The sequence below is a fragment of the Tubulanus polymorphus genome, chromosome 2 (genome assembly GCF_964204645.1).
Source record: "Tubulanus polymorphus chromosome 2, tnTubPoly1.2, whole genome shotgun sequence".
Classification (NCBI taxonomy): Eukaryota; Metazoa; Nemertea; class Palaeonemertea; order Tubulaniformes; family Tubulanidae; genus Tubulanus; species Tubulanus polymorphus.
The window spans coordinates 1,693,765-1,911,130 of record NC_134026.1 but is presented as its reverse complement, the minus strand read 5'-3'; the positions used below and the strand labels follow the sequence as shown (position 1 = coordinate 1,911,130).

The following is a 217,366-nucleotide window of genomic DNA, read 5'->3' as shown; positions in this document are numbered from 1 at the left end:
GAATCCAGTTCAAGCTGTCATATTCGTAGCATATTGTGTGTTGTATTTTCAAATACCTGTATTTAACGTAGTTATATTTTTAACTTTAGTTCTTTATTAACCAACTACTACATTTATTCTAACATTCCTTTTTCGTCAGTCACCGACAAGCCTTGCCTTTTTCTGAAAATCCAGTCTTATTTTACAACATACAAATTGTTTCTAAAATAAATGAACAATAAATAATTTGTTTTAAATTGTTTTGACTATGGGCTAAGCCTGTCCTGGACGGCAGCCACCTCTTATACCTTCCAAGGACCGGCGCGACTCAGTGAAACGAGCCGGCGATGCGAGACTCAAGTTCGTCCCGAGTCCAATGTCCATGATTTATTCATTGTAATTCCATTTTGTGTGATTTAGTGTTACGGGATTCCCGAAGAATGTAAACAAGCAACAATTTTGGTTGATGTTGGCCGGGATTCAAGAAGAAGTACTACGTCATAGTATACGCCAGATCGGGATTGCCGGCCGAGCCGCCGCTAGACTGGTTGCCTGTCCATTCGTGGTGACCGGCAACCAACTCTATTGCATATCGGCAGCGGCTCAGGGCATCAGAACTCTATGGCTAGAGCGGCCACCGGCTTCTCTGTTCTGTATACTTTTCGATTAGATTGGGTTTTTATATTCTACACATTATTCAACGAATTTATTCTTATGAAAACCAAGCTCTTTACCAATCTAATTAGGTCTATTCGTTTTGCGGTTCAAGTTTCTTGAACTTTCAAGAAGACCTGTTTAATGTACGAAAGTCTAAAATCATGACGCTTCCAAATAATTTCGAAGTTTTTTTGGACCAAGGAAATGTATTAGTAACTCGTATAAAAGTCGTATGACGTTGACCTAAAATGCGCTATGGCGCTGGTGAGATCCGCTAAGGCGCTATGCTTGGAAAGGGCTTGCGTCGTCGATCGTGGGAAGCGCGGTAGTGACGTCACCATTCATTCATACTCAGCGCTGCTTCTTTACACTAGTAATTTCAAGGTCGCGGAGCGAAGATTTTTTTAGATACGATTACTATCAATTTTGTTCATACAATGTGTGGTATTTTCTCATTGTTAATTCCTGAAAATGACAATACGCATTCAGTGAGTTCAGATTCATTATTAGATATTGATTCATGTTTTGTAGATCGAGAACAGTTCACCAAATTTCATGAGTTTTTAATTTTCTTACATTTACAAAAGGAGTTGAAAATGAAGTTACATTTCACCACGACACAACCAAACAAGACCTCTCATCTGACGGAAACAAGTTTTTGATCCCAGTAGTCTGGCCCCTGTGAATTCACGTACACTTACCTAAAAACAATATTGTTGCCTGTTAGTAGCAGAAGGCTTATGATTATTCTTTCTTTTAGACTGATGAAATTTTACAAGTTATAAGAAATTCACGACTGCCGCACAGGGGACCAGATCGACAAGACAGTTGCAATAATATTGATGCGAGTGGTCAAGATGGTTTAAAACTGTTTATGTACGGCTGTGTGTTACATTTCCGCGGCCCTCTGACTTCACAACCAATATCTGATGGAAAAGGCAACACGCTTCTATGGAATGGAGAAATATTTGGTGGAATTCAGGTACGACTATTGCAGTGCAATTAACATTCAATCCTAGAACACTGGATCTCTGACTCATAAATACAGTACACATTTGATTTTGTAGATTCCCGCAGAACAAAATGATACCAAAGTTTTGTTTGAAATGTTGTCTCATTGTAAATCAGACGGTGAAATACTGGAGATATTCGGTTTAATAAAAGGCCCCTGGTCGTTCATTTATTACCAGGTAAAATTGAGACTTGATCCCGGTAACTTAAACTTTAACTTATATTAAGATATATATTTGTTCCCGACAGCAAGTGTCTTTAAATGATATGATAAGGTATTTTCTCTTGTTTTTAAGGCAGAATTAAAAAGAATTTGGTTTGGAAGAGATTATTTTGGCCGGAGATGTCTATTGTGGCACCGTCCGGTAGACAATCATGATTGCTTCATTCTTAGTTCTATTAAAGTTGGTTCTTGGGTTTGTATAAGAGACCTTTTCACTTCGATTACACTTTTTACTTGGAATTCATTAACTTAGAATTAACGCTTTGTCAATTTCAGGATTGGGAAGAAATTCCTGTTGATGGGATTTATTATTTGGACAGCGATATGAAAGTTCATTTGTTTCCGTGGAGGAAATGTGAATCTACTCGGGTAGAACCTGTGCATGGGTCTACTGTATCTCCAAGTGAATTAATATACGAAAAACTGACAGTTCCACTGCATATTCATCCATTCAATAGATTGAATCCCACAATGAATGATCTGACCGGTATTTTAGAATGCAGCGATTCTGAAAATCTCTTCAAATCTGCATCCGATGAAATGATAAAACTTGCTGATGATTTAGTAAACATTTTGAGTCGAGCGATTGAGATACGAGTGTCTGAACAGCCATTACTGTGTAGTAACTGTTTAAAGGAAATTCTATCAGAATCAAATCATTGCGATTCTCTCAATTTCACCGACTCAAAACGATGTGATCATGCGAGATTAGCTGTCTTATTTTCTGGTGGTATTGATTCAATGATGATCGCTGCTTTAGCTGATCGGTAATTACATCTTGTGAGAGTATGCCTAATTCTTGCATCACAATATAAGTTAACAGCTAAAGGGGGAATTTGTTTTACCTTACAGACATGTGCCACCCGATCAACCAATAGATCTGCTCAACGTAGCGTTTCAACTACAAGCTAAAACCAATTCTTTTAATAAATGCACACGCAGTAAGCAGAAGAATGAAGACATGTAAGTATTTTACTCTTCTGAAGAATTATTCGATGATTCATTTTCGAAATCGAGGATTAATTTTGTCCATGATTTGCAGACCATGCGATCCATACGCTGTACCAGACAGACTGACTGGTTTATCAGGCTTAGAGGAACTGAAGAAATTAAATCCTGCAAGAAAATGGAATTTCATCGAGGTAATCTGTATTAGCAAGTATACATTAATATAGCTTACACGTGCAGCCTAGTCTCTTCGATATTGCATTTCTTACTTCTTCAGATAAATGTTACTGTTGAGGAACTTCAAAAACGAAGGTTTGTCAAAATTTTTATGTGTGTAAATTGTACTTTGATAAAGCGCGAGGTTTGAATTATGAAGTCATATCTTTCAGAGTGAATTGTATAAGTGATCTAGTCTATCCACTGAAGACTGTTTTAGATGATAGTATTGGTTGTGCTATATGGTTTGCTGCTAGAGGATACGGCCTGCTTAATCAAGAGGAATATACTAGTCCAGCTAGGGTAGTACTCGTTGGTATGGGTGCTGATGAACAACTAGGAGGGTACTCAAGACATAGAGGAATTTATCAGTAAGTTCGTCATTTTGACTGATTCTTTACTAGTTGTTCATAGGTTATCGATGTACATTTCGACTGATGTTTCAGAAAGGATAATTGGAAAGGTTTAATCGATGAAATAGAAATGGAAATTGATCGCATTTCATCTCGAAACCTGGGACGTGATGATAGAATCATCACTGATCACGCACGGGAATCAAGATTTCCATTCTTAGATGAAGACGTTGTCTCATTTCTAAATAGTCTTGCAGTTTGGAAAAAGGTGATTTGAACACATGTACCATGGTTTATTAAGCGTTTAAATCAATGGCAAATATGAATGCATATGAAATCCTTTCATTTCTAGATGAATCTCAATCTTCCAAGAGGTTTTGGAGAAAAATATCTTCTGCGTTTAGCTGCATTACGATTAGGTCTACAACAGACGTCTATTTTACCTAAACGAGCTATACAGTTTGGGTCAAGAATAGCTAAAATTGAAAATAGTAAAGAGAAAGCGTCCGATGTATGTGACAGACTTAATAAAATTGCATGTACGTAGATGAAATATTTGTCCAAGTTCATATTTACTGGATGCGATAGTCTCTTTTCTGTCTAGTCTGTTCGTGATTTTATCCAAGAAGAAGCTTTACCAATGTCTCCTACATTTCAGTTCATTCTGTAACATTGTCATCATCCTCAACTAGAATGTTGATAAAAGACTTGAACTCTGATGGATTATGATATATAATATTTTAAAAATTTATTTCTTAAAAAAATCATAATTTGACCATAAAATCTACATAAATCATTGAGCAATTAAAGCATCCATGAATGCATACTGAATATTACAATAAACATTTAACGTTTGAGCATGAGTAAAATGATTATGGTTAAACTGGATACAATTATTTTTACATTGGATATGTAAGTTTTAAAGGCCTATACTGTAGATTAAAAAGGAACGTCTTTTAATTTATGTAATTTCTCCTGGAGTCTGGTAAAAGTGGATCAGTTTCTGCCCCTTGTTCCTCATCTGAGTAGTATTCATCGGACTGTCGTCTCATAAACTCTTCTCGTTCACGTAACAACTTAAGTCGTCTACTTTGATTCAGGATGCCTCCCTAAAATATGAGAATTTAAACTGTGTCATTGTCATCAAAATGAATACCTTTTATAGCGGTAGCATTTACGAATATTTTACTACCTTTCGTTTGTCATTGACATTCAAGAATGTCGTAACTGCAACACAAGCCAGGACATTTCCTAATAGGTAGATCATCACGTACTTCCATTTCAGAAGTTTTTCTTCTGGCAAAATTCTGAAATGAAACATCGAATCAAATACACATCAGTTTGTAATGAGATATTCCTGAAACTGCCGAGGTACTGTAAATACTTACTTGTCCTCCTGGTCATTGCCAAGAATTTGACCAACAATGACGTTGGATATTCCAATACCGATCATTTGAATGGATGTGGTTATACCCATAGCTGTGCCAATAGTTGCTTGACTGACTACCAGGGGTATTGATGGCCACATACTTGCCTGAAATCATTGTTAACCTATTACTTGCATTTCTATTTCTTTGATTTAGAAATTGGATTTTGTCAAATTTCATAAATGTCAATCTTACCGCTGCAAATGAATAAGTAATGCCCAACCACAACGTAGCTACTAATGGATAGACATAAGTGAAGGCCAAAATTCCAAAGACTGGTATGGTCAGAACGGCGCATAATAGGGATAGAACACCACGCTTTCCAATCACATCCTAAATACGGTAGACAGAAAGAGAATTGTTTACTTATTCGTTTAATCAATTCCCATCGAATGTGTCTTAGGCCATGCTTACAATCATTCCACCGAGGAAGGGAGAAAGTATCATTGACACATCATAGACTGCTCCAGCCAAATAACTGGATGGTTTAGGGTCTAATCCGTACTTATCAGAGATGAATTTGCTACAATTAGAAAAATATACAACATTTTATTGTATACATATTGTACATGTATCATAAATGTTATAGTCAGTTTATGTACCTTGCATCAGCTACAAATGGGAAAACTCCATTGTAGAAAAACATGATTGACAAAGCGACCAACCAGAATGATAGTGAAAAACGCTTTATATCTGTCACTTTCTAAAATGAAGAATGAAGTTAGTCACCAAAAAGCAGTCACCAAAACTGAGAACAATTTTCAACTAGATGAATATAATGTGGATTTTTTCTATCTTACCAACTTTTTAGACTCGACACTTTGTTGTCGGTCCTCTCCGAGCTGATGCATTCCCCATTTGTCTAATGAACTAACAGCAATGGCGGACAAAAATCCAAGACCACACAACATAGCACCTGTAAACAAACAGTCAGTCTAATCTTTCAGTGTTGACTGATTTGCACAAATGTGGATACAAAGTATATGTTATTCTCACCAAACCATAAAGTCCATTTCAGTCCAAATGTTTGTTCAAAGGTTTCAGTAAGGAAAAAGTTGAGGACACTTCCAAGTCGAGAGAATGCTAATGTTATACCAAATGCCATCGCGAGTTCTTTGTCTCGGAACCAAAATGCTGTAATTCGATTCTGTACAACTGAAAGGATGAGAAAAAATAGTTTATAAACTGAACAATACCAGTTATGAATAAATGATTTTGGGGATTGTAAAATGTTTGAAATACTGACTAGTCAATGCTCCATTTCCTGATCCAAATAGAAGCCGCCCAATCAGCATCACTGGTAGAATATAATTTGTGCCTCGAAGAAATGGACCTGCGGCAAAAGTGGACGATCCAACAACACAGAGGAAGGAAAATAGGAAGACACCAACTGTAATAAGAGCAGAGAATAGTAAAGTTCAATGTGTGATTTAATTTATGAGATACAAACGTAACCGGGATGATATAACTTACCCCTGTTACCTAGTTTATCAATGAGGAAACCAGCACCAATAACAACCAAAGCATTACTGAAGCAAAAACAGCATGTTGCGTAGCCTCACCACTAAAAGATTGTGACCACTTGAAAGTGAAAGTGCTAAGAACAAATGGTACCATAACTGCCAGTAACCAGACTGTGTTTCTTAAGATGCAAGCTCCTTTCCACAAATTTTCTGTTGTCATTATCTTATATACATGAAGGAGTCTGGTTCAAAGTTATGAGTTAAGATTTGACCCTCAAGCTTATAAATGAATTTTTAATTAACCAATTCTCGATCAAGCCTTCATCTTCAAATGAACCAAGCAATGAATTTTTGTCCAGTGTGTACACATTCACCAGTACGATCAAGCTTATTCAATATTTCTAACTTACGTCCATGCATAAATGGCATACAGTAAATTGTAGTCACTGGGGCTCAAAGCTAAACAATCAGTACAGCAAGTAGCATTAGTTTCGTTTTGAGGACAGTTATCGGTATAATTCTGGAAATAAAGGTAGAATATTTCCATCAGGAAATGTATGTAGATACTAAGCACAGAGATAATGAGCATTGAAGAGGTAACTGCAGTATCAGAAGAGGAACTACAAAACAATATCAATATTCGAATACTTACTCCTTGAAATACTGATTGTAAAACACTTGGCATATCAAAACAAAAATAAGATCCAAATGTCAACATGCAGTTGAAAAATAGGACCAAGAAACGATATCCACCTGTGAAAATAAGATTTAAAAATAGTTAGCAATTACCATCAATAATGCTTCTAAAAAATCAAGAAATTATTAACCAGGAGAATGTTATTGCCAATGCCAGTGATGCATCTAGTGTTTCATTAGTCTAGTACCTAGCCGTTGTTCCTGAAACAAGAAACGGAACCGTAACAACGACTGGTATTCAGACTAGTGTTTTATTATCTAAAAGATTGTAATTAGTACACTTTGACAATATACCGTAAATAAACACAATTATTTGAATAGCTTACAGGCAGTAGGGTCAAGAGCCATCGTTCAGCTTGTTGGAGTCCACTGTAGATCCCCGTAGTGCAAGTACTGTGCAGCACAGACTTTTTGTTTATCTCCACCTCAATTCCTAGAACTGTCATAATCAGCTGATAAGCGCCAGTGCATGTGGGTTCGAATCCCACATTTCGCACACCAAAAAAAAAATAAAATAAATGTTTCATTTTTAAAAGCAGAATAAATTTATTGACTCACAATTACATTTGCATACATATACGCATTCTACCCACATTAAGCCCCATGTGCATTAAACAGTACAAGGCCCCTACTATAGCACCAATCGACAAATATTTGCACAAATAATTGATATCAGCTGCAACAAATACTTCTATAACATTATGGAATGATGTAATTATTTTGTTCCTATATATTTCTATACTATATCACGAGATTAAAGAGAACTGGGTATCATGACCAGAGACTAGAGAGACATAAAGTTTATGATTTGATGATTTTGGCTTCAAGTTTTCTATATCTTTCTGCAAGGTCTGAATATATTTGTGTGACAGATGTATCTGGTTCTGCAGCACAAGAGTAATCAGTGTCGAACTTGAAAATATCCTCAAACTTCTCAATTCCAAGAACACCTGCACGGATAAAACAAAATCAATATATTCAGATCCATTCATCAACAGGAACTCTTTTAGAAAGTTGTTCGCATGTACCATGTTTAGCTCTGAACGCACATCCCAGAGCTGCAGAATTTCTTACATTCTGAACAAACACAGGCATGTTAAAGACATCAGCCAGCACCTGAAAATCATTGGAAAAATAATATCTCTTTTCAAACTTTGAAAATCTCTTATGAAAACCAATAGTTAAGTCTCTAGATTTTTACCTGTAAAACAGCTGTATTTGATGATGCACCACCAGTAGCAATAATTCTGTTCCTAGGATCTATGAAGAAAATAGCGGCATCTTTGTAAAAATCTGTGCGCCTATTGAATATCAAAAAGATTAATTTTTCACACTTACCGATATCAAAACCCTTATTTTCTGCATGAATTCTCTTGGCTAAAAACTGGCCTTCAATAACAGCGCGTACTTCAACATCTTTTGGGAAACTAGAAACCTGTGTTGATATAGATACAGTAGACCTAATTACTCTCATCATGACTCGTGCTCATGGCTTTAGGATTATTTTTACCTCTTTATCATTTGAATTGTATCTGTACACACCGACAGAGTTTGGGGTAATCTCTTGAACGATATGATATATACCTGAAAAATATTAAGCCAAATCTAGATCAAAGTCTGATGCTGCTAGTATGTACATTTTACAATCATTCAATGCTCTCACCTAAATTACTGTTATTTCCTTTAGGCGTAGAGGATAGAATTCTTTCAAATTCAGCCCAAGAACTATCAGTACATTCATTACGAATATACTCTCTCGTTAACGATCCATTCTTATAACTGAAAATAACAAAGTAATGTTTTTACCTTAATTCAGAATTTCAATTATTTTCCTTATTTCACTTTTTTTCTTAAAGGAAAAGATTTATGTGCGCCTACCAAAACAGAACAGTGTATGTGCCGGGTTCCATCGCACTGACAAAAATATTACTGTCTATCGAGGGTATAGGATTATTCATAACAAGAAATACGACATCACTAGTTCCTAATGAGTACTAGAAATAAGATTTTAAACATTACTGTTTTAGTTTATTTCTTGTTATAAACTGCATTCATTTATTCAAATTTAGTCAAACTGAACTCATACTTACAGCTATTTCACCTGGTTTCAATCGAAGACCTGCTGCTGTAGCAATGTTGTCACCAGTTCCTGCAACTACCTTACAATTTGATGAAAATCCATACCTTTCCACGAAATAATTGTCAATATCTCCCTGAAAAAATCCAGTACATGAATAGGCATGTAGTAGCGAAATATACAGTGAATCACTGCATTTGATTAACTTACAACCACTGAATTAGAAGGTACTGGACTTCCAAGTTTTTCTCTCAAGCTTGGTGCACAAGCCTGAAATTACAGAAAGACTTTCCTTTTATCAATATGTGTTAATGAGTGATATAGTTATACACTGGACAGTTTAAATCATACATCTAAACATTGTTGATTCCATTCTTTGGTCCTGAAATTCATCAAATTCATCCCTGATCCATCTCCGTGATCTATAGGCGAGTAATCTCCAATGAACAAACTGATTCCCAAACTACTTACAAGTCCTATTCTCTACAAAAAATATACAAAATATACAAATAACACTTTGTGCAACATCACTAATTATCATGGACTATAGTTGTCAGGTTGTATCACCTCAGTGTTAAGATATGCTTCTCTATTTGTCTGATAGATTTTAGCGATTTGATTTCCAGTTAAGCGACACTGTGCAGGAGATCCAGTTATATTTGCAAGCTCCTGCAATTAAACATTCTAAAGCATAAGTATCGGCCATCATAGGCGTTTTATTCAATTACTGTTAACTGTGGTTGTATTTTTCTAGTTACCTGAGCACCACCCACTGCCTCTTCTAATTGCTGACACTGTTTTTCAGTGCTTGAATCCATCCATATTGGAGAATTTGAAACAGAAAACACATCCTAGATGAAGAGAAATACACATTCTACACAGACCTACTCAGATTTCATCTCTCATAAAGAATACAAAATCACTTACTTTCAACTGCTCATTAAGTGTTTTGTTAGGATCCAGATTATTCAACAGGTTTTTCGATCCATTCTTCCAGTAGACACTTCCATGTTGCTATGAGATAAAAAAAATAACAAGTATTCAAGTATATATTCATGATTATGGTCACATAAGTCAAACTATTAGTTTACCTGTCCAGTTCCAGATATTGCTTGAATCTTTGAGACATCCAATTTGGCTTCTTTAATTTGAGTGAGAGCGAGGTCAAATGCCTATATGAATGAACCAGAAATTTGACATAATAAATTCATTGTTCAGTCATCTGAATGATCGATTCTCAGATGCTTTGAATTCATGCACCTTAACCCACATAACAGTTGGGGCAGTAACGGTTAGTTGATCTTCGTGGATATATACTCCACCATCAGTCCTGAAATGAAATAGCTTGAATAACCTTTGTATCCCCCACTTGAATTGGAAACATGACACTGCATTATCACAGTTAGCACTATCACAGTTAGCACATACTTGAAATCAGGCAAATCATCATCAAACTTAACTACTGTTTCAAAAACCAAATTCTGGAGTCCTTCATCCGTGATGATGACTTTCAACTGAAAAAGATTGAGGATCTAATAACAATGCTGGTTAATAAATGGGAAATATCACAGGGATCTTCACATAATAGCTTCCTTGTGATGCTTTGAAAGTGGAGTGTAAATTCAAGACCTACCGGTATCTATAAATCATAATGTCAAACCCCTGTTAAACCGGTAAATTTCAAAACTTTCAGTTTGACAGCTCCGAACACGTGCGTTTGTTTACAAATATGTAGTCACGTGACCGGTTATAGTCGGGGCGTCGGTAATTTCAGTAAATAACCCTTCATAGATTTATAAAAGGAGATCCTAGCATGACTAGTATTGTAGAAATAGTGGTTACTGGGGTTAATTGACACTGAAAGGTCTTGCACAGTACCTGTTGTGTGCTTAAATCAAAGCCCAGATACATTGCTGGTGTTTCGTCGCTTCGCCGCCGATCTTTGCGATGACGTCATTCAAAGGCTCTTTAATGACGTCATTCGAGGAAACCCGGAAATCATCAACCAGGAAGTTTAAGATTGTTATTTATATTTTGTTGATTTCATTTCTAACACAACAACTCAAGTGAAAAAGAGAAACTGGTGGCAACAAGAAAAAGTGAAATATATCGCTGTGATGAGATGTAACTATTATCGTTGAACGCCATAATCAATAATATAAAAATGGGTGGGATTGCTGTTGCTGGAATTCGAAAATTGGGTAGAAAATGGTCGGTGACTAATTAATTGTCACGAAAATATTTCTCGGTTTGAGTGACTAAAGGTATTCATATTCATAATGGAAGTCAATATTGTCACAGAATTTACGAAAGCTTGGAAGAATGATTTTCCGGATGCCGATTTACCGAAGGAAGCGATTGACATCATCCGACATTGTCAAACGCATTTACAAAACGTTATCAGTGACCACGATCTTCGCTCCGGTCCGGCTATGATTTCAAAAACCACGAAACTTGAACAGAAATTACAGAAGTCACTTATGAAGCATCGGACAGAACAACGGAAAGAGCAATTCATAATCCGGCAATTGGAGTCAATGAATAATATGCTGCAATTAGCAAAAACCAAGTCAAAAAGTGCTTCTACAGATCTGAATGAAACAGGACAAAATGAAGAAGACAGACGCTTGCGGAGTACATCCGACGGAATTACAAAATACGCAAACCACCAAAACCTGTCCTCGAGCATAAACCATGATCGACTAGATATGAACAATAGTGCTCCGAGATTACCGAGACCAAGATCCACGATGGAAAATTCGCTTACGGGACATCTGTCTCTGTCGCTTGAATCAAAGTCTGATAATCAAGAAAGCAGAATTCCCGTTGAAAATGGTGATTACGCTGTTATGAAAAGAAGTGCTAGCGCTAAACCTCCAGCTGTGAAACCAAAACCAAAGCTATTGAGTAATAAAGGAATGAAACAAATGTTTTCGAAATTGAAATCCGAGAAGCATAATTCAGAGGAGGCAATAGACATCACTACGGAACAACAATGCGCTGAAAAAACTTCTGAAAAAACGAAAAAGAGCATGATTCAAAGAAATAGCGCTGATGACGAACTTTTGTATGATTTGAAACGTTCGATCAAACACAGAAGTGTCCTGTCGTCTGAAGCATCTGAATCATGCGAAGATTCGGGCTCTGATGCAGCGGCGGCGAATCGGTCGAGTAGGTTGTCTGATCAATCCGGATTAATCCAGTCGCGTCACATTTACGAAGATTTACCCGACGTCGATCCGCAGCCGGATCCGAATGACATCGATCTTTACGAAGATATCGAAGCTATCTGCAACAGCGAGGTCGCGCAGAAACCCGATGACGACAAAGAAGAAGAGGAGGACGAGGAGGATATCTATAGCTGCGTCAACCCGGTATTTGCTGAACGCGATTCTTGTATTTCGACGGAAACTGACGTCTCCGAGACGCCCGACCCCAATGACCAATCTCCGATGTTAGCAGCGTCAAACGCATTTACTGTTTACAACGCTAAAATAGTAGAGAACGATCTCTACGATAATGTATCAGATATGGAAATTGCTGCAGCCGTTAATGCGGAATGTTTATCTACTGATGATGATGACGATGACGATGAAATCTATTCTATGTACGCTAGTCTCCATTTGTTGTCGAAGAAAACAAAAGAAGAGATCGATCCATCGATGCTGTACGTCGACCGTAGTCAAATACGAAATCGCAAACGAGAAAAGTTGAAATGCGGAAAAGTTCCCCAGACGCTTCATCAAAGATTGAGCGTCGATTGTACAAATTTAGCAGAATCGGACGCAGGTAACTCTTCATTAAAACAAACCATAATCCACCTGATGATGGTCTCTAAAAGCGACTTCAAAATGTCGTGTTTTTTATTTTCATTCTTTTTATTGTGTTTATCGTGGGTTTAAATTTCATTATCTATTCTCCACATCTGAATGTGGTTATTCGGCTATTCTTCAGTGTTTGAATATACAACTAGGTAACAGTCTCCAGTTTAATTAATCAAATATCAATGGACACTGCTGAGCTTAGTTTAAGTGTGTTCCTACTTGAATTATTTAAATCAACTGCTGTATCTATATGATATGTTAATATCAATATATCATTTCAGAAAGATGTGATAGTACAGAATCGATAGATGTTTTACAATCGATGATGAATACTATGAAACCAACTGATGAGGAGAGTTTTTATCAAGATCCCGATGAATTGGATGCGCCAACAGAACGAGTTGTTAGTACCAATCAAAAATTGTTTATTCATTATCGAATAGATTTAACAATACGAAATATATTCCTGTTCTATTAATATCTACATTTGAAATAACTCGAATTATGAATGGTCTAGTAGAAATTATATGTATTTCATACTGGTACGTTGAATCATTTACTTCCTGAAAACTGTTTACATGTACTTGCTGTTAACATAAACTTCCTCAATAGAATTGACTGCATAAAATCATTCCACCATTTACACGAATTCTCTGTATGCATTTGAGATCAATTTGGAATATACATGTAAAATTATTCTAAGATTTACTGATAGAATATAGCAGGGTACCCTCGTTATTTTGTTTGAGATAACATGAATTCAAATGAACAAATGCCCTGAACATGTATTTGCCTTTAATCTATTTCCTAGTTGGTGGAGCAAGAAACGCCAGAAACACAAGTTGAAAGTGTTGATATAAGAAAGATTATTGTGACTCAGCTATTAGACAGTGAGTCTCAGTATCTAGATTGCCTGAGGACACTTTTACAGGTACTTGCTTAACTGCTTGTCTCCTGATACAGCTCACTTGCTCAACATTCAGTATTTCAGTTGATCATGAAATGTTTTACTTTCTAGTATCAAAATTCTCTGGCCACTACAACTAATCCCGTGATTACGCAAGAACAGATTAAGATTATATTCTATGGCATTCCTACACTTTACGAACTTCATCGCAAGTTTGCTGAAAATCTAGAAAATCAGTTGAAGGATTGGACACTGCAACAAGTTGTTGCTGCCCCGATTAAAGAATTGGTAATTTCACATTCAAACATCTGATATCAAAGATGCATAAACAACTGAATTAAGCTTTTGTTCTCTTTCTTTCCATGTTAGGTTTTGTTTGAATTAGAAATTGTAAAATCATATGTCAAAAATTATCATACAGCTGTGAGTGAAGTCGATAGACTTGTTATTGAAAATGAAATATTCCGAAGTATTGCTGAGGTAATTACGGTTTTAGAATCATATCAACAACAGGTTTTCAATGGTTAGCTTTTCTGTTGTGTTCAACATTTATATAATCATGATTTTATGATATTTAGGAAGTAACAGTTAAAGGTGATCGTGAGGAAAAGGAAACATTAAGAGGTTTGTAAAAAGCCAGCAGCAAATGTGACTAAAAATGCTCTGTTTCATTAGATACGTTCAAAAAAAGACACTACATAAGTCACATTTCTAGTTCAACAAAACTGAAGTTAAAAAGTACCCTGGTAATCATTTATTTTTAGATTTACTTTTCAAACCTGTTGTGCGACTTCAAAGGAATTCACTGACACTCAAGGTATATTGAATTAGCCCACCCATTTGCTGGCGTTTATAATTAGTAAAGTATAAAAGCGCAAATAATTTGTCTTTGTTTTTAGGATTTACTGAAACAGACACCTGTCAATCATCCAGATCGTAAAGAACTTGAAAGCTCGATGAAATTAATTGGAAATTTCCTCGAAGAAGTTGATGTGTTTTTACCCGAAAGTCAGAGCCCTGAAAGGGTATGTTAATCTTGTCAAAAATAGTTATATAAATCCCTTTTTATTGCTCGCTACTTAAACTCTGATATATTTGTTGTTGCAGCCAATTGGTAATGAGAGAATTCTTGTCAGAAACAGTTTGATGGTTGAACAAGTGCACGGTTCTCGTAAATTGCGACATCTCTTCTTATTCAGTGATGTTCTTGTATGCGCGAAGCCCAAACAAGGGAAACAGTACGTAGTAGCCCTACTTATCTCAACCACATCTTTTGAAATGCTGAAAATCTAAAATCTAAACTTGTATCTATTCAAAATCTAGGAATAAATGTACGTTTGAGGTTAAATGGTTCATTCCTTTGGCAGAAACAGCTGATATGGGTGAAACATTGAAATCTATAGGTAAATGTGTAACGTAATGTAAAAACACAATCTTCTATCTTTCACGAACTGATAATCTTACTAACATTCTCAACGAATAATTTCACATTTTAGCCGGTGATCCTGATGCCGTGCATAATTCTCGGCAAAATGTTCTGAGACCAAAATCTCGTCGTCCTAGTGATAGGACATTAGGTATTCCGAGCACAAAATCAATTTATTTCTAACACATTTTAGAGGCATGAACAGAAGTCTTATATCATTGTCATGAGTCAGTTTGTTCTGCATGTTCAACATGTCATTTACTATTACATGTATTAAATATCTATTCTATAAGTAGAAATTTCTATAGCATTATTTAAAGTTTATAAGAAAACGTTTTTTTTTTCAATGACAATGATATCAGAAAAATTTATTTCAGAAATTTATCTGATTTTTCAATGACCATGCGTACATTGAACAAATTCATATGCATTATTATTGGTGTTAGTTGTATATCGTTGTTGTAAAGATCATTTTCAAATCGTGAACTTTGTATGAGATATTATTGCTTTGAATTCCGTATGTTTGTTTATCTGCTGATCAAAGCAACTGTGAAATTTTACGAGTCATAAGATTATTACTCCGAAAAAATCTATTGAAGGAATTTTCTTGTAGCATGATTTGCATATATGGTACAGCAGAATTGCTTTATTGGATCAATTGATTATTTTTTCAAATCATAAATTTCTTAACAATTTCAATGGTCTGGTGTTGGTGCAGTGTCAATATTACAGTATATGCCAGTAATCCATAATTGTCGATGTAGCTTTCTCTTGAAATTGAGTTTTTGTCATCTGTTAATTTGTGACAGCATTCAAAGAAACAACTTGAACACAATCCTGAATAATGCAGTTTTACACACATGTTATTGACTTATTTTGTGCAGTTGATGAAGATCTGGAGACAAAAAACAAACAAGACGTAGAAAGTCTTCGAAAGAAAGTGAAACAGTATAAACATGAATTAAAATATGAAATAGATAAAGAAGATCAAGCTGGTAGAGGAGACAAGGTCTGGTCAATGGTGAGCAGTAAGGTTGATCGACTGCGCAAGAAACTGATTGAAGCTGTAAGTACGGGTTTGTGAACAGAGGTGTTCAAAGTAGATGTATGTAGATACATATTTCATGTGTACAAGCACTCTCTGATTTATGCAGTTGTTTGATTATTTCTACTCTTTAGAAATGTAACCTTGTCCTCGCTTCACCAACTCTGGCATTTAAAGTAACTAATAAACATGGAAAAGCCTACACATTGCTGATGACTTCTGACTATGAACGAGATGAGTGGAGAGAAGCCATAGCTGTCACTCAGAAAAAAGGTAATTCCTATTTATCAATCTAGTCATACTTCTACATACGTGACGTATTCATCTTATCATTTGAATACACTAGCCGCAGTGTATTTTCACTGAAATCTACGCATATCTGTTTTCAGTATTCAATGAATCGTCGAAATCATTTTCAGTTGCCAGACCTCGGCAAAATTACTTCAGTGTTTTTGAGGTTCAGTCACTGATCAATTCTTGTCGACAGGTAAACTTCTTTTACTATTCTGAAATAAACTGAACCTACCTGTATCCTTATTTTTCATGTTTATTAAAATTGAAAATATTTTCAAAAATCTTCAAATATAGATTAAAGTGAATAATCTTGGAACTATCCTAATACAGGAAGGTAAGATAGAAATATTTACATATACCCCGGTAGTTTACTGATTGAGAATATAAATTAGCAAGCTTATTTCACATGTATTTTTCGTAGGCAAAGATGAGGAGGTCATTAATGGTATGTTGAATGTCACCATTCATCATATCGAAAACATGAAGGAACCTGCAGCTACTTACTGTACACTGGAAGTCGATTCATTCGGACAGTTTTCAGTTCTTGCTCGAACGAATACAATAGTTGGAAATCCTTACTGGAATCAGGTACCATACATAGATAAGTCTTGTTTGTATTCTCTGTTATGTACATGTACGCTAATGCGAAATTCCTTTAATCCATGCTTAATTTACGTAGGATTTTGAATTGCCTCTGGACTCTTCACAAACATTACGCGTTTTGTGCTATCATCAAACGTCTGCTGATCAGGATAATCTCATCGGTAGAGGCGCATTAGAACTCAGTAAATCTTGGCTGTCGAGAAACTATGTGAAATACACGATCAATCTGCAACAAGCAGTGAGTAAAAAAAGACACAAGATCTTATTTCTATTGTAATGTTGCCTTTGTATAGATATATCATTGTTGATTCTATTTTAGGTGAATGTGGTTGTCTCTGTCAAATACACAAGCAGTTCAAATACTATCAAACGAAATGTCTCAAAAATCAAAAGTGCTCTTTTTGGAACTCCTTTGGGTCGCATCACTGCGTAAGTTACTATTCTTGTCTTTGGTTGTATCTTTTCAAATTTTCATTTTATAACCGCAAAAACTGGAAAGTCTAAAAAACACCGACAAATTGACATCGATTTACATGATATCTGATAAAGCAGAATATTTTAAATGTATGTTTTGTATTATAGCCGTGAGCGCAATGATGTCCCATCTGTTGTCAAAGCTTGCGTTCGTGAAATAGAGACTAGAGGTAAGTAGATATGTACAGTCAACCCCCGATATACCGGCCACATCGGTGCAGCTCGATTTTGGTGGTATAGAGAGTATGGCGGTGTATCGGGGGTGTTTTACTATGCATTTGTATTAAGATGTACATTGGGGGTGGCGATAAATGGGAGGGCGGTATATCGGGGGTTCACTGTGCTTCGATTGTAGATGTACATGCAAACATACCATCAGATATTCATTTGTTAAATGGTCGCCATATTGTTTGTTATGAATAGGAATGGATGAGGTCGGCATATACCGAGTGTCTGGTGTTACTTCAGATATTCAGAACCTCAAAAAACAGCTTGATAAAAGTAAATAGTTCATTCAGTTGAAATTGAAAATTGTATTATTCAAATCTTTCTGACTGTACCTTGCTCTTATTTTATAATCCAGATGTCAGTATTGGTCTGAAGCAATTAACACTGGCAGACATTAATGCAGTTACCGGTCTCATAAAACTGTATTTCCGCGAACTCCCAGAATCATTGTTTACCGATAATCTATACATCAATTTCGTTCAGGGTCAAGGTAATACAAACGTATTCAATGTTTGAATTGAATTCAGTACGAATTTCGATATTCACTGAAATTATGTCGTAATTTTAGGTCTGGTCGATCCTGCTGCGAAAGAAAGATGCATGTTAGCATTATTTAAACAACTTCCAGAACCGAACTATCACACCGCGTTATTCATTCTGAGACATCTGGTCAACGTCAGTGATAAAGATGACATCAACAAGATGACAACTCAAAACCTGGCTACTGTATTTGGGCCGACTCTTTTACGGCCGGCTGTACCTGAAACGGAAGACACTTCTCCGCTTGCTATGTTGTCTGCTACTAAGTCGATGATGAGTCAATCGAGTATTCTGTTAACATTTCTTGAAATGATTAAAGCTGGAAAGGATTTCAGTTGTGAAGACTCACTGTCCAGACCCACCAGAGAAAATCTGATCTAGTTATAGATAAACAGATACGGTATATCATAATGATAACAGATATATTATTATATATGAAGTATTTGTTAAACCATTGCCTTATTCGAAAAAATTGGTTATTCAGACCTGTGTTTAAGATGAACTAAGATTTTTAAACATTCCCTATACTGTGTATATACAAACATGTATAGCTAAACTATGTCATACTTTGAACTATTCAGTTCTTGGTTTAGTTTTTTAGGATTACTTTTTATTGCTGCTGCGGCTGCTGCCGCTGCTGCTTCCGCCGCCGCTGCTGCTAATACAGGGAATTACTAACCTAAATTCCATGAATATTCAGTTACCATTATGAAGTACATGTGGTATTTCACCATTTTATGGTATTTTGCTTCATTTTATGCATGACCACATGTTATTTACCTTATATGGAGAATGATATGCAAATATATTTCGAACGTATCTATATGAGTCTTTGCTATCTATGCTGCTGTTGTATATCAAATTATATCTTTAATATCTATATTATTAACGTTTTTTATACATTAGACTTGAACAAGCAAGACAATTTTCAGCGTGTCACATTCCCTGAGCATTTCAATCAGTATCTGACTGACATGTTCTAAAGTAGAGAATTTAAGCATTTATAACGTTATGTTTTGGTGATGAATCAAATGTCAAAATGACTTAGGTCTGTTGATTCACTGGTCAACTGTTGCTCAGATTTGTTCCTGTTTGTAAACGTTTTGGTTGTCCTGCAAAATCATTCCATATCTCATCATCAGATATTTGAATAATACCACACTGTAGTAAGTCCCGTACAATCATTTGCAAAATTTATAAAAATGTGCCGAAAAACATACATTTTTTTTACTGACTGCATGTGCATACATATATACATATTTACATTTTCGAAAATCTATACAATTGTATATCATTTGCCATTACCTTGTGTAATGAATGCTGACCTGCAGGTTGTGATAATCCATAAGCTCTGGTGTTTGTATATTAGTGCTTAAACTATTTTAAAGCATTATTTTATCATGATATGTGTATATGCATTTTAAATTTCTTATTTCTATGAAAAGTGAATAACGGTAATATGGATTCCATTGAACTGTCGACTATTAAAAGAGCTTATATATTCTGTGCTTAAAGTGATATTTTCCGGTAGATATATTTCATTTCAATGTTTTAGAAACATCTAATGATGATTATATGATCATTTCTGTTGTCAAATATATATAGATTTATATATATATAGATTTATAATACCGGATGGTAATTATATTTGTTCATATGGTGCTTACACATATATACATTATTATTTGTTCTTTTGCGATTGTGTATGAACTGAAATAAAGATAATATTATATGTAAGTATCCTATTTCTACTTATTTCTCCAGTTAAGATAAATACGCCAAGATACCATTAGGTTCGAATCCCTGCTAAGGATATGATAGTCATATTGCGAAAAAGGATGGACGGCATACACAAAAACGAAAGAAAACTTTTGAGTATGAATTTTATTCATGTACAATTACTAAACATAAATGCAATTATCATCATGGATGCTTGAAGTGTCCTCGGGGTTTTCACATCACTTTCAATACATGTCCTCTAACGTATCTGGATCTGTATCGTTCCCATCGTCATCTGGAAGCCGATGTTTGACTCGTCTCTCTTTGTCTTCTTGTTCAGCCCTGTCGAAAGTAGATTGATCATTCAAATATGATAAATTGTCGAGAATGATCAAACGAAGCTGTTGCATTACCAACACAATCGCCATAAAAAGATCAGCTATTACTAACATTTCTAAATACTTAACGCAATCATCAAAACCATATATTTCAGCGATTCGTTTTGGTGTGTCTCCATATTTGCTCGTTTTATTCATAGGAACATGTGCCGTATGTAGGGCCCTTAACGAAGTGAGTTTTCCGGCTTCTGCAGCACAATGAGCAGGTGTCCAACCATCTACCATTCTGGATGTTCCTTTTGCTCCGTATTCTAATAACAAACGAATGCATTCTACGTAACCTGTAATGATAAAAAGATAAGCTGTAGGCTAACCCTAGACGATTTGAAAAAGGAACAACTGCAGCGAAGATACAATAAAACATATGAATACATTTTTTTCTTCGTTTTCATTCATTTCTTGCACATGTTAAAAGTCACATTCTACATACCCTTCGTACATGCCCAATGTAACGGGGTTCTGAAACCCCATTCTGCGTCTTTCAAATTCACGTCATATTTCCCACTGGATAGATACTCTTCCAATGAATCATAATCACCCAAAGTTGCAGCTTCGTGTAACACCAGTCCTGCAAGGTTGTCTGTCATTTCTTTCAGACTTTTAGATGATATACCAATTAGTTGAGTCTGTGTTGCTATGGATTTCTAAAGCTGATTAAATTGACAGGTACTGTCCACATGGCTTTGTTATGGTTGACAGTTGTCATAACAAAACACTCTGCCACCTATAGGATTTTCATGAAACAGCAACGCATGCAACGAAATAGATCTAAGAGTAGGCCTATATTTACATTATCATTTAAAGCAAGATTTTGAAAAATGGGTTATTCATTATTGTGTAAGATATGGACACGAATAAAAAATGTGGCAATTTGAACAGGATTCGAACCTATTCGTTTCAGAGATTGATTGGCGTAACTTTCTTCATTTCACAGTTTACTTCCGGGTTTCGTTTTTTTAATGTTAGAAAATTGACATTTGTTAAAAGCACTTCTTACGAAGCCTACTGACTGTATGGTATATAGCAGTTGCAGAATATCCATATTCAGTACGTAAATATATCAATTTTAGAATATCCAAAGTGCCATGTCGTTATTGAAATTTTGAAAAATATATGATTTTCCTTAAATCTCTGGCTCTTCATACTCTTGTTCATCAAATAGATTCTTCAATTACCTCAATTTCATATTTTCATTTAGATTTAGTGTAATTTACGCTTCTTTGCCGAAAAAGAAGATATGTTTGCTGGAATAACCACTTCAGGCCCTAATGCTGGTAAGTCTGACTGTCGTGGTGGTGGTTTAGTTTCATGCTAGGATATGATCACTAACCACCACCACCAGTTGGTATAAGCTCATCCGATTTTAAAAGCTTTCCACCGATAATTTGGTCACAAACAAAACCTCTTTAATGCCAACCGCCCGAGTCAGCCACAGCTAATTATTGGTCTGTATCTTCTATTTTGTAGCTCAAAATAGACCCGAATTATATGAGGTAAGTAATTAGGCCTATACAAGAATTTTGGACCAGTCAAAAAGCCTGCTAACGATTTCTTAAAAAGTTCTTCAATTCATTTACTCATTTGACAGGAGGTGAAACTGTACAAAACAGGCAAAGAACGAGAAAAGTAGGTACCCTTATGAATCGATTTGCCAAATCATTAATTGTGGAAATTGGGATAAAAGTTATTCAGTAACTTTTCTGGATACATATATCAATTCACAGGTATGACAACATGGCTGATTTATTTGCTGTTATTAATACTCTACAATGTCTAGAGAAAGCCTATATAAAAGACGCAGTAACCCCAAAAGAGTAAGTACGAGATTGTACCAATTTTCAGTGAGCCTTACGATCATGTATTCTGATTATTGTTACTCTATGTTACAGATATACTGCTGCGTGTTCAAAACTATTAGTGCAATATAAAGCTGCATTTCGTCAAGTCCAAAACGATGAATTTCCGACAGTTGAGGCATTCACAAAGAAAATGAAGGTACAGTTTGCATTTTATTTTGTGAAAGAGACAAAGGCTTAATTACACTTTTTATTACCTTTGAAGAATGCGTGAAAGAACTTTTATTGAAAGTTGAACTCGATTAATGGTTTTATGACATTAAAATCAAAGTAAAAAAAATGATTGTAGTTTGTAATGTTCTTGTTATTTTAGCTTGATTGTCCTGCAGCTTTAGAAAGGATAAAAGAAGATCGCCCAATTACGATTAAAGATGACAAAGGCAATACAAGCATCAAATGTATTGCCGATATTGTATCTGTAAGTGTTTTGAATATGTTTTCTTGGAATCTGTGGTGAATATAGAGAATTTTACGTTGCTTTAAATGTGTGTAATTTTTCCAGCTCTTTATAACTGTGATGGATAAACTTCGTCTCGAGATTAAAGCAATGGATCAGGTAAACCTATTAAACCTACTGTTCTCGGTTGAAATCGATGATTTCACATCTCTCAGATGACATTATTTTCCACGACTGTTTCAGATCTATCCCGATGTTAAAGAGCTGATGGAAAGTATGAGTGCATTAAGTATATTACCAAATGACTTCGAAGGCAAAGACAAAGTAGAACAATGGTAAGGTTTTGTCATTCTTCCACTTCATACAAGCCGTAGAACAGCCCTGCCTTATTTGGTAAGGCATTGGTCAAATCGTAGGAGCCAAATTATCAGCCAAATTGTCAGAGATTTTGAAATAATTGACTGTAATCAGGAGTAAGAAAGAGTCCACTGTATATTATGCGTATAAAAGAGTAGAAATTAGTTGTTGTTGGAATGATTTCTGATTGGATGTGTTTATCGATTTCAGGTTGTCAACTCTCAGTCAGATGCAGGTTAGCGATGAATTAGATGATAACCAAGTGCGACAGATGTTATTCGATCTAGAATCGGCGTATAATGACTTTAACCGTGTGTTACATACAGCCTCGTGATTCGCATAAAACAATCTCAATAGATTCATTTAATTCGTGATGAATACAAGAAAAAATCATGCTGTAAGGTGCTGAATTTCACGAAAAATAGACCGAACTTTGTCGCTTCAAAAATCTTGTCTCATCAGATTTTTTTTTTGCAGCTTTTCGAAAATATATGTTAAATGGTATATATGAGAGTTCTGGTGTAACATGTTTGATATAATTCTAATGTAAATATGTGGCAATCAAAATTATATTTATTTCCTTGTTGATACACGATTTACCATACGTGTAAGTACATCAATACAAGCACTATTTCTATAATTATTCTGAGCAAGTTTCTTTATTAGCTCCTTATTTGGTGCGAGCTTGAATTCGTAAAATAGATGTCAATAGGAAAGAGATATTCATGTCAGGTTTCTTTACAGACTGACTTATTGCATTAAACCAGTTTTCAAAAGCTCTTGGAAACGCCTGTTGATCTACATACATACATACATATATACAGTGAATAACGAAAATTATTTATTTATTTGGTTTTAAATCATTATTATCGAAATAGATAATTATTTATGAAAGATTTCTGGTCCGTGCATATGTATAAACAATGTTTACATCTGGTGTAATTATTATTAATGTTTTGCGAATTATTTTTGCGTCATGTCATCAAAATTTAGAATATTTTCCTGTATTAGAACTGACCTAGATTTGTATAATAGTCACAGCAAAGAACTTTATTAATAAAATTGTACATATCCTATATTAGTTTTCATTATTGTCTTTTGAATTTCGGGATCTCTCGCAAGCTGAGTCATTGATAGGATTGTAATACAACTGTGTAGGAGTCGTTACAGAGGAAATAATTCACTCAGTGGGTGAATTCTAAAAGACTTTCAATCAGCTCATAGAGTCCAGTCATATCCCAACCATCTATTTATTAATTATTCACTCGAATATCAACATGAATATCACAAAGGCGAAGGTATTACGTGTGATTAGAATGGTTCAATAGGCGTTGGTTGGAGCAGGGAGGTAGGAGTGAACCCTCCCTGGTTAGAGAAATCCGACCAAGAGTCAGTCGTACAGTTATGACTTAAAAACCCAAAGACGACTTTAACCAAACTTAAGCCAGTCTCAGATCTAATTTAAAACTACTGGTCCAAGTATCACCTTGGGTTAAGTTCATTCCCCAACTGGCATAAAGAACCGTTCGTTTTGTAAGTTGCCGAACTTTTCGTAATCGATTTCCTTTCTTATTGAAACAATGAAACTTATTTTCTCAAGTGAATATAAATACAACTAGTTCATTGTTGTATTTCCATAATAAAACAACATAAAATGGTTTAGTTAATTCTTTAAACACATAAAGGTGTAGTTTCTACAATAAATCCTTACATACATAGATACATAAATGAATAGTGCTGCAATAGCCGGTGCAGTAAAGCCACACATAGCTGGCGAGGACCGATCATTTCATCAGATATTTGAGAAAGTTATGTTAAAACCGTAAAATCAAATTGATTTGAATTCTATAGTTTCAGATTATGATCTTTTCAGTTATTTTTACGATATGTATATTTCCATTCTATGAAACTGGTGCCATATTAAAATAGAAAGCCTTCAAGCCACCATTCTATTGCAAATGTTCGCATGAAGAATGGTGTCTTTATACTGTATTTTTGATGATCTGTAATTTCCTGTAAACCAGGAACCTGTTTGCGTCACGACGTGTATAGATGAAATATATGAAGCAACCTATTTGCGTATGTTTTCACGACGAATATCATCGAAAATGAAAAATAATGAAGAAATCCGAAATGATCCTATAAGTACATATTCACTCTACTGTTTCTGCGGACCTTTTGAACCTTCTCATCGCTGTCTCCTGAACCACCCGGACTCTGAGGGCTACTACTGCCGTCACTGCTATCATGCGAGGACGCTTTTATAGTTTTCAATTTCGTTTTCTTTTTCGCTCCGAATATACGGAAGATGGCAGGGTTGGATTTGCGCCTAGAAACATCCGCGTTTGGCTTTTGTTTACGGTCGAGTGGTGAAGGTTCGACGATATCTCCGACACTGTGCGATCGTTCGTATTTTCGAGCCGGTAATGGTGGTGGTTGTTGAGGTATCATTAATGGTATATCACCTAATGAATCAACCTGATCGAATTTCTCTTCTTTACTCATGTGTATTACTGTACAGACAGGTTCTGCAGTATCCTGTTTCGGTCGATGAAAACGAAAGACCTTGTTATGTCCTCCAGATTCCATAGATTTTTGTAGTTTTTGCGGTTGGTCTTTGTCTTTGTTTTTTGGTTTTTTATGAAGCGTTTGATAAATAGGCTCTTCCCAATTGTCATGTTCAGACCAGTTATGTCTCTTAACGAGGCCTTCGGGTGGTTTGATACCGTAACGCACTACGTACAGATAGATATCTTCAACCTCGTCGAAAAGTTGGTCTTCTTCGTCTTTAGGCAGTTGAGTAACTTTATCCGGGATTTCTGGTTCGGGAGGCTGTGGACTCTGTGGTTGTCGGATTGCGGGATGATTCTGTTTTGGGGCCTCTTCGGGCAAATCAACAGCTACGTCGTACAAAACATGAATGCTGTTCAAGTAACTTTGGGCCATTTTACCGCATCTCGTATTCACCTGTCTCATTTCGGGCGAATTCTTGATCTCTTCGAAATTTGCAGACGGCAAAATCTTCAAGGGTACGTGAGTCGGAATCGGCAGCATTCTTTCATTGCCCGTTAATGAACACGTGAACGCAATTTCTTCATCATAAACATACAATAAACGCACAATACCGCTGAATTTGATTTTATCACCAGTTCGGGGACGAGGCCCGTACGCCAAATGCACAGTCACGGGCAAACGAAAGTTCGATATGATACTCTTGATATTATGTACACCGCTTATATTACGAGCGGCCACTGGACTAAACGTACCCTTTTGTTCGGCACTGAACTGAACAGTTTGTCCATTTTCGTCCAAGCAGCGCAAAAAACGAATTTGTGTCGTTTGCTTTTGTTTATTTGCTGTCGCGTTTATCACTCCGAACAGAGTCAGAGTTTCACCTGCTTTCACGATGCGATAATGATCCAACGATATTTCACCGTTATCCTTACAAGTATAACCGCGGATATCTTCGCGGACGAGACATGTATGAGGCGAGACTCGAATTAGTTCAGTAATTGATCTGATAGGTCGAATTTGTCGTCCTTCTTCGGAAAGAGCTTCGAACCAACCTCGATAAGATACCGGTATCGCTAATTTCTGGTTAGTTTGCACTATCTTCATCGCGTCGTGACTATGTTTCATATTAACCGCCAACACTTTCGATATTCTCTGCACCTTGTGAAGATAAGCTTCATCTTGTCTGTTCGGGTTCGACGAATTGGCTTCATCCTTTGTTCCCAAATGAAGATATTCGCCTTTCGTAACTTTAACGATATTCGGAGTGTTGTAATTAGCTCTATAATCCTTCAAATAAACCGAAGATCCAAGCCACAGCAGCGTCGGCGAATTTTCTGATTTCTGCGCCATATTCCAAATTTATAATGGCACATATATACTGATACCGTATTTCATATTCACTTCTCTATTTATACATTTAACACTTATAACCACCCAACCTGTTTTGGGTAGAATAAATATGTTGTCCCACTTGGCCTTTATTAATCACAATTGGTGTGCGTACTGGTTTTTGTTGATTTAAGGTTCGCTCATGTTCAGAAATCGTGCATGCACAAGACGCCACCTCGCTTATTATAAATGCATTAATGATCACAAGGCCCGATTCGCTTATACGAATTTAAGAAAAACGCATTTAACTCACTTTCTTCATAAGGCTGATATTCCCCAAGAAGCAGCCACAGTGGCCTTTATGGAATTTGCAAAATTTCATCTGAACGGATTCTAACAAGGTTTTATTTAGATTAGAATAATTTGTTTTGTTTTATTTTTCAATAATGACGCTGTTTTCGCAGGACAAAAGCGCGCCAAGTGGGGATGGAAGACTTGCAGGTGATTTCGATTATCACCAAGCAGCCGCTGTAAAATGAAAAACAAAAGCGCCTTTGGTTGTGTTGTGATGATCATTGGCTGTAGTCGGGGGTGATTGATTCGTTCGATTCGATTATTGGATTCGCGGAGGCGACGGTTGAATAGAAAGTCGCGGGAAACCGGTCAGCGAATCAACGCTAACATAAACACTCTGACGCCACAGAGTTGCCATGTGCCTGTACTGTCATATATGAATTCGGTTCGGTTGTTGGCGCGTTACTGGTTTTACAACGACAGGTAAGAGAATTTACTGAATATGTGTCATTATATGATATACTATATTGCATTGCGTTAATGTTCGTTTCGAATAGAACCCGAATAGAAAGCTTTTGGCGTTAGAGCTCCTTTCGCCTTATCGGTTAATCACGCTGAGTAGCCGATGACGTGTTTGCGACGAAAGCAAATGATAGAGTTGCCGTGTTTCTCAAAATAGAAATATCCCCGTGTCGTTGTGAGTTCTGTGACGCAAATACGTTAATATACAGAAACTTAAAGTTCCTTGATTACGCGTAAGCACCCGTGTAAAATCCACTTACAGACAGGGGATATAAGACTTTAATTTACTTGCAAAGATTTTGTACAAAACAATGTGCATAATGGTTCTTAGAATACACCAAGCACACGTAACAAACTTACTTAAAAAATAAGTTCCGTAGAAACGCTCGCTTTTAGCCAACCTTTAAAATCTTTTCAGATGGTTGCAATGGAAATATCAAAACCACCCAGGAAAGGATTAAATAATCATCTCAAATTGTTGTTATATACAATTCTCATACTTGAGACCGAAAAATTGTAAATCTAAGAAAAAACAATACGATATGTCTAGCCCTGCTCGGCAAATAAATTCTAGACGACTACCTCCGCTGCCGGGGGTAACTGGTAAGCTGCTTAGCCCTGTGCCGTCGCGGAACGTATTAAAAACGGGTAGTCCATCATACATGAGAAGCACGTACAGCTCACGATCTGGTGGATCCGGTAAAGGTGTAAGCCGATCTGGGATTGATTCTACTGGAATGGTCATAAAAGGAAAAGGTAAATCGAACTAATGCCATCATCGCAAATCTAAACGATGTAAACATTTGATATCGATAGATGGCTGACTGAACGTTGAAATTATATATTATTCATTTCTAAATGTACCTTTTAAACAGACAAGTGAAATTTACAACTGATTGAAGCATTATTGCGGGAATTTTATTGGAGTTCGATGCGCTCTGGTACTGCTACCTTTGTATTGTGCATGTTTCTATAGTAACCGGGGAGCATGCCCCGAAATGATTTCTTCGCAGATTTTCTTGTTATTTACCCGTGTACGAATGTCTATTATATAGACACCTATATCAACGGCTTTATATCGCAACCTTATTGATTCATTTGACATTTCCAACTACGTAAAAGCATCTAAAATGAAATTCGTTCGTACGTCATGGCAATTCTGCAATTCTGCAATTCTGCCTATATACGTATATATTACATCAGAATGAACATAGAATTGCCAAGTGAATTCACTAGCGAAGTGAAGAAGGTATATTTATACTACATATATACGGCCAAGATTTAGTCGAGTTTAACAAATATAGACTGGTTTTCATATTTACATTTGGCTCGGTTTGTACTCTAGTCATTATGGTCGTTTACGCGGCATGTTTACGTTTTCATTATAATTTCCTCCTTTTACACGTGAAATAAATATCTTCCAAACCCTCAGCCGACGATTCGCTATATCCATTTTCGCTTCAGATATACCGTTAATGAATACTCATATTCAATATGAATTATCTTCGTTATAATGAATACGATATTACGAATAATATCTTGAAAGTAATCTTTATTGTATAGTTAGTATTCACAAATCAATTATCTTGAAAAAAAACAGTAAAAAAAATTTTTGGTTTACAAAAGGATTAGAGAAAGTCATCCCCTCGTCCAAATACTCATTCACATAAATTACGGAAGCCAATTGGTTGACAAAAAACTATTTGAAGTGGCAACGAAATGGCACAGGTAAAATGCGCAAATGGGAAGTAGCATATCTGGCGCCAAACACATTTTCAACTGAGCGTAGTTTTAAATTTCTCCGATAATACAATTCTGAGAATGTAACCCTCGAAACTTTCGAATTTGCTCGAACGTAGATTGAAACATCTTTCTCCGTCGCACGGTGTCAATGTTTATGAGCAAAATATAAATATATATACAAATATATATATTGCAAATACCAGTAATCGATAGTATAGTTGTACTATATTTTTCCATCAGCTCCATAAATAAACTGCGTCTGAAAATACACGTATATAGACGTATTTGTTCGAACGATCTTGTCTATATACGACGCTTGCAGAGATTAACAGACGCAATAAGGTAGGATTACTATATCTATATATCAGATAATCGCGCGATATTTATCATCATAATTATGCTAATTAGGCTATTTCACGTTATTCCCTGAAATTCATAAAAATTTGAAATGTTTCGTCGGATATCATTTTGTCGTTGATATTTTCGATATTTCATATGTTTTACATTCGGTGGTTGTTTTCACTCATTTTTGGTGTATGTAGATGTTACGTATATCTGAATCGCATCTTCCTTCTGTAACGATATGTCCCTTTAGGAAAACACATAACTACGGTATACCCCAGGGGAGAGTTGATATATCTCTCTCTGTAATGGTTTGATCAAGTATAGACAGTAACCATTCGCCGGTAATGTTTATTGACGGTTGGCATTGATCAGGAAAAACATCAATTTTATCACAATGGATATAAACCCGCAACGCGCTTGCGATGTGGTCACTGATATTGACATGTTCGCTGCTAACTCAAAATTAATTTCAACGGCAAACTCGGCCAAAACGACATCAATACTCGCTGTTAATGGCGTTTACCTATTGATGTTTTGAAATGATCGTCCCGAAAGCATTACAAAAAAAAAAATCAAACAAAGAATCAACCCATTCGTGGCTATGAGCAAAATATATCTATAGATGACAATCGTTTCCACGGTTTCTTAATGAAAGCGATCTGAGTTTGATGTTTGAATGAGGGTTATTTTTTAGGTCATCGTTTCTTTTCTGAATTTCTACTTTCTCGCCCGATGTATAGCGTTATTAGACACTTGTTCATTCACCTGATCAAAACTACACGTAAAGCCTATATCTCTCAGGCCATTTATAAATACAATACTGTTATGAGTCTATTTTGGTACCTGTGTGTATGTCATATTTTAAGGCTTTGAATATTTATGATTATGCATATGACTATAGGCGCGTGTAAAATAGTTCAAAATGAGATCCGCCGTGCGAGAGGCAAAGATAATCGAGATCCAATTCAGATTTATTCCGATGGCTATTGGCGACGTGTCACTTTTCATCTGACGTGTATAATTATCCAGGTACTGGTCTCATTGTATGAGAGAATCACGCTAGGGAAATTACTACACAGCTTTAAATGTGAATAGCTGCCAGGTTTCCAGTAAACGGATCTCGTCTGTTAAAGGTTCTCATCTTTCATATCGACGTAAATGGAATTCGCGACGTTGATTAGCATTCATCATTGAACTCTCAAGAAGTATCCATTCAGATTCTTAATGTATATATTAGTACATTTATACAACATACATCACGCGCACAGGTTTTCGATATATAAAATGGAAATCGAATATTCCATCCAATTCCCACGACGACGCTGATGGGCGATGTAATCCACGTAGTCGAGACCGGGACTTAGCCGGTCGTCTTAATGTATAGTGATCATCTTGACCGGGACATGGAAAGAATCCGAGAGTCGAGTGGTTTAAACGTCAGACGAGTGTCGTTATATTATCTTCCAAACTGACGAATAAGTTTCAGTTTAATTTTCGCCGCTTAAACGACAACCGTTTACGTTATATTTCAGTCCATCGAAGTATCCACGTATACAACTCAAAAGGGCGCAAACGGAAACTCTCAGTAAAACGCGTTCATTTTCTTACGAGCAAAAATATTGCCGAACTAAGTAGAGAGTCTGCTACCGGTGGGTGGTTCTGATGTGCGTAATAACACGTACTCATCGGGTGTAATTAATTCTACTAAAACACATCAAATACCCAATTTGATTAATTGATAACAAGACATATACACACAACCTCACGGTGCTGTTTTTCATCTCGTTTGACATGGGTTTCTTTAATGCGACCTGTATTTAATATTCATTTTGTGAAATGAGTGCAATAACGATTCATGAATCCCAGGTTTTTGATTTTACTAACGATGATAACAACGAGTTTATTTTTCATGATAATATTGCGAGAAATACATATGTTTTTTTCTATCGTTCGGTAATAAATCTGTTTAATGATTTTGCAGGATGGGATAATGGCGGTAACACTTATTGATTATTGCTTTATTGAATAGAGCGCTCACTTTCCAGACGGTGATATTGACTGCTTATTGATGTGTCTCTTTCAGGCCAGCCATACGCTCATTTGAACGGAAGTCACCAAAACCGTCCAATGACTTCAAATGGTAAGATTTTCACTATTTCCCATAAATCATTCGAACGGAAGTATTTCAAACGGGTTTGGGGAAAGATTCGTGATTTTCTCCACCAAAACCGATACGGTTCACGTGTCCCTATTTGATAGCTGCAATTGTCGGAACGCTGAATCTCCAAGGCGATCATTCATCATCAAAATTTTATTCCTAGCAACGGAATCGTGGCTTTTGAGTAATTAATGTCCATTGAAGCGCGAAGGGATGTCTTATTAATCATTATATTTACGGTCAATGAGTAAGAACGCGATAAATCATTATATTTTGTGGAACGACGCATCCTCTCTCTCAAACCTTTGATTTTACATCATTGACCTTGGAAACGTCCTTCAGCACACTAGAATGTACCGTCACCCGAGCTACAAAATTGCAAATGTATGGTATCCAGATCCTGCTCCACCGTTGTAGTTAAAACTTGATTTGAATAATCGAAAATTAACAAATTTGATAGGTAGCCTATCTATTACCGTACAAGATGTTACAAACAATACACGATTATATATTATGATTGTACAGTTTTATGTGGCCGGATCTGTGAAGAAAAGCCAAATGTAGATGTATACCTCAATGGGCTTCGCGAACCCGGACTAAATACGTAGTAAAAAAATAGGAAAATAGTGATATTCGAGATGAAATGGATGTGTTGGTTGCTGCAAAACAAGGAAACAGTAGATTTTAGGCATCAATCCGTGGAAATCAACTCGGGTTAAAGAAGGCATGTATAGAGAGAATGGTTGTTCTGAGGAAACGAGGGCGTTATAAGCGGGAATGAGTTGATGACGTAGGTGGTAATTGAAGATAACACCAGACAGTAGTGTTTTCTTTGTACAGGTATCGTCGCCTCATTAGGAGTCCATTTAGCCGGATATATCAGATCGATCAAAGCCGACATCATATCGGTTGATCGGAAATGACGCATAACTAGAAAACTAATTTGAAAGTTTATTGATGCTTTGAAAAATAACGTACATATATGTCGCTTGATAATGTCGACAATGAATAAGATGATTTGGATAAAATATTTTGAATTTAGATGGTAACCAGTCTAGCCCCTATATTGATGACGTAGTACACAAAAATATCAACTCAATATAACTCGACGTAGTAATCACACTTAATCAGTTTCATTTCCAGCTGAAAAACGAGCGTATATTGTTTCCTATTATTTGAGAACTATTGAAACCGTGGGAAATTAGTCATATCGCAAACAAATTAGAAAAAAAACCTGTTCATCTGTCTGTCTGTGGAAAATGTCTGTCTCAGTCTGGTTCTTATTGAATTGTATTCAGGGTTTACTGAAATATGATTTCATTCCGATAATTACACAAGGAAAGCGGAATCTACACACGCACACACAACACTGGCACTCTCAGTTTACTCAAAGACCGATAACTCAATTTTTCTATTTTGGCGCGTATTTGCAGTTTACCGCGCCATATCAATTTTCTAGGTTTTTTCATCGTTGATTAAAATATTCATCATAAATTGGAAGCGCTTCAGGAAATTGTCTATTTACATATTTATAGTGTCATTGATTCGCTTCCAAAGTGAATCACCGCACCCTCCATTGTATTCCTGATGGATATGTGCTAATTTTACGGCTTATTGGGGGAGGGGGGGGGGTATGTGCTTTTGTTTTGAATTTTCCGTCAAGGGAATATCTGATAATTTGTTATATCATTTGAGATCGATTGTTATGGCAACGTTTATAATCGAAGATTTCGGACAATTCCACATCTGGTGCTGTAATTCTCGGGATCCGCTGCACTCGAGTCCGGATAGGTCATTTAATAGATAGGGCATGAACGTCAGAACGTGTAAATGTGCCATGTGATCAGTAACCCGATATCTCCGCTGGCATAAATCCATTTAATCAACCAGAAAGTTGTCATTCAATTTCATTTTTTATCATATACAAACGATTGATACGATTTCTTTATTTTTTTTAACGCTCATTTCGAAGGTGCGCGTAATTCAGGTCAGGGCTCTTGCAAAACGAATCATTTATATTCTAGATATTGTGTTTGACTGGCATTTTTAAACACTAACATTTAATTCACTGTGACTGAATGGTCGCGAATATCAGATAATAACGATTCTCTTTTTTTATGGTCTTTATAGTTCGAAAACTTTTTCACATTCAAAAATAAATACCCAAAAATAAACTGCCTTCTCTGACGTATTTCAAAGGGTGAAATGCTTTGCGACGTTTACAGGAATTGTTATGATAATGAAGGAGATCATTTGCGGATAGCCTATGCGTTGATTTAATCACAAATAGTTGTTTATGGAATAAGCCGGTTATGGTACACTGATTCGCTGCAAGTTTTGCGTCACTGTGGCAGGTCACGCTACACGATCTTTATAACCTGAGCAGTAACGATTTCTATATAGAAATTACAACGCTATAGAAAACTAAAGCACTGAAATACACACCTGTGTATACCAAAAACCGTCTGGATACGACTATTTCTAATCCTGCATTCGACTACTTTTTTTTCGGTCAAATTTGTTTGTTGTTTCATAATGGATTAAATCGAATAAAACTGAAGTTTTTGCGCAGCGAGATTTGGAATTTATCACCCGCATGTTTTAAATACTTCAAACATACTTTGGATAGTTAAAATAACAGATGCAGAATGCTTTAGCGTTAGTTCTGTCTGCCATGAACTGTCGACGAGGTAGACACGATATAGACCATGATAATAACAATAGTAAGTATTCGAATTACTTATCATAAACGATACCATACATTATTCAAATGATAAAACGTATAACAGGAAAATAAATATTTAGAAAAATTTAAGAATGGCCACAAAACAGTTTCGTCCATGGCTACCTACTGGGTAATTCAAACCTAACATTTCTAAAATCTTAAACTCACATTTCTTCAATAAATCTCTACACGTTTTGGGTATGTGTATGTTCGACTTTGAAGCGTAGGATTTATTCAGTAGCTCGAAATTGATGGGCATTATTCACCATAATTGCAATGAACACGTGTTGTAATCTAAAAGGTTACTATTACATTAGATTTTTTTTTACGCCGAGTTCTTGTTAACGCAATAGCCGATCTCTATGATTACTGGGCGAATTTTTATTACGTTCCATCTACATTACGTCTATCGCCTCTCTTTTCTCTCATCTCTCAGTAGGTTTGTTATTGCCATCTGTTGTTGCATTTAGTTCTTAAATTGATACAATCGCGAAACGCGTGAAGCGTTAAATAACGAGTATTAGTCGAAATCTAATAAAATATAAAACATGCACGAATGTGTTTATGATGTGAGGGGATTACCATGGTGAGTGATGCCATGCGGATTATAGAACCCCAGAGTTAAATCGATACTTTAAATCCAACTTTCTGCGCAATTTAATAGATGTGGGATTAATAGCACAGCAACGATGGCATTTTACGGGTAACATTTTTACCAAATCTTTCTGTTGACGAAGTAAGGAACTGATTATTCACCGAGGGACGCTGCTGGATATAGCTTAAGTTGAGCGTGAGGAATGAGATTCAATTTGATGTATTATACATAATCATGTGAGTGATCTGTAAATCTCGTTTGGAGACTTGGTGATTAGTTGATACGTCCGGAATGTCAATAGCTGGACACTATTATCAAAGCGCGTTATCAGCTAGATTCACTGCGCTGGTCACAATATTGTTATCTTTCACACTACGTTTATATTAGACATATATCAATATTAATAATGACAATATTACGGACTGGCACAAGTAATTTACTGGACACAGTTTACGTTGGTAAGGATAAGTCAGTTAATGAAGCGCCGTTGTGTTGGTTCGACTGACGCGAGTGCCTCTTGCAGAGCAGGCGTGACCACACATCTATATTCTATATGCGTGTAACGGTATATATTCTTATTAATATAATCATGACAGACAAACATTTCTAATGATCATCATTCTACCGATGAGAAGGAAGTAAATGATAAACATCATAAATCAGCTACAACGAAGGAATTATACGTGACTATTCGCATCGGGATATATTATAGAATTTCGGTTATTGGCATCGGATTAGGAGGGAGGGCTCCGGTGTCTGACGGATATATAATGGGACAGTGTATGAGTTCTGGAAGCGCCATCCAAATGACGGAAATTAAGGAACAAGTTGCCGCGGTAAATTCTAACAATTGTAAACTTGATTCGGGTATTAAAAGGAAACTCAGTTTGAATGGTAAGTAAAAGCAAATTAACGACAACAGTCACAGTTCGTTAAGAAATTATTCTCTAAAACGACCATCTTTTAATTAAACGATCAAGTAAAATAAAAAACTACCGGGTAGTTATTTTTCTTTCGCAGATTTATGATCAGTTATTTGCTATTAGTCGGCATTTATTTAAAGCTGGTATTTGAACTCTCTAGCCTCTTGGTGGACTGATAAGATACCTGAAATTACTGAATATATTTAGAGCCCGTTGTATGTGTATATATCTAGTATGTATAAACTTGCGTATGTCGGTGTGTGTATGTACATTCGAATTCTTGTTTAGCTGGAAGCTGCGTCTATTACTTCGTCAATTATCAGACCTTTGAAACTAGCAGCAGCAGCCGAGATGGTATTAGAATGTCATATATACGTGAAATTATTCAGAATTGTGTCCGGATGGATCTAGTGTGGTTGCAAATACGTGCACTGTAAATGAACTATATATAGTACGAACGTAGTTGGCGTCTCACGGATATCAATTAATTATCATTAATAAGAATGAGAAGCGGCGAGTTCTGGTTCAGATAATACGATATGGCTGGTTACGATTGTGATGGTCTTTTAAAAGCTTGTTTTTGCTTGGGGCGATTTTCTACTCGCAGGAATTCTAAAGTTCACGTTCAAGGTTAGTTTTGTTCTGCAGTTTGGGCACAAACTTATTCAAGATTCGAATTGTTCACAGAATTCGCCAAAGCTAAAACTGATGTATTCCACAAGCGTAGTGAATTTAACCTTTTAAGAAGGTGAAATCGTGATTGATCACAAGAGTTGTTATATTCTACTAGAATCGATACGTAACTGCTGCTAATATGACAATCTGTCAACAGACGAATTTCTTCACACGCAGACTAAAATTCTAGAGGTCCCTTAATCCTTCATTAGCGATCTTCATGAAAAATTCCAAAAGATCGTTTGTGGCCATTAAGATTGAAAAATTGATAATAGGTATTTCAGATATCATATTCCTGCCGTAGTAAACTGGTTTCGAGAAGTGAATTTAAGATATATTTCTGGGTCCAGTTCCTCAGTTCCGAGTTAAGATTTGACTCTGAGTAAACCCATTGAAAATGAACTAACTTTTACTCAGAGTTAACTCTAACTCACAACTGTGGAACTGGGTCTTGTTGTTTTTTATCGAGATGAAATTGAAATATTTCACCTCAAACATAGACGATTTACGCAACAAGAGTAGTTAATTGCGAAATGTAAAGGCAATGCGTGTATATGAGTTTTGAATTACCGACGAAACTCATGACATCATAAGGTATATGTGCTAATTATACGTTAAATCGAAATCTGAAATCTCATGGGTGATGCTGCATTATGAGAATTGAAATGAAACCTGACACATGGGATGTGGGATGTAATTTCATCTGTAGATATTGCTTCCAAATGTGTATTCACTCAAATCAATGTTTCGTATCGAAAATGAAAATCGGAATAAAGAGCTTTCAGACTGAAACGTGATATAATCGCTATGTTTTATGAAGTTTAAAGTTTAAAATGATTTAGCACCTTAAAGATACTCAACAACACGATTTGTTTTTACAGACCTGAGTCCTGAACTGGTGACAGCGTATCTCAATGAAAATCCGGACTTCTTAGAAAAATATCTCATATCAAATGTAGCTATAGAACAATTAGAACGTTGGCTAATACGACGGACTCACAATCAAAAACACGCTAAACAGAAAAATGGCCTAGAAAACACATTATCTCGTAAGTATTCAGTTCGAATGCCGTTTATGTATCTCTATTGTAAAACCACATCGGGATATCGTGCATTTTCATGAAGAAATAAGTAAACATTACGACCTTAGTTGAAAATAAATTCCATATTTCAGAAATCGATTCGCAAGAAGAAAGGAGGGTTAGCTTATCAAAATGGAAGGTAAGATGATCATAGTCAAAGTCAATGTGGATCTGTTTTTACACAGATAATTGGTTATTTTTGTATAATATTCTCACTAGTTCTGCGTACACGCCGACAAACGAAAAATGCTTCAAGAATTGACGAGGGATATTCATCAACATCAAAATAAAGCTCAAGTCCTCAATGAACTGGTTAGCTGTGTCGCGGCTGGTAAATAATAACGTTGCAAGCCATTATCATTTTCACCCTTAAAAGTAGTACAAACATTTCACAGATAATATCATTTTTGTTTTGCAGCTATTAATGCTGATGGATACAATTTATATCTTGTTGATGACTGTGGCCAGGTAGGCATGCATCATCTCGGATGTTTTCGGTTTATTCCGGTCATATTTTTCGAGTCGGAAATTAAGTTCTTTTCTCAATTCTTTTTCAGACGATATCACATTTTAATCCGAATTCGAAAGAGTAAGTTTACACCGAGAGGATAGCATAATGTTAAAACGAATTGCCTATTTGATTTGATCATTTAGATGCAAATATGACAACCACTCATTAATGAGTTCGCGGAATCATCATTTATATTCACTACATCATTAATACCTCAAGTATTAGTTAGTTACTGCGTATCCTATATCTAATCAGAAGAACCAACCTAATTTCAGTGGTGCCGTTTCTTCGAGAAAACTAGGAAAAGGAACGACTCTGTCGGCTTACGTAGCTACGACTAAAGAGACTATACGCACCAGTGAAATACTAGGAGTGAGTGACTGACTTATCATTAGTGAAATATGAGCACAGACCATTTATCATTTATTTTAAATATAGTATCATCCGTGGTATTTATAGTTATTTGACTGCATGAGTTCGTGTGATATTTCAGGATGAAAGATTTCCAGAAGGGATTGGTATCGGGGGTGACCATGCACAAACAGTATTAGCGCAACCAATTACTCAGTCTAATGGACAAGTCGTTGGTGAGCTTTTAAAAACATGAAATTCACATCGATAAATATTGAAAAATTTAAAAACTTTTCTATATCTTTTCTTGTATGCAGCAATATATGTCAAACCCCGAAATTGAATTGTATTTGTTCTATATTGAATTATATTCGTTATAAATCAGGTGTGGTAGAACTGTACAGAAACGTCGGAACCGCTGCATTTGCCGAAGAAGATGAAGAGGTAGGAAATTCAGATTTAGCTCGAACAAAAAAAATTCGAATTTACGAATTTACCAACGCTTCGTCGCTGTGGACCGTTTTATGAGATTTATCCGAATGATTGTTATTTGCAGGGAGGTCGGTCCTCACGTCCTTGATATTTGATATCAAATATAATATTTTCTTCAGCCATTTCCTACAAACAGGCAATTTCAGTGTAGTCGGGCTACAGCCGTATTATATGAATGCAATGGATACCGCAATCTAAAATGCCTGTTGTCTTTAATAGCCATATTTATTTTCGTGTATTGCCGGGTCTACAAACAATGAATGTTTACATTATAACTATTAATCATTACGTGAACTTGAGCATTTTCATCGCCGTTTTGGTCGGCACGATGCACATCTTATACACAGACGAGTTGGTTTCGTTTTTTCAAAAATAAACCTGATGGCTTGGAATTCGCGTAGAATTAAATTCAGTAAATTGCAGTAATTGGTTGATCGTTTGCCTAATGGCAATCACGTCCGGCGCGCGCCACTCATCATTCGAGACAAATAACCAATGATATAAAACGTCACGTACAAAAGGTCGCATTCATTTTACCCCGGGTATAAATACCATGATGAAAACAAACATTCCACCGATTCGCATAATTGTTTGAAACATCTTCTCGAGCGATTCACATTTATTTAGCATCTTTCACACTGACCCTATAATTTTTCGACATGTATATATATTTATAGATATTTGTTCTGAATCATTCCACCTCCGATAAAACTGATCCTATGGTTAAAATTTCGTGATGTTTTCTTTATTCACACGAAAAATTAATAAACCGATGACGTTAAAGAGTGCATTTATTTGCAACCGTAAATTTTTCTGGGAGAAAATTTCTTTTAGAAATTGATGAATTTATCTGTAGGTGGCAGCCAGTCATTTATTATGGAGTCATTTAGCTTTAAAATGTGAAGAGGTAAAAATTGCAATGCTGCAACGTTCAATCACCCCACACATCACACTCTCAGCCGGTGTCCGGGATCCCTTTATATCCTATATTACAAAATAGGTCTGATTGGCTTGCGGTGAAAATGATTGATAACTTCGGATAAAATAAACTCGCGGTCTCTAATGGTATCATTTTAATGGTTTCGTGGATGAATTTCCTTCGATCAAGTAAAAAATGGCTGTCTCTCATTTTTGCCAGGCTATCAGCCTATCACAAACTATTACAACTTTGGGCTTGCAATGAAATATAATGCTGTTTGTAATATGTCTATTTTTTATCAAATTTATTATTTTTACCATTAACAACGAATTAATTCTACATTTTACCCTGCATTCGTTCACCTGTCATTCTCGAGTTCATAGTTAATGCCACGGATGGAAAAATAAAACTGTTGGTTAGTTCATAGTTATTCAACAGGAATATATTCCAATAAACACTTTTTTTTAAAGCGAATGCAGTGTGAAAGGTAATAATATCATTACAGATTAATTGAGCGAGGTTGAACAATATTGTCCGTGGTTTTGACTGTCAGTAATATACATTAGATAGCATTGATAAAACTTATTTGTTTCTAGATTACCAGCAGTTATCTTGTTTGGGGAAATGTAGCAGTGTCGTGTGCCGAGGTAAAAAAATCTATGGTCAGTCAGGGATTGGTGGAGACCGGTGCTTAATCCCTAGTCAACCAGGCGTGGATTCCCTCTTACTCTGAATACATTAATTCAGTGCACAATTTCGATCCTCACTAGAATGCAAAAATGAAGCTGTCTCCTGGATGATCTGGATATAAACAATCAATTTCAATTCAACAATTGAATTTCTGGTGGAATAAGTTTCAAAAAATTCAACGGTATTTTGTATGCAGAACTCAATTCAACCCGTATAATTCAACATGTCGTTGTGAGGAGAAATCTAGAAACCTGTCTCTAAGCAAACCTGCTCGCATTGAACGCGTCGAAATTGTGCTGAACCGCAATTCAATGTTGACATTATGCGCTTTTTTCTGCTGGGAGTAATATCCTTTTTATGTTCTATGTTGACGTGGCATTTTGGAATCAGATTTTTGTGTGTTGGGGCAATTTTGAATTCGCTCGGTTTTATGGTCTCTCAATTTATTATTTCCTGCATACCAAATTTTCCCAAAATGGATGATTTTTTTTTAAATCTAAGTGATTGAAATCGGTTGACATGGTCCCGAGACAGCTTCTTTTTTTTCTGCATCATACATCATACTCTCAAGTGTTTGGACACTAATTGCTTGCTTGTATATTTATGTTTCTTACTGACCAGATATGCAGCAGCCTTCTGATATGGGGGAGTATAACGGTTCATTTAGCGGAGGTATACTATTGCATGCTTCTTTCGTATCTTGTGTTAGCAATGTGTACAACTTCTTCTTCTATTGCCACCTTAGAATTCCGAATCGGGCAATCTATTTCTGTGTACGATATTGTGACTTCTTATTTTTCTCCGATGGAAATCAACGGAGAACATATCTTAGTAATGATTACTACACTGCACATTGTTACAGTAGTTATAGTTTAGTACGAGGGGTTTATTATAGAGTAAAAGATCTTGTCATCTCGGGATAAGAGCCACATAAACCAACTCTCATTGACTATCAATTTTTCATAATGGGTTATCGAAGTTGATTTCTACATTTTTGCTCATTTTACTTGGGATATAAGTTGGGATTTTTAATAAGTTCCCTGTTATTTTGCCTTTCCTGCTGCTGGCACTTTCAGAATTATATGGACAATGAGGTTCGTCCTTAGTGATATAATGCTTAGATATATGATTTTCACACAGTCCATGAAGTGCACATAACCTCCCATCGCTTACATTCATATTTCACCCAATTAACGATGAAAACTTTGGAACTAAGTAAACGCTGATGTCTAACTATTATAGTAAACTCTAACAAAAAAAAGAAAACATCTAATCTTTTCAATCAATGACTTTTCTCGGTGCACTATTGTTTTATTAACAACTCTTTCTTGTAACGTTGAATTTAGTAGCCTAGATAAATTATCGCATGTCTGCTACATTCATTGTATGTAATGCCGTTGGTAATGCTTTGGTAAAGTCAGAGAAATTTCCGTCATAATTTCTTTTCAGGAATTCTAATTCAAATTTTTATGAATTATATATAAATTCGTGTAATAAAGATAATCTTTTACTGGTATCTGGCCCTCGATTGTAGCTTCCTTATTGATTGATGCTATATTTCTCAAATCAAAAAATACTGTTGAAATCATGACATATTGTCTAATTTGTCAATTTGTAAAATTCAGTGCCTTTTCAGTATTCATTTTTTTACGCGTCTTGAAAGAAATTGATATCAAAATGAAAATCGTTAATAAAGTAGTTCTATCACCGATGCAACTATGATATTTCTGTCAATGCGTTATTGCGATGAACATTACGAATGTAATGTACGTTTGTCAATGTTTATTTTTTGTAGATGTATCACAGCATGACGAAACAACGGAAACTCAATGATTTCCTATTAGCGGTGACAAAGTAAGAAATAACGCTTCGGTCTTATCGATATATTTCTAAGCAAAAATAAGTTCTATGTGCATGCAGCTTGTCTTTGTAACGACATTCGTGACTAATAACATCATGTCATTATTCCTTGCTTTACGAAGAGTAATTACTGTTATCATTATGCGCGATAGGTTTTGCCGCGTCTTTCTAATTTTTCATTTAATTCTAGGTCGATCTTTCAAGATATTGTCAGCATGGACACGGTGATCATGAAGATTATGGTAAGTCGCATATATTTCGTCAGAAGAAAATTGAATTGAAAATTCGGAAAAGATGTAATTGAAAAATACGATAATAAGTTTGACTTCAAAATAGTACGAAGCCAATTCAGATCATATATTATATATTATATATATTATGTTTTCAAAAATTTATAAGGGTTGCCATTAAATATCATTGTAAATTTATGATTGATTTCTGCCCAATGCTACAGAACTATGCTCAAAAGTTGGTGAACGCAGATAGAGCATCTTTATTCCTACTAGACAACGTATCTAGGGAGTTATATGCGAGAATATTTGATGTTGGTAACGGGTTGGGTGCTCAGCCTGCTGATAGCCAACACAAAGAGATAAGGTAGAAATTCTCGTTCAATGTTACCTTAGCGTAGAGACTTTTCTGTTGAAATCACACACTACAAGAGAATTACCGCTAGGAAGTAGAAAAGTAGAAGTGATCACGCCTCTGCTGTTCTTTTGAGGGTTAGAATCTAAAATTTCGATTCATTTTTCGTCTCGCTAATATCGAGGAATTCTAACGATGATCCGTTCAGTGTTTCAACCCAACTGTCTCTACGTGTGAATTCCAGGTTTTCACTGCGTTTAAGGCGGCATTGTGTGACGGAGCAAGCTGCATGCACCCTTGCTTGCTGTTTACAAAATGCTTTTTTGGTGAATTGTTTTGCACGAAGAAACAAATTAGTTGCGTCTACTTGATTACAATCTACTTATTACGTTCGTTGGGGGTGTCAAGGTCATTGTCGTCGCGGGGCTGGGGTATCGGCAGTAGAATCATATATATATTTAATGAGTGTCTCATCAGACAGGTTGAATTGAGATTTATGGAAAGCCTAATGGAGATATTGCTCAGGTCTCAATATGACCGCGGCATATTAATCACTGAATTGAGAAAAGAACTCGTTTATTGACTGCTGCGTTGACCAATATTGATGATGATGCCCAACGTGAACCATGTTGCCTTGGCGACTGATTAGGGCCTCGATGGATTTGTTTTCAAAATCCTATCGATTATTGCCCATGTCTTATGCATAAGATGTCGATTTGCTGAGTCGCTAATTAAAAAGCGTTCGTCAAAAGAGTCATCGAAACGCCGAGAAATTCAGCATGCTTTTTCTTCATTTCCAACTTTGGGCCAATAATTCATTTTTCAATGAAACTTGGTTTTGTCCATCAGCAAAAAATCACGAAACCTTTTCCAATACGTATTTGAAATTTGTGGGGATGAAAATCCCAGAAATTGATCGGCAAAACGGCCGATCATCACAACGGTTTTGCGGTGTACGTTGCATGTTGCATGACATTTTAAATGTGGATTGTGGTGTGTTCTCTTTTTCACAGAATTACGCTAAAACATTAGTACATGCTGACCGGGCATCCTTGTTTCTGGTTGACATAAATACCATGGAATTATACGCCAGGATCTTTGATACTGGTAGTATAGATGATACTGATTTCATACCAGACTGTGGCAAAGAAATCAGGTTTGAAAGTTTGCACGTAATCAATTTGGCTTGTATTCAATAGAACAGCTTCAATCACACGTGAATTGCTGATGTATTTAATTGACTGCTGAAAATTTAACTCATGGTTTATGGTGACTTGCACGTATTATAGCACGCTAAATCGCATTGCTTGCACTAAGCTTTTTAGGGGCTGTTTCACGATCGCTTTTCTAATCTGTTTTGGCCTCATGCCCAAAACCAAGCCACTTGCCACTGTATTCATGGTCCGTTAGAAGTTTATATTGTGCTGGTGTACTCAGTTATAACGGTATCAAAATCACAATGACTGCTCGTGTTAAGCACTGTTGTGTTCGTATATTTGGCTTTCATGAATATTATACGTTCATTAATATTTGATTACTTAAAATTCTTTCGCAGACTCCTTCCCACGTTTTGACAGGTTGCAGACTATACTGAACACTTGTTCTGTTTGCATTATCTCTCATTAGCGTCAATGTGAAAGCTCTATCCCTCTTTATCTATCTAGTCAAAAATACATGTATTTTTGATCAAGTGTACAGTTATTGCTGGATTTAATTTTGTAATCTATTTTGATTCTCTTTACGTGTGTTTGTGTTCGCTAATTCTTTCGATATATAATGAATAATCTATCCCTGTCAAATCAACCTCGCAAATCCGTAGAATGAAACTAATAACTAAATTCGATAGAAATTTCATTCTCGGATCCTGAAACCAATTCGAAACCATATATTATTCAACTCCATTTACTCTGGAACGGTGGATCCCTTTACCTAAAGCTATCTCTCTTCGTACTCTGTATGCACTGGTTTATGTTACTTTCGTAATTTCGCTGTCATTTCTATAACTATGTTTGTACAGAAATCATCGTCATCCATGCCTCCTGGAAAACTCTCCGATTCGCATTCAGTGCGCGTTAATTGCACCGATTGCACACTACAGTCGATTCACGGAAATTATTACCGCCGCATCAATATTTGATAAGAGATATCAAACAAATTTCATAGATCGCCCATGTATAATGAAGAGTTGCCTGAAGTCTGCTTAGCGGCGACGAGTGACAATTATTACCGAAGCTCATTACGACAAAGATCATCTTCAACTCCAATATCCTCGATAGCAATAATGCATTATATTTCATCAATTTCTCTTTAAGAGGAAATTCATTGGTGTTTGCATTTGAAATGATTAAATCAAAAATTCCTTTAAAGATAATATACAGTTATCAATTCTAATAAAGGATGATGATATAGTTTAACTAATTGATTGCCAATATCTAATTCAGATTTCCGATTGATAAAGGTATCGCCGGTCACGTAGCTTCGACTGGACAAACGTTGAATATTCCCGATGCTTATCAAGACGAAAGATTTAACCGGTAAGACGAGGGGACTAATGGAAGATTTAACCGGTAATCGGGGTTTAATTGAAGATTATCTACCGTATGTGAGCGTGTATCTTTGCTTGTCCCTGGAATATGGTGACAATGATATCTGGTCATTTCAGAGATGTCGATCTTCAGACTGGTTACACAACAAATACGATACTTTGTATGCCTATATACATACGTGGAAGGTAAAAATATTTCTAATTCTTCTGATTGAAAATTGAAAATCGACTTCAGGGGCCGGTTGCGCAGTCATGGCTTAGACTTAAGACCAGTCTAAGACCAAATTAGTTCTATAGCCAATCTAACAACTTAAGACCAGTCTAAAGATTTGTGACCACTTTTGGACTTAAGTCACGACTATGCAACTGGCCCCTGTTACTCACGATTAAACTGCTACTGTATGGATGTTGATCTATCGTTACAGTATAATTGGCGTCGTTCAAATGGTGAATAAACTAAACGGTAAATTTACGATCGCTGATGAAGATTCGTTCGAAACGTTTGCCATTTATTGTGGACTAGCGCTGCATCATGCCAAGGTAACCGAATAAATCTGATAAAAACCCTCGTATAGCGAGTTGGGCGTTCGGTACGACGAGTGTTCGATTTTGTATTTCATAGCTGTACGAAAAGATTCGGCGATCGGAACAGAAATATAAAGTAGCGTTGGAGGTTCTGTCGTATCACAGCCAGTGTTCGGAGGACGAGTTGGAAAAATTAAAAACAAGAGATTTGCCGTCATCGATAGTACATCTACAAGAGTAAGATATTCAAAATACACTAATGTCTTAATATAATGAATATTGCGTATTCAACTTCAACTGTACTCGTATTTCATGTTTGCAGATATGAATTTTCGCCGTGGTCCATAGACGGTGACGATAAGCCGCTTGTCGTTATTCATATGTTTGAAGATTTGTTCAAGTTACAAAGGTAAAAATAAATTTGTCATTAGTTAATTCCCGTTACGACAACAAAGCCTATCGTATTACTAGTGATTTACGATAGTAACCCGAGTAAAAAGCTGCTCCATTGAAATAAATAATTTCCTGAAATAACCTACGTAAGCAACTGTAGAAGATGATATAGCTAATAATTACTGTCACGATCATGTTTCCGATGGATTTCAGTGGAATAACACAGAAAACCAATTAACACGATTGGACATTTTCTCTCTTTTAGCATTAGTTTAAAAGATACAGATACAAGGTATATAGCCTTATATACACCGGACTTTCTATATCATCTTAACCTTTTTATAATGATTATCCGAAATTTATTTCTAGAAAGCCAGAGGTGTGGACTGCTTCTTTCTCATTTCATTGTAGGATATCATATCATATCTAAAAAAGATACACATTTTATGAACGTTCTCTTCTGCCTAATGTTTTGTTGAATATTTTTCTATGTGATTTATTTCGGGCTCTCGAGCATTTCTTTATTCGGGATTTACATCGATTCTCATGACCGTTTTTATTTCATTCTAAGTGCTTCAAAACGAAGAGCGGAGCAATTTGAATCGCTCCCTATTGACAAGAGGTGAGGTTACTTTAGTTCTGTGTCGACTGCTAACAGTATTTCTCATAACACGGTGGCTGAGGTTTTTTTCTTTCAAATATTTTCCCGGCGTTTTTTTTATCTGTTGCTTGTAGATATAGATTTTAGTGATTTGGAGAAACCTGAATCGAATTATTCTATTTGATAAAATAGGAAGAGCGATGCGTGTAGTTCGTACAAATCTAGGGGATTGTATGTATATACATCTCAGTATGTCATCCAATTGTTCAGAAATTTTACCAATCGTCTAACATTTATTTCACAATTAATTTCGGTGGAGGTATTTCTAATTCTGATTTTCTTTCTATCATTCTATGACGAAGATGAAGATTTTCAATTCGTCCTTCGAGAAATCCAGAGCATAATCCTATATCTCAATGGTTTGATGAGATAAATGCAGTCCACACCTAACATTTATAGTAGATTTCAACTTTATCGACTCGTTGAATTTCAACCTAACCTCGATCCTTCCGTAGAGTTCATGATATATTCTTTGACACATTTATATATACGTATATCATCATATGGTATCGGTTTTGATTTCTTGTTTTTTTGCTGTGATTTTTTTCAAACTGAAATACAACAAAAAATTATATACATATGCGCATTTTCAGACACATTCTTGTAGTGAACGATTGTTTATTCGAAATAGTTCGATGTTAAATATTAGTCTCAGATCGTGTCGAGTTTTCCTGTGTTTTCACTGAGTCTTAATACGTTTTACGCACCATTAATCTGTTCGTATAAAAAGCATGAAAGATAAATTAAGGGTTATGATTTTCAGTGCTATCGATATTTCGATAAGAAATATTCCCATCTTAAGTCAACTGAATTCGTTCGGAAAGAAAATATAATCTTGTTTTACTTGATGATATTATTTTGCAGTTACGTGGAATTTTGCATGGAATAAGAAATTTTCACGTTGGAACTAAAACTGACGTTTTCACGGATACCAGTTTCATTGATTACTCTAAATCTTTCTCGTAGATTCGACAAGGAATGTTTGATGAAGTTCACACTTACAGTACGGAAGAACTATCGGAATGTACCCTATCATAATTGGGCGCATGCTTTCTCGGTGGCGCATGCCATGTATACCGTTATCAAAACAACGACAAATTTATTTACTCCATTAGAGGTACGTGCGCGTTACTTCGTTCATTTTTAACGTAAATATCCGAAGGTTCTCGGAATTGTCACGAATTAACGGTCAAACACTGCGTTCGTATCGTATTCGCTATCGAAAACCGATATGGAAAACACGAGAACCACGAACTATCGAGTATTTCATACGAACGACTTCATTTCATAGAAATTCATTCTTAGTTCTACATTATACACGAGTCCACTGAATGGGTAGCTGCTCCGTGACGTCATTAAGGGTAAACATGTCAGTGAAAAGAAGTCTGTACGTACAGGAAATTTCCATCGTGAAAATGATCGCGTTTTTATCGGTCGCAAAGGTCAAAAGGAAATTGATTCTTTTTCGATGATGTTTTTTTTCAGATAGGTTTCTCGATGATCGAGAGCATTGCGTAAAGAAATAGTTCTTTTATTCAAAGTTGGTGGACGTTAACGTTGTTTGATGGTTAATCTAATTATCTTGCAGTGCCTAGCATTATTTGTTGCATGTCTTTGCCATGACCTTGACCATAGAGGAAAGACAAATGCGTTCATGGTGAAAAGTGCCTCTCCTCTCGCCGCAATTTATTCTACTTCGACCATGGAACATCATCATTTCAACCAAACTGTCACTATTCTACAGGTAGTCAGTCAACAACCCACGAATAACTAGCTGGTATACGGATATCAAAATATCTATTTTTGATGTCTTTTTGCTGGGAATATGTCTGGCGGCGCACCATCACCCCTGAGATCCACCGATACAGACCACCACGCCCTTCTACCCCCCTACTCCACTAACAACAATATAGTATGTAATATCACTCTTGTACCACTTTGTCATTCTAACTTATTTCAGCAAATAGCGTTCTTTATTGCATGCCTATGTCATGATGTCGACCATCGTGGGAGAAGTAATGCATTTATAGTGAAAAGTGCGTCTCCCCTAGCCGCTATATATTCCTCCTCTCCCATGGAGAATCACCATTTTAACTATACTGTTAACATATTACAAGTAAGATAGATTTTTGTAATGTTACGATCACTTCCCAGTTTATTATTATGTGGGAAATATATTCAGTTTCATTTACGACACCGCACGTTTATTTTATGATTTTTTTTTCATTTTCAAACACCTCCATCTTCTCTCTGAAATACGTTAGAATTTCGAATGAAATCCCACAATAATTCAACCAAAAGTGTATAAAGTTCTTAAGTAAATGTGTATTTGAGCCCTCATCGGGCGTACTGAATTTCGACACCTGCCTCTCGATAACCATATAGGTTGAGATCACGCAAATCACGTCTGCGTGGGTGGATAAAATAAATCCTGATTCCGATGACGGAATCGTTGACAAGAATTGCTTTGACACTAAAATGAAGATGAAGTCTTGTCGTTATGGGATTATTACCAATTGCTTTTCATTTCCAGTTGTATATTCTAATTCTGTTTATGAAAATTGCGATGTTAATTTCAAAGATTTGATTTTTCCCACAAACAAATTTCATCGCCATTTTCCATTTTTTTTTAAGTGCGCCGCCTGACGCTGTAATAGTCAAATACTTTTATGAATATCATTTCGTTTTTACGCAAAGCACATTAATCTTTATTTCTCGAAATTTTTAAGTTAGTATCGCTTTTCTTATTACCAATCAAATTCAGCCGATTTTTGAACGTTCGACATTAAGTTACTTTTCAAATTTATGAATATAGTTTTGTTTTCTCATTGATGTAAGTTTTCTTTCACGTTTTCAGCACGACGGACACAACATATTCAAACATCTCACATCAGACGAATATAAACAGGTAAAATAATTCATTGATTCCTCTGACTGATGAACAGACAGAAAAGAATTGATAATTCTATAATATTGTTCTGATTGTCTGTTCAGGTGCTGTCCGATATCAAGCACTGCATTCTGGCTACGGATTTGGCACTGTTTTTCAGCAACCGCGCTAAATTACGAGAAATGATTGATAAAACTGATTTCTCATGGGAAGAGGTAGAGCACAGGTAAACTTAAGAAAAAAAATCCCTGATTGTCTGTGAATTTATTGAATTATATAAAATACGATAAGAATACATGTATTACAAGGAAGTTAAATCATTTTGAAAAATAAAATTCTAAATGATTGTCTAGTATATGTTAAAAAGATAATTTCTTATAAAATGCATGTGATATCCTCTTAGACACAGTCGGTGCCCTTCAATAGAAAATTACCTTTTGCTAATTAGATGAAATAACACAACTGAAGAATGCATGGGTCTTTTCTTAAAAGTGAAGTTGTCATTCCTATATTTAACCGTCAAATAACTGCCTTTCGTTTCTAATAGTGAAATACCGATACGTAAATTATTAAGATAACCAGTTTGATAATTTAACATCTAAATAATTGCATCATTAATTTGTTAACATAACTACTGTACAAAAATGTTCAAATTTTCAGGACAGATTTTCTAATCGTTCGCATTATACTATACTTATTCTGTTTTTGGCAACATACCACAAAGTCTTTAGCTATATTTCTGTGTTCATAATCGATTATCGAGGATTATTTGACCCCCTGAAAACCTTTCCTCCCTATATACATGACCCTGCGATGCTTTATGCTCAGAAAACTACTGGAAGCCATTGCGATGACCGCGTGTGATCTATGCGCCAGCGTGAAACCCTGGGATGTTCAGGTTGAGACAGTTAAAGTAATCTTTGAGGAGTTCTATGCACAGGTATAACTCATCTCGTCGAAGGTGTTGCCGCTTTTTATGCATAGTTTGCTTATTACGATTAATCCCTTCTGCTATACCACCGCATGCATCGCTAACTGGAAACCTTTCTGTACCTCTCTCCTGACCACTATGTCTTGTATATATCATTGTAAATCATTTAACCGTGAAATAAGAGAAAGTCTGAAAAAGTACATTTCAATTCGTCGAATTCTCGGTAGATAGAATTTACAGATATATACGTTGTACGATATTACTAATCAAAAAGGTGTTTTGTGTCTATGTTGCTTTGATAAATTAATCGTCTCAATGATGTCGTTCGAGGAAGCTTTTTACATCGGTTACAGAAAATTCGATCCTACGTCATCATCTAAATCTAAATCTATGTAAAATGTCTATCTTGAATTGTGTCGTTGTCTCCTAATTCCGTTTGTCTACAGCTTCAGTAACAATCAAAAACTCTAAACTCCCTCTCTATCACCGGTGGGTTGTATAGGATGGCGTAATGTCGCATGCATCTCTGGACTATCATTGTTGTTTTCTAGACATCTACTCATGGAACTATGCATGACCGCTGCCGATCTTTGTTCTATGTATAAACCCTGGAAAATGCAGAAAGATGTTGTACACATAATTATGGAAGAATTTTGGCAACAGGTAAACCGTATTGCCATAGCAAAATAACATGTGGACTATTTGCTGACCTACTGACAGACATGTTTGCAGATTTTTAATACTTATCAATTACAACTTTTTTATTATTTCATTAGTTTTCTATTCGTTTGTAGAGGACACTCCAATTTTCTCTGATTTAGGTGAAATTAGTTAGTGTTCCTTCAATTTTAGTATCATTGCCAAAACTTTCTTTCATGTTGTTGTATTCACCCACTGTTGTTTAAAGCCTATTTGATTGCCCTCCATTCCATTATATTCTGGTGTTTTACACAACTATTCTTTCCAAAAAGTATCCGTCATCTATTAATTTATTTGCACTATGCACATTTTTGTTTTTCTGTAAATATATTCACCCTTTGCATGGTTTTTCGATCTGTTTTTTTAAGTTAAGTTGTATCTATTTAGTAACCGCGATTCAACATCGTGGGTGTGATTTTAAATTGGAACACTGTTTTCGTCACGTGAGCGATTAGTATTAACATATAAGAAGTTTAACGATAGTCACTCGTCTGATTGTGATTCATGATTACAGTCTTCGCTTCTGATCGTACCGACGAAATGATAATGATATACGAGTCGTTAACGATAATTGTACATTTGAACTGATTCGATTACAGGGTGACGAGGAAAAGAAGGCAGGACAACAGCCAATACGTATGATGGATCGTACTTACGCACACGAATTACCCGAATCACAGGTACTTTTAACAAGTTCTCATAAAAGGAGCATATCATTATACTCATACTGGTCCAATGTATTTCATTGTAATGAAGTTCTATTGCATAATTCAATAACGGTGTATTCCATGTGTTATCATGTATTTTGTATCATGTATTACTTTGTTCCAGGTCGGATTCATAGTGGGGATATGTTTGCCATGTTATGAGCTTCTGGCGGCAGTTTTACCCGGTACACAACCAATGGTTGATGGCGCTACGTAAGTAATACGGATCAGCATCGAGAAAAGAGCTAATTCTGAGTTCGTACCTCATGTGTATCATTCCCGTTTGGTTTTATAGGGCCAATCTGAAGAAATGGAAGGAACTTGCGGAGAAAAATAAAAAGGATAAAGCTGAAGAAGACAATGAATAACTAATCAGATAGAAAAAAAGCCTATTCTATTCAGAGCTGCTGTACTTTTCCAATGTAGCATTTTAGAATTATGATCAATTCAAGCTTCATTTGAGGGCGTATTTATATATGATTAACTCTTAGCATTAACCATGGACACGTGGACGACATAGGTCAATGTTTTAATGGACGCGCGGGGAGAGATAGGTTTCAAGCATGTGAAATAAGGATCCGATGTATATGGTCTTTTTTATAAACGTGCGTAACGAATTGATATGGATAACGGATTATATATAGTTGTATATTATCTTGCCTCTATAGTTGTATATATAAGGGAAATATATTATTTTCTGAAAACATAATTTTATGTTGTATGTAAATTTAACTTACTTGTCAATATTCAATTTTAAATCATGAACTTTGTCTTATTTCAATTGTGTTATTTATTAGGGCGAAAATGCTTCCAGCCTGTAAGTCGGTCTGAGAGAAGCGTTGGCCAAAATTTCAGTCGGTATGGTTAAAGATCTGCTCGATCTTACCACAGAAGTTTGTCCTATTACGGAGAAATTTTGATACGAGAAAGCAAAAAATGATTTGTCTTACTTGTTCTTGTCTACCTAATCATATTATGTATTACAGTTATTCGTTATCATAAATTTGATCAAGCAGCAATGAGAGATTTATTTCTCTGTAAGGACATTGGACATAGTCATCTTGTATAATTTTCATCAATCGCTATATTATAGTACGATTCAGATTTCATACATGTATAATGATATATATATATAATGCTATCCTGGGTCCAGTTCCACAGTTCTGAGTTAAGATTTGACCCTGGGTTAAAACATTGAAAATGAACTAACTTTAACTCAGAGTTAACTCTAACTCACAACTGTGGAACTGGGTCCTGGTTATTTTCACAGAACAGTTTTACTCGGATATAAGATGAACAACTTTCAATCAAAACCATCATTGTATCAACAGTTGATTTAAATTTCATCATCCTGACGTCAGTGAAATGACTTCATCGCGGAGAAATCTCTTTGAAACCTCTTCTAATATTTTACTGTACATTATCTTCGTGGTTTTAACTGACGCGTATTTCAGTCATCAATTCTCAGGTAATAAATGTATCACTAACCATTTAAACTATCGATGATGACAAGAACTATTTTTAAAATGCGAAAAGAATATTTTTCTAAATAAAAGAAGTGTCAATGACTTCATTGGTGTATAGTTTTGGAAACTACTACATATAGTTATTGGCAAATTCATCCTTCGAATCAATGGGTTTCATTAAAAGCATAGATCTTGCTTGTAGAATTATTAAAGCCGTTTTTCTTAGAGAAAGAAAGAGTTGTATTTTAATCGATTAGGCGTTATCGACTCCTATACTTCAATTATCAACATGTAAACTTGTTAGTTTGGACATAGTTATAATAAATGTTCAAATAATAATAAATATTTAGAAAAACTATTTGTTCAGTTTTTATTTCGATGCTGCGAGTAAGTGGATCTCTACGAATTAAAAGTCCTACTCAGGCCTGAGGTCGAACCCGGATCGCCCATCCAGTTCGTGAGAAGTTGAACCCGTCTGTCGGTGAGCTCTTCGTGCAACCATTCTCAAGATCCCATATCATAATAGCGTATCGTCAATTAATCAAATGGGGAGGAAATCGACAATGAATAACATTATCTCATGCATTTTGTTCAACGGACAAATGTATCATCGGTTTCACGACTATTGAGGAAGGTAGTGCCCATAGCATATAACCAGATCTAATATAAATGATTGTTTTAATTGTTAAGATTAAAAACCATCTTTTGGACATAAGTCGTGACTACGGAAGCCCCTAGGTGACATATGAGATAACTTTTTTCATAATTTCGACTTATTAAGTCGAATTTCGACATAATAAGTCGAATTTCGTGTTAATTAAGTCGAATATCGAGTTTTATTTTCATGTCGAATTTCGACTTATTAAGTCGAAATTCGACTTAATTAACACGAAATTCGACTTATTATCTCGAAATTCGACTTATTAAGTCGAAATTCGACTTATTATGTCGAAATTCGACTTAATAAGTCGAAATTATGAAAAAAAATTATCTCTTATGTCACCTAGGGGCTTCCGTACCTATCCCTTTACTTAAACTTTATGTAATGATAAATGTCTGTTTAATTCAGGAATCGAACCTCGAGCCAATAAATGACGTCATACGGTAAAACGTATGGGGATACCTGTCAGATGTTGAAAATTGAATCCAAGAACCAATAATGACGTCATATGGTGCAATCCGATGGGATACCGCGGTGTGAGATCGTGGAGTTTTCGAACAACGATAGTTTATATTTACGAATAAAAAGCGATGAAATACTTAATAATTGAATAACCAACGCATCACAGATGAATTAAAGGTAAGTTTTATATTCTGTAATAATTTTGAACGCACTGAAAACGTTTTGAAATATTCCTAGTTGGCAGTTTTTTGTGTTCAGTCAAAGTTTGAAAGTAGGAAACGTCAACCAGAGACAAGAGGGGAAACAACTTTGACGATCAATCAAATTTACTTTATTCATTGTTCTCTCTTGTCTAGTCAGTATTATATCTGTGGTAGAGCTTCGGTAATGTCAGCAACCGCATTGATTAAAATCGTCTTTATTTTAAGCCGTGTCGCCTAAAAAGAGTTGAAGTGATGATGAGAGGAGGTTATAGCCTATGACAAAAAACATGTAGGCCTAAATCTATGTCTTCTTACCATTAACTAATAAATAATTAGGCTAGAATTCCAGGAAATCATGCACCCACAATCTATGAAATTATGAGCGATGTTTCAAAGGCTCATCATTTTCAGATCCCCAACACATTTTCTCATATGTTTCAGCGGACCTGTTTTATACTCTAAATTCATAATCTACTGATCGGAATGAATTAGGCCTAATACCGAATTTGGCTTTTGTGAAAATGGGCCCTGGGTATTTGAGGGATTATCCAAGCTCATATCTTTACCTTGTTCCACTGGGCAGCAACGTATGGAAAAAACCCCTACTAGAGAATGTTATTATGTGAACTGAGATAAAACTATTTGAATGACACAGATAAGATTGAGTAACACTAACACTGAGTTATTTCTATCGAGTATGCATTTTAAAAATTGCTCCAGGATGTTTTTTAATGGTGCCTATCATAAAGCATTCCATTATCGTAACTATCGTAAGAGGGCGAGGTTTTTAAAATACCCCGATTTAACCACACACAGTATTAGAAGTGTAGGCTTGGTCTCGCTATGAGACTAGGTCAACTGTTACGGAATTAGGCAACTGTTACATATCCTGCAGTATTTTCGCAGATCGTAGTACCGCGTATTTGTAAAGCGTTGTTGGTTTAGTTCGGTACATTTTGGATCATTTGTTTGGATTCTTTATCATCAGGCATAAGTTTAGGTAAATAGGCCTTACTACTAAAACGAGTCTAGTCTACACGCAGCAACAATCGTGAACACATACACACTCTAGACGCAGGTGTTCAGTTCACCTCTCACAGTGTTCTGTAAGCCCTATGTATACTGCTCGCTCTGTTTCTGGAGTATCAGGAATCGGCAGGAATCGTATACTACACCAGTATGTAAATCTAGAGGTATGTTCGATGTTTTTATCCCGATTCCAGTAAAATTGAATTATCAATAAATGACTTACACCAGCTCGTCCCATATAGGCGGCGGCATATGTTGTCTTCAATTTCAGTCAAGTGCTGGTTAATCTATATTTTTCGTTGAAAATCAGAATGTGGGAAATGATTTGAAATACGCTTAGTGATATTCGCTCAGTAGGGAAAGTGAAAAACGGATCAGTTATAATACAAACCGATATCATAATGATTCCATATTGGGCGTTCGCGTGGAAATAAGTATTTCAACTACAGTTTTGTGACTTAATCTATATAAATCAGGTGTGTCGAGTGTATTTTTATAAATAAAGAAGTTTAAATGTAGGCTTTATATTTTCTAAGACGCGGGGGTCAATAGAGGACGAAAATTACTCTACGAGAATAAAACTGAAGTATGTTTTTGTTGGAGAAAATCTTGTTAAGTCAACAGGACAAATTTGTAGACAATCGAACCATTCATCAATTGACAAGTAGCTGTTAGAATATGTAACATGCTGTGAGAAATTGTTCGCCTAGCCTGTGATATATTTCAAACATTCAGCTGTGATAATTCAAGTGACAAGTGACAGAATGTGATACTGTATTAGAAGGGTGCGCGATTGATTAATTGTTTGGGACAGAGTATATATTCCAGATGGTGAGTGCGCTGAACCTGCGCGTAAATGATTTTCAGTCAAAATTGTCTATGTTGTGAAGCCTCTTGCCTAGAGAATCATGTTAATAAAATCATGACCAAGGTTTGTAGGAAGTTACAAAGTTACAAAAAATCTACCTGAAAAAGGTTTTGATTTGTGCTTATTTTCTGCAATTAAGTAAAAAAGTGCTGCAAATTTCTGCTAACAATCTCAAAAAGTATTTTTATCGTTCAAATATCAGTCTTTTTCTATTCAAAGACCTTTCATCGAGTCAATGTCCGATGCTTCAAAGTCTTTATTTCATTATTCCAAAGTTTATGACATCGTGTATGGAATCAATTTCATGTAAAGTGAGTTAGTCGATTTTGAAACCCTGATCATGCTCGGGAAAAAGGCTTCACCCAATTATTTCTCGGGGAGAGAATGCTTTCATGTTTTTTTATTGGCTTTGATTTAGCAGTAGATTGTCGTGGAATCAGTGTCATGTTCCACTTTGTGATCGGTTTAATTTCCCCTCCATTGATTGTGTGTTTAAGCCACGCAATTTAAATGCATTGGAATTTTTTCTCTGATTATATTGAGTAAGCGGAGATCGGAGGGCTGAATATGCAGCACGCGTGATTTGAAGACCTAACTTTGATGGAACGTAATTAATTGCGACATTTAGGTTACATCCTAATTACGCCAAACCGCTGTGATTTTCAGTGTTTTTCAAGTATAGTGAGTGAAGCCAGTAGTGGTAGCCTAGTTGTTATAAGGTAAAATTGTTCGTCTACCGAAATCTTTGTGTTTAAATGTTTATATGGTAAATGATCTTAATATTATTTATCTAATATCTAATGATTGAATATACAATAAAGGTGATCTGGTTTATGAGTATATTCTATGTAAATTCAACCAAGCATCTCATTCTGTAAAGTTTACGTTAATCTAATATATTATTATTGTTTTCATGATTCATGGATATGAGCCAAATGTCCTACTGTGACGTAGTAGGCCTAATTGGGCTCTATAAGGTCACGAAGTATCATCAAATTTGGAATAGACTTTAGAGCAGTTGTGTAGCTATTTCCTTTCTATTCATGTGTGGTTGTGACTAAATTCTGATGCTATGTGTATTTCTAGCAATCATTCGGTACTTTTGAATTCAGGTATGTAAGTCAAGTTTCAAATCGGGACACACATGTAGCAAGGTTACCTATACGTATCGCGCTCTGTAGGTTGATAATAAAAAAATTTAGTCGATGAAATATAGATTTTACTATTTACTAATTGTGATAACCGCGTGCTCTTCAATTAGGTCTATATAAATAACCTGGTCCTATCTTTAGGTTATTATATGACTAAGTGTTATTTGTCTAAATGTGTTGCACATTATATCAGGTGTTGTTTCAGTCTCTTACGTTTTGTGGGAAAATACAGTTTTTCTCGGGTCTGAGTGATATAGCAAAAATCAGGTATAGATGAAGTGCTGTTTTGAACTAGAGAACTGAGTGAGGAAGGTGAGTGGCTGTTCGTAGGAATTAGTGTACACTTCAAAGTTCAAGTTCAATAACGGTTTAGGCTACGATATTATTGTATTCTACTATATTTGTTGGAACTATAATTCAATCTTTGTGGCATTCTGAGTCGACTGAAATGGCGCTAGGCCGACAGTTAAGATGCTGATTTTCCCATGGTTTCCATGTTGATGATAGCGAATTATAAACTCATCATTTAGTTAGGTACATGGAGTATGTACATATATATGTTCTGTATTTATACTTGATAGTTCGGTACTCAGTGTTGATTCAATGCTTATATTACCTTCATAAGAAGAATAAACAGTTGATAGACGTGGAAGTAATTAACTTCATTACACCTAGGTAATTGGCTATGCTCAGTTTTGATAGAGTCCCTGTGCGATTGAAGTTAATACTCGCCCCTCGAAGATTGACTGTCTTCAATTGTTATTTTAGAAGTTTTATCTTGCGCAAGATGGTGAAAGTATTAGAACTTAGATCTTGATTTTAATTTCTACTGGTTTATATTCAGAAAAGTTTCTGCTGGTTTATATTCAGAAAAGTTTCTGCTGGTTTATATTCAGAAAAGTTAACACTATACAATGTATGTACGATAATATTACCATGTGTGTGAATATCTATATAATTTATTCACTTAGCTACTATATGTTTACAACAAGGTGATATTGGTTATCGATATTAGATTATTGTTAGCTTCGCGCCGAACGAATGAATATTTAATTTTTACTCGCTTAAAGCATCATTAACAGTACGTTTAATTGCATCAACCACTATCATCGATGGCAGTTATTTACAACGTCGGAAAGATTTTCAAGCTGGGGTTGATTTCGAAATATAAAAACGGTTAAACATTGATGAAAAACTCGTCGGCCATGTTGTAACGATGATACAAAAATTCTGCAAAAAGAAAACGCATGCTTAGTGTGGGATTTTTACTCGTGATTCTGCAGCCATTTCATTTCCTGTAAGAACTAATATATCTACTCAACTTTCAACCTATAGTTATAGCTGTTGTTCAGACTACTTTTAACCTGATTTTGTTCATATGTATATTGTGTGTATATTTTTAGATTGAATGATCGACATCTTTTGATCGGATGCTGAGATTATCAGTAACCCAGGATGGCGTTTCAACAAAGAGGCCAAAATATCTATCAGCACCAAAGATCAATCATCCACAAGCAAGAAATAATTCATAAAACAACTGAACTGAATCAGCAAAATTATCAGCGTAGCATTCAACATCAACAGCAACAAGGCATGGATCATCCTCAGGTAGAATTTGAACCTATTCAGCAAGTTACAATTGAACAACCCGGTTTAGCCCCTGATCTGAATCAGCAAAATTATCAGCGTAGTATTCAACATCAACAAGGCATGGATCATCCTCAGGTAGAATTTGAACCTATTCAGCAAGTTAAAATTGAACAACCCGGTTTAGCCCCTGATCTGAATCAGCAAAATTATCAGCGTAGTATTCAACATCAACACGGCGTGGATCAGCCTCAGGTGGAATTTGAATCTATTCAGCAAGTAATGGTTGAACAACCCGGTTTAGCGAAGCAGCCCGATGAACGTTTGCAACATCAACAATCTCGACCGATGAATCAGTTCGGCCAGAAATCGACGTTTCACTACGAGAATATGGGATTGCAGGAAGGTATGAAGAGTCCTCCGGTAGTTCCACCAAAACCTCAAGTCAGACGAACTCAGACTCATCACTACCAGACGATAACGCAAACACCGCAGGAATTACTGAGGAGACAACAATCACCGCAGCCATCTGAGAGGGTTAATACCTGGCATTCAAACAGAACTCAACAGCAGCCGATGCCTCCACATTCTCTACAAGATTCGACTTCGTGGCAACAGCAACACGGAATGACAGGATCTCCTAGCTTCAAACAGGGAAATCAATCACCATTTCAACCAGCGAATCAACAACCCTCGGCACGCTATATTCAATCACCTCCTCCGGCTAACCTACATCATCCTCAATCTCCAGCCAGTCACCTTCATTCTCCCGCTGGCCCCCGTGGTCATTACCCTCAGTCTCCGGCAAACCAGCCACTATCCCCGGGTCAATTCTCTCCCGCGGGCCAGCCGACCCCGGGTTACCGCACTCAGTCACCGGGAACCCAACCATCCCAACGCCAGTTCCCTCAGTCCCCCGCAAACCAACCACCTCCTGGCCACCATCCCCAGTCTCCTGCCAACCAACCCCCGGTGTACCAACCTCAACCTAGAGTGCCGTCTGGTGATCAGAAGACTAACCAGCCAGGACAGGCGTACGTGAAACTCAGGCGAGCAGAAGGTGAGCATCTTCAACATACAATCATTATAGATTTTGAGTGGGTAAAAAATGCACCACACGTAAAACAAACATTTCCAAGTATTAGTGAGCGAGCAATATATCAGGATTGGTTGATCCCTAAACATGTCATTATAGCTGTTTTAGCATTGTGTAGCAAGGAGCTCAATTACTCTTCAACTTGTCTTCTATTTCTTATATCAACTTGATTTATAGACGTCCTAGGTCAACAATTATACACCAAACCTCTATCGTAAAGGTTATAATAGTTCTACACGAGGTTTATTGTATGATTTAACTATAGATTCGTGCTTTAATTCAAGATTCTAGTCCCGGTAATTAAAATCGCATCTATTGATGTTAGGTCTACCCAGTATAGCATTTTCAACTTCCAAACGTTCAATTCGCCTCAAGGAGTCAGGATGACTTTGTGGTTCAATTAACTTTGACTGGGCGGTTATAAGAAAATGTAACTAATCTTTTTCATCGCTGAGTCTATGTATAATGGCGTATGTAGATATTATATGCAGTAGTAATTATGGGAATATGAACCAATTGTTTATAATTACAAGTACCGAAAACGGGTTTTACAGATAATTGCTGTATTTATCCGCTATTATTTTCTCATTAAAACATTTCTCCGATGTTGCGTGATGTCCTCATCATTACATAATATCACCCGATCACATACAGTTATACTCGTACATTCTCGAAAACAGGTTAATCTAGTAATAATGTTGACCGAGCAATTAAAATACTAATTGCAGAAATTGATTAATTATGAATTAGCTGATTTCTTAAATATGTAATAGGTAGCTTAATTTGTTGATTATTTATAATGGGAGTATATGTGACTGATTAATAAGGCTGATTGTATTATGGTATATGGCAATATATTACATTCTGTGTCAGGTGAATTGTACTTGAATTATCGAGATGATTTCAGTGGACCATAAATATCTTAATTTATGGTGAAATCTGAATTGTTAGCCTGCGTAGAAAATCTCGATTTTCCAGATTTTCCAAGAAAACCCTTTTGGTGTCTTTGTTTATGCGCTACGCTATTATACAAATAAATCCGAAGCAGGGAAGATTTGAATTCTTTTGAGTCATTATTATATGATAGTAGATTAGGCTTTGTTGTGAAACTTCAAAGAACTTCAAAGCATATTCAACTAGGCAAATATTGTACGGAAATTTAGCGAAGCCTTGAAATGAATATGAACTCTAAATGTGGTTTATATATAGCTATAATTAATGATCATTTTAGGTCTCTATACGGATAGTAATAACGGGTATAAAACCCCGAGTAATACTTTGTTTCTGTTTGTTGTCCGTGTTATTCTGTTATCAGCTTCCGAATATGAAAACATTTCCTGTTGTTATGATGATGTATAAGTTTGTGGTCTACAGCATTTCCTATTTATTAAGACTTACGCAAGCTATCTGCTTTACAGCACGATATGACATATTTTCGAATCTTCTCACACGCATATTATTGTAAACATTTTTGAAGCCCTGCAGGAAGAGTTGTATGTCCTGCCCTGCGAATACTCAGTTGGTGATTTTCATTGTCACGTCATGAAGCAATCTAATAGTAATCTGAATTATAGACTGCACATTACATCGAGCCAGGGAGTGCGACTCCCCGTACGAGCTATCTAATGAAAAATTTTTCATCAAGAATTGATTGATTGAAATATGAAGAGTGAAAGCTTGTTGAACTGAATCTTTATTATTACGCTCAATACATTGCCTGTATTTGATGTATATTTCACGCATAGTCTTACACATATCTGAGGTCAAATCCGTTCATTTATTGTATATAGAGGAGATATATTGTGTATATAGGAAAATAGGCTGTGCAATCGCATTTTTTAGAACCATTCTTTTTAATGACTCGCTTTATGAATTGATTTCGTTTCGGGGGATTATCAGGAAATGATGGTCTGCGTTAAGAATAGATTCTCGAACGAACATCCGCTCCGATTAGAAATCATCGGTTCTATTTCTGTGTAGAAATATCCTTCATCGTCACATTCTTTTTCTGTTTTTAGTGGAAGATACAATGAAACCCGATCAGATGGAGAACGGTAAAGACCCCGTCACGTATGTCGACGGTAAATGTACTTGCTGTCCCTATGGTTACCATATTGACCTCGACTTTATTAATTTCTGCGACAGTATGGCTAACGGTAATTTGCTACTTAAGCTAAAAAAGATCAAACGTCACAAAAGACAGCTACGAAAATCGATGGAAATTTATCTTCAAAACCAGGATTCGAATGAAACGGCGACGTACACGCCGCAAGAGTCGTTATTCTCAATGGCTGAACAGGATGAAAGCGCTACGAAAGAAATTCTTGCTGAAATCGATTCCTCCGTTGATGCTGCCCTGTCGTCTATAGATACGATGTTCGCGCCCGGTCCTAAAAAGTCGAAACCGGTTTCGGATGCAGATTTCTCGCAACCGCGACAGTCTCATTCCCGCAGTGAATCGATAAGCTCGTTGTCGTCGGTAGAATACGATCGATCGCCGGTGTTTCCTTCGCAAACTTTCGGCCATTTTAGCTCGACGCACGAAACGCAAAATGATTCCACTCATCACATTACTTCGCAGCAGATCGCGGCTAATATGGCGTCGTGTTTTCGATCCGATAGTCCGACGAACAGCGACGCGTCGACCCAGTCGCAAGTTACGCCCCAACAATTACAAAATATCCGCGAACAAATGGCTGTTAGTTTAAAGCGATTACGTGAACTCGAGGATCAGGTGAAAGCGATTCCGTTATTGCAAGTTCGTATTTCCGTGCTGAAAGAAGAAAAGCGAATTATGATGTTACAACTGGAAGCGAAGAATAAACGACCTCCGACGAGGACTCTCGGAGTCGGTGACGGTTCGGTCGATGATTACGAGAGACCGAGAGGTCGCTCTCGAAGTCAATCTCCGACCGGGCGAGCGTTCGAAATGTCCGAGTTTCAGTCGTATCGACGAACGAATCGTACGAACATGAGTCGTTATTTGTTACAGAGCGACAGCGAAAGCAGTCGGTCGTCGCCGACGTTAAAACCGGATACAAAATCAACCGGTGTCGGCGATTCCGACGTGCGACAGCCGTACTTTTTACAGCCTCGGCTCGTCGAGAAAGCCGAATTAACGAGCGCTCTGAGAAACATCGTTAGTCACACAGCGGTTCATTCTGAACATCACACGCGAATTCACGAGAAGGAGATTCACACAGTGATCGTAAATCAAGCCTTAAAGCAACAAGAACAACAACAACAACAACAGCAGCAGACGTCCGTTCAATTTACCCAGCAGACGCCTTTAACCGAGCATAAAAAACCAACTCGTACAATCGGCGTCGGTGAAGGCAATGTTTTTGACGATGGTACATCTTCGTCGAGTCGCATGCATCTACACGAGAAAGAGCTTCGTACGGTCATTCTAGCCGATACGAAGAAAGCCGTCGTTACTCGTAACGTCGGTGTCTCCGTACGTGTTCCAACTCGAGACGTCGGCGTTACTTTCGTCCACGAAGTCGAGAAACCTCGAACGCGTGACGTCGGGATAAACGTCGAAGAGGTAACGTATAGACGAGGCTTGCGCGGTGAAAGCGGTGAGTTCGCTCAGTACGCCGCTATGGCTCGAGGAGGAGCTGCTGCTGGTGGAGAGTATGGTTATCAACAAGATGATTCTCATAGCTCCTCGTCATCCGCGTCGTCGAAATTCGTCACGACGAGATTCACGGAAAAACGCTCGACGAATATCGCGATTCACGAACAGAAAGTAAAGATGGCTTTGCGCGATGCTTTGAAATTCAACGTTAAAAGCGTCGGTTGTATGGTGAGAATGTCGAACGTCGATAAAGAAACGATGTGCGATTCTATAAAACACGTCAGCGTCGGTTGCAGCGAGGATAGTATAGACGTCGAAGTAAAACCGAGGGTGATGACGAGATCGGTCGGAGTCGAAGTCAAACCGTCGACGTGTAACGGTATCACGTGGACCGAGCGTTTATACGCGTTCGACGCCGCTACCAATACGACCGTGCCGCAATTAATACAACGAGCTACCAACACGTCGAAAACGGTCGCGTATCCGGCGGCGACGAATACCGAAGCGATACCTCTATACAGCGTCGGCTCGAATACGGATGTTAACGTTTTCCTCAGCACGAAACAGTTACGTCACGAAGGCGTCAACGCCGTTACGAGTACGAGCGAAAAGTCGAATAACACCGAACGAAAACCGCTGGTAACGCAGAATTACGATTGTCAGATTTATTTCCGCGAGGAAGGAAGCGACACGGGTAGAGATTTAGTCGTTACCGATGGTTCGACGAATACTGAATGCGAGAAATGCATCGCTCGACAGCTGCAGGATGAAGCAGAAGAACGATGGAATAGTGAAAACATGGAAACATCATCGTCGTCGTATGGTGGAGTTGTTGGAGGCGGTGTTGGAGTCGGAGGTGGTTCTAGACAAATGACGCATCATTCATCACGTACGATAATAAAAGGTGGCGCTGGTGGTGCCGGATTCGACAGGTCTGGTGCGTCCGGACAGTCTATTTCTAAAGGTGAATTAATTCGGAATACTCGAGGATTCATCAGCTCACAGCCCGGTTACGGTGGATCGAGTCAGTATAGTAGTTCAGTATCGGGATCAGGTGGTAATGGGATGCGAACCGGATACGTAGAACGAGGTTACGTCACGTCTACTGGAGTAATGGATGGAATGAATACGAACGGACTAGTCGATACGGCGAGGAACGGTGACGCTACGAGAAGAGTGATCACATCCGTTCGTACGCTAGGTAGCGCTATCGATCCGAATAATCCCAGTCCGCTGGGTGCGGTCGGTACCGGTATCTGCACCGTCGAAACTAAGATTACGACGCAAACATTCGAAGATCGTTCGAGTTTGAGCGGATTGTATGATTACAGCGACGGTAGCGAACAAGGCTCCAGTGAAACGTTGAGTCTTGTCGAATCCGGTCAGACTTCAGATGGCGCCGGTGGTGAAGTAAGTGCGGGAGTTAGCGGTGATGTGGAAGTGGTCGAGCAAGGAGAAAGTCTGAAAACAGGACAACGAACGTTAATTACTGATAAAATCTGTAGCAAAGAAACGGTCGTACGTAAGATCGGTCGAAGCGGTATCGATGGATTGACGATGCAAGATATGTTGGGTCAGTCATCGTCGACACAGTCGCGTAAAGATAGTAAACGGAAGGAATACTTTATATCCGGACACGTTACATCACCGAAATTAACCGCTGAGAAAGTAGTCATAGCCGATAAATCCGATACGGACGGCAGCGATTCCGAAATGAGTGGGTCTGAATATTTCTCTCAGGAAAATAACGGGACAATCATTCGTAAGCAACACGCGACAGTCAGTAGTTCGGACGAGAAATCTTCGTCAAATCAGGATTCAAGTAATGGTAATAACGTAGTTACAGGTAGTGAACAAAGCAGTGCAATACAAGAGAAGAGTAGCAGTCATCAGGGTAGTATGTCGATGTCTATGTCATCGAGTAGTAGCGCCGATAGCGGTATCTCTAGTTTAACATCAGCTGAAACCCACGACACGAACCTATCCGATTCTCCGCCTTTATCGGCGAAAATAGCTGCCGAAATAGAAGCAGAACTGAGAAGTTCACATTCGGAATCGGGAAAAACGTCGGAAACGTCTTCGTCGAGAATTGTTGGCAGGCGAATAACCGGTGCACCATCGAGGGTACATTCACACAGTGCCAGTGTCGTATACGACCCAGTTCCAGTCAGTAATATACCCGTTCCACTATCGCGTCGTATTAATGATATTCCTAATACTAAACATACTATAAATACTGGTGGATCTACTACAACTTATAGAACAGTAACAGAACATTCAGGTGTAAAGGAAGAAAGTGTGCCAGTTTCTATGATTTCATCATCGCAGTCAGGAGCGATTAGTTCCTCTTTTGGAACTGTTACTTCCCCGTCATCTATTGAAATCATAAAATCTGTTGATAATGGTGACAGTTCGAGTTCGGCGTCATCGGGATCTGGAATGAACAGAACAAAAACAGTCACGACAACAACGACTGAAAAATCATTTTCAGGCGGTTCCGGGGGTAATACGGATATTTTCGGTTTGCCGTCGGGTCTCAAATCAAAAACTGAATCATTCGGCTCAGAATCTCACACAGTTATAACTAAAACCGATATTAAAGATGATGCAGTGGGAGCCATGATCGATAACTTACACGAAAAATGTGAAGCAGGAACGACATCGCATCGAGAAAGTTCCGATGACGTTTTAACAGACGTAATCAAACTGCCGACGAGTCCAACGAGATTCACGAGCTCGAAACATATAACAATACATCGTCAGGTCGTTTCCGATAGCGACGCGATTAAAGAAAGTTCGATGGAGGAATTTCATAAAACGGTCGACGGCCAAACAGTCGAACATTGCGTAAAACGATCGGGATCATTCAGCGCCGATACCGAAATTAAAGGACTTTCGAATGCTGGCGAAAATGTTTCTTCTGTAAGCGACGAAAATACGGATAACACGGAATTACAGCGATCCGATTCTTATCAACTGAAGTCAATCATGAAGAAGGGCGGGGATCAGTCGGCATCGAGAATGAAGAAAGAAATTAAATTCGCTATCGGAACTGTCGGTGGGTGAGTATCTTCAAATACATTCAATTATTACCGTAGTTCAAGTGTTATGACTGTGTTCAAGTAAATATAGATAGATCTGATTGATCAATTTAGTCGATGATTAGTTTAAATATGTAAACTCTTCAAGGGATTCAAAGGTAAACAAACATAAGCAGACTTTTGTTTCGATTACAAATAAAATCATATTCCAGGAATATACAAATGAGATCTGGGCAACGCTCCCAAATCAGGGGTGAAAGGTATGAAATGAAGATATATACATTTATACTGTAAAAACTGCTTCATTCATCTCTTTAAAGTCATCGGTGACTGATGATGAAATGCTTCGATAATCTTATGACACACGCAGCATGATTGAATGTTTAATCACGCTTTTACTATCGGTAAAATAAGTTATTAAAAAGCTTTCAGATCTTCAGTAAGATTCAGCGATTGATGGCAGATATTCAGACTCGGATCGAGGACTTTTAAACTATCTTATATTCTGTACTCGCTTGCCATAATCTTTGCGGTATAAACTGGCTCAGAACTATTCTTTATCATCTGTTTTATATGCTGAGTGTTTTGTATCTATTCGTTCCCCTCGTCGTTGGTCGTCACACGCGGTACTACTTAATAGTGTCCGATGATAGAGTTGATGTATTATCTGTTGTAGTTATGTGTCGACTAGTTCCGACGAGAGCGTATCTACGGACGAAGATGAAGATGATGATGATGATGATGATGAAGGAAATGATAGCGAGTCGTCGACTGGAAGTTTCGACGAAGGGTCATACGACGGTCAGAAAGGATGTATCGTATACACTTGTAAGGACGATGAGAAAATAGCTCAAGGTACCCAAGGTGCCCATATGTTCGATCAGAATATTCGTGAAACGTGAGTGTACCGGTAGTTGTTGTTTGTAACTAGTAGGTCGATTGTAGTTTAAATGTCGAGCTAGTTTCCTGTTTTCTGAATCGTCAGTTATTGTATCATCACGGACGTCTTAAATGAGCGCAGCATGGTTTTTCAAACTCTGCTTTGCTTTTCGATTATTGCTTTCCTCGCAAAGCTGCGCATTTAAATTTATTCATTTTCAGCACGGATCAATTCCAAATTTTGCACCTATTTCCAATAGAATTTACGATTCGATTTGTTTGCTTTGTGTTTTGTAGTTTTGACATGAACAGTGATGTGAGAGCAGCTTGTGAAGCTGTTTCGAAACATCTGTTAGATGGTGAAGAATTGGTTGATGAAACATTGGTTTGTATCGTCTCTTATCAATGAACCCCCATTTCTACATGTACAATGTACAGTACAAAGATTCACTTCTTCTTGCTTTTTTATAGAAATCAGAAATGGAAATTATACGTCAGGAATGGTTTAAGATTTCTAGTCAGCGAATGTCAAATCAATATCAAGTAGAGGATTTTCTGTCAGCGGTCAATGAGATTTCTGATGATCTTTTGAGTCTTGTCATCAATCTTTCTGATACAAATGTAAGTCCATCGATGGTGTGGTTATTTATTGAATTATACGTGCATTCAGAGCTGAAACGTAATTCCATCTTGTATTGCAGGGAAACAGTGCAGTCCATTATGCTGTGTCTCATTGTAATTTCGAAATAGTTAGTTTGCTCATAGATACTGAAGTTTGTGACATCAATAAACCAAACAAGGCTGGGTATACACCGATCATGTTGGCTTCACTCGCTCAGGTACACTCAGAATCACAACGTGAGGTTATACGTCATTTATTTAGAGAAGGAGATGTGAATAAGAAAGCCAGTCAGGTATTTCAATGAGAATATTTTGTCAACTTTGGGAATATTAGGAACATTCAAGTTTTTTTATCATTTTCTTTGTAATAATGTCTCTGTTTAGGCTGGCCAGACTGCTCTTATGCTTGCTGTCAGTCACGGTAAAAGAGAGATGGTTAAACTATTGTTAGACTGTGGAGCCGATATAAATGCGCAAGATGAAGACGGCTCATCTGCTCTAATGTGCGCCAGTGAACACGGACATGCTGACATTGTCAAAGTTCTCCTTGCGCAGCCAGAAATTGATCCATTGATGCATGACAATGTAAGTGGTTTTTTATAATCCGAAATATTAAGACTGTAATTCATTGAAACACCAAATAAACCTCAGTAGGCACCATTTCATCTACACTTTCACTATTTTTGTTTGAGAGTTTATGTTATTTTAAGTTTTATTTCACTGCACTCGTGTTTTAGGATGGAAGCACTGCCCTGTCTATTGCAATGGACAACGGTCATCGGGATATCGCTGTTTTATTATACGCCAAGCGCAGTCCTCGTAGACAAGGCTCACCGGTAAGTTACTTGACGCACCTACAGCACGTGATAAAATAAGATTATTCCGTAATTAAAAATCTTTCAATTTTACGCCATATAAGGAATCAGATGATGATAAGGAAACTAAGGTATAGTTATGTGGGTAATATTCACTGTAATTCACTCAGCGGTGATTGTCTCTAACTGGAAAAAAAGAACAATAGTTTAGCATCACTATCCAAACAATATCACTATATTATAAGAACTATGAACTAGAATGAGCTACGTACAATCTTCAACTGTTTTTTGGAATTGCAGGTGGAACTGTCCTCAACGTGTAGGTTTTAGGTTATATTTACGTTTGCATTTAACTCTTTACACGCGTCAAAGGCAGCTACGCTTGGATCATTTCATCACGGGAACAGTTTTAACACAAAAACAAATACTGTCAAATAGTAGTTAACAATGGATAAGACTCAGTTTGAATTTCAGTTCATCTTTGATAGCACAATTAGAAGTCAGTTGCACCATATAACTACAATATAGAACACTTTTAGATTGGCACTGATAATAATGATTACAAACATGCTGCTTAAAACGACAATGAGTTAGATTATTATTATTCAGTTTAGTTGATTATTTTTTTACCAATCCCTGAGTTATTTGCATTGATATCGTAGAATTATATTCCTACCATTTTTACAGGGCCTTCTTGAAGAATGGCCTGTGCACTTGTGTTTCTTGTTCGGTTTTCTGCGTGTGATTATGTATTTTTGTACCTCAAATAATAGAAATTTACTTCATTTATTCCGTATCAAAAGTGTGTTTAAATGCATGACATTTTTGTGAAAGCATGATCTCTTCTTCCAACATAGTTTTATTCTTATTTCATTCAAGTGAAGTCGTTTTGTGTTTTACATCTGTAAAATGTTACATATCTATTGAAGCTTTCTGCTCTTGCTTGCTGTCCGTAATCTATCTGCATGCTAATGTATTAATTTTAGGGGAATTATGCAAAATGGAAGCAAATACAACAGAAATGGGGTTTGGCTCATTTGAGGTAAAATCCCTTAGTGAATAATGATCCTTCTGTTTTTTTTTTTTATTGGATTCAGTTCTATCTTTCACGTGGATTCATGGATTTATTTATGCTAACCACGCAATGCTGAAATGCAGCAATTTGAAACATTTGTTACACCACTTTATTTCTTACACATGCAACTCTCACCATTTGACTAATGCTTGCTTAGTGATTAAATGGTATGAGCATTTTTATCAGGATAAATTTCTAAGTAGTTAAAACATGTTTTGTTTTTTTCGTTTCAGCTCTCTAATAAAATGAAGAAAATCGGTGAATTGAAGAAGTAAACGATGATGTGTCTACTGACATGTACGGTACTTTACTCAGCTGGACTGAAGACCTTTTAGAAACGTACATGAACAGTTTAAAACGTTCTCAATTAATCAAAACTATTTTTATTGATATTTGTGATGATTATTTCATATAGATTATCTTAACAAGTGTGTGATATTCTGAAATTAACTTTTGGTCACTTTTCGTTTGGTTATTATCTATATTTGAATGAATGAATTATATTGTGTTAACAAATAATTGCCACCTCAGTCACTAAAATAAATCACTGAACATTGGATTCAAGGTGTCGGTACTTGTACTTTACTGTATGATGTATACAGTTTGTATTTTACTAGGGAATCTGTAATGGAGCCACGCACAGGGCTTTTACATTAACTTAGGTATTCATTATAAGTAAACTTATAACAGTGGATTTTTAGAATATATCTTATATCGAATAAAGCTATCGGCAAGAGAGAACGTCTTTTATGATGTAACCATTTCTATGCATTTGCTGTGCAGTTATCCTTCACACAAAATTACTCTGAACTCTTGCTTCGATTTATCAGAGATATAATATATGTATATTTCATATTAACGCATTGCTGTACATTTATTGATTAAGTAACATCCATCATTATACTTGTAAAAAATCATTAATTATACGGGCCATAAAGTCATAGGTAAATACGACTCTGGTCACAAATACAGTTATTATAAAGGTGCTACATTAATCTCAAATGTATATTATTATGTACTGGGTTAAGTGATTGAGATTGTACTTATAATTTTCAAGGCTAGGAAAATAGTTTTTCTAGATACATTTATCGGTTTTCGGAAGTACGTGAAATGTTGATTATCTTTGTAGAATAATCGTTTTACGCATTTGAATCAAAATGAACTCTTTGTTTTAATAGGATTATTTTGTAATCTTACAATTCAATCTTTGAAAAATTTCTCTTAAGCTTTATAATCAAAATGTGATCTACTATGCATTATATTTACAGGTATATTTTGTGCACGCGTCGATTTTACAACCATCATCGGTTTTTATCAATGATTAATAAGCAAAGTCTTTTTTTACCTGAAATACGTTGTATGCACAAATTATTTCATGTGGAAATAAAATTCTAGTTTCTCTCTGAACTTAGTATTATGGCTGTGTTTTAATTTTCTAAATGGACTATTCTCCCTTCTTGGTCCGCATTATTGGTCGAACGAGCGCCGAAGTGTATTTACTGCGTAAAAGCGAACTCTATGGATATTTGGGTCTCGAACCGCTGTTCGCTTGCATTTGGTATTGCGCAATCATACTGCGAACGAAGATCCCTGACGTCATTGTGCTAATTTGCATTTTGACGTTAGGGAACCCCTATGTATGTCGCAATAAAGCGTAACGGCAAACACTATATTATAGTGTTGTAGCACTGTTCAACGGTCCTCCTGCTGCATTATTTCCCCCAAAACATGGCTTGTGGTGGTGAAACTCTCACAGCAGAAGCGTTTTCATTTGTAAATGAACAACAACGCGATGAGGTACATGCATTTTTCTTAACATTTATCAGATGGTGGATGTATTTATGTAAGTCATAATCCATACGTGAATGGATCAGTGTGAATTAATTACGGGCTCGCTCCTGTAACTAAGATAAACTCGGCGCTGTGTTGACAATATGTATACCGCTATCGTAATGCTCACAATAATTTCCTGTGCCCATATTTTTAGGTAGAATTACTTCAATCTATATTCCCGGAAGAGGGTAGAGTGGTTGTTGAACACGAAGAAGGAGAAACTGCATTCTCTTTATTGGTACTTATTTGAATAAATATTTTCATTATTGGAACTAAAAGATCATTGCCCATTTTGAGAATTGAATGTTTCTTTCAGTTGACAGTTCCAGTAAGAGTTGATAAACCACCCATTACTATAGATACATGGGTGCCGTATAACAACGATATAGATCTTGAACTTCACGGCGTCCCTGAATGTTCAAAACCATCATTTCAAAGGAGTGATTCGGGTAAATGAAATCAACACGGTATTCACTAAAATTCAGGCTTCATCTATATTTTCACCATTAATGTTTTATCATTGCTCCCAGGTTCAAGATGGCATTCTTCATTCGATGTTAATCATTTGACTCCATTTACCCTTCATGTTACTCTACCCGAAAACTATCCAGATGAGGTACCTCCCATATTTACATTATCCTGTCTTTGGTTGGACAGCTACCATTTGAAACAGCTATGTGAACATTTGGATCAATTATGGAATGAAAATATTGGGATCCCGATATTGTATTTATGGATTGATTGGTTGGAAGATAATGCATTAAGGTATATATCCTAAACAAACTCGCTTATGTTTATGTTGAAATATTTTTAAGAGAACATATGTACATGTATTTCTTAATGGTTTGGTAAAATTCCAGATGTTTAGAAATTAAGGATAAAATTCAAATAATGCCAGTTGACATAACAGAAGAACGCCCTGATCCACGGGTCATTCCAGAATTTACTGACCTTCAAATTGATCTAGCGACCATGCTCAGGTAAAAACAGATAGAGAGGTTATTCTGAACTACATGAAAATATATCAGTAACTTAACCAAAACTTAGTGTTGATGCTCGTTCCATTTAGATATCATCTGCAGCGTGAGTTGGAAGATTTCTATCAAAGTAAACAAACCTGCGGAATATGCTTCGACGAATTCGATGGCACTGAGTTTTTCTATATCAATGAATGTATGCATCATTTCTGCAAGGCGTGTTTAACCGATTACTGCCACATGCACGTCAAAGATGGAACTGTTTTACAGCTGAAGTATGATTTGTTTGTTTTCTATAAGAATCGACAGTTGAAGTGAAGCTTGCTTTAACTCAATCCTCGATTCCAATTTCAGCTGCCCAGATATTGACTGCAAGATAGCTTTACCACCTTATATCATGAACGCCGTCCTTGGACCGAAAGCTTTTGAAAGATGGGAAAAACTACTGCTTGAGGTAACACTTGTGAACATCTCATTTTAGTAATCCTCTTCAATTGATTGAACATTTTTGAACGGATTATTTTCTATAACAGAGAACCTTGGAAAGGATGGAGGATATTGACTGGTGTCCAAGATGTAATCATGTTGTGATATGTGAAGAAGGTTTGGCTAGGTGTGCAAACTGTTTTCTTACATTTTGTGTTCAGTGCAAGGAGACCTATCATCAGGTGAAATATAACTTCAGAACGCGTGTAATGTCACTATTCAAGCGTGTTTGTTTCTAACATTTCAACGATCTTATCAAACTGAACAGGGCACACCGTGCAAATCAGCGGCAGATAAACTCTCAGAATTGGAAAAAGAGAGCAAAAAGAAAACAAACAAGGCAAAGAAAGATGAAATAAGACAGCTCATAGAGAGATACACAAATGAACTGCTGATTAAACGAACTGCAAAAAAATGCCCAAAGTGCGGTATTCCCATTGAAAAGATAAGCGGGTAAGTCATATTTACTTCTTGATAATATGAAGAATAATTTCAAGACATCTATATTTGGGCTATAATTCAATCATAATACATTTCTATTCGTAGATGTAACAAAGTAACATGCGCCATGTGTGGCAGCTTTATGTGTTGGGTTTGTGGTCGTCAAATAAAAGGATACGATCATTTCTCGAGCTCTGGTTGTGCCACCTTTGTTCAAGAAGGTCCACAGGCTCCGCGAAGAATTGTGGTGGCGCCCGTAAGAATATAATATACATTACCGGTATTTAAAACAAAATTTCTGGAAATTAGTTTTTTCATTACATTCAGTTTCTAATATTTACAGGAATTCTACAGAGCTCAAGCTGAATTGGAACGAAATGGACGCAAAAATGTTATCGCTTGCGTTCGATGCCGACAATACAACGTTAAACAAGGCTCTAACAACCACATACGCTGCTGGGCCTGCAGTTGTCATCTGTGTTTTAGTTGCAAGAATAAAATTGATGGCAAAGTGACCGATCATTTCGTAAATGTCAGTGGATGCAAGCAGCATTCAACGTGACGACTAAACTACTCATTCTATCCATTACTTGTTGAATCATCATCTGTTCAGTTTTATATATTGTTGAAAGCTAAACATCTTTACTGTTTATCGAAAATAAAGTTCATATCTAGTAAAACAATGACATGTTTTGTGTTCTGAATTCTTTTGGAATGCAACTTAGCACTGACGGAATCAATATAGGGTTCACAGCCAACTAGATTTAGACTTTTCCCAATTTCAGGCTTTGACTAAACTTCGCTTACCTCAGGCCAATTGCACCAGTCCCAGTTTGGCCTAGTCTATACCAGATAAAGTACAGGTTGGGAACAACCACTAGGTACTAGACTCGACTAAGTTTGGCAAGTCAGGTTAAGTTTAGTACTGTATACGCGCTTCCACACTTGCAGATCACCGAAACATTAAAATCTCAAATATCCTTATGGTAATGTCATTTTCATTAGCGAAATTTTGACGACCCATCTCATTCACCGAGCTGGAATCACTGAGCGTGGAATGAAGATGAAGACTTTCAGCAAGAAATTAAAAACTTAAAGCACTCTTTGTATGACACCTGCAACTTTTACTAATTTTCAAAACAAACGAACAATGTCAAGCATACAAAAATCTAATTTACATTTTCATGCGTAATATACTAATATTAATTTAATTTCGACCGATGGTACATTGTAATTGATACGATTCTAAATCATCGTCATATTTTCATTTATCGATATTACGATTTGGTTCTTTTCTAAATGGATCAAACGACCGATCCCAATTCCATAATCCCGGACCAGCAATCAATCCATCTTCATAGCCTTTCGGTATGAATTGTAAATTTCCCTCCATCTCGAGCCCGCGCGTAACAAACGCTACTGCTCCTAAACCTAAACACATTCCGGTTCCCATTTTGACGCTTTTCACTGAAATACAAAAAGGATATCTATACTTTCCAGGTAATAGAGCAGAATCAAACCTGATGACATAAACAAACTCTGCCACTGCACAAAACCCTGCCTGATTAGCCCGAGTGCTGCACCTGTCATCATTTAACAGGGTGGCGCCAATTTTATTTGACATGCATTTTCCCCGACTATTCCCTGACATGATCTGCTAAGAATCCGAGGTGATACATAATTTTCTGAGAGACACAATTTTCAGAATTTGAGGGGCCAAGAGCTAAAATTCAGAATTTTAGGGGCCAAGAGCTAAAATTCAGAATTTGAGGGATTTTGTACCCTCAAAAATGGATTTTGGAATTTGAGGGGTTTTTGAGGGGCTTTAGTCAATTAATGGATAAAATTCAATGGTGCAAAAGAACCAAATTCAGCTCAAACAGTTGATACTTACTTCTTGCTCCGAGAACTGCTCCAGCAGCGCACCCTCCGAGCATATGATTGTATGGATCACTTTTTCCTCTAACGCTTGCAGCCACCAAAGTGGTCGTCCCAAAAGCAGCACCCATCAAGGCTAAAAAGAGCAATTTACAGAACTTTAAAATTGATTCAAACAAGACCTCACTCAACCACAAACTGTAAAAATTTCACTGAGATTAGATAAACTGAATACTGATTTGAGAAATACAGGGAAAAATGTAATGCGAAAAAATCTAGCTCTAGAACGGAATCTTCAGTCGACATTTATCATTTTTTGCGAAATAAAGGTAAATGCATGGTTCATTGTGCCACAACCACACCTGAGAAGATATGTGAATAACAGAATTTACCTGCTGGGACAGCTATACTGGCAATTCTAGCAGCAGATCCTGTATATGTAGCTGGTTGTGTGCGACATAATACATCACTTAGACCAACGAATGAACCTACATGAAAATACATATATACATATCTAAAATTTATAATACACAATTTATTTATACAATTATTTGTAATGCCAGAGCCCTCAATTCAATAAAATGATTGACTTTAATTTTTTTCATTTACCAGTGTACAATCCGAGCCCTGTCCATGTTGCCAGCTTTCTGATGCCTTGCTCGTCATCTTTACCCTTATACGGATTGACAAAAAAGCCAAGACTAGGGAAAGTTGGTTCGATTGCTGTTTTTCGATCTAAATCGGGTGCAAATTTCATTTTGAAGCCTAAAAAGACCCGACAGTCATTTAGTTGGCCTTCAAATATTATAGGCCAAGGTCATCGATCTATCAAAATTGTCACATTGAAAATATCTATTCTTAAAATTCTTCTCGAAATCTTGAGTTATGAAAACAAAAAGAAACAATTATTTGGTGTTTTATGTAAAAACTATGTATTTCTGTTTCAATAAAGTTGGAATTTGGTTGAATTTATCCCATAATGCACCGTAAAGCTGACGAGGCATCAAATATTCTAAATTCATCCGCGATTAGCCCCGCAATTATTTACTCATTATAAACATGTCAACTAATATTCGATCAAGATGTTTATTCTAAATTGTTATTAATTTAGTTAGATGGGAGAAAAGGTAATTATAGACGCTTAAATAACACAAAATATAAGGGCTTCCCCAAAACTATTTCCAGGCAGATAGCGCGTAACATTGCGGAAATCATTTGTTGTTCGGCGAAAAAATGATAAGTCGATTCAGTGTTTAATATTCTTGAAATTTCCACGCAAAAACAGCAAATAGATTTCATCATTCGACACAGACAGACATCTCGAAAGGCTAGAAATCGTCATCAAGTAGGTTTCATATTTTGTATGCTTTAGCCGGGGTTATTCTAAGATTCTATTCCATAATAAGAATCATTGTGGATGAATTAAAAGGCCGGTTAAAGGCCTTGAATTAAACTTGTTTTTACACCACTCACCGCTGATTGTCACATTTTCTTTCATTTCCAGCTGTGAATGTGTACGTAAGCAATATGATCTCCAAAAGTAAATTAGCATTAAAAATCATGGATTATTTACCATTAGTTCTCCTTACCATCGCTGCGGAGATGAATATACTTGTATCTGGTAAGTAATTTCGATTGACTGCTGATTGTGGATGTAGAAACTGTTTAACAAACTTTGTTTGATAAATAATATTCTTCTCAATTTTTAGCTGATAGAAAAATGCGACTGTCGGATATTCAAGTACTAACATTATACAATGGAAAGATGACCAATGCGCGAAGAAGTAGCCCTATACCTCAGGTACGTACTCCTCTATTGACATTCTTAATTTCAACGACTAGTTGCGCAGTCGTGACTTGATTTTAAAAATGGTCTTATCTTTAAGACTGGTCTTAATTTGCTTTATTTTTAAGCTATGACTGCGCAGCTGGCCCCTAGGAAATTCAATAGCAGCTGATTTTCATATTTCATTTTTATTTGCAGGTTAAATGTATTGGTGGTACTGCTGGTTGTAATAGTTTTACTCCTAATGTCGTTCAGTGTTACAATCGCGGTTCAGATGGCTATGATGTTCAGGTAAGTGAAATATTGAATCGTTGAAAATGGTCTATTTTTATCCTTTTTATCCAAATACATGAAATGAAAGGATAGAAATCTAGGCCCCTATTTGGTGATGAGTTGGCAAGTGTAACTAGGAAGTCGAATACTAATCTGATAATAGACATGTGAAAAAAATCACACATACATTTTACCCTTTCACTGCTGATGTTTGACAGATGCTGTCATCTTTCAATAGAACAATTTTAACGAATCAACAATTATATGAATACATGGCACAGTGGGGTTGATGCAGCTGGGTCACCAGTATAGCACAGTAAATAGCACAGTAAATAAAGGCTTAATGATTAACAGTGGATATGATAATAATTGTTGTTTGTGAATTATTTGATATGAGTAAAACTGATGTATTTGATTTATTTTCTGATGTATTGTATTTTATACCTAATCTAGTGGGAATGTAAGACGGATATGGATAATTCATATCGTTTTGGTCGAGTTGAAGTATCATGTGAAGGCTATGAATACAGAGATGATCCGTATATTCTGAGAGGATCATGCGGGGTCGGTATTTAATCGTTAATCGACTCGTACTTCTTAAATCGCGATGATTATATTGATGATTATTTTATTCGTTATACAGTTGGAATACACCATCGATCTCACTGAAGCTGGATATAAGAAGAGGGCTCACGGAGGCAGTAGCTATTATGGAAATAAAGAATATGGATCTTCGTATGGAGGGTGAGTTCTCTATGATAATAATAATCTATAATTCTCTGTTCCTATGTAATTCTACAGGTCTCTAATAGTTCTCTAATAATAATCTATAAATGTGCTGCTCATATATAATTCTGCAGGTCTGTAATTATATTGATTTTTTTGTGATGTTTGAACTTTTAATATTACAGATATTACAAACAACTCACTAAGGGAACATCAGTCATCGGAGATTTGATCATGCTCGTTATTGTCGGTTTGATTATTTACGCAATTTACAAAACTTGCATCGGAAACCAGCACGATTATAGATACGACGGAAGTTCAATGGATTCCGATGATACTTATTCCTCTTACGATAGTGGATTCGGTCCATCAGCTCCACCTCCACCACCGGGATTCCGTCCTGAATATATGCCAAGGGGAAGTTCATATCCAGGTATGTCACATTCATGTGTAATGAAAAGTTTTCATTTTTGTGAATTTGAACAAACTTTAGTCAAACTCGCTTTAAGTCATCACATTACTTAAATCAAGACATATCTATATTTTTATATGATATTTTGATATGTGTCAAATAGTATTTCTTATTGCTATTTACGTGTCATTTTGATGGTGTTGTTGATGTAAACAGTGATTGTTTGATATTTCCAGGCGGATGTCGTACAAACTATGGCACAACAACGCGCAACGATAATGATACAGGGTTTGGAGGTTTTTGGACCGGTGCAGCGTTGGGAGGATTAGCCGGTTATTTCTTCGGAAACAGCGGAACAACGACCACTCACGGAACAACGCGTCGGCGAGGTTGGACTAGCGGTAGTAGTTGGTCATCAGATTCATTCTCTGATTCTGCATTTGGCGGCAATAGTTCAGAGTCATCTCGTACTGCTTCTGGTTCGTAATCATCGATCGAGTCTGATCTTACATTTTATAAGATATTTTTTTTTTACAGTAATAAAGTCTAAGCAATACGATGATCTTATTGTATTCTGTTGTTTCAGGTTTTGGCGGCACACAACGAAGATAAGCTTAACACAATTCATAGACAGATATTATTCGTCCTCAGACTGTGATCTTACATAGAAATAATAAATGAATGAATACGGTGTCGGTGCAAATGGCAGCAGGCTTAATTCAATATTATGCAATATTCATTATTTAACTTAGAGACGTTCATTAATGGGGAAAATATGAGAAGCATTTGTGCAGATTAAGATGCTGAACATTTTATGTATAGCGCTACTACGTGTAGGTACATTGTATATGTATATAAAGAGATTAGTCTTGGACACTTTCTACATGTTTTCTTTCAAATTGTGTACATATATAGTAAGCTGTTGTCTAAATGTGAAATTTGATTTACTGAATTCAACAACTGCAGCTTTGCCGGACCATAAGCATTGTTGGCTTGTAAAAAGTTTTACAGAAGTAATTGCAACAGTGTCTACTTAAAATGATAGCTATTTCAACATTAAATTCATCAACCCGAGCTGTACCTAGAAAGACTAAACTACAGGGCCCAGTTTCACAAAAAAACTTTGACCCGATTAAATCGATTAAATTTCATCATTAATTCAGTTTGTCTAAAATCGATTTAGGCGTTAACCGTTTTTGTGAAACGGCTCGGAACAGTCATAGTTCATTCTAAAATTATAAACTAATGTAAATAATATTTTTATACTCATTTAACAATACAGTAATCAAAACATGGTTGAATTTTGAATTGATGCAAGTCTTATGACACATGGACTGAATAGTTTTAGGATTTAATGCATATTCATCGTATGTATATGAAAAAGTAACAATAATACCGAAATGGGAAGTATGTGTGAATATATGTTATGCTTTGTATGATATAGTCCTGTATGTAGTGGTATGGATCTCATATTGCGATACATTAAAGCAGTACAGAATATAGAATATACTAAGTTTTCTCACCGAGGGAAATTTACCTTTTGAATTTTATGTGTTGAATTCCTTGTTGCGTATGCATTCTCTTAAATGTTTTGTTTCTTTTGTTTATTTTATTGTGTATAATTCGTTGTGTATTTTTTTCAAAGGAATTTCTCCAATGGTGCTATGCAGAATACTACTAGTGTATCTCAGATGTCTATTTGTAAAATATATAGGGACTTCACTCTCTGTGATGCAATACCGAAATTGAATAAATTGATTAATTCACTCTAAATTATTGTAGTTTGTTTATTTTTTGTTTTTTTTTGTTCTGGAAATATGGGATCAAAACAACTGAGCCTCCTGGTAAATGACTAGGAGACTAACATAAACGAGTGGATAGATTATTTTTACTTCATATAAGGAGCAAAGGGAAGAATTACAAAACCATGCACTTTTTGGTTGCTTTATAAGAATTGTCGTATCTAATATATATACTTCAAGCTAACAAAAACGAATTATTTTATTTTCTCAAGAACGCGAGACGGCAGAGAGTTTAGACGGTGCTGCCATCTAGATGATGGGGAATCCCAATACGAGAAAGAGGCTGACAGTAAAGAACAGTACACAGTTAATGTTCATGGTGGGTAATTTGTATCGTGAATTTGTGGCGTCATCCGTGTCGTATTTATCTCAACCGATTATAATTAGAAATCGTGAAAGTTACATCTAATTAAATGGCCCGGTAGTTCCACGTTTGTTCGTGTCGTTTGTCTGTTATTTGCCGTCAAAGCGGCGCTTGTCACTCGTCCTAAAGCACATCATTGTTTATATGTAGAGTTGCGCTCTCTCCCGGGGTGATTCCCCGGCGACGTAGCGCGTCATTACTGGGTTGATCCTCATTGGGGCGTCCAATTGTTCACGCCCACTAATGCATATTGATTATACCAGCCAACTAGGGGTACCCCACCTTCATGCCTGCTATTTGTCGGTTGGAGTTGAAATAATCATTGCAACTGGCGAAAATGGGAGCTGTGAATAGATCTTGTTGTAGAATGCCTGAGTAGTCGGTACTTCACACATGTACATTACTGCCTACTGTTGTCAACTCAGTGTCGTCTCGCGTCGCGCTGTTATTTTGGCTACTGATTTATTCTAGCAGACACTTTTCGCACTATTGCGTATATTTAGTATGGCTGGTGATTATACACATATCACAAACATGTTTCGTTTTAATTTTTGGGGACGTCCATTTTTTCATCCACAGTCTCTGGGAGCGGCTGGCACTGATGGAGATATGGAGAATTCGACGTTTCTTCCGAACCCGCTGACGTCCCCGGCGCTGATGGTCCTAGCGTCGACTGCCGCATCTGATGCGACGAATCGAGACGACCAGCAGCGTTTACCGGCGCACAATTTCTCCGGGGCCCCGGACAAGGACGTTCCGTTTACATCGGCCGCGTACCCGATGTTCCGTCAGGAAGGTTTCCCTCCTCTCTACGCTCCGATGCACATGCCGTTCGTTCAGCATCCGGTGGCGCACCTGAACCCGTCTGCGACTGGTGCGTTCCGGCCGCTGCAGTCGTCCGCAGGTACCGACGATCGCGAACCGTACCATTCGGCGTTTCTACCGGCGAAACGCTCGAAACTTCGCGAATCTGATTTAAATCGACTTTATAACGACAGCAGCTGCAGTGATAAAGACACTCCGGAAAATCTCGTCATTCATTCATTAAATAAAGAGGATAGAAATAACACGACTCCGAATTCACTGAGTTACGACATCAGTTCTGAAGGTTTATCTGAAAGTGGCGACTCACAGGGTCGACATACGCCTAGCGATGAGGGACGTCATCTCAGAAGTAAGTAAATATTTCAATTATTAGGCAGGAGCAAGATTTGAGGGTCTTGCCATAGGGCAAATGGATAAAAAGGCCATTCGGCACGTATTTGGAAGTTTTTCCAGGATTTTCAACTGGTTGCGCAAAAATTGCCCTTTTGAGCTTTTTTCTGCCCAATTTTATCCTGATTGAAGTAAGTGCAGGATCCTCCCTCCCTGTTAGTGGCTAGCTATCCCTAAAATGTATGCTTTTTGTGGGTAAGGTTGGTCGCTTCTTACTATAGTATGACGTTTAATTTTGCAAAAATTGCATTAGCAATATTTTGCATACTAAATTTATAAACGACCCTGATATTAAACTCTTGGAATAAACTTCCTTAAAAAGTTTCACTAAAAATGATGAGGTATACGAAATTCAACTTGTTTCTGAAAATTGAAACTAAAATTGTCAACTTGAATAATTGCTACTGATCTTATTGTATTGTGTCGGTACAATGTACTACTTAACGAAAGGCGATTTTGTTTCTACTTATCGGACAGTTTCCCGTCTATTCTTTTGGTGCGTCTTTCAGTTTGAGAATGTTGAGTTAAGAAACCTTTTAAGAAGAATATGAAACCATGTTCAATATTCATGAATCATCCGATTTTCATGTACCTCACTAATGAGCAATCACTACTGCTGAACATCAACCCATTACACTAAATTACATGTACTCTTGTCTGTTAGTCGACGTCTTGTACATTTACTGACAACTCTCTCGTACGATTTATATGCTGGTCATTTCATCTAGTAGTGTCCATTTCACTCGCCCAACATCGGCAAAATAGACCTTTCCCGAACAACCAATAAGCTTAAGCACCTCATCTGTAGGCAACGCCGTAACTTGATTATGTCATTGAGAAAAAAGTGCTTTTATTCTTGGTCGGACTTGGTAATCTCCATCTGACTTTTGAAGCTTTTTCCCGAGCATAGAAAACTATTGTTAGCTACGGTTTTTAACAACAGGTGATTTCTGAATACGGAATTTGTGTTAACTATTGGTTTGAACGACGTGTCTAGAAACCAGTACAAGGTGAATCGAGTCAAACCGGGTCCAGTATGATCAGTCAAGCCCCGATGTCATTGGTGATTTTGAATTTTGGCGCTATAGAGATTAAAGCAGTAACTCGGGGTTTAATTTTGACTAGTTCCAAGATGAAATACTGGTCAATTCTCAGAAATAGATGCTCTTTATCAGGGGTTGATCTAAATCAGTGGTTGACTCTACATGGAAAAACCATTTCATGATAATTTCAAAGCTGGGTGGGGCAAACTGTATTTGCTGGCAGGAGGTCGATATAAGTTAAAAATCTCTCATAGTTTTGTGATCTTCAGAAAATGTTAGGGGATTTGTAGCCTGCGTGTAAATTACCAGCTTTAATCCGTACAGGGTTTAAATGCAATAAAATGATAGACGAGTCTCGTAACCAACCAACTGAAACTCAAACTTAGCGCTCAAATCACGTAGATTCCGATTCACTGACAAAAACGTGCCATTTCTCCTATAGAAATAATGAACACCTGGGTTTGAGTGGTCAGTCAAATCCGATAGAATTTATGGCAGTTCGAGTCAATAAAACGTCTCGGGTTATGTAAATAGATAAGGCGCTAATTCATTTTAAATGATGTTTCTTCTAAAACTCTAAAAGACCCTCGTCAGATCTTTAACGCTGACTTCGTGCTCTCAGTGAGTTCGATGATTTAAGACGGTTTTTGAATGATATTCGGTATTCGGTCGTAAACCGAACCGAAGTGTATACTTTAATCCACGCGGACATCAGAGAGAATGAAGTTATTGACAGCGAGAGGTCCCCCGAGTGAAACCAGGCTGAAACATCAAAGCCTGAAATATCGCCGTAAGATCGTCTGTAAATTAACGTAAGATTCAGTGGAATTTTACAAAGTTGATGACAGTTTAGATCTGGCTAGTGTAAATAGTTTATTGGTTAATACGCGGTGACTGACAATCTCGATGTATATTGCTCTCATTAATCACGCGTTGCGGAGACAATTTCGCCGAGGTTTTCATTTCGCAAATTAATCCCACTGTTTCTCGTCAGTAGATTGCCTAATCACTGTTCATTTATTGTAATCGTCGTCGGTGATTGGTCGAGTTGTTTTGCGTCGTGTTTTTGATTAATGTTGATCGTCTACTCTATTTCTTAAGTTCGAATCGTTTCGCCGCGAAACTGACGCCACTAAATAGTCATCATTTCGCGTAACGATTCGGGATTATGTCGCGAGAATGAGGCTATTTTCTAGGTATCTTCGATGTTTCGACGGTCGATTTACATTCAGGTCGGCGTCTTACCTGGAAATCAAAGAAAAGTCAGGGAAATTTCTTTTCTTTCAGACAAGTCGCGGAATTGTCGGGGAATTTTGTTAAAAAGCTGAAAAGTCAGGGAAAAATCTTGGAAATTTTTCGAGATTGTTAGATCACACGTAAAATCAAACAGTTTCTGTCTATGTCTTACGTATTTGACTGTGTTAATTTATTGGATTCTTAGTCGATAAAATCAAGAGAAAACAACTTGGATGTCAGAGAATAGTCGGGGAAATAAAGTCAAATAAAAGTTGCAGTCGTGACATTATTTTCTTCGTCAGTTCTTCGTTCGGGAGTGAATAACATGGGAAACTTTCTCTCTAGCGCACGGTCGCAACTGCTGAAGATAGATTTATTAAAATCCGTCAGTCAGAACGGGCGATATTTTTGACAGAGACGCCCCGACGAAAGACGTTCCAATAACCGACACTCGATTAGATCAAAGATCGGAAAATAGCTGCGATCAAATTCATCGATAGGATATACGACGCATCATCGCACCTTCTCCACCCAACAACAATACAACCAAACAAATTAACTAGAGTTTTATAACTGCGTTGCCAAGGTGCGTTTCACGTGATGAGTTTTTGATGATTAAGTCTGCGATGATCTTGGCATCCGCTGTCACGACTTAATCGCGACCGATCCGACAGTCTTTGACACCGAGCTATGTCAACGATCGTCGTTGCTGTTTAATAATGTTTTGCACCGAGTGGTAACTCGGGTAACTCGAGTTTCAGGGTCTAACGACGATGATGATACGATAATAAATAGCGCGGTCATAAAATACTGGCTGACAACAAATAAACTACGTTCGTCGGCGATATTGAAAAATTCCAGCAAACCTTCCCCGACAAACTCGTCTTACTTTACCGTTCTTTTCAGATTAAATTCTTCAAAGCCATTTTCGTCAGTTAATGGCATATTTTTGCGCGGAGAGGCTGTTAATTGTGAAATACGCGCCGGGTCCCGCGTCGAGCGGTTTTCACTCGCAACAATAGAAGTGAATAGATATCGAGAGTCTCGATGAAAATTTCTTTAATGAAGCAAATATGACAAATGACCGATGAAATTCGGCTGATTAAAAGCGAAGTGTTTCGTTGAACAGATTGAAACTAATCGAAAGTGGATCGGCGATGATTACTTTCACCTCACTGACGACTACTTAGTTATAGCCCGTTCTCTCCAGATATGTAGCGACTCAATTACTGTTTTAGACGTTTCTAATTCAATTTTCGCAGTTTGTTTTGTGTTGTGTATTTTGTAGAAACCGCCGCATACAATAGATATTGTTATACGTAGTGTAGTTTATCTCAGACGTGCGTGCGTGGGCTGCGTGGCTTCAGTAGACTCATCCAATGATCGAATATCACTCCCGACCGGCTGACATTAACTGTATATGGTCAAACATGCTTAAGTCGTCGCATAACTAAAATGATTGTCCATTTTTGAATCCCAATTTGTATAAGTACTAAGTGTGATTTATGTGCTATTCATAGCACTGGTGACTGTTAGTGACGCGGGTGTGTAGGTCGACGAGTCGTTAGGGGTAGTCGCAAAGAATTGCGTCAATAGAAGTCGCTGGTGCCGACCGACACCTGGCTTAAGTCATCATTTGGATTTAAGCCATTCACATTATGATCGTCCCTGTTGTGAATATTACAAAAAATTCCGACAAATTTTCACGGGCCAAGAAAGATCTTAAGTTTGATGTTTCTGGAGGTTTCACTCGACGCACTAAAGTGCACGTATTAGCTTCATACATCTTCTTACGATGCCAAAAAATAGCCAGAGGCGCTGAACGTGTTGAATAAAGCGATGTTTTAGATGCGGTTAGTGAGGTGTATAATCTGAATTAACCATCATACGATTATATTTGGCTAATTTCAAACTTTGGGTCACGTTTAACACTTTGATGCGTTTTATTGGGAAAATGTATCCCAGGTGACGATGAAGTCTATTAACCGGCCTGACTTTAGGTCTTTGATGTCATCGATGTCGATGTGTTTAAGTTGATAGTCGCGGACGGAGGGCGGTTCCGCTCGGATATAGTCGCGTATGATGAATGACTTTGTTTTGTTGTCGGTGTCGACTGTCAACGTTGAATACGCGCCGGACATTTCGCCGTAAAAACGAGTTTTTATTTTTCTCAACTTGCGTCTGTTTCCTGCCGTATCCGACGCTAAATTAGTTATTAAACGGAACTCAACGTTTTGGAATGAACGTCGATTCACCGATTGTCGTCCGCCCGATTCACCGATTGTCCTCCGCCCGATTCACCGATTGTCCTCAGTCCGTTCGCTTCGATGACCTGAAAATGTCTTTTTCCACTGATTTTGCAAAGTTTATAAAAAGCTTTTCTCGTGCGGCGTGAAAAACATTTTCCTAGTTCATAAATAATCGTGTTGAATTGTTCGCTTGATAAATGTTGTTACACCACCTGGATAGACATTCTTCTATTGACGAGTTATATCATTCAAAATCCTTCACTAACAAATCTCTGACCTCAAACAATTTGGATGTTTGAAAACGTTTCGCTGTGTTTTAATATCACATTTTTTGATTAAGTAAAATTACAATTTTTTTGATAAAGTAAAATTATGGTTTCTCATGTTTTGATATTTCGTTTCAAATTCTAGACCGGTAGAAAGAAATTAGATGATATAAATGTATATGTATTATTGCGGGTAGTTGTAAAGGGCACAATAATTTAGCAGTTATTCTTTACTGATTCGAGGATTATGTGTTTTAATACTCTTTGCTCTCGGACTTATCGACGTACTAATCGACGTACTAAATGCGTATTGTACGTATTGGATTTTAATGATGATTGAAGAATCGATGTATTTAAACTAGAAATAAAGTCGTCCCTTTTTGTCTGATGGGACGGATTATCGAGAACCAGCAGCATGCGTAGATCTGATTGCGAGGAGTTATTGCATTCACGTTTAACAAGTGTCGCCATTTGTATTGAATAGATATGTTTTAAATAAAATGCTTCTTAGTGTCTCGAGTAAAGCAGGTGTTTCTTCATCAAAATTAATGATAGGTTTTTTTTCTGTAGTCTCCTCTGATGACTATAAAATACCGTCATCTATACTCGCAAATATATGCGTTTTGAATATACTTGAATTGATGAATGCCAGAAATTTAAGAAGATTAGATGGTCGCAGATGTATATACGGGTAACATCCACCCTTCATTTCATCAGAAAATGTTTTTCCTTTGACATGTATATATACAACGTTGACAAAGGTTTTCATTTAAACTGAAATAAAGCAAGCTGTCACATTGACAGGGCCTCAGATAAATATGTCCAATATTCCAAATCTCAATAGTTCTCATAATGATAGTTTTATTGAAGAGTGGGTTGAATTTTGTTCCAGTTTAAATTTTCCAACGAGTATAAACAGTTTAACACGAGAAACTTTTTGAGGATGATCGATCACTTTGTTTGGTGAAATACGTATAAAACTACAGAAACGTTCTGAATTTCAGACGAATTGATTACAAGTTACGAGCAAATTATTTGAATTCATTTTGGAGTAAAAGTGAAGATTGCAGCCATTTTGAAACGATTTTTTAATAAACTTTACGACGTTTGAATCGGTTTTGTGATGAAAATGTTTGAACGTTGCCCATGTTCGCGATATATTCAATATGAAATAGTAAATTATGCAAAACTTATGACCTTTTACCATATTTGTAGGTGATAATTATTCCATGCGGAGATAACCTGCTTCGGTTGTTATCTCTTAATGAATTTCTGGCTTGAAATCGACTCTTGAAAAGTTTAGGTGACAGTCTCAATGATAAATGGAAATAGAATATTGGTTGCAGGATGTGTTACTGATTATATTTTGCGGTGAAGATGTTCTTCCCTGCGGCGCACTGAATGTTTCTAATAGCTGATATTCATCTAATTGATGAGTTTTCTGTTGGGACTATTCACAAAGATCAGCGTTCAAATTTTTCTTTATTAAACGAAATCGTCGAAAAATTGGGCGGTTGCGTTCGTAGCTTACGTACGAGTCGGTAATCGCGCCCGTAATCGTGTCGTTTGGGTATCTCTATTATGAGGACCGGACTGGAAACGCGGTCGTCGAACAATAGTCCGATGTTACAGATACGAAGCCCCGAAGCGTTTAAACCGATATCTACAATGATGGATCATGAGGAAACAAAGTATAAAACACGCGTTTCACGATAACAAAAACAACTACAAACGAACGTATAATTTATTCAGTGTGAACTTCGGCGGTCGCAAAGTTTCCTCGTCGTAGATAAAACCAATTAAGCTCGACGTGGAAACCTGTCGCCAATCGGATTGTTTTTAAAGATAAAACACCTCGGAGGTAACGTCATCGCTAACACATTTATCATTCATATGTGTACATGAAAAAAAAAGAAAAATAGTTTTTATGGATGGGAGTATTTTTGTAGAGCGCAGCGCGGGATGAGTTGTAGGGTAGCCACTGGAATGACCAGTTAGTTCGATGGACTGCGCAGTCAACTATTGACAATCTCCTTCACGTGTTTAATTTCACAACTGCTATTGTTGTTTGTAGTCTCTTGATTTTGTCAGTTTGGAGATGGTCATTTCTTGCGCCAGTCGCGTGATCATTTTGTTCACGCTTCGTCTTTAGTGTTATTGATGTGTCTACAATTCTGCTCGTGTAAACAACTTCGTCCGTGTCTTATTAATATCGGACTTCACTTTTCTCATTTCTACCAGTTCATTATCAGCAGCGGAACCGGGTTCAGGGCTAGACAGTATCGAACGAAAATTGAGGGGCCTTAACGAAGTGTATTCCCAGTATCCAAAATAAACGCTACAATTTATAGGACCATTTAGAGGGAGGCTTTCATAGTCAATCGAGGGAAACGCTTTATTTCAAAGGACACTAACGTAGAATTCTCGAATATATCAGGTTACCTCTAGATCTGTCCTGATAATTTGAAGCGTTTCCTGTTGTCAAGTCATGAACTTGATGCGTTTATGGATGAAAATCGATATTGAAATGTTGTTTCTCATTTCAGGATCCATTCGTAAGAAGTTTATCGTCGACGGTCAGTTCCCGTGTTGTCCCGTGTGCGGTTTAACTTTACGAATCGGCGAAGTGGAAAGTCATTTCACGAGCGAACTGGAAAAGCTCGAGAAAATTACCAGGTAAAGTGATTGGCTGATCTGTCGCTAATAGCAACCTGAGTAGATTTTGATCTGGCGTCGAGCCGCGCTATAATACTCTTAAAGTCCGAGCTTTACACTCTATCACTGAAAACAACGTCTAACGATCGCCTGATGACACTAGTTCACAAATCAAGATTGTCAGAACTGATAGAGAAAAGGTCAAGAGCATACAGATCGCTAGCATAAATGGGAAATTTGTCGGCTTTTTATGCATCACATCAGAATCTATAGCCATTTTGATCCAGGCCAATTACTGCGTGTTTTATAGAACCTGAGCTATCATCGCCAGGCTTTACTAGTCACTATGAATCAGTCGACGAGACAAATTACAGATTATTTAGCTTTGATGAAATTTGATTATTATATGATAAGTTGCTCGACGCGGATCGTGAAAGAAGTTAGAGAGGATTAGGCGACATTGATAGCATCGAGCTCGCGAATTACCGACGCGAATCCTCGTCGCAATCAAAGTTTAACGTTAGTCTCTGGTAATTTTATTTAATGTCAGTTATCGTACTGGAGGGATTCTCCTGCAATCTATCCGTCAATCCGCTCTTTGTTTTTTCGCGAGATTACTTTTCACGAATTGGAATTCTAAGCGTACGCGAGGTGTATAATTGATATTAACTGATCTAGTAGAAACAACTCCTGACAATTTCTACTTCGCGAAGAATTTTTAGATTCGGCGTATAAGACACTATATATATATATAGCGATCTGTTCGGCATCTGTTGGATATTTTTGCGCTTCTGGGTGGCAGGACTTGTAAAATATGAACTGAACCGGTCCATATTTCACTAAGCTTTTAGCAGAGTTTCACGGAGCCCATTATTTCGCAATCATTGTCAGAACTGCGAGAACAGTGAAGCCTGCGCTGGAATAAACACAACATTATTCAACTGACATCTTCATTTTTGTCTTTGAGCTATTTATAATATGGCTTCTAACAAAATAGGCAAAATCAGGGAATAGCGGATTTATTTTTCTTCGCGTGGAAATTCAGGGAAATCTTGATTCTTAAAAATCAGGGAATTTGAATTTGGTGTCTTCTTTATAAGAAAAAGCCCCTGCTGAGGATATCTTAGAATTCAATCAGGGAATTTTTGGTCAAGGGTTAGGGAAAAATCAGGGAATTTTTGATCGCCTGATGTGTAAGATTCTGGTTTATTAGATCATACACTGTATATAAACTCTTATCTGATAATTAGATTTTTAGTTTGTTAGATACTTCAATTCACATCCTAATTACCTTACATTTATCGAGAATTGGTTCTTTGTAGTTATTTATTATTATCCAATATTGTAAAAAATCCAATATTTCTATTCTTAATAAACACCTGTGTTAATAGTTGTTCACTTCAGTTTAACCCGAATTTAGACCACGCGATTTCAATATTGAAACCATCGACAATTCTATCAATACGCGATCAAAATATTACATGGTTTAATAACAGTAGAAAGCGATATTTCACTGGGTCCCCTACTCGTCCTTGATTCCATAGAAACTCCTAAATAGGAAATGCTTTCGAAGGTGCTGCTTAAAACTCCTTTAATTTGGGCAAAAATGTCCGAAACTTCTTTAAAACTCTTTCAATTTATAAGAAAAAGGCAATTTAGAAATGTTTTAGTTGTACAGTAGACTGCACCTAAAATTATTTTGTTAGAACCAGGATTTTTACCCAAGTAGGCGGTTACCGAATTAGAAACTGAGTTTAATTGCTTACAAAACCATTGAATTAACGGTTTACCGAGATAATCGGTACTGATTTAGGAGGAGTCGAATGTCTACTATTGGGATATTCCTATAAAAAATTTGAAGTTTCTCCTCGAAAACTAATACTGAGGAACGACCGATCCGTAGGGGAAAGTTAAAAATCGCAAATTTAACCCCAGCCGCGTAGAACTGATCTAATGATGTTTCTTGATTAAGGTTATGTCAACTGCTGCCACATTCAGACCCATAAAACATGATGAATCTCGACCTCGGGTTGTAATTAACTTTGATTAGCTTGATTAGAAACGCGTAGAAAATTCTCTTGTTAATTCACGATTGATTCGAATGATAACGAACACAATACTGTTTACAATGAAACAACTCGTATATATTTATGATCGAGACTCGCCGCAGACACGCTTGAATCCTGCTTCTGTTAAGTCTTTTCTGTTATTTCATTATTGACAATATTAAGCAACATATCTTACGTTCCAAGGCGTCGATAAACTTTGTTAAAGTTAATTTTCTTGTTTTGGAAATAGTTGAATTATGGTAAATAGACTTGAATGGTTTTGCTGGGTCTGGTTTAAAAGCGGTAGTCGTTTTTGTTGTAGTATTCGGATCATGTCGTCCAGCACTAAATCTTATAGTGACGGTTGATCAGTGATTGAGGGTTTGGTTCATCAGTGTAAATATCCCCTCCTACATCGTTTGTCTTCTCTATCCTCACTCCCTCCTTTAAATTACATGTTGTCATTTTCAGTCAGTTGATTAAAAACAGCGCACTATTACCGTATTACGTATACATGTATATGTGTATTGTCACTCTGTTCTAGTTCCGCTGATTTCAAGCGCGACTTTCTTTGTTTTCTAGTCTAAAGAATTCCAAGAGAACGCCATCGAGGGAAGGAACTCCTTTAGGCGGTCGAAAGGTCTGTTTATCCCGGGAGAACTAGACGTCTTCTCTTTGAATTTTTCTACCGGTATTGTCTCGTTACCAGTAAAGTTTGAAAATGATTTAAATTTTCGAATGGTTTTAATTTACAGCTGTTACCTAGTCCGAGTAATACTAAGTCCAAGTCGCCTCCTCCGGAGGTAGCGGCTCAATCGAGGCATGAGGTATGTTTGCATTGAAAACCTGAAAATATTCATCATGAACCCGATTCAGAAAAATTCATAAGACTCCTAACAACATACGTTTTTACTGGATTAATTTAAAGCGCCTTCGAACATTGAATCAGTGAAATTGGCGTTATGTAAATAGTATTTCCTCATCATTGTTTCACCTTATAATTGATCTTTTTTCTAATCCGAGAAAATGTTACTCTTTTCGCAGACATATCAAAGAGTGAAGGCTAATAGAAATAACAGATTGAACAGTAAGTACACTTGAATACTCACTCTTCTATTTATGAACAATATCAAGAATGAAGAATGTTCACTGATGTATGTTAATAATTTGTAGGCCGCATTCGCGGACGTAAAAAGCGTCATCAGGAAGAGACGACTTGTCCTGTATGTAATAAACTAGTAACCGGTACTCCTGAAGAACTCAGTGATCACGTCGATATGTGCTTGAAAAAGGTAAAATACTTTCCCCGAATTCTGAAATCCTAAGATAGTGTCGTCGCGGTTAATCGATATGTTTCACTTCACCTAGTAAATCTGCTTTTCCCCACAGGGAAATGAAAATCTCTCACTGTCCCTGCTGGCGTTTTATTTTATTTATTTTTTTTGATGCCATTGAAAACATATTGCTGTCCCTGAAACAAATTCTACTGTCCCTCTAAAAACAGTTTTAATTTTTAATTTTTCGTTATTGTGTCCGTGATGTGGTAATTGATAGGTTGGAAGGTCATAGTGTCCACTCCGTTCAGGTGAATCATGTACCGGTAGCAATGTTGATTTTCTAGTATTTAATGAAGATGATTTATTTGTAGAGAGAACAGGAAGAGGAATTACTGGTTGATATCGAGGGCGATGAACAGTATGAGGAATATACGTGGTGTGGACAAACTCGAATACGAGCCTCATCCATGTTAGAGGGCGGATTAAAAGGTAAGAATACAGAAACCAATAGTCGCTTCACAATCCCTTATCCCCTTAAAAAAAAAGATCCGTCTAAGTATGAATTGTTAGTACATCTTAAAAACAAATCAACTACTGGATCCTTGTCCAAAAAATGGAAAATCTAAATTTATTGCCCATTTGGCTTGAAATGTCAACAAAGTGACTCATTAATTATGTTCTGTTCGTTTTTTGTAGCGTCTGGATTTAAAACGTCGTCGCGAGGTGAAGATGATGACGATGTTAATTTAGACGTTGATGGAGATGACGGCGATGTTTACGGACGACCTCAGTATCCTTTCATTAACGAAAAATTCTTGTAGTATTTTTGAAAAATTGAATCGATTTCTATTGATAAAAAGTCCACTTGTTAAACACACAGTCCGTGGAATCAATCGCTTTCAAAGAGTTTAATTGGAATAAATGACGAATATAGACATGTGCGCGTCTGTACCAATTAATCAGTTATCTGTGAACCGTTGATATCGACTACAGTATTTGATTCTCGTGCCATCTTACTTTGAGCAGCTGTTTAATTCCAATCTACTAAAAATGTGATAATTGGTTATTTTTTCAAGTGGTCGCAGTGTTACTACGTATGTACTTGAGAATACCAGCATAAACATGTTATTGTCATCTCCCCTGTAAGCAGATGGGTGGTTTGGTGATAATCACCACCCTCTCGTACAAAATATGTTAATTCAAGGAGGAAGGTTTTATAAAGTATCTAAATTTTCCTCACATGGTCGAACTTTTATGAATTCTGATTTTACTATATGCATTGATACCAGTTATGCTTTGAAACGTAGGACCTTCTATCTGTAAAGCCATATTTTCATGCATTCTTCATATGGATAGCCCGTTAACAACAGTATTGTATGATATGCATCGGTGCTTTCATTCTGGTATACCCGACCAAATCTTTATTTCCGATACCTGACAGTACCTTTCATTTCAAATATCTCACTATACTTTTCATTTCGAATATCCCTTGACTGTTCGCGTTCAGATACGGTGAGGCAGATGTAATACCGTGTAATCTGGATGAACCTCTCGAGGAAAAAGAGCGCGATGCACTGCGCGGCGCTTACATGCGAACTGAAGTTAATTCTGTTTCATCAAATTCACCGCGAAATGACATGAACAGATGGTCTATAGGTGGTAAGTTATAACTCCATACCTCCGCAATATTATACATTCATATTTCATGTTATTTATCTCAATCAGTAACGCTTTTAAATTCAGAGAATGGCGATGCTGTTCCTTCGACCAGTAGGTCAGTATTCTTCACTTGTTTACTTCATTCCTCATATATTGTGTGACCCCTGACTTTTATGTTTGTTTTTTTTTATCTTCAGCGCTAATGAGAGAGTTTCGTGTGGAAGTGCTGCTTCAGAAATTATCGATTCTTTGAAAAGTAAGATAAGACAGCAAGAAGATTCATTGAAAAAGTCTGATAAAAACAAGTGTCTTATATGCATGGTGGGTAACTGTAGTGCTACGTATAACTATTTGATTAGTTTTGTGGCTATAAATTAAGCATGATTGAATTTGTGTTTTTTAGGACCAGTATACAGTGCCACTAGTATCGGTACATTGTTGGCACGTTCATTGCGAGGAATGCTGGCTCAGAACCCTTGTAAGTTTTGTCTCTTCAGTCTGCTGTAAGCTACACAAGATGGCAGCACCTGATATAATGATGAATTTTTGGTTTTTTTAGGGTTCGAAAAAGTTGTGTCCACAATGTAACATGATAACATCACCTTCAGATTTGAGGAAGATTTACCTATGACAATGAATTTAAACGATCGAGGCTGATGTCAAATACTTGAAGTCAACGAAAGCGGGCAAAAAAGATCAAATGTTTTTCTCTTTATATAAGTCTTCAACTAGATTGAATATTTATAACAAAATATACTTCAATCATAAAAAACCATACATTGTTACATTGTAAAAATTTTTTGTTTAATTTAAATGATTTGTAATCATTATTTGCTTTAACATAACTGCCTTTTCCTTTTATATATTGATAAATAATTCTTATTGCTGAATCATGTACAAATGTATCGTAAAACATAATGTTTGAAGAATTCAAATTATTCAAGTTCATTATTATTATATAGAAATCATGAAACATAAAATAAGTGATATGTCTCTATTTCTCTAAATCAGGCATTTGAATTGCGATTTATTTTCTTCTTTAGTTGTAAGTGTTTTTTATTTAAATCATGATACTTAAAATAATAGTTGTAAATAAATTAGATTTCTAGAAATACCTAGTTGAAGTTTAATCTTTATGGTACATTAGATAATTCAGATCCAATCAACTGGATAACTGCTTAACTTGTGGTGTAGAATGAAATGTCCTGTTAAAACACTCCGTCGGTCTTTTAGGCTAAAGGAGAAATGATGCGGGGATAGTGGTGATGCTAGCATTGAAGCTGATGCCCATATAGGTTCAAATTCAAAGAAATTTGATACCATATCAAGTGTCAATCAGGCGGAAAAGATATCTATATCATTAACTGTGTCCCTCCTTAAATTCCATAGAGCGTATCATAAATAACAATTGCTTTTAAAATGGCACCTTTGATTTTATTTATTCACAAACTAGTACATAAAATATATACACAAGAATGTAATGATACATTAGTCAACAGTGATACATAATTCATCGGTTACGTTTACATCAAACCAGTAAATCATTTCTGCATCAGTTTCTGATTCAGTTCCAGATGCTTTAAGCGTTAGATTGGAATGATTGGACATGGAATTTAACTATTTTAACACCAAGAATAAGAATGTGAAATAAAATTAGTGAATGAAAAGATGAAGAATCAAATTTCTCAGTTCGTCGTAAATAAAATCAGATATTTGATTCGCTCAGATACTATTGGTATTTGAAATCTCGGGTCTCAAACCAGCATCTATTAGACTTATGTCTGTTCTACGATAGAATCATCTATGTGTATTCAAGCAAAACAAACTGAAGAATCCACTGCGAAAAGAGAATATTGCGTTAGTATATTATGTGGGCGATGTTTTTGATGTTTGCGGTAAATGCACAAGGCAAGACAAATAGAAGCAAATGATGTTGGAAATGAATCAAACAGTTGTAACTTGAAACAAAGAGATTACTATGAAATAATGAGATAACCATACATGAATAAGTTCTAACAAAGACTGCAAAACTTATTATTCATAACAACATTTTAACATTAATCTCTAGATTAATACAATTTTCTATCAAAAATCTCTTGATTGAGACTGCCCTCGACTTGAGAATTTACAAATTATGCCATTTGATAAATACAGAATAAGAGTCATCACAAGACTTCTAATGCAGTTATTGAAGATTCTAATAGAACTACAGGATACATATAGTTACAGGTAATCATTCTAAAATCGTCAGAAATATTTGTTGGGCCTTCAATCATTTTAACTAACTAATTATACAAATTACTCATTACACACTACTGACTGATATACAGTCATAATTAACAGCAGGACAACAAAACATCTAGAATACTTAATACTCGATCGCATTACCGGGAAATTACTAGCCCGATACATTATTATAACATATAACGATCCATATCATATCTGATACAGTAAATCAGATAATTATTAAAGCTACAATTGAACACTAGAATCAATAGACAAATGACTTGTTTTCTCGAGAAAAACAATCACAACGAATTTGTTCTGCAATGGCCGTTGGAAACAAACATGAGATGACATTATATGTACTATGTAGACACAATTTATACAGTGATAACAGTGTGGAACGGTTTGACAATGGGTAAGGCTTCAAGCTTCATGACAGTGATCATAATGGAATACGATTACGTAATCGATAAATAGATCGCTTGCGACGTCTGTGTGGTATTTTTTGCATTTTTATTTGTGTCCGACCTGAAAAAAATCACAAAAACCATTGAAATATCACGAAAAGCTAAGCGTAATCTGGATGATGATTTAGCATTTAAACAACATGTCCTTTACTTCCATGTGTGAGTAACTAGCACTTGCTAGTGACTGGCAATTGAGAGGTAAATTCAAATACTGTCAGTACCTTGGGCCAATTCTTGCGGTAATTCTTTCAGACCAAAAGCCATCATCAGTTCATCTAGTGAATATTTATCATTATGATCCAAGTCATAAATTTTGAACAGTCTCTTAGGAGGCGTTAATGCGCCGAGGTCTCGCTCTATATCGTGATATGTGACAAAATTATCAAATCTAGTGAAAGGTTTCCATTGATCAAAAGCATTCTCTAATGCTGAAAATAAAGAACAATTCAACGTACAATATATATGTTATTAGGAAAAGACTGTGTAGTAGAATGGAAAGTTAAAGGATGATGAACTTCATACCTCTTTTATTTTCAATACCAGGTACGACTACTTTATACAGTGGTGGTAAATCAGGGTTAGCTAATGCCCTCGTAGTCCTTATACCTGTAATACAAACAACACATGTCTACAATAACTGCTGACAATTCTGCACATACATGTATCAATCTGCAGTCTGGACCTCACAACATTTTGTAAGTAATTCTTTTGGGGATTTTTTGGATGATCATATTGAAGTTTGGATGAAAAGAATGCTGATAAAGATTTGAGTCATCAGTAACCAGGCTGCAGATTGATACCTGTATACTCGAGGGAGAATGGGAATTTATCTGTGCAAACAGGACAAGGAAATGATACCTCGAGTTGCTGTCTGTGAAGAGGATTCTGATTGAGATGCAGTTGATGGAAATGAAGTTGATGGAGACGCAGTTGTTGAAAAATTCGATGGATTCAAAGTTTCATTCTTAGGAACAGCAGTCAAATTGAACGCGTTTGCAATTTCATTGATAGTAAAGTAGCCATCATTATCTTTATCATATTGCGTCAGGTTTTTAGTGGTCAAATTCACATTTCTAATGTCGCTAACATTGATCTTGCCATCATGATCTCTGTCCCATTCATTAAACATAGTCTGCAACTCTAAACACGTAATAACAACAAATATATGTTTACAACAATCAGAAAAATACAAATATATGATACAACACAACATTATTACTAGAAATAAATCTACTATTGGAATTACATTTTTCATGCTAATAATGTCTCGAATGTCTTTGCTGTAATTCTTTTAAAACAAGGCACATCAAAAGCAACATAAATAACGAATTGTGATAGATCTATAAATAAAGATCTTTCCTAATGATTTTGAAAAACATTAAACAATAATGAATACAGTAAACTGTAAATGATTGGTGCATTTAAATTAATACCTTTCCTCGTTCGAATGTTTTCCAAACTCAAATGAGACAGACCTCCCATCGGTTTATTCGAGTCCAATTCTGAAAATGAACATAACATTTTGTTGATAAGAATACGTTCACAAACTGGCTTAATCTGAATCTGTTTAATTAATCTGGATTTTGATCCAGAAATCGACTTATGGTCCATCTATATATAAATGTTAGTAAAATATGATGTTTAATGCAGATCGTCTCAAACCAGGTGAATTTCATTGGTCCCAATTAAACAATCACACGCATAACACGTGAATCCGATATATTTGCTCCAGATTCTTACTTTTATCAATAGTCTTCACTCGTACTGTCAACTGTTGCTGCGCTTCTTTCAGAGCTAAAAGCGACGTTTGCTGTGAACTGATCGCCATCTTAAATCTCTGCAACGAGCTGTTAAACTCGGACATATTCAAATTCAAAATCTGCAATACGTATATACAAAAACATCAGCCGACAAAATCAAATCGATGACCGGGTATAAACAAACGTTTGCGATAAACTCCGTACCTGTTTTTCTTTTACCATATATTTATCGATAACAGAATTGACAGCCGAGTAAAATCTAGTATCGTTGTACGTCATTTCATGAGTTTCTTTATCACTTTCCTGTGTTTTATTCATGGATGACTAGAATTGGAATGATATTTTTGATATTCTATTCAATATTTTTCATACGGCGTTAAATCAAACAAGGCACAATCGAGAAACTTACCAATCTATCGAGTACTTCAGACACAATGCGAGTTACGTTGACCGTTGTTTGATTGGCGGTTGTCACATGATTCGAGGCGTGCCAACTTTCTACTTCATGAATACGATCGGACATTGAATTGGAATTGTTAACTAAACTTTGCAAGATTTTCTAGAAGAATGAATGTGAAAAGTTGGATATAAAACATTAGAGGAATCAGATTAACGATTTAAAGAATGTGTAAAAAACTACAATTGAAACTAACTTGTTGTTTTTCTACTAAATCTGTCAATACAGATACATGTTTATCAAAAGTTGAATTCATTTTCTTCAGTTCATCATTCATCTTATCGATGTCTTTCTGAAGATGATTCTCAGTTCCAGCTGATCTATCATTATTGCTTTTCGACGGTTTGGTTTGATTTTGCTTCAACGTTTCAACAATTTTCTGAAACGAAAATACAAAAGTTTTCAAATCGACACCAAATTTTTTGATAAGTCTGAGGATGAAATTACTACAAACCTTTAAAGACTCTATTTTATGGATAACATCAACATTCTTTGCACTAGTGTGTGATTTGAATTTGCTGATATCATCTTTGACAGTTGCTATATTATTTTCAAAAGTCGCGATATCCTGAAAATAAATTCTCAACATTTCTAATATTCAGTTAACTGTATATAAGCCTATTACCCGCGTATATAGAGAAGCCCACACGAATGAATGCCAGGCAACATTACCTTAGTAATCTGTTTGAACTGTTTCGGCAAATTTTTAAGCTCTGGGGCTGCGGCTAAACCCTGAGACAATTGTTTTGTAGTAGAATTGAGTAACTTCAACTAAAAAAACATTTGATTGAGTAGTATAATGTAGGGTTCATTACAGTGTGTAAAGAACAAGAAAAAGAATACACAACATTGATGAATAATGAATAAAATAATGCATTGTGACAGCGATGAAGAAAATGAATGATCCCGCAATGATGATATTTCAATGCATGTATTTAGTTTGTTTCGAGATTTTTCTCCGCTAAATCCCATCTTCAGAGACACAGTAAGTAAACATCGATGAATATTACCTGTTTATTGATATTGATGATAGAATTAGACAGTGGGGTTAGACCACTCTTCTCATCTTCGATTGAATTCGTAATCTCAGTTATTTTTGTGTGAAGCGACTGTAACTGATCAGGAGTACTTTCACTTCCGGATTGCACTGAAATTACAAACAAGTATGTTGACTCTCCTGACCAACAAACTATGCATTTTCAATAAAAATATCAATACAGAAATATCTTTTATCACCCCCATCCATATCTAGCTGTTGCTTAGTTGCATCCAATCAAAAAGCTTTTAAGTAACAGGTTCAGTAAAAGGCAATCATTTAAATCTATTTCCACTTCGCATCAAGCCGTCAAACAAATGCCTGAATATATCAACATATCCTTACAAGATCATTGGCAGGACAATAGATTAATAATGTGTTGTGGTTTCATAAACATGGCTCTAAAGTAACAGGTTCAGTAAAAGTCGATAATTCACATTAATTTCTATTTTAATTCAACAAATGCCAGAATTTATCGACATATCTTTACACGATCAATGACAGAAAAATAGATTCACAAATTCATCAGTTTTATATACATTTAATGCATTATGAAATAGCCACGTCACATGTCACACAAAGCGGTAACAGAACAATCAAAACTAGAACATATCACGGCACAGTCAGTGTAAACATCATATCTCATAACAAATAAACATCCTTCTAGATAACAGAAACAAACCAACGTGAATGACAAAATACCGATTGAGATACGACACCCAAAAATACCCGACATCAACCACAAAATTACCTGATATCACTTTACGCCTTAGAATTTCAATATCTCTGCGTAAACTTAACTGCATCCAAATTAAAGCACCGGCCAACAGCAAACAGATAGTCACCAGTATAAAAATGCAGATCGGTACGCAAACTGAACACAACGGGCATTTCCAAAAGGAACCACGCCTAAAAATTAAACCATCTTCCACGATCAGGTCACTAATACCACATCCATTTGAATAAAACAGTTTATCTAAATGCTATATCGTGTGATATAGCGGTCAGATGACGAAGAAAGAAGAAATCCACAACACCTAATATGAAATAGTGAATAGGGATATTTGAAATGGTTTCGATATCTATTCAACTATTTCATCTGAAAACTGTAACAGGAGTGAGGGATACAGTGACAGTGTTTCATCAAATCAAATCAATAAATAAATGCTGCTCTGATGTCATGCAATCTTCTTCAATTTCACAGTAGTTCATGTATGAATAATTCTTCACTCTCTACTGAGTTTCAAATCAGATATTATAATGTGTTTCTTTCTCATTATGGTCGTATTTCAATCGTTTCAAAGCAACTACTATTTTACATACGTTCGTATCACGGATTTTTGAGCAGGTAGAGCGAATTCCTCTTCCGACGAGTCGGATTCAGAACGTAATAATTCGTGGCCCCGTTTCTTCGATGATTTCGTTCTCTTCGTTGTTTTTCCATTGCTGACCAGCGCGTCCAGTTCGCGGCGCTTCTTCATCTTCTTGGCTGGTTTAAAGTCCACATTGATGCGGGTTTGGCCGTCCAGTTTGGAGGGTAACGGCGTAATATGAGACTTAAAATCGGAAGAAATTTTGGAAATTCCAAAATCTCATCTAGATTTACTTCCGTAAACACGCTACGCAACGGGCTAAATATCATCGCGCCAGTGATTGGTCTGTAAATCACATTGACGTCACTGCCGCGAAAATCGCACGTGTATTTGTTTACAAATCAAGTGGATAAGAGGGGTCGAATCCTTCAATAGACCTTAACTAAAGCCTCAATTAATGAACCTCCGAAGAGAAAACGGAACCTGTAAACCTAGACTATAAACCTAAAACTGCTTTAAGACCTTATCCCAAAACCGACATTGATTTCAAATTTCTATTTTTAAAACAGCAAAGAATCCTTAAAACATATGATTGAAATTGAAAACAAATGTTTCAACCAGACAAGTCAGACCAAACCAGACTAGATGTAAAATGAAGCACGCCATAAATACAGCTAGGCTACATTTTTTGTTTTTACTCTAAACATATGATGTTTCACTGACACAGATAAGTCACTGTTCTCTCGTCCTATACTGCACACCACCAGTACATACCTTTCATCATAGACTGTTTAATGTGCTTTACTTCATCCATCAGTATATAACAAAGTATGAACAAAACTCCGATACAAGCGATAACTAACAGTGATGAGAGCACAGTACAAAGCATTCGCATACTACAGCAGTTTGATTGTTTCGGGCTGGATTTATTCCTGAAAATCAGATTCATATTGCTTATATTCCATACAGTTTTTCTTATTTTTGCCTCATGAACTACAAATCTTTCTCAGTTAGGTTGTAAGGGTTTTTTCCAAATCGGTTTTTTGATTACCTTTTATAGTGCATGGTAATTTCAGGACTATTATTTCCTGGTAATCATCTATTCTCTTAATTAATATATGTATAATGCCATTTAATTAGCGATAACAAAAAGAGAATTGCACCAGATTTACGAATGATTGAAAAAATAATTGTTTTTCATTAAATTTTTCTATGGGAGCATTGGTTAGTTTCTGTTATAAGTTTGTGAAGCATCCTTTCAGGAATGGAAGCTGAAGCAATATTTGATGTTTATCTGCAACACACTGTCTCAAGATAAAATGATTTCTGGGGTACAGGATGATTTACATGGATATGGATATAATGTGGCTGGTAAAAAGGTGGTTTGGATAAATTCATGGCTATTTAGCTCATCTTACCTATTCGTCAATAACCTATACCTGGAATATAATACGATATGGCTGAGCTCACAATTTCAGACATGTCACAGTTGTGTTTGACATGATATACAAACTAGGTCATACTAGCACGAATACTATACAAACTAAGTTTTAATGTATTATCATCAAGTCTCTACTCGAAATTTAAAACGGACCAGGACCATACCTATAACTGCTTATCAAACAGGGGGATACTAGATGTCTCCCAACTGATTATACTGCACTTGTTCAACAGAGATCAGACATTACTTCAAACTTACTTTTTCTTATTCGGAGTTCTAGATTTCTTGTTCAAATTTGCCATAGAAAAATGTTCGACAAGTTCTCCATCTTCAGACGCGCTGTCATCAAAATCAGCTAATAACATAGGCTTCTGTATATCTTTTCCATTTGGACGCATCATCTTATTTGACACAAATCTGTTTAAATCAGATGAACAAACTTTTCTTTGGGAACTACTGTGTCAGGAAGTGACTTGTCTGACTGACGTCACATACCGTAAGGTGCTGCCTTGAAGTCAAGGGTGGCTGACTCAGACACTATTAAGCACAGAGCCTAACACCAAAAAACAATCCATCAAACGAAAGAAAAAAGGTGATGGGATTCACTACTAACAAACAACTCTATGATGACATAACTTTTATTAGATATCATTTGTATACATGTGATATTGAGAAATGAACTGTATTTTCACATCAGCAACAGATTGAATTAAAATAGTATCATATATGTTATCACACCCCCAGTAAACTGTATTCAAATTCTAGATCATTTGAACTGGCTTAAAATGGTACCTGGGAATAGATTTCAAATAAGGGACTTAACTGGTATAAACCTTTAAAATATTACCCATATCCACATAAATATGTAACAATATTTTATTCGCGTGCAACATTAACCTTATTGATTAAAAACGACCAAACGCGGAAGACAAAATTTCTGTTTTTTTTAAACCATGCATATAAATGACAGTCTTACATATGTATAAAATATATCGGAATGTATACAAATGTCACAGCTTGTATTCAAAACGAAAACAGCGTGAAAAACGTAAACAGGCTTTAATACAATTAAAAATATATATTGCAGGAATACCGCATTTATATATGTAATGGCATATACATTATAATGACAATACACACGATAGACCATACTTAGTGTCTAGGTTATCACGATAGACCGTACTTAGTGTCTAGGTTATCACGATAGACCATGCTTAGTGTCTACGTTTTCAGTTAAGGCTAAGAAAAAATTGATACCTTGTTTTCCCGCTCTGCTGAGTTTAAAAGTTGACCCGGCCGGCCGCCTATCTACCCTGTACATTACTTTTTTTTTAAATCGTGATAAATTCTACTGTAACAGACCCGGCCGCTATAGAAATGAACTGATTACAAATTTTATCATATTTTACAAAAATGACCCGGCCGCTGCGGCGAAACAATGTATCATTTCTGTTTAGCCTAAAAGTTTTTTTGGAGACAGGAAATCGGTGCATTTAGCAACAGATGGATATTATTCGTCTGTGCATGGACGTATAAACTAGATACGTCCATGATACAAGATGGATTTTTAACCATTTTTAGTCTCGAATCAGTTCTAACAACAATTTTCTATAATCTCCAGAGCAATCGCCTTTGATAAAATCATCCAGTGTTTGTCCGTAGTTTCGAACGAATTCAGCTTTTATTTCGTACATATCAACCTAAAAAGAGAGAAAAAAATCCTTGTTTACAGACAGAAAAATATTGAAGTAAAACTATCGTCATTTATCAATTCAATTTACCTCGCATCGGGTGACGATAAGTCTGATTAGTGTATTATCGTCTGTTCCTAAACCTTTCATACTTCTATACAGTTGATCAGCGAAGAAGGCGGCCTTATTGCGCACGCATCTCACTGCAAACAGTCAATCAGATTGAAATTATGATCGTCATTTAGTTGAAGAACGTTTTTTCTAAGAATTTTTCTCATTAATTGCAAATTCGTTTAATCATCCGGAATGACCTATCTTATGTATAATTACCGATGGCTAAGAGACTGTCTTTGTAGTTTCCACTTGTTTCTGATTTTATTGACTCTTCGATCGTCTTTTTCGATACGACTCGGTACGCGTCAAATGTGGCTAAAAGTTGTGGATAGCTACGTTTACAGAGGATCAAATTAAACACTGCTTCATCGGTTCCAAATTTCGCCTCTCCAGCCTAGAATCGGAAATGATGATTACAGAGAAAACGACAAAGAGCGAAGCCCGGATTTCAGGAGCCTCGGGCATTTGAAAACGAATTCATGTTTTATTTCTTTACGGTCTTGTAATCTCTTGTATAAAAACTTAAATCGAATGTTCCAACCTGATATAAGTCATCTGCATCTTTCATAGCTTGATTTTCATCGATAATCGTGGTTTCATCGCGTCCCGCGTTTGTTATTGTTACTAAAACGCGTTTGAAATTACCGCTAGTTTCACTTTCCAGGTCGTTCTCCAGATTTCGCATATGGTCTGAAAATTTGACCGACCCAAAGCTTATTCAGTAACTGGGAGTATTTACTAGATATCGCACGTGTAATAATGAATTTTCAAAAATGTAAATTTTCAATATACAGAATTGATAACATGCATACTGAAATGATTTACTCACAAGTATGATTCGTCTGCGGATACTCACGGGTCTGATAAGCTTGTTTTATTGCTTGGATATCCTCATTGGATCTCGTACAAATTATCTCGATAAGAACTTGTTCATCAGTTCCTAAGCCCTATACAATACACTAGAATTGATCACTTGGAAGAGACAGCTCTGATTTTCAATATTTCGATGGTCTGATCGTCATTTGTTATAGTTAATGAATATTCAATGATATTGTTTAATCAAATGTTTACATACTTTCATGGCGGCGCGGAGCTGATCTGCGTCATACTGTTTGGGATCTTCAAACAAGGCGCAGCACAGTTGCTCGAAATTGCCGCTTAAATCGCCTTTCAAATCGGTAACCAGGTCCTGAGATGTAAAATCATCGAAGGCATCAATCAATCATGTCTAAATACACTGTGCTTTAAGTGGAAATTACTTTACCTTGCCGAATAGACTTTTGTATGATTCGGAAATTTTCATTCGCTGCAGCGTATTGTGTCCGGCCAGTACTTTTATGATAGCGTCTTCATCCGTTCCTAAATTCAAGAACAAGTTCACGCATAGTGATATTTTCTGTAAGACGCGCGCAATACACGATAGAGATACAAATTTATACATTTGTTAACCAATCGATACATCACCTCACATCCGTTAACACTCACCTAAACCTTTCACGGCTTTTCTCAGAATCTGGGCGGCTTCATTTGGATCGAAATCCTGTTTAGCCCTGACTGTTCCCTAGAACAGTTAAAATATTAATTCATTCGAAAATGTCGAAAAGTTAAAAGGTTTCTCGTCTAATTGTGAAACCTATTCAAAATATACTATGTAGAATACTTATTATGAAAATCTGTCATATTTTACATGGTTTCAAAATTCAAAAATGTCCAATCGACTATCTTTGACTTTTAAAATGAATTATATTGAGTTTATAGAATAGAATGGGATGTATTCTATTGCTCACAAAACTACATTTGCTTAGAGCAAAAAGACAATACAACGTCAATACAATATAATATCAGAAACGAAATTCTGTTTTATTTTGGATGGATGATAGCTAAGGCTAATATCTAACCAAGATAACACGCCACAGTTAATGTGTGACAAAAAATAATGTTATTCGAAATATTTGAGACCTCTTCGTATAAATAAGGCAAGCTTTTCGGAAATTGGCAAAAAGCGGGCAAACAGATATAAAGTGAAATTCGTCACAAACAACTCGCATATAGGAAGGTCGGGAAACCTTTATTAGTAAAATATACTTACACCTTTTTTCCTTATATTTTTAGCCATTTGCATGATATTGTGTGCCTGTTTCCCCAAAGGGCAACCCATATTTAATCCTTTTTTAACTCTTCTCTACAGTTAGGAAATTTATACTGAACCGTTGTGACTACGGGTTGTAGAGGTTTTATAATGTGAAAGATGGAATACAGTTTGTATCAGGTGGAATCGCAATCTGTCACTCTTTAACCGTAAGCTTCATTAGACTTGCTAAAATCTCTGCCGGAATAATAGAATACACATATGCAACAAATGTGTCATCTATAAAATCTAAGCTTTGATTAGGCTTTTAACGGTTACTTGTACTACACTATAACTTAATTATGGGGAATACATAATTCTGAATTGATGTCTAGGCGTCACGAAAAACGGCTAGCCCCACTTACTTCGATATTTTCTGTTTTTTCGTGCATATCTACACAGTGTGGACGAGGACGCACTGAGACAGAAAACAAGTTTTTTTACACTTCAACTATATAGCAGAGGAACCATTGGCAATCTGTATTGCGAAGGATTGAACAAATAACTTTATTCAAGCCGCCATATTTCACATTTCTAGTCAGGGGCCACGGATTCAGCCATGGTATCCCGTGCGCTCGTGCGCCGATCGAGCGAAAGTGACTGTTCAATTGGACAGTGTCCGTCAGATGGTTTAGTTTCAAGGATTGAACTTCGATGCGACGACCAGTGAATAATCCAATAGGATTATAGGGTTAGTTTTGGGAAACCAAGATCCAAGCGACGTAAAACCAAACAAACAAACTTCGAATGCGACGATCAATAAACCCTGGCAAGCGAGGATGTAGGCCTGCTGAGTGGGATTCGAACCTAACCGTTTGCGTGACCGTTCGCGCCATCGTATGTGAATTATCCACAACCCTAAAGTTCGTGACCTCCTTACATTTCTTCACGATTTAGAACAAATTTCCTTTTCCTGATTCAGTGAGTATTTTTTACACATTTGAAAACTAAATACGTATTTTAAGCGCTTTATCGTGCACTGTACAATGTCATTGAATCATCAGAGGAAAAGATTTTATGTTAAATTGTTGGGTACATTATCATGAAATAGGAATATAGATTGATTGAAGACAAATTCAAATTAAAAGAAGATTTATTTAACATCCCATTTTTTCACATTTATTCTGCTAGATCGTTATGGCTGGAATTGACGAATCGCAATACAAATACACTGGCTTGAAATATTACTTCAATTCTTATACTAAACGAGGAAGATTAAATGTAAGTAAAAGCACAAACTAAGACTGAGGGTTCAATGTTAAAAAGGGCAAGTTTTTAGGAACCACCCCCCCCCCTCTCCCGGTTTCAGACACCACTCACTGCTGAATAGAGTATATTGAAACTAACTGCATTGTTGTGGTTAGATACCTTATGTCTACATGGGATGTGAACCTAGATTCATACCTGCCTGCAGCTGAGGTCAGGGGAAGTTTGCCTCTCCCCTCCAAAACAAAAAATTTGGGAAATTAAATTAAAGTGCCCTTCTTGCAAATATGATTTTTATATCCCTTAGAACTGCCATATTTCGGGTTTCTCTTTGACCCCAAAATTCAAGCGCTAGCCACAGCCCTGGGAGGTTGGAACTAATAAGGGATCATTCATTAATTACGTACGCATAAAATTTCAATTTTTCAACCCCCCTCCCCCTCTGTACGCAAAATCAGCCATTTTTTCGTATACATTAAGCATTACAGTACACAATTGCACTGATCCCTCCTCTAATGCGTATGTAATAAATGAATGACCCCTAAATATGTGGCGTATGTATTCATGTATTTTCTCATGTATTTTCAGTTTGTTCTGGCGACGTATGGTACAATATGTGCCGCTCTCTTGTACAAAAAGATGAAGGGAAAGAAGGAAATTGAACAGAAATAATGATTGACAACTAGTAGCTGAATTTTTATTTAGTATATAAATTATTTGTGAACATTTGTGTGCGATTTGAATAGAAATTTCCATCTTCAATATGAATAGTTGAATAATGATAAGTTTGTTGAATTTTCCACTGTAATCTAAATCATATTTTGTTTTGTTGGTTCATTGATGTTTGGTCTTCAAGTCAGGGTTTCCAGCATACGGTACATATCTGTATCAATTCCGAGGATTCTTTGCGAAAAGATGAATGTCCAAAGAGGATAACTCAGACTCTCAAGTTCCAGATTAAGAAAGAAAATGTCATCAGCTTCTCACCACATCAGTTTATTTTATATCAATAATTAGGCTAAACAAAAATGATACCTTGTTTCTTCGCAGCGGCCGGGTCATTTTTGTTAGCTATAATACAATTTGTAATCTGTTCAGTTCTATAGCTGCGGGTCTGTTACGGTAAAATTGATCACGATTTTTTAAAAAGTAATGTATAGGGTAGATAGGCGGCCGGCCGGGTCAACTTTTAAGCTCAGCAGAGCAGAGAAACAAGGTATCAATTTTTCTAGCCTTATGGATAATATATTGGAACAACTTTACTAGCATAAGCCATACACAGTACAAATGAATATTAAGCTATTGAAAATGTGAACATCAAACAGATAAATTGCAACTAGCTCTTGTATTATGCAAGGGGAAAAAGATTAAAACCAGGATGCAATATGTCGATTTTACTGAATAGTGAAAATCTTTCTGTCTTCGACGTGCTGACCTTTCGGTGAAGAAGTTCCCGGTGGCAGCAAAGCCAAATAAACCGGAGTATCGGCACCTAAAAATATTACAATAATCAAATAGTTTTTCATATGATATTGATTTTCGAATTGATATGAAGTGATAGCTTACCATCCATAGGACTTTTTAAGCCTGAATTGGACGTCATATCAGTATCACAGTATCCTGGACAGCACTGGAAAATAAGGTTTTCAATATTTCTTCATGCATTGCAAAAAAAAACGGAATTTAAAGATATGAATACTACGCTTCATTGCTTACAGCATTAACTATAACATCTTCACGTGAATCTTTATCAAATTCCGCTTGATGAATGAAAGTCATTTTGGTGACTGCCATTTTAGAAATCCCATATGCGCTGTCAGGGAAACCTTTTTCTTTGTGAGTATTTGACTGGGCCAATCTGAAAATCAAATGATATATTGATGTCTTGATGATAAACTATACGAAGAATTGAATGAAATAGCAATGAAAGACGAGATCGACATACTCGATAAACTCATTCACAAACTGCTCCAGTTCTGGAATAGTCTTCAGGTTATTGTATCTCTGACGTATTTGCGGGCTACATTTTTCAAGGGCAAACCGTGTCACCATACTGGAAACATTCACAACTCTGCAACATGAAATACAAACATCTTTTATATAGTCACATCGTTAATAGATTAATGACAAACGAAAGGTCTATAAGTATGATGAAAGATGATTGATACCTGGCATGAGGTCTCAGCAGTGGGAACAATGAGTTACAAACATTCAGGGTTCCGGTAACATTAGTTTTATTAGTAACTGCAGCCTGCTCAGAGAATGGTGCTGTTGATGCGGCCTACAATGAAGAACCAATTTGAGCGTTAAATTTTGTCGATATCTTTCACTCTTACTTTACAGTAGTTCAACTCAGATTTCACCTTGAATGCAATTCCAGCGTTATTCACCAAAATGTCCAGTCCATCATATTCTTTTTTTAGATATGAAGCCAGGTTATTGATACTTTCAGATGAGGATATATCAAGTTGATGAAACTTCGGTTGAAGTCCTTTTGCTGCTAACGTCTTAACTGCTTCTTTTCCAAGATCTTCATTTCTTGCTGATAAAGATTCAATATTGAAATATTTTCACTGCAAACGAGATTTCATGTTTTGCAGTTTTGGAAATTATTTACGACTAGGAATAATTATTACCAGTTAAGTAAACACTCCAATCCTTTCCTAATTGTTTGCAAAGCAACTCTACAATACAGAGTCCAATACCTTTATTACCACCAGTAACCTGAAAAAAAAATGATTCTAGGCTGCACAAAAACAGATTGGTTGGGGTTGGTGTACTGGTACAGGCTCTAGTCAACTAAGGTATTATGATGTGCAAGTTCGGCAACATGAGAAAAGGGTAAGTGAATAGGCTATATCATCGCTGAGAACTTTAAACTTGAAACAAGTTCAGACAATCGCAAGAAGCACAGAAATTACTTTTCCACTAAATACAAGCAGTGTAGGGTCTACGGTTTATGAAACTAACGAAACTTACTACTGCAACTTTAGACATGATCGGTGCGACAAATAAACAGAATTAATCATGAGACAGAGGACACACCGGGGTCAAGTCAAATGATTGACGAATATGAATGACGTAAATTTATGCACTAGTGCTTCCATCTGGGCTAATCTTTTCCCTAGTTCAAGCCCTCAAAGCCTTTCGTTACATTTAACATTTCAGTTTGGTTCGCCTACGTGTGTATAGTCTGAATACCAGTCGTTGTAACGGGTTCCGACGGGAACAACGGCTAGGTACTAGACTACTACGTATGGGGCAACTTTTGCCTTTATCTAATACATGTATGTTAAAAAAAAGAAGAAACTTATGTCTGTGGCCTGTCTGGTTATACTGTATGGTACTGTGAAATTGATACATCATATTTACACGTCAAACTTTAATAATTTACCAATCTAACTTACCCACCCATACGACAACTTCGTTTTTCAATGTAAAATTAAGACTTTCTACAGCCCAACTTATGAGTGTAATCCTCTTTTGAAATTCTGTGTGAAGACCATCCTGGGTTTAGTAAGTGCAAACGATTTCCTAAACTCATTCTATTAAAGCTGTTTAGCACTACCGGTAACGCAAAACGGTTTTTAGTTTGGTGACTGATTTTGTTATCACAGTTGACTCCTTTTTCGCCTGGTTACGTCCATATATCAACCGAAGATGTCAAGAAAGAAATTGTGAAGAGATTTTAACTTAATAAATTTATTCTTTTTTGAATGTTTAATGGTACAAATTTATCAGCAAAGCCTGTATTCAGTACAAATGTAAGCTACCGAAAATCTGAATATCACACAAATAGTCTATACAAGATGTAGACAGTAGATATATAGCTCATCTTAACCACGATGAAACGTTTTGACTTCACTGAATAGTGAAAATCTTTCTGTCTTCGACGTGCTGACCTTTCGGTGAAGAAGTTCCCGGTGGCAGCAAAGCCAAATAAACCGGAGTATCGGCACCTAAAAATATTACAATAATAAAATAGTTTATTAAACTAGAATGTTAAGTTAAAACCGATATGAGTTTTAGAAAGTGATAGCTTACCATCCATAGCACTTTTTGGTCCCTTATGGGACGTCATATCAGTATCACAGTATCCTGGACAGCACTGAAATGGACATTTTAAAATATCTTTATGCATAGCAAAAAACGGAATTTAAAGATATGAATACTACGCTTCATTGCTTACAGCATTAACTATAACATCTTCACGTGAATCTTTATCAAATTCCGCTTGATGGATGAAAGTCATTTTGGTGACTGCCATTTTAGAAATCCCATATGCGCTGTCGGGGAAACCTTTTTCCTTGTGAGTATTTGACTGAGCCAATCTGAAAATCAAACAATATATTGATGTCTTGATAAACTATACAAAGAATTGAATGAAATTGCAATGAAAGACGAGATCGACATACTCGATAAACTCATTCACAAACTGCTCCAGTTCTGGAATAGTCTTCAGGTTATTGTATCTCTGACGTATTTGCGGGCTACATTTTTCAAGGGCAAACCGTGTCACCATACTGGAAACATTTACAACTCTGCAACATGAAATACAAACATCTTTTATATAGTCACATTGACAATAGATTAATGACAAACGACAGGTCTATAAGTATGATGGAAGATGATTGATACCTGGCATGAGGTCTCAGCAGTGGGAACAATGAGTTACAAACATTCAGGGTTCCGGTAACATTAGTTTTATTAGTAACTGCAGCCTGCTCAGAGAATGGTGCTGTTGATGCGGCCTACAATGAAGAACCAATTTGAGCATTAACTTTGTCGATATCTTTCACTTATTTTTACAGTAGTTCAACTCAGATTTCACCTTAAATGCAATTCCAGCGTTATTCACCAAAATGTCCAGTCCATCATATTCTTTTTTTAGATAAGAAGCCAGGTTACTGATACTTTCAGATGAGGTTATATCAAGTTGATGAAACTTCGGTTGAAGTCCTTTTGCTGCTAACGTCTTAACTGCTTCTTTTCCAAGATCTTCATTTCTTGCTGATAAAGATTCAATATTTATTGAAATGTTAATTAATTTCATGTTTTGCAGTTTTGTAAATTATTTACGACTAGGGATAATTATTACCAGTTAAGTAAACACTCCAATCCTTTCCTAATTGTTTACAAAGCAACTCTACAATACAGAGTCCAATACCTTTATTACCACCAGTTACCTGTAAAAAAAATTCTTGACTGCACAAAAACAAGTTCCATATAGTGAACCGGTTTTTTTACTCTTTTGGGATATTTTGAATCTTCTGACCACACTAACACCCGCCCTGTCCTGACACTGTGCGCAGTCTAAATAAACCATCAATTTCATATTGACCCATATTGATTTTAAATAATTGATTATAAGCTTAATTGATTTTGTATTTTTTCCCAAAAAAATCGACGACAAATGACAGACAAAAATAAATAGTCTAGTTCTAGCCCTAAGAACTAACAACATAAAAAGTTACATAACTATTAACATTCGTCATTATTCAACAAGTTCAAGTAAGAAGCCTCACGTTAAGTAGACTCAACACTGTAAAAAGAAGACAGAAATTTTCCAAAAAGCACTGCAGGGTACAGTATACGGTATGTGAAAATATAGAAACTTACAAGTGCAACTTTAGACATGATCGGTGCGACGAAACACTTCTCTTATGGACGAAATAACAGAATTATATGGTATCAGAAACAACTGACCGTTCAGTGCTGCCATCTGTAGGGACACATTTCATTTTTAGTTCAAACCAAATTTCTTTTATCAACCTGACAAAATAATGCTTTACTTGGGTCAGAAAGACTTGTAATGTGATGGTGGATTTATGAATGAGGGAATCTTGTAAAGCGTGTATATTTTTTATTGAATAGACTGGTTGCCCGTCCAAATAGAAACCCGGAACCAGTCTATTGTTTGATCCGTACAGTGCTGCCACCTGTGAGCGGCGCTAAACTTTGAAAAAATGGCGACAGTCAGCAGCAAAGAATTGTTCTCGAAAAAGTTGCCCGTTGTCGTAAAGAGTAATGACAGGGATGATAAGTATGTTTGTTATTTTGCGGTAAATCTTTGTCTTAACTTATTAGAGTGTTTCAGTAATATTCTCCGATGAGTTTAAGGGAATTGAGTCCAAACGTCCATTGTTTTCCACACCCTCACTTGCCACAGTGCAGTTTGCCTGCTGGCTGGCACAATTTCTCCCATCATCTCCCTTCCTTCCAATACAACCTCTTCAACAACATGAACAAGAACATGAAGAAGAGAGAAAGTTTTCTCAATAATTACTTTCAAATCACTGTGACTTGAGTAGAAATCTGGTTTCTTAAAACCGATCGTAGTAGATAGAGGACCGATCATCTTCTCTGCGGATAGAAGTAACAAAGTGTCTACAGTACTGTTGTGTCTGTGGCCTATCAGACACTTAAGGGTTTTTGGTGGAGCTCAGGTTGGGCTGCTCAAGGACTTTTCACAATTGATATCATTCACTCTTAAATTAGGGATTTCAGGTCACGTGATCAAAATGTGTCATAATTAGCGTTTTCCACGCTTCAAATTTTCAATCGCTCATAAAAAATTCTATATTCTATATCCGATTGAAGCCAAACTTGCTCAGTATACTCAATTTACCGGTTATTTGTTGTGGTGTAAATTTCATGAGTGTATCTTGCCTAGTTACGGAGCAATAAGTCGTAGTTCGGCGCGCGTCGGCTCATTTCTAGGAAACAAGATGGCGGCCATGTTTGTTCATGCATTTTTCAAACACGTGAAAAACGCATGCAATTTTTTGGGTCAAATCCGCGAGCCGGCTGCTGATTGGCTGGATATTTGACCTCAGAATATTTTAAGAACATGTTTCAAGTAGAGCATGTCGGTGCGTGCAAGTTTTGGTAGGCCCTGTATCACTCGGAAAACGTCGTAAACACACTTCAAAGTGCTCATACGCTAAAATTAATAATAATAACAACTTGCACTCTACTACATGATAAAATAAGATACTTTATATATTGTTTTCAATTATTACTTTTAAGATTGATTGAGTAGTCTTTCGCGGATTTTGACCTAAAGTCGGCAAGGCGCTTCAAATTGTTTACATCCGGGTCACTGCCGGCTCACACCGGCTGCCAGCTGATCAATCAAAACACTTCCTGGTTCATTTTTACCAATCTAAATGTCAATTTAGCAAGTAAAACGTCACTTTCACTCATTAAACTCATACTTTATTACGAAATCGGCAATATATAAGACGAATAATGGTTAGGCCTATCCAATTTAAAAAATTTGAGTATTTTGCACAAGAATCCAAGTTTTGTCTAAATTTTAGCTCATTTTTTGCTAAAAAGAAATTTTATTTTTCCTATCTGCTTCACCTTTAGGTAATCATCTCATCTTGAATACTAGGATATCCCCCTGAAAAGCAGTTGTTATCATTTGTTCATGGTTTTTCAATTCCAATTGTCGACCCTTTCGCTAAATAACTGCCGCTGCTAGGCCTAAAATACCCACCAACCAATGGTTAATCAAATATATTCTAGAGGATTATATTATCAATTTTCTTTTTCATTCGAATGACTTGCCTAGAAGGAGACCTTTAATTAGATACCAAACATGACATACTTTTTTAAAATTGACTTTCCGATGAAATATCGACGCAAAACAAGATGGCCGCCATTCCTCGAGCCTCAATTTGAGATATCATGATATAGATATTTCATGGGTAAATCTGTTAGGGCCTAGGGATCTCTAAAGAAAAACAAAGGCTTTTCTATTCATTTCAATTTGATTTAATTTCGGAAAACCATGTAGTACGTAGATCTCTTCAACGCTTTATCCTATTCTTCTGCGGCAAGTGAGTATCTGAAATATAATGATATTATTAGTATCTTTTATTTCAGAAGGCTTTAAAACATTGAACTTATCCACTAAGATTAGTTATTTCAAATAATAAAGGTCTATAAGGCCATATCGAATCAACTAAATACATTAAAGATGTAGTTAATTAGATTCAAGATGGCCGCCTTGATACTTACCTTATGGTTACCGTGGTAATCAGTATCACCCTGATGCACGATATCTTCGGTACATTATCTCAAAATTGATATTCCATGTCTTAAGTATCATTTATCTTGAGAAATAAACTATAGTATTGCGTGTTAATGGTTATAGAAGTGGGTATTAATTAGATAATTAGTATGCAAATTAGCCTAATTTACATATTTGTGCAATTACTTACATGAATCTAAACAAACTTTGTATAGACAACATACTGACCAAGTTTGGTTTTAAACAGATAAAAATTCTCGGAGTTATATTGGTTTTAATGTTGAATTTAATTCCTTTATCTGGCTAAAAAGCAGCAAAACCTAGACACTTCCTGTCTGATACTTTCATTGGAAATGAACTAAAGTGTATTGCGCAATCAAATGACAAAAATACCCCAAATTTCCACCCTTAGATTGCTTATAACTTTTGAACCACTTGACCAATTTTGATTCTGTAAAGTGCTGTATGCTTATGCTATCCCCTTCTTCATTTTAAGCTATTAGAAAGACACATAGGACACATAGAAATTTTCAACCTGAAATCCCTACTTAAATGTAACAAGCTCCAGCCCTATTTATTGGGTGAATGTTTGTTCGATAACTTAATTTGTTCAACAAATATATCTTCAGGCAAATTGGTATTCTGGTTACAATAGAACTGTATGTCCATACTGCTCCGCTTCATCGCAAGGTAGTTGAAAATGAAATTGTCCTGAAAATCAAGTATATATTTTAATCATCTTGATGTTGGATGTTGAGTTTGTGTTCGTTGTTGTAGGAATTAGTGGTTCGACTGACTGATGAAAATGACTTGTTTTTCTTGTATACACTACGTTTGGGAGAGGAAGATTTTCAAAGGTAAAGTTTCATTTATTATTGATCGATTTATGACTCAAATTGATTTTAAGTGCTTCAATTTTAACTGAAATTAATTATGTTATTACTTTCGTATTATTTCAGTTTGAAATGTCAGCAAGGATTGTTGGTAGATTTTGGGGCTTTTCCTCAAAAGTTTATAGACCTGTTACATTTGTGTTTAGAGGAGCAGGATAAAGAAAGTCCACGGTGAGTAAAGGGTGGACGATGGATTCTCTCCGTCCAAAAAAAGTTACATTTACAATCTGATTACGCGATAGTTTTAGGACTTATCAACAAAGATCTGACGCGGGGTTAAAGAAAATTTGAGCAATCGATTCTAAGAAATTCATTCACTCATTGAACTATTTTTCATTGCTGGTAGTTCTCATTCAAATTTTGCCTTCAAACTTATTTGATATGAAGCACAACTTTCTTCCATTAATATTACTCCAATATTCCCGAACCTGTGAAATTGTTCCTCTTTACCTCCATTTTTACTTGTCAGGGAGTTCTCTGGTGTCCTGACTAAAGCTACACGCTATTGTTGGCGTGAGAATTAAACTCCCCTTAAGACACGTGGCTCGCTTGATTTAGGAGTAATTTTAGTTTGTATAATTTCAGATATTTACTTCAGTTTGGATCGGATAAAGATTCGTGGTGTTTAAACATTGTTGAAACTAATCCATTCAAACACCTCACGCATTTATCACTGAGATTTCTGCCCGGCCGCGATACTGATGTTAAAAAGTACCTCGCTGACTGTCTGAAATTAGCTAAGGTAGAATATCGGACTTTTCATGAGTCCACAAACTTGTGCCTATTTCTATAGTCTTGTTGCCATCGATTTTCTATACAATCATGAGTCTTTTTTTTTCAGGATCAGATTCATGAATTGAATGTGAAACTAGAAACAACTGAAGATGAATTAAAGACAAAACTCTCTCAAACTCAACAAGTAATACATGATTAAATGTTTGTCCTATTTAACACTGCCAAATACTGATTAGCTCTTTCTAACAATTCAACTCTAAATTCTAGGCATTGTCTGACAGGTGTCAGGAACTGGATCAAGTGAAACTTGATTTAAATCAGAAAACTCAAGAGCTGAATAACAAATATTCGCAACAAATAACGATGGAAAAAGAGAAATATCTACAGGTTAGTTTTACGTCTGAACTGAACGCATTTTATAAAAACGTTGATCTCTTTTAGAATGATATATTCAACTTGCGTTGTAGGTTCAAACCTCGAGCCAACAGCGTTATGAGAAGGAGCGAAAAGAATTGGAAACTGCTCATTTGAAAATTGTCAAAAATATGGAGTCGAGAGTCTATGATTTAGAAAACTCAAATAAGGTGAGCTTCATCATTTCATCGAAATCATTAAGAGTTAATCGGTAAATTGATAACGAGATCTTGTCATTTAAAATTAGGATTTGACGGATATGAGATACAAACACGAGTCGCTGATTCGAGAGCTAAAATCACGACTGAGCGGTCTCGAGGAGGATCATCACCACGCTAAACAGGAGCTGTCATCATTACGTAAAGACAACGCTTCGTTAGACGGAGATTACCACGAACAGGAAAAAATCATAAACCAACTCCACACGCGAATTGCCGTCGCTGATCAGGAATCTCGCGATCGGGAAATGTTGATCGAGAAAACACAGGATATTCTTCATTCCGAACAGGAACAAAAGGTTGGATTTTTTAAATTCTCTCCAAAACGCGGTTCATATTTCTAGAATTTCTTGATAAGTCCTCTAAATTGAAGAATCAGTTTCAAGGACCTTATTAGGTATTAGAGAAAGTTCGTGAAATACATTACCATCATGTCAATATTTTCCAATTTTTGTAACTTCTTTTAATACTCCTCACAAGTCCTAAAATTCTGGAATGACATTTAAAGTGTGAACCCTGCTAATGCAGAGATTCTGGAAGTGGTTACAATAATATTGTTACCAGAACAAAGCAGATCAACTCATATGATTTATATTTTGCTGTCGATAGAAAAAGATGGCTGAGGAAATGGAAAGAAAACTGAAACACATCGGAAAACTAGAAACATCAATAAAAACAATGTCCGAAGAACTAGTCAAAGGAAATGAGATTATTAAAAGATTACAGGGTGAAATAAGGAACTATCACGCCAAGGTAGAGATCAGAATCAGTGTTCAGACTATTCAACTAATTATCTTGTGTGCATCTTGTCAGGTTTAATGGTTTCATACACTTGTATTTCAGGTGAAATTACGAAATCAGATCACTACAGAACAGGAGAAATTATTGGGAGAACGCGAACAAGAGATCGAAACGTTGAAGAAAGAATTAGAATCGACTAAAACTACCCTGAAACAATCTGAGGATGAGGTACATTAAGAGTTAGATATTTTGGACCGCTAGATTATAAAGAGTTGGTTTTCATTGATTTACTGATAAAAGGACTTTATTTTCTAAAATATAGAACGGTAAATTGACTGAATCACTGGATGCTACAGTAAAGAAACTCGAGGAAAGTAAACAACTGTTGAAAACTAATGAAAATGGTGTGTATTGAATAATAGTTTTAACGATCAGTCGCGTGTTTTACCTTGAATGAATACGAACTGATTGTATTTTCAGTGATAAATTGGTTGAATAGACAGATAACTGAGAATCAGATGTCGGCTCAACGTAGTGTAGACCCACCCCCTCTAAAAAACCTAGCTATTAACTCATATACAAGACCTCTAGTTTCACAACCTGTAAGTGTTGTTGTCTCTCGAGTATCACACAACTGATGTTTTGATGAAATTTGATGAAACTGTTTCTGTTTTTTAGCGTAACACGAGCACTCCAGCATCTAATATGTCCGCTCCGTTGAAGGGTTCCGATTCAGGATTCGCTGCATCAGGTCTTAGTAGAAATTACAGCGCTCCACAGGTGAGTGCAGCTCGATAATTTTTACGATTTACTTACCTCGCATTTACATACCGAATCAGTTGATGATTTTCAATTATTGGATGCTTTATTATTTCAGCTCGGTTTTGGCCGTGACAGGATATCTGCTCTTAAACCATCGACGATTGCGGAAGAAAAGGTTGATTCTGGGTCTACAAATGTGAAAACAAATAAGGAAAAGTATGTTTTCCTTACCATATTTCGGTTATACATGTACCAGTATCTGTTCTTGTGCTCGTTTATAGTTCTGGATTCTATTTTTTGTAGCAATCCACCAGCTTTGGATTTAAAGTATTTACAACAAGGAGATGGAGTTCCACTCAGATCGAGCAATCCGCGAGCTAATTCGCCCAACATCGCTGGACAAGTTGCCAAAAATGCCGTTCAGAAACCACCTCAGAAAACAACACCATCTGCCTATTTTCCTAGTCAAACTAAGGTTTCTTAGGAAGACAATTAAAGATTCATTCAGATAATATGAACTTTATGTAGGTTATTGAACTCATATATGACTTGATTCTATAATTTGTACGCTTAGGGGAATTGCTGGTCATTCCTCAGTTTATTGAATATTCATACAAATATTTGTGATAAACGATCTATTTGTATTTGTAGTCTGCCAGTACTTACAACTGTTACAGTGATTGTACACAAATATAGATTAGAAATAAATAATCGTAGAATATTTGTATAGTTAGTGTATAACTGAAACTAGAGTTACCTGTGTATCTTAGTACTTAATCTTACATACTATAACTATATATGATATGCTGTGTATATAATTATTATTACAGCTAGCTGGCTGGTTGTATATATATATTTCCACTGTCTATCCTCTTGTATTTCAGTAGATTCAAAATTCAATAAATTTAAATATAGCACCTGTTAAAAAATGTTCATTTTCTGATGTATTCTTTCTGGTTATGTACAAGTATATTCCAAGGAGTAATATAAAGATAGGATAGTATCATGCATAGCATCTGGTAATCTAGTATCGAGGGTTGATAGAACTATAATCAAGGATGTTCTCCAGAAACTGGTGATGATATAAACAAAAACGATTCCAGTTGTCCTTAGAATGCAGGAGTCTATCGTACAGGGTTGGCGTAGGGAATTCTGCACAGAGAGCAAAAATTGCACATCTGCCAAATGACTGAGCGAATAATATTGAGGAGGTTCTTTGCTCGTTCTCAATGAGTTAAGACCCCCAAATCTTAATGGAACTGGTCCCTGACTTGGTGAATGTATTAATCCTAGCAGCTCTAATGCACAAATTGGAGTTTTCAAAAAGAATCAATCTTCCTACTTTTCTGCTGAGCTGCCTGCACTGCACAGTTTCACATGATGACGCAAGCAATAGCCGAATAACCAGAAATATTCCCTTCAAGCGCAGTTTCACAGTAAGAAGGGTAACTTATTTGAGTAACTTCAAGTATAGGCTCAATTACTTTAGACTATTAAACACTAACCATGGAGCTTTTTTGCAAATTATGACATTTTATTCTCATGACAAGTTGCTTTGAAATAATTCGAGGAAAACGAATCAAAATGTGAAATCCACACAAAATAAATGCACTGCCACAGATTCGAATCGAATGGAAGCTTCGGTGCAGAATTCACAGTGTCAAATTACATACAGAGAGAATGTGTACAAGTATAATAGTTATCATTTAAGTTAATTGAAGTGACTTCTGACACAATTGTAATTTACAGAAGATTGCATTGGAATACCGGTAGGTCATATTTAAACATCGGGTACCACGGTTCAAAGTTTAATACGTGTAACCTTCAGAATGAACTTAGTCATAACAGTAGAACTGGATCCCGACTACGTTGTTAAGTATCCACACAATATTACCATTTACATTAAAATCGAAGAAAATCTGACCACTACATTCACTTAAAACCGCGTGTGAGAAACTTCACTGTAAGCGAATTATACCAAAAAATGAGCCGTAGCCAAACATTGATTTACTATTCCTCATGCAGTATCAGTGTTCTCTATGTCTACAACTTAATCAATTCAAAGATTACAGCTGATTTATATATTTACACAGTAATTCGTTCTGGCTAACATTTATCAACATAGAGCCACTTATTTACAAGTTTTAAAATTCAGCATGGCAGGACAAATATTTTTTACAAGCCAAGTAATAGCACCTTTCATATATATATATATATTAGAAAAAACCTTTTGCCACCAGTATCAGAAAAATATACAGCGTTTTTACTGTGCCAGCAATCAGTTCCTCACATCCCCGTACAAATCAAAAGCAGTCTATAAAGCTGAAGAATCTAGTAAGTAAAGCTAGGGACACAAACTATATCTTTTGCCGGATTGAAACCACAGAATTTATCGACGAATTTATACGCCCAGTTACTTAGTGCTCGTGTATTCATCGATGTAGATATTCTAACCACCAATGGCAGCCAATGACAAAAACATTGTCGCCATGAACAGACATGGCGGGAATTACTTTAACCAGTCTACTTTCTTTTACTGAAGATTGAAAAGTTCAGAAAATCTTAAATAACAGCAGCCACACTACAATAATTCTCATATCTGACACAAAGAAATTACTTTTTTCTTCTTAAATGTTGATACATATGTGCAAGATAATTAATTTAATTCAATGTCATAAAATAAGAAATTTCCAAAGCCTTTTCTTTAATAAATTAAGATTTGACAGCTGTTTCGAGTCGATGAAAATTTTGAAACACTTTAAATATAACACAATGTATCTCGTATCATTACATCCTACGTAAATTGTGTCCACTCGCAAATGAATAGTAGTGGACACTCGTAGATGCCGATACAAACGTACAGATCAGGTGCACTGAAAATCCCAAGAAATATTCCAGTATAAAATCTCAGAAAAATCCACCGAAACAGTCTTTCATACAAACTGCGAGTGAATGTAAGTACGCGAGAATATCCAGATGTGTCCTGCTCAATGACGATGCGTTCAGACGTGTTCTCAGGTTGCACGCGCATGTCTGTACTGTCTAAACAGGCAATACTGGTTTGGTACAGAAACATTACCACTAAATACCACGCCTGCACATATTACCATTTAAACCACACGAAGCTTCTGTCATGGTAAAATGCAGGACTTTGAACGAATGAACCTTCTATGATATACGATAGTAGTTTATTTCCATTATAGATAATTAATCAAAGACCAGTGGTCTAGTCATGCAGACTGTGTTACTATTTTACTATCGGATGTGTGGTAATTTCTCCGAGTTTCGTCGATCAAATGAGCCACTTTTTCTCGATCCGTCTGCAAAAAGATGATGATGATTTAAACGATGAATAACTCTGCAAATATGTACTGGACCCAGTTCCACAGTTGTGAGTTAGAGTTATCTCTGAGTTAAAGTTAGTTCATTTTTCAATGGGTTAAATCACGAGTCAAATCATAACTCAGAACTGTGGAACTGGACCCTGAAGTTTTTCACGATAATACAATATTTTCCTCAGGTAAAAAAAAAATTTGGTAAATTCTGTAATTCATGAGGGTTAAACCATAACTTGTGACTTTTCTACATTGAAATAATGAAACTGGGTCTTTAGAATATGATATCGAAAACATAATGACACAATGTCTGTCAAAGCCTAACTGTAGAGTAAACTTACATCATTTATGAATCCATAGTAAACTAACTCATCTGATAAGGCATGAGACGAATCCTCGTCAGAAACTTCACACGTCAACTGTCTGTTCATTTTATCATCCATTCGCATCACTAGATTCAACTAGAAACGAAAAACCAAATATCCAAATAACAGTTTAACAATTTCATAAAAGTTACAACGATCTGATTTCGATTTGGTTTTCACCAAAGGAGATCACTTCGACAACAAAAATTGTTTAATAATTGATATGAAAATGATCTAGAAACTATTCTGATTTTGAGAATATTTCTAAATTTTTGGGAGCAGTTGAGCTCTTAAAAAAGAGTAAGTAGTCCGCTCACTTGAACACTTCCTTCTACTTGTCGTATAGTACAACATATATTAACTATATGTCGACCCTCTAATGGTTCAGGGGTATCAGATTTCACAGATTCGGCTACTTCCGGAGATATCGCCCGTGGACGTGGCTGTGATGGCTGGTTAATCTCAAATGCAGTTAGTGGAAAGCTTCCATTTCTAAAGAAATAAACACATCAGTTGAAAGACTCATTTCAAAAGATTTACTTCGTAAAATTGTGTCGAATACGTACCGAACATCTTCTAGAAATTTCTCTAAGTCTAGAGAAGGGACTTGACTAATTCTGAAAATTATCGAAATCAAGAATATCAGCAACCGCTACACAAGAAATTCATTTTTTAAAAGAACAACAAAGCAATATTAAAATATATGTATAAATAACTTACTTCCATTGCACTGAATCCAGACGTTTTACTTCTGCTATCACTTTATTCGGATCCTTCGTATCATGAGCAGCATTCGTCACATGCTCAGGTAATAAACCTTGATCTGGAAATTTTTTTATTTCAAATTAATTTACAACAACTTTGACCCGGTTCACGGAGAACTATCAAATTTGGATCTAGATAAAGTATTACCTGAATAATTTATAAAACAATGCGCTGATAAAATCTTCAACGAATGCACTTCAAATAATACTGGATGGAAGAGCAGGTCTCTGGCTGTAGGACGTTTTCCCGGTTCACGACTTAAACACTTGGCGATAAAATCCTGAATAAAACAAAATAAACTTGCAACTCAAATATCTATCAGGGTCCCTACAGATCAGTCATTCCAGAATTCAAGGAGTTTTCAAGGATAAAATTGCAAATTTCAAGGACTGTATGTATCACTTTCATATCTAAATAATGGTAGACTCCTCCTAAGTCGATACTCTATCATCTTTTACTCTATTATTTTCTCTCTATATCTTAGTAAACTAGTAATTCAGTAGTTTTTGTATAAGCCAATTTCCATCTTTTACACTACTAAACTTGTGCAGAAGTGTAACGAAAATTGTATTTCTCAATAATTCTACATGGACCAAATTTTCATGGCTCATTTTTCAGAGAATCAAAATATTCTTACCCTTTTTGAAGGATCGTCAATTAGATCTAGAGTTTTGATGATGGAGTCTTCAGTTACATATCCCCCACCGTCGCCATTACCGTGTATATGAAGCGTTGCCATCTGAAACGTAAAAATAAACGCCTCAATTAAAATCGGATAAAAAATCCATAATGGACTACCCTGGAAAAACAATCTCGTCGATTCATTTCTGTATTTTGTGTGGCCAGAGTCTAGTCAGAAAGTCTGTCTTCGTGAACCCAATAAGTCGGGAGGTAAAGCACATGAACATCGATAGATAAATTTACGTACAAAGAAACAAGTATATTATTTCAGCGGGTCAAACATAAGGAGCACGCGTTTGTTTTCCAAGGTAGTCAATAAATCTTATAGTAAATCTGATAAAGTATATATTTGCACATAAAGAACAATAATACGTGAACAGCAAGATTCATCATTGACGACGAACGAAACAGCAAGATGTATTTGCGCAAATATATACTTTATCGACAGATTTACACGGGAGGCAGAAATAAACGTCCACCGATTATTGAGAGATCCTATCAAACTATCGCTCGATAAAACGAATCAAACAAGAGATCGGATAGGATCGTCATATTAGTGTACTTACCGCTCATTTTCTACACAATTAAAAGGAATAAAACATTTTGCCAGTCTTTGAATTCATATGTATATATACACACACTGATCTCAGTGTGTGTATATGTACATATAAATCAACAACCAATTTCACGCTTATCGAATTGATTTCATTCATTACCAGAGGTTTTAGTCCGAGCTATTAGTGCTTAAATACACTCAGACCGATAACAGAAATTGGAATTTGATGTGTAGGTAGGTAAGAGCACAGAGCACCAGCCGGAATTTGGTTGGTTTCGTTTGTTCGTTTTTTTTTTTTTAATAAGTCTTAATTACCTCCAACGCACAAATTCCAAATGAATAAATATCTACGGCGGTAGTAACGGGAGCAGAACCTGTAGGAAGAGAAACACATCATAGACCCATTTATATACAATCACACGCCTCAACTAACTACATTTATCTCCACATTTCCTTCTTTCTCGTGTCAATCAATTTCCTCTTAAAAGGTGTAACTATGAAAAATTTGTCAAATAATGTCAAATTGAAATATTGTGTCCGCTTTATGTAGGAGCTTTAGTTGAGACCTGAAAACAGATTTCATCATGCGATAATTTTGCGCAAAATTTGTCAGATTGATATCAATCACCGAGCAGCACCTCAAAACAATATATGATTCTCTCTTTTACGATAGGGTTAGTGTTCATTTTCATTGAAAGCCTTACTCTTTAAAGATGATGATATATAACTGAAAGTGAGGTGCTGTCGGTCAGAACTGGAGTTATAAGTCAGAGATTTCTTACCCCCATATTCCGGAGCTATGTAATAGATGTTTTTCGCGCTACTGCGACAAGTTTTAACGTGGTTGTGAATAGCATCAGGAGCAACTGTAAAACATGAAACATTTCCTCATGTGAAATCAGTAGCTTTAATACGGAACTATGTATCCAAGTATAAACATGACATTTTTAATTACCTGAACCAATTTTGATGAGACCGTTGTGCTGAATAAATATTGTATCACAAGAAAGGTTGCCATGGATAATTGGCGGATCACAGGAATGCAAGTAACTGAAAATGAAGTATAATTCAATTTACTCCAAACTCAAATATACAGACAATAGAAATCTGAGTTCAACGGATAATCATTGGATAATAACCTCAGAGCAGACAAAATTTGAGTAGTCCATCGATGCCACGCCTAGTTACCGGAAACATACAAAATACATATATCAGTAATCACTTGAATCTAGAAAAGGTTGTTAACTAAAATAAGTCTTACCTGCGTAATATCAGAAAGCGTCACCTAACTGAAATTCATCTCAGAAAAGAGGGAGCAGAAAACAACGACATTAGCTTAGAACGATGTCACAGAGCTAATGAGAGTGAGAGCCATCTCAATCTAACTATTTAACCCCTAAAGGAACCCCCTTTTTTAATATTGCTTTAAATCTACCTTCAACGTTTTGGCATTCTTCTTAGTTTTCTTTAGAAACTGTTTCAGAGAACCAGATGACATGTACTCCGTTATGAAGATAACCTAAATTCATAGAATACAGACAGAAGTTACACAACTGTAATACATTATATATACAACACAAAAATACATCATGTACTACACAAAAATACATTATATACCAAACAAATACCACTCGACACTAACAGCTGTATACAATAAGTGTGAGTTTACATACCCTCGGTTTATCTGTCATAGTTTTGTCGGTCCAATATTTGTGGAATTTTACAATGTTGGGATGTTCAAGTTGGATTAAATTGTCAAACACATGCTTTATCTTTTCCTAAAAAAAAAACAACAAAATATTTGACTTCACAGCTTCGAAATCCATTTCATACAATTCATATAATTATCTAGTTTCACATAATTCATTATTATTTGGTTTGTTGAAAATATACAGTAGGCTTAACCTAATTAAATTCCAATAACTGGAAGCTTTTCTATGTGAATCTATTTAGGCCTAAACAACTATTTTCACTAAAAAACTATATCTTATATCCTTGTATAAATGTATGTTTTTCAAGTAATTCAAATGATTGCGTTCAGAATAAAAGCCTTTCACATTAAAACAGGAAACTTCCTGGATTTCTCTTCTCTTTTTATAGTGCATCATTTCATGACACAATTTCAAAATGCTTGAATCAGACAGTGTTTGGTTTTCTTATTAAATAATTCTCATTAACCAACCAGTTCAATCCGTGATAAGACAAGTAAAAATCCCACAATAGGCCTATATGAATGCATCTAAAAAGTTTATTTAAAGATATTAGAAATATTTCCTTTTAGACTGAAGAAGGGTGGTAACAACCACCCAAAATATTTCTAATATTTTTAAATTAACTTTTTAGATTCATTCACATAGGCCTATTGTGGGATTTTTACTCGTCTTAAACTCATTGGGTAAACTATGGCAGATTTTGCAATATTTCACCATAATCGAAATATAAACCTAGGCCTACCTGCTGTGCTTTAAAATTTCTCTTTTCTGAGAATTGGACCTCATTCCATACAACTTCCACACCTTCCTCAGTATCCATAGCCAGGAACGCATTGTCAATGCCTGGAATGTCTCGTTGCTGAATCTATTAGGAATAAAATGTAAAACATGACTTAATTAATGTGTATAAAATCTAAAATATCACTTTTTACTGATTTCTTAAACAAAATCAATAACTAACAACATGTTTTTGTATAAAACAGATGGTACTGAAAGGGCTTATACAGAACAATTACAGCCTGTCTGGTAATGGGCCACGTCGGACCCGCCCTGCCAGGGCAGTGGTTACACAGATCAGATGCACAAACTTGCCCAGTGCACACCATACCACCACATATTACACATTCTTGTTAATCTAATCTTGTTAAACTCATTAATGATGTTTAAATCAATTATTCAAAGATAACAAACCTCTTCGCGTCTTTTTTGCCACCTTCCGCACGGGCTTTCTTCCAAAATTTCGCTCTCGTCCTCTGAATCTTCGCCACTATCGTGTTCTGACGAATGGTGCGGTTCAGGATCATTGCTCGACTTACTGCCAGTCATCGCGACGACAAACGAGTAACTGTGAATTTACCGGATCGGGTAAAAACCGTCTCCGATGGTGGTTTTACTAAGAAACTGCGATGAAAGACAGCAGCATGAGGAATAAAGAATGACGAATGACGAGGAACCAGGAAGTGAAAAATGGAGAACGCTTCAGGCTGGCTTCGCGTATTTGATAGTAGTTTCGAATCCCGCATATGCCAACTATTTCTTCGAACCTAAATATTTGAAGTTTACCCTCCACTTTGTATCTCACATTTTCTATAAATAATGTTAATTGGTGGTGATGATTTTTTATATTTCAAATTTAGCAAGGAACGAATGAAAAGTAAATAATATATCATTTGAAATAAAATGGATTTTGATTTATGCATTAAAAAAGAACAAATATACTGAAAAATCATAATGCAGTGTTGATTAATATTTCTTTCATTTGCTCGACTGATCATGGACGTATAAACTAGTTTATACGTCCATGGACTGATCGATGATAGTGCCGGTTGCAGCAGTCAATTCGAAGCCCGATAAAGAAATAATCAAATACGCGGTGCCACATAATGACGTCATATTGCATGACGAATTGGAGGGATTTCCCAACTATATTCCAGTCCCGCGAAATACGTGAATGAAATAAAATATAAAACAATTTCGACGATTTTGATTACTATACATCACTATGGGGTCGTATTTATCTGCTCCTATAACCGATAAGATATCATTTGATAAAGAGACTGGTAGTTATTCGTATGGAGTCTCGAGTATGCAGGGCTGGAGAGCCTCGCAAGAGGTAGGGAAGCCGGTCTGGTCAACAATTTTAATTGAATTGTATTGAATACTTCAAGCTAATTTGGATATTGGCAAAAAATCAATCAACCAATAATTATCTTAGCCACAATTATTTTCTAGGACGCCCATAGCTGCTGCCCAGATTTTGACTCGGATACAAATACTTCACTATTCGCAGTGTACGACGGGCATGGAGGTATTGTATTGAAAGGAAATCGCCACAAACATGTGTGAAATTAAAGCAATCGATCTCATAATGGGGTTTATAGATTTAAAATAATATATGGGGTGCGGGGGCAGCTAACGCACCCCCTTTTCGATATAGCTAACTTCTCAAGATACTATGTAACCAATGTTCAAGATTTTTCTTGCCGATTTGACTAGACTTTTAACTCTAAATGATTCATTTAGAGCCTGGTGAATGTCTCCAGCTAAAGCCTCCAATTTTCACAAAGTTTTTTGGGGAAGGCCCACCAAACACCCAACATTGTGGATGGGCCTACTGGATTGATGCTTATTCGAACCCCCTATGAAAATTCCTGGGGACGCCTATGATGATACCATGAAATGAAATTGTTTATACATGTGTTTTTTTTTTCTCTGAAAAAGGTGCTGAAGTTGCTCAGTATTGCGCGATGCATTTACCAGATTTTATCAAAAAGATGCCGACTTATAAAGAGGGAAATTTGGAAAAAGCTTTAGAAGAATCTTTCCTAGAATTCGACGCCAATCTTCTGAAAGATGACATTCTCCGTGAATTACGAACAATAAGTGGAATGTTTGAAGATGAAGAAATCGATGGTCTGTTCATAATTAAACAAAACATTTACATTTAAAATTGGTTAAATTTCTTTTTTTTGTAATTTCTAAATGATTTTCCCATAATTTACTATGCTAATTAATCTAATCAAAGAGTTTGAAATGAATCAACTTATCAGTGCATATATGAATTCATCTAATCAACGATTTCAATTAATCTTATTTTGGGAGAAGAGTTTTTCTCCGAACAAATGCTAAAACCTAGCTACAACAATGAAGAAACATTAGAAAAGCATAAAAACTCTCTTCAGAACCTATCACTGATCCTTTACAACTGATCCTTCACAACTGATGATAGTGATTGTTAGATCTTCTTTCGAAATAACATAACCATCTAAACGTAATTTCCTCCGGTTTTCGGTATTTTCTAGAATCTATTGATCCCGCCAAACTGATCGAGGAAGCTAAAATGCCGATTCAGCAACTACGCGCCAAATACCAAACAATTATTGAGGACGAAGACTCGGAAGCTGAAGCGAAGAAAGATACGGAACAATCAAAACCTGCTCTCATAAACGGACACGCAAAACCTGATATGAATGGTGATAATGTTGACGTCTCGGAACAAAGCGCCGAATCGATCAAAATGGAAAATAGTAAATCCACATCGTCAAAACTCCCGACGGATGAACCTAGTAGCAGTACGTCTGATGATAAAAATGATTCCGCCCCGGCAGAAGTGAAAGAAAAACTCCCGACTGATAGTAAAAATTTGGATTCAGTAGCAGAATGCAGCTCAACATCGGATGAGGTTCGTGATATTCAGAATCTATGATATTTCAAAAAAGATTTGAATGGTCGATGGTCCTTCGATACATTTTTCTGTAGACACGTGATGCATGAGGTTATAATCTAGTACTTGAAAATCCTTTGGACTAGCGGGACTAACAGCGATCCGACTTACGCAAGTTTTACTGTTAAATTGAAATCTGTTTCAAGATAAAATGCTAATGGTTTTACATATGTGTTATGTATTATAGTGTGAACCGAGTACAAGCTCTAAAACAGCTCTTCTCATCAAAGATATCATTGACGACGATGATGATGATGATGATAGTGATGATGATTCTAGTGACAGTGATCAGGATTATGTAGATGATGATGATGACGACGATGAAGGGTAACGATTATATTAGCTTGTTGATATCATTCGCTCGCTGCTCTAGATCTGTTTCGTAATTAAATTCAAATTCAATTTTTCTCAGCGAAGAAGAAGGCGATGATGACGATGACGATGAGATGTTAACGGATGAAGGTGAACGTTTATATATGACTCAGGAAATGTTGGCTAAAGAAGATGAGGTAGTAAATTAGACAGAATTCTATGTAGTTTACCGATTTTTATGACTGCGTTACCCAAAATTTTATGTAAGGTCTGGATAAGTTAAATGTGTAATTTTCTTATAATTGTAGCCAGCGTATGGTAGTGGTACTACAGCTGTTTTGTGTTTGCTCAGAGAAAAGAAGCTGTTCGTAGCTAACGTCGGTGATTCGCGGTGTGTTCTGTGTCGTGGTGGTAAAGCGGTAGATATGTCTATCGATCATAAACCGGAAGATAAAGTCGAATCGGATCGTATTACTAAAGCAGGTGGCGTCGTTACTTCAGATGGAAGAGTTAACGCTGGATTGAATCTATCGAGAGCGCTCGGTAAGAGACAGAATGACAGTGTTTTCTCTATTAGATATTTGGGCTTGATTTATGTGTTACTGGGTAAATCTTAAATTAAAGTGTGGAATTGAACCCTCTCTCCACAGTTCAGAATTACTACCAAAATAGGGCTTAAATCGGTCGAAGCATCTTGAACTATCTCATATTTAGATCTTATTTTATTGACTTGTGCGGCCACGGCGCGAGTTTATCCTTGGCTACTTCTTATACTACAGGTGACCACATATATAAATATAACACAGATCTTCCACTGAAAGAGCAGATGATATCACCACTTCCAGATATACTAACTGCTGAACTAACTCCTAATGATGAATTCATGGTTGTAGCATGCGATGGAATATGGTATGTTGTTTAACCGCAGGCACATGTTTAACCGAAATTTGAGTCGTTGTGATAATAATTTGTCGGAATGTTTTTCAGGAATTCTATGTCTAGTCAGGAGGTTGTTGATTACATACACAAAGAACTGATACAAGAGAATCCAGCTAAATTATCAACGATATGCGAACAGGTTTGCTATCGTATTCTTAATTACCACTTGTTGTAATATTGATGATGATGATGATGATGATTCAGAGTCTGATTATTGTTTTGAAATTTTTCAGCTTTTTATGAAGGTTTTGGCGCCGGATGCGCACTTCACAGACGGAACCGGTTGTGATAATATGACGTGTATTATCGTTCAGTTTAATCCGTCGAAGAAACGTCCGTCTGATGATATAGACTGTTCTAATGATAACACAGAATCATCACCAGTAACAGCAGCTGAGAACAAACGACAAAAACTAGAGACACCTAGTGGCAGTTTGGATGAACAAGATTGTACAGTTAATACTAGCAATAGTGAAGCGTCTTAATATCGATAATTTTAGTCTATTTCGTTGAATATAGAGTGGCAGGAATGGGACACATGTTTTGATCGTTGTAAGATGTTTTTGCCGAGATAGTTTCACTAGATCTCTCTATGGTATTTCGAGATGTGAAATTGCAATAATTATACTACTATTCCAGTTCCAGTGACTGTCAACTGTTTTTTGGCATCATTTCTAAAGGAATCTTGATTTATATTCAAGCCTTTCGTACTAATGTTGTTGGCAGTGTGCCTACCTATACGGAGCCCTTTGTGTTCATTCATGTCCCGATATACTTCATATCAAAATCTAGGCTAGAGGCTACTGCATTTTACCGCGACCTTGTTTCTGAATATATTAATATGAAATTCATGGGTATCATCCTTTATTTATTGGTTGATAATAATGGTGGATATTGTGATTTCGTTGATTGCGAAAATGCTCGATTCTCTGTAAACGTACTTCAAGTCCATTCTAATAAAACTATATCATCATTTATGCTTTTGATTGCATAGATTAACGTACGCTGAATTATGGATGACAAATTCCAGAAAATCATATCTTGTTACATGCATTTGGACAAATGTTAGTCTCAAAGCGTAATAATCAATGTCCTGGTAATTGAATTTATTGACAGTTTTAAAATGTAGTAATTCTTGAATTACGTGAATGAATGTTTTATACATAAAATCAACTATGTAAAAGTTAGATAGTTTTGTTGTTAGATTTGTTCGTCCGATGAAACCACTGCCAAGCTAAGCAATTTAGTTTTTAGGTCACGATATTGCCTAAGTTAATGCGCTTAATGCCCTGTAGATGGCGCGCTAGATAGAAATGCCGCTGAAGTATTGTCATTTCTGTAAATATCTGTAAGATGATGTACAAACTTGAATATTTTCCATGCTTCTGTTTGTAATACACAAGTCATACGAAATCTGAGTTAATTCTTACTTATTTATGATTTGGGACTGTTTTCCTGTATTGAGACTGTGCCAGCAGTTCAATGGTATCCACGATGTCTGAGTACACTACATCTACAATAGAGGTTTTAGTAAAATACGCCTTAATAAGTCATTTTGCAAATCCTAAAAACGTCGAAATACATTAACTGTTTTATATTTTATCTATTTTTACGGCTTATAAAAAAAATTCAAATTTTTTATAAAATCATATCGTGAAACCATTTGATGATTTGAAATGTTCTTGTAAAATTCAGGGTGATTTTACCTACTTTGAAGATTTGGGATTTTCTCCTACAAACCGAAAACACATATTCAGTAAACTTCGCCTAACTCGGGCTAACTGACACCGGAAAAATTGGTCTAAGGTTTGTAGTTCATGAGTTAAGGGGGGAAATACATGAGGAAGTCACAAGAATGGTTTCGTTTTCGGCCGAGGTTGTAAAAGTGGGTTTACTGTACGATTTCGAAATTTTGGGGTGAACTAGATCGATGTAGGCCGCGACTTCAGGTTTTTTTTTCTCGAATATACATGTAGAGATGAAATTGATAAACAAAGACACCGTCAGACGTTATCAGCGGATTCTTTAATCTGTGGATGCAACTTCAAGAAAAAGATTTCAACACACGATCATTCTCGAACAGATTTGGTAAGAAATCTGTGTTGGATTTGACATCTAGTGTGATCTGACAGAAACTCGTCGAAAACACATTGTCCAGTCAGACAAACTGCGGTGGTGAAAACGGCGAGTCAGTTTTATAATTAAATATGGTAGATTAATACTTGACAACGGTGTCATTAATCCGTGCACGCGTGTATATATCACAGGTCTGTATCCGAGGCCGAGACGTGCGTACCGGTCCGTTCCAGTGTCAATGGCCAGTTAATGGAACAATCATTCTAACGCCCTGGGCGCTGGGTGGGGTGTGGATGATAACGGATGATGTTAGGTCCTTAGAGATAAACACTAGTCCGCTAAGAGAACACTTGTCAAGTGTCGTCGCTGAAATTGGCCCCCAAGGGTGTGATAATTAACTTCTTGTTTTGGGATGGGTCGGCGATCACTCGTTCAGTCATTTAGTGAGAAAATGTATCGAAGACCGCGGGACTTCCAGGACACCAAACCAACGGACACCCTGGGAGGTGACTTACTCTGCCGGCATTAGTAACAACAACTGTATGAAAGAGAAATTAACTGGAAATCGTTCATCAATCAAACTGAGATTTTTCAATGAACCGCGCTCTCTGTATCTGTGGTCAACACTTTCATCTTGATCTCGGAACTATAATCGGCCGATAATGGGCTGAATAGAAACTGATTAGATAGATTCATAACTCTTAGATTTCAATTTGTTTACGTAGAATATGTTCATTTCTCCGACGATTTGACTTTGATTTGAAACTGGGACCAAAATGAGATTTTGAAATTGCAATTTATCTATTGTAGGCCTGTCAGTCACAATTTAAAGGATACATTTCAATGAAAAGTTTATAACATAGCATATAAGTATATATATATATATATAGCTAAGGAAATATAATATCAAGAATGCTTTTCCCTTTTCGTCTACAGAAGATATTATTTTCATAATCTATTCAGATATGTAATCAGAGCTATGCGGGTTGACGCCACGCCTTGACGTAACATTATCCTCAGTCAAACAGCTATAATTGCTTGTCATTTACAGACTGTGATGTCTTGTGTCTCCACAGCGCCGTGTCCAAGGCAATTTTACCAGAACAGCAGTCATAAATCTGAATCTACTTCCTTCATTCTGTAGTATGATAGAAATTCTATCTGATATCTTCACACTAGATATCGAAGAAAAAAATGATTTCTCAAAAACGATTATTGTCTCGGTCAGAATAAACTCCTCTTTATTTTACGTGATTGTTCCCAAGATTATTTTCATAAATCAGTAATGAAATGTCAATGGTTCCACCGATCCACTTTTATATCAAATGTATTGTGAACAAATCCACCCGAACAAAACTAAAATAGATTCAAATCATGAAGAATTAGTTCGTGTACAAAGTGAAAGTCTATAGTCATAAATTCATCTTACAAATATATCTAAATCCAATTTTGTAACTATTAGTTTTGCAGAAACATTCTTTTTATGTATTCGTGCGTAAAATGTAATTCATTTCTTATATTTAATAGGTCTGAATTATGGCTGGTTATTGTATCTACATCTTATATTCGTATTTATATACGATGTACATGTCACTATAATAAACAAATAAATACAATATTTGTAAAAATTGGTCAATGAATAGAATCAAAAATTCATATAAAGACTATAGATCTTTATGAATTTTTGATAGAATTAAATATGAACTCATTATAAGAAGTTGAACTTTGCATTGAATGAGTACGCGATAATTCTTTAATACCGGAGTGGTATACGGTTGAGTGGACAGCACGCATCTTGAGAAAATATACGGCATCTTCTCCGGGCATCTTTGACCGGCTTCTATTGAGCTAATCCACGGTCGTTTATTAGTCGTTAATAGCTGGTTAATTGCCCGGATCTCTTATGTTCTTAACTCGTTGTTTCCCCCACTGAAACCCCTCATTTTAACCATTCGCGTTCTATTATTTGAATTGTGAAGGAAACCCCACACCGACGGTTCAACGCGTGATTTATTTTTTTCGCGCGTGCGACAGTCACAGTAAAACACGTGTCGGTCGAAACGGATACCGGCAATAACAACATACAACGATTCCGCGCGCCAAGACTGAAAAAAAATCCGTCACAAATCCGCGTTTGGAATAAAACAAAAGAAATACTTAAAGGAATCCCTTCGAATTTCCTTTGTTTGTCAACGATATTTCCTGAATTCAAGAATTGTCGACAAGTGCAGCTCTTAGCTTATGTAAGACGTTCCGGGTATTTCATACGAGAGGTGAAGTCACGTGTCGTGGATTAATGGATTAAGATACACGTGACTACCCTAAAAGGAACCCCCACGGCTGAGGTTACCGAATCTTCCATATAGTTCAACTGTGATTGTGACAATGAGATGTTCGAGATTGCGGAAGAAATACAATTCATTTTAACACTTTCCTAAATAAAATTAGATCGCGGTTAGAGATTGTTACATCATTACAATATTTCTGTTCCTCTTGATCCTATTGTCAGAGACGCCCTGTCGTTTAACCAACCCCCCCTCAGAGTTATGAACTACAAATATTGCCATTATCTATCACCCATTTGAATAGGTGAATAGGGACGCCGAGACAAATGAAGTTCAATTCTATCAATATCATGTCTTTGAATAATCTTAAAGGTTTGAAATATATCTGACAAAATGCGTGAAAATCAATATCTATTCGGACTCGGTATTCATTACTTTCTTCCTTACAGTTATGCTATAGTTTAAATACTGAAACGTCTTGCTTTACGTCGTTTAGATCTTGGTTTCTCAAGACTAACCCTATTTAGATTGATACGCACTCACGACGGGACGGCCTTTTTCTTATACATTCTTCGGAACGAATTCTTAAAATCTTAAAATGTTTGAAAATATCACCTCAAATATCTGTACACAGTATTTTGGATATCATTTAGAACGAAAATTTTCTCGTGAAATCTTTGTGATTGTATCGACCAAAACATAAATTCTGCTTGTACACTAATGCTCTTAAAAGTTTTTTTCACTTGTCCCTGGGTTTGTCCCCGACTCACGGACAATTTTCCATCTCGAAGCCGCGATGTCCCTGAGATCTCTGCAACCGGCTGACCAATGACCATTAAGCCACGGTAACCCCGCCTTCTTCGCGTCGAAGAACAAGTGGTACTTGAGGAAGTACGTCTCATAGAGAAGTGTCAAAATCAATAGGAATAATTCAACCCCTGGCGTTGATGTTTTGTGTTTGGAGAGGTTTGGCTTTGGTTGGGTTTCTCTCCATATTGATCAGTTTCCCGGCTCCCCGCTAGCACTGTTTAATCCGTCACCCTGTCATCAGCAGCTAATTGGATAAGACCAGTTGAAAGTGACGGCGAGCAGAAACTTCTGAAAGAATTTATCCCGGTATAAATATGAACGGTTTCTGCGGTTGACAGGTTCACTTGGAAGTCTTGCCTCACCGAGTATCGGCTCAAAATCTGGAGCTGAGAGTTCCTGACATCAACAGTTTTACCCAATTTTATAGCGTGCCGGTGTGAGCAGCTCTATTTGACAGTCAACATCATGAATGATAATATAGTGAATTTTAGAGAAAGTTGTCGCCATAAGAATTCGTTTAACAACAACAACGAGGCGCTGTCGCATTTTGAACAGGAATATGAGGACTGCGGCCGAACTGGTCAGGGCGCGATGTTTGGTCCGTGTATGGGCGCCGATAACACGGGCGGTTTGGGGATCGAACCTTCGCCTTCATGTGTGTACGGCCAGTTAGGGCAGGGTTATATGACAGCTGCATCGCCCGACAGTGACGGATTCGGTCCCGATCGCGGACATTGTAATTTCACGTACACTTATCACGGACCTTACCGAGTACAACGACACGCCGCGAATATCAGGGAAAGAAAACGAATGATGAGCATCAATACTGCATTCGAGGAACTGCGCTTACACGTTCCTACATTTCCGTACGAGAAACGACTTTCAAAAATTGATACTTTACGCCTGGCAATAGCTTACATAGCGTTATTAAGAGATATTCTATTATCCGGAAGACCTCCACTTGAGTACATCGATAAATCATTGAAAGGAAGCGCCAAAAACACTGTCGAGTGGAACACAAGTGGTAAGTTTAAAACCAAGTTGAAAGAATTTATCAATTATTTACCTGTTGTAAAATACTTCGTGATTGTTCACCTTTCTTGATTGTTCAAAGTTTGAGTTTGGGATCAAAATCATTCGAAAAAAATAATTTCTAAACTCTCATGATTTCTGTTGTTGTCGCAATAATTTTGCTCACGTTTGGACATTACTTTGCTTCGCCAGAAAATCTCATCATTTTGATAGCAAAATTATCACTTATTTTTTAAGGAAAATATTGTGGTTTTCAATGCTACAGAAAGTCTACTAAAACCGTTAATTTTTTATCCTAAAATAATCACCGCGGTAGTTCATAAGACCGAAGTTTCTTCAGAGATTTTTTTCTTAAATCTTTAAAATCATACTTTACAGATTTGACGGCTCGATTATCATGGATCAAATGGGACAGTTTAGGAATTGACCGTCCCCAGTATAACTGAACAAAATCACGGGATTCTTCGAAATCTGTCAACGGGATTCGACGTATCAATTACTCATCGAGTATGGAATATACCGCTACATTTAAGGTGATATATGGACATCTGTTGTAGCCCGAAGATTGAAGAAAGAATTATTTTCTGAATATGTAAAACATATAATTATCATATTTAAAAACTGCAGTGTGTGAATGAAAAGTGTTTATATATTTTTGCTCAATGTATAATTCTAGTCAATGGAAATTAATTATCAACTCTTTGTTTATGAATTAACGACACTTCTCGATGGATAGGAAACATCCCGTAAAACAGTGTTGAATAAAATTGATATTGTCGGTTATTCGAAAAATCCTTCTTTATAACTGTCGGCTTTCGATTATCATAGTTGAATTGTGGTAGTTGATTTTAGTTGGATGCCAAATGCAAGTCGAAGATAAGCAAATAATTTCTTTCGATACATTGCTAATCTCTAGAGTTTTCATGCATCCAGTTTTTGCTTTCTTAATAGAAATGAACTAAAACAAACACACGTCCAATTGTCTTTATATTTGATTATATTTTATTGTTTTCTTAAAAATATAAGGGAATATATGATATGCAAAACTAACTAATCGTTAAAATCGGTTGATTAAAATAAACACTTACAACACCTTCGGTCAATGATTTCAAAATAATCATTTATAGAAAATCTCATAACTTATTAAAACAATTATCGCCGAAAAAGTAAACTTATAGTTTTCAGAAAATAATTATGTTTTATCTTTGGTGAATCATCTTTGAGAATTTGTCAAACGATGCTGCGTTAATGAAGTTTATCATTTGCCGGTAATAACACAATTCACCAACGCAGACCGATCATCTCTGCACAAATCGCGCAGGTTATTTCCAGAATATTCTGAGATAACTCGATGCGCAACGCCGAGATTCACGCGAACATTGATTATTGAAATCCAAAATGATTGTCCAGTATTATTGTATCAAAAATACGAATCAATTAGTAGAGTTTTAAGTTTGGTTTTGATTTATCGGGAGTTTTTCCTTGTTTTGACGTGTACGTCGGTTTCAATAAACGCACCATCGCAGTGCACATATCCTCGATGTTATATTCGTGTTTCCATCCCCAATCCTTTCTGGCATTACTGTCGTCAAATTTCATAGCCCACGTATCAGCTGCAAAGAAGACAAAAAACCAAATTCATACATTCGATATTAAGCTCTTCAATAATCTTACGTAGTTTCAAAAGTGGGCGTGGTTTCTAGATATTTTCTGTTGATACAAACCATTAAAAGTTGTGAAGAGAATGGATAACGGACGAAGGAAATTAAGAAGTTTATGGGTTTTCTATAGAACGATAATCCAGACTTAGCTTTCTCTCTCATCTTGTTTCAATTCAACATTGAAAATGATTTACCCGGTATGATATATACGTCCTTTTCTATAGCTTGCTTTTATCATACAGAAAATAATGTGCGACCATGGAACCTACCGATAGCTTGTCTCGAATCCGGTTTATATTTCATTTCGAGATGTGGAACGTGTTTTCTCAGTTCATTACTCAATTCCTCCGGGGTGAAACTCATCGCGTTTATGTTATATGTACGCATCGATAATTGATCACCGGGAATTTCCAGATATTCGACAATGCAACGTAGAAAATCATCGATGTACATAAATGGCAGACGACAGTCTGGTCTGAGGTAACAGGTGTGGCCACCGGTCAGTAACGCATCGTGGAATATTTGCACTGAATAATCTAAAATAACATCTCAATTACACATCAAGCACCGCAGGAGTCGTTATTTCACTGTCTGATGATGATTCTGTTATATCGGTAATAAACTGACCCGGTGCACAAACTTCAGTTTGATTTTAATAATAATTATAGTAATAATAATAATAACACTTTTAAAGCGCTGTAATTCCATGCCAAAAAGGCAAAGTTCAAAAGCGCTCCTCCGCATTTTAAATGTACAGAGTCAACCCATGCGGATGAAGTGCGTCACAACGTTTTTTTACATTAATGTAAGATTTATTACGGAATTCTAACGATTTACCTGAAATGCCGCCGCCACTGAAATGTGTATCTGCTGAAATAATACCAGGTAAACGCAAACACCGGAAATCAAGGCCAAACGTATGATGATAATACTACAAAAAGAAACATCTGAATGAAAAATATACATAATTTTTTAAGAGAACTCTAAACTCCCTGCGAACGTTTACTTTGATAAGCCGCCATTTTGTTATGATACTTTTGTCCCACTGTTTTTATATCGCTCGCATGCCACATATTTGAGAAATTAATTTTACATCATATCAATGAAAATTAGAGACATGTTCCCTGATAAGACGGTGGCTAGCAACTGCAAATTTTTTATATTCAATAGCAATAATGGATTATCTGCCATATATAAACCAAGTCATTATCTCTACGAAAGAAAACCTGTTTAAAGATTGGATTCAAGAGCATTAGAAGTATTTTTTACGTACTAGGCCTACTTACATAAATGAAGTGAACTTTATTACGCTATATTTCTTGTTTTACAATATTCCGAACGAAGGAAAACGACAAATTAACATTAGAACAATTGAGAAATGAAAGGATATACCTCGCCCATTAGTTCGGCGTACACTTTAGATATACCATAGATAGTTCTGGGACGCTGAATGGTGATGTCTGGAGTTGGATTTCGTGGAGATGAAGGTCCGAATGCACCTGTAACAACGAAGTGTAAAGATTTAAGGTTGTTCCTTCCTTCACCATAAAAAGATTATCACAATCAGTCTCAGGGTAAATGAACATAATGTGATTCTATCATTACATACCGATTGAGCTTGGTACAAATACTTTCAGTTTAAACTGATTTCCTAACTGTAAAACATTGCGAACTCCGTCGATATTTACTTTCATGGCTTGTTGTGCGTTCTTCTCACCGCCAGCACTCGCCATAGTGCTTAAATGTATCAGCCAACTAATTCTAGATGATTCGATAACATCTTTGAGTCTATCGTAATCTAAAACGTCGATGTGCAGGTATGGTCCTAAAAAATTTAATGATTATGTTTCATTCACGTGGTTTGTGAACGAGAAAAAAAACTCATATCTTGATTTTTCATTGATAAATCAGGAATGTTAAAATAGTACCACTGTCACAAACTTCTTTAGACGGTTCAACGATATCAGACAAAATGACAGTGTCTCTACCATACCGTGTTCTGAAATACGTAACAATATATATAACATTGAAATAAACATAGTTAAAAGAGGTCATATTGTTTATTTTAGTTCATCTGGTGATTTTTCAATAGATTACTGATTTACAAGATTTTGTAACAAAAAGGTACAGTATATGATATTCCAGTTGAATCTAGTTAGTTACCTAATCGTTGGTGGTAAGCTTTTTATAATCGGATGGGCTTATGTGGTTTTGGAAAATATCCGATCGTGAAACTAAACCACAGTCAGGTTACTGACTAAGGGGCCGTGCATAAGGCTAAACAAAAATGATACCTTGTTTCTCCGCAGCGGCCGGGTTATTTTCGTAAAATATGATAAAATTTATAAACAGTTCATTTCTATAGCGGCCGGGTCTGTTATGGTAAAATTGATCACGATTTTTAAAAAAGTAATGTATAGGGTAGATAGGCGGCCGGCCGGGTCAAAATTAAAGCTCAGCAGAGCGGAGAAACAAGGTATCAATTTTTTTAGCCTAAAGTACGTACGCTTGACTTCCGGGTATTTTTAACCTCCCTCCCCCCTTGTACGCTCATTGTACGTTTTTTTATAACCCCCTTGCGTACATACTTTTAGGGGTAATGGGAATAATGGTTTAAAGAAGGCAAAATCCACCCTGATTCAACAGAGTTCCTGCTGACGTTGATCAACGATCTGCCATGGCGACGAGATGAAAGACTGAAAGTGGGGAATTCCCAAGATCCAAATATAATATATTGAATGCAACAAACCCAGGGAGACCGGTTTCGCAATTAAGGCAGTGTTTGCTCCCCCTTGGAAAGTATGTACGTTTTTAGCTGACCCCTCCCCTCCCCCTGTACGCTTTTGTACGGATTTTAAGACACGGCCCCTAAGTTGAATCATGACCATGACATTATTGTAAAACCTACCGGAGAACGTCTGCCAGACGAACACCCAACTGCCCAAGACCTCCTAAATATGCATAAAAACTTCATTTATCGATCTCCAGATAGAATAAAGAAATAAGAAGCAATTCCACAACCAACTGCAAGGTGTTTAGTTATTGGAAATGCGTCTAGAAATACAGAAACCGAAATACACAGTGCCGTTACCTGTAAATAATATGCGAGGCTTCTCAGCTTCACTGTGAACTAGTCTGACAGTTTTTATAGATGGAAAATATCGTCGAAGTAAGACTCCAACACTTCGTGTACCATCATGTAGACACATTTTACCGAGCAGGTACGGGTAGAATGATGAGCTCTATGAAAGTGTATAATAACCGTCGTGTTCCACTTCAACATTCCGTGAACTTTTTGAACTCATACAATTATTCACTAGCATGGAAAAAAGGCTTCCCAAAATAGAAAAACATTCAAACACGCACAATGAAATCTCGCCCTTGACGATCCATACAAATCAATTAAAACACGAGATACGAGACATTGTATTGACAATTTCCAAATTATTTGGACCCATTGAGGGTTGGTTGGTATTGGGTCACTGAGGCGAGGTACGAAGAAACGACTGTATGATTGGTACACGGAACTAAACGTCTCGAAACGAACCAACAATAGCTCTCAAAATAATGAAACTGTCTTTCATAAGTCGTATCACATCACACAAGAAAACCCCTCGATTTACCGAAAAAGAATAGACAAAAAAAACTCGAATGAATACGTATCAATATTTTATTATTCTTTAAGCCCACAAAATGAAGCAATCATTACACAATTATTTCCCACGAGCAAATATATAGTTAACATATATTTTTGATTTATCTTTTAAAACACCAGATATATAAATGTATATATGTAAATGTTAGACTAAAAATGTTGACAGATATGTTTCACGCACAAAATTGCTCTGTGATAGTTACATACCATATACTTACGTAAATCAAGCAGAATTAATAATATTCAGGTAGCTTTTGATATAACTGTCATGTAATTGTTTGACCGGGATTATTGCGTTTTCTAGAAAAATACATGATAATTGTCAGATCTACAAAATAAGCCGTACAGCTTTATGAGAAGACATCAGTTCAAGTTATGATATGCAGATCGGGCAGTAAAACGTTAACACTGTTACCAGTGTAAGATCATCACAAAAACGGCATTATTAAAACAGCTAGTCGCGTCTTTCTTATACACATCATATCAAATCGTGGTTATGAGCAAAAACATTTATATACAAATATTCATTGTCAAAGGCATTTATTGAATTGTCAGTTTGTGACAGAAAATGCAGAGATACAGGCTGATGAGTTACAGAGCTACGGGTTGAATCGACTCTAGGGAAAATTAAGCTGTCAATATATCTAATAAACCCCAGGGCCCGGTTTTATAGACTGGTATTACCTTTAACCCGGGGGCTAACTAAATTGAAAATGAATCAAGTTAACCCGGGGGCTAACTAAATTGAAAATGAATCAAGTTAGCCCCCCGTGTCTATAAAACCGGGCCCAGGAGTAAATCTTAACCACAATCTGTGAAACTGTACATAGGTTTTGTCAGCCTATTGATAATATAATTCTTAAGAATACATGAATGTGAGTTTATTTGGGTGGGTATACAGCAATAAAACATGTGTCATGAAGTCATGAGTGCATATAAAAACGTACATACGTCTACAAAATAGGAATTCAAACATAACATTTTGTCTACACAATAAACGTTGACCGGTATGTGTATCACAGAAATATTACAATAATCGCATAGTACATCAGATCCGAGGGAATCGTAATACCGGGACTTAAAAATATGTGATGATAAATGCAATTTGACCATCGGGAATATAATGGAATGTGTGATAAAACACACAAAAAATATCAGATCTTAGTTTTCAACATAATTTCAGATCTATTTCTCATAATAACATTAAGCCATATCTATTCATTACAGATCATGAAACATCAGTATTGTAAGTCGTGGAGCAAATAAAGATATGGAAATATTTCGAATATCACAGTTTTATACATTGTATATACAACAGTCTCAAACTAATGTCTTAGAAGACTAACTTAATAGACTGAAAATTCATGTCATTAATTGTTTGGCATCAATTATACTCAAGTGAGAACAGAGTGTAACACGCACATCTAGCCTTCGCAAATGATTTATTCATTTGGGAAACTGCTGTTTTAAATAGGCATTTCTAACCAAGTGATTTCATCGAAACTTTTCCTTCTTTCGGAACGTACGACGGTTTTAAAATACTCATCATCACGTTGCAGAGATCCTCGATATTATATTCATGTTTCCAGCCCCACTGTTCTCTGGCGTTTGTGTCGTCGAACTTCATCGGCCACGTGTCAGCTGTAAGTAAAAACAGATCAGTTTTAAACCTGTCTAGCTCAACTGATTCATACGAATTCATGTGAGATTGAAAACTAATTAACATAATGTCTACAGCGCTGAATAAAATCTGCATAATTTCATATTTACTGGTTGCCTACATATGGGACCTACCGATAGCTTGTCTTGAATCCGGTTTATAGTTCACTTCGAGATGTGGAACGTGTTTTCTCAGTTCATTACTCAATTCCTCCGGGGTGAAACTCATCGCATTTACATTATATGTACGCATCGATAATTGATCACCGGGAATTTCCAGATATTCGACCATCGAACGTAAACAATCATCGACGTACATCATTGGCAGACGACAGTCTGGTTTCAGGAAACAGGTGTGCGAACCTTTCTCTAATGCATCGTGGAATATTTGAACGGCATAATCTGCGAAGTATTTAAATGTCAAAATGAAATCTCATCAAATCAGGCGGATTTGACAATTTTTATTCAATTGCCTGTGTCATTTCGACGAAAATGTTATCAAATATACGAAGGAAAGTTTGAGACGAAACAAACAAATTAGTTTCCTGGTATCAAAAATCAAATTAAGCGATAAAACTGTATGAAAACAACAACTGGAAATTGTGGAGATATTTCACATCATGATAGATTACCTGTAGTGCCTCCACCTGGTTGTGTATCCGCCGAGATAACTCCAGGAAAACGTAAACATCGGAAATCCAATCCAAACTTATAATGATAATACTACAATAAAATATGAAAAAAAAAAAACGTCAATAATTCATCAATACACATACACATCTCTCATTCACAGGTGGATGATATGTTGATAAGAGTACATGCGCAAGTATAGACAAGGTGTGTTTCAACAGATGTTCTGATGAACAAACATGTCATATGGAACACAGTGAAGTAAGGCAATTCATGTATTAATCTAGATCAATGTGGAATATCCCGATACCGGTATATAGAATATTATACAGAGAAATACGATACCTCGCCCATAAGTTCAGCATGTACTTTCGATACACCGTATATAGTTCGAGGACGTTGAATGGTGATATCTGGAGTTGGGTTTCGCGGAGATGTCGGTCCGAATGCACCTGAAAAATATCAATGAATCCTATAAATCAATAGACGATCCCATTGTAGAATGAATCAACAAGAAATCAATAGTAAGCTGTAAATGGTCACATACCGATAGTACTGGGCACAAATACTTTCAGTTTATACTGTTTTGCCAGCTCTAGAATATTGTGGACACCTTCGATATTTACTCTCATCGCCAATGGTACATTATGTTCCCCTACAGCGCTGAGCAAAGCACTGAAATGTATGACCCAGTCAATCCTTTGCGTTACTATTATCTCTTGGAGATTCTTGAAATCCAAAATATCGGCATACAGATATGGACCTGAAAAGACACCCAATAATTACATTCAGTAAAATTTTTCCAAAACAGTTTTGAGAGCAAAACTTTTATCGATGGTGGAATTACTGCTAATATTTCCGTTGACCAGATATTGGTTCCGAACTGAGGATCAAGCAACTTGCAAATATTTCTTAAGAATTCTTGAAAAAGATTGACCAATTTAAGTGGTTTTTGGTCTGAGAAAAGTCCACTGTATATTCGAATGTTGCAAAAAACCAGAAAAGCTCTTTATTCAAGAAAGGTTACTTTTAAAATAGAATCATACCACTTTCATAAACTTCTTTAGATGGCTTTAAAATGTCAGACATGATAACATTGTCTCTGCCATATCGCCCTCTGAAATAACAACATTTAACATCAGGTGTCAGGTGGTAGTGACACACTACGAATGGTACATAAAGCCATTGAGGATTGTTCTGAATCTGGAGCATGAACATTACAATGAAAAAATTTTAAAATAAATTTGATAGAGCTAGATTTCTTATTTTGTCTGAAGCTTACCTGAGAACTTTAGCCAGGCCAGTCCCCAACTGCCCAAGACTTCCTACAAATGATACCCAATTTCCTTTTACAGTTCATCTAAGTTTCAAAATGCTAATTATGAGTTTATTGTAGATACCGGTACCTGTTATAAGAATACGTGGCTCTTCTATTTCATTACTATGAAGTGACCGGGCAGAACTTGTTACAGATGGAAGACATCTTCGAAGTAAAACTCCAAAACTTCGTTTCGATACAATACCATAAAGTGACATCTTTGTACAGCTGCGTTGAATAAGACTTCAAAAATCCTAGACAGAAAAAAGGAAGATACTAAATGAAATTTATTCAATTAAGCCGTAAATTATGAGGACTAAAGCTACTTCATTTCCTGAAGCCCAAGGCAAGAGACTATATAGAACAATGCATAGATAGCAATTTCCATACCGTAATATATATCAGTATAGATATACCAATATCTAGACCTGGCCCAATAGACCTATCGCTTATCTTATTAATAACTACTGACCATTGGCATTAGATGGTAGCCTACAAAGATCATGTCCTCTAGAACGCACAGGGGCTCATATCATAAGTTTGGGGGTGAACTGTAGCTTAGATCATCGTGCCAGTATCCCTGGTACTATATATATATATATAAAAAGAAAGAATTTTCTTTACCAGGGATACTGCTGGATGATCTAAGCTACAGTTCACCTCCAAACGTATGATACGAGCCCCTGTGCTAGAACGGAAAGAACGTCAGTAAATTCTAATCGCTGAAAAGCAGCTGTCAAATCTTACGCTTACCCACTTACTGGATTTGAAAGCTGTGTACGGGTACGTCGATCACAAGCAGAGAAAAGGGCCGGGCTCAGACTACAGTCAACCTAAACTATTCGTGTCCCCGATATGAACCTATTTGAACCCGATATGAACCTGTTTTTTTACGCCGTTATAATTCACAGGTGCAGTGGGCTCTGTGTGTGTGGCAATACACGTGAACGAATTAACAGGAAAAACCACATGTCAAACCCACTAATCCACCAATCAGCGCGCGAGTTGGTGTCGCACCCACCTCGATCATCCAATCAACGCGCTCAAAAACTGACATACCTCCACGGCTCGGGTTTCGATGAAATATTTTGCGAAGCCTATTTCAGTAATCAAAATTCAAAAGTAGCCTATGAAAATTCTGAAACATAGACCTGAATATTTAGCGAAATAGATATTTCAATAGTGCCGAGAACATTGACAGATCTTATATCATCACAAGGTGGCAGCACCTCCTGGATACAAGGTTCAGTTATATTTTCTCGTCAGATGGCAGCACCTCCTTGAATCCAAGTAGTGAAGCAACGATGGCGAACCATGAAAGAGCCAAAGCAAAGTTTATCCGTACAAGAAGGGATATTGCGGATAGATTTGAGATTATTAAACCTGATGATGATGAACTAGGAGAAGATTTTGTCGATGGCACGCCTCCTGAATTGCCATATTCGTGTGTCGACTTCGCAGTAACTTTTTTTTCAATTATTACTTACATGACTGATATCGGATCCGATGTTTGGCTTTGCCTTGTTTACTATAGAGATGGGGATATTAACTATTTCGCTTGTTCTGTTGCATTTATCGTCTTCCCATCAGTGACTATGACTTTATTTAGCCTGTGGTGGTATATCACTGATTATAGGCAAGAGATGGCGCATAACGGCAAGTCAAGAGCAGGTGCTTTAAAATGGATATTACGCAGTATATTCCTAATACTTCAGTTAGCCCCTGTTGTTCGGTAAGCACTACTGTCACTGATAAAAATCCCTCTAGAATATAACTTTATAGAAATGGTGAAATGTTGATTCTTGATGACTTCAGTAATTGTTACATTGTAATAACCACCAATTGACATCTAATAACACAAGAATTGTTACATTTTATTCACACTGTAATGAAATGTAACAATTTGAGATGTATACAGTGATAACTTTATGCGATATTTGTTTTTCAGATATATGGAATCATTATATTATGGGGTGAAAAGTCAGTCTTCCAGAAAAGCCAATTTGAAACGTTACTATTATAATTTGATGTTGTACGAAGATGCAGATTCGACATTGTTGCGATTGATTGAAAGTTTTATGGAATCTGCACCACAGTTAGTTCTACAATTATATATTATGGTCAGCCAAGAACAAAATACAGACTTACCTAGAGGTACGTATATATGATAGGGTTAATTCCAAATTTCTCAATTTTTCATCTTCAATTCTCAAATACCTAATTGATGAGAAAATTAGCTTTACGATATCGTTTAGATATGATACAATTATATTTGAGCCATGTCTTTTTTACCGAAAAAAATTGCCTTTTCCTTTGCCAGTTATTGTTCTATACAATACATTGCATGCATACATAAACCTTATGGCTTTGGAGCGGTTGCCTAGCAATATTAATTAGCAACAGGATAAAATGGTTTCCATGAATGCAGTACTGGTAGTTAAAGAGACTGCCTCTATGTAGAGCAAAGTAGAACATGCTTAATTAAATCATTTTCATCGATAACTACGGAAATTCTTCCAAATAAATCAATATTGATATGAATGCTGTTAAGAGTAGGTGGGCTGGCGTAGTAAATATCAAGCGAGTATTTTGCTTTCTATAGAGAATTCCACAATTATAACAAGAAAATTATATTAAGTCCGAAAATGTTTCGTTGAGCTGGTAGTTTATTCAAACGTTTACACAGTTTGATACGAGTTACAACAGAAATTATGAAATTTTATGTTATTGTCTATTTAGATTATCAGAGGAGGATTCAGGGGGACTTATAAGACTTGTGCAAGTCAGTTAAATCTTTCTGAGTGACCTCTTTCATTTTGTCAACGAAGATGATTGGTGCATCATTTCAGTTCGGGAGTACACCTTATATTGCCATTTTGGAAATCAAAGTGCCCTTTTGGGATGTGATAAGTCCTCCGTATCCACCCCTGATTATCGTCTGCTTATAGTGTTTTATCAATGTTTTTTAAGTATTTTGTTTATTTCTTGTTTCAGTAATATTCCAGGCGGTAAGTTGTTCGATATCTCTACTGTCCTTAGCGTGGTCGTTGACGTCGTATCATAAAGCGCTACGATTCACTCGCGACGACAAGGAAAATCTCTCCTACTGCGGAATGTTGTTCCACTTTTTGTGGCAATCGTTTATTATAGGACCGCGTGTTGTTGCCATCGCGATGTTCGCTTCTCATTACGGGTTCTACATATTCATATTCATCGGCTGTCATTGGGTGTTCATGTCGATGTGGTTGATTTTACAAAAAACAAACTTCTGCAATCACAAATACGAAGAGTACTTCTTCGACATCATTTGCGGCGTAATTTACATTTTCTGTTTCTTCAACGTCAAAGAAGGCCAAACGAGACATAAATACAGTATTTATTATTCGTTGATTTATTTAGAGAATGTCTGTTTGATAGTTCCGTGGTATTTGTTTATGGAGAATCGTAACGCGTGGTATCACACCGGGGCCCTCATATTCGTGTTGTTCGGTCATTTCGTAGGAATCGTTTTCATGTTGATATTCTACAAATGGTATCATCCATCTCAGGCTATCAGACCGTTTAGACCTAATCATATGTTCGTCGGGATGTCCGGCCCGACTGCTAATAACACTGCAGTAGGTATGACTGATTTGACTATTAGTTTACCGGATGTTTTAGAATTCGAAGGTGGTTTAATGGCGAGTACTCCGACGAAGGTCAGCGTTCGCTCGTCTTTTGAATCCAATTCTTCGCAGAAACAGAAATCGTCTGTACCGAGCGGAACAGTTGGAACACCGGTTTGAATCAATGTATAGAAATCAGAAATGTTTTTTTGAGTCATTCAAGTGTATTTCGACTGCATGAAGTGATAAACCTTGAACGGATGAAGGAAGGCGTTCATTCTATTTTTATAACTAGGATCAGTAAATAAACAGCAGCTTCATATTTATCAATGAATTATTAAGGTACACAAGCTGAATGCTTCTTTGTATCATTAAGCCTGCTAGATTATATTTCTATGCTGGAAAGAGAGAAAAAACAACATGCTTTTCAATACTGAAACATTCTTGTAGAATGTTTGTAATTTGGCTGGGATCCTAAAGACTCGTAAAGTGTGGGCTATAAAATTTCACTATTGCTAATATTGTAATGTTAGAACTGGGTGTATTTTGATAGAATATATGTACTTCCTTCGGTATCTACTCTTTTCGAACACCTTTATTTTAGTGTAAAATGATATCAGATGAACATGAGTGGCATCTTCAAAATTCATTAAATATTCCTCTGCACGTACCTAGTACTCTATTTACATGAGAACCCTGGAGTATAACTGCTTATACTACTTATGTATGTCAATAGAGAAATACTGTGCCATCTAATAAATGTTGTTCCATCGGTGCTTACTAAAATCCCTGCCATGGAGATGAGTGTACTAATCACTGTCTGTTATTATATGCTCATTGTAACCGATGATATCTGTCATTAGTCACACTAACTGTATTTTTGCTGAAATTATTATATTCTAGTAGTCTGGCCATATAGAACATGCATATGATATCAACACAAAGACTTTTTATTTCAGACACAATTCTCTAGTGATGATAAGATATGATGTTTTATAAAACAAAATGATGCAACACTTGCGTAACCGGAAAAATATCTGATTATATATATTTTATAGACTTAAGTATTCATTTCAATATCATATTTCAGTATACTAATAGTGGTGCTTTAAATTATGATGATTTGTATTATTTCTGCTTGATGCTGGTACATGTATAGTAGTAATGTGTGTATAATAGACCCGGCAGCTTTGGAACCCTAGATATTTCACATTTTATGAGTCACCTGATACTGATTCGAAAATCAGGGAAATTGAAAGTTTTTCCAAACTCTTAGTAAAATTCACTAACCAACCTGCAACTTATTGTATGGACCTTCATAAATTCATTATCTGAACAAGTAATGATAAAAACGTTTTTGTACCTATAGCCTACTTAACTTTATTGAGTTTAAACTGATAGAATAATGCTATATAAACAGGGTTTAGTCAGCTAATATAGCGAGTGACATAATATTTATTTATGCAAGTCAATTCTCACATATGCAGCAAATTAACTTATTAAATTTTCATGTGATGCAATTTTCATGCCTTGCAATCATAGAATTTGTTTGTGAACTGAGTAGATTTTGCACCGACTGTTGACAAGTTTGATTGTTCTCGGAAATACTGTTATTGAAGCCTTTTGAATGACATAATTGACTCATACATAAGTATGACTCTCTTTCCCAAGAGAAGTTACTGTACTCGTATAAACTGATGTTAGAACTGAGACTTACCCGATTCTTGAGCTCTTGATACAAAGACAGGTATTTTTGTGTTTGCACAAACAAATACTTTCTCAAATTAAAACCAAGTAAATCGTGGACATAAAATGCTATGTTAATTTTTGTTTCATTGTAGAATTCGGCAGATATAATCTATTGTCAAGGGTAATAATGATATAGGATATGATTTCATGATCTTGTATGTGAAAACATTCATTGCATTTATGTGACTGCTATCATAATAAAAAGCAACCACTAAACTTTGATTTATTAGTTTGCCTGGTAAAATTTCATTCTATTTTATCTATGTTTGTGATGAAATATTTTTTTCAAATACTGAAATCAGGTTTTAAGTTCAGGTTAAGTCTGTATCGATGCAAGACATTCAAATTATTGACAAGTGTTTTTTATTTCAACTTTCGTATGTTTTGTTGAGATAAATGTTAAAATAAATACAAGTATAATTGTTAATTCAATATTTGTCAATTCTTCTTTGTTATCTGTTCAAAGGTTATTTCACATCAAAAGTAGACTTTGTCACAGCACGTTCTGGACTGATTAAACAAATAATGAAAACCTGTGAAATACGATGACTAACCGAAGCAGCAGTGTAATACTGAAAGATGAGTCTGTACCTGCCTCCCCCTAAAGGGTCCACTGATAGCAAACTGTCAGTTATCTTCTTGTTTGAATATTGCAAAATATATTGTTGTTCTTGGAACCTCGATGGTTATGATTCATTAGTACAGCAGTACTAACACCCCTAATCATCCGAAGGTCGACTTGCAATTGTGCCAGTAATTCATCAGTCCAGCCATGGAGTAATCAGCTCTGGACTCTTAAAAAACTTTTGAGTCCATGATCCAACTGCTGTTCAAATGGACTAGATCCGGAAGTCATTAAACACTAAAACATTCAATTAACAAAATACTTACATTTATTTTTTATAAATTACAACATAACAATCGATACACGTATAATGAGGTGGATTTTACTCATGGAATACACTATTAGTTACAATACATAAGAATACACACTTTACATGCATTTTATAAGCACTATACGAACAATTCGTAAAAAGGATGAAAATATTTGTACATATTATGTTACAATGTACCAGTAAATGTAATTCAAAGATCGTTTAGCACATTGTTGAGTTAAAAATTGAAGGTCTTGATTATCTGATGGTATTCACTGATCACTCGAGGGTCCGTTATTTATCAGAAAGCCATTTTACCACGGCTTGAAGTGCAATATCAAACAAAAAAATCATTCTTATAAAAAGAACTGAGATAAAAATGCATTTGTGGAATTTTAATCCCAATTTCCATTATTGTCTAAAAAATGCAAATTTGAGCTTACATTATCTTTATATCCCTTCAATCAGTTTTTGCTACATGTTCAAAAATAGCCTTATAATTAGACTAGCAATTTCGACATGTATTAAGTTCAGGATCATAGGATTCAAATTACATTTTTTTCTAAACTACTGACTGAATCTAATAAAACAATAGAAATGAATAAATGTAATGAATAATATTTTGACATCACGTGTGCTTATTGAGGTTTGACGACTCGATGTAACCAGTAGCCGGTCATGTTTCAGTTATTATCGGACTTGGACAGATTCTTTCCCATAATGCTCTAGTTATACTGCCCGGTACTCGTTGGTGTTTATTAATCAGATCTAGAATTGCCGTCTGCACCTGTGATTAAAATCAATAGTATTCATCATATATAATAAAGCCAATTTATGAAGATTGATATTCAATATTGCATAAAGAGGTTTTTGTACCTTCGCAGATAGATCTTCGGGGGTCATATCTTTGAATTCTTCATATGGAATCGGATCACCGATGAACGTTCTCAACTTAACCGGAAAATATCCATAAATCGGAACTAAAGGCAATCGCGTTTTTTCGTATAATTGTCGTAAATACTCTGAAAAATAAGATTTCTACATTTAAGCCACCATTGGATAGTAAAGTTTTTAACTTGCAAATATAACGGGAAAAGCTGAGGTAAAGAGAATCATCATTCATTCATACTCACTTCTACCGATTTCTAAAGTACATAAGGCTTCTCGGCAGTTTTGTGTAAATACTGGAATAATTGGCTGCGAAAGAATAAAGTTGAGGCTTATCAGGGAGGTCAACGGAGAAGCTAGATTATTTCAAAGCAAGAAACTTTCAGGATTTAGAAAAGATTTAGTCAGAACTTACTACTTGTGCCTGGAGAGCAACTTTAGCAAAACCAACTCTTTTACCCCAAATAATGTTATAAGTTGGATCAGCGAACAGAGCTTCTCTCACGCCACCTATAAACAACAACAGAAATCAATGCTTTTATCACTGTGTACTTCATACTTATCAGTCAAAAGAAATAAGGATCTTGATTTCAAACTAGACACAACTGAAATTACCGGGAGCTATGCTGAGAATATGACCTTCTTTAAGTACCTCGACACAACTAGGCACAGTACCGGGAAATACACCTACAACATCCATCAATAAACGAAAACCTGGAAAATAATCACAAATTTTCAGACATCAAGAAATAAACACTGAATGAACAATTGATGATCCTGAACTCTTACCTGGAATTTTAAACAGAAATTTATCTCCTACACAGCGTATGTGTCGGTTGATTTTGATTTTTATTCGCGATAGTAAATAATACATGTCTATAGGTACGACTCCGTGATAGTAGATGAGCAATGCCGGTCCCTCGGTCGGTAATTTCTCAGCATCAATTATCTCATAACCTACGAAGATATATTGAAGCAAATGAAATGAGAAATTAGCCTAGATAAGATAATCAATTGAATGACTATACGTCAGAGTATACTCACCATGCCAGATTCTACCTTGAAAATCCCATAAAACGGCCAGAGTATCTCTAGCACCGTCCCAAAAATCACGAGAATAAGCGTCTCTCAAACGATGACGGTGCTGATATATATATAGGAATAACGCAGATGCATAGAGAAACACGACTAACAGAGCCGGTAACAGAAACGAAATAATCACCGGGTACAATAACCATAACAACCAGTGCAAATAAGCCCAATCGATTAAATGCAGTTTCAGCATTACAAATAACTCTTGAATAAATTCTGTCGTAGAATTGAACGCCGAGACCAAACACCAAGATTCAACAACCTCCATCATGCTATATCACTCAATACCACCAACTGTTTGCTGTTACTTGATTTCATTTATGTTTCTATATTTTGCCCTGAAGATGGACGATATACACACAACATAAATAAAAGGATGCAATCAATTTGAATTATTCAAATTTTTTCAACAAATTCTTGTCACAGATAAATGAATTAACGGTTAATACATACCGACAGTGCATTAACGAAATCTATTCTATAATTGTTTATCTAGTCTGACCGTTATCTAATCTTGAGATAAGCCGATAAACACAGATATAACCACGATAAATGTCAAAATTTATAAAACCCGGAAATGATTTCATAGAATTCGCTCCGCGACCTTGAGATTTAGGTGGAAGGTGGATCTGATCGGAGTGATATGGGTTCGAATCCTAGTAAAGGTATACGGATTATACGCTTGATGAATCTAACATTAATTCGATATCGGCACTTTTCACGTCAAAAAATCAATCAAAAATATAAATTCTTTATAGATTGATAAGTTTTGAATGGTGGTAGAATCTCAGAAAAATGTTGGCCGTTCCCCGTTTCTTCAAGCCAGCAGTGAACATTCACCATTATTTATGACAGATCTGTCACGGTTCAGTGAATTTGACAATTAGTTGGACAGTGGTGCAATTAGGCTTTTTACACGATCGTGTAATTTTCAGTGATTTGCAATCAACGGCATGATGACAGTTACAAACGACTCTAACAAGTTAGTGACTGATATAGCGAGATGAATTAATGGTGCTGCAGTACAGTTTAATTTAAAACTGACCTACATATTTCTTGTGATCTACATCTTTCTGTATTTCATTTGTTTTTTAAAGAGAAACCGTGGAAGACCAGCAGAAGATTCTTCATGAATCCGAAAATAAAGTGAAGCAGTCATCTCGCCGTAAAGCTAAACTTGGAAGTCGCAGCGCAAGGCGATTAGAAAACTGTTCGAAAATTTAAGATATAATTAAGAGTTGAATTATTCAATTGATTAATCTTGTCTACAGATAATGACTTGTTTGGTTATTCTACTTCCCATAATTAAATTGGAATAAAAGGCAAAATTTTTGCATTTTCAGTGAATTTTTTGCTTGGCCTTGTTGAAAATGAAGAATATGGTGAAATTGATATATTTGATTTCATGGAACCATCGATGTCTGCATTTGCAGAAATTCTGTGTGAAAAAGAAAAAATGAAGGTAAAAGAGACTAATGTTAAAAGTGACTACCTGGTATGGGCCCTAATTATGACTGATTTTAATTCTTGGGATTTCGATTTAAATGGCGCTCTGCATGCTCTGCTGTTTTAGATATGGAATGATTTTCTCAATTACTCAGAAGAAGACCAGGAAAAGGTATTGAAACGATCTGATGAGAAAAATGCAGCAGCAAATAATGAAAAAAAATCAAATGACAATTTGCCTGAAGAGACAACTTTGTCTAACACTGAGGAAGAATGGGAAGATTTAAGAATTGGTAAATGAATATATCGAAAATGTTTGCATTTGAAAGAAAATGATGGAAATTTTTACCGATACACCGAATGATTTCAGCTCACCCAGCCTACTCTGCTGAGGAGTGTTTCAAGCGTATTGATAGCAATCTAAAGTCGATTCTGAAAAGGAGGCATCTTCCAAAGGTAAATAAAATAAACTCACTAAGTTTTGGATTGAGGTTGTTTCAATTGTGTGTGCTGCACCAAAATAGAAAAATTCAAATCAACCTCACATTTAATTTGAAAGATGCCTTGTAATAAGTGGATTCCCTGGAACATTATGGGTCCTGAAATATTATGATTACATAATCATTCAATAGAATTACCCACAGATGGTGTGAAATAATAATAATGAATCGGGTTCCAAAGAAAAAGCGTTTGTTATGGGAGGTTTTACCAGATTAAATTGGATCTTCATCATCTTGAACCTAATGTATAGAACATTAATTGAAAGTTAACCATGAATTATTGGTTTTGTTTTCAGGGCACATTATCGTATTTGGAGGAAGAAGTGACTGAGTTTTTCACAGATTGGCCGACATCCGTATTTATATCTCATTTATCAAACAGTTACGAACGTTTATTACTGCACGCGGTTTGTCAGTATTTAGATCTGATCAGTCAGAGCGTCGTAGTCAACGACCAGAAGCAAACCGAGGTCGAAAATAAATACAGTTATTTTCATCGCCCTCCGATGTCGTTAACTAATTATCTCGAAAGTAGACGTTGATATCCGAGTCAAAGCCTCATTAAACGTCTTCTATTAAAAAGGCTCATAGAAGGTTTTACTATTAAAAGTTTCCCCTCTGCCATGTCTTAGAACCTTAATTTGGCATGTGGAAAGTTCTATTTAGGATAGTTATATTGTTATTGGTGTAAAATATTCAAGATTCAATCCTTTACATTTTAAGATATAGTATTATATGTATACAGCTTTAATGGATTTGATTTACAGGTGTATATTTTAAGATATTATGTGTATTGTGCGTTGGGTTGAGAAAACTATTCTGTAAATGTATTACAAATTGATTTCAAATAAATGTGTACGTGAAAACCAGGGTAATTTATTCACTCGTTCCTCATTTCTACCGAGCCTGAGAAGTTGCTGTGGCAAGCGAGTTATACAATGGCTGCCGCGGGTGACGATTACGAACCGTTGCCTCCTCATTTACAGAATATCTTGGACCAGACATCATTGAAATGGGTATTTGTTGGTGGTAAAGGAGGAGTTGGGAAAACCACCTGCAGGTATGAAAACCTCACCGTAATAACGACTCGTTTGAACCGAGTTGAACGCCATACGGTTGTGTTCGCGTAACGGGGTGTTGGCAAAAGCAGAACTGATGAAATGGATGAAATGTCACATCACATCGGGCTAATGTTAAAACGTTGCTTTATGAATATTGTTATTTCAGCTGTAGTTTAGCTGTACAGTTGAGTAAAGTAAGAGAGAATGTTCTCATTATATCTACCGATCCAGCTCATAATATTTCCGATGCATTTGATCAGAAATTTAGTAAAGTTCCGACAAAAGTCAAAGGATTTGAGAACCTCTATGCTATGGTATGTAACTTGTGACTTCTATTGATTGATATCTATATTTCTATATGAATAAACCTAAATGTACTACTAATCTTTTACTGACGATAAAATTTTTTCTTCAGGAGATAGATCCTAATTTGGGATTTTCCGAATTGCCGGAAGAATATTTTGAAGAAGGTGAATGTCGCAAAGTATTAATGAAAAATGAATAGGGCCTAATTGCAATAGATAATCAAAATAGTATTCTATAAGTGAATTGTGTATTGTAAACATGAGTTGTGGTATCGTAACTGATATTGATATTTAGGTGGTGGAGGTGGAAATTTAGCACAAGGAATGATGCAGGAATTGATGGGTGCTTTTCCCGGAATCGATGAAGCTATGAGTTATGCTGAAGTTATGAGGTAGCCTATATTTGATTGAAAAAAATATCATTGTAAAGCTAGATATTCATTTTACTTTATATATATTTTTGTATGCAGTTAATACAGAATGTATATTGTTAGTATGAAACAGCTTGGTTTTGACATACACCAGTAAATCTGTTATTGTGTCGATTGTAGGTTAGTGAAAAGTATGAATTTCTCTGTGGTTGTATTCGACACTGCCCCCACTGGTCATACGCTACGCTTGCTTTCATTCCCAGCTGTTGTTGAAAAAGGACTTTCGAAATTATTACGGCTAAAAAATCAAATTAGTCCATTCATTTCACAAGTAAGTTTCAATTAGGAACGTTTCAATATGATTCGTGGATTTAGTTTCAGCAAACTGCAACCAGAATATTGTAAATGGATTATTTCTTGAACATAGAAGTAAAAATCACAATATCAATTTAAACAAATGCGATTGTTTCTTTCCTTACATTTTGAGTGGAATACTTACAACTGTCTTCAGAGTTATTTGAAAAATGATGTATAGTTTATTTGAAAAATCAACCCAAAATGTTAGGAAAGAAAACAGTTTGGGTATTCGTTCAATGCAGCCAGAATAAGCTGTCTTGTGATATTGTTGAAAATTCATTTATCATTTAGATAGCCGGTATGTTAGGTATGCAAGAATTAAACGCTGATGAAATGACGAAAAAATTAGAAGATATTTTACCAGTCATACGCCAGGTTAATGAACAGTTTAGAAATCCGGTAAGTTCTACCCGGGATTCATAATTGAAGTAGAAATTCAAATCGCAATTTCATCGAGATCTTTGTCGGATGATTTCAGGACCAGACGACATTCGTGTGCGTTTGTATAGCGGAGTTTTTATCGCTTTATGAAACTGAAAGACTCGTTCAGGAACTTACGAAATGTGGCATCGATACGCATAATATCGTAGTGAATCAGTTGTTGTTTCTCGGTCAGGGAGAGAAACCATGTAAAATGTGCGCGTCGCGACACAAAATACAATCCAAATATTTAGATCAAGTGAGTACGACATTCATCATCGCTGAAATCTGTCCGCCAGAAAAAATCGTCGTCAAACTTACGCAGATTGGTTTCTGTATTCTTCCTTACAGATTGAAGATTTATACGAGGATTTCAACATTTCTAAATTACCATTGTTAGACCACGAAGTCAGAGGTACCGAGCAAGTGACCGCATTTTCTCAATTGTTAATTGATCCGTACACAGCAGGCACCCCTCTACCTTAATAGCAGCTAGATGTTTGGAAATGGACAAATGGTCTATTGATACTTTCAGAACTATTTTAAATCACTCTCAATTCAACGAAGTAAAACTGGTTACTAGAAATGAGGTGGTGTTGTTTTTTTAGTGCATTTTACCTTAGATCGACGAACCAACCATAATATATGAATTGTGTATATAATAAATGACTAAGTTATGATATGAATTATCTCTAATGTTGTTGCTTGTCAGTCTGTAAGGATATGAAGAAGGACTCGCAAAAGGAGAGAAAACAAATTCATTTCATGAAGGATATTTTAAAATGAACTTTTATTTACAAGTGAAGATGCCTGTACATTGCGAGTGATTTTATAACAGTAGTATATAGAATTTCTTGCCAAAAATACTTTCACGAATACACATATCATACTGTATATATATATATAACACAAAATACCGTATCCAATAAAAGCTTTTAATTCATGAGTTACACGATCACTCATATAAGAGCTATTGTCTGTTCCCATATATTAAAACATTAATTCATCATAAATTGTAGTACCAGTACATCCGATATTACTTGTTAATATTCATTATAGATACCTCCTCAAAGATGCCTAGAATCTATAACAGGGCTTAGTAAGTTAGATTATTGATTGTATGGTGAACATCTATTTTAGCGATATACCGTAAATCATGGAGCCAAAATGTAGAAGATTTTTAATTACATTTACAAGCATGTACCAGAGTTAGATCAAGCTCTACATCAATTCAGTACAGTACACTACTATAGTAATTGCTACAGTGGATATTTAGTGTCACCCACACGATGGTTACATCACTCAAAAAAGTATATAATTACATCTTTACATCTGAAATGCCCTCGTTAAATCAAATCTATTTCATCGGCCTTCACTGAGGTGACAACAAAATGAAACAGAAAGCACAGTTTTTTTTTTAGTTCACCAACTGAACATAATTGTGAATATGACTAGAACAGTTACCGGTATCAATGTCCGTTCCATTCCTGTAATGTGCCGTTAAACTGCAGGTTGCGAGTTGGATATGGTACATTTTGTTCAGTAGAATTACCATTACAGATATCTTGGTTCTGATCGAGCAATGTGGAAGAATCCTACAAATACAATCATTGGCAGTGCTCATAAATGTTTTCGTAACAACGATTTCGTAGGTTTTCGACAACATGGCACTTACCAAATCTTGATTAGTCGCGATGAAATTAAGCAACCGAAGTGAGAGCTTTCTGCTGGAATGCAGTAATTCTTGTAAACTGAAAAGAAGCGAATTAATCGAAAGGAAAATATGTCATTCTCAATTTAGATCTAGCTGAAGGTGAAACAACAATGATCACGTTAATGTAAGATCAGAGATTCAAGACGTACAAATTACCCAAATCTTACCTGTTTTCTGAACACAATTTTTCACTGGCGATTCGCTCACAGACGGTTTTGTTCACGGAGGCGTCGAACAGCGGAATACCGAAGCAACAATCTAACAGAACCCAGTCGGTTTCACGCGTCAACTCAACTGTTAAACCTTGAGGCAGTGAATTAGGACGCTGTAGATGTTTCGGAGTAGCTAATGAATCAACCTCAGACGCGAGCATCTCTGCCGATATCTCATCCGTTATACCGTTCAATGGTTCACCCGGTTTACCACCATTCTGTGGTTTGATTATGTGCGGGTTCCATTGATTCGGTTTACCCGTTCGTAAGAAAGACAGGAATCCACACGTATGATTGAGATCTACGTGTTCTCGGAGTTTATTGACGGCGCTATGTGCACCAGACATTCCACTGATCAATTCATCTGTTAATCAATTAAACAATTACATGTACCAAACAATGAATTATCAAAATTCAGTAGATCCAATTTAATTTAGATCATTTGGGGCTGACAAAATTAATGCGGCTCATCAGAAATCATCAAGATTAGATTGAAATTCGGACTAAATGAAATTAAGTGAATTTGATAGTATTAAAACAGTTCACTAGTCTATATATATACTGCTTCCAAGAAATTTTTCACTCTTTATCCCAGATTCAGTCTTTTACAAACTCAAGTACAATTTTACTACAGCAGCCCCAACATGACCAAGTGATTCCACTTAATAGACCACAACTGGAACTTTTTCAAACCAATTTTTCAAAAAATAATGCATCGACTTACATTTTTCATCAACTGGAAATGGAGTGTAGACTATTTCACCATCCGTCTGCCAGCCATGAGCCTGTACGAGTACTGCTGAATGAGCCAGAGCATCGTTTAGAGTCAACAGGATGTTAGATGTCGGGATAACTCCGGGATCATGACCCCAAGTTGTAACCAATAAACGATCATATTCCTAGGTAGAACGGATATAACATGATGAATATCAACATTTTTGGAGGAGAATATTGCGCTATTACCACAGTGGAACGAGTCATCACACTGACTGTCTTACCTGAAACATAACAGGAAGTCTCTTCAATCTGGTACCTTTCACCAGCAATAATGAAGGAGGTCCACAGCCAGTTAATTGATATATGAATAACTTGAACCATACTGAATTCACCTGCAATAAAATCATCGCGATCAGTAACAAATATTCAAGACAAATCCTCAGCATTTTTCCGTATCTTGATTGACTCGTACCTCTGGTATTGCAGGACCCATGTGTTGTGGAATGCAACTACTGATTGGTCGGATTTCATTGCTTAGTGGAGCCATTGAAACTATCAAACTGTAAAATATATATCGGATGAGAATTTTCATTCAGATTGTTGAAAAGACAGCAACCCCAGTTCAAACGTTGATATCTTGCCCCATATTTTAAGAATATTGGACCGATTTACACCAAAATGTCAAATCAAACTTGTGAAACTGTCTCCAGGTTAAACTTTATGTACATACGTGTAATTCTTGTTGAGAACGCGAGTACAAGTCGCCGGATCCAAACCTAATAGACTTTCACATCGTAACAGATCAATTCCGAGGCCACCGTTTCCGAATTCCTGGTCAGGACACAATTCGGGATTGTGTCGTAAGAACTGTATCGTATCGCGTAATGTTATCGCGTGATCGAAATATCGTTGAGCCTCACCCTCCGCGACAGCTTCCACCTGTGAGGCAAAATGAGATTGTACCTAGAATAAATACACCGTTACATGTGACACAAATAACAGACTGGTGTAAGCAGCGGCAGCGGACAGGAGGTGAAGGAACATGCTATTGATATATATATATACCGGCACTGGTGGTCGACACAAGATAGTTATAGAATGATTTATAAGTGCAAATTGACGAGGAAATAAACTAAACACCAATGACAAACTACCTTTTCTAATTCGGCTAAAAAGCTGTCCAAAGATTCATCGCTCAATTTTCCGACTTCGAACATCGTAACTGCATGACTTTTCAAACCCTGCAAACAACCATTCGACAAAAAGATTTACACATAAGAATACAGAGTTTTATAGACTGAATGAAGTGGTAGTACTCACAGGAGAAAGATTTCCCATCATGAGAAATGCGGTAAGAGTTGAATCGAATAGAAATGCTATACGCTTCGTATGTCCGCATACATTTGTAAGACTTGAAGCGTCTACAAAACATAGAATCATGGATACCAGATTTACATACGAATTCTGAGATCGGGATAGTAAAACACGTAACACATTATTTCTTTCATGTAGCTATTGCAGGTTTAGATTCATATACATACTAATCATAGCAGTAGAATTACCATCTAGACTGATCGTTTCTGGGGTAGAGCAAATTTCCGATGTAGTTGGTGTTTTATTAATCTCCTCAGTCCAATCTATCAACATCTTCTCTTCATTAGACCTAAAATAGAGAAACAGGCAGCGCATCAGTCATAATACTGCACTGATCAGTCAACTAGATTTCCACGAGATTTCAACTAGACTGAACGTACTTTTTGGGTAACGTAGACTGATATTCAGCCCAAGAAGAATGCCAGTCATTAGTGTTAAAATCTTGTCCTTTGACGCGAGCGAACCCTAAACGACAATACATCGACACGGCATTCTTTACTAACTGTAGATCTATTTGTAAAACATTCGCCAACTGAAACAAGGATTAATCAAACTATTAGAATCATCGGAATAAATTTCAGATATATATAGAAAATATAAAGATAGATAAAATCATACCTCGGCTACACTGGTATGCTCGTCTATTGATACAAATATCTTGTATAAAAGCGTTTCAAAATAATCTCCGAGAACTCTGTTCATTACAAATCCTTCCAAAGGAGGAACTACAATAACATCGATACAGGAATAAATCAATAAGAATCAATACTATTCATCTATGAAGAATGTTAAATTGAGACTCTAAAAGTCGTATCTCACCAATAATACAATCTTCATCAGCGATACTGACATCCAAGTATATCAGACCTTTTTTGTACAACCCTTTAACGAAGACATAAAACTCAATTCAACTACAAATAATCCACGCATCATGGGAAAACCAACTGAAAATATAGAGAATTCCAACTTACGATGTACAACGTGAAGATCCTGTTGACCGCAAGGTTCAGCTCCGCTGTCTATTATTTTATCAATTGTCGCTTTTTCGCCTGTGTCACAATTCTGTAGAAATAACACGTACAACTTATTTCAATATTCAATTAACACTCGGACTATAGAGGCATGAATAAACTCTTTACTTACCTTAACATCATCTTCAGTGATGAAACCTATTTGTATGACCCACCATGGCTCAACAGTGATATCAACAGGCTGAACGGGAAGCAGATCGCGAACTGGTTTCCTTCGAAAGAATTTCTAGAATGCAAAGATTACGTAATTTATTATATGCAAATTAATCAAATCAAACAGTATGAAATTGATCGGATGAATTGAATTTATACCTTAGTTGAGCGACATTGATTCATCAGATCTATGTATTGATTTCTTCCGATACCCAACAAACGCAGACCTAAACAAATCAAAAAAAAAAATGCAAAAACTATTTCATGAAAATGTCATCATTCTCTTCGTGAATTCGATGATCGACTTACAATCGGCTGCTGTAAAGTTTGGCAGTGAATCGTAGCTTTTCTCCTGACTCATTATCGCGGACATGATACCGATATAGTACGAGAATGGAGTAATACGAAGACCTTTAACCATCACATCAGATAAATGATACGGATACAACATCAGATGTTCTTTACTGTACTGCAATAACTCTTCATAATAACGTCTTTCATCTTTACGAACATGTCTCACTGAAATATTCAACATATCATCGATAACCTTATTACTGATATTGTGTGCTTGCAGTGTGAATATCAGACCAACTATGGGTACCGTGGTAATCTGATTGTTCTAGGGGTAACCCATGAGAAAGGCTGGCACTCAACGCCGTATTCAGGATAAGATGCTGGATCCACACTGCAGACTGTTCTAGGGGTAACCCGTAAGATCAGCTGATATTAACACTGTTCTAGGGGTAACTCAGTAGATCAACTAGCATTCACACTGTTCTAGGGTTCAAGGGGTAACCCTATGGCGTAAGATCGGCTGGTATTTCAGACTATTGCTAGTTTGAGCTCGAGTCTTACCCAAGTTTCCTTTATATCGTAATTGATTCTTTACGCTCAAACTAACGACAGCTTTTTCATACTCTCTCTGTGAATTCCCGAGTACCTAAAACCAATATCATCAATCAGCAAAAATGAATTGGTACAAATCGATTACAAGAATAAATTTGATTTGAGTTTATTAATAATTGAGCAAAATTCAATTCACCTGTTTCACATTTGCTGGTAATTTGTTCCAGGTATAGTGATGTCTGATATGAAATTCAACGTCGGTATTCATCATTGTGAGGTAGTTTTGACTCAATCAATCAACAGGGCATAGTACTGGTTTAATATGTGGCAGAAAATTAATTTGCAGCACCTCGGACATTTTTGACAGATCTATATGAGGAATCGTAACTGAACCGACGAGAATCATTTCCGAACAGAAAAACTATCAATAGAGTCTTATTTTGAATTAGCGTTTTAGAATTGATTGCAATACAATATAGATGTTTTTCCAATAACAATATCAGCATTGTAACCCTTTTCTATGGTAATATGAGGATTAGTCGAAGAATCTGTTTCAGAGCAAGATTTCAGTTTTAGAAAGTCAAAACCCGGAAATGAATGTTTTACTGTCAAAACAAACCTAAAACATGTTTACAAAGTTCAAATTCTGATTAAATAGGGAGTAGATTATTATGAATATAACATTTAATCATCGAAAGGAGTAGTTTTACAACATAATTAGATTAAGTTGTAGTTGCCAGCGGTTCAAACGCTTATTTAACACACGTATTTCATTTGTTTATAACTTGGATCACCACAGTCATCAATTCAATTCAAGCAAAAATTGAATTTCTGTAACACAGCTTATACAGCAACTGAAATAGAAATAATTTGGGAAAATTATATCTTTCAGCAAAAACAACTATTAATCGACAACATTCGTCACAATGGGTGATCTGTTATCTGAAAGGTGTGCGCTTCAATCTGAGGTTTTTGAATTCTGCGATACTGAACAGAAAAGCTACCTGACCGTCGAAGAGGTGCAGTCTCTTCATGCTGATATACGAATTGGTGGAATAAGCTTAGCTCAGGTAAATTACATTGAGAGATAGTGCATGTTGTGATAGTTGACTGTCTGGCATTATAAACCTGCTGTGCACATTCTTGAAATATTGATCGATTATGTCTGGTTTTTATTAAGCCTACATGTACCTACTGTTTTCTTTTTCTTAAATGAAAAATTATGATGAAAACATGGCGAAAAAAAGGTTTTCTTTTCTCTTGATGTTGTTTGGAACCGTAATTCAAGTTAATTAGAAAACGTTAAATGATATGGGAGTACCATTAGTCATGGTATCGACTAAGGGTAGTTTAGTATCTAGGTAGGGGAACTCATCTGTTATTCAGAATACTACTACAAGGGCTGATTAAAGGTAATCTATTTTCTTATATTGTAGACGAGAGCAGCCATTGGTTACACATGTCTAGGATTAGAGGTAGAAAAATGTGAATTATATGATGTACTGATTGAGATGGACAGACGCTATTATTTGATACAAGATTTCAGATGGGAATTCTCGATGTTAGATAGACAACAAACTGACACCATTACCGAAGATCAGGCCAGGTGAAGATTTTACAAATTTCTTGAATTATCATCTTTAAAAAATATAGAAAGTAGAAGGAATTGAATGACTTGAATTTGTTCATATATCGATATCTATTGAACAGGTGGTTTATGCAGGCAGTGCATCAAGATTTATTTTCAAAACGCCGATGGGAAAAGTTTCTGAGATCGAGGGCTGTGCCCGGTAGCGGAGTTACATTTCCCGAGATAGAAGTTGACCTGTGTAACGTTGCGAGCAAAGAACAAATTCTACAGGAAGAATACGAAGAAAAGAGAGAAAAGGAAGGTTAGTATAATGAAATGCTGTATGAATATCTTGGCATTTTTCCAGAAATTTTTGAATAATTTCTGATAATCATTTGTAGAAAGGGCCAAACGTAAATTAGAAAAAGAAATGGCAGAAGCGGAAGAAAGAGAACGATTCATACAGAGGTTGGAAGAAGCGAACAGAAAACGGTTAGAAGTGGAAAAGCGACGTCAGGAAGATGAGGAACGTAGGAGAAATGAAGAAGAGGTCTGTTAATTGATTCATTCATTAATAGCTCTGTGTTGATTTACAATAAGCGATCAGTTCTTAAAAATTTTCTGTTTAAAATTCAAGCAGTTCTGAAAAGGGATCTCGGTAATTCTTTTATCTGTTTGCATGTTTCACAAAACCTTTCTTCTACTGATATTAATGTAAAAACTTTACGCTCTTGTAACCGAAACAGTTTATGAAAAGGTGATAATAGATTTGATCTTGACCCATATTTTAGATGGCAATGCTGAAGAAGAAACAAGAAAAAGAAGCTGAACAAGAGAGAATCCTTAGATTGAAGGAAGAAGAAGGTTTGTATCTAATGGATGAATAATTTTCTTTAAATAAGATACATTTAGAATTTTTCTGTTGTTATTCGGTGAATTATGTTATCATTATGAATTATGTTATTTAGAGAGAGGAGCAAAAGAAGCAGCAGAAAGAGAGAATCTTGTGAGAGAAAAAGAAGAGGAAGAAGAGAGGGAAAGAAAGCGTAAAGCCCTGGTAAGGAGGTTAAACTCGTTCGTTCATTAACAATCCGTTTGTGGATCAGTCGGACCGAATGTACAGTAGTTCAATGTCTGTATGATGATGTATAAAAAGCAGGTAGAAAAAGATATGGAAGAAGTTCGTGTAGTTGAGGATGAACAACATGCAGAACTCGGTGAAGAGGTTAACTTGAAGTCATTTGTAAAAGAGGAGTCGGTACAAAAAACCCATACAATAAATAGAATGGATATAATCAAATTTATATTAGTGATTTTCAAGTGCACCGGGGTTAACAATTGTAATTAAGCTACAGTTGTTTAAATCAGATCATGCATTGTTACATACCATTTGGAAATTGGTCCATTATACATGCACTTATGATTTGTTGTAGCACTGGTGGTATCAAATTGTTCTTACCTTAGTAGTTTAGAGGAATGAAAATGTGAAAAAATCACTAAATGTTTGCACAAATCCTGCATGAGACACAATGTATCTTTATGAAATTTGCCTAGTTTCGTAAAATAAGTTAAACTGTTCGATGATTTAAATTTTCAAACCTTTTTTATGAAACTGGGCCTGACCATGAATACACATTTCATCGTTTATGTCTGTATATTATATAATATATATGCCATTTTTGGAATATTAGTTTTAAGATAAACAGTTGAAATATGGTGTGATTCTGCATTCATGAATATATTAAAAAATTTATGAATTTTGGATATAGTTTATAATTATATGATTCTGGTTGAATAAGATGTTTATACCTTCCGTTTCATTTGTCGTATACGATTTATTCATTTGTTTGGTGACAATGTTGAATTTTAGGAGGAACTGGAAGAGATCCGCCGACTGAAAGATTTACAAGAAAAACAAATGAAAGAAGAAGAAGAAAGACGTCTACGAGAGGAACAAGAAGGAAATGAAGCCGAAGTTAAAGCCATAGTTAGTATCCTTCCTATATTCAGTGCAATTTAAGTAGATGTATTAATGATGAAATCTAAGAACATATAATCATTTATATTTGCAGGAGGCAATGAGTTCTGAACAAAAAGCGCAGGAAGACTTGAGGCTAGCGCAGGAAGAAATCAGGAATGCGAAAGATGCAAAATCTCGAAAAGAAGCAGAAGATAAAGAAAAGGCAGCACGTGCTCGTGCTACAGGTATGATGTGTAAATCTGTAGATAATCAGAACAATTAGTGGCACATTAGACAAGAATATAGTAGAATTGATTGATATGAATACGGCTGATTTGTTGTATCTTATCATAGAAAATAATCACAAGAGGATTCGCTACGAGTTGAAAGTCGCGATCAAATCTCGTGATCGAGAAAAACTTACAAAATCAGTCGGAGAATTTAAAAAAGCTCAGCTTCCCGATGATGAAGGTGATCTATTCAAAGCTGAACGACTCCTCAAACAGTTTAAAGCTAAAGAAAGTAAGTTGTGTGTTGGTAAATGTAGCATCAAGGTGATTTCTCGACAACAAATCAAAAGGCCGATATTAAAGACATGGTTATTTTCGATTTAGAGCTGCTATCAGCTATGGATCGACGTGTGCTGCAAGATTTAGAGAAAGCTGTTGACAATGTTAAAAAGAATGGTTTTGAACCGGCGTTGACGAATGAGATGATTGAAGCGAATAAACTGTTGCTTCAGTTGAGACGTTTAGAGAGAATTCGTGCTGAAATTCTAGAACTGAAACAGACAACTGTCGCCGAGATTCGCAGCTATCAGAAACCTCCAGTTGCAGTCCACACGGTTATGATCGGGACATTCTTCTTACTTGGACACAAGGAAAAAGAAACCAAGGTGAGAAAAGAGAAAAAAATTTTCCTGATTACAATTCAAGAATGGCTTGTTGTTCAATCACCCAATTACTGGGTATTATGTCTACTTTCCCTTTTGTGTATTACTTGCGATAGGTTTGGAAGGCAGTTCAAGCGCTGGTTGGTAAAACTGGTAAGGAAAGTTTGAAACGGCGCTGTCTTGGTCTGGACGCTTCGAAACTTGATATCAACATCGCTCGCAAAGCTAAGATGTATTTCACACAGTTCGATCTGGAACAAGTCCGTGATGTATCCGCCGGTGCTGCAACATTTTATGTTTGGGTACGTTTCCTAAATTTCAAGTTGCTTTCTTTTCTTTGGCCTCCTTGAGTGTAATAAGATCTTTACGGCGGTTTATCATTTTAGGGAACAAGTATGATCGAAGAGGCTGAATCTCGAGCAGAAATCAAGGCTAATCAAAAAAGCAATGAAAATTCCAAGTAATCCTTGAATACGATAGATGAGAGACATTGACTTTAAAATCGATCCATTGTTTTTATATGATATTTATATGTGATAAACTGTAGGTCTTAATACTCGCACTAGATTCTATCCTAGCGTGTTAAACTGCAATATCTTACAATAACAAGTCATATTGATTACTAAAAATCATTTGTTCTATGATTATTGATGAATATTTGTAAAAGCTTTAGCATATAATTGACTGTGCAATATATGAGATAATTATGTTATCATTTCTATAGCGTTGATCTGTAAATATTCTAATGATCTCAATAATTAAAATACAAGACAGTTCTATTTTCAATATTCCTGCTGGCGGGGTATATTTGTAGGAAGTTTTTCTATTTCTATATTGTAATTATCATAGTAATTAAATAAACTGTAGATTTTCTTTGTAAGACGTGTTATTTTCATTTCGATTGGTTTTAAATGGAGTTGTGGATGAATTAAGTTTCAATCAGTTGTGGAAATACTGAGTTTACGTTCGAGTCATGAGATTTTCTGTATGGTGGTGACATCTACTTTGACAATTCACCCCCATAATAAAACCATTATTTACTTAGACTATTAAAACCTGTTTCCCCTATGAGCGAATGCCGCAACTCCGTGGAAGTGCTGTGTTTATTCACCACAGGCACAGGCGCATGTTGATGAATCAAGTCAGTCATAAACCACACAGGACATGTGTAAACTATACATGCGTAAACACACAATGTAAATTTACACGTTATGATGGTAAGTAAATTATTAGAAATAATCAGATTGATAACTTTATTGATCATTAAACATAACAATAAGTTGTAGTCATTTTGTACTTATAAGGCAAGTGAACTATGAAGGTAAACTATTTTAGGCAAATTGCTAAAATCTTCAGATTGAGTGACCGACGATTGAGCTAGAAAAACTATTGTTTCCTTAATTACTCCACTTATACTAAATATATGCTTTGATTCACTTTTAGATAAAGATGACCTCGGGCATACTTATGAGAAATGTCGAAATATCTAATGACAAAGATTCAACCATGTCCACTAATAACGCTGTGGGGATCCAAGAAATGCCACCCTCAACATCAGTTTCTTGCTTGATCAGTAAAAGCAGAGAAAGAACGAAGAAATTATCGAAAGAAGCATTGCTTTGGTGGCAGATATGCATGGCGCTATACATCACCGGTATTCTATTACTGATATTATTTCATGGATTTTCGCTTTGGAAATACATATATTCAAACTATGAAAAGAAGTAGCCTGTTAATGAAATTCCAGTATTATCATTGCCATGAAAAAAACAAAAATTGTAAATGATACAGTAGTTAAATTTGTTTAATTTTGTACCTCATTAAAATGGAATATATTGTTAACTGTATTTACAATTGATTAAAAATTTTGATATAGCATAATAGTGTAACAGACATGGCACGCATATGTTTCTACCTTATCTAGTTCATATGTGTGCACTCTTTATCGCATATCAATAGGATCTGTGCTTTTGATCAATGCTCTTTGATATTCATGCAATAATAACAAGTTGTAACCTTTTTTCAAAGGCAGCATTCATTGTTGAGTTTCGCCGAGGTAGATAATACCTAGCCATGTATCAATCATAACAATACTTCATATTCAAATCAGAGGTTCGAGCAGGTCAATCTACTTTCAACATTCCAAATAGAATAGTATAGATAACCGCATCAATTATATGGGTTTTATCACAAAATCTTTCAATACATTTTCGTTTTCAAGATTTTCATATTGAAGGCAGCAGATATCCAACATACAGGTTTATGATGTGCCAATATACAGCATTCCTACAGTCTCCTGTATTTAGAACTGCTGCGATTATCCTCAGTGTTGGTATAAATAATTCAATAAATATATTGTAAATAATAGGTGAAAGATATGTACCGGTATATTTTTTCTATGAATTTGATAAAATTGTTCATTGTTAAGAGAACTGTTATGAGTTTCATGTACTGTTGTTACCAAGCACAAATTATAATTTCTTATGATTTAATAAAGTTCTAATATTTGTAAGTAAATCTTTTAATTTCTAATGTCTCATAAAATCCCTACACTGGTCTCTGCAAAGCTGAAATCATAAGATGAATCATTGACAAGACAGATTACTGACAGTTAAACCATTTATTGGAAATACAATAGTGGATACAGTCATTGATGTTTTTAGAAATATTTTTGTAATGGTTCACCAAGAATGACTTCCAGTTGTCCTACCACGTCTTGACATAGTTGTTCAACTTCAAATGATTCATCTGAAAAATTATTTATAGCGAAATTTAACACATACCGTAGACATTTGTAGATGAGAATCTACAGATTTGTACATGTACAACTGTTGTCTTACCTTCCATCAGTTCAGCTAGGAAAGGAATAGATTCTGGTAGAAGGGCCATGTAGTTTTCACCCAATATTTTACAAACCGCCTCAACAACTTTCAACGCAGCAAACCGCACCTAAAAATGACCCAAGGGAGTTTAGTACCGTATATAATGATAGGAAAAGATACCCGATGATCATTATGATATATTAATTCATTTATACCTTTGGCGATTCATTTCTTGTTTTCAGTAGAATTTGATAATTGAGCGGTTTCCATGAAGCATCATCTCCCACTGCTAGAGCAAACTGTGAAATACACGGGACAACGTGTTGCGCTATTCTATCAACATAAACGTCTTCACCACCTTGTGTATTCTCGATCTACAATGACAGAAAATAAACAAGAGTTCTATGTCTATGGTAAACATAGTATGGATTAGGCTTCAGTATCTAAGATAGAATACCTGGTCAACCAGTGGCTGCATCAATGTGTCAAATCTTTCTTTATTAATCAATCCTTCGTTATCGTAGAGGAAACATTTCTGTAGACAATCCAGGATGTATGACAACAATAATGAAGACTTAGTCACATCAGTTTCTCCGCAACCAAACGTAGTTTCATCTGTAATATTGAATATAACTATTCAGAGTATGATGGAAACTACAATAACCCTAAAAGGCAGGTGAACAAATTTATTTACCTGATTTACTTTGGTTATTTTCATTCAACAAGTTTGCAGCATTTTTGATAAAATGTCCAGCGAATAGTGTAAACAAACTCTTCAATTTCATCGCAAATCTGAAAGCAAATTTTGGTTACGTGAATATCTAAGTTATATGGGAGTGTATACCATAGACTATCAAGGACAAAACTTACCCATCGCAAAGTTTGTAGAATGTCAACATTCTGTCCTTATGTGTGTCACTTCTAGTAGCCCAATCAAATAGCTGTAATCAAAAGGGAATAAATATCATTCAAAACTTTATCAAGATGAATAAATAAAAAGCTTTAACAAGACAGAAAACCCTTACGCACCTTGAAGAACATTGGTCTGAAACTTGATTCAGAAAGTTTCATCACCATCGCAACTATAGCATCAATTATATAGCATTCGATTTTCTCAACTTCTTCGACGTTCAACTAAAAATAACAGAATTACAGGTACTGATTTCTACTATACATAAATGATTTAAGCCAGCATTCACTGAAATTCCTAGAACTTACCTCCGAATGGTCATTTCTATAATCCAACGCAACAAGGAAGAAGTTCAGTATTTGAGTTTGATGACCGGTCAATTGTTCTTTCGTCAATTTAAGCAAATGATCGGATAGAATTTCAAACAGTGTACACAAACTTTCCTGCGTAACAAGTATATTAAAATATGAATCCTAATGACTATTCCTAATAAATAAAAATACACCTAAATGGGTATGTAAAATAAATATGCGAACTTACTCGATTTTCATCCTCAGTCACTTCGTAACACTTAGATACAGCTGGTAGAAGCACTCTTGTTGGCAGCAATGCAGCCAGATTCTGACGAACTGATTTCAGTCGCGAGTAAAATTGAGATTTTTGTACTGTGGCTTCTGTTTCCGTTTCCGGTAAAATACTCAAGACAGCAACCTTTAATAGATCCACGAATCATATTTACTCGATATCATTCTAAAGAAGTGAAATCTGCACTGGACTATATTTTACCTTTCCGATAATATCCTGAACATAAGGACTAATGAAATGAGGAAGACATTCAACTACTTTCTGAACGGTAGTGACAGCACTAACCAGCAACATATCATTGCTGAAATACATGATTTTTAAGAATGAAATAAGATCCTTTGATGCAATCTACATTCTCACAGTATACGGTATAATTACCTCTGAAGTTTCTTATCGTTTTGCAGAACCTGAATAACTTTTGGCATGAATTTCGACAGGTATGGAATTGAATGAGCTTTCAAAGTACTACACAACTCAGCCAAACAGAGTAAAGCTCCTGATGCCACTTGTGAACTGATGTTTTCTCGAGAAAAAATATTGGTTACAACTTGTAGAATCTAGAAACAAACAGAATCACACCAGGTAAAGACTACATGCCAAAATATTACACTAATTTGTCAGTGAATATTATAGTTACCGGTTTGAATTTATCTGGATTCTTATTTCCAAATATTTTGCATTGTACTCTGAGACAAAATAGAGCAGTCAGTTGATTGTAGGAGGATTCTTCAGTCGACTGGTCGCTGGCTGTTTTAACAACTTCAACCAGTTGATCTATGACTGATAGGAACAATGATGCCTGAAAACGACAAGGTAAAATTAGACTCTTAAAGGCAGAATCTACACAAATCATCAACAGAATCAAGCATACCTCTTTCTCGGAGAATGGCTCACGATTTGATTGTAGTTTGCTATTCATTAGTTCCATAGCTTTACGTCTGATCAACTGCAGGTCGTGTTTCATCAAACCCGAAATGACTTCAACGAACACCGAGTTTGGCAACAAATTATTCACCTTGAAATATAACCGTACACAATAGTGACTCCATTACCGTTTTATCATTATCATACTGAATATTCTTCTTTTATAAATAACCTTGTACCTTGTCTAGAATGTCATACGCTTTCGTTAACATAACTTTCCAAAATTTGTTAGTAGGAAGATGATCGCTGCTGTCAGTAAGGCATCGCGCTATCTGACTGATATACTGTAGATCTTCTTCTAACATACATTGATACAAATCAACCATTTCTTCATTCCCTCCCTTCGACTGTTCAACCTTCAAATATCAAGTATGATATCTAAATTAGCAACACAATCAGCACGCAGTTAGATCCTTAATGACCAAGGGTAATGATACTTACCTTTTCAAGGAATTGTTCATTAACAAGAATTTGACCGATAAATGAAGTTGTAATATAACGGAAATGACGATACTGTTTTGCTGTGTGGTTTTCAAGTTTTATCAACACCAGAGTTTTATCAATGACTTTACTTTTTCTACGAGTAGGCCTAGACACCTTAGTTTTGTCTGAAAGGAAGATTCCCATATATCTATTTAGAACACATTGATTCACATACGGGTTGTTAAGTTCATACACCGAGATTGAAAGTACTAAACATTTCGTACCCTCTTTTTCAGCTGGAAGTTTTCGCAAATATTGCAACAATTGTTGACCTGAATGCACTTGAACGGCTGGATCAAACTGGCTGCAGATGTTAGCGCAGAATTCGATATCCGTATGTACGGATTTACTGTCTGAATCTTCAGTCTTGGTCGATTCATGCAGGACGTGTCCATCTAACAGCAGCATTAACAATGGCCACAGGTATTTCTTCGGTCCGAGCGTATTGACTAGTTGCAGGAAGATAGGCAGACGCCTGTGTTCAGGTACATGAGGATAGGCATCAACAAATACCTGTATAACACCATACACAACACTACTGTCTAATTTGGTAGTTTCTGAAGCAGATTTTTCACTTGCCTGAAAATATTTACAATTTCAAGATAAACAGCGTAATGTACATTGAGAATTCAGCTGCTACCAGCCCTTATATATTAGGTAACTGTGTGAGATCGTGTTGAAATATAGCAACGACTTATAACTTACCTCAATAAGAGCGGGTATAACAGTCTCAACGGTCTTAGTGATCACCTGGAAACTGTAACTATCGTCTTGTCTTAAAAGATTAGCGCCCATAAACGTGAAAATAGACATGATGTTGTGTAGTACCAAAGACTGGAAGAATAACAAAATTATTAGAAAGAATTGCTGAAAGTTACGCTACAAACTTAACTAGGAAAATAAGGAAACTTACTGGGAATAAAGCAGCTGCAACAGTTAATAGTAACAGAGCATGATGATGAGTTTGAGGATTGTTAGATGTTCGAATACATTGTACAATCAGTTCCACGTTAAAGTGTTCTTCATTTTCAACATCTGAAATACAATAGAACGCGATATAAGCAATTGTTCGAATCTGAATAAAGTCAGGACTGAGGAACCTGTTCCATACCTTCAGGTGTTAGTTTAGTACAGATATTATTCAGACACGACATCACTAGTTGTTTCGCATATTCAGCCGGAACCTGACTATCCAATTCTAAAATACTGAATAAGAAATCAATATTTGCTGAATTATTGAAATATCAATATAGCATGCTCGGTAAAAGACAAGGAAATCAGAAGATTTTAAGTGATGAAATTCGATGTAATAAATTTCTTACATTTTCAGAATGTTAAAAAGAGACTGTATCAACTTGGAAACATTGTGTATCTTTTTCTTCGATTGAAGCATCTCCAGAACCAATAATGATCTCTGCCATGGACGAGTATCTAACTCGCTCTGTTCAGACTCCGCTGGTTTTGATTGACGTCTAACACGTTTAGCATCGCGAACTGTAGTGGCTTTATTACCAGCTCTCAGTTTATTCAATTCAACAATCACGTGCTGAGCGTCTAGCGTCAACTAAAAACATTAACATTCACAATCCATCAAATAAAGACGTAAATTCGCTACAATTCCAATAATCAATCTACACATTTATACTTACACCTTTGAGACATTTCGTAACGCAAGATGCAGTTTGCGTTAATTTACTATCAACCCATAAATCGAACAGCTCTGATATCAGTTCTTGTTGAACCTTTGGAGTCAAAGCTGTGAAGAACTCTTTCTTTATCTGCAAAGCAAGAACAGTGCACATCAAAATATAAGGCCTACAGGATCTCAAATAAACGACAAATATAATTGTGACAAATTGCTGCAATATAAACCTGTGATAATGCGATGTACTGAACGGATGAATATTCGGCATCATGTCCGGTTGTTTTATTCATACAAGCGACAAACACGTCGAATACTTTCTTCTGAGACAGTAACGAAGCGGTGACCTCATTGAATCTCTGGACGAGTCGATGAATACACCTCGTTTCTGACTCGTTGAGACTTTCCTTTTCTATCAGATGAGTTAGAAACGGTAACAGTTTCGTCAACAGCTTCTAGAAAATGATACATCTTTAACTTAGCGAAGAGGAAATATGGCGAGATACAGGAATTGACATTGAATTCGACACAAAAAGAAACTGACCTGCTCATCTATGCCGGATAACTGCATTAAAATGACGTCTTTCACTGACAAAGGAGTTTCATCTTGGAGGACGATCGACACAAGTGACTCTAGATTAGCCAGAAGATTTTTCTCCGATGAGTTATAACCATCTCGTAAGATTAAACCAATAGCCTATCATGAAAAAGATGAGGGATCGAACGTATATACATCGAATACATGTCCTAAAAACTGATTCATTTAGTTTTGTTTTGTATACAAAGTTAATAAACTCACCTCAGATATGTGGTTACAATCTGATATCAATTCTTCCTGCCTTTGAACAACTTCACGGATCAGATAAATGTACACAAACGTATCAACATCGTTTTTGTCTTCCAGAGCTTCTTGAATCGACTTGAAACAAGCAACTGCCGCTTTACGCACTTTTTTCTCATCACTTGACAAACAGCACAATAAACTAGGGATAACTGCAATAAAGAGACGTACATAGATTGACTCTTTTGTTCTTTCTAGAAACTCAAAATTATCTCTAGATATTCATCAAGCAATCTTACTATGCCACGATATGAAAGGTTCAAATCAAAAGGAAATTGATTGGCTGAAAATTTATTTACCAGAATCTTGTTGATTTAAGTGATCGATGGATGAATTCTCGATGAAAACCTCAGCAATGTACAGAGCATTCAATTGAGTAATAACATCAGAGCTGTCTCTCCACATCATTTCCAGAAACTGATACAGCATGATATCAGGAAACCTCTAAAATGATACAGTTTTTAAGACGTATTGATATTTATGAATGAAATCAAAACAACTCAAACTTCATATGATTACGATGAACAAACCTGAAGAAATTTTAACAATGGATTTCTAAACAGCTCAAACTCTGATGTTTCTTTATTTGATGCGGCATTTGTTAACAAAGTGAACAGGTCTGTGTAGAATTTGAACGGTTTTAGCGGACAATCCTGTTCCTCTTTCTCCCACCAATCAATATCTGTGAAAAAAATAACAATATTCCATGAATTCCATTTCAAGTTTAATTTATGCCTCGAATCTACCGATATACGAACCTTTCAGTTCGGGTGATACACAGATGGAAGTTATCAATTGATCCAAGATCCACAACACAAATGGCAACAACATGGTAGAATCAGTGACTGATAACCTTACAGCTTTCAACAGTATACTCTCAATATCGTCATGAGCTACACCATCGTTCAGCCCTTTAATCTGAAAAACAATCGATAGATTTCAAAATATATTCAGGAGATTCAGTTTTAAAACGCTGTACATGGTACAACATACCATGTTTGGTAGAAGGCATTTCTCGAGTATTGCAACTATATGCGTCTCATAGTAAAATCCCTCGGTTGCATTTTCAACACTCGGCAGCAAACCAGTCAAAACGAATAGTGAAATGACATCGTACAGCACCGGTAGGTGTTCCTTGTCAGCATCCAATAACTTTATCAACTACAAATTAATAACAGGTGTTCATATATGAATATTCTATCATTGGGAAAACACAAAAGCATCTGCTGCAAGCATAATTATTCATACGATTATGAACCAGTAGGCTCTAATCATCCATTGAAATTACTCACGAAGCTTTTCCTTGAAGCGATGTCTTGTTCTTTTAGTGCATTGACAAGATTTTGTAGTATCAAATGACTTTTTTGTTTTTTCTTTTCTGATGTTTCTGAAATATTAACAAATACAAATTTTACGCCAATAAGAACATGAAATCCGACATTGATACTGAACAAATTCAAGCACGTGCAAGTTTACCTTCATGCAAATTCTTCAATAGCGGATGTTTCTCGGCAAATTTGCTCCCCATAATCATTGCAGCAAAGCGTTTATTCTGATTCTGAGTTTTTATCAAAAACGGCAGCAATAAAACAAGCACCGTATCCATAGAAACATCAGTAAAATGATCCTCTGTTAGCAAAGTTAAACAGGACGGGACGATCAATTTCCTGAAATTCCAAACAATATTCATAAATTGTCTTATGTTCTTTATATTTTACTAGTAAAATGCTAGTAAAGCAACTTACTTCTTATCTGAGTGGAAGTTGAATGATTTCAGTAGCAGTTTAGAAATCAAGCTATATAATTTCTGATCTTCTATTACTTGTTTCAATACCTAGAATATAAAATGACCAATGAATCGATGTACTAGTTTACAGGATTCTTACAGATCAGGGAATACAAAATTCCTCGATATTACCCAACCAAAAATTCCCTGATTAAATCATGATATTCTCGAGGTTCTTGTGTCTTCATTTGTCACCGGCAAGAACAACAATATACCAAATATTCTGATTCAGAACTTCCTGATTTTCCCAACAGGGGAAAATAAATCTGGAATTCCCTGATTTGCCTCATCTGAGTTTATCATCTGCCATGGTAATCCTGCGTATAACTATTGATATTTACCTGAACATCTTGAAGTACTGCCTTCACAACTTCTGCATCATCATCATTCAATCTATCGATGAAAATTGACGCGACAAAATCTTTATCTTCTTCCTAAAGATTGCACGAAAAACTTCTAGTTAGTCGACGAAGAGCAGAAATTTTCTCAAAGATTTATATGATTACTTGCCTCATTGTTGTTGACGATTTTTATAAGTTGCTGTATGGCTAGTTTACGTATTTCAGCTTTCGGATGATTGGCAGCAAGTACGAGATTAGTCTCACTGTCCGGAATTACGGAGTGTTTCGCTGCTGACATTGTCGCTGTTATAAACTCTTGTACGATCGACTGTTGATTAGGTGATAAACCACGCTTTGTTGTTTTTTCGATGACCGCGTCTACGTCCAGTGGATACCTGTAAACCAAGGATTAAATATCATACAAATGAACAGAATGAAGCCTTTTTTGCAGGATAGATTGTAAAGATTTGACTGATCAATAAAATATTGTACCTTTTCTCCATAATTCCTATAAATTGTTTAATTCTATTCAAGCTGTCAATATCCGCTGGTTCATCATTTTTCTGCGACATAAATTCATCCAGGAGAATTCTAAATGGGAATTATTTTCAAGAAGATGAAAATCTGATAATTGTGCAAAAGACAACGTCATTGAAAATAGAACTTACTTGATAACATGTTGCGCGGTATCAGAAGTGAGCTGTACATCAGACAGGATGCCTTCTAATAAAGCTGAATACGGAGAAAATTCTTGTTCCATATCATCACCTCCTTCGCTACAAGTCATCGTAGCGGCATCTTTGATCCCTTCGCGAGTTAGTCGCGACAGAAACCTGTCGAGAAACTTCGATATGATGTATTTCGAAGATAACATTTGAATCGTAGACACTACTGCCGGTAGTCGACAGATATGGCGAAACGTTCTGTAAAATAAAAGGCATTCAATTCAAGTGTCTGTAAAAACCACTACAACAAGTTTATTTGTTTCACTATAATTACCTTTTAGGAACTTCATCGATGGTCTGTGTTTCATATATGAGACATATACACGTTAAAGCCTCACTGATCATTACTGAAGGAATATGCTAAAATTAAAAGAATCATATCATTATAGCTTATCTCTATATGAAACAGAATTAAGAATTCATTCTTTTCTCTCAATAAATATTAGACTCACCTTTGAAAGCGCTGGTAGAGTATTCGCAAAGAATTCTTTTTTTATTTTTGCCTTCGTAACGAGTTGCGACATGATCATGTACGACGATGCTTTATACTCGATGTTTTTCGATTTGAATCCTTGCGTCAGATACGGCAGTAACTTGGCAATCATTTCCTCTTTGACGTTACCATTTTCCAGAGCACCGACTACAGTCGTAGCGTAGAAACTCATTATAACACGCAGAGACGTACTGTTATTAGAAGCATTTCCATGAATCTGCTCACAAGAATAAAACAGCTATGCTTAATCACAAGATTCTAGATCTAGTAGTGCAACTGACAACTGGATGTCTATCTAGGACATTACTGACCTTTAAGAAGTTAGGTACCATTTCGCACACAAATGTTAGAAACCCCAAGTCAGCCCGACAATGATTAATGACAGTCATTCGTGGAAGATGACTGCCAGGTTTCTGTAATTAAAAACAAAGCCTGCATATCATATTCAATATGATATTAAATATAGGTAAAAGCCATCCAGTAATATCAAACAGACCTGTATATGATGTAACCAATGCCATTTATTGGCTGGATCTTCAAGCTTGATAAGCTGTACAGCGCGTACAAATATATTAGCTTCATGATACGGCAATATACACTGCATTAGTTCATCTACATTATACCAGTGAATATGATACCTATAGAAGACATCATCAACAGTATTCTCAAAAATAAATAAAAAGCTGATCTCTCCCAATCATCTGATTCATTGGTGGTAAGCATTTAAAATCAGATGTGAAAATACCTGATTATAAAACTAAATCACCTCCAGGTTACTTATTTTACTAGGGCTCAGCTAACAACAGCAAAAAGAATAGTGGTAAATGTAGTTTTTTTCAAATAGATGAATATGTTCACCTGTATATGAGCCATTCTAGAGCTTTGTGAGCCGGGCGCAACAAAAAGTATGGCGACAACTTGATCAGAAACTTCGAAATTGATTCATCTAGTTTTTTGTTGACTTCTTTCGTCTGCACGCTCCTCTCAAAATTCTGTGATGCATCGCTGAATAATACATCATTGAACTCTTCGAATTCCCGATCTATATTTTCAAGTTCTTGCAATCCATTCAAACCTTAGTGAAAAAACATAACATAATCAATGAAACAATCTTCATATTTCTTTCAATAAATACTTAATTCTCACTCCACTTACCGAGGGCATAAAATGTCTCTTTGTCAATATTTGCCGCTTCTTTAGGTTCAAAAAGTAATGAAGCCTTTCGTTTATCCTCCCCTAACAATGCCTGGGTGTGAGGAACAGCTAAACGAGCGAGCTGCTGAGCTAAAGATGTCGTCATCTTCGTGATGCAATTTCTCTCCTTTTTTTGCACAACAAACTAAATAAATGTCATTGAAATAATTCATTAGGCGTCCCCTTTGAGTTATAGACAATATCTTAAAAATATGTAACACTAGGCAAATTCAGTCAAAGATGATTCGACATTGTCATTGATTGAATTTGAAAGCAGGATTGGCCAAGTCAGTTAGTCTTACTTTTAGTTAACTAATAAAAACGTAGGTTGGTTAGGAAAAATCTTCAGGTTCACCAGTCACGTCACAGTAAGCTTTCAAACTGGCGTTATAGACGTTTTTTTATCAGATGAAGACTTCACGCACGTGTATATGTTGACATATGGTAATTGCTGCTAGTACCGACTAGCGGGAAGATATGAGTCTCATTGTAGTAGGGTTCGAATCCCGGATTCGTCCTTTCCGATTCTCACTCGCCACTGTTCCCAACCAGTTACGTACATCGACTGATTCTGACGTACTAATAGAGGGCGTGTTTCTCTGAATCAACTTCTCTCGATGAAAGAAATGTGCTCATCAGAAGAATCCTCAACTACCATGAGTTCTACGATACTAATTATTACAGAACAAAGAACACCGATGAAAACTACATCAGTTTTTATTTTATCATTTATACATACAATACATTGAGAATGGTATACAACATTAGTTGATCCAAGTCAAAATAAAATTGCAGCTACACGACATCAATCAATCTGCTATTTAATCGTACAGAAAAAAACGTAATATCTGGTCACATCGAGATTTATATTGGACGAATACAATCTAATGAAGAACAATCACAAAAACTTATCTTTTCAACTGATACAAGCGTCCATGGAGTACATAAGATTTTTTTTTACATTTATTTACAAGTTAGTCAACGTTAATGTCAATTCGATGACACGAGACGTTTAGTCGTCGCGCTTTCTCAATTCATGCATGTGACCGAATTTGTCTCAGTTTCGCTATTCGTTAAGATTTACAGGTCTCCTGAGGTTAAGATTAATTCCAGACGAGATCAGGAAATGACGTAGATATTAAAGGTCTTAAAACTTCCGATCCCCAACTTTCATAGCAACCGTTGCGTTTCGCGAATGATTTACGATTCTTTTTCCGCCATTTTCCAATTTTTTTTTGCCATATTTGTTTACACATTTGCCCTGCGCGGAATCAGAACCAAAATCTCCGTGAAGTTCGAGCCTAATTTTACACCGATTTCTCTAATAGATATATTTATATATACATATACTTTACTCGCTTTCCTAAAGGGGAGTCGCGCACGTTACATTGAACACTAGTCAATTCCAAGTGCGAGACATCAAAATGCCTATCAAAAAACACATTTACAATTTGTACACAATGTTTTTAAAGTAGTACGGTAGTTTTGTTTTGGATGCTGTCGCGTGTTTGTTCAATGTCCAACGACAGGCGGCACCTAAACGGGTGTAATAAAACCTGTCTCTATCGCGACGTTCAGACAGCAATAGAGACAGGTTTCAGATTATTATCATAAATATACAATGGTGTCTTTGGTTTTTATATACGAGCCAAAGATCCACTGATCCCGATATAAATGTTGCTACTTGAACACTGACGTCGAATTCTATTTTCACTTCTTTTTGTTTTTTGCTTGTTGTCCACGAGGTGGCGTTACCGGTCTACCTGAATTCAGACCGCCGTATGTAAATTTCTTCTTGTCCGCCGGCTTCAGAATCTAGAACATAAATAGGAAATCGATTTAGAGCCAGAATTTAAACATTATTCTAGCTACGAATTTTATTTCAAGAAAACATTCAGCTTCTCTAGGGAAAAATAATTCCGTAATTCCTCGTAAGAACCCAGAATCCCGGCACAAGATATTTGACAATTACCTGGAACGAACACATTAAAGTTTCATCTACACTCATCATGGCTCCAGCGTTGTCAAATTCACCGCAGTAATTCGGCGCAGAGAACAGCGTTACGAGTTGCCGTTTAGCGAAAAACTCATAACCATCTTCGACTACCTGTAATTAATATACAAATAACGTGATATCAAAACAACAGCTATAAAACCCTTCATCCAAATCCAATCTCTAAATCTTATTCCGGTGGAAAAGAATTCTTAAGAGCAATTTTGTCATTAACCTCCAATTTACGATATAATAAATTGATTCAGCTGTAGTTTTTCACACTGCACAGCTAATTGTATCAGTTGATATTTTCGTCATGAATTCAAATCAGAATTGAACAGCATTTTCAACGAACCTGATGTGCTCTGCATATAAGATCAAGATCGTGTTTGTGCAAGAATTTGCCGACTATTTCTGCACCGAAAGTGAACGACACGCCTCGGTCGTTCTCACCCCAACCCGTAGTATCCTTATCAGGATCCGACCACAGAAGATCGCACAATAATCCCTGATCTGGTACATCTGTAGGACGCATGATTCGTCGTATTTGTTCCATTGATTGTAAGTCTGGACTTAATCCTGTAAAGCAACAACACCTCATTAATTCATTGCCTCTAAAATCCATATGACGACAGGTTTCCAGGTAATCTGCATTGTTTTTACAATATTAATTTAATAATTCTCTTTTGAAAATTATGCCTAAAAATATCATTTTAAAATTCAATTCAGAGCCCGAAATCTTAGTGTTAGGGTCACCTGTTTACACAAATAGAGTTCCTGTGATTTATTTTTAGAATGATTCATTACCTCCGTGACAGCAGAAAATTTTTTCATCGATAATAGCGGCGATCGGTAGACAGTTAAAACAATCGGTAAAAGTCTTCCATAGTTTAATGTTGTATCTTCGTTTACCTAAAACACAACGCAAAACACATTAACAAATTTGGACAGAAAGAGATTAGCTATTGAATTTAATACATCATCAGTTCGCCTTCAGATCGAAGCATCAGAACAATCAATCATATAGTGAAACATAGATCTACATGATAGTTTTAAGAATTTTTAAAGACTTTTTATCCAGTATGAAATTATGGGAACAAAACTTCATATTTAGAAAGAATACCAAGTCGGATGACCAATACATTACTAACACATCAGCACTATCATATGATCATTTTCTCAATCGATGTAGTCAATAGTTAGCATTAGTAGTTGTTTACCAGCAACCCCGCCCAATTTTGCGAATTTTCAACACCTTCCGTGAAACGCCCGCCACTGGTAATTCAAGATCTTAACCAACCCCTGCCAATTCTACATCCACCATATGTTCTATCATCGCTTCATACAGCAGTCAATGTGAAAGATTACATCAAAATGAAACTTAATTGTCTAAGTTCTTAACATTTGGAGTAAAACATAAATTTTGAGAACTGTAGTCCGGTTTAAATACCAAAATTTTAAGAATATCTTTTCAATGTACAACCATTCCCCACTTTTACCAGTAATGAACCATAATTAATGTATCACGAATGAAGACAAATTACGAAAAACTTACATTCATCATAGAAGCCATAGATTCTGTTGATGCTGGCACATTCGTGGTTTCCACGCAGTAAGAAGAAATTCTCTGGATACTTTATTTTATAAGCGAGTAACAAACAAATAGTTTCTAACGATTGTTTACCGCGATCTACGTAGTCGCCCAGAAATAAATAATTACTCTCCGGGGGAAAACCACCGTATTCAAATAACCGCAGTAAATCATAGTATTGTCCGTGAATATCCCCTGAAAATAAATTCATACATTCATTCTTTATTTTCATTGAAATGCAGTGTTCTCCACAACCGATTTTAGACTAGAGCGGCGCCCCCTTTCATTTTTAAATGCACCCCTTATAAATATCCGGTAAGTAGATGTCAAGATTCTATCAATGCTGATAATTGCTTTGAAATACGTTGAGCCTTTAAATATGAAAGTAAGAACATTACATCAAAAATTAACTTAATTTGCTGTACTTTTCGGTTGCTACGTTACCAGCAACAATGTCATACACACGACTAACGCAGCAAGAATTCCAGCCTATGAAGAACACTGAATTAAAACATTGGTTTATTCACAATAAGATACATACCGCATATCTTTAATGGGGCTTCCAACTCGAGTAGAATGGGTTGACTGAGAAAGATTTCTCGAGACTTTAAACACAGTCCTCTGATTTCTGCTTCCGTTAACTGGACATTTTTTCCCGGCCGTGAGCCTCTCACTGTAAAATAAACACAAGCATCGTTTAATTCAAGTTCACCGTTCTTTGCGAGCTCAGGAGCTTTTCAGAAACATTTCACGCTATCATTTACCATGAAAGTGGTCTCAAAAGACTGGCTTTCATCAAAGGGATATGCGTTATGGGCCTGACTCAAATTTTGTCCATCGCTCAATATCTTCATAAATGCCAAACATGACAGATGGAAACTTGCTCTTTTATACATTTTTAGATACTCTGAACCCCTATTGTTAGACCGCCTGATATTACAGGTGGATTAATCAGAAAATAAAGATTAGATTTCCTTTTTTCCCTGGCCAGGCCCAGCCAGGGCAAAAACTGAAGCAAACTAAAGGGATTATTATTGCTCCTTTTTAAAAACATTTATGATGTTAAACATACATACGAATAACAAAATACATTCAAGCGAGAAAATCGATAAGATGTACACAAAATAGAGATGGAAACACCCCTTCAATCGTTCTAAATGTCAAACGACTACGTATAATTCAAGATTTAGCGGGAACGTCAAAGAATACCTTCTAAAAGTCTTGCTATGATGCTGTCTATATTCAACTTATCGGCATCTGCCATTCTTCAAATAAATATGGATGCGTTTCGTTAAATCTTTTTAGTTGAAATTGGTCCGTTGACTAAGATGATAGCCGATGAAATGGACTAAAATTTTCCAGCGATCGGGCAGTAAACAAATATGGCGAATTCTCCGGCGCTACTTTCCTCCTAGTTGCTCAGGAAGATATCGATACGACCGGAACCGAGCACCTGTCAGCGAACTATTTTTGTTGTTACCATAAATAATATCGCATTTTATTCAAGACAAGAGATTTTCACCGCAGATTTCGCTTACAACCGAATATGATATGAATTCGTTTATATCTCAATGAGATCACTAACTCTCGAAGTAGTTTAAACGTTAGTTTTGGAAGCCGTTTCACACTTATTTGTACCGTGTTGACCCGCTGTAGAAAAGCGTCAAAATGGCGACCAGTGTTTATATCGATTCAATATCAGCGTTTTAAATCTCTAAAATGTCGATAATTACCTAGTATATCGCAGTTTTCGTACGCAGTATTCAGGACATATAATCAGGTTTTAATTAGCTGTATGAGCTGATGTTTTGTTAATCGTGTGAACGCATTGATTCCGCAATGACCGTCAAAAGAAAAGGTAACTGCGGAGCAAATTCAATTAAATTGATTGATTCCGAAACTAATCTGACACTCTGCCAAAAATTAGGAACTCCGCTCCGTAAATTATGAAGAACATCAACTTGAGCTTTGGACCCCCCCCCTTAAAAAGCTGAAAGCAACCATCTAATCAAGTGAAACTTTTTAATTTTTATAATTTTTGGATTGACAAACAACAAAATTCTTCGTGTTTGATTAAATGGTGGATATTATTTTGATTTTGTTTAGTAGAAGTTTCAATACAGTCAATATGTTAAAAATACTCTGATGTTTATAATTAAGTCTTGTTGATTGTTGGCTGTCTGTGATTCACAGCTTAGACCGAGCGGTATTGTGGATTAGATCAGTCAGTCAGTCAGTGAACCCATGCTATTCAGTCAGGATAGCCCAGGCTATATGTGTATAAGTGTTCCTGACTCACTGATCTAACAACAACAAAAGTTGTATGTATGTAATTACTTTTGATTGAAGAGCATTAGAAATAAAGAAAGGTGTCCTAGTCGAATAGTACACTCTGTGACGTGGGGAATAAGTAAGGTCAAAACCAACTATATACAAATTTCATAGCGAGTAAACACGAAATATATGCGTTAAAAATTAGAATCAAGTAAAATGAAGTAATATACAGTCAACCCCCGATATACCGCCCACATCGGTGCTGAACGGTTTATAGAGAGTATGGCGGTGTATCGGGGGTGTTTTACTATGTATTTGTTAGAGATGTACGTTGAGAAAACCTGGCGGTAGCGGTAGGCCTAAATGGAAGGGCGGTATATCGGGGGTTCACTTATAAAAATTGACTCTCCATTCAGAAATTTACTCAATTAACTTATTCTCTCCTATATATAGGCCCTATAGCGTCTGTTATAATGATGGTTGTATCTGTGAATGATACCCATGAAGGAATGTGAGGGTGCTGGATTATTTGAATTACTTTTGTTTTATTCTTAGATTTCCAAAAGACGGCTGCGTATGTGCAGGAATTCCTGCTGAAACTAAGTGAAGATGTTGAATGCGCCGAACTTCGCGACGCGTTGAATTTAGCGCTGTTACACATGCAAAAGTATTATCGATTGCTACAAGGTCGACTTCAGGAAAAAAATGGAAATCACACTTTTCGTTCGTCGGTGCGCGGACTCAGTCCGATGACGCCGTTTAAAGACGCTCCCGATAAATTTCAATGGCGTTGGATAAATCTAGAGAATCCTCGCGTGTCGATGAGTATTTCGATGACGTTTGACGGTAATCAGAGTTCGAATTCTCCGAGTCTACCAGACTCAATTCAAGCTTCAAAACACGGCGATATTTCCTGGTTACAAGAGTTAGTTGAAATAGGTGATTAATTCTTTTTTCTGCTAAAAAGTGTTTTCCCCACTGCTACTTATTGTTTGGTGCATTTTTCTGTACTTTTTCTAAAATCATCTGTCCACGTGCGATAAGATGTCAGAAAGGTTTTGGCACTGTCACCTGATATCAATACCAATACCTGGTGGAAATGCAACGTTTTGATGTTGATATTGATACCTGGGCTGGGAGGATGTTGGAGCATTCCTTTCCTGTACTAGTATTTGTGAGAGTAAATTCCTCATACTATATGCCCTGTCTGGTCATCTAAAATCCTTACTTTAGAAAAAGAAAATTGATCCCTACTGTCCCTTATCTTTTTCAAAAGACCACTTGACAGCCTGTCTATAGATTTATTAGAAATAACTTTTTATGGACAAACATTTAGAGAGTTTGAACGGAGGAAAATAGACTAATAATTGTTTTGATGAACTGTTGTTTTTTTAGATGTTCATGTTATCAATGATATTGACGCTATTGGACGAACACCTTTAATGTACTCAATACATCATCAACAGCTCAATGTTACTAAGTATTTGATAGATATGGGTGCAGATATCAATGCTACAGCTCACGGTAAGGAGATCTTAGTGATGATTCTCTATAAATATGATGACATCTTTCGTCCAAATTTTTTTCATCAGTTTTGGCCAATTTGTGTCTACATATCATTAATGATGCCTAATTGTATGAATTATAGATGGGTCTTCAGCTCTGCACATTGCATGCCACGAAGGCAACACTGACGCGATTAAACTTCTATTAGACACCGACTGTGATCACACATTACAAGATTCATTTGGTCGAGCGCCAATTCACTGGGCTGTAGTTACTCCGTCTACTGGTCCATTACAGGTGAGGGAATTATATATAATCACATTTTAATTCATTATCATATACATTTCTGAAATGATAAGTATAGTGTAATTCAAATTTTAAAACACCATACCAAAAATGGATGATCTGGTTCCACTGTGATCCTCTGTGTTCTGTCAGTAAAGCGAATTCAAAATTGCAGAGCCGATTTAACACTCATAAACTGCATGTTAATACTAACATTTATAAGAGAAAAAAGGCCACTGTCTGTAATTATAATATGATAATAATCCTGTGTTCAGTCTAGAATAACAAAAAGGTATTTATTCAATGTGGGTAATTATATTTTAAATGTTTCGTTATATTTCAGCTGTTAACGGCTCATGGGGCGAACGTAAACATCCGCGATAAAGATGGTCTGTCGCCGTGTATGTGGGCGTGTCGTTTAGATCATATCGAACACTTTGAGAAATTGAGCGTCGTTGAAAATCAGAACATCGACGAAGCGGACGGGATTGAACGCGATAATAACGGTCGTACGTGGATGCATTGGGCCGTACGACGTACTGAACCGTTAGAATGTTTGAGGACATTACTGACTCAGGAAACGGCTGTGATAAAAGATGACGACGGGAAAACTGTGATGCTTCTCGCCGCTGAAATCGGTAAATTACATTCATTCATGTCGCCTCTGACAATCAAACGCGCTTAATAGTCGTTTAATCCTGATTTTGGTCTTATCCGGTTAATATTTGCAGTCCATTTGTTCCTTAATATACAAGAAAATGACTTTTAATCCGAATTTCCCACATGTTTTCATGATTTAATCAGGGAATTTTCAGTCAAGGGTCTGGGCAATTTTAGGGAATTTTGGAACTCTCGTTAATTTTCAGCCTAAAGATGGTTTCAAATAGGAAGTTGGTTTATGAGCTATAGGATAACAAAATAGTCTTAACCTGGTTGATGATATAAGCCTGCCTTGATTTTGCAAGTGATGATTTTACTTGCTGTACTTGTTATTATAAATGTTAGAAATGAATGGCACAAGTTTAATTATCTTTATGGATATAAAGCGCTATAACAAATTTATGTCTAAATATCTTTCAGGGTCATTACCGGCTTGTAAAGTCATTGTAGAAATTGCCGGTAATGATTGTGTGAATGATAGAGATGACCATGATCGGACTCCGCTTCATCTATCAGCTATGGGTGGCCACGGCGAAGTCTGTAACTTTTTACTCGAAAAAGGAGGTGAGGCCCCTTCATTTCAAAATGTATCGCTAGCAATTGCCTTAGTTTTGAGGAAAGGCTATGTAACAGATTGAATTAAGGGGACAGATGAATTTATCATTGAATTGTTTTTGTTGCGTAGGTGAATTAGAATCTCGTGATAAATATAACGCGACTAGTTGGGAATATGCGCGAGGAAGACAGCTACATTACTGTATGTTAATACTGGCTTCACATCAAAGGCAAAGAGCTCGAGATGGAAGCAGAACTCCTGAATCGGAGAAAGGAGGATTCGGATTTCGGGTGAGTTGATTTTGCTGAATTAGAATGGATACCGAGCGTTTCTTCTGTTATAAAATGTTATTTGTATTTACATGCTATCAGACATTAAGTCAGGATTTGGAGTCTGAGCTGGGATTAGAGGTACAAGTTCATTCAGTTGTCAGCATGTTGCCGTGTGTGTTTGTTTGTCTATTTTTGAATATTTCCTCATCGCTCTATAGTCAGAGTACTGTATTTGTTGTTGTTCCTGTAGTTATTGTCAGTTATAAGCTGAATGTTGTAGAGTAGTTTTAGCGGGGGAGAAGGGAGCGCAAGGAGCACATGCTACCACAATTCTTTTCACCTGCAACTAGCAGAGCATAAGTCCGCTGACTTTGGCCTATATGTTAAATATTCTTTGCGCTCCTGTCAAAGTCTGCCCTGAGGTTATCTATGAATGTCCTTCCTTTTGGGTTTAAAATTACCGAAAAAAACTTCTTAATACTTCTTTTTGTCCAGGCCTTACCACTGGAAACCCTGTGCTGATATACTGTGGTAATTAAGTTTGTATTATTCTTCAATGAATATTATTTTCAGGAATCCTCAAATTTGAGCGATGCGATTTTGAAACCGATCACTCCGCCTCGTCCACCGAAAGATCCACCTCCAAATCGAGGTAAATCTCCGCGTGGATTAGCGATGAAACGTCCGTTACGATCGAGCAGTTTAACGAGAAGTGAATCATTCGATGTACAAGAACAGGGAGAAAAGGATGCAAAACACCTTCGATCAAAGAGTTTAGACAGTTCAGTAAGTATTCATATTATTAGAAACGAAGATGCGGTCCTCTGCAAACTGTTAAATCAGAGAATGTGAGATTCTAAAAACCGTACCGAGCTTCTATCTAACAAATATATACCAGGGGTAATGGGTTAGGTAAATCTCATGGGCCAGTTGGTCCCAAAGTTGAGACTTAGTTCCGAAAGTGGTGTTAATTGTAAGACTGACCTTAACTCAATTGCTTGGCTATTGAATTGAACTGGTTTTAGACCGGTCTGAAGTCTAAGCTATGACTATGCAGCAGTACCCTGAATCTAGATAATCATTAAGTAAAACTATCTTCCGTTAAAACAGGAAAATGTGCGATTGCTTCAACATTCCATGTCTGTACCGTTGATGAGAACTGATTACGCGATGGCCGAGAACTTGTACGACGGAATGAATGGTGAAAACAGTGACGAAACGACAAATGAATCGCAGAAAACAGCTCGAAAACCGGGAATAAACGGTGAATCGGCTGAAATATACATGTCTATAGATGAAACTGAAGATGACGAGATAGTTGTTACTGGTCGACCAAATTCACAGGAAACACAAGGTATATTCCCCTCTTTATAGATAATTCTTCAAGCTGAGTTTTTGGTGTGGTGTCCGAAGTCTTCTCCTCTGGGACTGGTTTTTGTGAGAATGTTTAATTCAGCTGCTAATGGTAACTTTCCCATGAATTCAAGTGTTGTATATGTCGAATTCACAGTGATGTTGAATGCCATGTGTATGTACTTGAATTTGATCCGTCAAATGATCGTTCTGTTTAACTGTTTTATAGAAGATGTAGAGTTTGGAATGGAACACGATGTAAATGATAATGTCAGTTTAGGAGAGATGGATGTATCTGATCTAGACGGAGATGAATCCGATCAAGCAACCGTAATTCATCGTCCGCACAAACCAAAATCACAACCGACGCCACCTGCAGCACCAGCTCCAGCAGCGGTGCCGGTAGCTGTGCCACTGCAGCCTGCCAGATTTCAACCACGTCCGCCAAATATACCAAATAAACCTGTACAAATCAAACAGCCGGTTGCACCACCAAAACAACCAGTGCCTCCTAAACAACCGCACAACTACATTAAACCGAAGGTAGGTTTAACTTTTAATGATTGATTGAAGATAGAAACATTTGTACCAAATTAACCAACAAGAAAACTTACTGAATATAGATGTTGTAGTGCACATTCATTCATACAACTGTGAAATTCATTATCATGAACATAGATAGAAAATATGAGTCGTGAAACTTGAATGTTGATGACATGGTGCGCATAATACACATTTTTGTAACGGTTTTTACGGCATCGTAAAAGAATCTGAATTTTATTTGTAGCCTGAATCAGATAATTATCCGAGATACGTGGCAGGACCCGGAGAGAACGAGGTCGCTGGAAAAGAGGATGAATTCCAACATTCATCACCCCCTCGACCGCAACCGCAGTATCCTAAAAATCGTCATCCGGGACCAGTTCCCGTTCCACGAGGGACCCGTGTACCTTCCTCAGTCACTCCGCCGAAAAGTCCCATCCACAAACCGGCGGTAACCCCATCCTCGCCCGGGATATCACCGCGACAACTGGGATCTCCCGCGCGGCAGTCATCGCCGGGACGATTAACGCAACGATCAACTGCTCAAATAGAAAGTCAACGATCGTCGAGTCAAGCTTCACGATCTAGTACTGAATTAGATCAGACCGTACATGAAATACAGGACGATGTACTGGGACCGCCTCTAGATTACAGACATCAAGGTATGGAAAAAAAAACATGACTGATGTTAATTGTGGGAATTAATCATGATTGTGGTTTGCAATAACTGTTGACTAGGGACGGCTAAAGGCTGAGACAGAACCGGGAGACTAAGCACTTCAAGTCTGTATGAACACTTTGATTTCTTCATGCTAAATGATTACGTGTATTCATTCTCCACTACACTTAAGTTTGTTATTTAATACAGCTACTTGGTCTTGGCTGTCCAGGAGGCCAATACGTGGAAGGGATTGTACTTAGACCTGCAGAATTAACTGCAATTCCCATATTTATGGAGCCACAATCTGACATTATAGACAATTTCGCTGATTTAGTTAATTTCAATGTTCTAAAGTGTCAAAACTATTTAAAAACAACCAAATAGTTTTAAAACATCAACTGAAAACCATTGAGGTCAAGATAAATTTTCAATCTTTCAATGATTTCTTCCCCTTTATTTCAATGTTTTGTATATATTTTCATGTAGCTCCATTGACTCCGCCCGAGCGAAAGCTTCGTCCACCCTTACCTCCACAACTCATGCCGCTTAATCAACCGCGTATGCCCGGCAGTCACTTGCAGTTGCCACCGGCGACGAAAGCCGACAGAAAGAAGAAGAAAAAGAAGAAGAGAGCGGCGGCAATGGCAGCAGCTGTGGCAGGGGAGGCTGATTCTAAAGGGACAGGCAGTACAGGTTATATAGCACCATTACAACCACCATCAGATTTACAACCATCGATACGTAGTGCTAATCTGTATAACCGCAGTCGTACTGACAGGTAATTATCAACTAGAATTGAATATAGATATACTAGTGAAATTACCTTTGGAAACTACCGTGTTTTAAGGCGATAAATTCTGTTTTTTGACAATTGATTCAGATTCGAACATTTAAGAATTAATAAATATCATGTATCTTGTTTGTGTGTCATATGATCATCTCCCATCTCCTGGAGACGATGCTTGGCCCAATTATTGCACATTTGAAAAGTAGTCTCGAATCTTAAGACTGGTCTTTCGTTGTTAGATTTGCTATGGAACCAAAATGAGCTTAGATCGGTCTTAAATCAAAGAAATGACTGTGTAACTGGCCTCTAATGTTTCTAGACTACAGGTAGCAATCTGATATATTTCGCAGGTTATTTCATGATGGAGTAGAAGGTGATGAGCTGGGTCGGCCATCCTTCTCGAATCTACCACCTGCGCATTCATTGATCGCGCATCCTCAACATTCTAATCATAAACTGAATTACGTCGACAATGACGACACGCTGGCGTCGGTCGAAACGGAGAGTATTGATAGTAACGGACCGTTCAGTCCCGACGATACGACGCCACCTAAAACAAACACGGTCACAGCGCGTGCGTCGTTACAATCAGCTCATCGTAAACAGAACGGATCGTTAATGAATAAAAGCTTTCCAGCGTCATCTCAGGTGAGTCGCGATTAATCATTTAAAATACGTGCGTGAACACATATCTATCCCGCACATCTACAATGACGATTATTGCGTAAACAATCTTTCTGATGAATTTACAGTCTTCATGATTTTACAAATGGTGAGATTAAAACGGTGTGTGTTTTTCTATGTGAAATTATATGTCATTTTCCTCTACACTTAATCGTATTTTATATTAGATATTTATGCAATGTTTTCGCATGATTGAAACACTACTATAATTACATTTGTCCTTTTATGACTTGTATTCGTGTTCTTTTATTTTCAATGCTAGGGGCCAGTTGTGCATTCATGGCTTAGATTTAAGACCAATCTTATACATCTTACATCTAAGACCACCATAAGACTAGTTCTATAGCCAATATGTCAACTTAAGACCAGTCTTAAAAATCTAAGATCACTTCGGAGTTATGTCAACTGGGCCTCGATATCATTGTTATTCAAGCGTCTTGTCTGGAATCAATGTTGATTTGAAGTTTATTGTTTTGTAGCGAATTCAGAGTGGTTTGGCTCCTCATACGCGGGTAAAGACAGCCCGCGCTCTGCAGCAGCAGCAGCAGCAGCAGCAACAACAACCAGCAGCATTTCAGGGTGAATTACCTCCTCAAATTGAAGGTCATAAAGTAAGCTACGCTCGCGGTCCGGGTCGCCCACCAGCGCATCTGGCTCCACCTTCATACTCACAGTACTGAGCAGGTTTACCGCTGTTACTGGAATATCCTTTAAAACATTCTATTGATTGAACTGGGACACGATAAATGTTAGTTAAGTGGCGATCACATTTTGTTAATTGCGCAACGATTTCATGTTCAATGTATGTCTTCCAAGGGAAGAATGTTATGTTTCTTTTATAGTTTTAATATAAATCTATTTTCTCGTCGTTAGTTTTTCCCGAACTGTATTTCTCTTCTCCTTTAATATAAAGATAGAATAGTAGAATTAGACAGTGAACTATATGTTTAGATACATCTCTAGTACAGTGTTAAGGTGTTAGATAAAACTGTGTCGTTGTTGAAAATATCCGGTTATTGCGATATTGTCTCAAATATATTGGTTATTCTCGTGTCAAATAATGTATCAATCTAATGCACATGAGTCGGAGTTATTTTTAACTAATTTTTTTTTTTAGAACAACTACGACCATGTTATTGTTCTTTAGAATCGATAATTACCAGAACCCGATGTAGCGTTTGTATTAATGTTGTTTTTTTCTAGGTTTTCGCTTGAATTTAACGTCTTGAAATGATTGTGATACGTATAAAGTAGAGAGACTGGTGCTATATAATTTGTAAGAAAAAAAAGAAATCAATTATGTTTCAGAGTGTAGATAAGTTATTACATGTACGGTATTTGTTATCGTAAGCAATGTTATAAATACATTTACTTGAAGCACTGGGCGTGGGTTGTTCTTACAAATATTAGAGTTTGTTTGAAAAAGGTTATATCTCTACGTGTACATTCATTAGTTTAATGTATCGAATTATCTTAGAATATTTTTGAAACAAATTTCATGTCGGCTAATTATATTTTTAGGTTACAGAAATAATGGCGAAACTGGTTTATGAACGAATGTGCTTCATATGTGTTTGTTTTTAACTGGTATTCCTCTAAACAAACGTGATTGATAGTTTTTTAAATGTAGACAAGTCTATACCGCTTATAAGCAATTATCAACCAAACCTTAGAACATCTTTTTCGGGGATTTTTTTTTGGTACCGATTTTTAGTCATATCCATTCATTGATTTGAGGTAGAGCTATTTATCTTGATTATCGCGGTTGCTCCATTCATCAAATAGAAACCTTTTGTCTTTTGGCACATTATACCGACTCAAGGCTTTTGGTGGTTGAATCTGTTTACTCATCCCGTTGGAATCACGCTGATGAAAATCTTCGCTGTGCCTCAGATCTGGACAGTTTCAAATGGCTTATCAATGATTTGCTTGACCATTTACAACGCTGGTGAACTTTGGTATACAGAGAAATAGGCGCTTTACAAGTATTGATTATCATTAATATTATTATTATCATTATCATTTTACTGTTAGAAAACATTCGAAAAAAAACATGCTTTGGGTTTCGCTAAAAATAAGCCTCAAGCGAATGAAACCCAGTTCCTGGATTATCGGAAAAAAACCAACAAAAATTTACTTTTAGTCTGAAGCGGAACTTCATTTGGAACTCAAACTGTGAAATGTAATGACCTGAGAAATGAACTAGAAATCACGTTTCAGTGGCAAGCTGATTCTATTTATGTAAAAAATATGATAATATTATCGAAATGTAGCATGACAATCAATGAGTAGGAGCTGTTTATTGTGGAATATAGTCCAAAAATGATCACTTGTTAGAGATATTAATCATACATTAACTCTTGTTATCATACTTACTACTTACTACCTGTTTATTAACTATCCAGAGTCTGTTTTATATATATATATATATATATATATATATATATATATATATATATATATATATATATATATATTATATATACACATTCCATATTTTATTTATATTACAAATTATATCTGAAGAAAATTGTAGCAAATTAATTAAATTATTTATTTAAAAAAACATTTTATGAAGAGCCCGAGGTCCAAATTTCTAGTCTTCAAAATATGCTTGTAACTTTGCTTTATATTGCTAGCACTCTCGACTTATATAGGCAACATTCAACGTATTATTTTTGAAAAGGAAATTTCATTCCGTCTAGGGCTTACTCGATAAATTTGTTACGTAGCACCTATTTTTGTATACACTTTATATTTATCCTATCAAACACTCTTTAAAAAGTGCTGGTTTCCACTTCAATAGTTGAAGCTGCCAAAACAAATTCTATGTTAATCTTTAATTCGAATTCGATTCCCAAATGTTGGCTTAATTCTCATGCGGCATCAAATATAAATTCTAAATCCTTAAATATTATCAAGTTTTTGTCTTTTTTGGAAAAATTGATTGTTAAAAAATGTTACTGATTGTTATCAATTCTATATCTTCTACAAAATTAAGTTGATAAAATCCAAAGAATCATTGTTTTTATTCTCGAATTCATATGAAAAATACAACGATGATATCTTCTGAAAATATTTCTAGTTTGTCTCCTTGATTTTGCTTTATCACTTGCCATGTTGTCCCTATTTGGACCTGAGATTATACGTATATCTTATCTGACTCATATGCTGCACAATCAAGATTTACATTTAATACAGTGAGCACATTTTAGTGCCCCCCCCCCCCCCCCCAGTTCAATCAAAGGTACCGTATTCTGAAAAACAAGGGAGCCAAGGATTGGGGACTGCTATCAGGTAAAGGCTGCGCCACATGCATTGCTACCGTTTAAAACACGATATCCATTCGATTATAATGATAGAAATGTCCACCGAAAAAATATTCTGGTGTCTGCAAAATCTGTTCTCCGACTGGTTTCTATGGTGGCTGATTCGGACAAGTTTCAGTTATTGATAGGTTTGAGTTTTATTCAAATTCAATGCCGTTCCTTCGCCGTTCTGAATGTCATCGTCATTACCATCTATCTCTTCGACGTATTTGAATTTATTTCGCCTGTAGTACGCCCTATCCCTCAGACAATACAACACGAATACATCGCATAGTATCGTAGCCTGTGAGAAATGTGAAAAATAGCTTCTATTTCAGCTATTCTTGTGATAATGAATACGACACAGAAATAGAGTTTCTCACCACGGATAAAATTGCCAATCCACTTCCGACATTTTGTAAAAGCGGAATCACGTTAAATTTCCCGGCCGTACCTTGCACGAGCACAATGAATCGAATTCCAAATACTTTCACTAGATTTCTTTTTTGCACGCCTAAATCCATGTAGTGTTCGGCGTATCTGTTTTTTAAAGAAAATTATGAAATTCATAAATATTTCTCGATGCAGCCTATCGTATTTTGGTTTCTTAGTGCTATTTGGTCATTTTCACTAAACGGCAGATTTCGTGATGTTTGAGATTATTTGTAAGATGGTCAATTACAAATAACTTACATAGAATTAAATGCATATTGATAGATACCTGAAATTCCAACCTGTGCTGAACGTGGTTCCGATGTGATTAAGCCTTACGAATTTATATTTCGGTAGGCAGGCATCTTCACCTCGATCGAGATTACAATCCCAACGAATCATGATAATAATGACACCTCCCTAGAAAAAAACAAAATGTGTCCAGGAATTTAGAGAAAATATGATGTCAATCCCTTATGACTGCATGAAAGACACGCAATTGAGATACATTGACATAAATTGCCAGTATATATGATGAGAAATATTGAAACTGTATTTACGTAAATTGAGATATCTTCTCGTTTGACCTTGGCTTCTTTTAGAATATCAGCTAACCTGAATATCGGACAGGAATATCGCTTTATCGGATCGCTGGCGTTGTAAAAACACACACGATCTGTGAAAAGCAAATTGTTCCTAGATGTTCAAAAAGAAATAGAAATGTTTTAGATTCAGACTCGGAAAAACACAAGGGGAACTAACTATACAGGCAGGGTAAATAGATTGGGCTCAAAAGTATAAACTATTAGGTTAACGTTCTTTACCTCACAACGTTAAGTTTGGGAAACTTGATGTGGTTCTTAATCATTACGGTAACATTCGAGATGTCCAGATATGTTTGATTCAGTCTGAAATATTGAATCTTGATGATTGGACGAAATATTAATATAGACAAAATATCATTGAAAATCATCGAAAAAAACGCCTCGTAAATATAAGGAAGCTCGGAAAACTATCAATCGAATCTTTTTCGGATTTCAATTATTCCCTATTATGGCGATTCCGAAGGGCGCCGCGCAACCAGAATATATTCTGATGTTGAGATGATTGCTCGTAGATTTCAGGTACTGTCGCCCGCCTTCTTACATTGACTCGCGCCTTTCAATCGGGCACCATGCAAATATTTCACACACTTTGACATCTTCTGCGGTTTTGACATCTGATTCAATACATCGTCCAGTTTGAACTCCTTAAACATTAGGAAATATACGACGATTCAAGATGACGTTTTAGGATAATTGCGCAATACGATATTCAGAATACTGACCATGTCCACCTGGAACAATACGTCCTTTTTTACAATCTGTTTCATTCTTACAGATTGAATTTCGTTTTGGTTGCTGAAAGAGTGATTATATATGGCGCATCAATTAACGGTATTTGCATGTTTTATCGAACACACGAATCGAGATTGATAGTCACTTGCCTCTGCGCAGAATCCTTGTGACTGATTGTTTGTCGTTATGAAATTCGTCGCGATGAAAAAAGCGTTTGTTTCCTGACAGAGGATGAACAACAATTTCCTGGTATCAATCGATATTTTGCAAACTTACTGATGTAGAAATGCATGCAGCTGGGCAGTAGGTCCATAGCACCGATTTGGACAAGGTGGCCAAAGCTTTTACACCTGGACGTGGTTAGATTACTTATATTTTTCAGGCAACCTAATTCTACAGGCGGGAGACTGTTATATCTTGGAGTAATTATTTGAAATGATTACTTCAAGGTTATATTGAACAAGTGATTCAGTACCACAGTAATTAGTTATAGACTCGTTTGTAAAATGTTAGTTTAATAAACGCACACGCACACGACGCAGGGAAACACGGAATCAAACTCTTTGATCTCGGTAACCATTGTTTCCTGGAACCATGTTTTCCGTTACTCGCGGACACAGACGACACGGGAGACCTGAACGTTTCTGGGAATGTTTCTGTTTCCTGTGTTTCCATGCATCATGTGCATTGGACCTTGGAGTAATCCAGTCTGATTACTCCAAGATTGGACATAAGCGTTTTAAAAATATCAACCAAGAGCTGTGCGGAACGTTGTCGTGATTCGCCTAAAGTAACATACCTGTGGTGGAATCACAATATCAGCCTCATCCCAGATTCTGCGCTGTGCACCAGGTATTCCTCCAGTTGAATATATAGTTCCCTTCACTTTAGATGTTGTACTGAATATCAGTTGATCCTGGGCCTGGTAACCTTTATTGGCTATCAATACCCAACTTAACAGAAAAATTTATATACGTATTTGAAGTTGGTTCCAGAAATTGGTCCTCGAATCATGTCAAAAAGCACATGATCTAAATTCATCTCGTTTATGACTGGTATACCACTTACCCGATCACGTAGCTTATTATACTGAGTTGTACAAAACGATTACACAGTCCGATTTTATAGTTTTTGATATGGACAATTTTGGGCGTTTCGTACACATAAAACAAGTCTCGAAGAGTGCTGCAACACGCTTTTCCAAATCCTCCCTTCATCTTTCAGCCTTGTATATACGCGTACCTGCTATTAGGGTTCTTTGGAATTCGAACATTTACTTCCTTATTTGATAGCAATTACAACAAACAACAGCTTGTTACCATCATAATCATAGATTTATTTTCATTGTAAGAGGGAACTATGTGGAAATCCAGAGATAACACACAAAAAAACAATGTTACCACAATCAATCGAATACTGAGAGATACATTATGCGAGACAGTCCCGCCGCTTACAAAATAAAATTCAGCCTTGTGAAATGACTGTTCAAGATCTACTGATTTATCAATATATTTCGAACTGGTTTTACATTAAATATTTTATTTAGTTTTTGTGCACTACACCATATTACAGAAATATTGCACGCAGTCCCTCGTGTAAAAAATGGGGATCTGTTATCACATTACCTGCTTCGGAGCGCATTGGAAAAGTTGCGTGCGAAAAGTAAATATCTGGAAACACCTTGATATTTATACAACATTGATCGTGGATTCGAGTCGACAGTGGGCAGGTATTAATGAATTTCTATATTTGGGGATAGATAAACATTGTAAAGACGAAACTAAATTAAATGGCGTCATATTTTCCCCAAGATACAGTATTGTTATTATCATTTTCCAGAGAGAAATAAGAAGTCAGCCATTTTGATCCAAAACTACTACATTTCATTCATTTCTTGCGAGATGAGTTTTGCATCTCTTCGTGTATGGTTTCCATGTTTTCTGTATGTTTACATGGTATTTTTATTTGACCGTATCCGCAAGAATCGTCATTTCCGTTGACCCTCCTGAAGTCGTTCGTAATACCGTTAACAGGACACGAACACATGGACAAATATCTGTCCACGGCTTCTTTGCTTCGAGCATCACCAATTCTGCAAAATACGATCGGTATCTGCTTTAACTTTGTTAAAATACCAGTGACAATGACATAAAGAAGGATAACATTCAAAATCAATTAATGGGATTAATGAAAGCTGGTAGAACTACGTAGGATCACGATCACGTGCGTCTGTGGTGATGAATAAATAGACAGGCGTTTGCCGACTTCTGGAGATGATTAACATGGACTCAGGTGGGCGTCGTGGACCCAATGAGAAAATTAGACGAATTTTTCAAGTTAGTAGCGATAGAGCGATTCTTAAACATGAGTTTATAGTTGATAGTACGATTCTTAAACAAGATTTCAGTAATCTTAAATAGGTTTAAAATTCCTAAATTGATTCACAACTGATCTATAATGTGACGTATTATACTGTTTTCCGTCAATACATCAAGCAACTGTAATTTACCTGTTTGGTATATATGGATCGCCATGGTACAGCAATGGATTTGGTATTGCCGCTGTAGTTAAAGTCGGCATATTAGCCGGGGATCTAGCCATTGTTGGGTAGAATACACTCGGCGGTGTATGCAACGACCAGCCCGATGTGGTAAAATTGAGAGCTGCAGGTGCTAACGCCCCGCGTCCAAGTCGAAGTCGAGCATTCTTTCTCCATTTAGCGCGTCGATTTTGAAACCAAACCTATAAACATTAATCAAAGTAATTACACGTCACGCCTTATGTAACTAATTCTCTCGCTCTTCCCTTAATTAATTGAACCAACATTTAGTCATTTTGATCACCGACGATACGCTGGTTAGAAATGACAATCAAGTTAGTGACAACTTCATTGTTAAGGTGTACAAATCTGTTTCTATATTAGTTTAGGTCAGTAAAAGACTAGTAATCAGACTGATTAAATCTACACCACACTCATAAACAATATGTATATTTCTCAATCCCTCGAATCAATTATATGTCTTTCGCAGACCAGTTTTTTACCTGAACTCGAGCTTCAGTGAGATTTGTACGAAGAGCTAAATCTTCCCTGACGAAAATATCCGGGTAATGAGTGCGTGAAAATAGTTCCTCTAAAGCGGACAGTTGTTGAGGTGAAAATGTCGTCCTGTTTCGTCTCTGTATTCGTAAAAAGAAAGAAACTATGAAGTTCGAAAGATCGTTTTATTATTCGCCGTGTGTCAAATGAGGAATATGTTTTCATGTGAAAATAACAGTATAAATATACATTACCTGACGACGTCTGCCAATGATGTAGTCATTCATTTCTATTTCAGTGGATATTGTGCCCATTTGGTTGAAATCAGGACTGCTATTATATAAGTATCATCCACGCACGCGTGTAAAAAAAGTAAATGAAAAGTGTTTATTTGAAGAAAAACTATCAATTTCATGAGCTGCTATTTTGAATTTAACGTCGCCATGCAGCGCGGGTTATCTGTGTGAATATGAAAAAAAAATATCGAGTTGTCACCAGAGAGTTGAATCATACCCGGCGAATGTAGATAATCATATCTAATTAAATTTGTTTCCGGGGTGCGGGGTTCTCCATTACTGCTGTGCTCACGTTACAAAATATGGCCATTATATGAATTAGATTATCATTTGCTCATCGGTAATGTTAATTGACGGTCATCCATTTTGAGAAATTTTCTGCCCAACCCCTTCATTTTCTTCGCTTGGTTTATTTAGAAAGGTGGAGTTTTTCAAATTCATTTTTGTCTTAAAGCAGGTACACTTTTTAACATTTGAATATCGCTTTATCGACTTTTGGACTGGACTGAATAACATTCTTTTCATTTTTTTCATACGTGGTATCATTAAGTCTCGAAAAGCTTCAGTACGTACTGTCAGTAAAGATAAACTATTTTCATAATAAAGATAACCTGTTTCGAGCGTTACTATCAGCTTGTAAAATGCAAAAGGATTTTTTATTGCAAATACCTTTATTGCCCAAAGCCAGGATTTTTCAAGGGCAATTGCCCGAATAGCTGGTGCCATTTTTGATCAAAATAGCGCAGATAAGGCTTCGAAAAAATCTAGGGTTTTCCACGAAACCCTCGAACGAATGTCAATAGCAATCAGAACCTACTTTTTAACATTTAAGAGAAGTGACAGTGAAATTACGCGCACTGATTGGGATCGAACCCGGGTCTCGTACTCAGAACGCAAGACCATAGTAACTCTTGCCCAGTAGTTATGCAGCTAAGTCGTATATGCGTAACAAGTTCTTCAATAAAGTTTGGTTCATTTTGGATTCAAACCTTTCGACTTTTTAGACTCAAATATCTTAAATGTATCTTGAACTTGATTCTATTTTCTACTTCTATTTACTAAATCCAATAAGCTATGAAATCTAAATCTCATACTTGAAATACATTAAAATTTCCTGTTCCCACGAATTATCTTCTATCAAAGAATCCCTTCCAATTTCAGTCTTAATCGTGATCTTAAAACCTACCTTAAAGGAGAACTAGCTTTTAATCAACCTTTCATCACTCTTATCTCAGTTAATTAACGGTCTTTATGTTCGTATTCCGTAAAAAACGTGGAGATCATTCTATCATAATCTACACTTAATAAGTGAATAAATTATTATCATTATCGCCCCGCTTAAAGCTTACAACTTTCTACTGATTTCATCAATTTTCTATATACTAGAATTTTCTCACATTTATTTGTTTATCTTTGCATTTATCTTTTGGAGATAAGATGGTCTTACCTTTCTTTTGTCGGTGCTGTCATACTTCGTTTAAGAGCCAGAAGACAAATGGATATAGGTATCTTCATCATTGTCCATCCATCACGTGATATGGTGCATTATCCTAATTACTTTTCACGAAGTGCACGTGATTTAATCATAGTTATGCTTTTACTTCATGTAATTACTGTTTCCCTGAGCTGTAAATACATGTCTCTCATTTCTGTAGATTCAATGCCAATCGTCATTTTTTCCCTGCTCCCCATTAAAAATCTAATAGAAATCAAAAACTAAATTGTATTCATAAAGCTCTCTCACACGTTCGTTATTCTTTATTGGGTCGAGCTAGAGGAATATTATAGATGTATATAGAACTTGTGAATGGCAATCAACAGGTTTCGGTGATACTCATTCCCATCTGATGAGGTGGGGGGGGGGGCGGTGTATTCCGTCTTGGGATTAAAAAAAAGAAATCATTGAAATATGAAATGATAATTGCAGAAGTTACAAAATAAAAACTATTAAAACAAGGGAAATTCTTTAAAGGAAGCCAGGAAATAAATTCAAGTAATTTGTTAGCTCGCGAAAGTACCTTCTCTTTGAGGGATATATTGTGGGGTGATGAGGATATGGAATGTATTCTGGCAACACTCGCAATTAGGTCCAATAGGTTTTTGTGCTCCAGCATCACATCATATTTCCGTTTTATCAAGGTTAGCCGGACGCATCGTTTGATATATTAAGTGAAAAACATGCATACGTGTAGTCGTCAGTCTTTTTTGTATTGTCTTATTCTGTTTGCGCGTTTGACGTTTGAAAGATTACTACACATTTTCTTTTGTTCTTTTTGAGATTGACGAAAGGGTTAAGATCGAGTGATGCATCATCATCATCATCATCATCATCATCATCATCATCATCATCATCATCATCATCATCATCATCATCATCATCATCATCATCATCATCATCATCATCATCATCATCATCATCATCATCATCATCATCATCATCATCATCATCATCATCATCATCATCATCATCATCATCATCATCATCATCATCATCATCATCATCATCATCATCATCATCATCATCATCCCAGCTCGATATATCCGGGGTTCGATACTCGATCTATTGTCATAGTTAAGATAATATCATGGCAATTTCTATATTTCGGAAATCTTAGTATTGTGACCACCAGTATGGTGTTGGTAACATGAGAACACGATATGACATTGACGTTACAATCATTCAATCAGAATCTGATAGTTCTGACGCGTGGGGCTCAGTTCAGAGTTAACTCTAACTTGCCACTGCGGAACTGGACCATGGACTTTTGTTATAAAACGTAAAACTATCAACACTATATGGTTTAATTTTGATGTATATAATCAACAAGAACTAAACAATTACTATTCATACACATTTTCTTCCAGATGTTGTATCATTTAAGTTTATTAAAGCTTGCAAGACTTTGCGATCACAGCCATTAAGATATTGACGAGTTGACGAGTGCGGTGATACCAGTGAAAGCGCGTGTTACTAAGTAAACAGAGCTTTCTACGAATAGTTTGGTGACATACGGAGTCAGAGTGAGGGCAGCGGTTAGACCATACGAACACATCAGTATCAGAGCTTCGCGACTTGATTTCGGTATCACCCAGTTTGAGTACGGATTGTTTCTGATACTGAGTTGGATGGATGTTGATTCTGATCGGCTGCAGTTTCTATCGGATACGATTGATAAATGGTGCTCATCGTAATTCAAAGCGGTTTCTGTAGCCACGTCAGCGCTACTGGTTATTTCTAGTTCCTAGAAAATAACGAAACTAATCAGTCACCAGTGGGCGAAAATTCATTTTTTCAAATTTTCATCTTTCGCCGATGAGATTATTTCATGATTTGATGCAAATCATCAGCCTAAATTTAGACAGTTAACAGAAGATTTTTCAGTTTTTTTATTCATATTTGACTCGTTTTTTTGCGATAATGTTGTAGTTTCATGTCTCTACCTAATTTCTTATACGTACAATTCCTATGGAATTTGATATCAGGACAACCAAACCCAATAATTGTCGAAAATGATTATAAACTATATATCAGTTACTTTTTTGATATTTTTCATATGATTTATAGATATATTTTCATTACATTTTTTATATATCAAGTTGAAATTCTGGCAACACACGAAATCTGATTACGTGTTATTTAGTACATTCGAGAAATCAACGAAGAAAATCATGATGCGCATCGAACAACACTCAATTTGCGGGAGGCAGAAACTTTATTAATGAAAAATATTTATGACTTTATTCTTTACTGACCTTTTCACTTCGTACGCACGTATTTGCGAATATGAGTAACATTAACGGAATTACAACGAAGAACTTCATTTTTCAATCTTTATCTGCTGCCCGACAACCTATAGACTGTTGTTAGTGAAAGTTGTCTAAATGAAAATCACCCGATTTCCTCTCAAAATTGAACTTTGCACAGCCCCAAATATTGGCCAGCAAAATCGACTGACGAGACTTCACGCGATAGTTAAGTGCACGCGTACTAGTTACTTGCATTTCTGATCAGAATGAATCACAGTTCCATATCGGGAAGAGGGCACATGTCCTGAAGGCACGCCCCGTGGGCCAGCTACTGACCGTGCCAGCTACTGACTTTGGTACGAAATTTTAACGGTACGAATGGCCCACGATTGTGTTGCGACTTATCTCACAAAATCAAAATCCAGGAACGGATCTAAAAGCTAATTTTGAAGAACGTCACATTCCAAATACTTTTTGGTTTGGTGTCCAAAAGGCAAAATAGCAGCAGTGAATGCACCAATTTTCTGTTGTTGGCAAAATGGAAAAGGGCTGCCACAAGGCCATTAGTATGTCACTGTCGATCGACGTATTGGCACCTCAAACGGCCCGGAACCACGCTATCACATGAGGGCCAGTTCAAGGATTTCACGAATTTCACGGATTTCACGAACTTCACGGATTTCACAGATTATCATTTGAATTGATTCATCCACGCATCACTGCACTACGGCGCGCTGCGGCCACAGAAACACGGCCGCGCACTTCGGACTCTGGTTTTGTCGCGGTGCCGCGCTATAGTGTAAAAAGTGAAGCCCTCGAGGTGGCGTCGCGGTATGTTTTGAGGTTTCCTGAAAAAATTAAATGATAATCACAGCTAGAAATGTCAAAATACAAGCGTTGTATTTTCGTGTTTTTGTATTAAATAATTATTCTCGTGCTTTGCGGAGCTTTGTTGAGAAATGGCAGCTCTGCATCACGAGCAGGATATAGCATACGCGTTGGGAAATGACGATTATCAACATCCAATGCTGTGTAACATCGACGAGCTCGATTTCTTACGAGACGATGAACCATTCGATAACATGTTTTTCCATCGAGTCGACTCCGACCAAATCATTTACCAACCGCGTAAAAAGAGAGCGAAACTGATCGGTAAATACCTGATGGGTGACGTTCTCGGAGAGGGCTCGTACGGCAAGGTTAAAGAGGTGCTCGATACTGAAACGTTACGTAGACTCGCCGTTAAAATATTGAAAAAGAAGAAATTAAGAAAAATTCCAAACGGTGAACAAAATGTCCAAAGGTAAAACGCCATTAAATGCAGGTTTTCGAATTTGACACGCCCATAAATCAGAGAGGGCTTGTCAAATGATTCTGGGGTCCAAAATCAAAGCTCATTGTGACAGTATTACAATGTTCAGATTTATCTATTGCAGAGAGATTCGTCTATTAAAAAGACTTCAACACCCGAATGTGATCGAACTTATCGAAGTCTTATACAATGAAGAAAAACAGAAAATGTATCCTTTCACCTGTTAATTATTGTTTACCAGTCAATATTTCTGAGTCCATAAAGTGGATGTTGTTCAAATTGCATAAATGTGTGTTTCATAGACCTTAATAACGTTAATCAGGTATATGGTGATGGAGCTTTGTGTTGCCGTCTTACAGGAAATGTTAGAGCATGCACCCGATAAGAAATTCCCTATTTGGCAAACCCACGGGTAAAATACGTTTTACATCTGTTTTCACCCGATCTCTGATAGAAAATAACTAACCTGGCATCTAATATTCACTTTCTTTTTTTATTTTCAGGTATTTTTGTCAACTTATAGAAGGGCTAGAATATTTACATTCTCAAGGCATAGTACATAAAGATATTAAGCCTGGAAATCTTCTACTGTCTTTCAGTGAAAAACTAAAGATCACTGATCTTGGTGTAGCAGAGGTGTGTATTAGTTGTAGGATTGTCACATTTCACATTGTTTCTTTTCTATTTCAAGCATTTTGAATTCATGATTTTTCAGGCTCTAGATATGTTCAACCCTGATGATACTTGTAGAACTAGTCAAGGTTCACCTGCATTTCAACCGCCCGAGATTGCAAATGGTGATGAAACTTTTTCGGGTTTCAAAGTGGACATATGGTCAACGGGAGTAACACTGTAAGTTTAATGAATTCATATAAATATACCAGTCAAAGCTTAGGGTTGAAAGTTGTACCTAGATGTAAAGCTTACCTAAGGGATGAATTATCTGATACATATTGGCTGTAATGATAATAATTCGAGCAATTTGTAAAGCGCCTTTCTGTGTCTACCCGTGCTTAACCTTATCTACAATCTCGCGCTGCATACTGAGAATGCTTGATCTTCATACAACCTTCTGGTCCACCTTACATGGAAGTTGTGAGAGTTTGTGTATCTCAAAGCCCCGTTGCTCTTCGGCTTATTCAACTGGCCTGCACTGGTAGTCAATGTATTGTGTCCTGCGAATGAAGCGGCTCGTCTAGAAGCGGTATGAAATTTCTGGCTCCATTTGACCCTTGTGTTTCTCTTTTTCTAGCTACAATTTAACCACGGGCAAATATCCATTCGAAGGTGACAATATATATAAACTGTTTGAGAATATAGGTAAAGGAGAGTATACGATACCCGATGATCTGCCACCTTTACTCATTTCACTTTTAAAAGGTAAAAGCAAGCGAGCATCTGATTTTTGGTTCACTTGTGCCCGGTTATTTAAGTACAGTTGTAATCTTTATTTTTGTAGGAATGTTAGAATATGATGCAGCTAAAAGAATGGGCATCAAAGAAATCAAAGAGCATGAGTAAGTGATGAAAACAGCTGAATGCTAGATTGTGTAAAAACTGCAAGTGATCTGGGTTTATATTTCAGTCATCGCTCAAACCTTTTACTCAGTTCATATTCAATAGTTTATTAAACTCTGTTTCTCGCTATATTCTATATAACGAATGTTCAATATTTTGAAAATTTTTATGTGAAAAAGATGTGAAATTTCCACTGAACACTAACCTCACCACTGGAAACTCATAATTGATCGGTGAAAGTGCTTCCTTTAATCTAAAGCGATTTGATTTGCAGTTGGTTTCGGGAGTACCATGAATCAACGAGTGCTCCGGTATCAATGAGTTATGGTAAAGACCTCGAAGCTGGAGGCGTCTGTGCTACTACTGTTGTGCCATATCTAGAAAATTTACATTGCTGTGATGGAGACGAAAGCGAAGACGAAGACGAATTTTATATAAACCAAGATCATCATATCACTCAACGTGAGTTAATGTGACAACAAATGACCTTGCCTCTGGAGTACCGTGCCTCCTCGTGGTTAGGACCGGTATAATCACACTTAGTCGGATGGAAAAAAAGGCCATAATTTGCCGGTCTCTAAATATAGAAAATTTTAAATGAGACTTCTTATTATAACATCTAGGAAAGGCATTTTTTCAATCAATTTCCCACTCAAATGAAAATTTCAAGGATGGGTAGAGAGGGAGAGCTGATAAACACCTTAATTTGCACTTTGAGGGGTCAATAGTAATGTTGATGAGGTAGACTCTGGTTTCAGTCGATTTAATTTCTTCATCAATTCATTTTACCTTAAATCGGTTTAAGAGTTAAAACTTTTCGTGAAACCGGACTCTGTTTGCCTCAGATGTTGTGGGACCAATAGATTCTCTCCAAGGTCTGTGAATTCTAGGGCTGTAAGAGCAACAAAAGGTCTTATATCATGAATTCGAGTTAGAAAATATTTACTATATTGTCGTAGACACACGTGATGATCCAAGGCTATCGACTCATCTACTGTAGACATACCCTTATAATTGTAAGCAGAGTCCCTGTGACTCCTGGATTCCTTAAAAACTCCTTCTAAATGGAAAATGGTTTTAAAGCTGCTTGAAACTCCTTTAAATCGTGCAAAATGCACAAAACTTTTAAACTCTGTCAATTAATTTAGAGATTTAGGCAATTAGAAATTTCGGTCTAGTTTGTAGTTGTACAGTAAACTATGTATGCATAAATCAGTACAGTTGGGATTTTTTTTGCCAAATTTGAAACCGAGCATAGGTAGTCTTCCTGGAAATTTGAAATTTTCTCCTTTAAACTCCTTATATCTAGGAATGACTGATCTGTAGGGACGCGCAGTAGCACAGTGAATACCCTGGTTATATTATTTGATGATGGTTTCACTTATCGTTTTCAGAACCTGTCGCGAAACCAGTGGCAGTACCGGTGGAACCTGTTCCTTCTTCATCTACGAATAGCGACAAACCAGCCAAGAAAAAGACTTCGACCAAGAGCAAAATAAACGTTAGGAAATTCAGCTTCAGCGTCTGTCGACAGTCCTGACCACAGTGGCCGTGTACATGCGGGCTACTGGTTGTGATCGCGCTGTGTTCGCTACCGTGATATTCGCTTCGGAAAGTGACTGTTTGCATGTAATGCAGCGAATAACGACGTATTGGAAAGACTGTTTACATCCGTAAAATTGCAAAATGAATATTCAAGGTTTTACGTAATATCTAAAGAGATAATCTGCAAATATTCCAGTGTTTATAGATAGTTATAGCGGATTAATAACGAGATCATTAATGAGTGTAAGAGAAACGCTGCATATGCTTGTTTACGAACTATAGCTAGAATGCTAAATGTTTAGTTTTACAGTGAATCTGTATCGTGAAATGTGGCGAAATATCGAGACAACTACTGTCTGAATTTAATCGATTCATTGATTCTGAATCAGAAATTTTTTTCTAATATTCGAAATGCATTTTAATATGGTGAAATTTGTTTGAAAATTCTCTTAATTTCATGTATTCAAATGAAGGTCACAAGTACCGATTGTGACTAAATCATCGTGTTGGTTCGACCGTATAGACGTCTAAAAACATTGGATAAAAACGATTTCGCAGAATGTTTAAAATGAAATCAACATCAAACTTTATGAAAAAGCATTTGAAATACTCTTTCTTACTGAAAACGGTTCCATGACATCGGGATGTGATGCTAGAAAGTGAACGGTAACGTTCGAGTTTAGTTTTCTGAAATTTATTTTTCTGTACTTAATTAGTTTAATATCGGTATCAATATTAATTGTATATTATTAGATTTTCTGGCATCGCTTTCTTAATAGTTTGAAAGACGTCGATTCAAGAGATAAAATAGTCAACTCTTTTCTTGGTAATTAGCGAGTAATTCATACACAGTAGATTGCACCTTACTCGAGTTGCAACATGGTTAGCTAAGGTTTGGAAATCAGCTTAGGAATGTACATTTGTAATTCTAATTTGACAACAACCCAGTACTGAGTAGGGTCATGTCTGCTGTACTGCTGCATGGGCAGATCTAAGGAGAGGTGCAGGGAAATGCAACCCCCCTAAAATTGCCCTGAAATTTTACAGGAAAATTAAGAATATCTAAACTGTTTAAATTCATAAGCTTGTTCTCTGTATTTCCAAAAATAAGTTCATGTTTTGCGATGGGCTTTCTTTCGATGTGCCTTTTTGATTACCAGGTATATGATGCGCCCTATTTTGGGGTGCACCCTTCCCTGAATCAGACCCTAGATCCGCCCCTGTACTGCTATGAGTTTATAAGTACAGGAAATAGTTAACATCATAAGTTAATTTACTGAAGAACTGAAATAAAGAAACTGTTATTAATTAGTGTGTATCTATATCTGCATTAGTGTAAATATTGTTTAATTATTATCAATAAGTGTATCTGTGACTTAACAAAAACAACAACTGAAAACTACATGGAAAATAAACCAGTCAAATCAGTCAAAATACATAGTTTTCTTCTGAATCATTGAGGATTGGATTCAACTTTGTCGACTTAATGAGCTTCTCGTAGATCCAGTGACCGGATACCCTGTATAGACTTATTGGACCTCATAACATGCCCATCAAATTATAACCATCTATATTTTTTGGACCTGCAGGTCTTTTAATCCCGTGGAACCATCCCCAGAGTTATCTTCGAATACGTTGCACAAGACGATGAATGAATCCCCGATATCATGGTGGTTGTTTTCTGAGGAGTTATTATCTAGGTCTGAACTACAGGTAGACCATAAACAGGCGTAGCTTCCAGCTTACTAGCGCTCAGGTCTGGAGCATGCTTCGACGCGACCACTAATATTCTATTCTGTTTGGACAAGGTTAAAGTAAGATGTTCTCCCCCGCATTCGCTATCATTATCGGTTGTCGTATCGTCTGCCAAGTCGTCCGTTAATTCCATTCTCGTCAGAAGGAAAAACACAAACCAAACGGTGACGGTAGTCGCTGCTAGAGTTACAGCAGTGACGTCCAGCCAGAATGGTATATCTGTAGACAGCACCAGTAACAATGCGAGTATTTGAACGTAACAGAGACATAAACTGGACAAAACCTGTAAACGAGTAATTATAGACAGCGTTGCTTTATGGTACTGCGATATATTTACGATGTGAGAGAGATTTAATTCAGACTTACTTCAAATACATTCATGACACTAAAATGTGGCATTATTCGATAACTATAGTGGCTGAAAGTGAAAATAGGATATCATTTTTCGATTTTCGAGCCTGCATCTCTCTTTCCGTTATTTTATCATCTACTCATTTCCCCCCCTATTGTATTACGAAATATACTTACACGTAAGGCCTGAATGCGAGAACCAAAAACAAATAACAAACCGACACAAATAAATTACCTATGATTTGGTAAAGAGGCCTACAAAAACAAGAAATCGTTCCAGCATGATTGCGAAATGGAAACTCGCATAGAACCGTATCGATATGATATAGAAACTAGAATGAACTGCTTTTGAACTCACAGGATTGACGGGAAAACATCAGTAGTTATTACTAGTGTTAATTTTCTCAAGGCAGGCACAGCTTCCCAAAAACATGCTTGTGGGTTATACGATTCATACAATACCCTGTATAAGAGAGGAGACGTCCATGAGCGACCAGGGCCAGTAGTTATTTCAAACGAACGCGCATTGGCGATGAGATCGTACCCATATTTATTCGAATGTTCGATCAGTTTATGCCA

General features: G+C 36.3%; 35 protein-coding genes across 74 annotated transcripts; 18 read left to right on the top strand and 17 right to left on the bottom strand.

Annotated features, from left to right (window-relative positions):
- The first annotated feature begins 1,026 nt into the window (after window positions 1-1,026).
- On the top strand, window positions 1,027-3,934 carry LOC141898850 (asparagine synthetase domain-containing protein 1-like). Its single transcript, XM_074784982.1, has 11 exons — window positions 1,027-1,124; window positions 1,397-1,618; window positions 1,704-1,826; window positions 1,944-2,063; window positions 2,147-2,637; window positions 2,723-2,833; window positions 2,913-3,012; window positions 3,096-3,130; window positions 3,208-3,405; window positions 3,481-3,655; window positions 3,740-3,934. The coding sequence occupies exons 1-11, from the start codon at window positions 1,074-1,076 to the stop codon at window positions 3,932-3,934; spliced, it is 1,821 nt and encodes a 606-aa protein (XP_074641083.1). The 5' UTR covers window positions 1,027-1,073.
- Window positions 3,935-4,164: 230 nt separating this feature from the next.
- LOC141899526 (lysosomal dipeptide transporter MFSD1-like) lies at window positions 4,165-7,500 on the bottom strand. 2 transcript variants are annotated; one of them, XM_074785890.1, is made up of 14 exons: window positions 7,300-7,500; window positions 7,162-7,174; window positions 6,930-7,030; window positions 6,688-6,797; window positions 6,288-6,343; window positions 6,061-6,204; window positions 5,811-5,969; window positions 5,615-5,730; window positions 5,417-5,517; window positions 5,229-5,337; window positions 5,010-5,147; window positions 4,776-4,921; window positions 4,580-4,694; window positions 4,165-4,496 (listed from the first exon to the last, which is right to left on the bottom strand). In XM_074785890.1, exons 1-14 carry the CDS (start codon window positions 7,498-7,500, stop codon window positions 4,344-4,346), a joined length of 1,662 nt encoding a protein of 553 aa, XP_074641991.1. In that variant the 3' UTR covers window positions 4,165-4,343. The 2 variants fall into 2 exon arrangements, with proteins under 2 accessions (XP_074641991.1, XP_074641992.1); XM_074785891.1 differs by lacking the exon at window positions 7,162-7,174 and having other exon boundaries at window positions 7,300-7,434.
- Window positions 7,501-7,773: 273 nt separating this feature from the next.
- LOC141899527 (xylulose kinase-like) lies at window positions 7,774-11,010 on the bottom strand. Its single transcript, XM_074785892.1, has 17 exons — window positions 10,929-11,010; window positions 10,479-10,564; window positions 10,311-10,380; window positions 10,142-10,222; window positions 9,978-10,064; window positions 9,809-9,901; window positions 9,618-9,719; window positions 9,402-9,533; window positions 9,261-9,320; window positions 9,064-9,186; window positions 8,852-8,967; window positions 8,637-8,752; window positions 8,484-8,557; window positions 8,312-8,408; window positions 8,175-8,233; window positions 8,002-8,089; window positions 7,774-7,923 (listed from the first exon to the last, which is right to left on the bottom strand). Exons 1-17 carry the CDS (start codon window positions 10,959-10,961, stop codon window positions 7,775-7,777), a joined length of 1,566 nt encoding a protein of 521 aa, XP_074641993.1. The 5' UTR covers window positions 10,962-11,010; the 3' UTR covers window position 7,774.
- A 37-nt stretch (window positions 11,011-11,047) lies between these two features.
- On the top strand, window positions 11,048-20,292 carry LOC141898657 (active breakpoint cluster region-related protein-like). Its single transcript, XM_074784684.1, has 22 exons — window positions 11,048-12,839; window positions 13,156-13,277; window positions 13,686-13,805; window positions 13,893-14,069; window positions 14,151-14,261; window positions 14,360-14,405; window positions 14,546-14,598; window positions 14,681-14,806; window positions 14,889-15,019; window positions 15,105-15,184; window positions 15,278-15,358; window positions 16,092-16,273; window positions 16,387-16,525; window positions 16,642-16,739; window positions 16,841-16,880; window positions 16,968-17,134; window positions 17,226-17,387; window positions 17,469-17,578; window positions 17,732-17,793; window positions 18,047-18,124; window positions 18,207-18,341; window positions 18,420-20,292. Exons 1-22 carry the CDS (start codon window positions 11,330-11,332, stop codon window positions 18,770-18,772), a joined length of 4,083 nt encoding a protein of 1,360 aa, XP_074640785.1. The 5' UTR covers window positions 11,048-11,329; the 3' UTR covers window positions 18,773-20,292.
- On the bottom strand, window positions 20,279-21,241 carry LOC141898658 (ankyrin repeat domain-containing protein 66-like). Its single transcript, XM_074784685.1, has 3 exons — window positions 20,939-21,241; window positions 20,561-20,789; window positions 20,279-20,452 (listed from the first exon to the last, which is right to left on the bottom strand). Exons 1-3 carry the CDS (start codon window positions 21,093-21,095, stop codon window positions 20,356-20,358), a joined length of 483 nt encoding a protein of 160 aa, XP_074640786.1. The 5' UTR covers window positions 21,096-21,241; the 3' UTR covers window positions 20,279-20,355.
- Window positions 21,242-21,439: 198 nt separating this feature from the next.
- On the top strand, window positions 21,440-23,699 carry LOC141898831 (vacuolar protein sorting-associated protein 28 homolog). Its single transcript, XM_074784949.1, has 10 exons — window positions 21,440-21,555; window positions 21,707-21,782; window positions 21,976-22,001; window positions 22,097-22,134; window positions 22,233-22,322; window positions 22,398-22,503; window positions 22,678-22,782; window positions 22,867-22,920; window positions 23,005-23,096; window positions 23,329-23,699. Exons 2-10 carry the CDS (start codon window positions 21,746-21,748, stop codon window positions 23,450-23,452), a joined length of 672 nt encoding a protein of 223 aa, XP_074641050.1. The 5' UTR covers window positions 21,440-21,555; window positions 21,707-21,745; the 3' UTR covers window positions 23,453-23,699.
- Window positions 23,700-24,151: 452 nt separating this feature from the next.
- LOC141898830 (uncharacterized) lies at window positions 24,152-27,086 on the bottom strand. Its single transcript, XM_074784948.1, has one exon. The coding sequence runs from the start codon at window positions 26,980-26,982 to the stop codon at window positions 25,258-25,260; it is 1,725 nt and encodes a 574-aa protein (XP_074641049.1). The 5' UTR covers window positions 26,983-27,086; the 3' UTR covers window positions 24,152-25,257.
- Window positions 27,087-28,412: 1,326 nt separating this feature from the next.
- On the top strand, window positions 28,413-54,553 carry LOC141898565 (putative 3',5'-cyclic phosphodiesterase pde-5). Of its 15 annotated transcripts, none has more exons than XR_012618573.1 (29): window positions 28,413-28,533; window positions 31,949-32,005; window positions 37,823-37,990; window positions 38,116-38,162; window positions 38,243-38,354; window positions 38,442-38,491; window positions 38,581-38,612; window positions 38,810-38,906; window positions 39,028-39,121; window positions 39,271-39,329; window positions 40,234-40,284; window positions 40,893-40,943; window positions 42,782-42,840; window positions 43,037-43,088; window positions 44,445-44,587; window positions 45,873-45,965; window positions 46,094-46,162; window positions 46,402-46,516; window positions 46,599-46,738; window positions 46,824-46,910; window positions 47,466-47,516; window positions 48,522-48,672; window positions 49,144-49,302; window positions 50,413-50,463; window positions 50,550-50,671; window positions 51,274-51,385; window positions 51,928-52,039; window positions 52,171-52,206; window positions 52,675-52,753. XR_012618573.1 is itself a non-coding variant. In XM_074784531.1 (29 exons), the coding sequence occupies exons 1-29, from the start codon at window positions 28,440-28,442 to the stop codon at window positions 53,148-53,150; spliced, it is 2,526 nt and encodes an 841-aa protein (XP_074640632.1). In that variant the 5' UTR covers window positions 28,413-28,439; the 3' UTR covers window positions 53,151-54,553. The 15 variants fall into 15 exon arrangements, 13 of the variants coding, with proteins under 13 accessions (XP_074640632.1, XP_074640630.1, XP_074640627.1 ...); XM_074784531.1 differs by lacking the exons at window positions 40,234-40,284; window positions 40,893-40,943; window positions 51,274-51,385; window positions 52,171-52,206 and adding exons at window positions 41,608-41,658; window positions 42,063-42,080; window positions 52,907-52,995; window positions 53,078-54,553 and having other exon boundaries at window positions 52,675-52,755; XM_074784529.1 differs by lacking the exons at window positions 51,274-51,385; window positions 52,171-52,206 and adding exons at window positions 52,907-52,995; window positions 53,078-54,553 and having other exon boundaries at window positions 49,144-49,299; window positions 52,675-52,755.
- An 895-nt stretch (window positions 54,554-55,448) lies between these two features.
- Window positions 55,449-72,712, top strand: LOC141900804 (uncharacterized). 12 transcript variants are annotated; one of them, XM_074787849.1, is made up of 13 exons: window positions 55,449-55,548; window positions 60,026-61,269; window positions 63,324-67,947; window positions 68,139-68,186; window positions 68,603-68,824; window positions 69,103-69,190; window positions 69,277-69,426; window positions 69,507-69,719; window positions 69,811-70,011; window positions 70,164-70,262; window positions 70,346-70,372; window positions 70,542-70,560; window positions 71,550-72,712. In XM_074787849.1, the coding sequence occupies exons 2-13, from the start codon at window positions 60,078-60,080 to the stop codon at window positions 71,555-71,557; spliced, it is 6,891 nt and encodes a 2,296-aa protein (XP_074643950.1). In that variant the 5' UTR covers window positions 55,449-55,548; window positions 60,026-60,077; the 3' UTR covers window positions 71,558-72,712. The 12 variants fall into 12 exon arrangements, with proteins under 12 accessions (XP_074643950.1, XP_074643944.1, XP_074643954.1 ...); XM_074787843.1 differs by lacking the exons at window positions 70,346-70,372; window positions 70,542-70,560 and adding an exon at window positions 71,228-71,283; XM_074787853.1 differs by lacking the exon at window positions 70,346-70,372.
- Window positions 72,713-72,768: 56 nt separating this feature from the next.
- Window positions 72,769-75,639, top strand: LOC141900248 (E3 ubiquitin-protein ligase RNF14-like). The gene is made up of 11 exons (XM_074787050.1): window positions 72,769-73,113; window positions 73,304-73,387; window positions 73,466-73,598; window positions 73,680-73,914; window positions 74,010-74,129; window positions 74,219-74,401; window positions 74,481-74,580; window positions 74,660-74,794; window positions 74,881-75,065; window positions 75,159-75,309; window positions 75,397-75,639. The coding sequence occupies exons 1-11, from the start codon at window positions 73,045-73,047 to the stop codon at window positions 75,613-75,615; spliced, it is 1,614 nt and encodes a 537-aa protein (XP_074643151.1). The 5' UTR covers window positions 72,769-73,044; the 3' UTR covers window positions 75,616-75,639.
- A 517-nt stretch (window positions 75,640-76,156) lies between these two features.
- Window positions 76,157-77,759, bottom strand: LOC141900220 (NADH dehydrogenase [ubiquinone] 1 alpha subcomplex subunit 11-like). Its single transcript, XM_074787010.1, has 4 exons — window positions 77,541-77,759; window positions 77,324-77,419; window positions 76,948-77,067; window positions 76,157-76,520 (listed from the first exon to the last, which is right to left on the bottom strand). The coding sequence occupies exons 1-4, from the start codon at window positions 77,686-77,688 to the stop codon at window positions 76,318-76,320; spliced, it is 567 nt and encodes a 188-aa protein (XP_074643111.1). The 5' UTR covers window positions 77,689-77,759; the 3' UTR covers window positions 76,157-76,317.
- A 366-nt stretch (window positions 77,760-78,125) lies between these two features.
- LOC141899234 (store-operated calcium entry-associated regulatory factor-like) lies at window positions 78,126-81,915 on the top strand. The gene is made up of 9 exons (XM_074785413.1): window positions 78,126-78,276; window positions 78,436-78,552; window positions 78,641-78,732; window positions 78,916-79,008; window positions 79,444-79,554; window positions 79,634-79,734; window positions 79,902-80,149; window positions 80,365-80,607; window positions 80,715-81,915. The coding sequence occupies exons 2-9, from the start codon at window positions 78,459-78,461 to the stop codon at window positions 80,738-80,740; spliced, it is 1,008 nt and encodes a 335-aa protein (XP_074641514.1). The 5' UTR covers window positions 78,126-78,276; window positions 78,436-78,458; the 3' UTR covers window positions 80,741-81,915.
- Window positions 81,916-82,129: 214 nt separating this feature from the next.
- Window positions 82,130-96,978, top strand: LOC141899622 (E3 ubiquitin-protein ligase RNF220-like). 2 transcript variants are annotated; one of them, XM_074786037.1, is made up of 14 exons: window positions 82,130-82,249; window positions 82,874-83,468; window positions 90,850-90,979; window positions 93,589-93,646; window positions 93,762-93,833; window positions 94,051-94,093; window positions 94,180-94,298; window positions 94,655-94,772; window positions 94,980-95,073; window positions 95,791-95,942; window positions 96,027-96,057; window positions 96,140-96,263; window positions 96,346-96,420; window positions 96,502-96,978. In XM_074786037.1, the coding sequence occupies exons 1-14, from the start codon at window positions 82,184-82,186 to the stop codon at window positions 96,571-96,573; spliced, it is 1,749 nt and encodes a 582-aa protein (XP_074642138.1). In that variant the 5' UTR covers window positions 82,130-82,183; the 3' UTR covers window positions 96,574-96,978. The 2 variants fall into 2 exon arrangements, with proteins under 2 accessions (XP_074642138.1, XP_074642137.1); XM_074786036.1 differs by lacking the exon at window positions 82,130-82,249 and having other exon boundaries at window positions 82,683-83,468.
- Window positions 96,979-97,359: 381 nt separating this feature from the next.
- Window positions 97,360-105,148, bottom strand: LOC141900150 (uncharacterized). 3 transcript variants are annotated; one of them, XM_074786917.1, is made up of 15 exons: window positions 104,901-105,148; window positions 104,620-104,640; window positions 103,976-104,133; window positions 101,863-101,999; window positions 101,525-101,623; window positions 101,307-101,420; window positions 101,049-101,231; window positions 100,805-100,954; window positions 100,600-100,719; window positions 100,376-100,514; window positions 100,069-100,137; window positions 99,494-99,775; window positions 99,158-99,241; window positions 98,857-99,063; window positions 97,360-98,696 (listed from the first exon to the last, which is right to left on the bottom strand). In XM_074786917.1, the coding sequence occupies exons 1-15, from the start codon at window positions 105,041-105,043 to the stop codon at window positions 98,611-98,613; spliced, it is 1,992 nt and encodes a 663-aa protein (XP_074643018.1). In that variant the 5' UTR covers window positions 105,044-105,148; the 3' UTR covers window positions 97,360-98,610. The 3 variants fall into 3 exon arrangements, with proteins under 3 accessions (XP_074643018.1, XP_074643020.1, XP_074643019.1); XM_074786919.1 differs by lacking the exon at window positions 104,620-104,640; XM_074786918.1 differs by lacking the exons at window positions 103,976-104,133; window positions 104,620-104,640; window positions 104,901-105,148 and adding exons at window positions 102,640-102,797; window positions 103,212-103,516.
- A 135-nt stretch (window positions 105,149-105,283) lies between these two features.
- LOC141899502 (annexin A4-like) lies at window positions 105,284-109,098 on the bottom strand. 3 transcript variants are annotated; one of them, XM_074785860.1, is made up of 9 exons: window positions 108,941-109,098; window positions 107,933-108,008; window positions 107,712-107,806; window positions 107,523-107,636; window positions 107,277-107,394; window positions 106,989-107,137; window positions 106,664-106,841; window positions 106,424-106,536; window positions 105,284-106,342 (listed from the first exon to the last, which is right to left on the bottom strand). In XM_074785860.1, the coding sequence occupies exons 1-9, from the start codon at window positions 108,965-108,967 to the stop codon at window positions 106,220-106,222; spliced, it is 993 nt and encodes a 330-aa protein (XP_074641961.1). In that variant the 5' UTR covers window positions 108,968-109,098; the 3' UTR covers window positions 105,284-106,219. The 3 variants fall into 3 exon arrangements, with proteins under 3 accessions (XP_074641961.1, XP_074641959.1, XP_074641960.1); XM_074785858.1 differs by lacking the exon at window positions 108,941-109,098 and adding an exon at window positions 108,537-108,709; XM_074785859.1 differs by lacking the exon at window positions 108,941-109,098 and adding an exon at window positions 108,537-108,708 and having other exon boundaries at window positions 107,304-107,394.
- A 288-nt stretch (window positions 109,099-109,386) lies between these two features.
- Window positions 109,387-110,585, top strand: LOC141900500 (ATP synthase F(0) complex subunit k, mitochondrial-like). The gene is made up of 3 exons (XM_074787419.1): window positions 109,387-109,496; window positions 109,707-109,796; window positions 110,370-110,585. Exons 2-3 carry the CDS (start codon window positions 109,713-109,715, stop codon window positions 110,451-110,453), a joined length of 168 nt encoding a protein of 55 aa, XP_074643520.1. The 5' UTR covers window positions 109,387-109,496; window positions 109,707-109,712; the 3' UTR covers window positions 110,454-110,585.
- A 176-nt stretch (window positions 110,586-110,761) lies between these two features.
- Window positions 110,762-115,494, bottom strand: LOC141900899 (uncharacterized). The gene is made up of 16 exons (XM_074787960.1): window positions 115,401-115,494; window positions 114,880-114,967; window positions 114,613-114,791; window positions 114,420-114,532; window positions 114,197-114,322; window positions 113,971-114,112; window positions 113,796-113,889; window positions 113,647-113,740; window positions 112,761-112,785; window positions 112,418-112,505; window positions 112,145-112,323; window positions 111,950-112,062; window positions 111,727-111,852; window positions 111,498-111,639; window positions 111,348-111,411; window positions 110,762-111,273 (listed from the first exon to the last, which is right to left on the bottom strand). Exons 1-16 carry the CDS (start codon window positions 115,416-115,418, stop codon window positions 111,176-111,178), a joined length of 1,689 nt encoding a protein of 562 aa, XP_074644061.1. The 5' UTR covers window positions 115,419-115,494; the 3' UTR covers window positions 110,762-111,175.
- Window positions 115,495-115,747: 253 nt separating this feature from the next.
- On the top strand, window positions 115,748-122,472 carry LOC141899591 (spindle assembly abnormal protein 6 homolog). Its single transcript, XM_074785978.1, has 16 exons — window positions 115,748-115,824; window positions 118,452-118,512; window positions 118,600-118,679; window positions 118,782-118,886; window positions 119,301-119,457; window positions 119,557-119,634; window positions 119,718-119,837; window positions 119,918-120,034; window positions 120,112-120,381; window positions 120,692-120,835; window positions 120,926-121,051; window positions 121,146-121,227; window positions 121,304-121,425; window positions 121,502-121,603; window positions 121,701-121,801; window positions 121,889-122,472. Exons 1-16 carry the CDS (start codon window positions 115,748-115,750, stop codon window positions 122,067-122,069), a joined length of 1,923 nt encoding a protein of 640 aa, XP_074642079.1. The 3' UTR covers window positions 122,070-122,472.
- Window positions 122,473-122,564: 92 nt separating this feature from the next.
- On the bottom strand, window positions 122,565-130,445 carry LOC141898554 (nuclear receptor-binding protein-like). The gene is made up of 15 exons (XM_074784505.1): window positions 130,191-130,445; window positions 129,742-129,864; window positions 128,961-129,065; window positions 128,723-128,806; window positions 128,427-128,467; window positions 128,243-128,337; window positions 128,070-128,153; window positions 127,603-127,661; window positions 126,688-126,789; window positions 126,198-126,330; window positions 126,006-126,108; window positions 125,852-125,902; window positions 125,603-125,777; window positions 125,262-125,381; window positions 122,565-124,905 (listed from the first exon to the last, which is right to left on the bottom strand). Exons 1-15 carry the CDS (start codon window positions 130,323-130,325, stop codon window positions 124,816-124,818), a joined length of 1,500 nt encoding a protein of 499 aa, XP_074640606.1. The 5' UTR covers window positions 130,326-130,445; the 3' UTR covers window positions 122,565-124,815.
- Window positions 130,446-130,914: 469 nt separating this feature from the next.
- LOC141899362 (protein phosphatase 1G-like) lies at window positions 130,915-135,373 on the top strand. Its single transcript, XM_074785617.1, has 10 exons — window positions 130,915-131,112; window positions 131,232-131,307; window positions 131,721-131,912; window positions 132,302-132,681; window positions 132,911-133,050; window positions 133,136-133,232; window positions 133,344-133,578; window positions 133,815-133,944; window positions 134,023-134,113; window positions 134,208-135,373. Exons 1-10 carry the CDS (start codon window positions 131,002-131,004, stop codon window positions 134,457-134,459), a joined length of 1,704 nt encoding a protein of 567 aa, XP_074641718.1. The 5' UTR covers window positions 130,915-131,001; the 3' UTR covers window positions 134,460-135,373.
- A 4,237-nt stretch (window positions 135,374-139,610) lies between these two features.
- Window positions 139,611-140,732, top strand: LOC141900896 (helix-loop-helix protein 13-like). Its single transcript, XM_074787956.1, has 2 exons — window positions 139,611-140,169; window positions 140,556-140,732. Exons 1-2 carry the CDS (start codon window positions 139,611-139,613, stop codon window positions 140,621-140,623), a joined length of 627 nt encoding a protein of 208 aa, XP_074644057.1. The 3' UTR covers window positions 140,624-140,732.
- A 500-nt stretch (window positions 140,733-141,232) lies between these two features.
- LOC141899746 (L-threonine 3-dehydrogenase, mitochondrial-like) lies at window positions 141,233-145,116 on the bottom strand. Its single transcript, XM_074786243.1, has 8 exons — window positions 144,930-145,116; window positions 144,747-144,789; window positions 143,767-143,837; window positions 143,448-143,663; window positions 143,231-143,337; window positions 142,676-142,769; window positions 142,108-142,374; window positions 141,233-141,790 (listed from the first exon to the last, which is right to left on the bottom strand). Exons 1-8 carry the CDS (start codon window positions 145,045-145,047, stop codon window positions 141,615-141,617), a joined length of 1,092 nt encoding a protein of 363 aa, XP_074642344.1. The 5' UTR covers window positions 145,048-145,116; the 3' UTR covers window positions 141,233-141,614.
- A 411-nt stretch (window positions 145,117-145,527) lies between these two features.
- LOC141898619 (L-threonine 3-dehydrogenase, mitochondrial-like) lies at window positions 145,528-150,174 on the bottom strand. 4 transcript variants are annotated; one of them, XM_074784628.1, is made up of 9 exons: window positions 150,122-150,174; window positions 149,189-149,354; window positions 149,065-149,107; window positions 148,829-148,899; window positions 148,330-148,545; window positions 148,128-148,234; window positions 147,785-147,875; window positions 147,288-147,554; window positions 145,528-147,134 (listed from the first exon to the last, which is right to left on the bottom strand). In XM_074784628.1, the coding sequence occupies exons 2-9, from the start codon at window positions 149,316-149,318 to the stop codon at window positions 146,974-146,976; spliced, it is 1,086 nt and encodes a 361-aa protein (XP_074640729.1). In that variant the 5' UTR covers window positions 149,319-149,354; window positions 150,122-150,174; the 3' UTR covers window positions 145,528-146,973. The 4 variants fall into 4 exon arrangements, with proteins under 4 accessions (XP_074640729.1, XP_074640730.1, XP_074640728.1 ...); XM_074784629.1 differs by lacking the exon at window positions 150,122-150,174 and adding an exon at window positions 149,983-150,026; XM_074784627.1 differs by lacking the exon at window positions 150,122-150,174 and adding an exon at window positions 149,862-149,970.
- Window positions 150,175-150,438: 264 nt separating this feature from the next.
- LOC141899476 (XK-related protein 6-like) lies at window positions 150,439-154,800 on the top strand. Its single transcript, XM_074785823.1, has 3 exons — window positions 150,439-150,832; window positions 151,049-151,254; window positions 152,095-154,800. Exons 1-3 carry the CDS (start codon window positions 150,588-150,590, stop codon window positions 152,883-152,885), a joined length of 1,242 nt encoding a protein of 413 aa, XP_074641924.1. The 5' UTR covers window positions 150,439-150,587; the 3' UTR covers window positions 152,886-154,800.
- Window positions 154,801-155,387: 587 nt separating this feature from the next.
- LOC141900895 (DGAT1/2-independent enzyme synthesizing storage lipids-like) lies at window positions 155,388-157,502 on the bottom strand. The gene is made up of 7 exons (XM_074787954.1): window positions 157,262-157,502; window positions 157,007-157,174; window positions 156,833-156,931; window positions 156,633-156,727; window positions 156,463-156,526; window positions 156,206-156,351; window positions 155,388-156,116 (listed from the first exon to the last, which is right to left on the bottom strand). Exons 1-7 carry the CDS (start codon window positions 157,500-157,502, stop codon window positions 156,006-156,008), a joined length of 924 nt encoding a protein of 307 aa, XP_074644055.1. The 3' UTR covers window positions 155,388-156,005.
- Window positions 157,503-158,133: 631 nt separating this feature from the next.
- On the top strand, window positions 158,134-160,023 carry LOC141898510 (R3H domain-containing protein 4-like). Of its 2 annotated transcripts, none has more exons than XM_074784437.1 (6): window positions 158,134-158,291; window positions 158,407-158,474; window positions 158,653-158,771; window positions 158,883-159,048; window positions 159,126-159,211; window positions 159,552-160,023. In XM_074784437.1, the coding sequence occupies exons 1-6, from the start codon at window positions 158,263-158,265 to the stop codon at window positions 159,795-159,797; spliced, it is 714 nt and encodes a 237-aa protein (XP_074640538.1). In that variant the 5' UTR covers window positions 158,134-158,262; the 3' UTR covers window positions 159,798-160,023. The 2 variants fall into 2 exon arrangements, with proteins under 2 accessions (XP_074640538.1, XP_074640537.1); XM_074784436.1 differs by having other exon boundaries at window positions 158,135-158,291; window positions 158,407-158,519; window positions 159,552-160,021.
- A 96-nt stretch (window positions 160,024-160,119) lies between these two features.
- LOC141898509 (ATPase ASNA1 homolog) lies at window positions 160,120-162,443 on the top strand. 2 transcript variants are annotated; one of them, XM_074784435.1, is made up of 8 exons: window positions 160,120-160,315; window positions 160,483-160,630; window positions 160,732-160,786; window positions 160,926-161,013; window positions 161,173-161,323; window positions 161,641-161,748; window positions 161,828-162,028; window positions 162,121-162,443. In XM_074784435.1, exons 1-8 carry the CDS (start codon window positions 160,194-160,196, stop codon window positions 162,253-162,255), a joined length of 1,008 nt encoding a protein of 335 aa, XP_074640536.1. In that variant the 5' UTR covers window positions 160,120-160,193; the 3' UTR covers window positions 162,256-162,443. The 2 variants fall into 2 exon arrangements, with proteins under 2 accessions (XP_074640536.1, XP_074640535.1); XM_074784434.1 differs by having other exon boundaries at window positions 160,917-161,013.
- Window positions 162,444-162,581: 138 nt separating this feature from the next.
- LOC141898497 (protein FAM91A1-like) lies at window positions 162,582-168,169 on the bottom strand. The gene is made up of 19 exons (XM_074784426.1): window positions 168,013-168,169; window positions 167,826-167,910; window positions 167,280-167,489; window positions 167,130-167,197; window positions 166,930-167,043; window positions 166,758-166,848; window positions 166,606-166,668; window positions 166,405-166,511; window positions 166,167-166,318; window positions 165,954-166,075; window positions 165,733-165,833; window positions 165,567-165,653; window positions 165,143-165,375; window positions 164,885-164,972; window positions 164,694-164,804; window positions 164,420-164,594; window positions 163,651-164,059; window positions 163,445-163,520; window positions 162,582-163,364 (listed from the first exon to the last, which is right to left on the bottom strand). Exons 1-19 carry the CDS (start codon window positions 168,085-168,087, stop codon window positions 163,239-163,241), a joined length of 2,493 nt encoding a protein of 830 aa, XP_074640527.1. The 5' UTR covers window positions 168,088-168,169; the 3' UTR covers window positions 162,582-163,238.
- A 240-nt stretch (window positions 168,170-168,409) lies between these two features.
- Window positions 168,410-173,051, top strand: LOC141899249 (uncharacterized). 2 transcript variants are annotated; one of them, XM_074785434.1, is made up of 12 exons: window positions 168,410-168,886; window positions 169,253-169,422; window positions 169,527-169,708; window positions 169,788-169,936; window positions 170,178-170,250; window positions 170,355-170,443; window positions 171,257-171,373; window positions 171,459-171,591; window positions 171,701-171,868; window positions 171,961-172,241; window positions 172,355-172,540; window positions 172,625-173,051. In XM_074785434.1, the coding sequence occupies exons 1-12, from the start codon at window positions 168,743-168,745 to the stop codon at window positions 172,700-172,702; spliced, it is 1,770 nt and encodes a 589-aa protein (XP_074641535.1). In that variant the 5' UTR covers window positions 168,410-168,742; the 3' UTR covers window positions 172,703-173,051. The 2 variants fall into 2 exon arrangements, with proteins under 2 accessions (XP_074641535.1, XP_074641536.1); XM_074785435.1 differs by lacking the exon at window positions 168,410-168,886 and having other exon boundaries at window positions 169,252-169,291; window positions 169,363-169,422.
- A 1,824-nt stretch (window positions 173,052-174,875) lies between these two features.
- On the bottom strand, window positions 174,876-185,403 carry LOC141900002 (HEAT repeat-containing protein 1-like). The gene is made up of 42 exons (XM_074786689.1): window positions 185,287-185,403; window positions 184,946-185,129; window positions 184,649-184,865; window positions 184,287-184,428; window positions 184,102-184,203; window positions 183,750-184,007; window positions 183,572-183,657; window positions 183,241-183,495; window positions 183,065-183,163; window positions 182,738-182,967; window positions 182,573-182,661; window positions 182,191-182,279; window positions 181,922-182,112; window positions 181,738-181,832; window positions 181,439-181,606; window positions 181,204-181,363; window positions 180,976-181,127; window positions 180,745-180,889; window positions 180,404-180,597; window positions 180,149-180,301; window positions 179,835-180,059; window positions 179,612-179,740; window positions 179,285-179,526; window positions 179,074-179,168; window positions 178,876-178,997; window positions 178,668-178,796; window positions 178,187-178,541; window positions 177,921-178,087; window positions 177,659-177,835; window positions 177,427-177,570; window positions 177,193-177,354; window positions 176,934-177,112; window positions 176,757-176,856; window positions 176,511-176,681; window positions 176,279-176,413; window positions 176,090-176,194; window positions 175,931-176,001; window positions 175,755-175,852; window positions 175,518-175,675; window positions 175,276-175,434; window positions 175,079-175,187; window positions 174,876-174,986 (listed from the first exon to the last, which is right to left on the bottom strand). Exons 2-42 carry the CDS (start codon window positions 185,088-185,090, stop codon window positions 174,898-174,900), a joined length of 6,291 nt encoding a protein of 2,096 aa, XP_074642790.1. The 5' UTR covers window positions 185,091-185,129; window positions 185,287-185,403; the 3' UTR covers window positions 174,876-174,897.
- Window positions 185,404-185,683: 280 nt separating this feature from the next.
- LOC141898741 (serine/threonine-protein phosphatase PP1-gamma catalytic subunit A) lies at window positions 185,684-189,977 on the bottom strand. Its single transcript, XM_074784809.1, has 7 exons — window positions 189,778-189,977; window positions 189,110-189,241; window positions 188,533-188,763; window positions 187,785-187,889; window positions 187,333-187,556; window positions 186,957-187,091; window positions 185,684-186,799 (listed from the first exon to the last, which is right to left on the bottom strand). Exons 1-7 carry the CDS (start codon window positions 189,830-189,832, stop codon window positions 186,695-186,697), a joined length of 987 nt encoding a protein of 328 aa, XP_074640910.1. The 5' UTR covers window positions 189,833-189,977; the 3' UTR covers window positions 185,684-186,694.
- A 358-nt stretch (window positions 189,978-190,335) lies between these two features.
- On the top strand, window positions 190,336-200,553 carry LOC141898692 (uncharacterized). 2 transcript variants are annotated; one of them, XM_074784733.1, is made up of 15 exons: window positions 190,336-190,426; window positions 191,398-191,781; window positions 192,238-192,366; window positions 192,491-192,645; window positions 192,977-193,271; window positions 193,714-193,857; window positions 193,979-194,139; window positions 194,221-194,259; window positions 194,695-194,907; window positions 195,232-195,475; window positions 195,704-196,017; window positions 196,262-196,679; window positions 197,165-197,456; window positions 197,816-198,113; window positions 198,629-200,553. In XM_074784733.1, exons 1-15 carry the CDS (start codon window positions 190,408-190,410, stop codon window positions 198,827-198,829), a joined length of 3,306 nt encoding a protein of 1,101 aa, XP_074640834.1. In that variant the 5' UTR covers window positions 190,336-190,407; the 3' UTR covers window positions 198,830-200,553. The 2 variants fall into 2 exon arrangements, with proteins under 2 accessions (XP_074640834.1, XP_074640836.1); XM_074784735.1 differs by lacking the exon at window positions 194,221-194,259.
- An 806-nt stretch (window positions 200,554-201,359) lies between these two features.
- On the bottom strand, window positions 201,360-204,454 carry LOC141899703 (P2X purinoceptor 4-like). Of its 2 annotated transcripts, XM_074786141.1 has the most exons (10): window positions 204,295-204,454; window positions 204,026-204,179; window positions 203,376-203,447; window positions 203,217-203,289; window positions 203,036-203,138; window positions 202,714-202,797; window positions 202,450-202,585; window positions 202,179-202,309; window positions 201,841-201,997; window positions 201,360-201,761 (listed from the first exon to the last, which is right to left on the bottom strand). In XM_074786141.1, the coding sequence occupies exons 1-10, from the start codon at window positions 204,441-204,443 to the stop codon at window positions 201,597-201,599; spliced, it is 1,224 nt and encodes a 407-aa protein (XP_074642242.1). In that variant the 5' UTR covers window positions 204,444-204,454; the 3' UTR covers window positions 201,360-201,596. The 2 variants fall into 2 exon arrangements, with proteins under 2 accessions (XP_074642242.1, XP_074642243.1); XM_074786142.1 differs by lacking the exon at window positions 203,376-203,447.
- A 4,961-nt stretch (window positions 204,455-209,415) lies between these two features.
- LOC141900510 (uncharacterized) lies at window positions 209,416-210,509 on the bottom strand. The gene is made up of 2 exons (XM_074787430.1): window positions 210,313-210,509; window positions 209,416-209,801 (listed from the first exon to the last, which is right to left on the bottom strand). Exons 1-2 carry the CDS (start codon window positions 210,379-210,381, stop codon window positions 209,478-209,480), a joined length of 393 nt encoding a protein of 130 aa, XP_074643531.1. The 5' UTR covers window positions 210,382-210,509; the 3' UTR covers window positions 209,416-209,477.
- Window positions 210,510-211,147: 638 nt separating this feature from the next.
- Window positions 211,148-216,096, top strand: LOC141898794 (serine/threonine-protein kinase STK11-like). Its single transcript, XM_074784896.1, has 9 exons — window positions 211,148-211,609; window positions 211,743-211,826; window positions 211,941-212,030; window positions 212,122-212,254; window positions 212,334-212,470; window positions 212,871-212,998; window positions 213,078-213,135; window positions 213,411-213,598; window positions 214,531-216,096. The coding sequence occupies exons 1-9, from the start codon at window positions 211,266-211,268 to the stop codon at window positions 214,674-214,676; spliced, it is 1,308 nt and encodes a 435-aa protein (XP_074640997.1). The 5' UTR covers window positions 211,148-211,265; the 3' UTR covers window positions 214,677-216,096.
- The last annotated feature ends 1,270 nt before the right edge of the window (window positions 216,097-217,366 follow it).

What these genes read in the sequence shown, in the direction of transcription:
- LOC141898850 (XM_074784982.1), top strand. Translation starts at nt 1,074, where the DNA reads ATGTGTGGTATTTTCTCATTGTTAATTCCTGAAAATGACAATACGCAT. An exon ending in GAAAATGGAATTTCATCGAG is followed by an intron (nt 3,013 to 3,095) that starts GTAATCTGTATT and finishes TTACTTCTTCAG; the next exon opens with ATAAATGTTACTGTTGAGGA. An exon ending in GAGGAACTTCAAAAACGAAG is followed by an intron (nt 3,131 to 3,207) that starts GTTTGTCAAAAT and finishes CATATCTTTCAG; the next exon opens with AGTGAATTGTATAAGTGATC.
- LOC141899526 (XM_074785890.1), bottom strand. Translation starts at nt 7,500, where the DNA reads ATGAAACATTTATTTTATTTTTTTTTTGGTGTGCGAAATGTGGGATTC. An exon ending in GAAATGGACTTTATGGTTTG is followed by an intron (nt 5,731 to 5,810) that starts GTGAGAATAACA and finishes GTTTGTTTACAG; the next exon opens with GTGCTATGTTGTGTGGTCTT. An exon ending in ATGTCAATGACAAACGAAAG is followed by an intron (nt 4,497 to 4,579) that starts GTAGTAAAATAT and finishes CTCATATTTTAG; the next exon opens with GGAGGCATCCTGAATCAAAG.
- LOC141899527 (XM_074785892.1), bottom strand. Translation starts at nt 10,961, where the DNA reads ATGTATCTGGGCTTTGATTTAAGCACACAACAG. An exon ending in CAATATCTGGAACTGGACAG is followed by an intron (nt 10,065 to 10,141) that starts GTAAACTAATAG and finishes TTTATCTCATAG; the next exon opens with CAACATGGAAGTGTCTACTG. An exon ending in ACAATTCAAATGATAAAGAG is followed by an intron (nt 8,409 to 8,483) that starts GTAAAAATAATC and finishes ATATCAACACAG; the next exon opens with GTTTCTAGTTTCCCAAAAGA.
- LOC141898657 (XM_074784684.1), top strand. Translation starts at nt 11,330, where the DNA reads ATGGAAGTCAATATTGTCACAGAATTTACGAAAGCTTGGAAGAATGAT. An exon ending in GGAAAAGGAAACATTAAGAG is followed by an intron (nt 14,406 to 14,545) that starts GTTTGTAAAAAG and finishes ATTTATTTTTAG; the next exon opens with ATTTACTTTTCAAACCTGTT. An exon ending in TCCTAGTGATAGGACATTAG is followed by an intron (nt 15,359 to 16,091) that starts GTATTCCGAGCA and finishes TATTTTGTGCAG; the next exon opens with TTGATGAAGATCTGGAGACA.
- LOC141898658 (XM_074784685.1), bottom strand. Translation starts at nt 21,095, where the DNA reads ATGACAGACAACCTTGCAGGACTGGTGTTACACGAAGCTGCAACTTTG. An exon ending in ACATTGGGCATGTACGAAGG is followed by an intron (nt 20,790 to 20,938) that starts GTATGTAGAATG and finishes TTATCATTACAG; the next exon opens with GTTACGTAGAATGCATTCGT. An exon ending in TGCGTTAAGTATTTAGAAAT is followed by an intron (nt 20,453 to 20,560) that starts GTTAGTAATAGC and finishes TACTTTCGACAG; the next exon opens with GGCTGAACAAGAAGACAAAG.
- LOC141898831 (XM_074784949.1), top strand. Translation starts at nt 21,746, where the DNA reads ATGTTTGCTGGAATAACCACTTCAGGCCCTAATGCTG. An exon ending in GTATTGCCGATATTGTATCT is followed by an intron (nt 22,783 to 22,866) that starts GTAAGTGTTTTG and finishes TAATTTTTCCAG; the next exon opens with CTCTTTATAACTGTGATGGA. An exon ending in AGATTAAAGCAATGGATCAG is followed by an intron (nt 22,921 to 23,004) that starts GTAAACCTATTA and finishes CGACTGTTTCAG; the next exon opens with ATCTATCCCGATGTTAAAGA.
- LOC141898830 (XM_074784948.1), bottom strand. Translation starts at nt 26,982, where the DNA reads ATGGCGCAGAAATCAGAAAATTCGCCGACGCTGCTGTGGCTTGGATCT.
- LOC141898565 (XM_074784526.1), top strand. Translation starts at nt 28,440, where the DNA reads ATGAGAAGCACGTACAGCTCACGATCTGGTGGATCCGGTAAAGGTGTA. An exon ending in GGTTAGCTGTGTCGCGGCTG is followed by an intron (nt 38,355 to 38,441) that starts GTAAATAATAAC and finishes TTTGTTTTGCAG; the next exon opens with CTATTAATGCTGATGGATAC. An exon ending in TAGCTTTAAAATGTGAAGAG is followed by an intron (nt 40,285 to 40,892) that starts GTAAAAATTGCA and finishes ATTTGTTTCTAG; the next exon opens with ATTACCAGCAGTTATCTTGT.
- LOC141900804 (XM_074787843.1), top strand. Translation starts at nt 60,078, where the DNA reads ATGGCGTTTCAACAAAGAGGCCAAAATATCTATCAGCACCAAAGATCA. An exon ending in GCTATCGGAACTGTCGGTGG is followed by an intron (nt 67,948 to 68,138) that starts GTGAGTATCTTC and finishes ATCATATTCCAG; the next exon opens with GAATATACAAATGAGATCTG. An exon ending in TCAATCTTTCTGATACAAAT is followed by an intron (nt 69,427 to 69,506) that starts GTAAGTCCATCG and finishes CTTGTATTGCAG; the next exon opens with GGAAACAGTGCAGTCCATTA.
- LOC141900248 (XM_074787050.1), top strand. Translation starts at nt 73,045, where the DNA reads ATGGCTTGTGGTGGTGAAACTCTCACAGCAGAAGCGTTTTCATTTGTA. An exon ending in GGGAAAAACTACTGCTTGAG is followed by an intron (nt 74,581 to 74,659) that starts GTAACACTTGTG and finishes TTTCTATAACAG; the next exon opens with AGAACCTTGGAAAGGATGGA. An exon ending in CCCATTGAAAAGATAAGCGG is followed by an intron (nt 75,066 to 75,158) that starts GTAAGTCATATT and finishes TTCTATTCGTAG; the next exon opens with ATGTAACAAAGTAACATGCG.
- LOC141900220 (XM_074787010.1), bottom strand. Translation starts at nt 77,688, where the DNA reads ATGAAATTTGCACCCGATTTAGATCGAAAAACAGCAATCGAACCAACT. An exon ending in AGGGCTCGGATTGTACACTG is followed by an intron (nt 77,420 to 77,540) that starts GTAAATGAAAAA and finishes ATTTTCATGTAG; the next exon opens with GTTCATTCGTTGGTCTAAGT. An exon ending in CAGTATAGCTGTCCCAGCAG is followed by an intron (nt 77,068 to 77,323) that starts GTAAATTCTGTT and finishes TGCTCTTTTTAG; the next exon opens with CCTTGATGGGTGCTGCTTTT.
- LOC141899234 (XM_074785413.1), top strand. Translation starts at nt 78,459, where the DNA reads ATGATCTCCAAAAGTAAATTAGCATTAAAAATCATGGATTATTTACCA. An exon ending in GATGAATATACTTGTATCTG is followed by an intron (nt 78,553 to 78,640) that starts GTAAGTAATTTC and finishes CTCAATTTTTAG; the next exon opens with CTGATAGAAAAATGCGACTG. An exon ending in CAGATGGCTATGATGTTCAG is followed by an intron (nt 79,009 to 79,443) that starts GTAAGTGAAATA and finishes TACCTAATCTAG; the next exon opens with TGGGAATGTAAGACGGATAT.
- LOC141899622 (XM_074786036.1), top strand. Translation starts at nt 82,799, where the DNA reads ATGGCTGGTGATTATACACATATCACAAACATGTTTCGTTTTAATTTT. An exon ending in TCGATATGTGCTTGAAAAAG is followed by an intron (nt 94,299 to 94,654) that starts GTAAAATACTTT and finishes ATTTATTTGTAG; the next exon opens with AGAGAACAGGAAGAGGAATT. An exon ending in GCTGTTCCTTCGACCAGTAG is followed by an intron (nt 96,058 to 96,139) that starts GTCAGTATTCTT and finishes TTTTATCTTCAG; the next exon opens with CGCTAATGAGAGAGTTTCGT.
- LOC141900150 (XM_074786917.1), bottom strand. Translation starts at nt 105,043, where the DNA reads ATGATGCGTCCAAATGGAAAAGATATACAGAAGCCTATGTTATTAGCT. An exon ending in TATAGGTTATTGACGAATAG is followed by an intron (nt 104,134 to 104,619) that starts GTAAGATGAGCT and finishes TCTGATTTTCAG; the next exon opens with GAATAAATCCAGCCCGAAAC. An exon ending in AAACATTCGAACGAGGAAAG is followed by an intron (nt 99,776 to 100,068) that starts GTATTAATTTAA and finishes TTACGTGTTTAG; the next exon opens with AGTTGCAGACTATGTTTAAT.
- LOC141899502 (XM_074785858.1), bottom strand. Translation starts at nt 108,605, where the DNA reads ATGGGTTGCCCTTTGGGGAAACAGGCACACAATATCATGCAAATGGCT. An exon ending in AAAATATAAGGAAAAAAGGT is followed by an intron (nt 108,009 to 108,536) that starts GTAAGTATATTT and finishes TAACTGTTCTAG; the next exon opens with GGAACAGTCAGGGCTAAACA. An exon ending in TTATCGTCACCCGATGCGAG is followed by an intron (nt 106,343 to 106,423) that starts GTAAATTGAATT and finishes CTCTCTTTTTAG; the next exon opens with GTTGATATGTACGAAATAAA.
- LOC141900500 (XM_074787419.1), top strand. Translation starts at nt 109,713, where the DNA reads ATGGCTGGAATTGACGAATCGCAATACAAATACACTGGCTTGAAATAT. An exon ending in CTAAACGAGGAAGATTAAAT is followed by an intron (nt 109,797 to 110,369) that starts GTAAGTAAAAGC and finishes ATGTATTTTCAG; the next exon opens with TTTGTTCTGGCGACGTATGG.
- LOC141900899 (XM_074787960.1), bottom strand. An exon ending in TTGGAGTGTTTACTTAACTG is followed by an intron (nt 114,792 to 114,879) that starts GTAATAATTATC and finishes AATCTTTATCAG; the next exon opens with CAAGAAATGAAGATCTTGGA. An exon ending in CTGCTGAGACCTCATGCCAG is followed by an intron (nt 114,323 to 114,419) that starts GTATCAATCATC and finishes TTCATGTTGCAG; the next exon opens with AGTTGTAAATGTTTCCAGTA.
- LOC141899591 (XM_074785978.1), top strand. Translation starts at nt 115,748, where the DNA reads ATGGCGACAGTCAGCAGCAAAGAATTGTTCTCGAAAAAGTTGCCCGTT. An exon ending in CAGGATAAAGAAAGTCCACG is followed by an intron (nt 118,887 to 119,300) that starts GTGAGTAAAGGG and finishes GTATAATTTCAG; the next exon opens with ATATTTACTTCAGTTTGGAT. An exon ending in AACTCTCTCAAACTCAACAA is followed by an intron (nt 119,635 to 119,717) that starts GTAATACATGAT and finishes TCTAAATTCTAG; the next exon opens with GCATTGTCTGACAGGTGTCA.
- LOC141898554 (XM_074784505.1), bottom strand. Translation starts at nt 130,325, where the DNA reads ATGACTGGCAGTAAGTCGAGCAATGATCCTGAACCGCACCATTCGTCA. An exon ending in TTGACGATCCTTCAAAAAGG is followed by an intron (nt 126,331 to 126,687) that starts GTAAGAATATTT and finishes TGTTTTATTCAG; the next exon opens with GATTTTATCGCCAAGTGTTT. An exon ending in AAGTAGAAGGAAGTGTTCAA is followed by an intron (nt 125,382 to 125,602) that starts GTGAGCGGACTA and finishes TTTCGTTTCTAG; the next exon opens with TTGAATCTAGTGATGCGAAT.
- LOC141899362 (XM_074785617.1), top strand. Translation starts at nt 131,002, where the DNA reads ATGGGGTCGTATTTATCTGCTCCTATAACCGATAAGATATCATTTGAT. An exon ending in GCAGCTCAACATCGGATGAG is followed by an intron (nt 132,682 to 132,910) that starts GTTCGTGATATT and finishes TATGTATTATAG; the next exon opens with TGTGAACCGAGTACAAGCTC. An exon ending in GAATCTATCGAGAGCGCTCG is followed by an intron (nt 133,579 to 133,814) that starts GTAAGAGACAGA and finishes CTTATACTACAG; the next exon opens with GTGACCACATATATAAATAT.
- LOC141900896 (XM_074787956.1), top strand. Translation starts at nt 139,611, where the DNA reads ATGAATGATAATATAGTGAATTTTAGAGAAAGTTGTCGCCATAAGAAT. An exon ending in TGTCGAGTGGAACACAAGTG is followed by an intron (nt 140,170 to 140,555) that starts GTAAGTTTAAAA and finishes CATACTTTACAG; the next exon opens with ATTTGACGGCTCGATTATCA.
- LOC141899746 (XM_074786243.1), bottom strand. Translation starts at nt 145,047, where the DNA reads ATGTGTCTACATGATGGTACACGAAGTGTTGGAGTCTTACTTCGACGA. An exon ending in CGTCTGGCAGACGTTCTCCG is followed by an intron (nt 143,838 to 144,746) that starts GTAGGTTTTACA and finishes TACGTATTTCAG; the next exon opens with AACACGGTATGGTAGAGACA. An exon ending in ACGCCGAACTAATGGGCGAG is followed by an intron (nt 142,770 to 143,230) that starts GTATATCCTTTC and finishes TTCTTTTTGTAG; the next exon opens with TATTATCATCATACGTTTGG.
- LOC141898619 (XM_074784628.1), bottom strand. Translation starts at nt 149,318, where the DNA reads ATGTCACTTTATGGTATTGTATCGAAACGAAGTTTTGGAGTTTTACTT. An exon ending in GCCACGTATTCTTATAACAG is followed by an intron (nt 149,108 to 149,188) that starts GTACCGGTATCT and finishes TATCATTTGTAG; the next exon opens with GAAGTCTTGGGCAGTTGGGG. An exon ending in GGCCTGGCTAAAGTTCTCAG is followed by an intron (nt 148,900 to 149,064) that starts GTAAGCTTCAGA and finishes TTGTTATTTCAG; the next exon opens with AGGGCGATATGGCAGAGACA.
- LOC141899476 (XM_074785823.1), top strand. Translation starts at nt 150,588, where the DNA reads ATGACTGATATCGGATCCGATGTTTGGCTTTGCCTTGTTTACTATAGA. An exon ending in CAGTTAGCCCCTGTTGTTCG is followed by an intron (nt 150,833 to 151,048) that starts GTAAGCACTACT and finishes TTTGTTTTTCAG; the next exon opens with ATATATGGAATCATTATATT. An exon ending in AAATACAGACTTACCTAGAG is followed by an intron (nt 151,255 to 152,094) that starts GTACGTATATAT and finishes TTCTTGTTTCAG; the next exon opens with TAATATTCCAGGCGGTAAGT.
- LOC141900895 (XM_074787954.1), bottom strand. Translation starts at nt 157,502, where the DNA reads ATGCTGAAACTGCATTTAATCGATTGGGCTTATTTGCACTGGTTGTTA. An exon ending in TACTTTAGAAATCGGTAGAA is followed by an intron (nt 156,352 to 156,462) that starts GTGAGTATGAAT and finishes CTTATTTTTCAG; the next exon opens with AGTATTTACGACAATTATAC. An exon ending in CCGAAGATCTATCTGCGAAG is followed by an intron (nt 156,117 to 156,205) that starts GTACAAAAACCT and finishes TTTTAATCACAG; the next exon opens with GTGCAGACGGCAATTCTAGA.
- LOC141898510 (XM_074784436.1), top strand. Translation starts at nt 158,263, where the DNA reads ATGATGACAGTTACAAACGACTCTAACAA. An exon ending in CGCAAGGCGATTAGAAAACT is followed by an intron (nt 158,520 to 158,652) that starts GTTCGAAAATTT and finishes TTGCATTTTCAG; the next exon opens with TGAATTTTTTGCTTGGCCTT. An exon ending in AAAGGAGGCATCTTCCAAAG is followed by an intron (nt 159,212 to 159,551) that starts GTAAATAAAATA and finishes TTTTGTTTTCAG; the next exon opens with GGCACATTATCGTATTTGGA.
- LOC141898509 (XM_074784434.1), top strand. Translation starts at nt 160,194, where the DNA reads ATGGCTGCCGCGGGTGACGATTACGAACCGTTGCCTCCTCATTTACAG. An exon ending in TTGAGAACCTCTATGCTATG is followed by an intron (nt 160,631 to 160,731) that starts GTATGTAACTTG and finishes TTTTTTCTTCAG; the next exon opens with GAGATAGATCCTAATTTGGG. An exon ending in AGTTATGCTGAAGTTATGAG is followed by an intron (nt 161,014 to 161,172) that starts GTAGCCTATATT and finishes TGTCGATTGTAG; the next exon opens with GTTAGTGAAAAGTATGAATT.
- LOC141898497 (XM_074784426.1), bottom strand. Translation starts at nt 168,087, where the DNA reads ATGATGAATACCGACGTTGAATTTCATATCAGACATCACTATACCTGG. An exon ending in TGATGAAGATTGTATTATTG is followed by an intron (nt 166,512 to 166,605) that starts GTGAGATACGAC and finishes ATGTTATTGTAG; the next exon opens with TTCCTCCTTTGGAAGGATTT. An exon ending in TTTTAGCCGAATTAGAAAAG is followed by an intron (nt 165,376 to 165,566) that starts GTAGTTTGTCAT and finishes TATTTATTCTAG; the next exon opens with GTACAATCTCATTTTGCCTC.
- LOC141899249 (XM_074785434.1), top strand. Translation starts at nt 168,743, where the DNA reads ATGGGTGATCTGTTATCTGAAAGGTGTGCGCTTCAATCTGAGGTTTTT. An exon ending in AAAGAAAGCGTAAAGCCCTG is followed by an intron (nt 170,444 to 171,256) that starts GTAAGGAGGTTA and finishes GTTGAATTTTAG; the next exon opens with GAGGAACTGGAAGAGATCCG. An exon ending in ACAAGGAAAAAGAAACCAAG is followed by an intron (nt 172,242 to 172,354) that starts GTGAGAAAAGAG and finishes TACTTGCGATAG; the next exon opens with GTTTGGAAGGCAGTTCAAGC.
- LOC141900002 (XM_074786689.1), bottom strand. Translation starts at nt 185,090, where the DNA reads ATGACGACATCTTTAGCTCAGCAGCTCGCTCGTTTAGCTGTTCCTCAC. An exon ending in ATTGGTTACATCATATACAG is followed by an intron (nt 184,204 to 184,286) that starts GTCTGTTTGATA and finishes TTTTAATTACAG; the next exon opens with AAACCTGGCAGTCATCTTCC. An exon ending in TGTATCACCCGAACTGAAAG is followed by an intron (nt 181,128 to 181,203) that starts GTTCGTATATCG and finishes TTTTTTTCACAG; the next exon opens with ATATTGATTGGTGGGAGAAA.
- LOC141898741 (XM_074784809.1), bottom strand. Translation starts at nt 189,832, where the DNA reads ATGGCAGATGCCGATAAGTTGAATATAGACAGCATCATAGCAAGACTT. An exon ending in CTATGGCTTCTATGATGAAT is followed by an intron (nt 187,890 to 188,532) that starts GTAAGTTTTTCG and finishes GTTGTGTTTTAG; the next exon opens with GTAAACGAAGATACAACATT. An exon ending in CTTTAATGTGTTCGTTCCAG is followed by an intron (nt 186,800 to 186,956) that starts GTAATTGTCAAA and finishes TTTATGTTCTAG; the next exon opens with ATTCTGAAGCCGGCGGACAA.
- LOC141898692 (XM_074784733.1), top strand. An exon ending in GCTTCTCGCCGCTGAAATCG is followed by an intron (nt 193,272 to 193,713) that starts GTAAATTACATT and finishes AATATCTTTCAG; the next exon opens with GGTCATTACCGGCTTGTAAA. An exon ending in AACCGCAGTCGTACTGACAG is followed by an intron (nt 197,457 to 197,815) that starts GTAATTATCAAC and finishes TATATTTCGCAG; the next exon opens with GTTATTTCATGATGGAGTAG.
- LOC141899703 (XM_074786141.1), bottom strand. Translation starts at nt 204,443, where the DNA reads ATGAAGGGAGGATTTGGAAAAGCGTGTTGCAGCACTCTTCGAGACTTG. An exon ending in CCCAAACTTAACGTTGTGAG is followed by an intron (nt 202,586 to 202,713) that starts GTAAAGAACGTT and finishes TTGAACATCTAG; the next exon opens with GAACAATTTGCTTTTCACAG. An exon ending in GATTGGCAATTTTATCCGTG is followed by an intron (nt 201,762 to 201,840) that starts GTGAGAAACTCT and finishes CATTTCTCACAG; the next exon opens with GCTACGATACTATGCGATGT.
- LOC141900510 (XM_074787430.1), bottom strand. Translation starts at nt 210,381, where the DNA reads ATGAAGTTCTTCGTTGTAATTCCGTTAATGTTACTCATATTCGCAAAT. An exon ending in CGTGCGTACGAAGTGAAAAG is followed by an intron (nt 209,802 to 210,312) that starts GTCAGTAAAGAA and finishes GTTATTTTCTAG; the next exon opens with GAACTAGAAATAACCAGTAG.
- LOC141898794 (XM_074784896.1), top strand. Translation starts at nt 211,266, where the DNA reads ATGGCAGCTCTGCATCACGAGCAGGATATAGCATACGCGTTGGGAAAT. An exon ending in GGTGAACAAAATGTCCAAAG is followed by an intron (nt 211,610 to 211,742) that starts GTAAAACGCCAT and finishes TATCTATTGCAG; the next exon opens with AGAGATTCGTCTATTAAAAA. An exon ending in CTGATCTTGGTGTAGCAGAG is followed by an intron (nt 212,255 to 212,333) that starts GTGTGTATTAGT and finishes ATGATTTTTCAG; the next exon opens with GCTCTAGATATGTTCAACCC.